Source organism: Drosophila novamexicana, unplaced genomic scaffold (genome assembly GCF_003285875.2).
Source record: "Drosophila novamexicana strain 15010-1031.04,08,12 unplaced genomic scaffold, DnovRS2.1 tig00001361-arrow-arrow-pilon, whole genome shotgun sequence".
NCBI classification, from domain to species: domain Eukaryota; kingdom Metazoa; phylum Arthropoda; class Insecta; order Diptera; family Drosophilidae; genus Drosophila; species Drosophila novamexicana.
This window is the reverse complement of record NW_020824852.1, coordinates 815,001-1,022,456: the sequence shown is the minus strand read 5'-3', so window position 1 is coordinate 1,022,456 and position 207,456 is coordinate 815,001. Positions and strand designations below refer to the sequence as shown.

The 207,456-nt window shown below is 42.7% G+C and overlaps 5 protein-coding genes across 9 annotated transcripts; 2 read left to right on the top strand and 3 right to left on the bottom strand.

The window, feature by feature from the left end:
* Positions 1-35,292: 35,292 nt before the first annotated feature.
* On the top strand, positions 35,293-46,091 carry LOC115767279 (hormone receptor 4). Its single transcript, XM_030711511.1, has 9 exons — positions 35,293-35,374; positions 41,302-41,495; positions 41,616-42,238; positions 42,323-43,999; positions 44,060-44,208; positions 44,334-44,872; positions 44,930-45,755; positions 45,815-45,936; positions 46,011-46,091. Exons 1-9 carry the CDS (start codon positions 35,359-35,361, stop codon positions 46,089-46,091), a joined length of 4,227 nt encoding a protein of 1,408 aa, XP_030567371.1. The 5' UTR covers positions 35,293-35,358.
* A 4,344-nt stretch (positions 46,092-50,435) lies between these two features.
* Positions 50,436-54,529, bottom strand: LOC115767301 (putative GPI-anchor transamidase). The gene is made up of 7 exons (XM_030711536.1): positions 54,500-54,529; positions 53,922-54,433; positions 53,736-53,853; positions 53,570-53,680; positions 53,349-53,509; positions 53,140-53,260; positions 50,436-50,579 (listed from the first exon to the last, which is right to left on the bottom strand). Exons 2-6 carry the CDS (start codon positions 54,422-54,424, stop codon positions 53,170-53,172), a joined length of 984 nt encoding a protein of 327 aa, XP_030567396.1. The 5' UTR covers positions 54,425-54,433; positions 54,500-54,529; the 3' UTR covers positions 50,436-50,579; positions 53,140-53,169.
* Positions 54,530-57,884: 3,355 nt separating this feature from the next.
* LOC115767297 (pneumococcal serine-rich repeat protein) lies at positions 57,885-69,889 on the top strand. 3 transcript variants are annotated; one of them, XM_030711531.1, is made up of 7 exons: positions 57,885-57,905; positions 61,130-64,790; positions 64,879-64,885; positions 65,735-65,971; positions 66,036-66,523; positions 66,640-66,806; positions 66,879-69,889. In XM_030711531.1, exons 2-7 carry the CDS (start codon positions 61,338-61,340, stop codon positions 69,733-69,735), a joined length of 7,209 nt encoding a protein of 2,402 aa, XP_030567391.1. In that variant the 5' UTR covers positions 57,885-57,905; positions 61,130-61,337; the 3' UTR covers positions 69,736-69,889. The 3 variants fall into 3 exon arrangements, with proteins under 3 accessions (XP_030567391.1, XP_030567390.1, XP_030567389.1); XM_030711530.1 differs by having other exon boundaries at positions 64,879-65,059; XM_030711529.1 differs by having other exon boundaries at positions 64,879-65,059; positions 66,637-66,806.
* Positions 69,890-74,947: 5,058 nt separating this feature from the next.
* On the bottom strand, positions 74,948-78,625 carry LOC115767299 (leucine-rich repeat-containing protein 58). The gene is made up of 3 exons (XM_030711535.1): positions 77,695-78,625; positions 75,648-75,864; positions 74,948-75,586 (listed from the first exon to the last, which is right to left on the bottom strand). The coding sequence occupies exons 1-3, from the start codon at positions 78,219-78,221 to the stop codon at positions 75,209-75,211; spliced, it is 1,122 nt and encodes a 373-aa protein (XP_030567395.1). The 5' UTR covers positions 78,222-78,625; the 3' UTR covers positions 74,948-75,208.
* A 5,284-nt stretch (positions 78,626-83,909) lies between these two features.
* Positions 83,910-186,712, bottom strand: LOC115767298 (protein sprint). Of its 3 annotated transcripts, XM_030711532.1 has the most exons (9): positions 143,433-143,447; positions 122,859-123,593; positions 117,522-117,960; positions 106,851-107,060; positions 92,827-94,387; positions 91,304-92,305; positions 90,980-91,231; positions 84,667-85,493; positions 83,910-84,573 (listed from the first exon to the last, which is right to left on the bottom strand). In XM_030711532.1, exons 2-9 carry the CDS (start codon positions 123,590-123,592, stop codon positions 84,241-84,243), a joined length of 5,358 nt encoding a protein of 1,785 aa, XP_030567392.1. In that variant the 5' UTR covers position 123,593; positions 143,433-143,447; the 3' UTR covers positions 83,910-84,240. The 3 variants fall into 3 exon arrangements, with proteins under 3 accessions (XP_030567392.1, XP_030567393.1, XP_030567394.1); XM_030711533.1 differs by lacking the exons at positions 122,859-123,593; positions 143,433-143,447 and adding an exon at positions 186,685-186,712; XM_030711534.1 differs by lacking the exons at positions 90,980-91,231; positions 91,304-92,305; positions 92,827-94,387; ... (2 more) ...; positions 122,859-123,593; positions 143,433-143,447 and adding an exon at positions 85,631-86,871.
* Between the last annotated feature and the right edge of the window lie 20,744 nt (positions 186,713-207,456).

Below are 207,456 nucleotides of genomic sequence, written 5' to 3'. Positions count from 1 at the left end.
GTATGTGTGTGCGTCGTGTGTGCATGTGTATAGAGGAAAGTTCAAATGTTTTTACTGGCAGTTGGGCTTAGGGTTTCTCCTAGTCGGACATAATATAATACATGAACTATCGATATATATCGCGAATATGGCTAAGCCAATTGAACACACTTAAAATATCGATAAACGGCTAAGCTAAAAGAATGAACTTAAAGCTAATCGAAAAAACATGATATATCGATATATATCGGGCTATTAAACTGATTATCGATGAATGGCTTAGCTAATTGAGTAAACTTTATATGTAGATATATAACTAGATATGAAGCTGAATGTCGATATATGGCTACGCGAATTGAATAAACTCGAAATATCGATATATATATCGGTATATTAGATAAAATGTCCATATATGGCCAGGCTAAATGAATTATCTTTAAATATCGATAGTCCAGCTTGAAGTTGCTTAATCAATATATCGATAACTTTAGGAATCGATATTGATATTGAATTGAAGAACAGTAAAGGGTAACTCGTAGTCAGGCTCCGTTGCATGTTGTGTTTATATTGAATGTGTATGTGTTGCTGTTGTGTGTGTGTGTGTGTGTGTGTGTCACGATTGCATTCGATTCGCTTGACGGCTGCCTCAAGCGTCGATTGCCAACTGCCAACAGCCGCCATTGACTCGTTGACCGAGCGACTCACTGAGCAAACTATGCAGGCACACACACTCACACACACACACACGCACACACAGACACGAACACACACAGATGTGTGTGTATAGTTTGGTTCGGCGTGCAATTGTGCGCCACCTTTTGAATTGAAATTTGTTAGCGAAATCGAAAGTTCAATAAACTTTCACGTAATCGACAAATTGTGAGCAACAACGTGGTTGTTGTTGCTGTTGTTGTTGTTGTTGTTGTTGTTGAGGATGCAGCTGGCTGTGCAGTTTATTGTTGTTGATTTTAGCAGTTGTTTGGTCGCATTCAATGTTGAATATGCATAGATGTGCGGCCAATGGGGCGTATGCGTAATTCGCAATGGCATATTGCGTATACGCAGCGGTTGACGGTCAAGCAATAACATTTTGCAGCGCCAAGCCACACATTAATATGCAAATGCACACACACACACACACACACACGTGCACAGAGACATGTTTATAATAGTGCGTATAACATTGAGAAATGTTTGCATTGCCAATTTGGTTGCATTAAGCTGCAATGTAAATAGCGCGCGCTCGCTTGCACTCACGGCTTCCAATTTGCGCCTCCCTTCAGTCGCAAAGAAAGTGAACAAGTACGTAGCAAAAAAAAAGAAGCGAAACAAACCGACACGGAAAGAGTGAAAATAAATGAAATTACATAAAAGTAACAACGAACCCACAAAAGCAAAAGCAACAATCACATGAATGCCAATCAGGCAACAATAACAACAATAACAACAACAACAGCGAAACTAAATCAAAAGCAGAAAAAAAACGTAACCAACAATCGCAACAGCAGCAGCAGCAACAACAACAATAACGGCAGAGCAAACTGTAACAGCAGCTGAGCTCAGTTAGAAGCGCATGCACAAACAGAGACAGAGAGGGAGAGTAGAGATCGAGAGAGCGCGCCATTCGAAGAGAGCAGCAGCCATTTTTGATCGTGTCATCGTGTCGCCCAACTTTTGCTCTCTGCATTCTTCCTGCAGCATTTCGTGTATGTTCTGCTCTCTCACTCTCTCTGACTGCGGCTGCGGCTGCGGCTACTGCTGCTGCTTTCACAACATTTCCCGTTTTGCCAGGCCTAACTCCACCATACCCCACCCCACCTCTGCTTGGCACAACTTTACAGCACACTCTCCACACTCCACTTCACTACACTTCAACATTTATTTAACTTCACAGTGCGTGCTTCGCTCTTGTCTGCTTCTTTCCACTCATTCGACGCTTTGCCCGAAATTGGGTCAGCCATTGAACCCGTTGCGACGACGTCGAAAACGTTTGCGCCACGACGCCGGCATTGGCGTTGGCGTTGGCGTTGACGCCGCCGTTTGCTTTGCCTTTGCTGCGCACGTCTGCGTCCGCGTTGGCGTCAACGTCAGCGTCGCTGCTACTGTGCCGCTGTCTTTGGGCAGCCAGCACGTGTTCTTTTGGCTCAGAAGATGATTGCAGCTACATATGACTTGACAGCAGCGACGCCAGCTGCGACTGCGACTACGACGGCGGCAGAGATAGCGACAGCGGCTTAAAACGGCGATCATCATTCGCTTTGCCGCTTTTGCTTTGGCCAAGTCGTGTTTAAAAAAAATAAACAAAAAACAAAAAAAAAAAAGAAACAACTTAAGGTTATGGTCACTCGCAGTTACCTGGCCTGACCCACCGCCCCCCATTGCCCGCTCTCCCCCTCTCGCTCACTCTCTTGTCTTGACACGCCCCGCCACGCTACGCAACGCATAAAAAATAAAGCGAAGAAGAGAAAGAAAATATAAACGAAACAAAATTTCACTTTCACATCAATTACGACGCCAGCTCCATGTTGAAGTACTGTACTTGAAAAAAGTTCAACTGCATGTGCGTGTGTATGTGTGCGTGTGTGTGTGTGTGTGTGCGCGCGCGCTTCAAATGGCTGTCAAGTTGCTGCCATCAAAATTGTTTGACGCAGATCGACAGTTAAACAGCTGACACCCCAACCTCACGGCCCGTACCCCAACGCCGCCCGGCGCTCTGCACGCTTTTGTCGCTTTCTTTTTGAACTGTATGCACATTTGAATGATGGCCCATTCCAGCGACAGCTCCTTGACTGTGGACATTTCAATTGTTGCCTGTTTCGCCAACCTTTACCCCTCACGCCTACTCGCCGCTCGCCAGTTAACCCCTTGCACTGCGCTGCGCTCATGTCAATGAACGCTTAATGAACAAATTTACGCCCTTTTTCGCGGCATTTTTTTTTTTTTTTTGTTGCTTGTCAATGCCCAAAAAAAAAAAAACTGGAAGTTCAAGTGACCGTAAAGCAGCGTAACGAGAGAGCGAGCGAGAGAGAGCACTTAGCTTCATAAAACCATCTTGTACCAAAGATTACAAGAAAATGTACACAGTGTACCAAAAAAAATAAGAAGGTTACGTTTGCGACAGTTATGGAGTTAGAGACAGAGATAGAGAGAGAGAGAGAGAGAGAGAGAGAGAGAGAGAGAGAGAGAGAGAGAGGTTGCAATTCGATAGAAAGATAAATGTACATATGTATATGTGAATATTTTTAGAAATTTAAATTTAGATGCAAACGTTGCTTGTTAAATTTCAGACAACAGATGTTGACGATTGCAGGGAAATATTGCACTGTACCAAATTTGGTACATTTGTACCTCAACTGGCAAATCTAAGAAACGTAACTGGAATAAGTCGCACTTTGAATGCTCTGTAATAATTGATACAGCTGCAATTTGTTACAAAATTGATACAGCTATGAAATTGTAAGAAGAAATACTTTTTTGTTATATCAAATGTTTTAATCAAACTTTACACAACAAATACGGGCCATAACTTCTAATCTAACGGCAATGAACTACTGTAGCATAATGTATATATATATTATATAATAAGGTCTTCTTGTACATGAACACTTTTAAGCCAGATTTCTGCAAGGGTATTCGAGGATACTCAGGGTATTCACTTCTTGTTTGTTCAAGTCCACCCGAAGCCATAAACTGCCTTGCTTCAGCTAGGGTATACATACACACATACATACATACATACATACATACACACACACATACATACATACATACATACATACATATATGCAGCTCTTTCTTCATTCTGCATTCTTGCAAGGAACTTCTGCTTTTTTCTTCTGCTCGCAAAGAGTTTACTTTTTGGGGCTTACAAACTCATGAGACTTGGTAAGTCGGCACTTCAAAGGGCCAACTACATTAGTTTGACTGTTAACTGTTAATTTTTGTTAGCATTTTGCTAACTTGTTAGTTTTGTAATGATTATTTTGTTTATATTTTTGTTATATGTATTTTGCTTATGCTCCGTTGAGGGTAGCGACCCAGCGACATTTGTTGTTGTTGCTGTTGTTGTTGGAGTCAATATCGGAACCGGTTACAGTTACACAAAAAACCGTTGTTTTTTGTTTTTGGGGGTCAACATGCACACACACACACACACAGAAAGAGAGAGAGACCCACGCATGTGTGTGTGTGTGTGTGCCTTGTCTGCAGCATTTACATTGCTTTGCCTGCAATTTGTTTCCCTTCTATCTCTCTCGCACGTTCTCTTCGCAGCCCCCCCTCCCCTCGCGACCATGCTTTGCCAACGTTAAATATGACTTGCTTTACCGTTTCTTTACCCGCCCTCGCCTCTCACACTACGCCCTTCTGTAGCTGCTGCTCTTCGCCTCGCGCTTTATTCTGCTGCCCTTTTTTTTTTTGTGTTTTTGGGCTCTCTTTGTTGTTGTTGTTGTTGTTGTTTTTTGGTAGCTTAATTCGTGCGTGTTATTGTTGTTTTTTTGCTTTTTATATTATACATATTTTTGTCTCGTTTTGCTTACAGCTTTTTGTTGTTGTTGTTGTTGTTGTTTTCTTCATCAGAAAATAAACTTGAACTTGCCCGTTCACTTTTACTCCATATCTTTCCCTTTTGCTCTCCCACTCGCTCTCGCTCGTTCGCTCGCTCTCCGTCTCACTCGCTCTTTTCTGTTTGTTTTTGTTGCTCTTTAACGCTTGTTGTCTCAGATGATTTTGGTTTTGTTGCGCTGCCGGAGCAGAAGAACGTGGTGGAGGTGACGTGAAAGGGGGAGGGGGGCGTGGTAAGGGCGGCAGATTACATCGCATCGTTGGCCGTTGATCATGAAAATTTTCAATTCAAGTTTAGTAAAATTTTGGAGCTCAACACAAAGACAGCAACAGCGAGAAAGAGAAAGAGAAAGAGAGAGAGGGAGAGGGAGATAGAGAGAGAAGGAGAGAGTGAGGAAGGGGGAGAGGGAGAGAGGGGAAGGTGCGTGTCTGTCAGCTGCGCTGAGAAAAGCCAAGTTCAAAGTGCGAATACGATACGATCTTAGAAATCTCTTAAAACAACGAACCAGAGCTCACATCATTCCAATATTTTCCATGAATATCTTTTTAAGTATTTAACATAATAATATAAATATAAATCGATTTATAAACATATCGTTATTCTTTATTGATTAAGGAATACCTCTACTGTTATCAATATGAGCTTTTATATGTTTGAGCTTATCTCGAATCGAGTTTAAGGAATACCTCTATTGTAATCAATGTGAGTTTATCTCGAAACATGTGTAAGGAACACCTCTAATGTTATCGATAACTTGAAGTTGGCTGTGACTCTTTTGCAATAAGTAATCGATTCATTTATCGATATATCGTTAGCTTGGGCTGCTTGCCAATATTTCCAATTTACTTTCACAGTTTCTTTCTTAGAAGATAACCTATTTGAAATGTATTTATGCAAATAAACTGGTTCATGTTTGTATCGATCACTCCGGATATATCGATAAATAACTTAACATTGCTCTGCATCTTTTTGACATATCTTGAGGGTTATAAAAGCTAGGGAAATCAAATTTGGTATGTAAGTTCTCATATAATGTATGCAAACCATAATATATTGTATTAAATATTAAGTATACGTCACCCCACTCCCTTCAAAGTAGATACGTTTATTAGAGGTTAAAGTTCGGCGTAAAGTTCGGCGTAAAGTTCGGCGCAAATTTCAGAAAATATTCATATATGTGTTTTTTTTTTTTTTTTGGGCAGATATAGAAAAAGCTCACATATCTTTTATAACTCTGCAAGAGCATCAAATCTTCTTGAGTATTTCAGGATTGTTAAAAGTTTTGAATTGAGAACAATTATAGGCTTTTCCTATTTATAGGGTATCTCTTAGTCGTGTGAGTCGTTTGAAGATTTGTCAATATTGTGCATTCAACCTCTTGTTACTGACGCATATTGATCAACTAATTGAGGAACTGTTTGACTGATTGATTGGCTGACTGATTGATTGACTTATTGACTGACTAACCTATTAATTGACTGACTGATTGACAAAATGGTTGTTTAACTGAGGTGCCCATTGACTAACTCACAGATTGATAGGCTGACTGATGGATTGATAAACTAACTGATTGACTACTAATTAATCGAATAATTGTTTCACAGATTGACCGATTGACGGACTAACTAGCTAATTGATTGGCTGATTGATTAACTAACTGATAGACTGACTGATTGAGTGACTAACTAACTGATTGACTAACTAATTAATTGACAATGATTGACTAATTTATTGTCTGGCTGACTGATCGATTGACTGACTAACTAACTGATTGGCTGACTGATTAACTAACTGATTGAGTGACTGATCTCCTGACTGACCGCCTGCCTGACTGATAGACTGACTGATTGACTGATTGACTGACTGAGTGATTGGCTGACTGATTAACTAACTGATTGACTTACTAATTAACTGACAATGATTGACTAATTTATTGTCTGGCTGATTGACCGATTGACTGACTAACTAACTGATTGACTGACTGCCTGCCTGGCTGATTGACTGACTGAGTGATTGATTCACTGACTAATTTACCGACTGGTCTGCTGGCTGATTTACTAATTGATTGACAACCGATTTATGGAATAGCTGACTAATTGATTGATTGACTGACTGATTACTGATTGATTGGCTGTATTGCTGGGCTGCTCGTGTGTTCGGTGGTTGTATTTGCGCTCTCCATGCTTTTGCTAAAACGCCCACGACTGCCGCCAAATGCGACAGGCGAAAGTTTACTGGGACTATGACCGCTTAGAATGTCTACACATACATTAAAAAACTAACACACACACACACACACATATATATATATACACACGCACACACACACACAAACAAACACATGCGGAACAGACTCTGGAACTTGAAGCGGAATTTTTGTTGCTCTGTTGCGTTGTTGTTTTGTGCAGCAGTCATTGAGTGGTGGCCACAGGGGGCGGTGGGGCGGGCGGGTGCCTGGTCTGTGAAGCAACGCTGGGGGCCTCATAGAAGTGTCTGGTGGCAGTGGCAATGTGTGTGTGCATGTGTGTGTGTGTAACTGTGTGTGTGTGTGCGCTTATCTCCGAGTCGTTGCCTTGAATGTAGGGCAGTAGTTGGCACTCGAGAGTTGTTGTTGTTGTTGTTGCTGTTGTTGCTGTTGCACAGAGCGCTGCATGTGCAGCTCATGTCCCAGTCCACATATAGATGCACTTATATGTGCACACACACACACACACACACACTTGCATCGCATATTTAGTTTTGTTGCAGTCTGTTTTTTGTATTTGTTGCTGCCGCTGCTTGCGGCAAAGTCATTGACTTGTTCGTTGCTTGCCACACAAATTCGGCATGGAAATTGTTGCAGTTGTTGCCAATGTTATTGTTGTGCCTGCCCCTGTTGTTGTTGTTGTTGTTCTTGCTGCCGTTGATTAAATGTTAGCCAAGATGCAAAGGTCGAGGATTTTGCGCAGCTTTGCATTGTCATATATTTTTTTTCTTATTGTTAGTGCAATTCTACGCCTATAACTTGCCGTAAAACTAATCGATAACACACCCGCTTATCGATAAAAATACGAATACGATAATGCTCATAAATATTGTTTGTTGAGAAAACCATTTGCTGCACAATAAACTGGAAGGCTTGAGAAGTCTTTTCAGCCTCACATCCTAGCATAAGCTGTTCCTCAGATTTCTCCATTCATTTTGCATAAACAATATGCTGAGAGGGTATAGCACCCTGTCTACCTTTGACTCACTCTTTTTTGGCCTGGGAAAATTTGATCTATCTGCACTGTCATGAACTCCACGTCTGAGCTTCGTCTGTGCCTCGAGGATTGAGGTTTGAAAAGGACATAACTCCGCCGTTGGTCAATCAGTCAGTCAATCATTCAGGCAATCAGTCACTCAGTCAGTCAATCAGTCAGTTAATCAGAGAGTCATTCAGTGAGTCCGTTGTTCAGTCAGCCAATCAATATGCTAGTCAGTCAGTCAGTCAATCATTCACTCAGTCAGTCACTCAGTTAGTCAGTCAACCAGTCTGTCAGTCAACCAGTCTGTCAGTCGGTCAGACAGCCAATCAACTTGCTAGTCAATTAGCTTAGTCAATCAGTTAGTTAATCAATCAGTCAATCAGTCAGTCAGTTAATCAGTCAGTCAGTCAGTCAGGAGAATTAGTTTTATAGATAGAGATACACACGTTCTATATATATAATTCATATTGAATTTTATTCGAACTTAAATCAGAAATAATTCCAAATAATAAGATACATTACGTCAAAGAAATTTCGCAATAATTCGGGATGCAGTTATCCCAGTTGCCTGGCAGCTGCCCATCTCCCATCTACCATCTCCCATCTCCCAGCAATCGGCACCCGCCCACCTCCATCCGTGCGTTTTTCATTGGTTCAGTTAAAAATACTCTCGAAAATGAATAGAACATAAATAACGGGAGGAGCGAAGCTGAAGCGCCAGGCGGATGACTCCCTCAAGCAACAACAACAGCTCTCTGCGTATGTGTGTGTGTGTGTGTGTGTGTGTGTGTGTGTGTAAGTGGCGTACGTAATAAAACGTTGCTGTCTCTGTAAATAAGGCATAAGAATTGGGTTAAAAGTTTATAGAGCAATGCAGAGATTTCAATGCAAGCTCTACACTCTTGTGTGTGTGTGTGTGTGTGTGCGCGTGTGTGTGTGCGTGTGTTTTCATATCAGCTGCCTCAAGTGGTTGGTTACATGGTCGCCGCCGCATGGTCGAAGGCTGCGCCATTTTCGATGGCACATGGCAAAAGGCGTTGCGCCAACAAATTCGATGAAGCGTCAACGTACGTTGGATCAGTATTGACGCAGGATGTGACTATGGGGGGGTGTGGCAGTGGTGGGTGGGGGGAGGGGGGGGAGGGTGCTACCCAAAATCAAAGTGCCAGACACAAAGAAAAAAACTAAAAACTAACCCAGTTAACGGTCGCAATGCGTTCAAAGGCAAACAAAAGTTAAACAAGAAGAAGCAGAAGTAGCCTCCACCACCCACCACCCAGTTAAATGCCTCGATTAGGCGCAGTCAGCGCCGCAGATGCCTTATCAGCGGGTGGTTGCCCGGAGTGGGTGGGTGGGGGGGGGGGGGGGGGGGGGGGCACACACATATCAATAGAAAACGCAAGTGGGGGAAATGGTGAGAAGCAAAGCAAGTACGCGGGCGCAGCAGCAGGGACATGCACACACAGAAGAGCCAAAGCCAAAGCCAAGCAGAAAATAAAGCAACAACAACAACAACAAATGAACGAACCGAACGAACGAAAAGAACGAACGAAACGAACGAGCGAGCGAGTGAGCGAACCAAACTGAGGAAAATAATAATAACGTGCAAATGAAAAGCTAAGCGAACGTCATGGTGCGAGGAGTGTGCAGCGGGGCTGGCTTGGCGCGTCGTCGTCGTCGTCGCACTGGGTCAAAGACCTGTAGGAGGTCGTTTCAGCCGTTGCAGTGGCAATAGGCAACGTACAATACCACGGCGATGGCGACGACGGCGGCAGATAGCAAGCACACACACACGCACACGTACAACATAAACTATATAAAAGCACACACGCACACAGACGCAGACGCAGCTGCAGCGGCGTGCACTGTTGAATAATATAAGCTAACGACGACGACGTCAGCAGCGCTGCATGTGCAACTGTACGATGGCGAGAGAGGGAGAGAGAGAGGGAGAGAGTGTGAACGAGTGAGCGAATCTAACGCAAGGCAAATGCACGAGTTACAGACAGCAAAGAGCAAAGAGCGCGCGCCAGCAAGAGAGCGCTTAGAAAAAGCTTCGCTGCACTGATGACGTTGGCGACTGCAGCGGCAGCGGCAGCGGCTGCGGCGGCAACTGCGGCGACGACTGCGGCTGCGGCTGCGACTGCTGCTCCAACGACCCAGCGACCGAGCGAACGAAAATGAAATCGAAAACAAGAGTGAAATGCACTGCGCCATATTGGTAGATTCTAGTGTGATTGTGTGCGTGTGTGTATGTGTGTGTGTGTGTGTGTGTGTGTGAGTTACATATGTTAAAGAGTTGCAATGCAATTATGATTGTTTATAATAATGTTAGGCCACATGTTCCATAAACCACATTCCACACACGCACACGCGCACACACACACACACACACACACACACATGTGCATTTCCTACTTTTCATATTTCGTTTTCTTTTTCTCTTTGCAGACATGCCAGGCAGAGGAACTGCATATTGCAAGCAATCGTCGTTTGGCAGGATCACACAAAACAGGTGAGTAATCGTGGCAGAAGGAGTGGGTGGAAGGGAGGGGTGTTAGAGGATGTATGAAGTTGCCAGACCTGGCTTATGCAACGCGCTTATGCAACGCTCTGGCAACACTTAACGAATAACACCCACAGGCAGCATATGTATATGTATGTGTGTACGTATGCATTTACTGCTCAATCTTGCCCGTCGTCCAAGTGCTCCTCCAGGTGTCTGGCTGCCCCTTCAAATGGCAGCCACTCCACGCTCCTCTCCAATGCACAAGTGCACTTGAATTGTTGCCTAGGATCAAATCTTCTATTCATGCAAAAAGCCTAACTAGCTGAATCCACGCGTATTTGTGGATTCTGTTGGCATTCCACCTGTTTCCAGAGTTTTCGTCGTGGCTTTCTATTTTGTCTAGCTGCCAGCTATAATTATTATGTCATTTTTTAATTGGATTTTGTTTTAATAGTTTCTTTATGGGCATCAAACTTGTTGTTGGCCTGACTTTAAGACAGGGTTTGACATATACGAAAAGATATTAAAGTAAAAGAAGAAGAACTATGTTAATAATTGTATTCGGCTTTTATCAGGATTTTTATAGAGTTTTCAATACCCTTCCAGATCGATCCTTCCTATATGATATAGTGGTCCGATCCAGCCGGAACCGATATATGTACTGCTTGCAACAGAGAATGGAAAAATATATTATTTATTTCCCAAGAAATATACCTCGAGACTCCTTCGAGCAACTTCTCAACCAATCGGGGTCAGTCTATCTAAATACCTCCACAATCTGGGGAGCATTGCCTGTAGATTTTGTGCTTGCCCCTTCCCAAGCTCGTCCCTCATTGTGAATTGACCCAATCAATATGTCGCCATGATTCTACTGAATCCGCAATAAAATATTAAAGTTAGCTAAATTGTTGTTTGATTGGGCAATCGTTTACATTTTCCAAGGAATTTTTAAGTAATTGCGAACGATTTGTGCGTAGAAACTCGAAGGAGGCAACAAATAGTTAGGCCTGGCCTAGATTTTGGTTGAGACTAGAAATCGAAAATTCAAAGTAAACTAAATTTATTTTTATGATAATATCCCATTCTATTAATTGTTGAGTTCAATTGTTGAAGAGCAGAATGAAAGATTTGGGAATTGTCGAAAATCGGTGCCTAAGGTCCGATCTCTTTGAAATCTTATTTAAAATTATAGCCAAGGCGCAAGGTTCTTCTCTTCTTCTCTTTTTTCCCTATCGGATATTTGTTAACCTTTATAGATATTCCGTCTAGTTTATCTTTTTGACAAGCCATATATAATTATATATATATCTTTTACCAAAATCGATATTTATCGAAATTTTCACAATGAAAGGAAATATCGCAGAAATATGATTATGATACTTCCATATATATACCTCATTTTACAGGCCTCTAGATCGTCTCGATCTCATAGTTCCCGAGCTCAAAGCTGAAGCGGCTCAGCTTGTCGTCATGTTATCGTTTATCGTTTATCGATTATCGATTAATTAGCTTATGGCTAAGTTCAACTAACCCATATATCATAAATTGATCTCAACTGATCTCTAACCTTAGAGCATGGGGCATGTCAAAGATTATGCCAAAACCCACCCTCCCCATCCCCACACAAGCTGCAAAAGTTTTCCGCTTTTCACGTTCAACGACGACGATCGCCGAGTTGTCGCTGTCTTAATGTTGTTGCTGTTGTTGTTGTTGTTTTCCTTGTTGGCTTCATTTGCGCAACATTTGCCAAGCGCTGCGTCGTAGCGAGGAGGGGGGGGGGGGGGGGGTGTGTGGCACGCTGCATAACCAGTGTGGCCGGGGTGTCGGTGTCGGTGTCGGCCATCATATGATTTGCAATTTCCATTGCATTGCGCGGCTCGTGGGGAGTTAGTTGGAAGGTGTGGGAAGGGGGGGAGGGGGGGGGGGGGTGAGTTGGGGTTACGTAAGCTAAAGTTAATGCCACATAATCATGGCTGAAGTTGCAACAAGCAATGGGAAATGGTGAAATGTTGCAGCGTGTGGCAGCGGCAACCATGACACGCCATCTTGTTGCAACAACAGCTTTTCCTTCCACTTTCTCTCTCTCTCGCTCTCGCTCTCTCTCGCTCTCGCTCTCTTTTGTGCGATGAAGTAATCGACTGCCCCAGCGCCCAAGCAGCGCCTAGCCCGCCAACCTCCTCACGCCCACATTGTAACCCGCCGCCTCTCTCTCCGCCCCTCCCCCCTTTAGCTAACCGCTGCAGCACGCAACGGGGCAAGTTGATCGTCGCGTTTGCAGTTTTTAACGGTGACTTAATTTTTCTTTTTTTTTTTTTTTTCACTCTGCTTTTTGCCATTTTGCTTTCATGGAAAACTGGTTTCGGTTTTTCTTCTGCTTGTTTTTTTGTTTTATATATATATTTTTTTTTATATTTGCAACTGCAGCTGCTTTTTTTTTTTGTTGAACGAGCCTACCTTTTGCCTAACGATCGCCACGTTTCGATTTTCTTCTTTTTTTTTTTTTTTTTTTTTGTGTAGCTTGCAAGTTACGTCGGCTCCAGCTGTTGGGAGGGGTTGGCAGCTGGCCGGGTGGGACGGACGCCTGGCTTCAAAGGAGGCGGCGCAGCTGAAGCCCTAGACCTCCGCTAGATGTGGGTTGGCCAAAAAGAAGAAAAAACAGCACACACACAAAACCTGAGACATTAGCGTGAAAGTTGTCTCAGAGACGAGAAAAAAGACTCACATAACTGTAAAATGATTGAAAGCTGAACACCCACCTCCATCTCCCCAATATGCTATATATAGCTAATACATATATATTCTTGGTCAGCATCCAGTGCCGAGTCGATTCTCCGTCCGTCCATATGCATAATTACGTCGATCTCGGCGATCAGAAGAGCTAAAGACTTGATATTGAATAATGATTGAACAATTTGTGTCAAGCGAGCGATATATTTGCCAATAAATCGTTAGCGATTATGGTTTTGCTATTTTCCCCCACATCCGCCCTGAAAATAGTTATCACAGTCCTTGATACGCAGGAAGAAGAACAACCGCTGTAAGTCCCGACTGATTGACTGATTGACTCACTAGTTGACTTGTCAGTCACTGCTTAACTGATGTGCTGAATGACTGTTTGATTGACTGTCAAATGAATTGATTGATTGAGTAATTGACTAATTGTCGGCCAGGCTGATGGAATGATTAATTGACTGAGTCAATCACTAACAGGTTAATTGATTAACTGACTGACGGATGGACTGATTAAACTGTTTGATTGTCTGTTTTATTAACTGATTGATTGAGTACATCACTAACTGATCACTGTCTGTCTGACTGATTGATTGAGTGAATTACGGACTGACTGACTGCCCGAGTGACCGAGTGACTGATTGAATGCTTCACTGATTGATTGATTGACTCACTGATGGACTGACCCTTTTGACTGCGCAGCTGACTGTTTAACTAATAGACTAATTAACTATCTGACTGCCTGATTGTAGACAGATTGATCGACTGATTGATCTGCGATGTTTGATGCAGGGTTCATGTCCGGCCTTGGAGCTCGGCTTGTGAACCATTTATAAAAGCAGCCGTCTGCATTTTTTTCAAATTGATGGTCCTAACTGATTGACTGATTGATTAACTGATTGACATATATCTGCACACGCAACTTAACAATCATAAGTTCTGCGGCAGTTTTTCGGCTGCCACCCATGGCCCCCAATCGCTGCAACGTGCAACGTGCAACATGCAACGTGCAACGTGCAAGTTTAATGCATTTGTCCATTGGCCTGGCTCGCCCCCTTCCTCTCTCTCTCTCTCTCCGCCCTCTGGCTCTGTTTGCATCTCCAACTGTGTCTGTCTGCCTCCTGTTGCATCTTTGGCCTGTTGCACTTCCTGCTTTGGCTTGCAACCGCTTGCAATTTGATCGCCAGCGCAATAGAGCAACCAACCAACCCCCCTCTCTCTGCCCCTCTTTGGTGCAGCGACAACATTGCCTGCTAACACCATTTTCCTTTTGCTGCTGTCATAGTTGTTGTTGTTGTTGTTGTTGTTGCTGGTTGTTACGTGAAAAACGAAAGTAAAACGCGCAACAGCAACGACGAAGACTTTGGTGCAACATCGCAATGTTGCTGCTGCTGCAGTTGTTGCTGCAGTTGTTGTTGTTGTTGGCATTGTTAGTTAGTTTGCCATTTTTCTCATTTTCATTACGCTGTCTGATCGAATCAGTGAATGGGCAAAAATTAAAAAAAAAGAAAAAGAAACGGGCTTTTCCAGGCAGCGAGAAAAACTGGAATGTGGCACACGGTCTGGCTTTGTGGAGGTAAAGATCGACGTTGTCATCGTTGTTGTTGCTGTTGTTGCTGCTGTTGCTGTTGCTGTTGCAGTTGCTGCCCACAGCTTGGCTGTTATGTCATACAAGGAAGCGAATTGGCAACGCGACGACGGCCAACAGCAGCAGCAACTGCAACAACAGCAACATTAACATTGTTGCAATCATTTGGACTTGGATGTGGCAGCAGTTGTTGCTGCTGCTGTTGCCAGCTTCTAACGTGGGCTAAAACTGGCTGCATTTGCCGTTGCCGCCTTGGACAAGTTTTTCCTTTCAACAACTGCACAAATTGTTGCCTGAACAACTGCAGTTGCTGCCGCTGTTGCCGCTGTTGCAGTTGCTGTTGCTTTTTAGAGTTCGTGATGCGGTTTTTTCACTTTTCATTGGACGTTTTTCTAGGTTTCCTGCTGCTTTTGGCGTTACTGGGTAAATGTTACATAATTGCGCACAATTTGCGCTGTTTCTTTTTTGTTATAGAGAGCTTTTTGTTTTTGTCCCGCAAATACACTGAGCCACGCCTCCGTCAAGTCAGTGAACTTTATCGGCGAATTGAGATCAGAATGTTACGAGGCGCATCAATAGATCGCGACACACACACACACACGTGACTGGCCCTGGCCCTGCCCAGCTGCGACTTTGACTTGGGAAACTTCCTTCAATACTTCTCCCTGTTGAGGCATTTCTCGACTTTTTTGCTTCTTTGTTGTTTGTTCTTATACTTTTTGCTTTCCTCTCGGACTTGCTTCTCAAGTTCTTCAATCGTTTCGGTCTTTCTTTTTGCTTCACACTTCCTTATGTTTCTCTCTTGCCTTTTTGCCTTCTCCTTGTTTCTGTTTCTATGCTTTCTCTATACCTTCTCACTTTTGGCACTTCTTGTTATCCTTTTCTTAAGTTTGCTTCTTTCTTCCGTATTTTAAAGTTGTCTCACTCGTTTCTCTTATCTCGTTTGCTTCTTCCTTGCCTTTGTCGCTTACGTCACATATATCGCTTCTCTCTTACTTCCGCAGATTCTCTTGCGTCTGTCGCTACTCTCCCCTCTTTTGCTTCTCTTTTTTGTGTAGACACTTTCGCTTCTCGCTTGCGCCTGACTTGACCCTGTTGTCGCTTCTCTCGTCTGTCCTTTGCTTCTTTATTGCTGTCGCTTCTCTCTTTCTCTGTTGATTTTCCTTTTGTGCTTCTGTTTTTATATATTCTCTTTCTTCTCCCTGCGCCTTCTTTCAACTCGCTAGCTTCTCGCTATTGTCCACACAACTTCTCCCTTTTTAGGCTTCTCTTTTTTGGTTTGTGCCGCCTCTCTAATGATTCTCCCGCCTCTCTGTCGCTGCTCGCCGTTCTCTAGCCGCCGCTTTTCTCGCTTTGCATTTAATGGCAAAAAGCAATTAAAATGTCAAAAGCGTGCACAAAAGGAGAAAGTGAAAAAAGTGCAAATTTTGTGCGGCACAAAGGTTTTAGTTTTATTTTATTTCTGTTTTTCTTTTTGCTATTTATTTGTATTTTTTTTTGTTTTTTGCTTTGCATTTGTACTTTAACAATAACAACATTTTTAAAATGCGAGGCACAGGCGACGCGAGTTGCTCGGAATGAAGGGGCTGTGCGAAAGATAGAGAGAGAGGGGTGAGCTGTGTGTGTGTGTGTGTGTTTTATCGTTGCCTTTGAACTTGCCAATAAAGCGGCGCCAAATGACGGGGCGTATGCGTAATATTCTCTACGAACGCTGGCAGCTGCTGTCAAAGCCAAATGCAAAGCAACAATGAAGTGTTACAACTACAGCAACAACAACAACAGCAACAACAATAGCATAAGTAATAGTAATTGTAATAGCAACAATAATCATAATAAACAATTGAATAACTTTCACTTGGCGCTTGAATTCAACGCACGACGCAATTCAAACGACAATCATCAGGCATGTGTGTGTGTGTGTCTGTGTAGGTGTGTGTGTGTGTAGGTGTGTGTGTGTGGGTGGTTGAGTTTTGCACGCCCCTGCACATTGACAGACCTCGTTACAGGGGCAAAAATAAATAAAATACAGAGAAAAAATAAATATAATCAACAAGAAATAAATACAATTTTTTTGTTTGCCTTTGCGCAAATTCAAATGCCAAACGCATGGACAGAGCAGCCATGAGAGAGAGAGAGAGAGACAGAGAGAGAGAGAGAGGAATAGCTAGAGACAGAGGGAGAAAGAGAGAGAGTGGGAAAGAGGGAGAGCGAGCGAGTGTGACAGAGAGAAAGTATATATTAGAGATCAGTGAAAAACTTCAAGCCTAAACAAATATTTACCAACAAAACGAACTGGATGATTCAATTAAGAACACACTTAAATGTTCGACGAGAGAATACCCTGTAATGTATTGGGTGTTAAAATGTTGTTCTTGTTGCTAATAGGCAGCTGAAATAGTTATAAACTATTAACCTAACATTATATGCCCAAACACTTCTCAAATGAATCAAAACAATTGCTTGAAGCCAGAACTAACTAAGCAGTTGGACCTGGCTATCGATTGTCTGAACGATTCGAGTGCATTTCAAAATATTGAATTATTTGCAAGACTTTAACTTTGCATAAATTTGAGTGTGCATTCAATTGAAGTTTGAATATTCATGAATCTATTTATAATCTTTCGTTCCAATTCTCAAATCTCATGTGCACTAAAAACCAAATCAATTTGCAATCATTTGTATCATTTAGAGTTAATAGAAACTATTCGAATCATTTGTATTACATATGTGAATCATTCCTTCTGTCAATCTCATTTGCATCATTTGAAATTAATAGAAACAATTCGAATCATTTGTTTTACAAATGTGTATCAGGCGCAACATTTGCTAGAAATGAACGACAATAGTGGATTTGCTGGAATATTGAATCGAACGAGAATCTTGTGTTGCAACGAGTACTTCAAATGATTTATGAGTTCGAATGAGTCGAATGCATTTGTAAACATACTAATGTTGTTGAGCCTGTTGAGCAAATGGGCGAATGTTGCCACTGGCGAACACAAAACTCGCAAGCTGCCTTTGCCTGCGCATTGCTCGACGTCCTTTCATTTAGTCAATGCCATTTTCGGTTGCATTGGCGTGTGGCACAGTTTATGTGGCTCCGCATAGTCATAACAATTCGTTTGGCTGCCGTGCGGCAGGGCCGCGTTGTATGCAACGCTTTCGCCTCAGCTATTGCCCACGTATCAATGTCCTTGGATTCGCCGTCGCGCTGTGCAGCGGTACATTGAACTTTGCATGCACGTTGCCTTGGAAATAGCTGCACACACACACACACACACACACACACACACACACACACACACACACACACACACACACACACACACACACACACACACACACACGCACACACACACACACGCACACACTGTGTGGCAGCTCCTGCGCAGTACGTGCCACGGACAATGTGCGGCTACGTGCGGCAGGTCAGTGCGGGCAAAAAGCTTTGCAGCTGCCACAGCTGCTCCTGACCTACCGCCAGCGTTTTAGCTCTGTGTCCTCGTCCTGCGGCGCTGCAAAGTGTGCGCGCCCCTGCACGCCCGCCCGCGCCCGCCTCCGTTGGCACAGCCTGCCACATCAAATGTCTCGCTGTCTGTGTGTGCGTGTGTGTGTGTGTGTGTGTTTGTGCCCAAGTGCAAGTTCAATCTATGAATTTGAACGGATTCTGTGCGCGGCCCCGAACTCGGTCCGCACCAGCAGCCGTTCTCTCGCTCTCTCCCTCTGTTGTCCTTGCCAAAATGCAAAGTTCACAAACCAGCAACAACATATACAACAGATTTGCGCACCCAGCAGTAATCTTTGCGAACATATTACATTATTTTTCATAACTCACAACATTTCGATCTGATTAGTTATAGGCATAAGGAAGAGGTTGTCTTTAAACGTGTTCTAGATAAGTTGCTGTGCTTCTTCCTTGAAGCCCACACGATGGAAAAGGTGTTTTTTAGTAACTTCGTTGTTTATAGTACAATCTATATAAATTTTTGTCTTATCCGTGTTGAAAAATATGGATGTTTATTCATTTCGGGTGGAAAGGTGCCAAATAGCCAGAAAATGAAATATATTTTATCTGTGTCTACTAAAGGAGAGCCCGATTGTCAATTTTTGTAAGCTTAGCTCCTATATTCCTCGAGCTATGCTCATAAACAATGTCTCTTAATCGATATATATCGATAATTTGTGTGAAACAGGGGTTCGTATCCAGAAAATGAAACCTATTCAATCTGCATTTACTTATTAAGCGACTGATTGTCAATTTTTGTATGCCCAGCTCTAAAATTGTTCGAGTTCTGCTTCAGTAATAATATCTCTTAATCGATATTTATCGATAATTTGAATAAAATGCAATAACTTTAATCTACCTCTGCTAAACGAGAGACAGACTGTCAAGTTTGGTGTGCCTAGCTTTTATATTTCTCGAGTCACACTTTAGAAACTATGTCTCTTAATCGATATTTATCGTTAATTTGTAAATGGCAGCAGATATCGTAAACTAAATCTTACAGAATATGCTGCGCATGGCGCTGGCGAGAATATATAACAAATTTTTGCGTCTGAGATCGCCGCCTTCAGCCAGATGGACAAAAGTGACATGTCTAGATATATGTTGAATTTCAACTGAGGTAAAAGCCTATTTACTTTGCCAACAGTGTGTACCTATGACCGTATCAAGCAGTGTGACCTCATAGAAAAGGAAAATAAAAAGCTGAGAAACGTATTCTTAGAAACGAGCACAGTTTGTATTTGTCGCTCGCTTTGATAACTGTTTCGCATTACATTCTTTACATAAATATCAATTTCCCACTGTCAGACGGATCGATCAACAGTCAACAGCTACAACAACAACAACAACAACAACAAGAACAACTCGTTCTAAAATTCTCTGCGTCTGCGTCTGCGTCTTTAGAACGTCCGGTGTCTGCGGCTGTGCGATTCGATGTTAAGTTCAATGTTGAAATTAGCATAAAATACCGTTAATTGCATTAGCATTAGTCTGGCCCGCAACGTCAACGAGCCCCCTCTCCCGCCACGCCCCCCCCCCCTCCCCCTCCCCGCTCAGGCCACCCTACTCCTAGTCGACGCTAAATCGTCTGTTGCACGCGCGTAGTCGCCTCTCCCACGATCGCCGCTCGATCGCCGACATTCAATTGCAGTTTGTTTATCTATTTTTTTTTTTTTTATTTATTTAGTTTTTATGGCGCATTCTTGTCGCATATGTCACAGCGGCAGCGCTCGTAGCAGTTATCCTTGAGTATTGCGCATACGCGACGTTGGTCGCTGGCTAAATCCATTGCGGGGCCGCGTTTAACTATTGCCAATTGCCGTTCGACGATGATCGTATAATTGTTTTTGATCGTAAATTATCGACGATCGCAGCAGCAGCAACTATTGTCTATACCCAGTAATCGCTCGAAAGTAGCTTGAAATGAGTAATGTTAGGCTCTGACCCAAAAATAAATCTAAGACAGCAGCTCTCATCTTTTAAGCAATGCTTTAACAGAGTTAAAATAAAAATTTAATAAAATGATTTGATTAGTTCATAAAAATTAAAAATTTATCGATAACTCGTACTCGCACAGAGTTTTATATTCCATTTCCATTAATAACTATCCCCAAGACCATAAAACATATGTCTATTTTCCGATATCTCCTATCTCAGCGTATCGATAAATATCGATTGTAAGACGTAACTGTAAGTTCTTAAGAGCTGAAACAAGCTTGATATGTGGCCAGAGGCCATAGTATTTCCCTTTCCCAAACTTGTAGAGATAGATTCTTTGGCATATACAACCTTTTGTATGCCACATTAAGGCCATACAAATTTTACAGCGATCGGACTATAAACACCGATGTTAATTAAGAATGCATGGATATAAAGAAAAGAGGAAGCACAGTGTACATAAAAGAATGCTAGAATCGTTGTAACGCCAGCTTTTCGTCAAGTTCCAAGTATCTCCTAGTCCTATCTCCTGTCTTCTTAGCCTACAGGGTAACCTGCCAGTCGATCAATCGTCATGAGCACATTTCTTGCTAACTGTTTTTTTGTTACGATTGGCTTTTACATCTAAAAATCTATAAATTCTGGAATGAGAGCACGGCCGCTTCCGAAATGAATGCGATAATATATTTTTGAACGAATAATACACAATAAAAGTGCATTAAGCTAGAAAAAAACTCCAAGTCCAAGACTTCCAGGCATTATGAAGCTCAATACCCATTAGAAGCTTAGACTGGGATAGATATAGAGTTGGATATAGATATAGATATATAGATATAGATATAAAATAGAGATTAGAGATAGATATAGATATAGATATAGATATAGATATAGATATAGATATAGATTAGATATAGAGATAGAATAATAGATATAGATATAGATAAGATATAGCATTCGACGCTCGAGCTCTCGAATCTATATCCGATCTCGATCTAGCTCTCGCTTCTCTGCTATCAGATATAGATCATAGATCTCGATATCGCATCTAGCTCTCGCTTAGCATTTCTCGCTCTCGCTCTGGCTATCGCTCTCGACTCTAGGCTATCGCTCTCGCTCTAGCTCTCCGCTAGCGCCTCGCTATCGCTCTAGCTCTCGATATACGCTCTTCGCTCGCGCTATCGGCTCTAGATATCGCTCTAGCCTCGCTCTGCTCTCATCTCGCTCTAGATCTCGCTGAGATCACTCGAGTATAGCTCTAGCTCTCGCTCTCGCTATAGATATAGATATAGATATAGATATAGATATAGATATAGATATAGATATAGATATAGATATAGATATAGATATAGATATAGATATAGATATAGATATAGATATAGATATAGATATAGATATAGATATAGATATAGATATAGATATAGATATAGATATAGATATAGATATAGATATAGATATAGATATAGATATAGATATAGATATAGATATAGATATAGATATAGATATAGATATAGATATAGATATAGATATAGATATTATAGATATAGATATAGATATAGATATAGATATAGATATAGATATAGATATAGATATAGATATAGATATAGATATAGATATAGATATAGATATAGATATAGATATAGATATAGATATAGATATAGACGCTACAAGTCGAATTTTTGGCTTTGTATACCCCGTCTATCTATCTATACAAATGTGAAAACGGGAACAGATCCGATAATCATTTTAACTATAATGAGTGAGTGTGTATTATTTGAATTACCGTGTCAACTATGTAGTTTTGTGGGCCAATTTTGACACTTGATTAATATCTATGTGAGCGCTATATACTCTATATGTATATACATATATAGTATATATGAGTCGGAATATGGAGCGCAAAGTAAAACAAAGGATCTTAAGTTAGATCACATAGCAAGTGTGTTTGTTTGTTTGTTTGTTTGCCACAGCTCGTTGTTCTTTAAGCTGAAAGAAAGACAAATAAAGTGAGAGTGAGAGCGAGGGAGAGGGCAGGATAGATTGCGCGATAGAGTGAGAGAGAGGAAGAGGGAGCGGCAGAGAGGGGCAAGCATATGCGTAAAATACTTTGACCTAGATTTCAAATGGTTTCTTATATTTTTTATTTATTTACTTATATTTTATTTTTTTTTTTGGTATTTCGGTATCTCTCTCGTGAAAAATATAATATGTATTTCATTTTTGGGCGGCATGCCCTACGCGGGGCATATCCGCACGCGGCCAGCGCTTGACGTAGGCGTGGCAGCGTGTAGGGCGTGCGGCGGGCGCTGCGGCCGCGAGCTTGTTTGTTGTTATTGTTGTTGTTGTTGTTGCTTTATGCCGGGTGCGTGGAATATGAACAAATACACAAAAGCAGTCGGCGCAAGAGCTAGCGAGAAAGAGAGCGAGAGAAGGAGAGAGTGCGAGTGAGAGTGAGAGCGAGGGATTGAGACAAACAAATTGTTAACGAAAAGAATTCTGTTTAAAATTTTGTTGGCTTTTTAGCAGCCGAAGAAAGCCAAAGAAGAAAGCAGAAAACAACTAAGAATACTGCAGAAGAGAAAGTGACCGACTAATCGTATACCCTATGCTTAATTACTAAGAAAGCTGCAGTATAAGGTAGACCCAAACAGAGCTCGACTGGCAGATGCTCTCTAGAGGCGAGCGCACACCTAGAAAGAAAAAGTATGCTAAAATTGACGACTAAGCAATACCCTGTAAACAGGTATGCATGCGCCAGCTGAGTATGCTCGACAAGCAAATACCCTGCAGCCAGTTCTTAAGTAATCCAAGCTTGTTTTTCTTCTGCTTTCTGTAAAAGTAACCGAGCTACAAATACCCTGTAAGCAAATCGATTGCCTGTTAATGATGTAGAAGGAATAGCTTGAGAAGGAATAACTTGTGCATAACAAGTATCTGCCATTTATATGCTGGAGGATCAGTTGAGTCTGCTTACTTTTTCAATAACTACAGGATATTTTCTGTTCGATCAGTTGGAATATACATATGTCAAGTACGTATGCCAGAGCCATATGACAGAGGATCAGTCGAGCCTGTTTTCCTCTCTCATAATTCCAGGGTATTCTAAAAGAAAAAAACTTGAACTCGATGACTGCCGATAAGATAAATACTTACCAAAAAAAAAGTAGAAAAAAGTAGAAAAAGAAGAAAATCTAAATAGAAAATAGAATAACTAAAACAACAACAACAAATTCTTTTCCTCTATTTCGAAACGTTGACGATGACGACGGCGACCTACTTGTTGGATGTGTGGGCGTGCCATGGGGAGCAGAGGGCGGGCCACCATAGAAGGGGGAATGCTCTGGTGAGGGGAACAGCAGTCGGGGGGTGTGCGAGCGGGCTGCTCGCATTGGGATACACTCGCGGGGTATACGTATGTTGGGGTAGTTGTTTGTGCTTGCGACTCAGCTGCTGTTGTTGTTGTTGTTGTTGTTGTGGTGTTTATTGTTGTTGTTTTTGTACATTGTTCGAATATGATTGTAAACAAAAATAAACCTTCAACTTGATACGCGTCCAGGGATGTGTTGAAGGTGCACACACACGCACAGATAACACGCATAGCTTATGGCGATCGCTGGCTGTTGGGCTAGAGGGTGGCTGGGGGGGCGGGCGGTGTCTGCTCCTTAAACACTGCGTAAATCGTTTCGGTACATTTATGCTTACCTTTTGATAATTATTGCTGCCCATTGTTTATCTCTCTTTTTGTACTTTCTTTGCCGTGTCGTCCCTCTCTCTCTATCAATCTTTCTCTCTCTCTCTTTGCCTCGCTCTCTGGTTCTTTGGGCGTGCATGTGTGTGTGCGTGTGTGTGAATATAGGTCACTAGCAAACATAAATAACGCCCTACACATGTGCCACAAGCTCATACACTGCACAAAATTTACCCAACTAAACTAGCTGCAAATTTATATAAAAAAAATACCATATACTCCTTTGTAAGCTTTTATAGATCTTTAAGAACTCAACATGCATATACATACATATATATATATGTTATGAGAATATCATCCAAATATAAATATAATATATAATTTTATAACAATATTTGGAGCACATTAATATACTCACACTACTCAGCAGTCGTTCCTTCATAGCTTCCCACCTTATAAGTGTCTTTGTACCCAACGAACTCGGGAACTGTCCGAGCAAATGTTCGTAAATTTGTTATGTGGCCTTCAGGTGCAAAAAAACATCTTAAATATATTGGAATATACAGATCTACCTGCCCCAGCCCTAGGGAATCTACATATATTATTGATATATGATATATAATTATTGCATTTATATTTAAGCATTAAGCTAGCTATGTTTAAAGCTAACTGTGTGATTAGCTTTAGATCAGATCTATAATACTTTATTTCTCCCCTTACATATTTGAGTTATTTCTTTCAGTGTAGGCAACTGGCTTGCATATCGGTCGAGGTGTTTTTCGTTGCTTTGTGATAAGTCGATCTATTCAAGAGTCGCATACAGTGCCGCACACCTTTCTGACATTAGCTGCTGCCAGTTGCCCACCCACACACACACATACGCACACACACACACACACAATGACAGTTTCAAGTTCTTGGCCCAACGCCCGTCGCCTGTCAATGCTGATGAGATGAGTTGAGATGAAGATGATGTTCGCTGCGTGGACAGCAGACGGGGCGCGGGGGGCAACTGATCTGTACAGAATGCACATTGTTGTTGTTGTAGCTCCTGCCACTAGCTGCTGTCATTTAGTGTGCCGACTGTCGACGCAACTGTCAAAATTGACCTAAAAAAAATGAAGAAAAGCCAAACGAGAATTCGAATTCGAATTTGGAAAAGCGCAACAGCAGAAACAACAACAACAACAACAACAACAAGAGCAAGAACCCGAGCATAGGGTAACTTGATAGCTGTCAGCTCTACCTAAGAAACCCAGCCGCTGCCCCAGCCCCTCTCCGATCTGGAAATCGGAGATAAGAATATGGAACAGCTCGCAGCTAAAATGGTCACCCAAATACGAAGCGTAACAAATATTTCCCAGCCCAGATAGAATATCCAACAAAAAAGAAATCTTATGCAATGATCGAGCATATGGACTAGAGGCTGCTTGATATATACATATATGTATATGCATATAGAGCTATATAGATTACAGATCTATATCTATATATATGTATCTATTACAGATACAGATTACAGATATTTTTACCGGAAGATATCATCAAATATATGTTGACTATACAATTGAAATCCATAAATTACACAATTTTTATTTATTTTGTTTATTCCCAGTAATTAATTAATAATTAATTCTCTTCTAATTGCAGTTCATAGAGGGAATGACGCAGGCATTTCTTTTGCAGCGTTGGACTTTCGTTTTATAAGGTCAGTAAAGTAACAAAAATAAGTCATATTTTTGGATATATTTAATGCTATTCGTTAAATATACAAATTTTACCCAAGTGCTGAGTTGCGACTCACAATTCTCGAGCTGTGTCAAATCTTGAGCTTTAATAACATGTTGATAAACTATTTATTATTATAATATTATTTATATTTATTTTAATACACCAACCAAATTTGTTAGCTCTAGCTCTGCCAGTTCCTGAGATCACTGGGGTAACTGGCTTGAAGTGTATAATATTTGTGTGCTCAGGCAGAAGAAAACCATAATGTATATATATATATTCATGATTCGTCTGTAAGCAGACGTCAATCTCGGCACAACACAATCTAGACTCTTGAAATGCCCAATATATATGTATTTCTATAGACAGCAGAATCTTGTGAATCAGTGACAAGATTTCTTAGGCATTATATCGATTATATAGATAGGAACGTTATTTCTTACGCCTAGCACAAGCATTATATCGATTGTATAGAGGAATATATCGATAGTGACATGATTTCTTGCGCATACTTCGATAAATATCGATTATATTGATGACATGGTTTCTTACGCTCATCTCGACGAATATATCGATTATATCGAGGATTATATCGATAGGGACATAATTTCTTACGCATCTATCGAGGACAATATCGATTATATTAATAGTGACATGATCTCCTACGCATAGCTTGAGGATTATGGGAGCTGGAGACACCAAACTTGCTATGCGGGTTCTTGTGTACAATATTAAAAATATTATAAAGCTTTAAAATATGGCGCTTTGTTTTGAATATCTCTGCACGTTTCGCCCAAAATATCTTTTGGGATTGATCGAAAATTTCCCTATTCAACTAAGTGTGAAAACAAGGCATAGAAATTTTCGCTGTAATTAGCTAAAATGCGCTGTGTACACTGCACTTCAGATGCTTGGGCTTCACTGTACCTTGTTGTTGTTTTTTTTCCATATACATATATGGAACATATATAAGCAATAATATTTATGTATACGCTAAGTGTCAGCGGCTCGTCGTACCTCTATGTGTACAAATATCTATGACCCAGAAATATTACGCGAATGCCTCACAAAAACAAAAATAATAACAACTGCAATAACAACAACAACAAGAGCAGCAACAACAACAACAACAACAACAATCATCAAGTGTCAGCATTTTGCACTTTACCACAAAATTCGCAAACACTTTGCGACTCCCTCCCGCTCTCCCGCTCTCTCTCCCTCTCTCTCTTTCTCACTCCCACTCGCACTCCCTCTCTCAAACTTCAGTTTGAATTTCGTTTTCGATTTGCTTATGGACTGCTGCCCGCACCCCTGTTCAATCCCCCCCCCTCCCCTCCCGATCCCCCTACGTCCGTTTCTATTCGCACTTCTGTGCTTTGATGCTTTTCCACTTGACATTCGTTTAGAGCCACAAAATGGCCCAAAAGGCAATTTTGAACGCATTTGGGCAACAACAACAACAACAACAACAACAACAATAGCAAACGCGAATGTGCCGTTAAGACAGCACTCAATAGTTTTCTTGCTGCTGTTGTTGTTGTTGTTGTTGTTTTCTACCACATTCTACAAAGCGGCGTCGCGACCTGCCTCGACACACACACAGTCACACACACACACACACACACACACACACACACCTCACCGCCCGTTTAGCCCGTCGGCGTCTGTCGCAATACGTGGCGTATACGTAATCTTGTTGTTTTTGCAGTCGTCGTTGTTGTTGTTGTTGTTGTTGTTGTTGTTGTTGTTGTTGTTGTTGTTCTGCCTTGTATTGTTGTTGCTGTTGTTGTTGTTGCTGTTGTTGTTGTTCAGCTGGTGCTGCTTGGGGGCTTTTTATGCAAATGGCGTTCAAGGATTTTTGTGTGAAAGTTGTTGAACCTCATGACTGGCAATTAGAGTGCAACTGCAACTTGTGCGCATTTTTATAGAGTATGCAAATATTTCTATTATCTCTCTGCCCTCTCTCCATCTCCCTTGCTCACCCGCTCTCGCCCTCACACGCGCTCCCATTTTACAATAGATCTAATTAGTCAAGAGCAAAAATATTTGTCAACACAAAACTTTGTTAACAACATTCGATTTGAGCTGCAGGATATATTTGTTAGCTTAATTTAATTAATTACTACGAACAGATAAACTAAAGTTTAATAGTTGACAGCTTAATATATATATATTATATATATATATTGAATATTCTTAAATATATTATTATGCCAGGAGCTAAAAAGAATTTATAGACGACAAACTTTAATAAGAGCACAATAATAATATAATAATAATAATACGAAAATAATATTGTTAAATATATCTTGAAACTCAAATCGATCGATTTCGAGTAATTAATAATTTCGAGTAATTTCTGATCATTTTTATCAATATTTTAACATAAAATCTAAAAATGAAGAATATAGGTTTTAGAACAAGAAATCTGTATTCGTGAAGGATATATACTGAATATAGATCAAGAATATCTGTGACTATATTTGAACATAAGATCTTTAATCATATTAGATGCATAATAGATAATAATATCGATTTTAGAACATTATCTTATAAAGATAATCTTTATCTATAGTTCAACATAAAATCTATGTTATATATATATGTATATATAAAGAATATCCTTATCTAAATTTAAACAAGAAACCTTACATACATAGATTCTAGAATATAGATAAGCTATATATTTGTCAATATTCTAACATTCAATCTTGCTCCATATAAGATATATTTTAACATATTATTTGCATTATTAGAGCATATAGTTAGTAACTAAATTGAAGTCCATTGAATCAGTTTCTGATTTTGAGAGCCAGAAGCATATTTTCTGCTCCTCAAAACTGCTTTTCCCAAAATTCCAAGTTCTGAAATGCCAGTTCCTAAAGCTTATATATATATATATATATATATATATATATATTTCTTTTATAAAATCGAAAATAGAATCAGAAAGGATTTCAACTTTGATAAGAAAAAGCAAACAAATGAAAATTACAAGAATTCGAGTTTTGTGCAAAAGGTTGCGAGAAGTTTCAAATTTTTGTTGCTCATATTGCATTGGTGTGTGTGTGTGTGTGTGTGTGTGTATCTATGACAACAAATAGGTGCCAAACAACAAGAGCATTAACAACAACAACAACAACAACAACAATAAGAGTAAAAAGCTGGCTCAATTGGCTCGGATCCCAGGCGACTTCTGGGCCAGCATAAAAACACACACACACACACACAAAGAGTTTAATATGTATATATATGTATATATATATGTGTGTGTGTGTGTATTTCCAATATCATCCAAGGATATTTCGGCTGCACTAAGTCCACATGACCTTCCAAAGTTGGTTGACTCGCGCCCAACACTGAAAAAATACATAGAAAGAGATAGGAATACTTTGAGAGAGCGAGAGAGAGAGAGAGAGAGAGAGAGGAAGGGAGGGGAGCAGAGATGACGGCAACATTTGATTAAGCAACAGAGCACTGCAAAAGTTGACAAGTGTCGGGTCAGTGGGAGCTTTCGACGGTGCGGGTGATGTGACGTCGAGGGCAGAGCAGAGTCTATGATGCAAGCAGCGCAGCCAAAGCAGAGAGAGCCAAAGCTGAACGACAGCGTGAGAGCGTGTGCAGCCAGTTGAGAGAGCGCTTGCAGAGCTGTGCACTTGACGAAGCCGTTAGAAGCCAACGGACAAGAGCCAAGAGCAAATGGCAAATGGCAGTTAGCAAAATTGCAACTGCAGCAGCAGCAGCAGCAACAACAACTGCAGCAGTAGCAGCAGCAGCAGCAGCAGCAGTATCAGCAGCAGCAGCAGCAGCGGTAGCAGCTTTTGGGGGCCTAAGGAAACCCCACGCGCGTTGTCGTTGTTGTCGCCGCTGCTCGGGTTCTGCTCTCGGTTTTCGGTTTCTGTTTCTGTTTTCGGTTTCTGTTTCGGTTCGGTTCGCTGTCGTCGCTGCAAGCGTTTGACAATTTCGCTGCCCGTCGCTGCTGGTTGCTGGGCTGCCAGTTGCACATTTCCGTTATATCCGCCAGACCGCCGTGCAGCAACAGCAGCAGCAGTCGAAGCAGCCAGCGCTTTGACCAATATTCGTACAGTGCGTGGCAGCAACAATAGCAATACGAAAAACAAAAAACAACAAAAAAAAAAAAACGAAATACAAAAAAAATATGAAGTTAATAACTTGAACAACTTCTACTTAAAGCACTTGTAACACTGCAATAACAACAACAACAACAACAACAACAATTGCAACGGCAAGTCATTTTCGCATACGCTCGTTCTGCTGCTGACTGCGCAGCTGACGCCAGCGTTGGCGTTGTCGTTGGCGTTGTCGTTGACTTTGTTTTGGCTTCAAGTGCTTCAGAGCTGCAGCAGCCTCTTGCAAGCAGACCGCAGACTGCAGACTGCAGACGGCAGACGGCAGCGACGGTAGCGCACTGACTTCAGTCGCTTTGTGGCTCGAACGAAGTCAGCGCGCGCATGTTAACCAAAAAAAAAAAAAAATTTATAAAATTAAAATAAGAAACAGCAATATATATGCATATGAAAAGCCCAAACTACAGACTTCGATTTTTGTTCAAGTGTAGAGTGTGTGCAAAAGTGTTAACAATAGCAAGGCAAGTGTAATTGCGAAACAGCACAAAGAGAAACAAACGCAAAAAAAGGATCAAAATCACAGCAGCAGCAACAACAACAGCAGGCACATCAGCAGCAGCAGCAGCAGAGGAGACAAAACGCCTACAACTATGCCTGGCCCGGCGCTGTGGTCCGGTGAGTAGCATCGGCGATCGCACCCACTCCGCACTCCGAAACATATGCGAACGCCACAAAGCTCGCTCAAATGCGCGCACGCGCACGCGCGCTCTCTTTGGCGCAGCGTGCGCTCTCTCTCAATCTCTCTCTCTCTCTCTCTCTCTGGCAGTTGCATATTTCCGCATGCTATCTCGTTCAGTTAGGCAGGCATGCGTGCTTGCTGGGCTGGCGCGCTCTCTGTCTGACTTATACGCCCGCCGACGATCCGTGTCATGGACAAGGAAAGAACCCAAAAACTTTCACTTGCGCCACAACAGCCTGTCAGCTGGCCGAGCTGCAGAGAGCGGCTTAGGCCAGAGAGTCGTGTGCAGCTGTAGCTGAGAGTGCAGCAGAAGAGAGCGCAAATAAGCAGAGCTTAGGCGGCTTTAAGCTTCCTGCGTTACAAGTTACAAGCTAAAACAATAACAACAACAACGACAACAACAGCAACAACAATAACAAGAGCAAATGCAGCAGTAGACTTGACACGTTTGCTTTGCTCGCATTTTCTTGTTGTTGTTGTTGTTGTCGTTGCTATTGCTCATTATAAAGTCGTAAGCCATTTTTGCATGCATGTGTGTGTGTCTGTCTGTGTGTGTGTGTAAAGCAAAATGTCAGTGAGCAATAAGGAAATGAAATGTGCGCCAAACAATTACATATTGAATTTGTTGTTGTTGCTGTTGTTTTTATTGTTGCTGCTAACAGCGTGCAATGTATTTGAAATCGAAAGTGCTCGAGACAATGGTCAACGAACGAACGAGCAAGCGAGAAGGCAGCATTGAAGCCAGCGTCTGGCAGGGCTGTAAAGCGCAGGGGGGGGGGGGGGGGGGGGGGGTGAACAAATGTAAGCGACATATATTAAATCGCAAATGCTGTGCAAAAATCACACAACACACAAAATTTATTTATTTATTTTTATTATTGTTTTTATTTAATTTGTTATTTTGTCGATATTTTTATTTCGTGGTACACCCACCCCGCCCACTGTCTGTCTGGCAACAGCAAACGGTTCACATTTTGCAATTCATGACATTGCTGCTTCTTAATCCCGCCCGCTCCGCCTTCGACGTTGCCGTTGCCGTTGCGCTCCACTTGCGCAGACGCTGGCTGTTGCGCAATCGTGATGTGTTTTTTTTTTGTGCTCTTTTTCAAATTAACTTTTACCTTTTACTCACTGTCACTGTGCGCCTGCTATGTAAGATACACGCATGTTTGCGTGTGTGTGTGTGTGTGTGTGTGTGTGTGTGTGTGTGTGTGTGTGCGTCTCACCCACTGATCAGCAACGGGATCCCATCTGCATTTTGTCAGCCGCATTTGCTGCAAACGAGCCAGGAAGCATTTGGCTCACGCTCACGCTCTCTCTCTCTCTCTCTCTCTCTCTCTCTGTCACCCACTCACTCGAACGTCTAATGTTTGTTGCATTCATGTTCAGAGCTTTTTTTATGCAGCGGCAGCGGCGGCGTCAGCAGCAGCCGCGTCGACAGCGACAGCGACGTCGACGTCGCTGCACTCGCGCACGCTGGTGGCACAGTTTTATGTTTCATTTCATTGAACCTTTGCATAAGCGCCTGCTATCTTCCGCGGCCGCTCTCTTTCTAGCCTGTGTTGACGTAAGTGACGACACGAATTCGAAGTCCCGAGTCCCGAATCCGAGCCGAAGTTCGAGACGAAGACGAAGGCGAAGTCGAACTCGGACTCGGAGTTGGCGACGGAGCCGTAGTAGCAAAGCTTTTACTGCCTGCTGTTTACTGCAATAAATGCGACCCACTGGCAAGCCGGTCAACGTCCACACACACACTTTTAAGTTTTATAACTTCACATATTCATTCAAATGCAATGTACACGCACACACATGCATGCAAGCATAAAGTGTGCTTTTGGGCGGGGGAGCGCCCCACAAAGTTTAGCAGAGTTTTTTTTTCTTTTTTGTTCATGTTTCTATTTTCTATTTTCATGCGCCTAGGCGGCAGCGACGCCAACTGAAACTGTCGCTAGACGCAATGGAGTTATTCCTGTGTGCTGCAGGGAGGGGGGTGGGCAAATGCATTGCATGCAAGCTGCCTATAGAGTAGCCAGCCAGCTATGAGCTTCTGGTGCGCGCCCACTCTCATGCTCTCTCACTCTCTTGTTCTCTCCATTTATCTAGCCAGCGCTTATTGCAGCCGAACGCGAACGCGAACGCGCTTGGCCGAATGTGTTGCCGAGCGGCCCGCAAAGCATAACTATGACGTCGACGTCGCCTGGGTCTATGTCTCTGCCTGTGTCTGTGTCTGTGCCTGTGTCTGTGTCTATGACTGCGCTATGCATGTGCTTGTGTGTATTGGTGTGCGCTTTTTTACTTTTTGTCTATTGGTTTTCATTTTCGTTTGCAGTCGACGGCCGCTTCGACGGTGGCTGTGACTGCGGCTGCGGCTGCGGCCGCGTCGTTTGCTGCCATCTAATGGCGCGCTGCTTTGACTGTGACGACGTCGATCGTTTCGGCTTTCGGCAGCGGCAGCGGCAGCGGCAGCAGCAGCAGCAGCAGCAGCAGCAGCAGCAGCAGCGACAGCGACAGCGACGCTTTAAAAAAGTTGTTGTTGCTGTTGTTGTTCCGCGCTAGTTTCCGAGGCGCGCGCGCCTGCAACCAGCTACGTTGGCAGCGCAGCCAGCGCAGACGTCGCTGGCTGACTGGGCTGAGACTGTTTGTGGCTGCTGCTTGCTTTCTTTCGCTCGCTTACTCCTTTCATTTCACTTTATTTCGTTCGAATGTACGCACGTTGGCCGCGGAGCAGCATCAAACAAAACAACAACCAGCCGACAACGACAACAACAACAGCAACAACAACAACAACAACGAGGCAAACAACACACACGGCGCGAAAGCGACTCTTGGCCGCTGTTTCTCTGTTTGTTGTGTGTTGTCATACGGAAGAGACACTAAATAATTTCGGTTTAAAAAAAAAAAAACATATATTTTTTTTTTGAATTTTTTTGGTACTTTTTTTTTGTGTAATAATTTTGTTGTCATTTTGGTTGTTGTGTGCGACGAGTGCGCGTACTAACGAGTACCCGGTTACTGTTATTCGGAACTTACGGCGTGCGAAATACAGTTAAATTAACGGTCAATACGGGATTTCAACGCTCGCGCCTTGTTTGATGTGGTCTGCCTGTAATATTCATTGGATATACTACTTAATAAATACATATATGTATATATTTATATATGTATATATATAAATGTATATATAGATAAAAGATCAAATGCATACTCGCTGTTGTCTCAATGTCTCGTTGTGTGTGTGTCTGTGTGTGTACAGTTTGCTCGTTGTTTCTAGTTAGAACAAACAAAGTACAAAAACAAAAACAAAAGCAAAAAACAAAAAACAACTATCTAACGGTCAACGGATTATATGCAGCTTTTGAAAAGTGATCATATAGGATATATGTATAAATCTATGCTAATATCTGGTACTTTTTTTTTATGTTTGTTGTATTCATGTTGCTCTAAGTGTTTAGCCCCCGACTTCCCCATTCTAAATACACACAAACACACACACACACTCGTTACTCGTCACTTTATAATCAGCGATCACAAGTGCATATCATTTCATCTGCCATAACGAGAGAGCTCAAGGATATTTGGTGTGTGTGTGTGTGTGTGTGGGTGTGTGCGTACATCTTCTTCTTCTTCTGTTTTTTTTTTTCGCTCACATTTCTTCCAACTCGCTCATTAGCTGTGCAGTGATAACGAGAGAAACACTCGCTTGTTGTTGTGCGTGCGTGTGAGTGTGTGTGCGTGTGTGCATCCCAACGAGTGGAATAAACGCAAAACGCAAAGGGATTGACATAAACCGTGGATAAAACTCATGCCTGGATCGCTGTGGAAGCATGCGTCATAGTTGGCGCTGGTTGCCAGCGGTTGCCGTTGCCAGAATGGCAACAGTTGCCAGTGTTGCCACCGTACATCAGCTGTGTCTGCCCACCTAAGAACAACACCCAGCAGCAGCAGGAGCGAACGCAGCCCAAATGAATGCCAATCAGCCGCTGAGCCTGGAGCCAACGGTGGCTGCTGTCAATGTTGCTGCTGTCGTTGCCGAAGCAGCAGCAGCAGCAGCAGCTGCTGCAACAGCAAGCAAAAGTAGCGAGGCCAAGCAGAATGGCCAGCACACGCACGAGGAGCAACAGCAGCAGCAACAGCAGCAGCAGCAGCAGCTAAGAACCATCAATGGTCACGGCAGCAACAACAACAGCAGCAGCAGCAGCAGCATCGATGACGACAATATTGCTGACAAGGACGCCGGCTTGGAGGTTGATAGCAGCAGCAGCAGCAACAGCAAGTTGACCATTATCAAAACGCCGCTCAATAAAACGTTGCTCAAGAAGTGCAACAACAACAACAACAACAGCAGCAGCAGCAGCAATGGCAATCTGCCGCATGTTGCACTCAACAGCACGGGCAACAACTTGCGCAGCAGCAGCAACGCTGGCATCGGCAGCAGCAGCAGCGGCGACGATGCTTTGGGTTTTGGTTGCGATTCCGGTTTTCAAAGCGGAAATAACAATGAACAAGAACAATTTATGAATGATAATCATCATCATCATCATCATTACCATCATCATTATCATCATCATGGCAGCGAACGCGTCGGCGACGGCGACAACGACGGCGACGGCGACGGCGATAACGATAATGATGTTGCTGCTGCTGCTGCTGCTGGTGCTGGCGGCGGCAGCGCTGATGTTGCAGCCACCGCCGCAGCAGCAGCATCAACAACAACAACAACAACAACATGCTGCTCAACGCCCGAACATGTTGCAGCCGAATTGCAAACAGACCAGCAGCAGCAACAGCCACACGACTTTCATATCAAAACGCCAGCAACAGTTGCATCAGCAGCAGCAGCAGCAGCAACGGCCGCAGCAACATTATCCTGCACGGCAGCAACATTGCCCGCAGCAGCAGCAGCAGCAGCTGCCAACAAGGCTGCGGCACAGAATGCCTGCAGTCAAAAGTGTAACAAGTGCAATTCTCACAACAACAACAGCAACAATAACAACAACAACAACAGCAATAATAACAACAACAACAACATTCATTACAACAACTATAATAATTATTATAAGAAAAAATCTCGTATGCCGCCCATTTGCCGTTAGTATTTTTTTTTTTTTAAAACGTTCTGTTTTCATATAACATAACCTCGTTTTTATCATAATGCATATAGTACTTGAACCCGCCCCCACCCCCCTGCACCTACCCACACACTCACACACAGACACCCTGCAAAGCTCCCAGCAAATAAAATAATTATCCAAAATCCAATTACAACAACATTTTCGAACAAGTGACAAAAAGTACCACAACAAATACCACGAAATTACCGCAAAATACCGCAAAAATACCAACAAAAATACTTAAAAATGCAATCAAAACCAAACAAAAATAAAGAAAGAAAAAAAACTCCAATTGGTAAACCTTTCTAACGCATCATCACGTTCAAGATCAAGCAAGATCTTGGTCGTGAGCTGCGTTCAACAAAAAATTTGATCTGAATCCCAATTTTATTATTTATATATATATTTTTTTTGGCTGTCGCAGGCTCTGCCGCCATGTGGCAAGTGCGGCGCACACAACAGACAGAATCTAAATGCTTTCCTCGAGTACAAACACAACACCAACAATACCAACAACAACAACAAAAACAACAGTTTTAAGAAATCAACTAAATATACGTAAACAAAAACAATTTCTTTACAATCGGCATACAAAATTTTTGCGTATTCTTTTACGATCCAAATTCAAGAATCGAATCGGCAACAACAAAATTATGACATCCATAGGTAAAACAAAAAAAAAAAAAAAAAACAATAAAAAACTACCCAAGCCTCTAACCTCTTAAGTAGTAATCGTTACTAATCAACTAGAAATCTATGATACCATTCCATACCCAACCATTCCTAACCCCACTAACCGCAACAACAACAACAACAATCACAACAACAACAACCACTCTCTTTGTATATATTATATTGCCCCAGTGCGACTCTGGCTGCACATATTTTCCGCTGTATTTTACTCAAAATGTGACTATGATTTACAGCATGCTTCGCTACACTAAACAAAATTATATAAACTTTATATTTGATATTTATTTTAAGTGCTTAAATTCTTAGCGAGCAATATGTATTTGATTTGTTTTATTCAAGATTTTAGGAGAATATCACATAAGCATTTTCGAAAAGTGCGCTTTCAGAACTTTCGTTATCGATCAAGTTAAGTTGTACAGTTAGTTATCGATCAGTTAATCGATCAAGTCAAGTAACGTTTAGAAACTTCCGAAACTTGCTTATATCTTATTTAGAGTTAAATATTTTATATACCTTCTATATATTTGCTAAATGTTGGTAAATGCTTTGAAAATTTGAGTATTCGATAAATCTGTCGATAAATAGATAATTGATTTGATTGATTTTTTCACTGCTTTAAAGTTATCGATAAATAGTAAGAAGTCGCTCGTTCTAGCATTTGATTCGAATAAAGCCTTATAACTATCGCTATGCAAAATGTTTATTTATCATTAATCGACGATATATCGATATATATCAAAAACTTTATCGAAACTATGCCGTTACCTATTCGAAAACTATATCGAAACGTAAATAAGTCCGTACATATCGAAACACAAAGAAGCCGTTACTTATTCGAAAACTTTGTCGAAACTGAAAAAAAGCAGTTAGCTATTCGAATACTATATCGAAAGTTATATAAGCCGTTAGCTAAACGAAAACAATATCGAAACTATAAAGTTACCTATTCGAAAACTATATCGAAACCCAAAAATGCCTTAAGCTATTCGAAAACTATGTCTAACTATAACTTGGGACGTTTCGCAATATTTTGAGGCAAAAGTTTCCCTGCAAGCTGTAGAATTGACTCGCCTTTGATTCAATATTTTTCGAGTGTACGGTTTTGCTTAAGTTACCGAGCAGCTTCGAAATCGAAACGGGATCCCAACGCAGCGGCTGCGATTGCAGTTGCTGTTGTTGGAAATTCTCGAAAAAAAAACAAAATAGAAACAACTTTGCCCAGTTGCGTTCTTCGTATTAACTTCTCATTATTGTGGCTCACAGGTGCGTGTGCAACAGCTGTGTGTGGGTGTGCTGCTGTTGCTGTTGCTACCACGCGCCATACAATACACACACACACACACACACGCACACACACGCACACACACAGCTACGCATGGGCTTTATTGTTTAGAATAATCTTGCGCTTGATAATGAAAATAGGTCAAATTTTAAAAATACACACACAAACGCGACATTGGCGACGCCGCCGTCAACGTCGCTGCCGCCGCTGGCAAATGATCGTGGCATGCGTGTAGATACGGCATTAGATAGATACACACACACACACGCACACACATAGGCACAACAAGCACGCAGACAGCCGCTGGGCCAACGCACCGCGTTCACTAATTGAGCCAGAGCGAGAGAGCGAGGGAGCGAGAGAGCGCGAGAGCGAGAGCAGCGCTAGAATTTCAATGCGATCGAAAGTTCAGCAGCAGCTGCCCCCCCTCTCTCTTCTCCCCCTTCCCGGCATGCGTACGCCCACTCGCTGCTGCTGCTTGAACTTCTAGCTTGCAACAGATTGCAACAGAAGCGCGTTATCTTGCCGCAGGCGCGCGGTGCGTGCTGCTCGGCGTTTCTAGCTGATAGCGTGCCCCTCCAGCTAACCTACCCAATAGCCCACACACCACAACAAACAGCAGCCCCCCCCCCCCTGCCCGCTTCCCACCCAGTCACTGCCAACCCGCCTGTCCATATTTACTTTTGACCCATTTCGAGTTGCGTTTTATTTCTTGTACGTTCTACGAAGACAAGCAAAATGCGCAGCGACGCAGCTAATTAGATGACGCCCCTCCACCCTCGCCTCCCCGGCCCTGCACCACCCTGCTGCCGCCTACAGCCAAGCGCGCCCCCACTCTGCCCCGTGCCTTCGCTTTCGGCTCAACCAGTTTTTTTTAGAGACTTCTTCAGCGTTTTTCTTCTTTTTTTTTTTTGGTGGGGAAGTAAATGCAAATTTTGTTTTGACCATTTGGCAATAACTTCCGCAAAATCCGATTCGTCGCGTTAAAAAAAAATACGAAAAAAAAAACAAAAACAAACCAAAAAAAAAACCTACTTTAGCTGACATATGATTTTATGCATGCCAAAGACAGCGGTGATTCACCTGCTTGAGCGGCATAATAGCGGCGAATAGACTCGTAGAGCACATGCAAAAGATGAGGCTTTAGCTCTTAGACGAGCCACTTATCGGTGCTGACGAATCGATAAATGCTTTGGCTATCGATAACTGTGTAACTCAATCGATTCGATAAATGCATAAGCTACCGATATTTGGCTAAGGCTACTTTTTAAAGATATATGTCAAAGTCGTATTACCCAATCAAATCGATAAATGCATTAGCTATCGATAACTGATTAGGAGCAGATATATACCAAAATCGTATTACCCAATGGGTGCTTACAATTCGAAAAGCGCAGTATCTATCGATATTTTCTTAAGGGTACTTGTTATGCATGTCCAAGTCCCAAAACCCAATGGAATCGATAAATCCATTAACTATCGATAACTGTCTAGGAGTACTTTTAACAAATGTATGTCAAAGTCGCATAGCCCAATCGGTGCTTATGAATCGATAAATGCAATATCTATCGATATTTTCCTAGATATATAAAATATATATATCCAATTCGTGTAACTCAGCTGCTTTCTATCGATATATTCTGGAAATTTCACCAACTTTTTTGAGAAAACTAGTTTCATTTCTCATAAAATCCTTGGCGATTATAACAATTCGTTGCAGCTGATACTCTTATATATGTATGGTGCTCTTATAATATATATTATCTACTATTATAATATACTTTACATCTACTACATATATCTGATATTATTAGATAGCACTCTATAGCCACATTCCATGTGAAAAGATTCTATCCAGCTGCATTCTTGGATTTCGAATCTTCCAGTAATCTTTTCTTATCTGCCTATCTTAAATGCATGTTTGGTAAAAACCAGAAAGTCGTCTTTCCTTCGAATACAATCAACTCTTAAGCCGAAGCGGCGCAATTCGTGAGTGTCTACTGTACTTCTGTGAAGTATCAACTACTAATGTTTTTTAGCTCGAAACTTCGAGATTTATTTAATTAGTCAGCCCAAGCAAGTGGAGTTTAAGAAAGACAATATTGAGATACTGTAATATTATCAGCCAGGCTGCCAATTGATTCGAGTCCGAAATTAATAATAATTATTTTGAACATTAAACCTAGCCCTTAAACGCATATGTTGCCCAAAAAGTAGCTAAACTGAAAGCCGAGCTGAAACACATTTGCTTTGATTTAAAATAAAATATCTTTGCGAAAGTCTTAGCTAAACATATTTGGTAGTTGCTATTATAAATAAAAAACTGAATTCTTTCATAGGTCAAACCTGAACTTAAAACAAAACCTGAGTTTTAGATCAAATGCTCCAGTTCCCAGAATGTTGCTTGAAAATTCGGATGGAGCCCAGCCAGAGACAGCCGATATGCCCTTCTTGAAAGCAGGGTATTGACAAAACCAATTTAAATGAAAATTTGAAATTCTAAAACGCCAAATCAAGTTTGACAAGTTAACACCCATGCGAAACGATTTCAGCTTGAGACAAAGTCATGGCCATGGGAAACGTAGCATCAACATCTCTCAGACAAGCAGAACAAGAATACAAGAATATTTTAGCTTGGAACTGCTCAGTTCTTCAAGAGAGCCAGATCTTAAGACAGACTCAACTAACTCAGTTGGAAGAGTTCAAAATAGATCAATGTAAAAAGAAGTAAGAGTGCCCGACTAGGCGATACCCTGAGCCTTCTTCTACCCAAGGAATGGACATACGGATAGAAAGACGGACGGAAAGACGGACGAACGAAAAGAGGGATGGACGGAAAGTAGGATATATTATTATATTATATATATTTTATGGGGTCAAAGATGCTTCCCTCTGTTTCGTACATACATTTGCACAAAAACAGTATAGGGTATGCTGTGCTCACTTTCAAGACTAGGAGATACCCTGTAATCAGTGCCAAACTGCTTTTACAAACACTCCGGTTTCCTTCTTCTCACTCTTCTCACTCTGTCCCGCTCTATGTACGTTAAAGGCATTCTTGGTGAATTTCTCAGGTGTTATATCAAGCTTAAGCTAAATGGGCAAAGTTATCCAAAAACTGAAATGTTTTGAATGCGAATGTGAATATACTTAACGAGATGCTAGACACCAAGTTTGGTCTAGCTAGCTGCTATATTCTTCGAGATTTGCTTAAATAACCATGTCCTCAAATTGATATTTATCGACATTTTAACAAAGGGAAAAGCTATCGAAAAATTGATGAAAATCTTTCTGGACAGGATATGCAAGAATATAAATTGCAAATTTCAAGTCTCTAGCTCTTGTAATTTCCGAGATCAAGCAGACGGACAGAAGGACGAACACGCAGACGGACGTACATGAACATATATACTTATAATAGATATAGATATGTATTCTGTGAGTTCAGAGTAGCTTCCTTCGCACGTTACATACATTTGCTCAAAAAGAGTATACCCTTTATAGCAAATTTTAATGGGTAGAAAAAAGTTTATGCTTCACATATTCAATATATAGCTAAGGCTTCCCATAGAAACGATCTGTTGAAAATGTAGCCTATTAAGTAAACATTTGTTTGATTTTAAGATCTTAAGATGCGTTTCGGGTCTGGAAGGGATGCTCGTGCTCCTGGCCTATGAGAAGCTGGAACATAAATTTGTTGCCCAGTTTGAGTTATGGATTCTAATAAAACAGTTTTTTGAATGCGAGCTCGAAGCCTCGTGTTTGTTTTCTTTTCTCCTTTAAGAATTTCTAGTATTAAGCTGTAAATAGTATCTCTTGTTATATGGAGTAGAGTTCCTTAATGTGAAGCATATATTCGCAATCTCTTATGCCCCACTCTCTCTCTCTCTCTCTCTCTCCCTCTTTCTCTCTCTCCCTCTCTGCCGCAGGAATTATGACACTGAGCCGTGGCCCGTACAGCGAGCTCGATAAAATGAGCCTTTTTCAAGACCTCAAACTCAAGCGGCGCAAAATCGATTCAAGATGCAGCAGTGACGGCGAGTCCATAGCGGACACATCCACCTCGTCGCCGGATCTATTGGCGCCGATGTCACCCAAGCTATGCGACAGCGGCACAGGTGCGTCGTTGTCAGCGTTGCCGGCGCTGCCATCGGTGACGGTAACGGTGACAACAGCGGCATCCACATCGGCGGCAGCAGCAGCTGCCGTCTCCACATCAACAACAACATCATCAGCAACAGCAGCATCAGCAGCAGCAGCGGCGGCGGCAGCAACATCATCCACGTCGGCGGCAACATGTCCGAGCAGCACGATTACCATAACCGCGACAGCAGCTGCCAAAGCGGCAGCAGCTGCAGCAGCAGCAGCAGCAACAACAACAGGCACAGGATCGGCTGGCGGGTCCCTGAAGCATCAACAGACTGAAATACACTCATCCAGCAGTGCGATAACAGCGGCAGCTGCCTCCACAGTGATGTCGCCGCCGCCGCCAGCCGGCACGCCGCCCAGCGCCATGCTGGACACTGGCGGCGGCGGCGGTGGCAATGGGGGCTGCGGCGGGGAGGCACTCTCGCTGGCATTGAATGCGCGCGGCACGCCCACACCGCCGCACAATAATGGCGGCGCGTCCAGCTCGAGCAACAGCAGCAGTCGTCTGGCCTCGCCCGACTCGCTCGAGGAGAAGCCCTCAACGACAACGGGTCGCAGCAGCGGCACGCCCACCAATGGGCTGTTGGCCAGCAGCAGCAGCGGCAACGGCAGCGGCAGCAACAAGATCAATAGCAACAACAGCAACCTGAGCGTCATACGCTCCGTCAAGGAGGAGCGCATCCTGGCCTCGCCCACCAAAATGCTTGCCTACCATCAGCAGCAGCAGCAGCAACAGCAGCAGCAGCAGCGCGAACGGGAGCAAAGAGAGCGGGAACGAGAACGGGAACGAGAACGGGAAAGGGAACGGGAAAGGGAACGGGAGCGTGAAAGGGAGCGCGACTTGAAGGCGGCTCCGGGTCATGTGACCGTGCTGGTGACGCCGTCGCGCATTAAAGCGGAACCACCGCCACCCGCCTCGCCCTCCTCGACCACACAACGCGACAGGGAGCGGGACAGGGAGCGGGACAGAGAGCGGGACAGAGAAAGAGAAAGAGAACGGGAATTGGGCAGCTCCAGCTCCATCAGCTCTTCGCAGCACATAAGTCGCGGCAGTCCAGGTCCGCATCCGGGCCAGCATCATGGGCATGCCTATGGCCATCCGCACGGCCATTTGTCGAGCCATGGACATGGCAGCTTGACACCCGCCTCCATTGTCCAAACGCATCATCTGCACCAGCAGCTGACGCAGCCGCTGACACTGCGCAAGAATAGTCCGCCGCAAGAGCTACAGCTGCCGCAGCTCTCGATGCAGTCCATGCAGCAGCTGACCCAGCAACAGCTGCACCTGCATCTCCTTGGTCAGCAGCAGCAGCAGCAACAATCGCCGCAACATTTGCAGCAACATTCGCCGCATGCACTGATACGCGTCAAGAAGGAGCCAACCTCATCCGTTGGTTCTGTTCAGGTACAGCGGCATCTGTCGCCGCATCACCAGCAGCAACATCAGCAGCAACATCAGCAACACCAACAGCAACAGCAGCAGCAGCAGCAACAGTCGCTGCTGCACTCGGCTTCGCTGCAATCGCTGCGTCATCCGAGCCGCGATGCGGCCATTTTGTTTCGCGTGAAGAGCGAGGTGCAGCAACAGGTGGCGGTGGCCGCCGCTGCCGCCGCCTCCTCGGGCCTGCCGCATCTCATGCAGCCGACGTCAGCAGCGGCAGCGGCAGCTGCGGCGGCGGCCGCACAGCGCATGGTCTGCTTCAGCAATGCGCGCATCAATGGCGTCAAGCCGGAGGTAATTGGCGGCCCGCTCTGCCCCTCGCCGCATCCGTCGTCCTCGTCCTCGTCGTCGCAGCTGTCGCCGCAGACGCCCTCGCAGACGCCGCCACGCGGCACGCCCACTGTCATCATGGGCGAGAGCTGCGGCGTGCGCACCATGGTCTGGGGCTACGAGCCGCCGCCGCCAACGCCCGGCCAGCAGCAGCAGCAGCAACATCAGCAACAGCAGCAACACCAGCAGCAGCAGCATCAACAGCAACATCAACAGCAACATCAACAGCAACATCAGCAACACCAGCAGCAGCAGCAGCAGCAGCAACAGCAGCAGCAACAACAGCAGCAACAGCAGCAGCAGCATTGCCTGCAAACCGCCTCCTCGCCGTCGACCGGATCAATAACGCCGACGCATACGCCTGGGCCGCAGAACAACGAGGAGGCGGCACAGCTGCTGCTGTCGCTGGGCCAGACGCGCATCCAGGATATGCGTCCGCGTCCGCATCAATTCCGAACGCCGCACGCACTCAACATGGAACGCCTGTGGGCTGGCGATTACTCGCAGCTGCCGCCGGGCCAGCTGCAGGCGCTCAATCTGAGCGCACAGCAGCAATGGGGCAGCTCGAATTCCAGCTCCGGCAGCGGCAGCGGTCGCTCACTCGAGGCGCCGCACGAGCCCACCGACGAGGACGACCAGCCGCTGGTCTGCATGATATGCGAGGACAAGGCCACCGGCCTGCACTACGGCATCATCACCTGCGAGGGGTAAGTGTCGCCACAAATCTCCAATTTCAGCCAAAAACTAAACGCTCTTCTCGCCTGCAGCTGCAAGGGCTTCTTCAAGCGCACGGTGCAGAACCGCAGAGTCTACACCTGCGTCGCGGACGGCACCTGCGAAATAACCAAAGCACAGCGCAACCGTTGTCAGTATTGTCGATTTAAGAAGTGCATCGAGCAGGGCATGGTGCTGCAAGGTCAGTAGACGAAGCCAACAATTATCACACACACAAACACATTCCGGGGCGTGCGCCTACTTTTGTCTGTCAGTGTGGCCAAAACTAATCTAGTATTTATTTTGTTTGTTTGTGATCCCTGCTAGCCGTGCGGGAGGATCGCATGCCGGGTGGACGCAACAGCGGCGCCGTCTACAATCTGTACAAGGTGAAGTACAAGAAGCACAAGAAGACCAATCAGAAGCAACAACAGCAACAGCAGCAACAGCAGCAGCAGCAGCAACAGCAGCAACAGCAACATCAGCAGCAGCAACAACAGCAACAGCAGCAGCAGCAGCAACAGTTGCTGTCGCCCATACATCATCATCATGTGGCTGGCGGCGGACATGGTCATCCGGCGCAATTGTCGCCGCATCATTTGCTCTCGCCGCAGCAGCAACAGTTGGCGGCAGCTGTTGCAGCCGCTGCACAGCATCAACATCAGCAATCGAAGCTGCTGGCCGCTGGTCATGCGGCCGCTGGTGAGCTAAAGCCCATGTTCCTGGGTCCGGTGCTCAAGTCGGAGCACTTGCAGCCGCCGCCCATGCACAGTCCGGCACAGCAGCAACATCAGCAGCAACAGCAACAGCAACAACAGCAGCAGCAACAATCGTCGCCGCATCTGTCGCTATCTTCCCCGCATCACGTGCCGCCGCCACCGCCGAATGCGGCACAGCAGCAACAGCACCACAATCATCACCAGCAACAGCAGCAACAGCAGCAGCAGCAACAGCAGCAACAGCAACAGCAGCAGGCGTCGCTGCCAGCGCATCTGATGAATGGCACCATATTGAAGACGGCGCTGACCAATCCCAGCGAGATTGTGCATCTGCGCCATCGTCTGGACTCGGCGGTCAGCTCGTCGAAGGACAGGCAGATCTCGTACGAGCATGCGCTGTCCATGATCCAGACGCTGATCGACTGCGATGCCATGGAGGATATTGCCACGCTGCCGCACTTCAGCGAGTTCCTCGAGGACAAGTCCGAGATCAGCGAGAAGCTGTGCAATATTGGCGACTCTATTGTCCACAAACTGGTGTCGTGGACAAAGAAGCTGCCCTTCTACTTGGAAATACCCGTCGAGATACACACAAAGCTGCTCACGGACAAATGGCACGAGATACTCATCCTGACCACGGCCGCCTACCAGGCGCTGCACGGCAAACGATCCTCGAGCGCGGCAACTGGCACTGGCACTGGCACTGGCAGCGCCAGCAGTCCCAGCAACAATCACGGCAGCAACAGGCACGGCGGCTCCCCAGCGCCAACATCAACGCCAACGGCCAGCCAATTGCCGATGCCGCTGCACAAGGATGATCCCGAATTCGTTAGCGAGGTCAACTCGCATCTGAGCACGCTCCAGACCTGCCTTACCACGCTGATGGGCCAGCCGATTGCCATGGAGCAGCTCAAGCTGGATGTGGGCCACATGGTGGACAAGATGACACAGATCACGATCATGTTCCGGCGCATCAAGCTCAAGATGGAGGAGTACGTCTGCCTCAAGGTCTACATACTGCTGAACAAAGGTACGTCCGCATTCAAGCCAATTGTCCCCAACTCATGTTGATCTCCTTGTGACCCTTAGCAGAAGTGGAACTGGAGAGCATACAGGAGCGTTACATTCAGGTGCTGCGCTCTTATTTGCAGAGCTCGTCGCCACAGAATCCGCAGGCCCGGCTCAGCGAGCTGCTCTCCCACATACCCGAGGTAAGTCCGACAAAGCTTCATCCAAGCCGATCTGAACTAATCCTCTCCTGCTCCCGCTCCTGCTCCCGCTCCAGATACAAGCGGCGGCCAGTCTGTTGCTGGAAAGCAAGATGTTTTATGTGCCCTTTGTGCTCAACTCGGCGAGCATAAGGTAGCAAATGCTTGAGCATGGCCTGCTGCCCGCCAGCAATCATCAGCCGGCGCCGCCGAAGCGCCAGCAGCAACACGACCAACTTCTGACAACAGCAACACGCCGCAGCTCCCGGCCACAACAACAGCAACAGCAGCAATTGCAGGCGCAGGCGCAGGTTGATTGGCTGCTGGATCTGCCCAAGATCAAAATCGAAATTGGCGAAGCTGAGCAACAGCAATCGTCTCTATTGCTGCCGTTGCCGCTGACAGCAACAGCAACCGCCGAGCCCAGCGCCAACAGCAATGCCTCCTCGTCCATACTGAAGTCGTCGCTGCTGAGTGGAGCTGCGGCCACATTGGCCACGCTGACAGCAGCCGCCGATCAAATAGCGCGCAGCTCAGCAGCAGTGGCCATCGAGGCAGGCAGCAACAACAACAACAACAGCAGCAGCTGCAGCAACAACAGCAGCTGCTGCAATACTGCCACTGTAGCTGGCAGGGTGGCAACAAGCAGCAGCAGCAACAGCTTAGAAGAGAGCAAAAGACTTGAACATCAACATCAGCAACAACAACAACAACAGCAACAGCAACAGTATACATCAATTCTTCAAACGGCCTTAATGTCACAACGTCCAATGGCAGCAGCTGCTAACAAACCAACAGCAACAGCTGCCGCAACAGCAGCAGCAACATCAACGAGTGCTGGCGCAACAACGAGAACAACAACGACAATAACAAACGCAGCAACAACACCGCCGCCAGCGCATGTGCTCAAAACGGCGTTGACATTGGCCAGCCTAAGTGAAATAGCCACTGCACAACAGCAGCAGCAGCAACAGTTGCTAGCATTGCAGCAGCAACAACAACAGCAGCAGCAGCAACAACATCAGATAAAAGTGCCCCGCAGAATTATCAATTTGAACAGCAACACTGCCACAGGCCCAGGCGCAATAACAATCACTGCCAAACCGATGCTGCGACAACGTAACGGCAACAGCAACTGTCTCGACAGCAACAGTTCAAGTCAAGCGGCAAATGGTAAGCAAGAATATTTGTGAGCAATGCACGCAGTTAATTTCAAATACCAATTGTCAGCAGCAGCAACAACAGCAACAGCAACAGCAGCAACAGCAACATCGCTGCCCAACGGCAGCTGTTGCCATCAGCAAGCAACTGTTGCCAGCACAGCCACAATACACACACAAACCGATGAGCTGTTGCTGTCTGTTGGCACGCCCACGTTATTAGCAATGCGCCCAGCAACAATGCAACAATGGACTGCCGTGTCGACGACGACGACGACGACACAAACACAAACACAATCGCAACAACAACAACCACAACAACAAAAACAACAACAACAACAAACACCACATGCAACATCATCCACAGCACCACACAACAACAACAACAATAATATTAATAATAATAATCATAATTATAATAATAATAATTATAATGCCGCCGCTGCCACGCCCATGCGCCCACCTACGCGCACGCCCGCGACCTCAGCTTCTGTTACTGTAGTTGTGTTCAAAACAATGTTACCTGATGACTGAATTATTTTAGAATAGTACACTTAAAGCATGTTTTTTATTATCGATTACCGATTACCAATTACCAATTACCAATTACCGATTACCAATTATCGATTATTATTATTATTATCATTATTATTACTACATACATAATGTAGAGCATATTGTATTTTCATGTATTTTAGTTTTCGCCCTCCCCCAATTGTTGGAGATCTTATAAGCCAAATCCTAACCTAACCTAAAAGCACACAAAAAAGAAAGAAAAAAAAAATGAAGTAAATGAAAAGCACAAGCCCGTTCTAAAAATTACGTATATCACGAACCAAGCGAACAATCCAAATCCAAATGCATTAACCCAAGCCTAACGTACTCAGAAGACTGCGGACTGACAACTGAAACGAAATGAAATGGAACGGAACGAAACGGAAAATGAAAGGCAAGCTAAATATGAATATCCTTACACGCAGAACACAAGACTGTCAACAAAACGGAACGTGAACGAAGGGAACGGAATGGACCCAACACACTCAACACAAGACTGTAATGAATATAGCGGACTGAAACGAAATGGAATGAAACGTTTTCTTTTCGGCTACCGGCATTACGGAACGGGCGTGTTTTCCGTGTAATAAGCCCGTAAACTCCACCCACGCCCAACCCAAGCACAGACTGACCAGGACGAGCACAAGACTGCAGACTGCGCGCAACGGAACGAAATGGAATGGAAATGAAACGAAACGAAATGGTATGCAACAGTTTGGTTTGGTCCGGCTTGATTTTTTTTTTTTTGTTTTTTTTTTCTCGTTCGTTCGATTTTAGAACTGGATTCTGTGGCTTAACGGCATTACGAATGTGTGTGTTGACTTTTTTAACTAAATAAATTATGCTATTACTATATACATACATTATTTTAACACACACACACACGTAAATATACAATTTTTTTTTTGTGCAAAATTTTAAGGAGCAAAAATTGCAAAATACAAAAAAAAAGAAAAAGCAGAAAAATCTAAGTTAAGTGTTAACATGTATCCATATAAAGTTGATTTAAGATCAGTTCAGATTTGAGCTAATGAGTTGTAGTTGACTATAGCCACACACACACATACACCTAGACACACACATACACACACACACACACTTACACACTCTCATTCATATATACAGCTATAAGAATGCATTGTTTTTTTTTTATATATATAAATATATATACACAAAAAATTATATATAGATATATATTAATATATAATATATACACACACAGATCTGAATAGATATATACATATAACGCAAGGCAAAGAAAATCAACCACATAAAGTATATATATATATATATATATATATATATACATACATGCATACATCTATTATATATATATAGGAATTATAGTCGTATTTAGCTAGTTTTTATTGTCGTTCGTTTTAAGTACTTTTTGTAGAGAAATTCACACACTCACACACGCTCACACACTTACACACACACACACACGGGCTGCGCTGCGTGTAACGGGCTGATAGGTTGTGCGGGAAGGGGCGGGTGGTTGCGGTTGGCGCGCTTCGCTAAGTTTATCGATAACACGATAACACAGCAAAATCGAGAGCAAACTTCTACTTTAAATTATTCAAATGGCATATTATGTAATGTTAGTTTAATCAACACAAACACACACACACATACACATACATTTTTGTGTGTCAGCATAAGGCGAGCATCTCTGATAATGGAGGATTGTGTACAACAACAAGCAAACACTTGCACACACATACATACACACACAACACACACACCCACACACACACACACACACACACACACACACACCCATACATCTAAGCCTAAGCTAATCCTACTCTAATATTAAAACAGAAAGCAAGCAAAAATGTGTGCATACAAAGTTATACAACTGTTTATTATTATTATTATTATTATTTTTTTTTTTATTTTTGTATGTTTGTATGTATGTATTGTACACTTAAAGAAAAAAAAGGAAAACTAATTCTAATTATTCATTTATGATTATTTTTTTTTTATTAATTATTATTATTGTATGTATATATACCCATATATATACATATGCATACTAAACATAATTATCGCCTAGTACATACAATTTACTATACATATATGTATATGTATATCTATATATATACATATATATACTATGATTTTTTTTTTATATATATATAAATATTATATGGCTCGCGATCGCGTCGTCGTCGTAACCCAAAAAGAAAAAAAAATGCAAGAAACAAACAACTAAGAAAACAAATAAAACCACAAAAAAAAGAAAATCGCCTGAAATTGGGCTGCTATCGATGCCGTTTGTTATCGATATCGATGTCGCACTATCGTTTATTGTAAATGTATTAATTTTGTTGATTTTTTTGCTGTCTGTATACATTTTTTTTAACAACATTTTTAATAAATGTAATTCTTAAATCATTTTCAGTTTTTATTTATATCTCTTTCTGTTGTTGTGCCCAAACGCCTACGCCCACACACACCCTCCACAAGCCCAAAAACTCCAAGCTTCTGTTTTCGAGCAACTGCAATTGGTTTTGAGTAGAAGAAAATATAGCATTAAAATCGTCCTTGCAGAGTCTTAAGATTTGTCCGCACTTCGTAAAGTGTAGCATACTTTTGGGGGGCCCGACAGAAGAGGCGTCTGCACAAAAAAATCCAAAAGACTTTTGCATCGAAATTGGAGGAATACTTATCTAACCGACTAGGCGAACTTTGATTATCCTGAGATCTGTGTGAGCAAACATCTTTCGATTGGAATAATCCTTAAAAACATTGGAATAATTCTTTTATGGCAATTGAATGATAAATGATAAAATCAACATATAAGAAAAATTCTCATGCAGAAAGCTTCGAATTTACAAGACAGTCGAATTGGATGCAAAACCTTAAGAGGACACTTTATTTATTGTTTTTTGTTTTGTTCCAAGCGTCCATCGAGCAGCGTATACCCTGTAAAAAAATAACGGAAATAAATGTAGTATAATAGATAGCAAAGATACAAGAAAAAACTGGCCTTGCTTTGACCCAGGAGCCGCATTTAAGAAAGAATTTTCAATTCCTAGCGCCTTACACAAACCCAAGCAGACGCGCTCTCTCGCTCGCACACACACACAAACACACACAAACACACACACACACACAACCAGATACACCAAATAAGAGGTAAAGAAAATGCGAATAAAAATAAGAAATGAAAAATGACGTTTAAAGCAAGAGTCTGACATGAAATTGCCTTCAAGAGTTGTTTTCACAATGAGATTTTCCGTAGCAGAAAGTTTTTCTTTTAATTTTTTTTTTTTTTTTGGTTTTGGATTTTAACATAAATAAGAAACAAACCAAAAAAAAAAGAAAAAAACAATATTAAATATAGTACGCAGCAGCAAATACATAAAGGAGTACATAAATGTATATGTATTGTATGTATTAAGAGCATAAAACAAATATATATATGAATACGAATATGAATAATGAATACAGCAAAAACGATAGAAAACATAGAAGAGTAAGCTTTTGTAAAGCATCAGAAAATGAAGAAAAACCCAAATACATACTGCGTGTAAGAGAAAAACCAAAAAAAAAAAAAGAATAAGAAGTAGAACACACAATGATGAAAGTTAAGGATGATTATGATGTCGATGATGATGATGATGATACCATATTTTTGCACTGCGTGTTATCAAATAAGTGTTAGGCCATAAATCATAACTGCATTGCAATGCATTTGAGCTAGAAATACCCGAGTACCCCACTCAGATAGTAGCTTAGTGGCCCCTTTAAACAGTTAATACCATATATGGCATACGTATATATGCATATAGATACCATATACCATATACCATAGGCGAGATGGCAACCAAGCAACAACCAAAACTAAAGTTCCCAAACACACAAAAAGCCCCTCCAATTAAGCCAGACCATTTGTAGACTAGCGAGTATAATTCTTCGGTTTGCTCTTATGTCTTTGTAAATAACGAGTAAAAAGTAACGAGTGACGAGTAACGAGTGACGAGTGACGAGCGACGAGTAAGGAGCATGAAACACACGCATTAGATATATTGTTAGATCTGTTCCCTGAGTGCACCCACAAAAATGAATGCTAACAAATAGAAACCCCTGGCATCCTAACGATTAGTTAGCTAATTTTTAATAACACATTTAAAAGAGTTAATCCACAACCCACACACACGCACACACACACACACACACACACAAACGTAGACGATCCTAAGTAGTACTCACTCAGACCACAGGCAGCACCCGCTAAACACGATATATAGAATACTCGATACAGAACAATTGAAACGCAAACTGTTTCAAATATGCTCAAAAAAGAAAGATATTCAAAAATATATATTTAAACAAAATGAAGGCCGCTTGCATATATGTTATAGTAAAGTAATCGGAAATAGAGCGTGCGTTATGTGTATGCCAGCTGGACGGGGAGTAAATACTTTTTATGGTGCTTAACTCGATCTTGAGAACAACAACAACAACAACAACAACAACAACATAACAAACACCCCCTAAAACATAATCGATAGCGATACAACTCAAAACAAATGGGACTGATGCAATAAAAAGCTAATGCAAAACACATATATATATGTATAGTCGATATTATCTGGCATTTTTTCAACTTAAGAAAGCAAGCAAAAACGAAAAAAAAAAACAAAAAACAAAAAAAAGGTAGATCCTTCCATACATTGAAAATAAATAAATGGAAATGGAGTAAATGTCGTCCTGTGCTGTCCGAAACGCTTCGGGCAACTAACAGAGCTAGAAAAAAGCCATTGTTACTCTTAAAACCAAAAAAAAAAAAACAATTTTTTTGTGTATACCCCAGGAAGAAAGAAAAACAAAATAGAAATTAAATAAAATGTTTTTTTTTTTTGTGGTGGAAATTCGCATGGATTCCACTTGCGGTACGAGTGTTCGTCCGGAATAGGACTGGCTCATACGTTTTATATAAGTATATAAACACACACTCCCACAAACACACAGACACACACACACACACACACAGACACGCATACACACACAAACACACTTAGCATATATACATATGGTTTTTGTTTATTTTTGGAATTTGATATAAATGTTACTTGATGGATTAGTGAGTGTTTGCGGTATAAAAGGAAAAAAAGAAAAACAAAAAAACAAACACAATAAATATAATTTAACATTGACGTAATTACAATGAACATGGGCATAAATACAAATGAAATGTTAGCAAAATATTTAAAATAAAGAAAATCGATGAAACGAACTAAGCCCAAGAATTCGAGTATTTTAAAGCACGATTCGAGTTCACACACACACACATAAACACACAAGCAAACCCACACACACACACAGACATAAATTTAATAAATTACACATTGTATTAATAATAATAATATAAATTAATGAAATGAAATGTATTTACGAATAAAGTTAATATTATCACATGAAATGTGTACATTTTGAACTCATTTAATTTGTTGCTTGCTGCCAACTATCCAGATCTTACCCAAGCTGAACAAAGTGCTGGGACCTGTTGTTACTTTATTAATTCAGCTGTAAACTGCGGCTCCAAAATGATCTTGAACTGTTTCCTTGGTCCTGACTGGGCCACCTCGTTGACAAAGTCTCTGTGAAGTGTTTGAATTGATCAATTCGATTGTTATTGATATATTTTAAGATATATGTATATATATGTATATATCTGGCAGAACATACTCTTCATTGGCCAGCGTTACATTGATGCGATCCGTGGAAACGCGCGTGGGACGTATGGCGCCAAAGAAATCCGTAATGGGCACCTTGTGCGGATCGCGTCTATATAAATCCTTGCGCACGCCCACTGTCGAGATGCATACGCGCTTCGGGCACACTTGCAGCTGCAAAGAGTATGGAGTAAATTATCAAGCACCCTTCTTGTCGTGGGGGTAATGGCTTACAAATTCACCAATTGTCCGCTTGCTAAACGGCTGCACCTTCTCCAGAAACTCGAGCGCATAGTAGGTATAGCGATCGATCATATAGACGCCGATCGAGGGATCCACATGATGCTGCAAAATGAGAGCTAAATGAAACAGCAGGGGGCAAATCATTTAGAATACCCACCGATAGCGAATCCTCGCCGACCAGGCTGCTGGCCACGGCCAGGACATTGGGCGATGTAAATTTCTCGTAGAGCGACGCCGCCTGGCAAGTGTCTACCATGAAGAAGAGCTCGTTGTAACTGAAAAAACATAAGCAAAAGGAGCAGTTAAGTGACACATACGAGGGCTTATAATTCAATACACAAACCGTTTCTTTTCCCACATTTGCTGTATGCCATCGGCCAGTTCCTGGCTGGTTATCTCCTCGGAGTCCTGGAACTTGAGAAATCCGTCGCCACCGTGGCCAGTCAAATAGATGAGCACATTGCTGCCCGCATCGGAGAGCAGCTTCTTGGAGCGTGCGGTGCCATTTTGTGTTCGTCCCGTCAGCAGACGCACAAAGTTCTCCACGGTTACCTCATAGCCGCGATAATCGACCTCAACATCATCGCCATACACATTGATATGCTGGTTTGCATTGTTGTACACCTGGCCCGGCCGAGGATTGCGCGCATTGCAGGCCATATCGTCGGCGATCATTAAAATGATTTGTGAGTCGGGTATGCCGAGACGCTTGACGGACCGATAAATGGACAGCACATTGGCTACATGACGATAGTTGAACCAGAAGCGGGACGCATCCACCAGCACCGCCCAGTTGTTCGTGTGCGTTGAGCGCTGGGCGGCGTCCACATAAGCCTCCGGCAGCATTGAAGTCTCCTAAAGGGCAATTATACACTGAGGGTTCACACTCACTCTCTTTCTCTCTCTCTCTGCCGTACTTACATGCTCAGCGGCGCAGCTATAAATAATAATAAACAACAACAAAAGCCCTTTGGGTAACATATTTAATTTCATTTATTGTTTTCTAATATATTTTGTTTGCCGGCGTTGAGCCAGCCCTGTTCCTGCACAGAGCTGCCAGTTGTGTGTGTTAGGCAACAGCTGATGGTGTTGCCAGTGCTGCCATTCACCCTTCTGGCAACGCTCAGCTGTGCAAACTAATGCTGTTAAATGGCCAATATTTTTCATGCCAATTTATGCACACCGAATTGCCTTTAATACCCCATTTCTGCCTTAAAACATAAAGTACGCATACTGAACTATTGGATGACAGCTGGCAATGCATCCAAAGCTAGCGCTAAAGATCCTAAAAAAGTAAAAGAAAAGTGCCAATGGCGCTATGAGACAATCCAATATGGCGTATAAATGACGCTGCCATGTCGGACAAACAGAAGAAGAGAGAAACGGAGCAATAAACAGCAAGTCAGCCGAAAACAGTTCGTACACATGCTTATGTACATACACATTTGTAAATGCTTATATGAATGTAAAATGTATGTTTGTGTTTGTGTATATACAAAATACAAAGACATTTGGCTTTTCTCATGGCGAAACTAAAGAAAATTAACCAGCAACAATACTTATGAAAACTCTCCGAATTCGCCGCAAACATCTCACAATCGCGATCACATTGCTCACTCTCTCTTCCTCTCTATCTCTCTCTCTCGCGCCATCTCTCCTCTGTTCTTGATGATTCTCGCTCTCTGATTCACGTGGGTTTCCAAATGTATGCATGAATATGGGTTTGGTTTCTCTTAGTCTGGGCGAATATTGTATATGTGTGTGTGTGTTTTTCACCATTTCGCGTTCAGCTTGAGCTTTGCCGGAAGTTTTCTTTTTATTTTTCATCCGTTTATTGTTGTGCATTATGCCTGCACATTGATATTCGTATATTGTCGCTTCTGCTTTACCTTGAGATACATGGCTGATAGCTGCGTGGCGTTTGTCGGCCATTGCGTTTTCCAATTTGTATTGCCTTCAGCGCTTACATACATACATATGTATGTGTGTACGCATACAAGCACACGCAATGTCTGTGTACGTATACGTATGTATGTACGTTAATGTGGCTGCCAGAGCGCACAAAGTTTCTACTTGGCATATTATTGTACGAACTTATGTACATGTATGTATGTACTTACATATGTACTTGTCTATGTGGAAATGTATTTATGTATGCACAAACATGCAAAGGTGAATTTAGTCGAGTGGGCGTTCTATGAAAGCCTGCAGAAAGCAATTAGAAGGCGACTTTTTCCACCCATATCTACATACGGCCTGTGTGTGTGTGTGTGATGTGGTTGCTTTGTGTATGTGCGTGCATGTGTGTCTGTGCATACATTACGTATAAGTGCAGCAAAAATTATCGATATGTTGGCTTCCATTGTTTTCAGATCGTAATTTACATAATCATATTTTTAAATTTTTTGCAAGGAGTGCTAGCTTATGTGAGGAAGCCTTTTTTAATAATATTCATATAAAATCTTTGTAAGCAAAATTAAAATTAGGGTAAAAACTCAACAAAACTTGATCCTTGCTGCACAATAGTTTCCTTTGACTAATTAAAATATGTAATGAAAGGCAACAGACGCAACAGTTGTATCAATAAAGTAGGCTAGCATTGAATGTAGAACAACGCAATGTCCTAGATTGAATCGTCCTTTTGACCTTGACCCAGTTTAAAGTCCAAGGCATGGCACGTTCTTTTTGCATTATGCATGCACATATGCAATATATATGACAGTCATACATGTACATACATATATGTATGTGTGTATGTCAAATAAAGACGTTAACACACCATCATTGCTAACGAGGCGCCCAGATATAATAGTCTATTGATTTTCCCTCTGCCCTTTGTTCTCGTCCAACTGGCACAATGAGGCATTTGCTGGGCAATTAAATTGGCCTTTAACCCACATACACACGCAGCTTTGTGCCTGTATGTGTTGGCATGAAAATGAAAACAGGACTGCGCCTGCCACTTGCAGGATTCGCCACTTCACTCAGCGTCGCCAGCTTGAGCGGGTCACAATAACAAACAAATATACATATGTATGTATATGATAAATAAAAACAAAAGAGCACGTCGCCGTCGCGCTTTCGCTTACACCAATACCAATGCCTAAAAGCTAAAAGAATAACGGAGAACATAAAAAAACAAACCGTAATTGGGTTTTGAAGTGCGTAAATTGTTGTGCAAATATTAGATGCACCCGTTCGGGACTTTGGCATTTTCGCCATATTTGAGTAGCAATCCGTTTCCTCTTGCATTTCCGATTAAAAAACAAAAGCGACAGAAAAGAGAAGAAGAGTGACAGCAGCAGCAGCAGCAGCACCAGCAGCAGCAGAGGCGGCTGCGGCGGCAGCAGCAACTGTTGAAGAAAATCAGCGACAAAAGCGATATGAATAAATGAATTTGCATACGAAAAAGCACAGCGAAAACTCAGCAGCAACATCAGGCGAATCAAACTACATAATATTGTGTGCCATAAGCTGCTTGAAAGTCTTTAGTTTTAGTTTTATTGCTACCCCTAGCCGAAAACGAAGCATTTGCTCTTAGCTCTAGTCCTTGCAGTCGATGTCGTGCGCCAGGCCAAAACCAGCAACGCGGCAGAGCACAAAACAAGTAAGCGTAGACAGCTAGCCGGAGCGCATTGGTCGACTTGTGCATACCCTACACCAACCGCCCACTGATCCACATTACCTGCGTGAGTGAGTTGCCATACATTTAAGATAGCTGACTGTGTTAATGCTGCTTATATGACAACATTATTCAGCAGTTAGTGGCGACTGTCAGGCGATAAATATCGATAATTTAAGTCGGCATATATCGGCTTATAAAGATTGTTATTTACTTGGTGTTTAAAAATTATTCTGTTTGTGTCCTTTTTATGGATCGCGATTTTGCCGAGGCGCTTTCTAAGTCTGGGCTAGTGTGTAGGGTATAAATGTATCTCGGAGATAGCACTTACATGTGGTCGAGTCAGAGTCGGCGGCGAAATATGTATTCGCCGCTGTGACGCTCTCTTGTTCTCTTGTCCGCTCTCGCTCTCTTTGGCATGTTGTGCGCTGCCATTTTGCCTTGTTATTTCACTTCGTACCGTGTTTGCGTTCACAACTCTGTCGGTTCGGGTTCTGCATTTTATTTTATTATTATTATTTTTTTTTTGTTTTTCTCTGCTTTGGATTGTGCAGTTTTTTTGTACATTTTGTATATAAAACTGACCGCGTTTCCATCGACTTTGAATTCTAATACGAATTCGAATTGATTTCGGTACAATTGAATAACAATAAATGCGGAAAATTCGCAAATGATGCGAAGGCGACTCTGAAAAAAGAGAATTAAGTAAGTATCGTCGTTGTGGCTATGTGCCCTGTTGTGTGCCACTATGTGTTTGTGTGAGTGTGTGCATGTGCTGCGAGTGTGTACGTGCGAGAGCTGTTTATGTACATGCACACATACATGCATATCTTTGCATGTATGCGTATATGGCAAATCATTCGCAAACAAAAATGCTCCCATGCATAATTAAAAAGAAAATCAAAATATTTTAAATTGCAGCAAACCCAAACAAATTGACCGATAATGCAACGAAAACAAAACAAAGCTCAAAATTCAATTAAATTTGCCAATTCATTTATCCAAAACAAATTAAAAATAATCAAATGGTGCAACCTCTAAAATGTTTATCCTCGTTTCATTTGTGGCACATGCGGCAGGTGAATCTCCTTTGCTGCCGTTTCATTATATATCTTAACCCGGCCACCTGCTGGCGTGTTTAGCCCACCTATCTGGCCGCAGCGTCCAGACTTGTTCTTGCTCTGGATTTGTATTATTATGGTTTTTTCATTTTAATTGTGTAATTCAATCTTAGCGAAACTAAACCTTTTGTGAACTTTAGTTACACATTCATTCATTTTGATTTATTCAAATTCAAAGTGCTAAATAAGGCGCCTTCAGTGTGACCAAATGTTATTGTGGAAATTGGCAAGTCCTTATATTGAAATGTGCTGTGTAAAATCAAAAACAAACGAATTGTTCAACACAGTTGTCAATTTTTGTAATTTTTTTGTTTACATTTTCATTTGTTTGCAAATTGAAAATGATATGAGCTTAAATTAAAATGAAACCAATATTATAATAACATATATAATCATTTTTAATTTCTGTTAGTTTCCTACGATCTGCGTGCAATTATTTTTTTAAATTAGGCGGCATATACCCCCCCGGCACCCACACACCTGATCCAGTGGTGATCCAGTTTCGCCCAATCGGCAAATGCAGCACGTGCGACGCTCATAAAAACGAATCAAACAAATCCTAATGTTATCCAATGAATATATACAATTTTACGTTCGCAGTTTGGTTTTGCTAACTTGTTTCAGTTGCCTCTTAGCGATCCATTCGAATTCGATTTAATATTTGCAAATTGCAGCAATTGCCGCAGCCATAAAACATCGATACGGCCAAATTTAGTGTATCGATGTGTTGTGCACGATACTATTGTTGCTATCGATATTTTTACCCCTACATCCCTGCGTGCGGCAACGCTGTGCAGCACACAAGCAGAAGCCAGATTTGATCAAACGGAGCAATATTTTAAGCAATACTCAATGGTTGTTATTTTATCCGAAAGTAATATAAAGTAAGTGTCGTAAATTTGGTTAGCGTAAATAAAACTGAATGAGAAGAAAGCAAGCTAGAATATGCCAAAGCCCCGGGACTGCGGCTGCTACGTGCGCGTGTGCTTGTAAGTGTGTTTACAACTGCATTTTGGTTCAATTCTATTAATTTTAATTTTAATTTTTTTTGTTTGGCATACTTAATGTGTAGCCTATAATGCAATTCTATATGTGTGCGTGTCGATACCAATTTTTTTGTTTTTTGTTTTGTGCATTAATATGTATACTTCATTTTGATTTTGTTATTTGCGATTTTCTTTTGTTTCCTTTATTCGCTGTTTGTTGTCGCTGTCATTTGTGTTTCTACTTCCACCGCCTTCGTTGCAGAGGGTGGTGGCGGCATCGGCTTGTCATTTTACGATGAGAAGCGTACTGCTTGCGCTAGTGTGTGTGCGTTTGTGAGCGCGTACCCAGTGTGTACGTGTATGTGTCAGTGTCGTTAAATCCGTTTTGTGCTCTATACTTGTGTAAGTGGAAGTGGGAAATGAAGGCCCATTTTCTCCTGTGCTGCTCTGCTTATACAATTGCAGCCCAAGAATTGCACAGACCAGGCGAAGGTCGTGTTTTGTGTGCTCAATTTTCGCTGCAAATGGAAATTATTGCGCCCAACTGCTTGCATTTTGCCAACAACAATTTAAGAAACCAATTCATCCGCTCTCTTGGGCTTGGGTTTCTGCTCTCTTCATCGACAGGCAGCGCACAAAAATGGCGCCTGTCATCTCGCACGCGCGTCGTCGCTGTGCTTGCTGCCTACAATAAAGTGACAGGATCAGTAGGCAAAATGACAAATAGCAATCGTTCCTTTTTGTTCTGTTTGTTTTTTTTTTTTTTTTGTTATTCGCAATGTGCTCTCGTCCGCAGTTGACGCCAGCAACGACGCTCCAAATTCGCCTGCTGCCTATGAATTTGCTGCGCTCACAATTTGAATGGCGTTATGCACGCAGCTCTCTCGGCAGCTCGTAATGTTAGTTTCTATAGGCAGCCCCAGCAGCTGCTGCTCTTGTTGTTGTTGCTGTTGCTGCTGCTTTCAAACTCGTTTTGCCTTATGGCTGGCTCGCATGCTATGGAGGATGAGGAGAAGGGGGGGGGGGGGGGGGGGGGGGGGGGGGGGGGCAGCAAGCGTTAACGGGGTGTAAGTGACAGTCACAATGGGACGTGTGTGTATTTTGCAGTTCTTCTAACGCCGCTTTCTACGCTTCCCTTTCCTGTTCCTGTTGCCTGTTGGCTCGCCTTTTGTCTGTGTTTTGTCTTCTGCCAGCGAATTGGCCGCTACATGGCGTATGCGTAATATTTGTTTATTAAAATCTGCACCAGGGGAAAGTCTTAATTAAGCGATGGCCTTAAGCACATAAGTGAACGTTATACATTTGTCTCGTTTCTTATATATGTATATATTTTTTAAGATTTCTATTTGGAGTCCTCAAAAAAGAAGAATCTTTTGATTTTTACTATCTGTCTTATTAGTGGTGTGATCCCACGCAAATCTAGCACAAAAAAAATTAAATTTTTAAATGTCTTCTTGAATATTAAATAATGGATTGATTATATATGTATCAGTTAGTCGGTAAAACATTTATTAAATGTGCATGTTGAACCACAATATTTTAAGTTTTTTGTTTAAAAAAAAACTAGTATGTCATCCAAGGTGTAAATCATTAAACAACAAAATATCTTGGGTATTTCCTCTTTCAGTTCTTTTACGTCGAACATTTGTCCGCTTAAAATATGTGCTGAAGAAAACCCATTCGGGATTTGAAAAGCTTTTCGTCCTTTTTAAAGGAAGCGGAAAAATTGCATCTGCTCCGCTTTGATATCATATAAGATCCGTTTATCATGAAGTGCACAAGTGCTGATGTATTTCTTTATTCGAATATATTTTATTGACAGGTAGTCAACAAATGGGACCAAATCATAACGACTTTAAGTGTGTAAAAGTGCAGCTAGAGATTTGCGAGATTCAGGCTGAACGCGAGCAGCAAAAGCTGCAGCTGGAGCTGGTGGAGCAGCTGGCGACCGATAAAGCGCAAGCCTCAAAATAGGAGCGTCGATCTCGTCGACAGCAGCGTCACCAGCACAGCCCAGTGACGGATCGAAGATGTCGGCGCGCAAACCAGTAGTGGGAGCGGTAGTGGGAGTAGGAGCAGGAGCAGGAGCAGGAGCAGGAGCAAAGCCTGATAATAATAATGCATCGCCCACACTTGAGCTGGATGCGGCCCCAGGCGAGGATGGAGCAGCAGCTGGGGATGCATCAACAGCAGCCACAGCAGCATCAGCATCAGCTGGAGATGCAGCTGAGGCAGCTGCTCCAGCTGATGAAGCTGAACAGGAAGCGGATAAGAATAAAGACCAGGACACTGACCTGATAGAACGACATAGTGATCCCTCGCCACTGATCACAGAATGCGGCACGCCGCGAAAGTCATGCTCCGAGACCCTGGCCGCCAAGAATGTGCGCGTGACGCGTCACTCGTCGCCTTTGCTGCTGCACAGCTCTTCGCCGACGAGCAAGCGAGATGCGCGAGAGACACTCGAACCGGCGGCAGCGGCAGCGGGAACGTCAGCTGGCAGCGATAACGAGGAGCTGCCCAGTGGCAGCAGCCAAAGAAAGGGCTCAGCGGAGCGGCAAAGCGGCAACCTGCCGATAATACGCGGCCGCAAGTCCATCAAGGAGCTAAAAGAAGCCAAAGAAGTAGCCGCCAAGCCAGCGGAAGAGCTGCTGGTCAAGGAGGAGTCCAGCGATGCAATGGAACTCGATGAGCAGGGGCAGGAGCAGGATCAGGCAGCAAAAGAGCCGAAAGAAACGAAAGACACAAAAGACAATGCCAATACAAAGCTAAGCGAAAAGGATAAGGACGCCAAGGATACCCCAAAGGACTCCAAAGATAAGGAGAAGGAGAAGGAGAAGGAAAAGGAAACGACACCCACGCCCACAACGCCAGCTACAGCAGCGACAACAACAACAACTACAACAACAGCATCAACTCCAACCACGTGCAATCGCGTCACACGCAAAGCGCACGCCCAGGAGCTGGCGCTGGCCAACAACAACAACAACACGCGCGTCACCCGCAATCGCCGCCAGTCATCGACGGTGAACAACGAGCCACAGCTGCCTGCGCGCGGCCGAAGAAAAAAGCCAGCGCCGCCAGAGCCAACCAAGGAGCAGCTGCTCAAGCGCAAGCGCTCCGACGATGACGCCGAACTGGGCCTCAAGTATGCCAAGGTTGAGGTCAAGGATGATGAGGATGAGACCGAGTCCACAAGTGCCGCGGATGAGGCCAAATCCAGCGCGTTGAGCATTAAGCTGGAGCCCCCGGACAGCGAGGAGCCGCAATCACCCGCTGCTACGCCTACGCCGCAATCAGCCCATCGACGCGGACGCGGCAGGCCGCAGACCAAGGGAACACCCACCGCCACAGCCAGCGCTGCCAGCACGCGCGCAACACGTCACAGCAAAGCGGGCTCGCCGGGCTTGTTGGCCGCGACAACAACGACAACGCCCGCGGAGCCAACGCCGCCGAAGCGGCGGCGCGTGGGCTCGGCAAATCGCAGCCTGCTGGCTGCCAAGGCGGCATCTGCCAGCTCAAGTTCGCTGGCCGCCAGTTCTGCTGGCGGCGCTGCCGGCGACGAGGACTCCAAGGACAGTCTGACCTCCACCTCCATGGACGATCTGCTGCTGGCCGCCACGGAGATCAAACAGGAGAAACTGGCGCTCGATTTCGACGAGAGTCTCGATGCGGTTGCTAAGACCACAGAGCCGGAGTCCGAGCTCGCTGAGCAGGCGCAGGCCTCCACCTCGATTGCAGCGGCTGCCAATGGCACTGAGCCGCTGACCGTGGATACAGAAACGGTGAAAAGCACTGAGGATGCACTGCAGCAGCAGATCGCTGGCGTCCCGGCCGAGGGCGAGGGTGAAGCCGAAGCCGAAACTGAATCGAATGAGGCTGCCAAGGCGCCCTCGCTGAGCCCCGAGATGATCAGTGAAGGCGTCAGCGCCATTAGCGTTAAGCAGTTCTACAAGAAGCCCGAGTTTCTGGCCAACAATCTGGGCATCGAGAAGGACCCGGAGCTGGGCGAGATTGTGCAAATTGCAAGCGAGACGCAAACAGTAAATGCTGCGGCGGCGACAGCAGCACCTCCTGATGAAGAGGAGCCTCTCCCGGCAGATGGGGTTGTAATTGAGCTCGAAACGGAGGCAGAGACGGAGCTGGAGGGTAAACTGAACGACTCCTGTGCTGGGAGCATGGGTGAGCTGCGCGTGGACGAAAGCGGCGATGAGACGGAGCAGGAGGCACAAAAGCCAACAGCAGCAGCTGGAGCGGCAGCAGCAGCAGCAGTAGTTGATGCTGTCAGCTCGCCGGGCGAGCTTAATGGTGAGGTCGAGGAGCTGCCGGCCAAGGCAGATGACTATGATGACTTTGAAAGCGAGATTATGGAGCAGCTGGCCAAGGAGGGCGTCGTGGATGCCAGCGGTAACGCGCTAAGCGCCAGCAAGCTCCAGCAGGAGCAGGACCACGAGGAGCAGCAACAGCAGCAGAAGCAGCAGGAGTCGTCAATGGCAACCATTGAATGTGATACGGCTCAGTTGGCGGCGGAGCTGGATGTGCAAGCCGAAAAGAAGCTGCCCGCCGAAATGGTGCTCACCTTGGAGGTGGAGCCATTGACCGAGGAGCAGGAAGCCGAAGCGAATGCTGTGGCCGATGATGACACCGACATGCAAATCCTAACCGAAGACTGCGCAGAATATCCCGAGGAGAACAAGGAGAATGTGTCCACGGCCACAACAGATGCCATTGCCGTTGCCGTTGGTGTTGCATCTGCCGTCAGTCCAGATGCCGTCATGGAACTGGAACTGGCGCTCAAGACAGAAGATGGCACCGCCGCCAAGCTCGAACAGGATCTGGCCGACCTGGAGGAGGAGAAGCCGCTGGCAGCCGTCGCAGCCGAGCAGAAGCAACTGCCCAAAACTGAGGCCAATGGCAAACTCAAAATGCTGACGGATGGCGACGATGAGCTGCGCCGCGAAAAGGAACGCCATCTGCAGCATCTCGGCCTGCTGACACACCAGGCCGCCGAGCAGCTGCGCCAGGAGTACATACACACGCACACGCGCGCCGTCCACCAACAGCAACAGCAGCAGCATCAGCAGCAACAACAACAACAGCAGCAGACCGGCAAGCGGTCAGCAGGCAAAGGTGGCAGCGCCGCGCACATCGAGTCCAGCGGCACCCTGAAGACGGTCATCAAGCTGAATCGCAGCAGCAATGGCGGCGCCGGCGGCGCAACGGGCGTGCCCACCGGCACAGTTATCCACGGCGGCCCAGTCGCTGGCATCAGCACAACGGCAGCTGTTGCCAGCAGCATGGGCAGCGCGACACGCAAAGGCGGCATCGCTGGCGCAGCGGCCAGCTCGACGCACGGTGTGCGTCGCCAGTCGCTCAAGATGACATTCCAAAAGGGACGCGCACGCGGGCACGGCGCTGCCGACCGTGCCGCTGATCAGCATGGCACCCATGCCGAGGACTCCTACTACACCATACAGAACGAGGTAAGCAGACGCAACAGAGACAAGCGCAACAACAAATGCTAATTCGTGCTTCTCCTTCTTCTCCTTTTCCTTCTACTTCCATTTGCAGAACGAAGGTGCGATCAATCGAAACAATTTGAATACGGGTAACGTGGGCCGCAAGACAACTAATCGTTTTAGCCACACTAACAACCACAACAATCACAACAACAACAGCACCAGCAGCAGCAATCAGCAGCAACAACAGAAACAGCACAACAACAACAACGCGTCCTCCAGAAATTGCCTGGGTTGGTGCCGAGTGTTTTGGTGTTGAACTTGTTTTTGTGTTTGCTTCGTTTTGTTTGCTTTTTTTTTTTTGATTTGGCTCTGGAGGGGGCTGGCTCATGGCGCTCAGTTATAAGTCTTCGACTTGGTCAAACAAATCTCAACTGTGTCCCCGGCAGAAGCAGCAGTTATCTCTGATCACATCGCCTGCAAACAGACTTTCTGGGACTTTCATTTATTGTTTAACCGAACCGAACTGTAAGACAAATCAATTAGCCACACTGAAACCTAAACCGAATCATAATTTGATCTAAAATAGTTTGGCTCAACATAAAATACTCTTAAGGGAGACTCACCACCAAAGTATAAATAACTGTGGACCCAATTGTTGTTTTTTTTATTGATGAAAAGTTCAATTGTTAAATTAAAGTGAAGATATTATAAAAAACAAGATATTAACCAGAATCCGGTTGCAAGGATGTCTAAAAGCGGGTGCACGAACTTCTTGAGCCTAGCCATTATCCGTCTGTCGCAATCATTGGAATCGGGGATTCCAAAAATCCTCCTTAATAAGTTGTATTATGTTTTTTTAGAGGGTATCTTAAGTTGGCATGTTGCTATGTTAAATGTCTGCCACGTCCACATATTTAATGTATACATTTCTAAATATATATATATTTATACGCGCACACACACAGATTCATCGCATTCGGAGGGTCACGGCGGTCAAGTGGAGCACGGCTTCTATCAGATGGTGAAGAAGGATGAGAAGGAGAAGATTCTGATACCGGAGAAGGCGTCCTCGTTCAAGTTTCATCCGGGTCGCCTGTGCGAGGACCAGTGCTACTATTGCAGCGGCAAATTTGGACTATACGATACGCCCTGCCACGTCGGCCAGATCAAGTCCGTGGAGCGCCAGCAGAAGATACTTGCAAGTATGTGGCACGCGCCCTTAACTAGAAATGTATTTTTTGTATACTGACACGAATTGTGCCGCAGACGAGGAGAAGCTGACGGTGGACAATTGCCTGTGCGACGCCTGCTTCCGCCATGTGGATCGTCGCGCCAATGCGCCCTCCTACAAAAAGCGTCTCTCGGCGCCCGGCCACCTCGAGACGGGCAACAACAACAACAACGGCAGCAACACCACCATGGGCGTGGGCGGCGGCAATGGCAACAGTATGGACAAACATTTCACGGGAGATGCTGGCGATGCGGAGTTTGCAACGACCTCGTCGGGCGCCGTCTCCGGATCGGCGGCACAGCGTGTTTGCGCTGTCAAGGATTGCGCGGATGCGGCCAGCCATTCGCTGCGGCGCAAATGCGTTCGCAAGAGCGTCAAGAAGTGCCTGCTCAACTTCGAGATACCGGCGGGCACCTCGAGCGTCTGGCTCTGTGAGCCCCACTACAATACGGTCATCCAGTCGTCCGGCTGTGTGCTGTGCAAGCGTCGTCTGGGCAAGAATCACATGTACCACATTACCTCGGTAAGCATCCACCTCTCTCTCTCTCTCCCTCTCTCTTTCTCCCTCCCTCTCTCTTTCTCCCTCCCTCTCTCTTTCTCTGTCAATCTTAAACTTCATGTCATTCCATTTCTCAGCAGGACACGGATCGCTTGGAAAAGGCGCTCTGCGAGATGGGCATACCCGTGCAGCTGGGCGTCGGCACCGCCGTCTGCAAGCTGTGCCGCTATTTTGCCAATCTGCTGATGAAACCGCCGGACAGCACCAAGTCACAGAAGGCCGAGTTTGTCAAGAACTATCGCAAGAGGTGAGCGAGCGATTGGCTGCAGAATGTGACTTGCTGTTATCCGATTATTAATCGGGCTTCTCGCTTTTGCAGGCTCCTTAAGGTGCACAATCTGCAGGATGGCAGCAACGAGGCATCCGAGGTGGATGAGGAGGATGCCAACGCCGGATGCAGTGCCTCAACTGGCGCCGGCACGGCTCCAGCGGCTAGCGCCTGTGATGATGCCTCCAGCGAAATGCCCATGGTGGTGGACTATGATGGCCCCACGGATTCCAATTCGAGCAGCTCCTCAACAACGCCCATCGGGCATGCGGTCAGCGCCAGCAAACAAATGTCTAAGCTGCAGGCCATACTCCAGCAGAATTTGGCTGGCGATGCGACAGCTACAGCCACAGCCACAGGCAACTCCAATTCCAATTCCAATGCGAATGTCAATGCCAATGCCAATGCCAATGCTAAGGGCAAGGCCGGTGCCGACATTTCGAATGTGCTGCGCGGCAATCCGAACATCTCGATGCGTGAACTTTTCCACGGCGAGGAGGATCTGGGCGTGCAGTTTAAGGTGCCCTTCGGCAGCAGCAGCAGCCAGCGCACGCCGGAGGGCTGGACGCGCGTCCAAACGTTCCTGCAGTACGATGAGCCGACGCGCCGCCTCTGGGAGGAGCTGCAGAAGCCGTACGGCAATCAGAGCTCCTTTTTGCGCCATCTCATACTGCTGGAGAAGTATTATCGCAATGGCGACCTCGTGCTTGCCGCGCACGCCTCCTCCAATGCCAGCGTTTATACGCAGACCGTGCGACAGCGTCTCAATTCCTATGATCATGGTCATTGCGGTGGCTTCCAAAGCAATGCCAAGACAAATGCCGCCGCCGTCGCCGCTTCCTCCTCCTGCTCCTCCTATTCCTCCTCCTCACCGAATGCTGCCAACCCGCCAGCCAATGCCAGTCAATCCTGTTCGCCCAATGCTAGCAACAGCAACAACAACAACAACAGCAGCAGCGGCAGCAGCAGCGTGCTCGCCAACGCCCTGACCACGCCCCAGGGCAGCAATAACAGCGGCATGGAACAGCCGTCTGGCCAGCCGGAGCCCATTATTCCGCTGGTGGAGCTGAACGATGATGATGACGATGACGAGGATGCGGACAAGGAGGATACGGCCGACTATGCGCCAGAGTGCGGACTGTTGCCGCTGGACCGACTGCGCACTGTCTCCGTAGACAAGCTGACCAAGCAGCTCAGCTCCAATGCGGTAACCATCATAGCGCGACCCAAAGACAGCGCCAAAGCCACAGCTGGAGCGACTGGAACAACAGCTACAGCGTTGCCAGCAGCAGCAGCAGCTGTCGGCGAGGAATCGTCGCCGGTGAAAGCGGCTCTGCAAGCCAAGGATGCGCCACCGCTGGTGCCCACCAATGCGTCCAATAGCCGCAGCATACTCAAGACCAATCTGCTCGGCATAAACAAGGCGGTGGAAATTGTGCCGCTCGCAACCAGTCAGCACCAACAACAACAGCAACAACAGCAACAGCAGCAGCAGCAGTCGCATTCCAATCATAAGTCCGCGTCTGCATCCAACGAGAAGCCGCACAAGCTGCTGGACATGGCCAACAAGCTGGTGAGCAGCCATAGCCACAACGAGCTGCCGCAGCAGCAGCAGCAGCCGAAGTCTAAGCCGATGTTGGCCAACGCCGCGCCCACAATTCTACAACAGCAGCCGACACCAAAGCCGCCGCCCAATGTGGCGCAGCTGCTCAGCTCGCCGCCGGAGCTGATTAGTCTGCAGCGTCGCCGCACGAGTGCCGCCAATTCGGCAAGTGCCGCTACGCTGCCAACGCTGGCGGGCAAACGGCTGCAGCTGCCGCGCGCAGCCGGCGGGGGCTCAGGATCAGGCTCAGGTTCGGGCGCGGGCTTAGGCTCAGGTTCGGGATCTGGTGCGCCCAGTGTGATTATGCTACCGGATAAGCTGACGCCGCAGGAGCGGCACGAGAGCAAGAGCTGGAAGCCGACGCTGATACCGCTCAAGGAGCAGCACAAGGTGCCGAGTAAGTCGCCAACGCTGTTCCAAACAGCCGACGGGCGACGTCTGCCCGCCCAGGTGCAGGTCCAGTCCGGTGGCAAGCCATACCTCATCTCAATCATTGACTACAATCGCATGTGCATCTTGCGGCGTGAGAAGCTCTTGCGCGACATGACCAAAATAGACGCAGCCAAGCAAACTGCACGCCAGCAGCTGCAGCAGCTCCAACAGCAACATCAACAACAGCTGCAACATCAACAACATCATCAACAACATCAACAACAGCAGCAACAGCAACACAAACAACAGCAACACAAACATCAACAGCTGCCAACACTGCAGCCGGGCGGAGTTGCCGCCGGCAGCGCATTGCGACTGGCACGGCTCGCACCGAAGCCCATGCCGCCGCTGAGCAATCCACAGAATGCCAGTGGAGCGGCCGGTGGCGCCCAGTCACAATCACAATCGCAATCACAGTCACAAGCGCAGTCATCGCCAGCCAGCTTTCAGCCGATGCTCAGCAATGCGCTGGCTGCGGCAGCCGCAACGGCTGCGGCGGCGGCGGCAAACAACAGCAGCGTCAGCCTGGATAGCAACAGCTCCTGGCTGTGGAAGAACTTTCCGGATGCCAATCAGTATATATTGAATGGTGCTGCCGCCGCCGCCGCAGCAGCAGCGGCCAATAAATTCCCGCATCTGACGGCCAAGCCGGCGACGGCAACGAGCTCTGCGGGCGGCGGAGGAGGAGGATTGGGTGGCATCACATTTACCCTGAAGCAGCAGCAGCAACAACAGCAGCAGCAGAAGCTCATCGACAATGTCATCATGTCCAAGATACCCAAAAGTCTCACGGTGATACCACAGCACATGGGCGGCGGCGGCGGAGGATTAGGAGGAACAGCAACCAATGATGCCGGCGGGCACAAAGATTGATGATTGGCCCGATGCCTGAACCAACTACAGTTAGAACTCAATCCTGCCAGTGAGAGGAAAGCGAATCAACCAGAAACTAATAAGTATAAGCGAAACCAGAACGAGGCGGAGCAGGAGCAGGAGAAGAACAAGCAAAAGCAAATGCATTTCAAAAGATATATAATAATATAAGCGAGAAAGAGCGAGATAGAGACAGAGACGGAGAAACAGAGAAGCGGATAGAGAGTGAGAGAGAGAGGGAGAGAGAGAGAGGGAGGGAGAGAGAGAGAGAGAGATGAAGGGAGGTAGATTGGATGGATCAGAGATCAGAGTCAGGGTGTTTTTTAATTAGGTTTTAGAATAAAACATATATATATATATATATATATATATTCCATAAGAACAACCTATAGAGAAGCGAAGATGCGTAGAAGAAGAAGGGAACACGAAAATGGAAAACAAAACAAAACAACATGCAAAAACTTAAATATAGAGAGTACTAGGGTTACGCATAAGAGTATACCATAAACACACACACACACACATATATATATATATATATATATATATATATATATATATATATATATATATATACAGCTAGGGTTGAAAACTACAAATAGATGCGAAAGAGAAGGCGAGAGTTGATGAATTGCAGCAAGACGAAAGCAAGCAGTTAAACAAAAAAAGAAAAGAAACAAAACGATTTTCTGCTGCATTAGACTTAGTTATGCGTTTTATAGTCTATATATATATATATATATATATATATATCGATATATCGATATATCTATATATAGGGTAGGCACATATACTTGGTAGTGTTTAGTATTATATTAGTTGGGGGGGCATGTGTTTTAACTAATTGATCATGTTTTTTTTTCTTACTGAGCCTTTAAAGTTAACATCGTTACGCGATAGAACAGAACAGATATATACCATACATTAATACTATATACATAAATATATATATTTACATACATATATCTCCTTCGCATACATGCATATATATATATATATATATCTATTTTTTTATTCGATTTTAATGCACATCAAGCAAGAGTAAAGAAAACAAACTGGGCATTCGTGTATTATAGATACCAAATTGCTAGTGGTTAGCATACAGGCATACAATATATAGTAATATATATATACACATATTCATAGACAGATGCGAGTTGTTTAAGAGAGAGAGAGAGAGAGAGAGAGAGAGAGATAGTTGGTGTGGAAAGAAGCTGGTGCACAAACTAAATGCTGCCAAAATCTGTATCATTCAATCATCATTAACACATTTTTGTATATCCTCCCTAGGCTCAGAGCCCAGCTGTTGTGGCTGCACTTGGGTTCCTGGGGCTTTATTGTATTATAAGAGCTATGCATGAATGCTCTTTCGGGGCTTTAGTTTGTGCAATCTGTCTAAACTGTCTGTTTACATTTGGTTTCTTCATTTACACACACACACACACACACACACACACACAGAGACACACCTACACAGACACACACAGACATAAATACACTATAACTTACCACTAGAAATAGTTACTTTTCTTTTTAAGCATAAACTTTTTTTTTTAATATTATTTAATTACAACCTTACACAGCGACTACAAATCGAAAAGAAAACGTAAGAAAAAGTGTTGGAAGGAAATACCTAAATTACATATAGAAATTATTTTTCAATTATACATATACATGCATACATACATACATATATAGACATATATGTAGTATATAACTAATTTATGTTTCATTTCAATTATTATTTGTAAATATTTATACAGACATAAACGTAAACATAAACGTGCAAGAAAACACAAAACACAACAAATAATCAATAAAAACATATAAAAACAAATTATTTTCATCGATTTCATGTTCCGTTTCCATTTCGTTCCAAGCGCGTTCACTGCGGCTCTTAATGCCATGCTTATAGTTTTAGTCTTCGGTTGTTATCGTTATCGTTATCGTTATCGCTTATCGATAGGGCAACAAGACGATCAAATCAATTAGCAAAACAAATTGAAACAAAAAACAAAAAACAATACAAAATGGCACTCAAATTGAAAGCTTTCAAAATACAAACAAATTATATAAAAAGATACATATATATTTGAATATATTTTAAACGGAGATATAATTGTGAATTAGCTCGTTAAGCATAGTTATTTATATATGTATATATATATATATATATATAGTTATATCTATATATATATATATGTATTGAAATTCAATTGTTGTTGTTGGAAACATTGAAAATGTATTTATAAACACACAAAAAACAAAAATCAAAAAATTATGAATGTTAAGTATATTTCGGTTGTCGTTGTTTTGCCTACGAAAAACCAATAATGATAAAGAGAGTACATGCATATTTATTTATAGATCTATATGTATACACATATGTATATATATATACAAATATATATATATGTACTTTTTCAACTGTCGCGCGTGCCAGTTTCAAAATATGGCATGGGTCCTACGAGCCCGAAAATGGACCAAAACTGATGCGCGTTTGCCTTTACGAGCTTGCTTTTTATTTTTGTGCGAATGTGTGTGCATGTGTGTGTGTGTGTGTGTGTGTGTGCATGTGTGTGCGTGTGAGGGAATTGTATTATGCACTTAAACTAATTACAACTTGTATACCAATTATACTTACATTTATTTATGCATTAGTTTCAGTTCTTTAAACATAAGCAAAGATCCGAATTAGCTGCGATCTCCAGTCTTTTGTTACCGAAAGAGAAAAACCGTTTAAAAATAAATCCCTTATGATAAGTAATACTATATTCTATATGCCATGGTTTTATTTACGATACTTTCAGCTATTTCAAGTCATTGTGTTAAGGGTAAATAGTTGAAAGCTTGGTGTAGTCAGAAGAAAAGATTCCCAGGTCCATTTATACATTATATCGAAGCTTCGAAGAATCTTACAAAGAATTGCTTGAGAGGCCACAGACTTTGGGGTAAGGTATTCTCAGGATCATTCAGAGGGAATATCCCAAATATCGGACATTATTTGGCCGAGCTATTCCAAAAAAATAATCAAAGAGATTGACATCATTCCAAATTTGGTTTCAAAAACATTGATGTCAGCCCCCGATATTAGATTCAATGAATTGCCAATCGATAGTAGGGATCCATCCGTACGAAGTCAAAATGGTATAACATTCCAAAAATGTCGAAAATATTTCAGTTACAGCTACATACATTTTATTTTATCTGTCGGATTTGCTCGTATTAGATGACTTTTCCCATAGGAACTATCGGTCGATATTTTTAATTCTCAGCAAAAACATTAGGAATGGAATATTGTTTGGTCGCCTCATATCCATGGACTATACCGCATTCAAATCCATGCAATTATAAAGCTGTTATCACGGGTCTATTGAAACAAAGGCAATTCAGCTGAATTCCAAATATTCTTAGTGATAATCGGCGCATAGGGGCCTAGGTGTGTCAGATTCTTGGTCTGACAGCCAGACAAACTAACCTAACTTATGACATCAACAAAACGTCATATCTCCGCACGGAGCTATGTCGTTTTGGAACATCATATCTCCGCACGGAGCTATGTCGTTTTGGAGAGTCATATCTCCGCGCGGAGTTATGTCTTTTTGGAACGTCATATCTCCGCGCGGAGTTATGTCGTTTTGGAACGTCATATCTCCGCGCGGAGTTATGTCGTTTTGGAACGTCATATGTCCATTGGAGTTATGTCGTTTTGGAACGTCATATCTCCAGCGGAGTTATGTCGTTTTGGAACGTTATATATCCGCGCGGAGTTATGTCGTTTCGGAACGTCATATCTCCGCGCGGAGTTATGTCGTTTTGGAACGTCATATCTCCGCGCGGAGTTATTTTGTTTTTGGAACGTCATATCTCCGCGCGAAGTTATGTCGTTTTGGAACTTCATATCTCCGCGCGAAGTTATGTCGTTTTGGAACGTCATATCTCCGCGCGGAGTTATGTCGTTTTGGAACGTCATATCCCCAGCGGAGTTATGTCGTTTTGGAACGTCATATCTCCGCGCGGAGCTATTTCCCGAGAGCTATTACCCGAGAGCTATTACCCGGGGTAGGTTCGAATATCAAAACTTTTTTGAATATGTTTTCAAAATCTCGGGTAAATATAATTTGATTTGAAAATATTATACCTTTTTGAATTCGTACGGATCCCTACTATCATACGGCATTCAAAAAAATTAAAAATTTATGGGTTGAAATGAGTTGTTGACAAAAAAAACGTTTCGTTTGTAAAATCAACCTTTTTTGATACTTTTTTTAGACTATCTCGGCCAAATAATCTCAGATTTTGAAATTTTGTACTATTTTTGATTCGTAAGGATCAGTACTATCGATTGGCATCAGAAAAATAAAAATCTAAATTTTGAGCCAAATCGACCAAAAAGCAAGGGGTTACATCACGTTTTTTTCGAAAATCGGCGTAGGTTCGAATATCTCAACTTGTTTGACGTTTTTTTTTTTGAAAATCTCGGGTAAATATAATCTCATTATTAAATGTTATACCTTTTTGAATGCGTACGGATCCCTACTATCATATGGCATTCATTAAAAAGAGTTGTTGGCCAAAAAACGTTTCGCTTGCAAAGTCCACCTTTTTTGGAGTATCTCAAGTGAGATTCATTAAATTATGCTAAAGGAAGTACTGTCCCAATCGAGCTCTCTCCACTGGATTTATTCAAGCCATATAAATAGGTAGCTTTATCTAAATCAATATACTTACTTTGAGGTTCTAGTCGGGAGCTCCCTTTTCTTCTTCCAACATCAAATGCATACATAAGTATATTCTATTTTAGAAGCTTTATGTGAAGTTTGGTGACTCTAGCTCTTATTATTTACCAAAATTGCCCGAAAAACAGGATATCGATTTTTATCGATTGCTTGGAAACGGAGTAAGTTATCGATTATCGGAAACAAACTCGATCTGCGCGGGAACTAGGAGCATCTACATCTAAGATTTCAGTCTCTAGTCTCTAGCCCTTATAGGTTCTGAGATCCTTGCGTTCATACATACGGACGGACGGATGGACAGACGGACAGACGGACGGACAGACGGACATGGCTAGATCGACTCGGCTATTGATGCTGATCAAGAGCTTCATTCTTCCTGTTACATACATTTGGATTTTGCACAAATAGAATATACCCTTATACCCATTTTTAATGGGTTCTGGGTATAATGAAAAACAAAACTTTTGGGGATACATGCGTATATATATATTTCATGTTGGGTTTGATAGCATAAAATAACATAACAATGAACAAAAAATTCATATAGCAAATTTGGTGAAAATTTTGGTATTGTGATAAAGCCAATGGATTTCAGAGTGCGGCTCCGCCGCAACAACACCACACAGCCAATCGACGAGTGGTTCGGTTCCGCTTGGGGCCTGGCCGAGCCAACGACTTGTCGAACGGTTGGGCACAATTCACGGACCCGGACCCGTACCTAGTTGCCTGGCCGTCTAGCCCAGGAGTACCTTGCGCATCATGAAGCCGCTGCTGGCGTTGCTGGCATTGCTGCTGGAGGCTCTCGATGGCTCCTCGGGCTCAATGCACTTCGAGGAGCAGAGGTACTGCAGCAATGGGACGCGGTACTTGCCGCAGAAGTCCACAAACTTGATGTGCTCCACACGGTTATCGAAGAAGACGCCCTTGCAGTTGGGATTCACGCAGCAGTTGGCGCTGTTCAGATACTCGGCCAGTGTGCGCGGCAGATCCCCGGGACCCGGCCGCTGTCCACTGGCCTTGACAATGCGACCAGCCAGCTCCAAGAGCGTCGGCGGCTTCAAGGCCATGTCCTGCACAAAGCGCACCACCAGCGGATTATCCCGCAAGCTCAGCTAAGATTGAAAAGGAGAATTAGTTTGAGTCAAGCTCTGCGACAGCTTTTCCTGCACTTACCTCGGTCAGGTTCTTCAGTGCAACAATGTCCTTGGGCAAGTGCTTCAGTCTATTCTTGTGCAGCAGCAGCGACTTCAGGTTCTTCAGGCGCGCAATGCTCATCGGCAGATTCTCGATGAGATTGTCGCACAGCACCAGCGCCTGCAGCTGGCTCAGCGAGCCAACCGCCTCCGGCACCTCGTTGACCAGATTGCCGCCCAGCGAAAGCACATGCAGACTGTGTGGGCGGAGAAAACAAAAATGTTAGACACGAAGCATGGCTCTTAACTGCGGGATGGGTTGCCTCCACATGGGCTTCGGTTGGAAGACAGATCTGACTCGCATTAGGGGCTGGATCTTGAGTCGATCTTTCGATATAATGCTATGCTGAATATTCTAATATTCTGATATAAACAAATCGAATAGCCTCTGTAGTTCTATAGTTCCTTAGGTAAATAACGTTTCTGATCAAAGAAATCTCTGGGTGAGTATTCAGATAAAATAATGAATAAATATTCCTTACTTATGAATAATGTTTAATAGTAATTGAAATTATAATTAACAATAACTATAATTACTACTAATTAATTGATACTCATCAATTAAGTTCCTATTCCTGTTCTCGAACACGAACCACATAGAGTTCGTAAAAAGTTTTCGCTATCAAATTTCTTGGGTAAATAGTCCGATATAAAATAGTTGCTATCTAAGAGCTTATAAACGGCCCGTTTAATAAAATCGTTAAACCCGTGAACAAAGAAAATATATCTAAAAAAAAAAAGAACAGAATCAATTGGCTCTCAAGTTAAAAAGTATTCATTGGCTAAATTTGTAGCTGTCTAGTAGTTAATATACATACTTAGCGATATCTAATCTATTTGAGGGCAACTAACTTGAATGCAAAACAATTATGGCCTATTTATTTGCAATGGGTTCGGGGTATACGAGTTTCGGAGGGTCGCTTAAACTCTTCTAGTTAAGGTTAAGTTTTAAATAGGAGAATATATCAAGATTATTTGTTTTATAGTAAACAACACAGCCATGCACTCGCCTGGGATTCGAACCGGGAACCTTCTTCTAAAAGCAGCTGTACAAGGCATAACTATTCAATAAGAAAAGAAACTTTTTGCTGTTGAGGACCTAGAGTAAAAGGTATCTCAAGGAATCTTTGGAGTAAAACTCCTGATAGAAACTAAACACTGTCCAAGATAACTCAAACGGTAAAAAACTTTAAAAACTTGCACAAGTCGAATTGAAAGACAAATAAATTGATCAAGCGGTGCCTAAGGTAAGCGTCCCGATAAAAAAAGAAGACAAATATGTTTTATCTGTGGCGTTATGTTAACCAAGTCGAAGCTTTCGCTATCGTGCATATTATCTAGCTGGGCTGATAAAATATCATACGCTGTCTAAATGTTACAATTGAGTTCTCGGCACGGAATCTGAATCGGAATCGGAATCGGAATCGGTTTTTCCACGCTGTGTAATCTCTTGTGGCTGGTCACAAAGTTCGGTGTTTGTGATAAGTGATTCGCATTGGAATTGCTTCGCATATTATTTTGTTATGTTTGTTTTTTAATTTTTTTTTTATTTATTATTGTGTTTACTTATAAATATGCCCATAGACTGCGGCTGTATATGTACCTTTATGGTCTCGAGTCGTTACGGTCAAGTACGTGTTTTGCGATAGATTTGGCTTTTACAATGCGCGCCCCGGGCCACTCGAAAGTCCGCTTATCGGACCATCAAATAGACTTGTACCCCCAACCGCCGCCTGGTATCCCCTGCCCCCATCGAGTATGACGCTTGACAACAAGAGAGGCTGAGCACGCGCGGCGTAGGGAAAATGGAAAATTGTTATGGAAAAAAAAAGGCGGGCTGGCGCCTAACGAATCATTTTCATCGGCTGTGAAGTGGGTCACGCGATTGGGAGAGAGAGAGAGAGAGAGAGAGAGAGAGAGAGAGGGAGGGAGAGAGAGAGAGAGAGAGAGAGAGAGAGAGAGAGAGAAAGCGAGATCAAATGACAGGTGAATTGTATGAGTATTTAATTGGTTTGGGCGTGTGATACCTTTGCATCTTCCAGATATCCTTGGATATGGTCGAGATCTTGTTGCCGCCCAAATACAGATACTTGAGCTGACGCAGCTCGGTGACCTGCTCTGGAAAGTGGAGCAGCTGATTGCCGCTCAAGTTGAGCTCCTTCAACGTGGAGGTGCCAACGGCGGCGCCATGCCCATTGGCCAACTGTTTGCTGAGCAGCGATTTGGGCAGCGACGAGTTGGTCAGCAGATTGTTTTTGGCAATCAGCGTGACCAGCGGCAGCTGGCAAATGGCCTCCGGCAGCTGGGTGAGCGCATTGGAGCTAAGATCAAGCACCTTCAAATTGCTGAACTGCTGCAGCATGCGCGGCAGCAACACCAGCCGATTGTGGTTCAGCAGCAGCGTCTCGATGTCCCCGCTCGTCTTGAGCAGCCCCTTGTGCGGCGAGCTCAGATGATCCTCCAGCGTGCCCACATCCAAGTTCATGCGCCCGAAATCGATGGTCTTCTGTTCACGCGAGTCCGTGTCCGAGCTGTCCGACGTATAGAGCTCCATCTCTGATCAATTCACAACTGGCTCAACTCGTCTATCAATGCGCCAATACGTTCCTTTACTTATATATATATCAATATATATATATATATATATAAGTATGTGTGCGTGTGTTTGTCGGTATGTTTTGTTATTCAACCGCTTCTATAAGCTGCCTATGGCTGTCCCTGTTGCTATTGTCGCTGTCTCTGCTTTTTCTGTGGGTGCGCACGATCGCATCGCTTTTTGTTTAGCCAGCCGGGACTGCCGCGCAAATCGAATGAAATCAAATCGAACGGCAACAAAAATCACAATAACAATAACAGCAACAAAAATTGTGAAATTAACTATATCAATTGGAAGAGTCGAACGAGACGCGCGTCTGCCACCAGCACCAGAGCCAAGCGATGACTGAGAACTGGCACCCGCTTCCAGTTCGGTGCCTCGACTGATCAGCCGTCGCGATGCCGATTGCGGACTTCGTTGCGCACGAGGCGCAACAGGCGTATGCGTAATATATATATACACACACGCACACACACTCGGCTAAGCACGAGCTGGAACACGGACTCCGGCTGGTATTCGGGACCCACGCGCGGCCAAAGTTAAGCGTCCGAATGACGTGGGTCAATCGATCAGTTTGCCAAATCGAACTCTGTCTAAGCTGCAGTTGATTCACCAAATGACCTCTGAACCCAGACGTCAGCAATCAACCAGATAACTAGCTGAGTATCTGCTGTTGAGCATTCAAAATTCACAAATCTTTCTAACAACTCTACGCATACTGTGTGCATTTGCGTCAAACAAATGAAATGAATACATTTGTAAGCATCAAGTACTTAGTTGTACGCTTATTATAACTGAAATGTAACAAGTGTTCAGGTTTTAAGCTACTGAGAGGCACCTCTAATTTCTCTTAAACACAGTCAAGCATTCAGCAAGACATTCACAAAACATTTACAACATTCTAAAGTTATTTGAGTACATTTGTTAGGAACAAGTACCCGAATGTACGCATATTTCAAGAGCTACCCATAAGTCAGATAATTGAGGCATAATATAAATATTCAGGTTTATTTCTCTAAGCCACAGTCAAGCTGTCAGCGAGACATTCAAAACATTTGCAACATTCTAAAGTTATTTGGTTTTTGCATTTTACTTTTAGGGCGCGTCCCCTTTGCATTTGATCGTGTCTGGTAAATGATTTAAAATTAGCGGATTCACATATTTTGAAAAGAAGTTAATTATGTAAGTACTTGGGAATGAATGTGTTTGGGAATTAAAGGAGTTATATTATGGGACAAGGCTGGGTTGAACAATTTTGAGAAACAATAATTTTAAATAAAATTATTTCAAATACTTTGATATTAATATATTATATTATTATTTAAAGAATATGGTATGCAAATGGAACAATTAATTTTCTGATTCATTAAGTAACATAAATAATCGAGTAAGAAAGGCGGGGCATTAGTTCGAATCGTGAAGCGAACCACCGAAAATTGTAAATTGAATAAACTACAAATTAGAAAGGTTTTATTATAAGTAAGTCTCTCAAGTGCCAATAAAAACGTTTAAAGAATAAGTATTTTTTATTATAAGAAAATCAACTTGCAAATTAAAATCAAAATATAAATTTATGAACAACAATCGAGAGAAAAAACAATCTTAATACCCATATAAATATAAGATTATTAAATTATGGTTACCAATAAAAAATAAGTGTTTATATTATTTTTATAAATATTTTCGTAGGTCAGTTTTAAACCAACCCAATTTAATTAATAATCGATCGCATTTGCCGTGAAGTGCACGGAAAAGGGTGCAAATGGAGTGCAAGAATGATATCATCCTTTGCCATGCTGATTGATATTGTGTGATTCACAGATCAGGCGACTTGATGGGTGGCTAGTTGGTTGGTTAGCTAATTGGTTAGCTGGTTGGTTGTGTCATGCCATCATTTATGATCCCAAGTTATCAACGCCCCGTTTGGAGCACTCCAAATGCCAGCGAGGAAGTTATCAAACGGCCCACTTGAGGCCAGGCGCTGTTTAATTGGCGTGCAGACACACACACACACACACACACACACACACACACACACAAACTCACACACTGTCACCAGTGTTGCCAACTTTCGCTGTGAAAAAAAGCTGAAAACAGCTAAAAGTAGCTGAATACTATTTGTGGAAGAGGTGGACATAGAATGGCAAAGAGCAGCCTCCAGTGCAGCTGCACTTCACGCAGTTGGAAAGGTTCAGCTCCTTGTCCTAATAGTGCATCCAAACTCTCAGTTATTTCCTTTATGGCCAATCAAGTTCCGGATTCTTATATAGCAATAAATTATGCCATGCAGTGCTTAAAGTCTGCATGTGAAGCAAGCCGTAGTTTGTGGCATTATTTCAAAGAACAAATCAACACATTTAGTAAAAATTACGTATACGTTTAGTTAGTGATGACAAAAACCTGACATTTTGTTATCGATAGACGATAAATAAGTAAATAATAGAAAAGAATAAAATGTGCCAAATAACAATAGACATTGAGTGTCAAAAAATGGATCGAATTGGTTAAAAATAGAATAATATAAAAAATGGCTAAATCTATTTAAAAAAAAGCCAAAGCTGCGGGCAGCTGCATATTTCAGCCGAATTCGCTTGACCATCTCTGAAAATAGCCAAACTTGGCTAGAAACTAGCTGAACCGACAGCGCTGACTGTTGGCTTGTACATTTCTTAGCAGTTGATATGGCGGTTGTTGTTGTTGTTGTTGTTGCTGTTGTTGCTTTGTACTTAAGTGCGTCTAATCAAAGGAGCCGCACCCCCTCCGCTAGTCTGGTTGTCCCCTGGCTGGCGGGGTCTACTTCTGCGTCTCTGGGCCGGGCAGCTGGACACATCTGGGGTGCAAAATTGTTTATTATCGCGTCATTGGACCTTTTTTTATTTTTTTATATTATTATTATATTTGCTCTTGTTTTTGCTGTTGTTGTTGTTGTTGTTGTTGTTTCTGTTGCCGTGGCTATTATTATTATTGTTTTGTTGTTGTCTCTGTCGGCGACGTTTGCTGATAAGCAACAAACCAAAAATACACAAATATACAAATACACAAATACGCGCAAACGCGATCTACGCGACTTTGCCAGCGATCAGTTGGCGATTTATACATATATACATACCGAATACATATAGACCGATTTTGAGGCATATCAATACAATTATCAGATGGAATTGTTGCAATTTATGAGCAGCTGGCTTTCCAAGTACCATGTACCAAGCACCAGGGCCAGTGGCGGCCGTTTGTCTCTGTCATTGGGGTGGCAATTGCCAATTGTTAGCTGCGCGCGGCTAAAGTCGCGCGCGTTTTTTGCGCACGTATTTTCGTATAATTTATGCCCGAGCTGCCGTCAATTGTGTGCGTGTGTGTGTGTATGGCTGTGTGTGGTCCTTATCACACCTAAATAAATGTGCCATCAAAATTAAAAATTCCATATATAAATAGCAACAACAACAAAAGCTGAGCTAACGATTAAAACAGCAACGGGACAATTTAGTCGTTGTCTTGTGAAATTGCTGCATACGGGAAAAAAACAAAAGTACACACACATACACACACACACACACACAGGCACAAAGGGTCGAGGCACATGTTGATAATTAATTTTCCAATATTTTATATACTAAATGTGCTTATGTGTGCATCCGAGCTGCGTTGCTTTAGAGCCTGGTTAAATAATCAATTTGGCAAATCTATTATCATCTATCTGTCGCGTCGTCATCCATTTGGCTGAAAGTCGGGACACGTCTTTAGACGGGCGCCACATTCGCGATAGCCCTCGAACTAGTCTTTAGTTTATTTACCTAAAGAAAAACAAGTTCATATTCACTATATATATGCTCAGCTGCAGTTGGACCAAGATCTGTCTGTCTTGTAAAATCAATATTCATATTAACCTTGAGTTTAGAAATAATTCTTCTATGAAACTGGTCCCTACCTTATTTAATTGATATGTGATTCCATCCGGCGACTTATGTATGCGGCTTCTGTCCGGCTTTACCCGGCTCAAGATCTTGTTCTTCAAGTCTTGGAAATAAACGGCGCTGCGGTGGGTGCCCGGATATTCTTTTAATCGAGCTAGGCATATTAGGTTTTTATATTGTACACTTGTAATTTAAAGCGTCAATCAGGTTTTTTGAATAAAAAAACAATTTGAGCTCGTACGGATCACTATTATAAATGGATATTCAAAAATCCTATTCTAAAATTTACAAGGAGTAACATCAAAAATTTGTCAAAATATGGGACTGTTCTGAAATTAAAATGATTCCTTTTTATTCTACAGAGTTTCACGAGTCCAGAATGTCATATCTTTCCAAGGTCGGACTTCAATTAACCGAGTTATGAACATTTGAAATTTTTTGAAATATGTTTAAAATTTGAATATCTCGGGAAAATAAAGTCATATTTTGGAATGATATACATCTTTGAACTCGTAAGGACCACGACTATCGATTGGCATTCAAAAAATCCAATTCTAGAGTTTTATCAAATTCAAGAAAAATGGCAAGGGGTAACATCACAATGTTTGCTGAAATTGGGTTTGTTCTGAAATCAAAAATTGTTGATTCCAATCTGTTCTATCTTTATAGAAACTTTTTCACGAGTCTATAATGTCATATCTTTCCAAGATCGTACTTCAATTAACCGAGTTATGGACATTTGAAATTTTTTAAAATATGTTTAAAATTTGAATATCTCGGGAAAATAAAGTCAGATACTGAAGTGATATATCTCTTTGGATTCGTACGGATGAGAACCATCGATTGGCATGAAACATGAATGAATGTCTAAATTTTGAGGGTTTCGCCAGCTATTGCCAACTTTAAAACGATAGCCATCAAAATGATTTTAAGCTGCGCGATAAAATATGCTCAAAAGTATGCTACTGCAAATAAAAACTATTGTGAATGGCAACTTCAACTGTTGGCAATGTATAAATTGAATTACCTGCCGCAAAGTATGCTACAATTTTTATGATTACATTGAAATTAATTACAAAGGAACAAATTGTACAACTTCCATTATTATTGTTTTATTATTCATTAAATAATTGCCTTGTGGTTTGCTATATTTTACAAAGTATACATAAAAAAAAAACAAAAAAAGTACGATTTCCAATAGCAGTTGTTGGTTTTAGTTGTACATAAATATTAAAGTTAAACGTTAATATTAATACGTTATATATATGTAAATAAATGTGTTAGATTTTGTGTTGTATTTTTTAACCCTCCCAAGTAAAAAAAACAGCTATAAATGCCTTCGTGTGTGAGCGTGTGTGTGTGTGTGTATGTTGGTATGTGTGTAGGTATGTGTATGTGCTCTATTAAAATTGTGATTGTTTTGTTGTTGCAGTAATTGGTCGTAGGATTGATATATGGCTTATAGATCGTAGATGTGTTTGTAGCTGGATTGCAAACTGCTCTTCAAGAGTGCAATACACGCATAGGTGTCTGAGTGTGTGTGTCTGAGTGTGTGTGTGAACGTTTATGTGTGTTTGTGTAGGTGTTTCCTCTAGAATAATTGGCCTTGTGCTATAACTTTGGCCCACTACGCACTACATATATGTATATCTATATGGTATATATAGTTGTATACATAGTTTATATATGTTTATATTCGTATATTTATTAGCAAAAAAAAATTTGATTGCGTGAGTGTGTGTGCTCATAATGATATTCATGATGATGATGGTGATGATGATGATGGATGATGGTGTTGGTGTCGTTGGCGATGGATGAGAAAAAAAAACCGCTCTTAACTGAATACTGTTTTTGTTTAGTACACATTAGATGTATTAGCGTTAATTAGCTTTACTTACAGGCTACTAAGTATATTTTAATGTAATAATAATAAATTATTAATCAAATATGCTTGTTAGTGAGCAAGATGGGGCCGTTGGGCACGGACAGGGGCGAGAGCGGGGCCGAGGGCGAGGGCGCGGGCGGGGTCGTGGTCGCTGGCATGTTGGCGGCAACAACAAACACCATCAATGACTGCCCGGCTGGGCGGCTGTCGGCCAGGCAATCTTGGCATCGATACGCTTATAGGCGAGCATGCAGTGCTTGCCCTTGGCAGCGAGTCGGGCATCCTGCGGGCACTCGGCATCGGTGAGCAGCGTCTCCTCGCCATCGACTAGCTTGAAGAGCGCATAGTCCTGCGGATTGGTAATGCGCGCCTTGTGCGCTATAATGCGGCACACCTCGCGCGTCGTCGTGTGCGGCCGCACCGGCAGAGTTCGCGTCTGCAGCGATCCATTGCACTCGTCCGGTATGATGACCCGCAGCACGCTCGAGCAGGCCGGCAAGCAGCTGGAGCGCCACTAAACGAAACAGAGAGTGAGAGAGAGAGATGAGTGAGTGTTGCATTTACTATTGGGTTGGTTGCTATAAGGTTGGGTGGGTGGGACACTTACGTCCAGGGAGCCGCTGCCGCTTTCACCCTCAGAGGCCATGAACGTCTTGAGCACCTGAACGGCGCTGCAGAGTGCGGTTAGATAGTAGCCGGGCTCACCGTTGAGCAGAGTCGGCTGGAGCAGTCCCCACATGAATTCGGCCTCGATCTCGGCGCCGACAAAGCCGCACTTGGCCACCACATAGACCAGCACGGGCAGAAAATCATCGGCGCCCAGTTGCTGGCCGCGCGGGCAGCCCGTCGCATCGAACACGGTCGAGATGACGCACAGAAAGAGCTCCAGTTTGTCCAGCGGCAACTCCGCCTCCTGCAGCTTCCACAGCAGATTAGCAATGAGACGCAGTGCCGTCTGCGATGGCGGCGTCACTGTGGCACGTATGCCAAAATCGGTTGCATCCCGTTCGCAGGCATAGCGCACATTCTGGGCCAGCAGCTGGATGTCCTCGCTGCGCTTGTAGTAGTCCACAAAGATGCCATAGAGATGCTCGCGCAGCGGCAGCACCACCAGCTGATGCATCACCGTCTCCAGCATGGCGTCCAGATTCAGAAACTCATCGGACTTGAGGCGCGCTCGCGCCGACTCCAGCTCGGCATGGAACTTGCCCTCGCCATGCTTGACCAGATAGTTTTTCATGCCGCTCATGAACTGGCGCATGTTGCGCATCACCACCTGGGGCGCCGCCTCCCTGGACTCCTTAGTGCAGCTGATGAAGTTCTCAATGTTGCGGGCAAATGTGGAGCTCGGATCTTGGGCCAGCTGCAGTGTATAAGCACGCAGCGAATCGCCAGGTCCTACGCTCTGTACGTTGATCTTGTTGCGGGGATGGCCTGCAAAGAGAGAATGGGAATGGGAATGGATTAAATACGGATAGCATAGGCGAGATAGTTATAAATAAATATGTAACAGTTGTCCGATGACAGCCAATCCCCAGCTAATCCCTAGCTAATTCTCTCCAGCTTCTTACCGATTAATAGCCTACATAGCAGTCGGAGCAAACAGATGAATGGCGTGCAGCAGCCGGGATACGCTTGGGTGCGCTTCTCATCGGCACACTCGCAGCCACGGCGATAGCGTCGATAGAGACGACGGCTTTGCGCTTGGAGCGCCAGGCCCAATGCCTGACACTCGACAATGTGCGTCATATTGAGCAGTATGTTGCCCTGCTCGTCGAGGTGGAAGAACTGCTTGATATCATAATGATCACAGGTATTACGCTCGCCGGGATGGCACGCATCCAGGCTGCTCGACCCAATGGTGCTCAGCTCCGGATTGGGGCATTTACCGATGGCGCCCATTATGGAGCCGGCGAGCGCTTCAGTCTTCAGTTGCTTGCGATTGATGCGGCAGTCTTTAAGCACCTGTTGCGGACAGGTGGCCGTCGTTGTGGCTCGTATTGTTGCCGTTGTGGTTCCCGTTGCAGTCGTCGCTGTTGTCGAAACGGAGCCAATGCTCGAGAGGCTGCTGCTGGCGTATTTGGACTTCTTGCACAGCACCGAGCTCTGCAGCAGCTGGCTGTTCTCGCCCTCGGCGCTGGGCGGCACAATGCCTGTTTGTATATTGTCCACGAAGAGCAGCTCCAGAAACTTGCGTTTACGACGCACCGCAGGCGGAGATCTTGCCGAGCAGTTGGCTAGCTTATCCGTGCTGCTGCTGCTGGCGCTGCTGCTGCTGATGATGGTGATGGTGTGAGTGCGCTGCTGCAGCAGCTCCTCCTCGAAGTCGGCCGAAAAGAAATTCTCCTGCTGCGGATGCTCGACAATCTCCCATTCGGCCATAAAGCTAAGGAACATGGCCTCCTCCTTGTAGTGCTGCACATGAACCGGATCGTGAAAGAACTCCTCCGGCTCGAGGCGCTCGATGCGCTGCTCGTCCAGGCTGCTCAGCGATTTCGACATATCCGTTTGTGTTGGGCAGCTGTTGGTATTATTGGCAACGGCCACGCCTCGCTGCGGGCGGTTCGCGGGGTGTGCGCGCGACGATCTTCTGAACCAGCTCATGATAAATTCTGTAGCGATTTTTGCCAGCTAAAACGAATTGGCGAAAACGCAAGTTTCTCATCGGCACACGCTGCGGATGGGCTGTTCTTTTTGCTGCTGCTGTGGCTCTTATCGATCGATAAAACGATATCGTCGATCGATATATATTTTTTATATTTTTATCGCTGATTGATTGGCGGATGCAAAAATGTTTCCGTTGCGTGTTGTTGCTCTAAACGCGGCCAATGCAAAACTAATGCTGAACTTCATACGCATTAGTTTATAAGACTGCAACAAAGATAACGACGACTGCGCTGCGCCGACGCTGACGTCGACGTCGTCGTCGCCGTCGCCGTCGACAGTGACAAAAAGATAGCAACTAGCGCGACGTCAACTGCGCAGCTGCGGCCTAAATTGCGAGGCGCAGCGACCTCAATTTGCCTAAGCCCCCCGTCCGACCCGCCCGTTGCCGCCTACCTGCACAGGTTGAGGTTGTTTTTTTTTTTTTTTGTGGGCTGCTGTTGATCTGGGATCGCAACACACTCGGGAATTTCCGGGATTGCGCCGGCGTCGGCGTTACCTGCGTCCGATCTTTGCGCAAGTCCTAAGCTGAGCCAGTCATAGCTTTATCAGGCTGAGCTCGGGCGCAAGCGAAACTGTGTCAAGAGGAAATTGCCACTGAGTCAGCGGCAAGTGGGAAAAGTGGGCTGTGCAGAGGCAGAGGCAGGAGCATAGGAACGGCAAAGCCAAGACTCAGGCTTGAGGCGTCAAATCGATAAACTAGGATAGAAAATCACAAATCATTCAAGACGACAATAGCACGTGTGCAAAAAGGCCTGAACAGGTAGGTAGTCAGTATTTCAGCAGGGGTTGCGACTGAGAGCTGGCTTTCGATTTGGGCTCGAGAGCGGCGCGGTACGCAAGGCTGTTGAGATAAAGAGTTGATTCATAGCTGAGAGTCGACAGCTAAAAGCACAGCTGGAAAATTGCATTCAATTACACACATCAGAGAGTGAGAGAGAGAGAGAGAGAGAGAGAGCGAGGGAACTCTCTTAAGACAGTCTGTCTAAGACAACAATGAAAGACTCCTCGCGCCATGATCTATGAGAGATTCCCGTCTAATGCAATTGCACCTCATGATTGCATCAGCTTTTCAAAGCCTAAACTCAACTTGAGGAATTGGTTTGAAATCTATTTTTTTACTGCTGCGCAATTCGGAAGAACCTTTGGAGCAGAGGCTTACGTGAAGGTGCTTGTGTGCGTCTGTGTGCAGGAAGTGCGCCCTGAGACTCTACATAAAGTTATTTCATGATCTATTATACTTATTTATGATTGGCAATGACCAGGGTAAAATACACAGAATATGGACTATGGCTTGCTCTGTACTGTTCTTTTTTTTATCGCTGAACGCTTGCAATTCTCAACAAGTTAAAGCTTCAAAGAGGAGACAAGGCCTTTGCGATTCCCGCCAGCAAGGAGTGCAGGGAGTTAACCCCTATTGCACCTGAACCGGCCAGTTTTGTATAAGAAATACATTGCCTGTATACGAAACCGGCTGCGAATCGAACTTGCTATCTTGATTTCACATTTTTCAAGGCCCCATTTTCGGGTATAAATATAATCATATTATATCGGAGCACCATTAAATGCTAGTTAAATGGCAAAACTAATACAAGGCAAAACATGATTAAGTAAAGAGGAATCATTGGGGGGAACATAATCTAGCGTAGCGGGTTACTCATTTCGATACAAATACAGACTGGCAATGTTTGAAAAGTAACCAAAGTGATAATATTCATTATACAAAGAAAATCACGACGATGAGTAGTGTTGTAAAGCACCGGGCATATCTTATAGCTGCAAGAACTACTGAATGTGCTTAATCATATAGGCTGGCTTGACTTTTTGCTAGAACAAACACGACTTGTGCCTAAGATACGAAACTAGTTTCTTATATTTCCCATAAAAGCTATAGGCAGTGTTGTAAAGCACCAGACATATTTTAAAGCTGTAAAGGTGGCAGCTGGCTGAACTACCGAATACTTTACATATATGATAGGGACAGCTTTGATTTCTGTTAGAATGACAGATTAGAGCCTGTAATGCGAACCTTGGCCTGTTTCTTTCCATTAAAAGCCAGTAGTAGTGTTGTAAGACACCGGACATATCTCAATTAGCTAAATACTTTTGTTTTGTACGGGCTGCGAACCTTGTCCCGTTATTAAAAGCCAGGTGTAGTGTTGTAAAGCACCGAACATAACTAGCGCGGGAGCTGGTTAAACTACTCACTATTTGATATATCTCATAGGGCCTGCTTTAATTTTCTGCTAAAACTACCCAGGACTTGGGCCTTGAATGCAATCCTTGGCCTTCTTTCCACACAAGCCTTACTTAGCTCTTTCTCATTGTTTCCAAATAGGGCTATTACAACATCTAGCTAGCTATTGTGGGATCATAGCAGACAGCCTCGATTTGCAGTTAGTTTAATTGGTGGCGTTTTTATCTTAATTAGCGGCTATTTTCCAACTTAAGGGTATTCAAGGTGACCTTGGGCCTATTTTTATTGACTTTGTTTTACTTTTTATTTTATTTTTTAGACAAGTTCAGCGAACCGTCTTCTACCGCCGCTTGCTTATCCAGACTTTTGCTTATCGCCCAAAACGCTTGACAACTGAAAATGTTGCTAATTAGATTTGTTTATATGAGATGGTGGGTGGTGGTGGTGGTGGAGCAAACAGTTAAGCTGGCTGGAGAGCAGTCAAAACACGTGTAGCTTGGGGTGGACCCAAGTCTAAAAATAAAATCGCGCCCATTGTGTGTGCATATTGCATTTCATCAGCCATAGGCTATGTTTGCTCAACGCTGACCCAAAATAGCCAAAGAGATTCGAAACGTCTGAGTTGGAAATTCTAATCGGTCTTGAGCTTGGCAAATTACGCATCCCATTGAGCGGCGAGACACACGGCGCGTTTTAAAACGCGCGCTGATAAAAACGCAGCCAGCTCCGTTGAGTTTACATTCCAAAGTGCACGACGCGAGAGTCGACAGCTCCAATATTTATATATAAAGAGCGAGAGAGCCAGAGCGCGAGAGCGGGAGAGAGTGAGAGAGAATCTTTCTATGTTGATCGCTTGAAACTTATCAAATTTGTTTAGCTGGCCAACTGCGACGCCATTTAATGCTGCTGTGCGGGAATCGGAGATCGGGAATCGGTGGGGCAACTGGCGAATGCATTGCGCGGCAGATAAGTTTCGGCAAAGGCTTTGTAGTCTGCAGATCGCAGACTCCAGATCGCAGACTGCAGACTGCAGACTCCAGACCGCAGACCGCATAGTCCTACAAAGCAGCAGCAGCAGCTGACGCAGCAGCCAGCTGATAATCCGCTTGGGTTAGGCTTTCCAGTTCGCACCAGTTTGTCGAGTACACTTGCGGCTGCTGCGTTTGCTTCGATTTGGAAGACGGGCAATTCACCCGTGCGCTCAATCAATCAATCAATTAATCAATCAATGAGTCAGTCAGTCAATAGGCGCACGATGACGACGATAATCGCTCGTGATCTCGCTGTACTTGTATATGTATTTGCTTTTGTCTGCCGCTCCATGGAGGCCACGGTGCGTAGAATGATGCAACAATAACAAGCGATTGCAATTGAGCATACGATGATGATGATGATGCTGATGAGGATGATGATGATGACGACCGACTGTGCAGTGTGACCGTCCAGATACAAGCCGTGCATAGATCTGATGTAGCTCAAATGGAAGATTTTCTTGTTCCATGCTTATAAATTATTCCCTTTGAAGCGAAATAGTTATTGATCTTCGGCTGGCGATTAACATTTAGCCTTGCATTTAGCTTAACTCCATATCCATTTGGAATCTTCCCTCTATATAAAGTTGAGCCGATCGTAAAGAAGATATTCCTTTTTCCTGCGATCCATCTCTGTTTTCTTTGTGTGACTCCATTCCAATTTGATGTCTTTCTATCGTAAGGTTATTGATCTTATGATCATTATCCTGCGATCATTTTTGGGTCTTCCAGCCAGTACAGCTTAATTAATCTCTGTTTTCTTCGGGGTCTAACGGACATCTGTACGAACCTTATTTCCAATATAATGGATCATAATTTAGAATTAACTGAATAGGGCAAATCGTCTTCAGTGCCATCTAAATAATTGCATATGATCCACCTGTGTGATCTTATTCTAACCTAACCTAACTTAATGCATTGATCTGTGCTATCGCGGGAATATTTGTATTTAGATATATTTAACTGGAATCGCAGTTCCCAAAACTCGTTTGACTTAGGTATCGTTAGTTTACTTTTGGAATACTTACATAGTATCTCCCGATCCCGCATGCTTGGATTTCTTAAAATGGTGGCCACTTTGGGTCGTATTGCCTTGTTGTTGTTGTTGTTGCTGCCAGCGCCGGCGCCGGTGGCATTTTTATTGGCCTTGAGCGTATCCTGGTTGCAGCTGCTGTTGCTGCCGTCTTTGGTGCTGCTGAACTCCTCGATTATGGTGTCGTCTTCCGAGAGCGCCGGCCGGCACTTGGACAAATGAATGGAGTCCGAGTTGATGGTGGCATCTGGAGGAAGCACAGAAACAATTCGTCTGGTCAAGCTGTAAACATTAGTTTGAATAGAAGTGTGGCACTTACCATCCTGCATGGGCATAAAGGAGTCCCATTGGGACGAGTCCCACGGCTCCGAGAAGACGGTGCCGTCGTCCGACTGCGCCGAATCGATGCCGGCATAGTAGGTCTGACAGAAGGCGGCACAGTTGCGTTCCACGTTGTCGTACGCGGAGAGCCGACATCCGTTTTGGCTCTGGAATGACTTTTGGCTGCCGTCGACGTTCGCCTTCTCCTGCAGCGGCGCCGTCGTCGTCTGCGTCTGCATCGCCTGTGTCTGGGGCGGCGTCGAGCAGCGCACCAGCTCCGGCAGATTCAGGTCGGGCAGACGCTTGGCAATTATCTGGTGTACGGTGAGTGGACGCTTCTTTGAGCCCGCCGCATCCTTGTCGCGCCCCAAGGAGTTCTCCTTCTCCTGCCAATCAGCGGCAGTGTCGTAGTCGCCACCGTTAGTCTCTTGCTTGGCCATAAACTCCCAGCTGCTGTCCAGCTGCCAGTGCTCGATGCGATTGCGTCCGCGCTTGGCGGGCTGTTGAGCCATTGCCATTGGCTTGGGCTTCTGCTTCAGCTCGTCCAGGCTGCCGGCCAGCTTCTCCAGCTCGGCGGGCAGCAGCAGAGGCGCCGCCGTCGTCGCCAGGCCGCCCTTGAGCGGCTCCGAGTGCCGCTGATTGGCGGGCAGGAGCTGGCTGCGCTGTTGTCGCCGCAATATGGCCGCCGCAGCACTGGTGAAGCCAGCCTGACGCAGTGCGTCTGCCGGCTCAGCATAGAACGGACTGCCCTGCTTGCTGCGCGATCCAGGCGTCTGTGCGGCAGTGGGCGTGGTATCTCCGCCATCATCGCCGCCGCTCTGCTCCGTGAGCGAGTGCGTCATGAGTGGCGCCGCACCAGCGTTGGCCAGGTTTGGCAACAGCAGCCCGGCCCGGGAGCGTGGCTGTGCATCGCCGGAAAACTGCAACAGCTGCTGGCTGGTGTCGTGATTGCCGCTGCCCTCCTCACAGGGCGACAGCAGCTGCTGTGTGGGTGTGCTGGCTGCCGGAATGAAAGGGCAAAGGGGAAAGAGTTAAGTGCGGCTCGACTGATGTAGCGATTCCAACGAAATCTCAGCAGCTAACGAATCTATAGTAGAACTAAGTCGAGACATTCAACTAAACGTTCTCTAATCGACTTGCAACCAGTTCCGAACAATCTCTATGATTAAAAATATTAATCCCGACTGACTAACGGACTGATTGATGTAGGAAGCCAAGACGGATCGACTCAAGCTCAATCGGGCTCCAGCTCATTTTCAAAGATCTTTTTCAAAATTGTTCTGAGAAGTGTTTTACGCTATACTGAAAATCGAACTTGGATGCAGATTTATCAAAGTCCTACGTTTCGTCCGATCGGCTTTTAAGAGCTTATTGGGAGTAAAACACAAATGGTTGGCTTTTCGTTTGAGTTCCGGCAAGTTTTGGATGCATGAATCTCGAATTGAGAAATCGAATGGAAAACCCAAAAGAGGTATTTGCAGAACGAACAACTGGCTACCCATAGTTAGGTTGGGTACTTACGTGTCTCGGCTAGCAGATCGGGTCGTCGGTTGAGAACGCCAGAAGTATCCAGACCGGGCTTGAAGCTAGTCAGCAGACTGGCCCGGTCGCTGGGATCGTGCGTCCAGACGTCCTCATAGTCGCTGATCTTGTCGCTCAGCGCGCTGGCGCAATACTGCGCGGGAGGACTCTCCAATATGTCCGATTCCTGATAGTGTTTGGATTCCTTGCGGTTGCGCAATTTGCGTGACTTGCTACTGCCGCCGCCGCCGCCGCCGCCGCCGCCGGGCATGAGCCCAGCGCCGTTCGGTGTCATTGGGGAGAGCATCTTGCGCTGGCTCTGGCTGGAGTCGCGACTGGACTGGGAGTGCGACTGCGACTGCGATTGTGACTGTGACTGCCAGCGACTGTCATTGGAGGAGGAGCCCTGCGAGGAGAGCGTATCTTTGCACTCGCCCTCGGGCGACAGACGCTTGGCGAAGGTCTGGAACGTGCTGGTGCTGGCCTGAGAATTAAGGAGCGCATTGAAGGGATTGCTCGAGGCGGGCGTTGTTACCTCCACAAATTGTGCGGGATTCGGCTTGGAACCGCCATTGTTGGCGCCATTGTTGCTGCCATTATTGTTCTCCATGGAAAACGTAACCGTGGTGGTCACCGTAAAATTGTTGCTTAGTTGATCCGGCGAATGCGGCTTGGACCAGCGCATGGGCGGTGCCGGCGGCTTGAGATTCAATGTGTTCGGCGGCTTGGGCCGCTGCGGACGCACCTGTTCCAGCTCTGTAATGCTTGCCACAGCCGCTGATGTTGTCTTAAAGGTGCTCAAATTGTTGCTGCCATGCGGCTGCATTGGCTGCATTGGCGGCTCCAAGGCAGCTCCTCCCGGCAGATAGCCTTGCGCATCCACCGGCGACATGGTTAGTATGACCGAATCCACAGAGTTGGGACTGAGCAGCTGCATATGCTGGCCGCCGCTGGTCGAGAACGAGCTCATGCTCGAGTTGGTATCCGAGGGTGTGCCCGCCTGGCTGAAGAAGCCCAACAGCTGACCGCTGCTCGTGGGGCTGAACATCGACTGCGGCGGCGCCACAGCCGCCGGCTTGCCGGCCAGAGCATCGCTGAAGAATGTGGCTGTGCCCAGGCCGCTGGTCTCCGTCAGTGAGAGCGGCGACTTGGCATCCAAAAGCTGCTGCTGCTGTTGCTGTTGCTGCTGCTCGGTGCAGGTTGCAGTTGTGATCGCAGCTGTAATCGTCTTGGCGGCAACAGGCGGACCGAGGACCACCGGACTGCTGGCATAACGCCAGAACTCCTGGCCGAGCAGGGCCAGCGACGAGAGCTTCTTGCGGTTGTTCGCCTCGCGAAGAACGCGAGGCAGCATCAGCTGCACGGGCAGCTCATCGCAGCACTGGGCATAGTGCGCGATCAGGGCTGGAATCGAGCCGAACTTGAAACGTGAGCTCTCCAGGCTGAGTATGTTGTCCTGTGATTGGATCAGATAGTGCTCGATATATGGACCCGTATCCTGGGGCAGACGCACCGACACGGCCATCGTATTCGGCTGGCTGGAGCCACGCACAATGAATGTCTGCAAGAGAAAGAGAAACACAAAGAGGGAGAGAGAGAGAGAGAGGTGGAATGAGTAAGCAGCTGGGGCTAAGTGAGCTGTTGTCATAATTCCGCCACGTAAATCAGCGCCTGATTCCATTCCCTTTCACTGCGACTTCCGACTTGTTAACACCGACCGCCCCTTTCTGCCTCTCGTCTGTTTTCCGCGTTAAATGTTGCGTTAAAAATGTGCGCACATAAATTTCCCTTCTCCATTTTCCAAAAAACAATGATAAATGATAAATTGGTATTCCATACGCCGCGACGCCTGCAAGTATGCAACGCCTCGCTAGCTTACCCCCCTCCGCCCTATGCCCTCCGCCCACCGTTATTCTTCTTGTGCGCTTTTGTCCTGGCGGCCAAAGAAAACTTTGCAGACGCTGCGACAAAGCAGCCAAGTCGTGTGGCAACTGCTTGAAGCTGGCATCTACCACTCAGACTCAGACCTGGTCAAGATGCGGCAGCCGCGCTATTCAGAAGGAACCGGCGCTGCTGCAGCCCAAAAACGACCGGGCCAGGAGCTTGCCGTTTTTGTTAATCGCCTGCAAAAAGTTTTCATAATGAGCCTTTTACTTAAAGTCACGCACAACAAATTACTTGTCCGAGACGTAGTTCCCAAATGCAAATCCTTTTCGCCAGCAATTCGCCAACATGCAAAGACTTAGAGAAAACGCTTGGCATAGTTCAGAGTGTTCCAACAGAGCTGGAGAATTCTCCAGTGAATTCATTTGAGATTTTCTAATGAGATCATTTCTCGATTACATATTTCAGATACATTAAACATTGCATAGATCAGCCGAAATTTATTAGTTCTAGTTTACGTTTTTAATATAAACCGAAACTCAATGAAACCTCAAGAATGAAAAATTAAACTGAATAATTAAAAGCTTCGCCTCAACATATTTGGTAAAATTTTGGACAGAGATGAAATCTAGCCCGCATCTTGCATATTGCAAATATTTAAGGTTTGCAATATATTCGGCAGAGCGGGCATTTATTAAATTAAAAATTAAATTGATTTCAAAGCCAAGGTATGTGGCTGTAAAGGCAGCTGGTGGCTGGTTCAAACCATGAACCGAACTGGGCACAATTTATTCTTGGGGTTTTCGCTCTGCTACATACACCAAGTATATCTATCGAATACACTTACAAGATTGGACTCATATATACGTAAGTATGTTGGTCGAACGATTGTCGAATATCTTAATGTAATCCCTCTCCCAGATGTACCAGCTATACCAGAGTTGCTAGGTGTACCAAAAGCTCAAGACCAAGTAAACTAACTCTTCATTTAGGATATGTTTAATATACTAGATATGGTATATGAGATCTGCACAATAGACTGTGCTCAAAACATTTAATATATACCAGATATACTAGATATTCTTGTTAAGCAGCTTTGCTTAGGGTATTGCAAAATCTTGTGCTATTCCAAAAGACTTGAATATCTTCTAGACTCGTTTTAAAAGCTGTTTTGACAAATGTTCCATATCACAATGTTGATATTCTAGTTATGTTTTTGAAGTAAGAGCTGCTCTCAAGATCTTCCACTTAGAATCTTCCATTTTATTTGTTCTTTATTTTCAATTCAAACGGCACACGAAAGAGATTTAAGGAACTCGAGCGTTTTCTTTATGCTATTGTGCGAGTGTATATTCTGATTTGCTAAGCAATTGTGTGCGTGTGTGTGTGTGTGTGTGTGTGTGTGTGTGTGTGCTTGTATGTGTGTGGCTGTGCTTGTGTGCGTGTGCTTTTCAATTTTGCTCAGCAACCCTAAAAGCATGCAATTATATTTTTTCAGATTTCAATAAATGCCAACTGTAGCGGGGGCCGCAGCTAGATTTAGAATGGCGAGTCTGGAGCAAGGGGACGGGCTAGAGGGGTAGAGGTTTTTTTTTTTTTTGAAAACGAATATGGACGCCCCGCGGCGTTGTTTATGATTTCTGTGCGAGTTTTCAATAAGCAGCTGAAAGCGAAACGCAGCAGCAGAGCCATCAAGAAGATAACAGCCAAAAAAAAAAGCAGAAGAAAAAACTCGTAGATGACTTAGAGGGGGTGGGGCAGAAGGCGGGGTGAGCAGCAGTAGCAGCAGCAGGGGCAGCGGGGGCAGGAGCAGCAGTAGCCGAGGCCAAGGGGCTTGATATGTTTATTTGATTTGGCTGCATTGCAACGTTTTTTTAAAGCATACTTTTTGGCTGTGTTGATTTTATTACACGCAGACGATAGACAGCGCCGGGAGAGGGCGTGTGGTGTGGCGGGGCGGGGCGGGGCGAGTGGCAACGTTTAAAGCATGATGCAAGCTGCAGAGCACAAAAGAGCATTATACACTGATTCAATAATGTGGTCAGCTGCCTGGAGGAGCGCGCAGGGGGGGAGCTGAAGGGGGGCTGTTTGTGCTGACCCGTCACGGAAATGCAATTTGCGAAGGACAAAAACGAGCGTAAAAATGTCTTAACAAGCGACAGGGCAAGGATAATGCACAAAGGATAGCCCAGGCGTGCTCAGGCTAGTAAGAGAGAGCGAGAGAGAGCGAGAGAGAGGGAGAGAGAGAGGAAGCAAGCGTGTCTGCATTTTATGGATGTCTTGACAAATTTAAGCGAATGTGGCTAACAATAAAAAGGCGTAACGCAATTTAAAGCCAACCAGCAGCAGACGCAGTTCAATACATTTATATAAGTAACAAATCTGTGTGTGTGTGTGCGCGTCTGTGTGTGTATTATATACATGCATGTAAATCTATCGCATTGTTTGCAGCTCAAACAATAGTTGCAATCAGTTGCCCCTTTGGGTGCTTCGACATGTGGGCGTTCGGACACGCCCAGTTCATTGCATTGCCATGCAATGCACTCATGCACACACACACAGAAACAACACACACACACGCAGACACACAGGCGCACAGGTGGCACATTGTGCGCATAGGCAGCTTTTAAGCGCTCAGACGAAAAAGGAAGCCCTAGAAATGCATTTGTTTCGCAATGCGATTCCAAATGCATTTTCACTTAACAGTTCGTTGACTGTCGTCTGTTGTGCCACCTCACCCCCACCTCACCCCCTTCTACTGCCCTTACTCTCCGCCGTGTGCAGCCAGCAGCTGCGGTCAGCAGCTGCCACCGTGTGTGGCAATGCCTCACATCGAGCTGCAGCAGCCAAAAAATCTTACATTCCACAAAATATCACTTGCACTTTTGCACGGCATATGCGACCCCGCTAGTAGAGGGCGTTTATTGGTCACAGTCGCCAGTGGGCGTGGCCGTGTCTCGTAAATTTAAATGTTGTGCTTGTGACAGCGACAAACAAACAGGCGCTCGAACGGCTAAAGTACATATATTTGCCAGTGAACAATTGCGGCTGTTTGTGTTCCATTAAACAGTTTCTACTTTCTTGTGAAATGACGATTGGGCCAATATATCTTGAACAACAAAAACATAAATAAGCAATAAAAACATACGATACACAGCACGTCTGCAACAAAAAGACGGATCTGTGTTTCATGACGATAGCTTTAAAACTGAGAGATTAGTTCGAATGGACACAGACGGACGGAGCGATCCAGCAAATATATAGCTTAAAGATTCGAAAATGTTATAACAAAATTGTAAAGACAGCTAGAAGCTACATGTCAAGTTTGGTGACTCTAGCTCTTGTAACTTAAGAGATTTGCTCAAAAAACAGGATTTCGATTTCGATTTTTATCGATTACTTGGAAACGGGGCAAGTTATCGATTATCGGAAACAAATTCGCACTGCGCAAGCACTAGCAGGAACTACGTTCCGAATTTTAAGTCTCTAGCCCTTATAGGTTATAAGATCCTTGTGTTCATGTATACGGACGGACAGGCTGTTGATGCTGATCAAGAATATATATACTTTCTGCCTGTTACAAGCATGTGCTATTTGTGCATTTTATCCTTTTTAGGCATTTTTACAATTTTCACACTTGCTTCGAATAGCGAAATGCGGGCGAAAGTGATTTGCGGCCGTTTGTGGCTTGTTCATTGCATTTGGTTGGGCATTTAATTGCATGTAAATTATTGCATAGCGCACAAATCACACAGCACTCAACACACACACACAGACACACACACACAGACACACACACACACAGACACATCTATGTCCCGTCCATGTGCTTATCCTTGTCGTTGTCGCATTTGCGCCCATTTCCGGCATAGCTTGTGAGGCAACTGCACTTTTCTACGGCTGTGCTTGGGCCAGGGCAGGGGGTGGCAGGGCGTGTAACAACATTTCCGGTTTCCATTTCTCGACTATTTGCCGCGTTCGCCCTTGGGCCGCATACGCTGAAAAATGTCCGCAGCCCGTCAACCCTTTCCTTCTGTTCGTTGGCTCTGGGCCCAAATGCTTTTGCTGTTGTCGTCCTTCACTATGCGCTGCTGCTCCAGTGTCTGTCAGTCTGGTTCTGTGTCTGCCCGTTTTGCGGTCCTTGGCCAGGAATCGAAAGTGCAGGCTCCCAATCAGAGCGTACTACCCCACCTTTTGGCCTGCTGTTGCTATTGGAATGTCGTAATCAGGTTTTGGCCCGCAAATAGACTCGTTGCGCTCGCTCGAGCGCCAAGTCTAGTCTATAATCATCAAATCATGCTTCAACTTGTATTTCATATAAATGTGCCCCTTGCACTCACCCATTCCTACACCCAAGCCCAATCCCACCCGCTCTTCCTCGCTCCCAGTCCGCTGTCTGTCGTATCAATCGTGTTGCTGCTGCGGCACATCAAAATGCTTGACATCAAATCTTGACAACTTAATGGCCTCCGGTTGCACTGAAGCGGGCAAGTAAATTGTTTCAAGCGCAGTGTGGAGAGCTGAGAAGTTGCTCAGATTTCTGTGGTACTAGTGCAACATGCAACATGCAACATGCCACGAGGCTAATCCAAATTCACGCACGCATGTGCAGAGAACTAAACAAAAGAGAAGACTTTCGAGGTAGCCAATCGTTTAGCTTTAAATTATTGGCCTTACAACTGGATTCAAGTTAAAATACGAATCGACACGTTATTTAAGCCAAATTATAACCAGGAAATTGGAAAATTATTAGCTCAAACTATTTTCAAATATTTATAAACGAGTTATTGAAGGAAATGTTTCGGCAAGGCTGTAACCTCTTAGCCAAGGCCTACAATTCCAAAGTTATTTATTGCTAAATATAGCTTGAATAGTTTGCATGTAAATCCTATTCATTTGCCTAGGTTAAACTTGAGCTTCATCTTAGCTTGAATGGAGTTATGGAAATGGAAAAAGGACACTCAACGATCGTGTTGCCTGCTTTTGGGCGTTCTGCTAAAAAAATAACACTTTGGGAAAGTGTTGCGCACTTTGCAGCGCGCTCTCATGTCCAGGCCAACAAATTTGCATATCCTTTCAGAACTTGAAATCGAAACCCACGCCCCTGCCATTGAAGGGGGACACTGCGCAGCAATTTAACACCAGACACGACAGTCCAGCCCAAGGGAGATGCGCCGCCGCCTAATGAGAGTCGGCGGTTTGTGTGGTTAGGCAACTGGCAAGAGGAAGCACGGGCGACAACTGCGCACAATTGGGAGCAGCGGGATTGAAATATAGAAAGAACAAAATATAACTAAACTGCATAAAATAATGAAATTATGCCAAGCAGCGTCTCCAACTGTGCCGCTGAGAAGGAACTGGAGCTCCATTATCTAGTCATTGGCCGGCTATTAAAAAAGGCAAGGAATGGCGAGGGGGATTCGAACCCTCGGACTTCTCGCTTACGTGTACATCATAAAAATCTCATATTTTATTCAAATTGGTAATGTGAGCGGCCAATGCAAATGTCCCAGCTGCTTGGACTCCGACTGTGGCGCTGGGTTATCAACCCTCATGGCATGCACTCCTCCCTCCCTCCCCCCCCCCCCCCTGCGTTTGTGCCCCGCGTTTGCCCGCTTTGCACCATTTGCATTTCATTGACATTCATTTGGCTATTTCCTTATTTCCTTTTCTTTTTTTTTCCATTTTCTTTTGTTTTACTTGCGATTCGCTTTCTTTGCATAGCAAATTGAATTTAAAGCCAAAGTCCAACAATAGACAACCACGGCTTTCCGTTCCTTGCGCTACTTTTGACCCCCTCATCTAGTCGCCGCCACTCTCCCTCTCCCTCTCTCTCTCTTTCTCTGCCTCTCTCCCTCTCTCTTGAGCTGAACCGCTGCCTTTTCATTTGCTTTTTGCTGCCCACTTGGCTGACCCCTCTGTTACAACACTTGCACCCCATCCCCTGCCAGCACCCGTCCACAATCTGCTCGTTGCATTGGCTACTAAGCGGCTTTCGCTCTGCAGTTCAAGAGTCAGCCCCCCCAAACCCCACGCCCCTTTGTTTTGTTCCCGCCCAAGCTCTGCCTTAAGCTGATTTCCCTTGATTTCCGCTGGTTCCGTTTGGGGCTTTGGTTTTCAATTTTGCCTTTTCATCATTGGCTACGTCAGTTGCACACACACACACACACACACACACACACACACACACACACACACACACGCACACACACACACACAGCTGCTGCTGCTGTTGCTTTGTTGTGGGTGCTGTGCAAGTGCATTAAACTCATTTGCCAAACGGCTTTCAATTATAATTTTTGTTAATAATTCATTAGCACAATGTGTCGCCGTTGCTCGTGTGTCCTTGTTGTTGTTGCTTCTCTTGTAACGAGTATGGCCAAAATGCATTCAGACAGCTTCCTCTTTACCCTTGCGCCAGCAGCTAGCGTCACGTTGCGCATACGCCACGTGTGACCAGGCTTAAAGCCAGCGCCCGTATGTGATAGAAACGAAATTTGAATTTTCAATGCGGCAAATGGAAAATGCAAATTTAATTTAAGCAGTTCCAGCTAGCAATCAAAGAATCATGGCTTCAGAGCCATGAAATTGTTTTATTTTGAGGTACTGCAGAAACTACTTGTCTAAATTGTGCCTCAGCTGAGTTCAAAGATGACTTTAAGCAAAGGAGAAATTAATAGAGGATTGGTAAGACATGCATGCCGACAGACTCTTAGCCTTCTAAAACAACTTGCTGGCCGGTGGAAGGGAACGAGACAGTGCCACATTTCTTTAGCAATCGTTCAGCTCTATACAAAGCTAGATCCCATGGCCTTGCAACCTAATTTCTTAAGGATTAAAGAGTCTTCATTTATTTCTTGCTCGCTTTGTATCTGTGGTCTAAGTGTAGATAGATAGATAGCTCTAGATGACTTGATTGGAAGATGCGCTGTGCTCAAAAGAAGAGCAACAGTCTAAGGAAGTCATTTCCTAAGCTACCAACTTATGCTAAGTTCTAGCTGATATTTGCCATTCCAGAGACAGTTGAATAAGTTCAATTTGAACGCATTTCTCAAAGCAATAAAGCACACAGATTATCACCAAGTATTCCCTGTTCGTATAACCAACTATTCCAAAATAACTTTAAGCTCAACACTGAGCTCAGTCCATGGGAGACCCTCTTAAATAAGCAGTTAAATGTGTTGGGCAATAAATGTGAAGGCAGCGACAGGACTTTATATGGAATCGCAGCCAGCTATGTTGCAGGATATTCGCATAAATTGGCAGCTCTCCAGCTGTGTTTATGGTATGTTAACTATCCAACTTATGAGTGCTGCTCAATGGAACTCCCTACGAAGTTGTGCGGCTCTGTCTGTTTTATGTTATATGGTGTCGCTAGCAACCCTTTGGCTTTGGCTTTCGCTTTGGTTGTCATCTGGACTTACCCCCAAATGTGCGAATGTCTCTGCTTACACACACACGCACATGCCCACACACACTCGCACACATGTAATCCCCCACACTGCAGCTGTCTGCGGCCTTATCGCTCATCAGCTGTGGCTGCGGCTGCGACGGCTACTGTTCCAACGGCTGTTGTTGATGGCATGCCCAAACCCCTTTGCAGCATACCGCCCTCCCCTACACCTCTCTAAAGCCATCTCCTCTCGCTTAGCCCTGCACTGCGGGTGATAAATAAAAACTGTCTGCGCCTATGTGGCTGCTACAGTTGCTTTCTTTTGGGCTGCTGTGTTTTATTTTATTTTAAATTTTTTCTTTTTTTTTTTTTTTTTTTTTTTTTTGGGGAAAATACTGACTTTTTGCCATGTAAGCTGACGACCCCCGCACCCTCTACCTGCCCCCCCCCCCCCCCCTTGACATTGGGGCACATGCCAAGCGACAAAGCCGAAAAATTCCATAGCCATGGTCGAAAAAATTCAATTTGATTGCTTTGTTCGCTTGTCTATTGGCCATTTAAGCAGCCAAAGCGCTGTCTGGTGGGCATCGAATCGGGGGGAACGAGTGGGAGAGGGGTCCTGCATTTGGCGTTAGCTGCAGCTTAACAAGTTCATTTTGGGCTGGCGCCTGTGGCTATGCAATGAATCCGACGCATAAATCAAATGCACTCAAAGGGAATGCGAGTCGAACAATTTAAACAAGCCCAAAAATAAAATACGACCTACAATTTTCAAAAAATGCAAAGCAAACTGGAATATCAAATGCAACCACATATTCAAATATTGGGCATACGCCAGCCAAAGCCTTGCACTCAAGAGTCTGCCAGATAGTTGGACATAGCTGCCATGTGCTGCATACCTTTGGGCGCAGCGCCACTTGCTACTTGGCTAATGATGTTGCCGCTGCCCGTGGCAACATCCAAAACAACATTCCAATCCGTTGCACACGTGAAGAACTTCATCAGTCGCCATTTGCTGCTAATTACTTTTTGTGGTCGGCATAACAAATCCCTGACGCCAAATGCCGAGCAAAATAAACGCAAAAAATATCATAGCCGGCAAGCAGGACTAGAAGTTACCTTGTATAATACTATATACTAATAAGAAAAAACATTTGCTTGATTTGACAACTTAATGAAAATTAAAAAATACAGAGCGAATATTACAAAATATATATTTAGATGGGCTGGAATTGGCAGTTGCAGTTGCAAATTATTTGTAGAAGACTTTCGAGACCTTTCAAATATATTGGCTAAAGCAATGATATCTAAGAACTTAGTAGACAAATTTTCCAAAACTAGATTCAGGGGAAGAGACACTAAATCGACTCGACTTCAGTTCAGTTTGCAATTAACCAAACCTTAAATCGGATCAGTTTCCCAAAAAACAGCTCAACTTCGGGTTCGACTGGAACTATTCTATTTATTTTTGTCAAAATTGATTTGCTTTGATATAAAAAACCTTTCAGGGAGATTCAACTACAAATTATTAGTTTAAGACCGAGCTAATGTGTTTTTTTATCCATCTTTGTACTGTAAAAAAAACCCAAATCGAATATCTAAAGGCAATTGGTTAGGAACCTTGGCTAGCAGCCCTGATAAATTTAATATATTTATAGCTCAAAATGCCATCAACATGCCCCACTTGGTGCCCACTTTACAGGGTATAAAACAAAACAGGAAATAACAAGAACAGGGCTGCACGCACATGTGACCAGGCAGGCAACTTCAGGTTTCAGATTCAGCTTCAGCTTCGAACTGTTTATGATTGATGGAGTTGGCAGCAGAGCGAGGGAAGGAGAGGGAGAGGTAGAGGGAGAGAGGGGGAGGCAGAGAGTTCAGAGAGAGAAAAGTGAAAAAGGAAAAAGAAGAAAACGCACAGATGGAAACGCCGGACAGCAGGCAAAACACGTAATTAAAATACCAGGCAGGCAAATGGACCAAAGCAAACAACGACGATTGTTGTTGTTCTTGTTGTTGCTCTTGTTGTTGTTGTTGTTGTTGCAGCCACATGTGTTGCCACAAATGGGCAGCCATAGCCATGCCCATTGCGGCAGCCGCATTCGCAGCTCAAACATATTGATTGATTTTTAATTACAAACATTTACCAATGCAGTTTACACAGAGGGTCAAATCCAATCGACTATCAGGGCAGGGCAGAGGGCGGTGGGGGAGGGGGTAGGGCGGCCACTTGCAGCGGCTGCTTCAATTTCAATTTCAATTATGCAAATACTTTTTTATTAAACGCATAAACAAATGCGTGGCAACTGCTGCAATGGAGAACGAGTTGCCAACAGGAGTCGCTTAATGGGCCTGCCGCCGAGCGGTCGAGGGTTTACTGGCGGGAGGGAAGGGGGGAGGGGGGAGGAGGGAGGGTGTTGGGGTGCATGGGGCGGTGGAGTGACGGCGCGTGTAATTGCCGACGTCGACGCATGCAATTAGCGTTTCAATAGGCAAATAGAGAAGAGCCAGAAAGAGAGTTAGCTGGAGGATTGAGAAGAGTGAGAGAGAGAGAGAGAGAGAGGGACGGGCTGCAGGACTGAAGGTGCAGCAGTTGGCAAAAAGTGAAAAGTTTTTGCCCCTTCCAAGCAACGAACTGACAGACCCGCCCGCCAGTCCAATATGCTGCAATCAATTGTTGCGACGCGTTCGACAATTGAAAATTGCCAAGCTGAAAAACGCTTTTCACTTTTCTTCTTTGCCTCTTTTTTTTTTTTTGTTCCGTAAGGACTGCTGCAAGAGCTGGTCGTCGCGTGCCATGCTCAATATTCAGTGTTCGACAATTTCAAGTTTTGCATTCACAATGCGTGCAAAACTCAGCAAAACCAAACTTGGCGCAGGAAAAGTTCTCAATTGAAATTTCCGTTGCATGCTTTTAGGCGGCGCACTAAATTTGTAGCCTTAAGTGGGCAAGCGTGGCATAAGCCTCGTACCTAGCCCTACTTTACAGGGTATTCACGCTGCGTGATGCTCTTTTGCCTAATATTTATGACTGTGCTGCACTTTGGTCCAGAACTAAATGTGATAAGGCACTTTAATTACAAATTATTTGCTTATTTTAAAGCATATTTTTAAAATTCAATATGGGCTTTATGAGTGCAAGGCAATATGCTTTAAATTGAAAATGACTTATTTAAGTTGCATACAAAATAATTACGAATTTTTACGTTGCGTTTTTCATTACAAAAAGCCGCGTTGATTGCTTTTCATTTATGCAAAGTAAATAATGAAAACAATATCAATTAAATTAGTTGTGAATAATTTAACTAAATAAATATTGGTAAAAACTGATATTTAAAGGTGTATGATATTTAAAAATGTATGTGAAAACAAAATATGTAATGGCTTGGCCTTCAAGATGTTCCAGAAATCCTTCTAATTAAATATGAACTCTAAAAGCTGCTTCTAAGTAAACTCGATAGATATATATAACATTTATATGAAAGAAGGCCTTCGTATGCCTTACGATTGGCTCTTGAGTTTGCTGGCAGAGTTCAAGGTATGACAGGATATGAAGCAAGAAACGTTCACAGGTAGGAAAAAAAAATAGTTCGTAAATGATTTAAAATTGAAATTAAAAAAGATTCCCCAATTGTGCATATATTCGCTGTATGCTGTAAAACTCTTAAATAATTTTTGTTTTGCCCTAGAGAAGGCCCTAGCTCCTAAATGCTTGAACTGTGCTTGTGCCAAAGGAGATGTGCGCTCGTTTATATAAATGTTGGCATATAATTTTCAATTTGTGATGCATTTGCCACGCCCCCTAACGGGCCGTGGCACTTGAGTGTAGTGCGCCGGCTTGGGGTAACAAATGGCAAGCAATTTAGCTGGCATTCGGGCGATTCGATGAAGCATTCGTTGAATCGATTTGCCTGTTATCCTGCCAGCCAGGCTGTCTGCCGTACACGTGATAATTGCTCGGCAGGACACAGCGACTTGGTCCTGGCAACTTATTGAATCTGTACAATTTGTTGGGCGTTTCTCCTGTTCGCCTCTTCGTTCTCATTGTCCTCATCGTCGTCATTTCAATTGTCTATGCAAAGCGCCTTGAATCACAAAATGACCAGCACCCAGCGGCCAGCGCCCAGCCCGTCAGGACGCACTCCCACCTAGACGACGCACTGCAAATCCCATTGGTTGGCTATTGTCTCTCGTCGCCTTTGTCATGTGGCCCCACCATTTGGGGGCCCGCACCAGTGTAGTCTGCCTTTTGCTGGTAGCCAGGATAAATTTCAATGAATTTGCAAGCGCAGCAGCCGCAGCCCGAGTCCTGGTCGAGTCCTGGCAACATTTCTTTGTTTATCTTTATACATTTACAATTAAAAGGGCTTCGCATTGTTGTCGCTGTCGTAATATTAATGAATCTGTGTGTATTTGTACAGGACACGCACCACGAAACCCGATTTCCCGACCCGACACACACTTGCCACGCCCACTCTCTGCAGATACACGTTAATTGATTGCAATTTGTATATGTAAATGCGCCTGTTTGTATGCAATGTTATTATTATTTTTTTTTTATGCTGGTTTTTATCTTTGGTTTGCAAATTGTGTGCAAATTTTGTGGTCACATGTGTTTGCTGATTTATTCACCCGCTGCCCGACGAGAGCCCGCAATTTGTTTATTTGCATATATTTTGCATACGCCGGCAATTGTCTCATTAAACGAAATCAATAAAATGGATAATTATCGTTAGCTGGCACTCACCCCCTCCTCTTTGCCCTGGAGCAAGTGCACGGCACCGGAACGCTGTATGCCGGGCAGAAACCACATGGGATGCGTTAGCAGCAATCTTTCCATCAATCCCAAATCACAGGGCGGCGAATTGTCGCTGGAATCACGGGAGCTCTCCTCGCTAGATGTTTCGCCCTCGGCCAAAATGCCGCCCTCCGAGCTGGAGACTAGAGATGTGCGTGACTGTAAAGGATGGAAATGACAGTAAGTGCAAGTGTTATCAAAAGCGGGCTTAGTTTAACTAAAAGTGAAAACATGTAACTTAATATGCGTACTTATTTGACATCTGGGCACACTCAACGATATATACTTTTGTTAATCTGCAGCTGACATGCCTGAAGATATGGACCAAGGCTTTCAAAAAACAGCTGCTGAGCCGTTTGCTGACATTTGGAAATAAAAAAAACCAGCATAGCTTTAACTTGAAGCATGGCTGTCATACAAAACCAGGGCTGCAATCCACTTACACTGGCAGCCACAAGGAGAACAGAGCTGTTAAGCAATGAGGGGGCTGCTTAACGCAATGAAATGTGCATATAAATACAAGCTACAGTATTCAAGTACCTTAAGCTGAACTTATGCCCTGGGCTGTCATACAACGCCAGGGCTGCAATGAGCTCTAACCTACAGCGCCGTATATCTTCACTTAAGATAACCTTACAGAGCAGTTCCTATAGTCTAGGCTACAATACAAAACCAGGGCTAACATTGCTTTGCCTGTCAAAAAGTTGAGTTTAGGGCAACGCCAGGGCTACAGCAGCCACGTTTTAGCTAAAGCAGAGCTAACAAGAGGTTAGCCAACAGCATAGAGTGCAAAGCCATGGCTGCAAGAGCTGTCTTTATGTGAAAACTATCCACATGGAGCTTACAAGGGGCTAGACAACAACATACTCGACCGCATTTAGCTGCGTTTTCGAGCACTACTCAAGCTGGCTGGCACGCCAAAACCAGGGCCAGGACATTCGCTTGTTCCGTGAACGATTGACATACGCAGTCTGCTTGACATATAGCTGATGGCCATATTTAGAGCTCCACTCTTGTAAGAGTACACCCAACTACACACACCCACACACACACACACATACACACACCGTACACCGGCGCTGTCAAATCTTGAGTGCAATCTCATGTCGTGCCATCAAAAATTGTTCGGGCACAACTTGAAAAGAGCCCGCGGCCGTCTGCTCAGGCAAAAGCATTCCGCCAAACATCCAACGCAGCATCCTGCGGCATTCTTACACAATTCTCCCAAAATGAAAACCGACAAATTTCTATAGCATTCGCGTAGGCGAATTTTAATTGAAAATTGCCGTGGGCGGTCTTTTGAAGTTGAGTTTTTATTCCGGGCAACGCTCATGTCGAGGCCTCTTACATTGCCATAGCACACTTTTGTGCGCCCCAGTCTGAAAATGCAGCCCGAGCCGGGCAGGCGAGCTGGGCTAGAGGGGCTTGAAGTGTGCACCCCAATTTCTGTGTGTGTGTGTCGAGCATTATGATGCCAGCGCTATGTTTGCCAACTGTAAGCGATGCCAAATTGATGCCAAGGCAACAGGGCAGCAGCTTATGCAAATGCAAATTTTGAGTACACAAAAACAAGTTCATGCCTACAAAGCGGAGAGTCCATGTCTATCTAACTCAATCAACTCGCTTTATACACTCACGCTTTGTGCGCGAGAAGAATATCATTTATATTTCGATAGATGTCCTAATAATATATAAACTAGAACCATCTTGGCTAGATCACATTTTGGCTAGGGATCAAATTTATATAAAATATTTAATTTAATTGAAGATTCACTAATTTCCCAGAATTAGGAACTACGAATTTCAGTCAACATATGATATATGTTATTTATTTAAGCAAAAAAATACTTGAAATTTCTAGAAGACTTCGATTCGACTTGAGATTAAATTGAATCTGAATGCAAGTCAGCCTGAATGCAATTGAAAAGTATGATAGCAAGCAACTCTATTAGTTTTCGGGCAGGGTATCTACACGTACGGCTACTTCAGATGTCGCATTAAAAAAAAGTCAAGTGGCCTTGGCGGCTTGCTCAAGCCAAGGTCTAGAGGCCTCAGCCCACGAATTCGTTACCGCTAACAACGTCACGGATAGGGTTGCCCTTTTTTATAAATACCTATATATACACAAATCTGTATATATATATTTGTTCCATCAGTTTGTGTTTGGGCCTTGTGAAATCTTGTAGCAGGGTCGCAAAAAGGTCGCGTCACTAATTGAGTTATTTCTGGCCGACTGTCAAATTAGGTTGGCCTGGCGCACACACACACACCTTGAGCATGTGCTTGTGTGTGTGTGTGAGTATACATATATATATATATATGTATCTGGATAGATGCGTATCATTGGTATCTGTGTGCAAATAGAAATTTGATTTACGCGCCAGCAGCGAGTTTTAATTTTTGATGTCATTTATTAAACGGGTTTTTTTGCAGCTTTTTTTTTTTGCTCTGTTGACCTTTTCGTGGCATTAATCATACGCAGCGTTGCCAAGAGTCGGAAATGAGATGAGAGCGAAACGAAGCGTAACAAGAATCTCAAGACAACGAAACGCATTGAAATGGAAATGGAAAATGGCAATGGAAATGCTGCAAAATGTTGCCTGTTTATTTGCCAAGCATTTAAATGCGAGACAGACAACATTATGGCAAAGGGGGGCAGGAAAAAGAAGAGAACAAAAAAATGGGCGGAATAAAAGGGAAAATTGCGCAAATCCTTGAAGAAATGTTTGGAAATAATTCAAAGAGCGCACACAGCAGGACACAGCAGGACGTCCCGCCAAGCGACGAGAATGTTGCAAAATTATGCTTAAATCAAAAATCACGACGAAAACCGACAAAATACAAAAAATAAAATAAAAAGGGAGCCCGCGCTGCGGTTGCGACGGGACAACCCTTACGGGGCTGCTCCCCCCCCACACCCCATCCAGACCTACAGGCGAAGGGCTTCAACATTGGAGCTGCTTGGTGAGGTAAATGCTGCGCATATTTTATGCTCCGCATTAAGTCTTAAGTATTGCTTATTAAGGAGACGAGTCCTTTTTTGTGTATATATATCTGTGTATGTATATGTATGCATGCACGTCTCCTGGCTGGCCAGGAAACTATTTACTACTAGGACTCCTCTTGCAGGCAGTCAGCAAATAATGCGTTAGTTATTAAGTTGGCCCAGGCTCTCATTTGTTTACAGATTTGCCACACACACACACACACACAAACACTCGCCTATATGTAGCTAAGAGCGCCTGCTGCTGGCAGCAACCCCTGGAATCCAAACAAAAAAAAAGGAATGCTAAAAAAAATAGCTCTCTAAGTAGCCCGACTGCATTTTCAAGTGCCACTGGGGGTTGCTGCCTGGTCGCATGTGTGCCAGCAAAATGTGTTTGATTTTGGACGAAAAAGGGGGCGGTTGGGGGTCTACGCGTAATGTTAAGCAAACAGTCGCGACTTTAAATTCGGGAGCTGCTTTTGGCGCTTCAAGCTCGTCTGCAACAGCGACTGCAACACAATGGCCAGCCAAGCGGCGCGGCCAGACAAACAGCTGGAGTTCGAGTTGGAGCTGGAGCTGGAGCTGAAGCTGGAGCAGCTGAAGCTGTGCAGCAGTGTGTATTTCCAAAGCAGACATTTCAGGGTCAGAAAGCAGCAGACAGAGACGCAGACCTCGTCGTCGTCGTCGTCGTCGTCGTCGTCGTTGTTGTTGTTGTTGTTGCTGCCGGCAGACAACGAAAGTAAGTTGACTTCCGTTGCCGGCGGCTGAAAATGAAAATCGCCATTGATGCTGCTGCAGCTGGCTCCGCAGTCAGCTCCAACTTAACCCCTCCCGCCACCCCATCCTGCCAGCCTGCCACCAAAACACAAGTCCTCCATCTGGCTGGCGCAGCTTTTGTTAAATATTGGGCTGCCTGCTAATATTTAGTTTTCCAATATTGGCAACAATTTCAACAAAACGAAATTCAATGCCAATATAAAAATTCCCAGCCATACGACAAATAATAATATCTCAACACTCTAGCCAGACTTGCTGCAATGCATTTACCTGTGCGGCGGGCAGGGAGGGGTGTGTGGACACGCTCTAATAAATTGCGCAACAAGAACACACGCACACAACATGGCGACCACACAAAAGTATGCAATGAAATATTTGCAATGCGACAAATGTCGAAAAAGCAAGCGCGAACGAAAAAGACGAACAAGAATTGAAATTGATAGCGTAGAGTGCACAGATAGACGACGATGGAGGAGCAGCTGCTGCGTCTGATTAAACTCAACCTAGTTGCCATTTTTGCTTGCCAGCAAATAATTAATTTATATAAGTGAACGTAATTAAACCTTGGTCTCCACTTTCATCATGTCTGGGAGGATAAGCTGATCCAAGTTTATCTAATTAAACTCTGGTTTCCATTTCGGCGTAGCTGAAATGATTAACTGAATTCAATTCTGAAGGGCAAATCATAAAATTATATAAGCCCATGTAATTAAATTTTGGTTTAGTGTTTCAGCAGGTCTTGAAGTAAGACAAGCAATATTCCGAATTCCATTTCCGATAGCAAATCACGAAGTTATGTAAGTCAATGGTATTACATTTTGGTTTAGTGTTTCAACAGTTCTTGGGGTAAAATAAATTATGCTCCAAATGGCATTCTCGATGGCAAATCAAAAAACTATATTAGTCAAGGTGTGGTTACGATTTGCAGCAAGCCCTGAAGCAAAAGAAATGATGTTCCGGAATCCATTTTCGACAGCAAATCATTAACTTATATAACTCAAGCCAATTAAACTTTCGTATCGGGATGCAGTAGGTCTTCGAGTAAAAGATATTCCCAATTGCATCTTCGACGGCAAATCATTAAAGTATATAAGCTAATATAATTACAACTTGGTTTCGATTTGCAGCAGGTCTTGAATTAGGAAAAATAACTTTCTTAATTTAATTGAAGTTTTGCTACTATAAGCAGCAATTCCAAAGGTTTTCTTATAAATTTCTCACAGCTTTCTTTCAAATAGTTAAAAAGCTTCAGGTTTAAGATTTTGGTGTAACTATCAAAAGTATTAAAAGTAGATACAGATATCAAGAGGCGTCTAGATACATTCGATATGTTTTATTATTAGGACTATGCATGTTTTTTGTATCAAACAGTTTAAATAGCATATTATATGAGATCAGTTCACATTTGCAGCCCACTGTGCATTGTGCTTTGTGCAGACGCTTGGCTAATAGTTTGACAAGAGGTGAGCGAGATAAGCACAAAAGCAGCGCACGTGAGTGTGTGTGCGAGTGTGTGTGTTCGTGTGTGTGCAGCCGCCAAATTGCACTCGAGACTGAATTATTGCCTGACGCAGCGCAGCGGCAACATACAACACACAACTAGCAACAACAACAACAACAGCAAATAGAACGTGCTGGGCGACACGGCAAGGGACATGACAGCAGCAGCAGTAGCAGAAGCTGCCGGCAGCCAGCGGGGGGTTGGGGGGAGCAGCTGAAGTGAGTGCCGAAATAAAAGATAAATAGCAGCCACGTAAAATGTTGTTGAATGTTTTAAAAAACCATAAAAACCACAGAGAATTACATTTAATGGCAGCAACAGCGGCGGCCAAAAACCGCAATGGCAACAACTGCGCCAAAAGCAGCAGCAACAACAACAACAACAACTCAGCAACATCAGCAGCATTTGAGCCTTGGGAACAGAGAGTGCAACATTTGCTAGCTGGGTGACATATGTGCTTGTGCCTGTGCCCGTTGCCTTTGCCATTGGGTCCTGTCTGCGTGTTTAGTTTTGTCGACGGATCAAAGCAGGCAGAAGGACTTCCAATGTCCTGTTCCATGTCTGACAGCACGTCTGTGTGTGTGTGTGTGTGTGTGTTAGAGAGCAGCCTAAATGCGATGCTGGCGCTGGCTAATTGAAGCGCGATGTTGACATGTTGTCGATTTGTTGGACAGCCGCACTATGAATGCATAATTAACGGCGTTTTAGTGAAGTCTGGCAACGCTGCGGTTTGCAGTTGGGCAACTGTTCAAAATGGGGGAAGCACATTAAAGCGAGCGTCTTTGTGAAGTTTGGCAACGCAGCTGCTTGAAATTTGCCAAATATGTAATATGTTTTCATATGGTTTTGTGAAAAGACAAAATACTCAAGCGTAGGCAGTTAGATCCGAATTTCAGGCATAAGAAATAGCATTATGCTGAAGTGTGGCAGCATTGCCATGTGAAGTTCGGCAACAGTGTAGAGTTTAGATGCAACTGTCGTTTTATATGTACTTAAGGAAGAGCAAATTATGTGAAATATAATATGGAAAGATAATAAAAAGAGCTGTCAAATGAAATATGGCAACGTCGCTACATGGCAACAGCTAGAATAGAAGCATATTGAAATTTGGCAACAGCGGATGCTGAAAAACTTTAACAAGAACGTCTAGAATTGAAATAGGCATGTAAAAGCACAAAAACTATTCGTAATTCGGCAATAAGAAGATTTATCCCTAAGCCAAAGTCAAATACAATCAACATTGAAGCCAAGTAATAAGCTGCACATAAAATCTATGGCCATAAAAGTGGCCAACGGCGAGACACAGACGACAAATGTTTTTGCAGCGACCGTCAAGTGTAAGGGTAGGTGCGAAAAGGACACAAGAAACCGGACATGGGCGACTCTCGACACAGGAAACTTGGCCGAGAGTGGCTGTCAAAAAGTCAGTGCCATTAGGCGCACCAAGGCTGAAGGCATCAAGGAGTCAAGGAATCAAGGAGTCGAGTAGTCTGCCACATGACACCCGGCCACAGCACATCGCATCAAATGGAGTGACAAACTTCCAGCTGGCCAGACGCGTGCATCGAATTGGGAGCCGGAGTTGTACCGAAAAACCAAATATGAAACGCTTTGCTTTGCTTCCCTTCTCTTCTCTGTTTCTTTTTTTTTTTTTTTTGGATGGGCCGCACTTCATTAGAGGCTGCTTTAAAGCTGCGTCAGAGCTGGCTGCAGTCCTGCCTTTGCCTGTCTGCTGCTGGCTTTCATATCCTGCGGCTGGCATCAGTAAACATGTTGGCTGGACAACAGGAAAAAAAGGTCAAAAAAAACCAGCGAGAGAAAGGAATGCCAGGAGTCACAGTCAAAGCCAGGACAACGACTGACATGACAAGCTCAACATAAAGCTGACCAAAAGGGGCGCCTTTTGTGGCAGGGGCGTGGCTGTAAGCCGCCTGACAAAGCGCCACTAATACCGCTGCAATTAGTACACGTGCACCTGGACATGGCCCGCAGCTGCAGATTAGACTCGAAACTTGTTTATAGACTTTGCCTGGAGGGGTTAGCTGGATGGGCAGGTTGGGGGCCATGGGCAACATGCCAGCAGCAGGGTTGAAGCATAATGAAAGTAATAAAGTTGAGCAGCCCTCCCCAGCAGCCTTCAAGTGCCACAGGCTGGCGATAAAAACTTTCCACAGGCAGACACAACGTGCAGCAGCAGCATCAGCAGCGGCGGCAGCGGCGGCAAGCGGCTCATGTGTTGCAAGTTGTTGTTGTTGTTGTTGCAGTGAAGCTGTCTGTGGTTATGGCAACGCGCAGCAGACAGTTTTATCGGCAACGCTTGTTGCTGTTGTCGTTGATGTTGTTGTTTTTATTGAATATTCATAAATGGCCGAAAAACGCAGAGCAAAATTGTTGGCTGGCTGCCGCTTGTGGCATGGTTAGAGCTGCCACAGCTGCTGCTGCTGCTGCTGCTGCTTCTCCTGTGTCCCAACTGGTCAACTGAAGCCCATTGAAATCAATATTTTATGCGGCAGCCGAGACAACGAAGATGTTTGTTCTTGGTCCTTTTCCTCCCTGTCTCTCTCTCTCTCCCTTTCTCTCTCTGTGTGTGTTGCCGTTTGCCAAATGCAACAGGAAATGCAACACAAATTAAAATGTGAACATGTGTCTGCCTTCGGTTTGTATTCAAAGCGGTCCAGACAGTCCACACGTTTGTGGTTGCCCAGCTCGACTACATGCATATATATTCAGTATATAGAAACCTAATAGCGTGTAAGTTCTCATTTGGTTTTTGACTTTGAACCTGGCCAGTGAGCACAGAGACAAAATTGACAGAGCTAAATTACTTGCAACATGCACTAGAGGGCAAATATATTGCCTACTTTGCAGCGTTTGAAGTTTGGCATCGCAGCAAATGCAGTCTGAGAAGTTTGACAACAAGGCCGCAACTTGATTTAAGACATTTTTAATATAAATTGCGTAATGTTTACTGTGCAGCGCCTGATACATGGCAACGTTCCGGTTCTATAGATACTGTATGAACTTTGACAATAGCTCTCAATAAGGAAAGTTAAAGTTTTGTATGTGTCGATCTCTTTTTAGTGGATGACAAGTCTAATTTATTTGCAAATTTGTCTGAACGACGGCCTTTTATTCTACGAAGTTTGCCTGCAAAGTCGCAACTATTTTTACCTATTTGTATTGCTTAGCTTACAGTGCATGAAGTTTGGCAACGTTACGCTTTAGGTACTGTATGAAGATTGGCAACAACACATCAAAGCACACATAAAATTGATCTATTTAGTACATGATATTTAACATTGACATTGACATTATGTTGGCTTTATAAAATAATATTAGGAATACAAAGTCTGACGACAATGCTCAAAACTGTTTAAGTAGCTAAAGAAGTTTGCAATAACACTTTGGCTTCAATATGCTTGCAATTAAGCATGTTTGTTAACATTGGGAAGTGTGCGAAGGTTGGCAGCTATGCAATCTGGAAAGCAGCGCCTAAACCTATGCCAGCAGATTTACCAGCTGTTTAAGTAGTTGCTTTCTGCAGTCTGGCAACCTTGCAACGTGCGAGTAGTTGCAGAAGTTTGGCAACAACGCCCTCAGCTTCAATATGCTTGCAATCTAACGCATTATTAAGCAATTATAGACAGCATGCAGCTGCATGCTTAACGCATGAGCAAGCTCTGGATTGTGGAAGGTGGAACGCTTCGGTTCGGTCTGGTCTGGGTGTGGGCGGGGCTGGCATATCAAATTAACTAGTAAATTGACTTGTCAAAAAGAGTTTTGTGTAGAGCGTAGAGTGCTTCATTATTCATATTAGGCGGCGCCTTGGTTGTAATTTCCTGTCAGGCATTAGAAAAGAGGCGTCGCTTTTAATGATGACGATGATGATGATGCTGCTGTTGTTGATGGTAAAAGGATTCGCAGGATTATTAATGAAAAACAGCACACAGCACGCACGAATGCATGTAAATAATGAAGCCATAATGGGGTAAGGGTATTCGAGACGGAGCATCGGACGGAGGTGTTGGGTCTCAAACATGTCAAAGGGAATCACGTGAGACCAGCGAACGTGTATTGTAATTTTTATTTCTCTCGAAATGGGCATCATTTGATGCACAGTTTATGGCAGGACCAACGGCAACAGCAGCAGCATTATGATTATTATGGCTGGCATGGCAACACGTAGCAAATTATGAATGAATGAGTGCCACATACAACAGGACAAAAGGACAAAAGCACGAATGGAGTGGCAACTGGCGCTGGCGCTGCTGATGGCCCATTGGCAGCTTGCGTAATTGCCACTTACTGTGGCACAGACTGACGGCCACCACAAAGGCTGCCTACTGGGCCGGGGAAAGCCCATGTGAATAGTGCGACAAATACAAAACTCAACTCAACTCAACTCATCAATATGCTCAACAGTTGCCCACACACAATTGCCCCACTCTCTTGCGCCCTCTCTGTGGCACAATCGCAAAGTGATTTCCAATCATATAAAACCAAAGCTGGGCACTGGCACTGTAAGGCTTAGCATGCTAGAAAAGCAATTCTTTAGTTTCAAGAATGCATAGCAAATTATATATAATTTGTAAAGTAAAGTCCATTTGTATACTCTGCAATCACAACGAGAGCTTGGTGCTGGGCTTGGGGCATCTCTTAGACGGGCACACTTCCGATTAAAGCATTCCTATTTGCAGTATATCCAGATTTCTATTTTATCCAAAAAAAAAACATAGAAGAAGACATTTGCGACCCCATAGATATATATTCTTGATCAGTATCAATAGTCAAGCTGATATACATATATATTCCAACTTCTTAGCTTGCAAGCTATCTATTTATCTTACTTTGACCAGATCTGTCAGCTTTGCCCTGCACCTTAACATCGGACGACTATAATATGTATATAGCTCTCTTGTAATAAAAATTTTGAGCATGGAGCTCTAATATGGGATTTGATTAACTAAACTTTCTATATGTAAGAAAAAATCCCATCAATATCGGACATAGCTCTCTAGGGAGAGCTATTCCAAAACGAATTTGTTTTTTTTTTTAGAAAATCTTTAAGGTATCCAAATCAAACTTGATATTTATAGAATTTCTGAAACTCCTCAAAAGATCTGACTACTATATGATATAGCTCTCTGGGAAGAATCGCTCAAACATAAGTTTTTGTAGTTATTTGGTTTTCAATATATCTTAAGCAAGCTTTGCATTCATTTTCGAGAGCCTTTCATATTGGGCTGTTTTATTTTACGGCAAGTATGGACGCATTCGGTCGGATATCAGGTTTGCAGCAACTTTGGGCAATATATGTCTTTTCCAGTTAAACGTGATAATTTGGCTCTCGACTCACCTGACTGAGCTCATCTCTCGAGCGGCGCGTGCATTTGGGCAGCAGAGCCTGTGTGTCGTCCTCGAAGGCGCCGCCATGTGCCAGGTCGACAACATCTTCGGCGTCCGGTTCCAGGCTGCTGCTGCGTCGACAGTCGCCGTGTTTGGCATCCACTTGGCTGCTGGGCGTCATGTTATTGTTGTTGTTGTTGTTGTTGTTCTGGCTGACATTTGATTGGCCATTCAATTTGTTGTTGTTGTTGCTGTTGTTCGATTGTTGCTGAGATTTTTGTGACTGTTGCGCATTGTTGCCGCTGCCATTGTTGTTCTTGCTGTTGTTGTTGTTGTTGCTCTTGACTGCACTCACAACAGCCTCCGTTTTCTCTGCTTGGGGCGTGGCAGCGCCAACTACAGCGCCAGCAGCAGCAGCAGCAGCAGCAGGCGTCAGCTGTTCACTTGTTCTGCAAAAAGATAAATAGAAAAGTGGGTAAGGAAATTGGTAACTGCTTTAAATACATATTTTTTGGGCGCACACTTCATTTGGTCCTCGCAGCCGACACTCGTTCCGTGCCATTTGTCAACGCTTGCCGTCTCGAGGCTCAGCTGTCAAAAGGTTAATTTGCGACACATTTTTTTTCGGTCCTCCTTCTATTTTTATTTTCTTTATTTACTTGCTGTGTGCCGCCAAAGTGTCTGGCAGGATGCGTGCCACAAACTGACGCCCAAAAAGCTGGCAATTTTACGCCATTTTAACAATATTTCTAGACGCTGCCAAGGGCCGGCAAGGGGCCGCAAAATGTTATTAATGAATTTGCCACAAGAATGCCGCTAAAGAAAGAAAATAATGTGGAAAGAGGAACAAAAAAAAAATAAACGAATGGCAAGTGAAACTTTGGCCTGGCATGTGCTTCCGTTTCCGTTTGCGGGACGCCCCGCTTCAAGGACGCGCCCAATGACGCAGCCAAAGGGACGACTAGACGCAGGATGTCTTCGCCGGGTGAGAGTCACAGCTGGCAAGAAAAGTGCCGAGCCATACTTGTGCCAAGACATTTTTGCGCCATATGACAAGTTGTCAAACATTCTGACATAATCATGTCAAATTAACACAAACAAGCACCAACACGAACAACAACAACAACAACAACATCGAGAACAACAAGAACACGCAACGGATAATAAAACACTTAGAGGAATTAGTCAGGTTGTCGAAGTGAATGTATGCAGGCCCAAGGACACAACAGAACAAAACCAAAAAAAACATACTAGCAAAGTATGCACGAAATTTAAATACTCTTATTTATAAGAGTATGCAACTAAAGAGCGCGTGGAGCTAGGCTTTGCGAATGATCACCTGTATATAATATAAATTTATGTTATTTTTGATTCCATATATTTTTGAAACATTTATTGTATTGGATTAAAAATAGAAAACAAATTTATATATATATGCTAGCAAGCGTTACTCGGCCTTCCTCGGCCACTTTTGGCAATCATTTTTCACCCAAGATAATATTATATTAATACAATTTCAAACAAAACTAAGTTAAAAACTAATCGGATCATATCTTGCGATCTAGAGTGCCGAATTTACAGGGAAATATCTTTAGAAATGAGCTTGAGCCGCATCTGATCGCAAGCCAAGTTAGAAAACCCTTTTCCACCAATTTTTCACACTTGCAAGTGGAAACCCAATTCAAAACCCCTTCATGGCGTGAAATGGTACTTCACAAGTCAAACAGTCAGTCAACTTTATATAAATATATATAGATCTATGTTAATATAGCAAGCTGATTCCAAATAGAAGGGAAGAATTTAAAATAGAGTGCATCCGAGTTAACTTAAGAAAGGCAAACGATTTTTTATAGAGCAATTCAGCATTTCAGTCGATCTTAATAAAGCCTAGACTCAGATGTACGCTATAAAAACATATCTAATTTTAAGTTTTCCTAATACCCTAAAGAAGGGTATACAAAAAAAAAAAAAACCAAAAAACCCATAAGATACAACATCAGAAACTGAAGCAGGCATAAATTGCGAGGCAGTTTTGAAAGCCAAATAAGTATTTTTGCTCAAATAAAATTGGATTCGAGTGAAGAATTACAATGCAAATGGGGATTTATGTATGGGGATTTATGTATCTATGTAGTTGACGTACTAGTAAAAAAGTATGTGCCGAATAAAAAGGGCTTTAATTGGATAATCGATGGTAAATGGCAATAAATTATTTGTAGTTATGTATGTGTGCTATACATATATAAGTACTATGTATTTTTTATATATTTTTTGTTTAGCAGCCACGCAGATCGTGGCTCGCATATAGACAAACAGGCTGCATCGGAAAGGGCAAGCCAATAAACAAACATGTGATTACAGGGTATACAAAGTTGAAGAATATTGCGTGGCAACTGTTTGCCAAGAGCGGAGATTACCTTATGGCGCCGCATGTAAATTGCCAACGCATGGCAATTAAGATAAAATGTGGCAAATGTGCGAGTGGTTGAAGGTGTGCGCGAATCGAGGCAACTTCCGTAGAGCTGGGACTAGGGCAATTGGGGCCAGGGCCTGGGTCAAGTTAGCCCAGCGACAAGCGAATAGAATGCAAGCAGATTATATGGCTGTATGGTCTTCAGGATAAGATGGATGGTATAGAGAACAAGTGCCTCGAGAGTCTAGACATTTGGGCACTGTGCAAATGATAAATGAGAGAGCCAGATGAAGCCAGATGGGAATTAATATAAACACGAGATTCAATGTTAAATGCTGAGCAGGTTCTGTATACAGACGAAAAATGATATAACACATGCCTCAAGTATATATACTATATATATTCCTGATCAGATTTCAAATTGAAAATTTCTGGCGTTATAGCTCTGATTTCTGGTATGTGCACTTTATTTTGTGTGTGCAGCTAGACGAGCACTTCCGCATATAACTTGGCACAGGGTAGCTGCCAGTCGTGCCATTTTCTCACTCTTATTGGTTAATACATAGTTATGGCACATGCACAAGTTGACGCGTGTTATGGCTTAAATGGCATCTCCGGGATTTGCCGAGCAGACCTCGAAACTCTCGGCACATGCGGCATGCCAATCAGACTTGCTGCAAACAAAAAAAAGTCGTGTGGCAAAAAACTTTTTTCTATGCCATGAATATTTGCTGGCCAAAAAACGAAGAGAACACCAAAATAGTGGAGGTTGGTCGCAAATCAAAGCCCAAAAGCACAACAGCAAAAACAAATATGGACACAATATGTGCGGGAGCAGGGCTGATCTGAGAGTTTTTAGAGAAGTTATGCGGGTCTGCCAGAGGGGCAACAACAATGCCTCGATTGGGGGATTGGGGGTATTGCGGGTTCTATGTAAATTAGTTGTGACAGCTTTCAAAAAGTTCAACATAGTTGTCAATAGCCAGGCTGGGACGCTGCAAAAAGGTGTAGCAGGGCCCGTGGAACGTGGCAGCTCGAGTGCCGCACTCTAATCCATAGAGTACCCTTGCATTGACAGGACGCCTCCTGCAAATCCTGCCGCTCCTGCAGCGCCTGCTGTCGAGCGAGCTTTGACAGAATGCGAGCACACAAATGTTCAAAGTTCATAAACAACACACTCCACGCATATATATATATATATATATATATATATACATATATGCATATGTATACATATACTTATGTACAAGCTCGTTGCATTTTTGAGCTATGCCTGGGCGAGCTGTGTGGCCGGGTGGTGGGGGGTACATTGGAGTCTGGGCGCCCGTCTGTGCCTGTGGGGCATGCACAAGCCGTAGTCGTTTTTGATATGGTAATGTGGCAATGGCAATGCGTGTATGGAATGTGCCATTATTAGATTTCGGGCTTAGTGTGGCAACAGCCTCTCACTAGAAGGGTTAACACAACCAGAAGAAGAAGAAGCAGAAGAAGAAGGGATGTGTCGCCCAACAGCTGCTGCCTCGAGAGTGCTATAAAGTAGAAATACTAATTAAGTTGTGTATTATGCATGTGCAGCAAGACGAAGGAGCCAGCCAGCAGGTCGCAGCAAAGAGTTGACAGCCGGAGAGGCAGGGCGGCATGTGGGCGTGGCAAGTGTGTGTATGTGTGCCTGTGTGTAGTTATTTAAAAGGGCCTCTGCTTGTGGTTGGCAGTGCTCAAGTTGAGTGAGCATTTGACATCGTTTAGTTCAAGCGCGTCGAGTGTATCGGAAACAATGCAGTGCGTTGGCAGCAAAGTGCTCGAGGCCCGAGCGAGAGCGGAAGAGAGAGGCAGACAGGTCAAAGGATACAGGCTGGAGTGCAGGACCTGGCTGGGAAATAAACCACAGCGCAGACTGATTTAAAAGATAGCAAGCTATAAAACTGAGCCAAGGAACTGTGCAACTGAGTGCTAGGAAGTTGTCTAAGGGCGACAAATCAAAAGGACTCACTAATGAGCTACAGGTAAGGCACTAGGCTTATAAAATGAAATGGAAGGAAGACAGGAAATAAGTAGAACTTGCTAAGGACATTGATGTCTAGATCAACAGACTAACCAGCTCTCCATTGAGGGCAATGGGAACCAGCTCAACCTTCGCAAGATATTTTGTGGACTAGGACCGCGTCATCAAAGTCAAATAATGAGTGTATTTGCGAAGGCACAAGAGGCACAGCATAAACTAAAGCTCACCTTGGAATATAACAAGTTTCCCAATGGAGTAATAGGAAAGGGACCAAAAGAGGTCCACACACTAGCCAAGTAGCTCAATAGGGCATGAAGTACAACGTCGAATAAGTTAATTGGGCTTTAAGAAGGAACTAAATTCATTTTTAAGAGTCTAGACCGGAAGATTCTAGGTTGCAGTGTGTAGAGAGTAGAAAGGCTTTTAGACTTTAGCTAAATGAACCTCAATAAAAATGAAAAGAAGTTGAAATAAGTAAAAAGTTTCAGAAACCAAAAATGTTACAAAATAGTGATAGTAAACCTATATAAAATACTTATAAATAGATGGAATCATAGACAAAGTAAAATATCTAAAATATTTACTAAAAAGTGGAGAACCGCACTAGACGAGACTTCGTGAGGGTTGTTCTTATATAATGAAACAGAGATTAGAGCGAGGCAATTATTAAAAAAGGTAGAGCTCAGGCGAGGTTGAATTTGATTTATTAAAAACATAATTCACTGAAAGTGTTCTCGCAGGAATTAGACAAAGCAGTTTCCCAAAGGGAAAACTTTTAATGCATTTTGTTTTCAGTAAATAAACAAATTAGAATTAAAAATGGCGACGACTCACCGACTAGCAGATACCTTATAAAGTTTAATAAAATTAAAAGAAAATATCTTTGGCAATTTGACAGATTCCTTTGAACAGCCGCCGGTCATTGGACTCACCTCGCCTTGCCGTGCACCTTGAACTGCGCCACCTCGGCATAACGCCGGCCCAGCGGCGCCTCCTGGGGACTGAGCAGAGCATCACAGTGTGCGGGCACACTGTTGGCCCTTTGGTCCATGGGCAGCCCGATGCCCTTGAGCAGCTGTGCAGCAGTTGGCAGATCGTTGAGACACTTCAGTTGCTCCTCATCCGAGCGATTGGCAAAGTTCTGCAGCTGCTCACGCAGCGAATAGTCCACCGAGCTGCAGCAGGATGTCGACTCCGATGTGCTGGAGCAGCTGGGCGAGTGCATGGTAGCCAGATCTTCGCCAGCATTGCCATTCTGTAGATCCTGATAGGCGGCATGTGCATCCTCAGAGCTGCTGGAGCTGCTGCTGCTGCTGCTGGTGCTCGACTGATTGCTCTGGCTAGTGTTGGTCGAGACGCAGCTATCCATGCTGGCTATCGAATTGCGATTGCCGTTCTCTGGCTCCGGCTCTGTCTGCTGCTGCTGCTGCTGCTGCTGCTGCTGCTGCTGCTGCTGCTCCTGCTGCTGTGACACGACGGTGTCCAGCATGTCGTCCACCTGCTGTGGCACTATAATTAACGAGGTGCGCTTACGCAGCGTCTCGTCCTTGGCATTCATGTTCTGTTTGAGCGTCTTGTCCGACTTGGTGTACACAATGACCTCCACTTTGGAGGTGTCCTCCATGGCACTGCTGGTCAACCCTGTGCTCGTTAGCTCCTGCGACATGCTGTAAAGTTATCATGATTGGTATGCGGGACAATACTTTTATGATGCTACCAAAAATAAGACTAACAGCAACAACAACAACTTGCAACTTGCTGCTTGCCACTTGCAACTCAATTGACGGAACTGACGCGCAACACTCAGCACTCGAGGCATGTGTCAATCAGTTTTATTGAATTCGATATTTAATACTCGCAGTAACGTGTCGGTAACATTTGTCCCACTCCCAGCATTTACGCCCCCCACCGCCCCCTGCGGTCGGTTGGGATCGGTTGGGATCCGAGTGTGTGGGCTGTGTGCCGGGTTTAGGTATCGCATATCGCATATCCGACCACTCGCAGCACTCAAAGCATGAATTTTAATTTAACGAGCATGTTGAGGCTTTCAAAATGTTATTACTAATAAAAACGGCAAGCCGAAACAATGTTGGGCCGGGGCTCTGTCGCACCGTATTATGTGACGCACCATGCCACACGCTTTTATAGATTCCCAGCCCGGCGCGGCAACACCTGCCAACTGCCCGCCCCAAGTCGAATGCCTGTCAAGCACTCGTCCATCGGGCGGTTGGATTTAAGGGGGTTTCCAACTGGCTCTCCCCCTCTCTCCCTCTCTTTCTCTCTGTCTCTCTGTTGGCATTGGCGGGGCTTAACAACTTTGTCAGGCAGTTTGTCAGGCACTTAAGTTCATTGCAAAGAGCTTACATTTTAATAAACCCAACTTTTGTGTGCATCACATTAGAAACTCAGATCTTTTTAACTTTAACGCATATATATTTATTTTCTTATAAAATCATATCAATGAAAAGCTTTGATCCGCATTTCCCACACACGAACGTTGCATTTTTACAAAAATGTTCAGTTCGTTAAGCAAACAAATTCCACGAATTTTCCACGCTTACGTGTGGAATTTCCTGGGAAATGCTTTGAAAGTATTTGAACAAATACTGCAAACTTTTAAAGTGAGCTTCGGTGCTTGTCAATATATATTCTAGTTTGAAGCTAACAAGCACTTTAGCATGTTCATGTCAAAATTTAACAGGCAGTACATTTAAATGCTAAACTTTGTCGAAACAATTTGCTGTCATTTGGATTTCAAATATTATGAGTGATAAGCAGAGGATATGTTATTTAACTGCTTGTCAAATTATTCCAAGCTGGAGGCTATGTGACAAATAAATCGTTTTAGATAAAGCTTAACAAGAAACTTCTTACTTTTATAATATAATATACCAAAAGCTTTAAGACTCAGATTGTAATGCTTGAATAAGCATTTTTGGACGTTAAGTACTGGAAACATTTGTAAGGGCATTTCAAATTCGTTGTGTGGCAATTTAATATGATTGTTTTCTTTATATTTTATGTTCGGCTTTACGAACTTTTAACAATAATTTTGCTTGTATGTGTGTGAGGTATCCATTTCATTTTCTTGAAAATTTATACAAAAATATATGAAAAAATGTTTCATTTTTATTTATTTACGTTTTTGTTGCCTCTTCTTTTTTTTTTATAGGCATGGACATCATTTGAATCACCCAAAAGGAAGTCCACTCGGTCGAGTTAGGCATGTGTCAGCACTCAGAGTTTGCCCTACTTATAATTCCACAAACACACACGCACACACACGCACACACACGCACACACTCGCACACACACTCGCGCACAACAACAATTTCTAGTGATAAGCAATTATAAACATTTGCTACTGTTTTTTTTTTTTGTTCCATCTCTCATCTCTGCTTCTTGCCATGTTTTGACATCAAAAGAAATTGAAAAGAAACCCCAGCAAAAAGAAAAAAATAAATAAAATATGATGGAGCGCTGGGTCGAGTCGCGTCATCTCTAAGGCCAAGACCGAAGTGGGTTTCATTTTGCGTCGTTATGCTTCACTGAATTTTTAATTTATTTATACGACACACACACACACACACACACACACACACACACACACACCACACACACACACATATGTTTCGTCACGAGCTGTCCAAATGCTGCTCGTAGATTTTTTTGCGGCCTTGCTTCCGCTTATCGTTAAGGCCCATTCATAAGCAATAAATCGAAATGCATACTCGTAATTGTGAATAAATGCGAATAGCATTCGAATAATATTCACTGGCAAAACGAGTTCGTTTCCTACTATATTCCAATACGCTGTGCAATTGGATCAGAGTTGGATATACATACATATATGTATAATAATTGTCTATAAAAGGGAACAACAAATTCCATCTTTTGCATTCAGATTTTCGTTTGCTTTAAGTCTCCTCTCGCACAGAGCATTATTTATATTGTTGCTTACTTTTAATCCAATATAATTATGATAAACATAACATTGTTATCATGGAATTCTATGTTTTCCTTTAGACTATGTTTTGATAAGGAATTTTTGCAGCTGTTTTGCCCATATTTATGATTCTATGTTTTATATGTTTCAAGATTTTTTTGCATGACCAAAAGAAATAATATCTATTATTTTCTATGCCTTGGCTAAAAATATGCTATGTTTTTCCTGATTCTATGTTTTATATGTTCCAAGATGTCCCATATTTTAACTAAACTGTTTACTAAACCATTTAATTTACTTTCTATGTTTCTCTGTGTTATAGCATAAAATATTCTATGTTTTTTTCCTGGTTCTATGTTTTGTATGTTTCAAGATTGCCAAGCTTCTATAAAACTTTCTTTCTTTACTTTCTATGTTATTCTATGTTCTACTTGCAAATAGTCTATGTTTTTCCCGGTTCTATGTCTTATATGTTCCAAGATATAAATCAATTGCATTTTAGGTTGAAGCTGCTGAAAGTGATTTCGTGCATATACTCTAGATGTGGGCCAGTGCATTCTGTGATTTTCTTTGTCTATGTTTTAGACACATTTTGATACATTTTTTGATACATTTTGTGCATATTTATTTTTGTAGAGCAAACATTTTTCGCGTCGTTCTATGTTTTGGTTTTTAGTTTTCGACTTATTTATTCTATGCTTTCTTTATTTTTTCAATGTTTATTTCTATGTTTTAACGAAACTTTTTGCTTATTATAAAGTGTTTTCTTTTCTAGAGATTTGCTTTTTTAAATTCATTTCATTTCATTGTGTTCTATGTTTTTGTGTTGTTTCATTCGATGTTTTCTTTTTTGTTGTTGCCTTTGCGCTGCTTATTTGACATTTCACAGGCATTATTCATTTTAAGGTCAGTTCTCGATTTTGTGATTCAATCGGCTAAATGCATGCGATGTTTTGGTTCTTCCCACACGCCCACTCCCCCTCTGCCTATCCCACTCCCACTCTCTTCCCGCACGTGCTCAGTTTTCATTCCTTATCATTTTGCAGTTTCGTAACTTTCACGACTTTTCAGTGTGTTTGTTGTTTGTTGTTGTTCTTTGTCGTGCACTGGCAATTTATCAGTTGCCTGTTACGGGTTCGCAGAGTCGCAGCAGGGTGGGGCTGGGTGTGTTGTGGGGGGAGGGGGTTGGTGGTAAATTGAGACGCGACATGAAAACATCGCGAGCATTTCGCAATTAATGTCGCATTTTTGTTGTAACTTGAATCGTAACCACAACAACAACAACAACAACAACAGCAATAGGAATAGGAATAGCAACAACAACGGGAATAACAACAACGAATGCCAATTACAACAATTCCAAATCCAATTACAATTGCAATTTGTAATCAAATGCAATGTTCGTGCCCCGATATATGCAGTATACATTACACATACTACTTATGTATATTATCGTGTGTGTGTGTGTGTGTGTGTGTGTTTGTGTGCATCTATGCGGAGGTGTGTTTTAGACATTTCATTCGAATCGATTTCGAAACATTCATTCGCATTCACAACATGATTCATTTCGCCGCTCGCCCTGTTCGATTCGATTCGTGGAACAGAATTCCGCATAAATATTATTTTCATTTTCTGTTCTCTTTTTTTTTCAGCCCAGTTGGCAGTTCGGCATCAAACATCGCCTAGCTCTTCTTCCAATAACTGCACGCCGTGACAGCTTGTAATACCCTGTAAGCCAACGTGAGGCGGCAAATGGGTAGCATAAAGTTTGAAAAGGCATGTGAAAAACAATAAGGTATCGATACTTCCTATATCTTATAACATGTAGAAGGTATGCGATATAATACGATACACGATATGAGACGATATACGATATACGATATAGACAACTCTGAGAGCTAACTATATCATATATGTTATGTAGGTGCTTACGTAGGCCTGATCCATTGAAAGACTTTGGAAAAACTGTTTTGTCTCTCACGATTTCTTGCCCAAACTTAACATTGCTATTATTATATTTATATATATTATGCCCATTGGCATTAACTCAGATACTATTGAGCATGTGCGTATATATACAATACCCACTGTCTAGCATTCCCAATTTCCACCAGCTGGACATTCCCTCTAGTTATTCCGGAATGTTATTCAAGGGTATCTGCCAGTCGAGTAGTGTCAGCTTTCCTTTTGCTAAACTGACAGCCGTGCGTAGACATACGGCACTCAATGTATATCGCTCATACGCACTGTAAGAATATAGTATATAAAAGTCCGAAGAGTTGAGATTTCTGTTTGCCGGCACGCCTGATTATTATGCAAAGTGTGAAACGCAATTGTCAACAAATTGTCAACCAAACTTGGGCTAGTTAAGCACAATTTCTACAATCGACGAGGAGTAGAGTTGTCTCTGATGGGGGCGGGGTTGCAACAAGATGGGGAGAGGGGGGGGGGGGTGCAAATCGCGTATACGTATTTCATTTGAGGCTAGTTTGCATTTCGCTTATGATACCCATTTGAGGGGCAGCAGCTCCGCAGTAGTTGCCCCAAGTTGTTGTTGTTGTCGTTGTCGTTGTTGTTTTTGTTGTTGTTGTCGGATAGTGTTCGATTTCAAGGCCAAGTGGGCAGAAGTGGGCAATACTGCGGTCGATGTTTGCATATTTGGATTGTTAAATGGGAATGCCGACAATTGCCGCACACTTATGGCAGCATAGTCAGAGTGAGCCCCAATTGGGGAGCCTAATGGGCGCCATAAATTGGCTCAATTAACTGATCCGTTGTGAATAATTATTGTTTTATATTTAACTTTTTATTGTGCATGCCCTGTACGCAACTGGCAGAAGTAGGCCAATATCTAGAAACCGAATAACACAAGTCTATATACATAATTGATCTGCATTGAGAATAAGCTCTATTGAAAATGGGTTTAAGAGGGATTATGTATGTATATATATATATATTCTTGATCAGCATCAATAGCCGAGTCGATATAGACATATCCGTATGTTGAACGCAACGATCTTAGTATCGATAAGAGCTAGAGACTTGAAAGGTTCTCCCAGCGAGGTTAGACTTTGTTTTATCGATAACAGATAATCGATAACTTGCCCCGTTTCAAAGCGAAACGATAAGAATCAATATCGAAATCCTATTTTCTGAAATTTGACATTTGGCTTCTGGAAAAGTATGGTATATTCCACTTTAAGGTTATCAACAATAATTTGCATAAAAATTACAAGATTTCAACTTTTCGAGCACAGATTACTTGGGATTGGATTCATCCAACCATATTGAACGGGTGACAATTTTGGGTAGATGGCAAATTTTAGCCCGTAATATTTTCAGTAGAACGGGCAGTTATCGAAAGAACGGGTATAAAACAAGTAGCTAAGCGCATGTAAGGGAAGCAAAGCGATCAGTTGGAACGAACCTTAACGAACGAACCATTGTAGAGGGTATTATCACATTGTCATTAAACATGCAACGCATAGAAGGAGGGCAGAAGGTCGGTCTCCTTCCATCTCTTGTGATATAGACAACAACTTTGGTAAAAGGCACTTTGTATAATAAGCAACAAGTTGAATGGTTAAACTCTTGAGTTACAGGGTATCTGTTAGTCACAATGCATCTGCATCCTAAGTTTGAGCATGAAGTTGGCTGCACATAAGTGATGCGTTCTATGCGAAGAGACAGACATATATTCAAATGGCTGCTGTTCATGAATGCATTTATTCATGTGATTGTGAATCATGAGCACTGTGAGTGCTGACTTTTGTACACTTTGAGGCTGATCTGTGAGTGCATTCGGCGCAGCTGTGATGAATCGAAGCACTCGCAATCGCATTTACACATCTATGAATGTGATTCATATGCGTATGAATGATTAATGAATGATTATCGCTTCAATTTACACAAATGTATGCACATATTCACAAGGCACACACACACACTCACACACAGATACACACGCTGGGGGATATTCCCCATTGACTGTTTGCCCCTCGCCACCCCTTCCCCCTTTGGTGGAGCTTAAGCGCCGCATAAGTGGAATGCAATAAACTTTCGAGTTTCGCTTAGTCGAAAGAGCCAAAGTTATGCGCTCGAAGCTTGCGCTACAAAATATTTTCACATTTTCCATTTTCCGTTTTCCGTTTTCCATTTTCACATTTTCTTTTCTTATTTTTACTTTTTGCTGCTTCTAAATGGTAAATGGGGTGTATTGGTTTTGGGTTTTCTTTTGAGTTTTAGAAGTTTTAGAGTCACAGCGTGTCAGCCACAGTTTGAGATTCTCTTTAAAAATGTCACAAATTAGACTCACAAAATTTGATTGTTTAATGATTAATTGATTAATTTTACGACTCAATCTAAAGTACTTCAGACTCAACTCGAAATATAAACAGTTTCAGAGCCACAGCACACACATGTACAGTTACAGTTTTAGAGTCACTAAATAAAGTTTCATTGTTACCTTTTAGGACGCAGTCCAAAAAAGATGAGTTCTTGTCTAAATGACAACAGTTTCAGAGCCATAGACACAGATCTAGAGTTAATTAGTTGAATTTCGTTTCTAAATGGGAACAATTTTAGACTCTATGTAACTGTCACTGGTTGAAAACAGTTTGGGAGTCACAGGGTTAAAGCTACAGCTAGAGTTAGAGACTAACATGTATAGTAACATGTTGATTCTGTTGATTTTAAGACTCAGTCCAAAGTAGTTGAGCTTTGAGTCTAAATGGAATCAGTTTTAGAGTCACAGTGTTTCACAGTTTGAGACGCACTGGTCTAGAATCACTAAATTGCAATTGTTTAATCAATAATGGAATCCCTTTCACAATTAGCACAAGGTGGCCAAGGAGCCTCCATTCTCACCAAACGGAAACAGTTTTAGAGTCACAGACATAAAGTGACAGTTTGAGACTCAGATTGCTTAAGTCACAGTTGACGAGTCACGAAATTAAGATTCTTAAATTGCTGATGATGCGCCTTAAAACCTAATTATTGAGTCTCTCGAGTCTAAATGGGGCACAGTTTTAGAGTCACAGGGCTATCGGCACAGTTTTAGAGTCGCCGAGAGATTGAATTACTGAGGACTCCCTTGAAACATTCAGAAGGTAATTTTTACTAAACGATTTTAGCCCTGTCTCGGACAACAGAGTATCGCACAGTCGGGCACACCCCAAGGCTAAGATATTTTTTGTTTGTACAACATTTTTTTTTTTTACGCATTTTAAAAATCATTTTCATTCTTTTTAGGGGTAGCACACTGTATGGTTTATGCTGTGCCGTTATGTGTTTAGTAATTTTTCAATTCTCTCGTGTGCGTCCCTTTAGGGGGTTAGGGGGTTAGGGGCTTGTGGCAAGGTGGACAGCTTGGGGAGCTGGCAGTGTGACCTTTTTGGTGGTTGCTGCTTGTTACTACAAATTATTGGCGTTGCGCGTGGCACGTGCGCGACGCTCACCCCGGCGTGGCAGCCACCCACACGGGGCTCTACTGTAATTGATTTCGTATTGTTGTTGCTGTGCAATGAATGCGATTGCTGCGTGCCACGCTTAACGTTTCGAGTTCTTGCTCTTTGGCCTTTCTAGTTGGCCGGAGCAAAGGGGGCGCAAAGGGGGCGCAAGGTGTGGCCGCGGCATATTTGCAGATCCATCCGGCCAAGCTGGCCGCCTGGTGACAACATTAGCAAATTGATTTCGACAGACTCTGAATGCCCATTCAGGCTGTGCTGCTTGTTGTTGTTGTTGTTGTTGTTGGCATTGAGGCAGCATCGCCGTGCCGCGCCAGCCTAACATCCCGCATCTATGCGACGACTTCCACTATATAACTCAAGGCCTGCGCTCTATGGCACGCCCACGCCAACGCGCAGCGCCCACATTAAAATGCCAGACGGCGCGGCGTTCAACAACTGCGGCAACAACAACAACAACAACAACAACAACAACAACAACAATAGCTGCGACATCGGCGATAAGCAAAGTTATCTAAATAAATATATGGCCTGCGACATGCGTTCATAAATTGTGTAAATGTAAATCGGATTTTTGTATTTTATTATTTGGGCATTTCTGTTTTTTCATTTTTATTGTTTTTATTGTTATGCTTTTTGTAGAATTTTGATTTTAGTTTTTCTATGAATTTTTAATTTGTTCGCGTTCGCCGGCGGCGACTGCAATTCGTATGATTTGTGAACTAAGCGTTCGGCGAGATACATTTGGGCGTGTAGCTATAAGATACTTTTTTTTATGGTTTTCTAAACCGTATAATGTTTGTATATAGCGCAGAAGTGGCCCAGTGGGCGGCAGGGCGTTTGCTGTCTGTGTGTGTGTGTGTGTGTGTGACTAATTGTGTTGCCTCATGGCGCGGCGCGCTGCTGCTGCTTACACAATTCTATGTATCTAACAGATACATTTTGGCCATTTCGCCGATTGGTGAAAGGCGCTGCCAGAAAATGCTGCTGCAGCAACAACTAATCAGAGGCGTTGAAATATTTATGATAAAACTCAGCTACAAAATGCAGGCGCATTTGTTGTTGTTGTTGTTGTTGCAACAAAGCGTTGCATACAATGAAAAACAAAAAACTTCAACAAAAACAAAATATGAAAGTGCAGCAGCAGCAACAACAAATCAAAAGCGCAACAACTCAAAAAAAAAATAAAATAACAAAAAACCTGCTGAGCAACTTTTACGTGGAACGCATTGTGGATGCCATTTTGACAGCGACAGACAAACGGTACCCACCCAAAGCAGCACAACAACAACAACAAGAACAACAACATCAAAATGCAGCAGCCCATTGCAAAAGCTGCGACGCCAGCTGCGACCGCGACTGCCAGACAAGCATGTGTGTGGGAAAGAGAGCGAGGAGCGAAGAGAGCTGTTCCCCTTCGCAGTTTCTCACTCATTTGCAGCGGTCAATTAATAGACCAATAAGACTTGTAAGAAGAAGAAGCAGCAGCAGCAGCAAAGCAAAGCTGACGTCATTAAGCAGAGCCCAACGCAGAGTGTGGCGGGAGCGGGGTGGGGGAAGGGGAATGTTGTGTGAATTTCAAACTAAGATCTCAATATGGCAACTAGTTCTAATTAGAGCCGCAGCCGTGGCGCATTCAAAGACAAGGGGGACAAGAAGAAGAAGAAGAAGAAGTCGAAGCAGTTGTAATAGACATAAAGCAAAAACTAATGAAAAATAGAAGCTGGCAAAAGTGGGAGCTGCGGCAACGGTTTAATTTGAGCTGTTAAACATTTAAAAGATATCAATCAGCAGCGCGGCGCAGAGTTGCCAGAATTTCTACAGAACAAATTGGCGCACCGGCATGGCACTGCCAGATCTTTTACAGCGATTAACATTTCTCTGTTAATCTGGTGCATATGCTGCCCGATCGCTAGAACTAAGCCAAGTATTATTTATGATCCGAGGCAACAAATAACAGAATTGACACTTTCGCGCCATTTGATTTGCATATGAATTCCATTAAACAGGCAAGCACAAATGAAATGCCGTATAACATTTTATCGGAGAGGCAAATTAACATAAAAAGTCGCTACGATTGAGATTCGTTTGGTTGTACACTACAATCAAGCCATTGGACGGGTATATTAGTTACCACACAACGGAAAACAAGGTGAGCTTCATTTGTACCGCATACTCTATCCAAATGCTATGCAAAGAGTGTACACAATACTAATATATAATATATATACATATGTATGTAGTTTATTATAGATACATGATTTGATTGTGGGAATATCTATCCATATCTATTCCAGTTCCGGAAAAGTTTACTTTATTCTCATACGTTTTTTATAACTTTCCAATAACTATCAGAGGAGCAGATCATTTGCAAGTCGACCAACTCTTCCCAAGCTATTTTTCACTGGGTCAAGTTGCAGTACCGTTATGAATATCCCCCCCTCTCGACACACGCCCATGCTATCTATAGCGCATTAATTAAGCACTCTACCTTGTGGAATGGTATTTAAATGCTTTCAATTTGCCGTCCCGCCAGCCAAAACAAGCCCGAAACAACAACAACAACAACAACAACAACAACAACAACAACAACAAAATCAAAATATAAACAAAAACGAAAATAAAAGAAAATATGATAGTAACAATATAAATTTGTTGTAGACATTTTGTAGATCGCGTGCGCTTTGAAAACTTTTCATTTCGATCGGTTGGCAACGTTTACCGAAAATATTTTTACTACAATATTTTTAAGTGTTTTTACAACAACCTAAGAAAAAAAAAAAAACAAAAGACTCAGTGGTTTTTGTTGCTGTTCGTGTTTTTATGTTTGTTGTTATTTTTACGCCTTGGACTTGTTGAATCATCGACAACAGAGCATAAAAAGCAATTTGAAAGAAATATGATGCACACACACACACGCACGTACGCACATATTACACATAGACCCACACATGGATAGAATCCACACAAACAACAGCAACAACAGCTGCTGCTTCTTCTTAATGCTGCGGCCAGGCAATGTTGCAATAATTATCAAGACCCAGCTACAGCTGCCTCCTGTTTCCCTCCCACTGACAACCACGTCGCTCACTCACTGTTTCGTTCTCTGTCTCTTCCTCTTCCCCTTCCCCTTCCCCTTCTTCTGTGGCCAACGCAAACTGTAAAAGTTCAACTCAAATATCTGAGGATGATGTTGACGTCGACGCCGACGCCGACGCCGACGCCACAAGTTATTCATTTGCAATGCCAATGCTGCGTGTGGAATGTGCGAGAGCGCCGCTCACTCAGTCTCTCTCTCACTCTCTCGCTCTTTATGTCTTTTGCTCTCCCGCGCTCGCTCTCTTGTTGGCACGTTCATCCGCTTGCCTCTCTGCCGACATTCTGCATTTTAAAAAAAAGAAGGGTGTCGTTGGGTCAGCTGCCCCCCATGTGGCGGCTGCAACAGTTGCAGCGATCAGCTGCTGATCAGTGGTTAACCGTTAATTGTGCAGTTCAGCAGATCAATGTTGAAGCAGCAGCAGCAGCAGCTGAGGCATATTTGAGCATGAAATGAAAATCAGCTGTAATCAACGCATGTTGCATGTTGCATGTTTTGACTGTGCGATAACACGAATTGCTATTCCAAGTAGTTTTCAAAAGCTTATTTCCCGATTTCGATAACAATTTACCTGAGCTGTGCAACATTAATTTGATTACTCATGAATTTAGTTCTCGGAATATCTTAAAGATTCCAAAAAAATATGTTCTTTGTATTCCCAGTAAATTACATACTGCTGCAATTGGAACAATTTCCTGGAAGCGGAACCATTCAACATCGGTAAGAGCAGCTTTATTAACTCCGACACCCACACACACACACACACGCACACACACCTAGCTAAGCTGAGCTGGCAACCTGCATTGCTTGCAGAATGGAATCCACATAGCATCCACACGTTACACAGGCGCTCAAGCTCAAGCCCAGGGCCAGTTACAGTTAAAGCTTTAGTTTGTCGGCTAGCGAGGGGGTGAGGGGGTGGGGGGGCTGGTTGGGGGCCTGGCGATGCTCGTATCTGATTACAGTTTGAATGCTTGCAATGAACCAGAAAATTTGCTCTGTGCCCCGTTTCGTTCGTGCTGCGGCCGCATCAAATGGCCGCTGTCCAGACCAGGTGGATGCTTTGTACGGACAACGGAACGGTACGAAACAGGTGCTCAGCCACTGGAGTTTTGACTGCAGCTCACCCGCTCACCCTCCTTCCTTGTGCCTTGTGTCTCGCTCTGTCTTTGTCTTTGTCATCCACTTGGCTTTGTCTGCAGCAACAAAAAAAAGTGCAAGAGCTGGCAAAGATTTGCGATAGCCAACAACAACAGCAACAACAACAACAACGAGAGCAGCCGATGAAAACGTGACTGGCAACAAGTAAAAGCCGAGGCCAGGCCCGGTCCGGCTGGGCATCAGCTCCTGATGGCTGAAGTGCGGCAACAGCGCCGCAAAGCAAAAACTACGACAATTACAGTTATTTTATGAGTTTGCAGAGCATAACCAATGCAGTCGACGTCGCCGTCGACAGCGGCCACTTCATTTTGCAAAGAGAGCGGAAATTTAATGAGCAACACCCCCGTCCCGCCGCTGTGGCATGTCCCACATTGCAATTGCAACAAAACTGCGTTCCATCAAAATTTCTCTTTAGGCACACGCCACGCCTCGCTCGCCCCTCGCTGCGCCCCAACTCAACGGAGCCTTAATGATGCATTTAGCTGATTATGAGGCGCAAACCTCCAGTTGATGTTGTTGCGGCTGCAATTTGCAAATGCCAAACTAGAGCAGCGCAACTCGCTACTTGCAACTGGCAACTTGCAACGTGCAACTTTTGTGGTCATTTAGAGCGCAGCGTTGGATATGTGGGCGTGGTTAATGTTGAAGGCGTGCTCCTGAGCCTTCAAAGCAATTCAAATTGAAAACTCAGCGTAAATTCTTTTTACAACTCAGTTGGTTGACAAAGTTATAACGAGTTTGACGCTGCTTTACAACACTGGCAAAAGGATTAAAAGCATTTTATGTGCAGCTGCAACTCCATCAAAATAATTTATAATGCTTTGAGGCCCAGAGCAACGTCTACGCCTAGTTCGAGCTATTAGATAGCTTAAGGATTGCAAGGGCTTTAATCGGGTGGCGTTCAGAAGCGGTTTACAACACTGCAGATTTTAGTAGAAGGCGCTTTACAACACTGACTTATAAATGATTGTTGTCAAGAGATAGTTTTAACAGTTTCTGTCACATCAGCTAGTACAAGGCAAAGGCTCACAACACTACTTTATATGTTTTAGAACTCAATAGTGGAAGGCGCTTAACAACACTGATTAGCTGCAATTGAAAAGAATGCAAACATCTAAAGAACTGTCAAGAGTTGAAGCAAACAACACTATTATGAAAGCATTGCTTTGACATCTTTGCATCGCAAATCACTTTGCAACACTGTCCTTGCGGCTGACTGAAATTGAGTGCTGGTAAACGTTTGATTAGCGGAAGGTTTTAGGTTTAACTTGCTATGTAATCGTGCATATTCAGGCATTAAGCACACACACACAACACAAACACACACACACACACACACAGAAACACACACACACGCTTATGCCACTTAATACAGTAAAAAGAAAAACAACTCCTTGGCCCATGTCGATTGACTTGGCGCGCACGCGACTTTCACATGAAATTGTGTGGCCAAAACCAACTGTTGCCAGGTTACTTGCCACACCGTGTGGCAGGCCGGAGCGCCAACTTGCAGCAAATCAATTGCTGTAATGACCCAAATGGGACTTTCGTTTGTTTCGCATCGCGGCATAATTCATGACGCCGCGCGAATCGAGTCGATTTGATTTGATGCCCGCTGAAGTGTGGCAACAATGCGTGTGGCTGCCACAATTGCTGCTCTATATGCGCAATGTTGCCACCATTTGTGGCAATTTCTTTTGCTCTTTTGTTTGTTGTTTATTGTATGGCCAAAAGGTTAACACAATATCCGTCCAGCGCTCGCCCCTCTCGCCACGTCGCCTGCTGCCACAACGTGCCACAGCGCCCGCCTGCGTTTCCTTTTACGCCAGCTTGCCTCGCCCTGCCACCGTGCCGCATGCCTCGTTTCGTTGCTGTTCGTTTAATTTTATTGCCTAATTTTCAACTTTGATTGCGGGCACAGCCCGCAGCTGCCACGCCCATCGCCGCCCCTTGCCAGCGCGTGCATCACTTTCACGCTCGTTGACATTTCTGTTTTGTTTTTCTTTCGAGTTTTCTTCACGTTTCCCCGCACTGTTTCATTTTCAATTTGACTGGCAGCCCCTGACATAATCAATTTTTATATTTATTTCCCATTTTTATGTGGCCGTTGCGGCTGTTAATCGAGCTGCCACGCCCAGACTCACGCCCCGATCCTGAATGTCAGGCAAAAAAACAAAATTAGTGTTAAGCAATTTGCAAAATTACACAGCACTTAACATTTGAAAATGTACAGATTTGCGAGATATTTCGAAATTAGAAACTAAATAAAAATAAAATAAAAAAAAAAACAAAAGAATTTGAGCTTATTTTTTAATATTAAGCCCAGAGTATAGATCCAATTGGAAGAGTGGAGAAATATTATTATAATGGGAACCTCTACGAAATTCAAATAATATTAATATTTTTGTATTTCAAATTTAATTTTTATTCATATTTTAAGTGAATTTTTACGATTCTTCTGATCATGGGAAACTCCAAAAACCTGTGAGACCTTCTGAGACAAGGACTCCGAAAAGTATTTAAAGTATTCAAAGAGATGCCTTCAGACATTAGCCAGAGACTCGAACTGAGAATCAAGACAACCAAAAAGTACATAAACTTATTTCATATAAGACCTCTTTAGGTTTCGTTGACACACTTGCAACATGTTGTCGAACCTCGACTTTCCTTGTGTTTGTTTGGGTTGTCGAAGCTCAACTGTTGCAACATCCGCTGTAAACTTAACTGCAGCAACAGGCCCACGCGAAATCTTCAACAAACTCAAGCTGTCTTCTTTACCAGGCGAAGGGACGCCGCTTGCAGTTGACACGACCCTTTGCATTGCCGCCCATTTGCAGGCAACATGTTGCTGCAACATTCAGCTGCAATCGCTTTGGGTTGCCTCGATTTGCCTTGTTTGCCGTGCAACTATTTGCATAGCTCAACACTTATTCAGCAATTGCTCAACACTGCGCCCACTTGTAAGGTTTTGGCTTGGCCACATTCCACACTCCTTTAAATCTGTCGCCAAACATGAACTCTGCTCGTGGAAACTGTGAATATTTTCACACATCTGCAGCCCAGCGGCCCACTCGACGTGTCCCGCACACCTGGCCCACTGTAAAAGCCATTAGCTGACCCAACAGAGAGCAGAAGAGATCGCTCGTAATGGCAAACCAGTCGCTTATATATATACCTATATATAGACACCTGTTCGCGTGGGCGCGCCCATTCGCTGTCAGGGCCACAAACTGGAGTCGAGCAGCAGCATCTGCGAGCTATGCAGGTGCATTGTTGTTGTTGTCGTTATTGTTGTTGCTGCTGTTGCATTTGTTGTTGTTCCTTTGAGAGCAGAACGCCAACGCGAAAACAAGCTAGAGTGCTCTGTTGGCCAGTTGCCGACTGCAAGATACTCTGCACCCAGATGCGAGTGGCCGTGCGTACATGTTAAAACATATACAACACTTCTTCTCCTTCTTCTTTTCATTTTTCATCTCCTGCTTCTTCTTCTCCTTCTTCTTTTGCTTTTTCTTCTCCTTCTTCTTCTCTTCTTTCTTCTCCTTCTTCTTCTCCTTCTTCATCTCCTCCTTCTTCATCTCCTTTTTCTGTTTCTTCTTCTTCTTTTCCTCCTTCTTCTTCTTCTTTTTCTTCTTTTACTTCTTCTCCTCCTTCTCCTTCTTCTTCTTCTCATTCTTCGCCCTTTTCTTCTTTTTTTTCAGCTTCTTCTCCTTCTTCTTCTCCTTCTTCTTCTTCTTCTCCTTCTTCTCCTTCTTCATCTTCTTCTTCTTCTCCTTCTTCTTCTTCTTCTTCTTCTCCTTCTGTTTCTCCTTTTACACACTTTCCTTTTTTTCTGCTTCTTTTGCTTCTTCGTCTCCTTCTTCTCCTTCTTATTCTTCCTCTTCTTTTTCTTCTTCAACTTTATATAGCTACAGCTATAAGCAAGTGACTCCGAGAAGCTGAGGTGCCTTTTAATACCACGCACCCTGTCAGAAGGAGAAAGCATCTAGATCAGGGCAGGGCTTCCTTAGAAATCCCCAAGCACAATAGATCGTCTCAGTCGTAGTACTTCCCGCACACATTTATTAATGGAACTCCCTCTAAATTTGTTCTATAATCAACCTCATCCACATTACATTAAAGTGTATCTATAGCTCGCAAAATGAGCTTGTTTCAATTTGGCGAAGAAACTGAGGGACTTATCAAAAGATTTGAATAAACTGCAAATCGATACTTATCGATCGAGAATATATAGTATACATAGCCTATGTGATTTGCTCTGCCTGTTACATACATATGCACGAAACTATGATACCCTTTTTAGCCAGTATCAATATCAAAGAAATAGATATAAAAGAAAGACAATGCTGCTTCGTTGTGATAAATCTTTTGGCGACTGCGACGCGACTTCCACTGCGACTTCGACTGCGACTGCGACCCCGACTGCGGGTGTGGCGCCCCCGCCAAATGGCGGCTGAGATTGTGAGTCGTATCTGCGTATCTTATAGATACGCACGCAGGCATGCACGTTTACGATATCTGCTTGCCATGAACTATCATTAGCATCGCAACAAGAGGTTTGCTTTGTTTCCCAATGTACCCCTACCCCCTCCCCCCCTCCCCTCCCACACTGCCGTCGTAGGCGGCGTCTTCCACTTGGCTTCTTGGCTTGATTAAATGTTGCCAACGACGACGACGACGAACTTGAAGCTCAATCAGTTTCTGTCTGCAAGTTCAAATACGAAAAAGAACGTCGCGTCCCGCACCTTGCCCCTTGCCCCGTGGCAACCACAATTGCTCCGCCGCATCATCATCATCATCGTCGTCGTCGTCGTCGTCGTCGTCGTCGTCGTCGTCGTCGTCGTCGTCAAAGTCTCAAGATTTTTAAACAAAACGAACAAAAAACAAAAGCGAAATTCGCGGCCGGAAGTGCTGCCAAAAATTGAGAAGCTGCCGCACAACATCAGCTCAGTCCCCAGCTCATTCGCAGCTGCTGCGAGCGTTGCCACCTCGCCGTAAATTGCCCCAAGTTGCCACTCCTGATATATGTATATGAGTGCCACAAGTCTGTGCCACAAGTCTGTGCCACCATTTCATAAAATACAATTGAATTTGTATTTTTTCAAGCGTGCATTGAAATTTCAGTTACTTTTGCACTAGTTGGTCAGCTCGATATTTATCGATACATATCGATATATTTATCGAATTTATAGATATATATTGTGGCATTGAGTTTCTTAGCTTGGGCTCAACTTGGTTTCAAGTGCGTGAAAGCCAGAATCACCAAAAATATACTTCTGCAGTTTTCCGAGCTGAATACTTATTTATATTTATTATTATTTCAAATGTATTTTGTTTAGTTAAGGTTTCTTATGGGTTATTTATCTATCTAAATCATATATTTATAATTAATGCGAGCCTTATCAAGATCGGACTGTTTTATTATATATAGCACTATTGGAACAATCGATCAAGGCATATTTGATAATTTGCGAGCCTTTTTCTCGCATATTTGCAATAGGGTATTAAGTATTCGGCGTGCCGCAGTTATCCTCACTTTCTTGTTAAATTGATTTTTATTTATTTTCCATGATTGTAGAAACGCTTGTTGCAACAATATCGTTGCCGCATTGTTGCAACCTAATCAATGGGTCAATAAATATCACATGTTACACACGTATTTTAAGCTCGAATCGAAGCAAACATTCAAGTCCAGCCCCCCAGCCCCCCTAACCCCTATCCCTCCCATGCAACCAATTACCCCTCGGATGATAAACGACACAATTGACATCGTGTTGAGCCACAAAAAGTTTTGTAATCGGCGACGCGCCACCAAATCGTTTACCAAATAGGTTCGAGTGGGTTTCGTGCAGAGAATGAGGTAGAGATGGAGGGAGGGAGGGAGAGAGAGAGAGAGAGAGAGGATAGAGGGGGGGGCATAGATAAGACAGGTGCTGCGAAGCGCTGGGAAATAACGAAAACGAAAGTCAACGTTGCCTGCGGCTGATAAAACTTTAACAGGCAGCACAAAGAGTTGGCCAGGGGGGGAGTGGAGAAGGAGGGGGGGGGGGGGGGGTCACCTATTTGGATTGCATTTGCGGGCAATTTGTTGTTGCCTTCAGTCCAGTTGCTGCTGCGTGTTGTTTGTTGTTTACATTTTGCGCCTGCGGCGACCGATTTCATTTGACTTTTGCTGCGTTGCTTGAACCCCTCCTCCCCCCCTCCGAAACCCTCCTCGACCCCCTCCCCCCCGCCACCCATCAAGCGACTGTCCGCTGTTTGCTCAGCGATTTGTGTAGATACAATTCGGTACAACGCACAGATAAACAGGCACTCTTCGGTCTACGGACAAACAAATTACAAACAAATTGTCATTGTCGATTGGCTTCCCCCCTCACCAACACCACCAACACCCCCCCCCCCCCTCCCTCCTTCCACTGTGCGGTTAAACTTTCGAGTCGCTTCGCTTCTCTTCTCGGCGCTTATCACTGAGAACACTTGGGCGACATTCATTGGCAGGTGGCAGGCATAGGTCACTGGCCAACTGGCCAAATGGACGCCGCCACAAAGGCTACACTGAGAGAAAAACGATGGCGCTTTGGCAATATGCCAATTAGTCAATTAATCAATGAAGCTTTCTGCATTTGACAATATATGTAGATTGTTTTCTAAATAAACAATAAAATCGATTTTGGGCAGCTTCTCTTTCAGTTATCCAAAAATCTTTCATTCCTACAACATGGACGATTTTTGAATAATTGTTCGAAGAAAATATTCTCGAACATTTGCAAGTTTTGGCTTGAAAAAGAAGTTTTCCTAAAACTAGATTTTCATTCACATTTCAAGTTTCAAGTTTTATCAAACTATTTTCGCTCAGTGTAGTTGCCAGTTCGAAGTTCTGAGTTATCGACAATGCAATGGTGCTGATAAGGCAGACGACACTGCGTGTGTGTGTGTGTGTGTGTGTGTGTGTGTGTGTGTGTGTGTGTGTGTGTGTGTGTGTGTGTGTGTGTGTGTGTGTGTGTGTGTGTGTGTGTGTTTGGGTGTGCAGCACAGGTCGACCACAGCTGCGACTGTCTAGACCAGAGTTCAGCTGAGTTGTGGGCGAGATTCTGTATCTGAACTGGTCTATTGCCGTTAAACTAGTCACCGGGGCACTTGCAACACGGTGTGTTGCATGCAACAAAAAAAAACATAAAAAAAGAATGCCATGCATAAGACTTACAGTCAAATAGCGAACAGCTTAAGCTAATTTGCATATCACAGCAAAAGCTGTCCACAGTTCTCTCAAATTAAAAAAAAAAAACATAAAGAATGTATTTTAGTTTTAAATTAAAAGTATTCGTATACCTCAAGCCCAACCTGATCCTAATGAAAAGCAACTTTGAACCGCCCATTTTCCACGCAGTGCGGTGGATTTCGCCTAAATGGGCTTTCACAAGCTTATTTGAAATGGGTTTTGGGCGCATTGCAATTGTGCATAGGATAAAATATTTTTGGCAAGCGTTTTCCACTCTGTTTTTCACGGTGGCGGGTGGAAATGTTTGTAAGCCCCGTTACGGCGTGTAATTGCCCCACGGCTTCGCGTCGAACCTATGTTATTGCGCATTTGAATGGAGAATTCAATTGCCTGAATGCAAAGCCCAAGAGTGCCAGCATTTAGCAATAAATGACTCTAAACTGATTTCACTTTTCATTGTGAATTTGCAACTCACAATCCAAACGAATTCTTTTGTTTTCAGCGCATTTTGCAAGAAATTGTTGTTGTTGCATTTTCTTCTTTTTTTTTTTTTTTTGTTGGTAGCATCAAATTTTCCACTTGGTAAGCTTTTTTTTTTAATTTTCATTTTTTTATACTTACGTGAGTAGAAAAAAACGTTTGGTTTTTTTTTTGTTTTTCTTTATTGCAGAGCTCGGCAAATTCTCTGTCTCACTTTCTCGCTCGCTCTCGCTCTCTCTCTCTCTCTCTGTCTCTGTCTCTGCTTATGTTTTTTTATTTTTGGGGCAGTTCGTTGACGTTTTGTGTGAATTATTTAAATTGCAGCTTGCTGCACAAATTTGCCATGTTGCAGTTGCATTTTCATCGTGCTGGCGTTTTAAACATGCAAATTCGTTTTTAAATCAAATATTATTTAAATTAAAACTCTTTTCATTTCTTGCTGTTGCTGTTGTTGTTGTTGTTGTTGTTGTTTTTGGCACTGGCATTTGCATAATGCAGGCGGGCGCTCGTTCAATCATTCGTACACTCGTTCAGGCATTCATTCATTCATTTAACAACTCGCTCAAGCTGTTGTCATGACAGCTGCCCCCCCCCCGCCCCCCCTCCTCGCTCCCCGTGTAAATAACATGAAATTCAGCCGAGCGCACAATGCAAAACAAATTGAAAAACTTAAAAGCAAAAAAAAAAAAATTAAATGGAGTAAAAAAGAATATTAATAATAGCAGCACATTTTTGACAAATTTCTGCCTTCTTATTTGCTTTATGCCCTGTATTTCGTTAGGTCTTAGGGCATGCCCAGCTGAAAGTATGCCGAGTGCCATTTGGGATACTTTGCCACTCGATCCCACTCGAAAATATTTACCAGGGACTTTTGATAGCACTCTTCCCAAGTCTCGGAAGGGGACTTCAATTTCTTAATACATTTAAGAACTCGGCATATACATATACATATACACACATATATATATATATATATATATATATATATATATATATATATATATATATACACGATCGAGTGCAACCTTGCGTTGGCACATTCAAGTGCCGTTTACAGGGCATCGCCTAGTCGTGCACATGCAAGTGCATGCTGGCTTATCTTGCGGTATTTTATGCGCGTTTTGCTCGCGATTTTTGCAGCGCCTTTTTTTTTTTTTTGCATTGGCATCGAAAGCAAGCGAAGCGCAGTCGCAGTCGCTGTCGCCGTCGACGTCGCAGTCAGCAGCGCCACTAACTGCATTTGCTTATGACTTTGGTTTTGTTCTCTTCATTTTACAGTTAATAAACATTAACCGCAAGTGGCCCGATGGGGCCCCCTTTAACGGTGCCTTTCAACTCTGTTGCAAGTGCCCCCCCCCCCTCCCCCTCCCCTCTCTCTGCTCCAGCTGTGTTGTCGCATGTGTTGTAAAATTGATTCGCTAATGATTTTAGATGACATTTATAACGCGCCGAAAGTGTTGGAAAATGTAGAACAAATTCAACACATGTATCTCAGGCCCAATACAGATGCACACACATGCGTGCGTGTGTGTGTGTGCGTGTGTATTGGGCATTTAATTTATTTTTAGAAAGTTAATCACATGCCGAACACTTCGCCGTCCCATGGGACAGTTTCTGGGCATTCGGTAAGATCTTGAGTGCGTGGCACGCACTTTAGAAACAACTTTCAGGTAGTTTACTTAATGGAATCATTAACAAATTTAGATAATTGTCTGCACACACACACACACACACACACACACACACACACACACACACACACACACACACATCGTACACTTCCGGCACAGCTTTTGCTTAATGGGCGTGTCTCTGGGCTGTGCTTAAAAGTCTTTTAAATCAAAAAGAAAAACAAAAAACACCTGAACACAATTCTTTCACATGAACTGCAAGTGGTTATCTTGCCACCTGATTGAGTTATTAAACTAGATGTTATCTGGCTGTTATCTATAAGTTATCTATTGGCGTGATTATTATACTCTAATCGGCATTTTAAGTAAGTTTTGGCAAATCATTAAAAAATAACCAAATTCATTTATTTAAAATTTGTTATGTTGTAAACGAATTCCATGAGTTCCAGAAATTGTTTAGCTCGAAAGTTCTAGTTCAAGAACTTTGAAAAATCTTTGAGTCAATATTTCGTATATTAAGCTATTATTATAAATGAATCTTTGAATAATTATTGAATAAATAAATAAATATATTATATGAGAACTAAATGCCAAAAGCCTCAATGAAAATGCACATATTTCTAAACATTTCCAGCATCTCACATTTTGCCCAATTTTACTGAAACGATCTTTAAAGCTAATGCCAACTTTTGGGATCGGCCAAGTTTTCACTTGACATAGAATTTGTATGAGGTTCTGAAGATCTCAAGATATCAACAAAAGGCATTCATTTTGCTTTTTTTTATTAATTGTGCATAAAAGAAAGGGTATTCAGCGCAGAATTTGCTGCTGTTGCCAATCTGAGCATCTGTTAAGAGCAAGTCTTAACTGCGTCAGAGAGACGCGGGGAGATACCACGACGCGGCATGGCGCAAACGGGTTAAATAACGTGACTCACAGAGTTGGCATTGTCAGTAGAGTACACCCCCCCCCCCCCCCCCCCCCCCCTCCACCGACCCCACCACTACACGCCTTGTCAAGCCTGCTGCTGATACGCTTCACTGCGCGCTGCACACACAAACATTTAAACTAGGCAAAAAAAAAAAAAAAAAGAATACAAAAAAGAAACAAACAAAAATTTTCAAGTTGGGAATTTTAATCATATTCAAAGACATGAACTTTTATTTGGTGCACTCAATTTTGCATTTATTGCAAGTAAAGCAAAACGCAAGAGAAACAAAAATACACACACACACATGCACGCGCGCACGCACGCACACAAAACACAAACAAAACAAATTTCGGGCAGCGACGGCGGCAGCGCTGCCAGCGGCATAAGCAAAGCGCAAAGCGCACAGCGCAAAAACGCGCTGCGGCCAGCAAAAATAACAACAACAACGCACACGTTGCGTTCCCTTCTTATTTTGGGTCTCTTTGATAATTTGAGTTAATTATTGTTTAATAATATTATATAACATTTGATTGTTGTCATCTAATTGTGCAACTGCCAAAAAATAACATAAATTATAACAAACTGAGCAGCAAGAAATATACATATGTAATATGTGTAAAGCACAAGCTATTAAAACAGTTTTGCTCAACGTAACAAATCGTATTTGGGTTTTGTTTTTGTATTTTATTTTATTTTATTTTTAATTTTTGTTTGCTTTGCACACAAACGTTAATTTTGATCGGAATCGCCAACACACACACGCACACATAAACAACTGCAACAACAAGAAAAACAACAACACCAAAAAAAAAAATAATAATAATAAACCAACCGCACGCTGCGCTTACAAAATTTCGTCCGTCGCCTGTGGAACGTAAAACACAACTGAGCTAACCGAAGCCGGCTGTGGCCGGCCGATAGCAGCCACAGCGGCAGCGCCAGCGGCAGCGACTGCGGCAGAGGCAGAGACAGCGCCAGCGAAGCTCGTGCTCGTGCGCTCGCATTCGTGCGCTCTTTTGCGCTGCCACCCGCTCACCTTAGTGCCCAATGCACACTGGGCTGCTCGCAGCCATGTATTTGTTGTAGTTTGAAGCCTTTGACTTCCACATATATGCATGCAAATGTAATCTAGTTAAAATATAGTCTACCTGAGCAATTTTTATAGTCAAATTCAGCAGGCAACATATAAAAATCCAATAAGAAAACATGTACATTCGATTAATCATAGTTGCTTTTCGTTACAAAATAGCTAGAAATGTCAACAAAATATTGCGATAATAAAGTGCAATAACAACAACAACTTCTTGGACAATTTAATCAGTTGCGATCAAACGACTTCGGGGACAGTGTGCACTGGGACGCGCTTGTTGTTGGTGCTTCTTTTGATGCTGTGTGAGCGAACGAGTGTGCGTGTGTGGAACGAGTTGGCCGTTGGCGTTCATCGCAATCGCTGTCGCTGCGTTGCCAGCGGCTGCGCTGCCCACATTGGAGTTAGAGTTGCCGCTGCTGCTGTCGCTGTCGCTACTGTCGCTGCTGCTGTTGCTGCTGCTGCATGTGAGCAAATTGCGCAAATCGCACGCGTTTTTCAATAGCTGCAGATCGCTGCGCGTTGATTGCGTATGCGTGCCATATGCGTAAGGGTATGCGTAAGCGACTGCAGCCGCAAAAACAATTTGCCACGCATTGCAGTAGCAGGTCGTGCGATCAAAATCAACAAAAAAACAAAGGCAACTAATAATAACACAAAACAACAAACAAAGCGTCCGCATTGTTTTTGGTCAACCGCATTGCAGGCGCGCATAAAACGCGTGCGTTTTACAACACATGCGAGCAAAAAATTATAAAAAAAAAAAAAAAAACACTACCAAAAGACCAACTGCACTGTGCGCAAGTGAAGCTCCACAGCCTAAAACAGACGGCCGCATCGTTGCGGCCCGTTGCCCCCGTAAGCGTCCTACACTCAAGTACACATAAACATATCTACACGCACATATACAATGTGCATATGTATGTGCATGCATAAAGAAATGTAAGTATGTGCTCATTTAAGTGTTACACTGTCAAGCAACATATTGTTTATGCTCAGACATACAATTTTCATATACAGGCCAAGCCGCGAACAAACAAGTTAACTCTTTGATTGCAAATAACTGTTTATCCCCAAAGTATTTTTAAATAGATAAAGAAAAGAATACTAATACATCCAAGTGTACAAATCATTTTAATAAAGTATGGTTGAATCGCTTTGATTATGTTTCGTGTTGAGCTGTGTAAAACGCGCCCAATTCTGCTGACGTCGCTGCTGTTGGCCAAAAAGCTTAGCGAAGCGTGCGAAGCAGCAGCAGCAGCATTAACAGACGCAGCAGCGAGAGAGCGGCAGCGCTCAAGAGAGTGGGAGCCAATGAAGATCGTTGCTTGGCGCTGAGGGCGGCTGCCCAGGAAGTGAAGCATGTGTGTGCTAGCGAGCAGACGTGCTTATGTATGTGTGTGTGCGTATTTAGCATTGTCTTGGCAACTTGAACGTGGGAGAGCCCTTCGCCAAGCTGCTTTACAGTTTTGTTCTTGTTGCGGCCTTTGTTCTTGCCGTTGTTATTGTTGCCGCTGTTGTTGTTGTTGTTGTTGTTGTTGTTGCGGTGGCCTCGACCGATCAAGCGAGCAAGCGATCGACCAGCTGTTGCTTTGTTTTGACTAGAGTAGCAGTGTTGGAAAGATACACACAGAGAGAGAGAGAGAGAGAGTGAGTGAGGCTGGAAAGAGCGCAGGAGTTACCGTATTGTCGGCAGCTCTTTAGCTGGCAAATATAACAAATTGTCGGCAAGAGTGAGGTCGCAAGAGAATGTTAGGTAGCTTACAAATAAATCAAAATTAATGCCACACAATTATTAATTAAAATAATTAATGTGCCGCTTAGAAAGCTTTGAGCTGGGCGCCGTTCACAGTTTGGCGGGATGCCAATTATAATTCACAATTCTTGGCCATTTGGCAATGGCAGCCAGTGCCAGGGATTTCGCCTTTAATTACATATGCAAAGCCCGCAGCCGATAAGCAACACACACACACACACAGAGGGGGGTGGTTGGGCAGCATATAGCGACAACATGTGTTCACAATTGCATGTGCTGTCCCTGTTCCACACTCTCTCTCTCTCTCTCTCTCTCTCTCTCTCTATGTATATTGTACACAAATTGAAAAACTATTGACAAGCCCAGCCACCAGCTTTCCCCCCTCTCTCCACAACTGCCCAGCTGACGACGGGTCCTGCGGCATTATCACATGCGATAAATATTTATATGGAAATGTAATGACTACCCCCCCTCTCTCTCTCTCTCCCCCTCTCTCTTGCACTAGAGTCGCTTCGTTTTGTCTCGAACGTCGCGCAATTAATGTCACCACATCCTTTGGGCCTTATTAATGTCCTTGGACCTTATGCCGTCTGGTCGGGCTGGCCGGGGCGTTGGGGTGGTTGGGGTGGTTGGCCCATTAATGTCGACCCCATCGCTCCGGTAAAAACAATTAATTTGCCCATAATGCAATTTATATCGGTTTCGGTTTCGGTTTCGGTCTCGGGTTGGAGGCTTTGGCCCATAGTCCTTCTGGTCTATTGGCTAACGCATATCCTGTGAACAGACTCCGGCTCCCGCCTCCCGCCTCCCTGTCCGACTCCGTTTGCTTGCTCGGTTGGCCACATAATGTGCATATTTCTGGTTGCTGCTGCGTTGCTTTTTAAGACCAAATGATTAATTATTAAAACGGCAACAATTCGCAATAAACAATAAGCACAGCCACAGGCGCAGCACCGCAAAGTATTTAGATGGCCCCAGCCATTTCGCCCGGAATTCTTGACAGATTGCTTACTTATAGACGGACAAAGGATTCACGTTAGCTGGCCACTTGCAGCTACCCCTCCCCGCCCAGACAGTGCCCCCTTTTCAGTTCCTCTGTTCCAAAAGCCAAAATGATAATGTTTAGTTCTCACTCGTGTTTAAATGCATAACTATTTAAAAAGAGGATTTTTATTTTCATTTGTTGCACTTAAAATCGCAACTTTTGTTGAGTTTCCTTTGCTACCCGCTGTTCTGCATGCACTAGAACCGTTTGGGAATTTTAGTCAAAAGCTTTTTGGCACTCTTAAAGCCTTCGGCTGCATGCGCTTGCAGCTTTTAAGTATGCACAAATCCAGCAACAGCCTCTAAAAGCCTAAAAGCGCGCCATAAAAAACGTAGCTTAAAAGCTTGCAAGTAGCTTTTGCATTATCGCAACGAGCTTTCAATTAAAGCTTAAAGATCAAGAGAACAACGTCAAGCTTAAAATGGACTCAAAATGGACTCTTCAATTCAAAAGCTTTCATAGAAAGCTTTCTTGAGCGGACTTCTACAAATATAGGAAAGATCACAGTTCTTCGATTGTTTGCAAATTTCTTGCTCACATTTGTATACCCTTGCAGAGGGTATTATAATGCTGTCATGAAATATGTAACGCTTGGAAGGAGACATGTGTGTGCCCATTAAGCATATATATTCCCGATCAACATCAGCAATCCAGTTGACATAGCCCTGTTCGTTTGTCCATATAATATATGTATATGTAATATCTATTGAAGTCCAATTGGAAATTAGGGAATTTATAATTTCGGATTTGTGGCTAGCATTATCTCAGGGCATTGCCTCTGTCCGACTTGTAAACCTCGGAGAGACAGGTTTGGGGATTGATTGATGCCAATTGGCGAGTAGTTTTGAATGCGTTGTCATCGCATCTGCATTTGAGTTCTTTGCTGACATAATTGGGCGGGCAGTTCGGCTGGAAAGAGCCACCCACGAGCCACGATCCACGAGTGGAATATTATGCGATATCGGTCAGACAATCTGAGCAGACAGCGCTGCAGCACAACAATTTTCACGATGCTGTAAACAAGCTGTCAAATCAAGAAAATGGTCGGGGGTGAAAAAAAACAGAAAACTAAAACAAAAATGCGACCGCAAATAAAAGAAAAACAGCAAGAAAATCGACAAATGCGGCTGCAGGCATATGGACATGAGTTTGGGGAGCTGCAGATGGGTTGGGGGGTTGACGGGATTAAGGGTAGCGGGGGGGATTTGTAGCGCATTATGGAACATGACAGGGACACGCGTTTTGATTTGGGCAAAGATGTCGCGACTTAATATCGCCAGCCAGATACAGATACAGATACAGATACAGATACAGTCGCAGATACAGATACAGATACAATTACAGTCGAAAACTTTGTACTTACGCGCAAATATGGCTGAAGCATTAATTAGTTCAAATGCACAACTCACCTGCAAAAGAAAAGAAGGCAAAAGAAATGACATTAATTCAATTTGTTGCATTGCAATTTGTGCTTAAACAACAACAACAATAACAATAACATTAAGCGAGAGCGAGAGAGAGAGCGGGAGCGAGAGAGGGAGGCAAAATAATTAAAAACTTTACGGCAACATTTTGAAAATTGTTTTGAGGCTCCCAAAGGCCATTGACGGGGTCAAGAAATTGGCATTCTAAGGGCGGGCCAGCTACCCGCCCTTAAGGCTGCTGTTGCTTAAAAAAATATATTTTTACAATGAAGCCCCGTAAACAAAAAACAACAGAGCGCTCGAGGCGGGGTATTGTTGCTAGGTAGCTGGCTTGGGAAGACGGCAGCGGGAGGGGGGGTCGGCTCGGACAGCACAGGACAACTGTAGCCTGTAATTAAATAATGCCCATGCCTACTTCCGGCCAACAGCCGCAGCAGCAGCATAAAGATACAAAAGTATCTTAACGGCATGCGGCGCCATTCGAAGTTGAAGTAGCAACAAATTTATATATATATGCGTATGTGCGGCAACAGCACGCGAGCGGGGCGGCAGCCGAGGGAGGGAAGCTGTTTGCTGTCTGGACAGCGCAAAAAAAAAAAAAAAAAAAACTAGGAGGCAAATAGAGCGGCGGCAGCGGGACGCAGCGGGGCCAGCGGCAGGGCAACACACGCCAAACTATTGCTCCCCTAGGATAAATTAATAAATTTTCAAGCGAAAGTTGCCACAGGCCAGCGGGAGGGGCGGAGAGAGGGGTGGCGGGGGGGGGGGGGGGGGGGGGGGGGTGGCAGGGGTGGGGTGTTGAGCAAGGGAGCGAGTGTGAGGAAGAGACGGCCAGAGTGGAGTCAACAAATAAACAAATAATCGTGGCTAACAGCGCAAAAATAAAACAAAAAACAAAAGGAAAAAAAGAAAGAAAAAAAAAAAGAATAATAAAACAATAACCGACTAGTGAATACCCTGGAACCCAGCAACTGCAGCACACGCTACAAGCACTCGCTTCCTCGCTCCTCAACAAGACTCGAACCCGTAACCAACCGAACTATCCTCTACCCAAACGACATACAAACAATTAATTCGCATTGGAAAAATAAGAATAAAACGAATTTAAATAGCAGCCTGTTACATAAATTTGCACAAATACAATATACCCCTTTTTACGCATTTTCAATGAAAAACTATTATCTAGCTGAATGACAAAGAATTTGGAATACCCTTACTGAAACAGACGTGCTTTGTAAATAAGCATACAACTAGAAATAAAACAATAATATTATAAACTTATAAGAAATATGTTAAATATTGAACATAAAATGCATAAAGATTCATCAAAAGATGCAAAAATATGCCCCATTAAATGTTGAACATAAAATTCATACAAATTCAAGAAAATATTTAAAATATAATTTAAGTTTTCTGACTCAGCCAATATACGGTCTGCAAAAAAAATTGAAGTAAAATGCCTTTTAGACATTTCAGTTAGTTAACATTTGCAAGGCCTACAAAATGAATGCATAAATCGGCATGCCCTGCGCTAGGTTCTATCTAAAGCCAAGCGAATTAAACTTATGCTGAATGCCTGGCGATCATAATGACACAAATGTGATGATGACGATGATAGTCATGATGATGACGACGGAGTCTATGCCCGGTCATATGCGACATTGTATGTTTGCACACACACATGTAGCACATATTTGTATGCTCATGGATGTGTGCTTGTCGACATGTACGTGTATTTATGGTTGGTTTGCTGCGAGCGTCTCGCGAATGCGTTGCAAGCAACTCAGAAATTATCAAATATGGCAAATGGCAATTACAATTTGGACTTTCTCCAATCAAATGCGCGCACATGGACAACGATATGCGACAGGCACATTAAACGAGGAATGTACCAGGGATTGTGGACAATAAAAAGCATCACCATCAATCTGTCTGAGCTTAAAGATATATTAACGCTAGGAATCGCTTGCTCTTTAAAATTAAATACAGGAATAAAATCCATTATAGCTTTGCCCATTAACGCAGAGGTATGGAAATGCCAACGATTGTTCAAATCTACAGATATGTGTGGGCACTGAAGATGTTTTGAATCACACACGATTATTTTATTGCCATCCATTAGTAGAAGGGACTCACACAAATGCATTACGTGCTTACGAAATTAACTTTATTAGATTGCCAAAACAAGTTGTTAATATTACAATCAAAGCATCAAAGCTGTGGGTTTTACTTGAATTCATGAGAATTGCATAGAAGGGCAATATTTAAAGTAAGTTACACTTGCACTTACTTACCTACATGCATAATTACATACATGCTCACATGCATGCATATATACATATAGGTATACATGCACACATACAGGCAAATAAACATACATATATACATGCATGCATACGTACACACATACACGCATATATACATACATGCATACTTCATAGATGCATACGCATATGCATACACGCACATATGCATTCACACATACATGCCTGTATACATATATACATGCATGCACAATAACAGGCACACATATGCGCACATATACATATATGTATACATACATGCGAACATATATGCATATACATACATACATGCATACAAACATGCATACACACATGCAAACAAACATGCATACACACATGCAAACATATATTCAATTCAAATCGCGTTTTCCATATATCCACAAAGGGATTTCATTCGCTCTACTTTTTGGTTATTTGACAACTTTAAATTGCTTCAGGGAATTGTTTAAAATAGCAACAATAACAATAATTAATTATTAAGATAAGTATAATAAAAGAGAAGGAATAAAATGTTTTCTAAGAAACTTTTAATCAAAAGATTCGTTGGAGATTTCAACTCTGGCAGTTGCATGTCGCATAAGCATACATGTGCGTGTGTGTGTATGTGTGTGAGTGTAGAGAGAGAGAGAGAGAGAGAGCAACAAAACACTTTCGCCTACCCAAAGCAGCCAGAGTTGCCCCATTTCGGAAAGTGGGGACAATCCACTCTTTAGTTTCGTGCCGCCGCCCTTTAACCCGCTCAGCAGCCAAAGGACCTCTCCACAGCCCGCTAATGGCAGTCTTTAGCCCCGACCCGCCCCGTCCCGTTACAAATGAAAGCAATAAAATTATGGGCAATGCCATTTTTGGTATTTTTCACACCGAGAAAGCGTCGGCGAGAAAAGTGGCTGGCAGAGGAAAACAGAGGAACACGCGCGAATTTCGCCAAAGTTTTGTTTTGTTTTTCCCTTTGTTGGCTTTTTCATCTTTGCATCTTCGATGGGGCGACCATCCGCCCTCCCCTGTTTGCCCTCATGCGCCATTTAATCAAGAAAAACAACACTTTTTACTGTGCAAAATTATGACAATTGTTTTTGTTGTTGTTGCTGCTGGTTGTTAATGTCAAAAGTGTTATTGTTATGCAGACAATTATGGCAGGCGATAAAAATGCTTAGCAGCCAGTTGAGCAGAGGCGGGAGTCTCTGTGTGGGTGGGAGGTTAAGGGGGGGAGGTTCACAATGAGCCCTGGGCAAATGAGAAAATATGTTTATTAGCCAAAAAGGATAACGACTTGTAGCAGCTGCGACCTTTTGGCCGTTTTCAGCTCTTGTATTTTCTGATTCTTGATGTCTTTCTGCTGCGCCCCACGCTGATCAAAGCCGAAGCCGATCGATGCGAAGTATTTATTTATTTTAGCCCAGACTCTTCACGTGGCGCCAACAGCTGCGCGCAGCAACACGCCCCTGCCTAAAGAAGAAGAAGTAGAAAACCAGCTGTTCACAGGCAGCCAAGCCAGCGTGTGGGGAGCGTGCAGCGTGCAGCTTGGATGATCGTCAACCGAAAGCACATTCCATTGGGGCAACATTCGATCCAACTGCATACGACAAATTTCAATTGGCAGACAAGCTGCACCACCCTGCACCACCCCGCACCACTCAGTGAGAGAGAGAGAGGATCAACGATCGTGCGCAGTTTCAGGTCTGTTGCCATTCATATTTCTGTGCCCCTGTTAGGGGCATGCAATCAATATGTAACGCCTAGAAGCACACATCTCTGAGCCCATAGAGTATGCACATATATTCCAGATCAGCATCAAGCTAGAGACTTGAAAGTTGTGCTCCTAGCGTAGTACGAGTTTCTATTATCGATAACAGATAATCGATAACCTGCCCCGTTTTCAAGTAAAACGATAAGAATCAAGATGGAAATCTTGTTTTTTGAGCAAATTTCTGAGGTTTTAGAAGCTAGAGTCAGCAAATTTGACATCTAGCTAATAGAATAGGATATAAAAATCAAGTTTCTTTCATATTTAAAGCTCCCAAAAATGATTTGCTTTACAACTTTAACTTTTCGAGACTTGAATTATAATATGCTCGATCAAAACTTGATTGAGTTTCAGACGATATTTAAAAAACTTTATAAAACTTAATTTGACAAGTGTTTCACACTGTTCGGCAAATCCACCCGCCTTGGTGAAAAAGTGGATAAGTCAAATGTTCCTTCAATTGGCTTCAAATTCATTTTTCAAGAAAGATCTAACATATAATAGTATATAGTCAAAGTTTTCTGACCAATCAGTCTGCGACTTAGGGCTTAAGATTGTAGGGTTAGAGTTAGATTTACCACGGGTGGGAAATGGAGTCGGGCCCGGTAAAAGCCGGGTAACCAGTAATTGAACGTGCATAGCTATGATGTTGCATGCATGTGGAAAAGGCAACTGAATGTGGACACATTCTGGAGGCGCATCGGTTGATCGATCGTTCGCTCAATGAAAGCCCATGCATCTTAGTCTGCACTGGGAAAAAAGAAGTGCAGCAGTTCCTGCTTGTGCGATCGATCGTTGCTTCAGTTGTTGCCACAATATGCGGCAAGTTGCAGTCAGTGACACAGCTTGACTTGAGGCGCTACAAAAATAGCAAACAGGCACTTGACGCAAGTCGCAAGTGGCATGTGGCATGTGGCATGTTGCAAGTTGCCTCAAGTTGCCTCAAGTCGCGCATTGTCGATCTTTTTTCGCGCATCGCCTGACCCATATTTATTTTTGGCATTGGTATTTTGCATATTTTGAGTTAGTTTCTGCTTGCGCTTTCCCACTCACCGAAATGGAAAGAACTTTTCCAGAAAATGTCGTCCCAGGCTGCTCGTTGTCATCATGTCAAGGGGGGTGTCCCGGGTGTCGGGCGCCCAAGAAGATCACTTAACTGCACTTTTGCTTTCGGCCTTGTCTCTATATTAGTGTGTGTGTGTGTGTGTGTGTGTGTGTGTGTGTGTGTGTGCGCGCGCCTCGCAGGAAATGCTTCGCTGTAAACTGCGCACAATGCAATTGAAAATACGCTTTTATTAAACTAATCAGACGTTATATATACACCATAATATATGCATATATATATACACCAAATACACAGCAGACGCCCACACACACACACACACACACACACACACACACACACACAGAGCAGAGAGAAAGCTCTGTTGTACATGAATTTTAATGGGCTTCTTTCAAGAACTTTTCATAAAATGCAAAATTTTCACCAACGAGAAAAAAAAATATCAGAAAAAAAACAATAAACAACAATAAATAACAACAAATAGTTGAGAATCGCGTAAGCCGACGAAGCGTTTCGCTAGCGATTTGCACGTGTTTTTGCTCGCACGAAATTTCCGCCAGTTGCCCGAACCCGAGTGATATGCCATATATATGTATGTACGTATAAACATATCGTGCTGCCAGAGTGACTAATCCGAAACAAAGATACGTTTAGCGCTAGGAACTGACAGATTTATCTATTACAAACTTTAAGTATTTCATGTATATACATATGTATTGATAGGATGGGGAATGTCCAACTATTTGCCCAAAACAACACAGAGTGAGGGGTACGAGAGCTGGGTTCCAGTAGAATTCCCAGTAGATAAGTTTGGGCGGGATAAGTTTACTTTAAAAAGATCTGTGAGAAATTTGTATTATCTGGTATTTTTTAGAAGTTTTACGATAGTACCGCCGGACATTGGTATTATTTAGTATTTTTTTAAGACTGTTTAATGAATGATCTGTCAGAAATTTGTATTATTTAGTATTTTTAAGATGTTTTTATGATAATACATAATAAAAGATCAGCCAGAGATCGGTATTATTTAGTATTTTTTAAATGTTTTACCATAATACTGAGAGAAATTGGTATTATTTAGTATTTTCTAGATGTTTTCATGATAATACTCTGGCAGTATTGGTATTATTTAGTATTTTTTGACGTTTTCATGAAAATGTATAATAAAAGATCTGCCAGAAATCGAATATTTAATCCCTTACATTTTCAATTCTAGTTTTTATATCAATTATTTTTCTAGTACTCAAATCAGGATTTCATTAAGAACTGCAGCTAGTTTCAAGTTATTTCAATATTTTTTTGAGTTAAATTTTAACACAAGCAGATCTAGATATCCCAAAAAGAAAAAGAGATAATATTTTACATTAGATAGATTCTTCTTCTTCTCTGATGAGCCCAATTCTATGTTCATCTTCTTCATAAACTATTTCTAACCCTTTGCTATCCTTTTAAAAACTCAACTACTCTTATTTTTGCACTTTCTCTCTCTCCCTCCCGCTCTCCCGCTCTCAGCTCAGTGAGGAAGAATTCTACACTCGTGCCAACTTCCCAACAGATCTGAACTTTTGGTTTGAACTTTGCCGGCTCAAAGAAGTATAAAAACAAGCGGCAATAAAACAAACATTACATAAATTGCGAATTTCATTTACTGAGCTTCGTTTTTGTTGTTGTTGTTGTTGTTGTTATTTTTGCTGCTGCTTCTTCACTTTGTCGTGAATGAGAAAAAAATACAATCGAAAAAAAAAGCACAGCTTTATTTTTGTTGTTTCTTAAGCTGTTTGCACAGTTGAGCGTTACCGTTACAGCACGAGAGCAAAAAGAGAAGAAGAAGAAAAAGAAGAAGAAGACAACTGCAATGACAACAGCAACAACAACAACAAGAGCTAAGGCTGGCGAATTTCGCTTGATTTGAATGAATCACAAACGATCTGCGCGGGAGTCCGTTTGAGGGCAGGGCTGGGCAGGGGTGCACACACACACACACACACACACACTTCGTTTACGCGGCGACTAACAAAAGAGCTGCGCAGCAGCGCTTAACGACGACGACCGAAGACCGAAAAGAAGGCCGCGCGCGCGTTCACATTGAAAGTTTAGCAGTGACTGAAGGCGACGACGCGACATGGACGCCCCAGAGCCAATGGCGCACTCAACGCAGAGAGAGAGAGTGAGAGAGAGCAAAAGAGAGCACGAGCAGCAGCAGCAGCGAGAGCAGAGCACACTGGAATGAGCGCAAAGCGATTGCCGCATGCGTGCGAGCGAGCAGGAGGAGGCTGCCGAAAGAATTGGAAAATGGAATATTTACGATTTTTGGCCAGAGCAAAAGGAAGCCATTTGCTTGCCGACCGACCCGACCGCCCGCCCGCCCTCTGGCTGGCTGACTCACGCAACTGGTGGCAGGTTCAATCAACTGCAATTTAGCTGTGTGGCAATCACATCGATAAGCGAAATGGCGGCAACAGCGAAATGCAAATTAATTAGCCGCCGCGTGTGCAGCACAAATGGCAAAATGTAATGTTATTTTGCAATGTTTGGTTGAATTAGTTCCAGTTTCCAGCCATGGAGCTGCGCTGCCAACACACCTGTCCAGCTTGACCGGCTTGGCAGCGATTTTCTCTTGACGCGCTTTTCACCAGGGGGCCTGGTTTTTCCGCGACTCGCATTGCCAATAGCCGTTACTGCAGCCGCATGCGGAAATGTGTGAAAGAGAAAGCGCATAATCCAATAAAAGCAAACCGAAGGCAACAACAACACTGAAAGCAGCAGGCGTAAAGGTTGTTGTTGTTGCTTTTGCCTTGATAAAATAGTTGACAACAAGTGCAGCAGCCCTGGGGCATGTGCATGTGGTAAGGTGAAACCCGTTGCGGTCTCGCAAGGAAATAACAGCTAGGCGAGAGCGAGAGAGAGCGAGAGAGAGAGCGAGACATTGATCGAGAGCGTTTAACTGAGCGCTGAAGCGTAACTGGAACTGGCGACTGCAACCAAATCCAAATGCAAATCCCCAAGTGCCAAGTGTTGAATGCAACAAGAACTTGACAACTTGGCAACTGCATCATTTGCCACCGTTATGAAAGCTCTTGACAAAAAACTGTTTAGGCTGTAAAAATATGGGAACTAGAGCGGAATTTTGTAGGCCAAATGGATTATTTGTTGAGACATAATCTTGGTTAATTTAGGGATTAGGCAATCTTATAAGTTATATACATATAGTCGGAGAGTCTATAAAATATATCTATAGAGCAAAGCTAGAACTGGTTGCGAATTGTAAACGAATTTCTTTTGATAGCAACTAGCTGAAAGCAAATATTTTAAATAAGTCTTTTATTTAATACTACATTTTATTATTGAATTCTTCCCTTTTTTTTTTGTTTTTTTGAACGAAGAATGAATAAAAAATGGTTTGAGAATGTGATTTTTAAAAAATCGAAAATAGATTTGGGAACCGTTTTACAGGATCTATTGAACTTTTCATTGAAAACAAATCTATAAAAATATTAAAAAGAAAAGTGCAATTAAAATAAATATTGAAAGCCTTGCCAAGAAAGCTAGAACTGGTTGCGAATTGTAAACAAATTTGGGTGTACATCAAAGCACAATTTTAATAAGAAAATGTATTTTATTTATTGCCGAGTTGAATTATTAGAGCCATTGTGCTTATACTCTTTCAGACGTGGTAAATAGGTTGAAAATGAGAGAACACTTTTGTAAGAGGTTTTTCTTATATTCACAATCATTTTTGAACTATTGATAGACAACAAATCAGTTGAACTGTAAATGACTTAATTCATAAGCACACATTCAGTTTTGTAGATTGCGCAACTGACACGCCCATCGATTAAGGCGCAACAACAAAAATAAAGAAGAATATGTATAAATAAATAAATGCGAAAGTTGCAACAATAATTAGCAAGTTGGCAACGGCAATAACAATAACAACAATAATAACTCTCAAAATTAATATGTGCTTAGCAGAGCCAACTAGCCATAAAAGTGATAGACATATTAACCCAGTACTCCACATTTCTCTAGCTCAACGGGCACGACCACGACGAGGTGGCGGGGGCTAGTGGGAGGGGTGGGGAGGGGTGTGGGAGGCTAGTGCTTGACGGCGACGACGAACAAAGTAGCAATTTTCAGCTTTGTTGCGTGTGGGAGGCGCCTTGTGGCAGGGGCAGGCCGACAGGGGGAGGGTGGCTGCGACGGAGGGGAGGCTGGTTAAGACTCTGGGTATTGGCATAAGTGAAGCATGCATGCCAGACACGCGAATGCGATAAAAACTGTTGCCGGCTGTGACGTCGACGGCGGCAGCGTGGAAAATTTAGTGGCAGCCATTGCATTCAACGAGCCGAAAGGAGGAAACAAGCGCAAATGTAACTCTGTCTGTTGTTGTTGTTGTTGTTGTTGCTGCTGTTGCTGCTTATTTACGACACGGCTCGATCCCTAAGCCGCCCGCAACCCCACCACATACATTTTCCAATACACTTTGTAGCAGGCGAAAACCTTTTCTTAAACTTTTCGCCTTTTTTCCGGTACGTTTGCATTAGAAATTGAAAAACTGGTTTATGACTTGGCTAACTTTAGCTACGTGCACTGAAAATCCAAACGCGAACAAAAACTGTTGCATGCTTTTAGGCTGAAAATTATCAGCCTGCATAGATTATTCGACTTTTCGTTGTGTGGGCTTAGAGTATTTGGGGTGCGGTGGTCACTTGGTCTGTGGCTAATGGCAAGCTGATCGCCTAAGCGGCTTAGCAGCGTGTGGGCGGGTCGTGGGGCGTGGGGCGGGGTGTGTGAATGGCAAAGCTTGAGAACCTGCAAAATGCGCAGCCTTGGCTTAATAATATTTGCCTCGTGGCGTTAGTGTATTAACATAGCTTGCAGTACGATGACTATGCTGTTTGGCTTGTAACGCTTGGATAAGTGGAAATTATATATGGAAGTGGGTAAGAGGTAGATCTGGAAATTCTACATTAATTCAGATATGCATGTGTACAAAGTAGATGTACATAAGGAAACTTCATATACACTGTGCTTTTCTCTAAGATTTAATCTCTCCACCTATATTCCACTTATGTCAGCGGATTTATTATAATAATCAAATACTCTCTTTGAATGAGAGCATAAACGCATAAATTTTCAAAGCTTTCTCGAGCCGAGGCAAAAGCTCATTATATGCATGCGGCATTTTGTATAGCATCCAGCTTTTGTCAATCAAATGCATATTTAAGGGCATACAAGCGTCGTGGTGCAGCATGTAATATTACAATTTATGTTTTTGCCTTCACTTTCGGCGCAGGATTACTCAGTTCAATGAAAATGTGCTGCGGCACGCGTGTCTGCCTTCTGGATTCCATATCCTGCGCCACCTGTCTAGGCATGGGTGTGTGCGTGTGTGTGACTGTGTGTGTGTGTGTGCGAGTGTGTACATGCATGATAAATGGCTTTTATCTTTTTAAAGCACTTCAGTGCACGGCTTTGAAAACTGTTCGCTTAGGAGTTGGAGGCTCATATAAGTTTGAAAGCAAACAGCTAAAAATGCCCTGGTCGGGAGTGCCCGACCTGAATATACCCTAGGTCCAGCATTCAAAACCTTTTGATATAAGAACTACATACAAAAACACGCAGACCTTTAGCTACCCCACATTATGCATGGGAAATGAACTCTTGATTAACCTCGGTGCTTATAGTCCGATCTTTGTGGTAATTTCTTTAATATGGCATACAGAAGAAATACACGCCAAAGCGCATAGCCTTGCCTTTAAAGCTAGGCTTATTTCCCAATTTCGAGGGGAATGAAAGAAGGGATTCAAGAAAGGATATCTTCTTCATTTGTATATATGTAAATTTTACAAATTAGCCTCTTAGCTCGTCGTTCTGATCAAGAATATATATCTATATATACACTCGATGAGACCGAAGAAGCTTTCTTCTGCCTGCCACAGAAATCTTATATCTATTTCAGCTATTATCAATGGGTATAGAAAAAATTGTTGACGCGTCTGTTGCTCAAAAAATGATTCCGTGTAAGTGCCACGCCCACACCAGCAGCATGCAGCATGCGGCATGCGGCATGCGGCATGCGGCTCGAAGCGAAAGTTGGCCTTTTTGCGTTGTTGTTTTTAGACTGTGGCAGCAGCCGGCAACTGGCGGCGTCTGCATGTGCCACAAGTGCAGCAGTCCCAACCGCCGATCGTCCTTGTCCTTGTCATCGTTTTCGTCCTTTGTTTGGGTCGGCGGCGTTTCGAGCTAGTTAATTATGGCGTCTGATATTTTTCTTACACTTTTCGCATTTTGAGTTTGACTTTGGCTCTTCGCATTGACGCCGCACTTAGTTTGTGGGGCATATTAGCTACGAGCTTCAGGTTGAGCTGAGCGAGCTTCAAGCTCATTGTCTGTAGCTGAAATTTGACTTTAGCTGTTGTATACCCAAAACTTCAAACTTATAAGAAAACAGGCGTACTTAAAGCTAACACGGGTGGGCAGTATTAAAGCTTTCCAGCTACTTGAATTGAGCTTTACTTTTGAGTTAAAGCTTAGGATTTTCCTACCAGCGATCTCTTCTATCTATCCTATGAAAACACACTTAAAAGCAAGGAGTTTACAGGAAAAGCTCAATAGAGAAACTTTTTGTAAGTTCTTTGAATGTTCTCAATCGAACAGAGCTTTAAGATTAAACAAGGGGCAAGCTCGTTGACAGCCCACGGCTAGAAAGCTCTTTAAAAGCTTTCTGAAAGCTTTACAATTGTAGCTGATTGCGCTGGCAACCATGGCCAGTTCTCAGCATCATATTGGCTGCATGAGTCATCCGGAAAACTGCGCAAAACTTTTGATGCTGCTTATGAGGCTCCACTACATGCGATTGGTTAAAGGGCTTGGGGCTGGAGCAGGGTGCTGCCACCGTTTGCTTCATTTTATCATTAATATTTAAGCGTCGGCGTCGATTCGATCGATTGATGTCGAGGACGAGGCGAACGGCATTAGTTCTGGGGGAGGGTGGGGATGAGAGGCGAGCAAGGACCAAAAGCAGCATAAAGTGCGCAAAAACTTGCAAACTGTATGTGTGTGTGTGTGTGTGTGAGAGTGTGAGTGTGTATTTTGTATCTGCTAAGTGCGCACTTGATGGACAAGACGACAGGGTGTTGGGGCAGACAACATCAAGTTAAATTGAAGTTGAATTTCTTACGTTGCGTTTAATGAGCGAAAAGTAATTACTTAATTAGTGACTCTCTCTTTCTCTATGTGTGTGTGTGTGTGTGTGTGTGTTGGTCTTATGTCCTGGTGTGGGCGCACCATTAATGCAGCTTAACATTGATGTCCAACTCGCATTTAAACTTGATTAGTTTTATGGTTCCCGCTGCCAGGGGCTGGCTTTCCGCTCGCAATTCCTAATCACTGTCCGCCGCGTGCGACGCCTGCCAAGCAAATCAAAATCCAATCAATGGACAGTTGGCATATTGATTGCCACGCCCCCCGTTCAATATGAACGCTGTGCGCCCTGCCCAACCACTCGGCGGGCAAGGACCTCGTCGCGACAGCGGGCATGCATTAAACTTTATGTTGCCTGCTTTTGAGCGCGCGCCGTTTTATGGCCTAGCCGAGACAAGCACCCCCAACCCCGCAGCAGACCAAAGCAGCCAAGACACAAATGGCAAAAAACATTTTGCATACTTTTAAGCGCGCACATAAAATTCCACTTTTTTGACATAAACACCACAAAATGGAACGTCGCAACACCTGCGACGCCGTTGCCGGCGTCAACAGCAAATGCCGGGCAACAACAAATCAAAAGCACGACTAAAAACTGGAAGGGTGTGTGTGTGTGTGTGTGATGGCAGCAATGTCTAGTAAATAAATAAAAGCAATAAACAGACAACAGTCGGCAGTCGGCAGCAGGCGCCTTAAGTAGGTGAGCCACACACACACACACACACATAAATATACATGTATACCCACATGCATGTCATACATGCACATACATTTACATACATACATATTTGTCATCTACATCATTTGAGCAAAAAACCTGCAAAATTAGCTTTTTCCTTTAAAATTCGACTCGATGTGCCCTTGAAAGTTAGTCAAACCAATTTTGCCATATGATATAATGCCTGTCTTGTGATATCTATATATATATATATATATATATATATATATATATATACTGTGCATATATATGTGTGAGCAAACATTCAGTTATGCCATACACTCGTCTAGGATTTCTAATGAACGCTCTGAATGCTTGACTGAACACAAGTGGCATATATAATGTGATCCAATTCAGTTGTGTATGCCATTTAAGTCATATATGATTATTGTATTATGACACAGATTGCTTATAGATAAAACTGGGATCAGTTTACCAAGCGTTTAATGATATGGCAAAGCATATGGCGTGTATATAATTTGAAATGTAAGCCGTACAATGACAACTCCAAAGATGCCGGCGGCACGAATCATTTGGGCAAGTACAGAATCTAATTTAAGCTACGATTTCCGGCACAATTTATGAGTGCTTAAATTCTTTTCAGAGATAAAAAAAAACTATTCCGAAATTTCAATTGTCAATCAGCTGAAACTTTGCTAGATTTAGTGTTCCTAACTATTTGGTTCTTACTTAAATTATTCGAATTTCCTTATAATTTCAACTTTCATATACATATAAAATGTTCTATCATAAAAGATACGAATGTATTTGGAAATCTAACCAGGACTGCAAGCACAGCCTCAAAGTTCGGCTTCTGAACCCGGTTTTATTTTTACCTATTACTAAATAGGATATTTGAGGGTACCGTTAATGTACATATACTAATAAAAATATATATATTTATAAAAAGAGGGACAGAGCGAGAGAGAGAGAGGAGAGAGAGAGAGAGAGAGAGAGAGAGAGAGAGAGAGAGAGAAAGAGAGAGAGAGAGAGAGAGGTATATTAAAATGTGTAAAGTGTATTGCAAACACTTTTCATATCATTCGCAACGCTCTCAACTGAAGGCAATAAACATCTTTTTGCTAGCTTAAGACCACGAATTCAAGCAAAATGGCGGGGCACAGCTCAATGCGAGGGGGGGGGGAGGGTTGGAGCCTGTTGGCGCTGGGGTACTGGGGGCTGAGTGGATTACACGCACAGAACAAGCTAAAGATGTCGCGAGTGAGATCTATGTGCTTTTTATGTTGTCGTCCTTGGGAACCTCGGCACGAGTTGGCCTTTTTCAGAAGGGAATGCCGCACGCTGGAGTGGGCGGTAAAGGGGGAGGGGGAGGGGAGGGGCGGTCAGGTGGTTTAGCAACGAGCAACATTTGAAAAACAACAGTTGGAATTTCCATGGCGGAAAACTTTATTCTATTACGACTTGCGAATAACACAAACAGGGCGCAATTGAAAGTTGCGTCTTGGCCAAGTTGGCGGCTGCGGTTTGGCATTGTCTGTTGCCAGCTTTTCCCCAACGGGCCGAGGAGTTGGGCTCACGGCTGGGCTACATTTATGGCATTCGGGATTTGCATGGAGCTTAAGAGTTGCGCGGGAATTAGTTAAGTTCGCCTAGCTTGGGTGACGGTGCCATTAAAATGATTTAAATTAGTTAAGCGTTCAGTTCTCTGTGTGTGTGTGTGCGTGTTTGCGTGTGTGCCACCCTGGCGTATTGGTGATGTGGCAGCTGCGGCATTCGCTCGAGCATGCCGCCATCTAAATCAGCTAAGCCAATTAACTAGCCAAGCAGCTTAGCGCGAGGCAGCCAATAAAGCATGGTTAATGCCATTTTAAATTCATAATCATAAGCGGCTAAGTTGAGGACCTTTTGAATGCCCTGCAGGCAGACACAACAACGTTCACTTGCTTCACAAAAAGTACGAACTTGTAGCATATAAATGTCTGATCAACTGTCTCCATAGAGACAAGACAGTAAGAATAGCTGCAGCACGCCGAAGATCTCATACTCTTGGTGACATTTGCCTTATGCTTCTGCAGATATCTGAGATGATGATTTTGATGGGAATATCTAGGAAAACGGAATATTTTACTATTAAAACTGAGAGACTAGTAAGAGGAACAGACGGACATGGTTATATCAACTCGGCTGATCTACAGGTTATCGGAGATGTCTCCTTCTATGCGTTACACGTTTCATGACAAAAGTATGGATACCCATGGAAGGTAAGAGGCACCCGGAACCCAACCTGCCAATCGAACTGCCTTTCTGTACATGGGAAATGCATTCTCGCCTAAAGTCCGATCTTTATAGCATTTGTCGAGTGTAAAACACTTTATAGAAAAGTGTGTGTGCATATCAGAGAGCTTTTTTTATGTGAGGCAAATGAAAGTGGAATATTCTTGATCAGTATATAGCATACGAGAACCTACAAACCAAATGCGGTATCTTGTACGGTACAATGTCTCAAAATCGATATTTATCGATTTTATGGAAATGGAAAAAAATGAAAAGAAGCTCTGGTCATGTCATATGTGTATATATTAAATTTCAACACTCTGGCTTACAATTTTGCATTCAGGCAGTTGAACAAATGCATATGGCTAGAACGATTCAGATCGTCCTACTGATCAAGAATGCATATAGTTTAGATGGTAGTTTCCATCTGCCCGTGGCACACATTTGATACCTTTATACAGGGCATAAAAAAGAAGCGTCCACTTAATATGGCTTGAGTGTATTTGTGGTTCTGTCAGTTGAACTGGAAGTGGCTACTTGAACACCTTGGCTAGTTGCTAAACGAGCTGTCCGAATGCGAACGGTTAATTTCAGGTGTTTATGCCAGTGGCTAACCCTTAAGCACACGGCAAATAGCCCATTCAAGAATGCTTGGATAGCCACAACCCTTGGAAAAGCTGACAGGGCGCACTTCAACAGCACGCTTCAGCCAATTAGCAAAGTGAGGAGCTGCAGATGGAGGTGGCGTAGGGACAGGAGGAAGCTATAATTGTTGAAACAATGCGAAACGGAAAGATGCTAATAGAGAATGCAAACAACATATTAAACAATTAAACGGAAATTAACACAAAATATATATTCACACATTTGGCTAATTGCAAAGGAGAGATGGCGAGAGGGAGAGCTAGTAGCTGGGGCCACTTCATTAATAAAGGAGTCGAGTTCATAAAACAGGAAAAGCGAAGCGGAAATGAGTGCTGCAGCCAAATGAATGCATGAAAATATGGGTTTAGATAACGCCAAGCAGCCAACAAGGAGCTGAGCATCTAATGAAGCACCAGCAGCAGCAGGTGGAGCCAACAAGCCAAGCGGAAATGTGGAGCTACAACGGGCCAGCAGCAGTTCCAAGTGGCAGTGGCAGTGCCAGGAGGCAACTTAAATATGCAAGACAGCGCGCGGCTGGGCGCCAAATATGCCACTCCTGCTACCAGCTCCCAGTCGCCAGCTGTGGCAGCTGTGGCAGGCGTCGACTGCGTGTCGTCTCGAGCTTTGGCGAAAAACATAAACTTGCAACACTTTTACCTCAGCATCAACGTGCGGAACAACCGCCCGAAAGCAGGCGAAAACAAAAGCCAAGGAAATTGATTTTATGCAACGGGCAAAAGCTGTCCCTGTAAGGATCTGCCGGACGAGAGGCACACACAAAGACAAACAGACAGACAGACAGACGGACAGACAGACAGACAGTATGCTAAAACCACAAGAAAAATGGTGTCTCTGCTGTAGAACAACGGCAAAAGTGACATAAATAAAAGCCGTGACTATAAATCTAGCCCATAAGCAGTTAAAGAGTCAGCCCCAAGATGCGGCACGTAGGATTCATACAGCCGCCCCGCCTCCCGTCAAAAAAAAAAGGCTCAGCCCCAACCCTTAGACGGCAACGAATACCGCAAAATGCAGATAAATATGTAAATAGATACAACTTGGATTATGTTTCGACAACAAAAGTGAAAAGTATTTTACACTTGATGTACAAAAGAATAGAAAAGCAAATACAATAAGAACGTGAAAGTAAGGATCTGTGTGGCACGCCGAATATTTAATACCCTTGCAGACATTTGTCTTGCATTTTTGCAGATATGTGCGAAAAGTGAAACCCGTAAATGCGGAGTTTTAATTGAAATTTCATCATTTCTATGGTGTTCCGATGCTGATGGATCTTTGTATATATATCAGGAGCATTGTGAGAGACGTCTCTTCCCATGCGTCACATATTTCATGACAAAATTAGAATACCCTTCACAAAAGTATAAGAACGCAACATAAAAGGACGCCACAGGAACAGGTCTCTCTCACAGCGAACTTTTGATTCGTCGTGTGCTGAGGCAATGATATGTGTTAGTATTCACATAAAGTATGAATGGGAAACAAAGTATTCAAGGCTCAGACTGAGTAGCTAGCTTGTAGGAGGGGCAGGCAAGTCTTCCTCTAGAAAGACCCAATCGGAGTGTGGAATAAGGACGGCATTAAATATATCTCGAACCTAAAGAGAAGCAATCACTTAAAAAGCTGCGAAAAATGCTTAAATCAAAGTTTAAGTCAAATTTTATTCAGGGTTTGGTTCACAATTCGAACCAGTGTTACGCCTGAAGCTCAGTTCGTGAACCAGTTTCGGTTCGTGAACCAGTTTCGGTTCGTGAACCAGCTTCATGAGCACATGCTTTCAATTCAATATTTTCGCTTTGTACCAGATTTCAATTAAAGAATTCAATAATAAATCCTAAAATTCCTTTTTTTTTATTTTGTTTTAAGCAAGTAGGTATTACCCGGCGTTGCACGGTCAAACTAATTTAAGTAGTTCCGATCAACTTTTAATAAACACAAAACCAAAATGAAAACTGTAAGTACAGTGAAAACTCTCTGAATGGACACTTAGGCGAACAGACCTCCTGAGCGGAGATTTTCTCTCAATCAGAGGCTTGAACTTTGCAGCTTGCAGCGGGGTTCGAACTGCCGTTTTTGCACTATTTGGTTCGACGCTCGGAAACCTAAGTCACAGAGGCTCTTTTATGCCACTTCTAGGTCGAAATTTAGGCATAGATCAGTCTCAAGAAGAAAGCGCTGCCTTATGCTCTCAGTTTTTCGCCCGACTTTATATCAGACTTACATGCGATATACGATTTATAAAGAGTTGACAGCTTAAAGGTGCCTTTGACTTGTCTGACCTGACATTGTCAGGCTGTTGTTTAACCCGATGCCGCGAAATCCCCAGCCATCTAACCCTTTTGGTCCTGCTACGTGGTCGCACTTTTTGTCACGCTCTGCTTGGCCACACTCCGGCGCCGAGTCATTGTCAGTTCGAAGCTGAACCCAGACACATTGTAAACACCGTCAACATCGACAGTCTATTAAAATGCCAGTCGAGGCATTGCGTACCAAGCCGTGCGACCTTATCACAGAGAAATGCGCCAATTCTCGTAACCTGTACAAAAAACCAAACCCAAACCACCCTGCCAAATGTTTCCTAGCCAAACGCTTGCTTCAATGTATTGCTACTTTCTTATTTCTTGTTTTTATTTTCTGTTTGTTGTTGTTGTTCCCGATGTTTTCAGTTGTTGTTGCCTTAACATGCGTTTTAATGTGACCCTTGCGGGCTCATAAAATTTCAACGTTTCTTTGATGGTTTTACCCATCGTCCACCTTTCCCTGGCTACCTTTTTCCCTTTTTTTCTGTTGTTGTTTTTTTTCTGTAAGCTTCGATTGATTTTGATACGGCAAATGAACAACAAACAACATGGAGCATGAGATTGGTGGTAGATTTGGATTCGAACAGGAAAGGGCGGTTGGGTTGGTTCATAAAATGCGGCTGGGCTACAGGTAGTTGTTGGCCTTGACATGGGCCCTACTGCAGCATTGGAATGTATGCTAGCTATAATGGCTTGCAGGATTTTGTGCTTAGACTGGAACTGTTTGCACCTAATGCCTTTAATATTAGCAATTAACATGGGTGAGGATAAACTTGTCGAAGGAGTTTTACAGGACTTTCGCATGAGGCTAGAACTATGCAATTCCACTACGACAGCAGTTAAGCCCAGAAACTAGTTATTATTCCCATCCCAAAGGACTTGGATAGCAGCCTGTATGTGTAGCTAGGGGTCGCGACAATATTTTGCCTCTCCGTTGTTGAGCCTGTAAGAGACACCTGAGTTTCTAGCTGTCAAAAACACAGAAATCAAGTCGCTTTACACGCTGAGGTAGATTTCTAGGGTGGATATTAAAAGGTTCGATTTTCTCAAAATTAACTGCAAACTTAGCTAAACGTTTTCCTTAATTTCTGAGCTCTCAAAAATGTCACAATTTTATTTATAGCAAAGAATCAAGAAACTCAGCTACATTCATTGACAAGCGCTGATGATAAAGTTTGGTATGTTTTACCATGAAGTTTAACATGAACTGCAACTATAAAAACATTAAAGAACTTCTCATTTTAACTGAGATGGCGAGCTTGTGGATATCCTGTAAATAGGCAACAACTAGCTTTGGTGGTTTGAACTAGCGCTTTCTCGTATGGCTCAACTCGTGAGTCACACCTACGAGCCTCACAAATCTCATAAATAAGATTTCTGCTTGCAATCCAATTCGACTTAAGAACATTTTGCAGCCTTGATGAGCGCTACGAAACCTAAAGCATATACCAGTCTGAATGTGTGAAGTTAAGATATTAAAATAAATCTGAATAAGACACTTAGCTTGAACTTAGCAATACATATACTAATTACATATAAATTATCGCAAATTTATTCCTTCATTTACTTATGCCCATTTTAGTTTTGCAGGGTATAACAAAAACGGAAATACTACTTGCTTTGGGGTTAACCCCAGGTAGGTCTAGAGTCTGATCAAAAGCCAAACAAAAAAAAACTACAACTCACAAAAAACTACTACGCACAGCGTAGTAAAGAGCAAAAGGAATGCGCTTTAATGTGCCAGCATTGTGGTTGAAAAGGGGTTACCGCAACGCCTGACGCCAGTCTACCCAAAAGAAATCCGCAACCAAATCCAAACAAAATTTATCAGATAACGAATGCTGAATGCGCTTACAAAATGATTTCAGAATTCAGGTATTACAGGTTAATTAAACAATTCAAGAGAAAAAGAAACAAATCTGTGCAGGATTTACACCATTCGCAGCCAACTTAGTGCTACAATATGAAGTGTTAGTGCTGCCAGATCGCTTAGATCGCGTAGTCTGGCAATATTTGTATTTTTTGAGTTGATATAGCCATATCCATCTGTCCGTCTGTCTCTTTCTATGCGAAATTACCTCGCAGTCTTAAAGCTATGGCATTGAAACTTGGCATATGTCCGTCTTTCTGTTGCAGGCAGTACATCTGTCGGAACCGGCCGGATCGGACCACTACTCTATATACCTCTCATAGGATTGACGGGTCAAAGAGAATGTTCGTGTAAAGAAGACTTTTTTGCTTATCAAAATATCTTGTGTAACTATCATGCTTATATATGAGCTATGTAATAGAGCACTAACGAAAAAATCGATCAAACTATTTTGTTGTCCACTTTCCATATATTCATTATCATTTTTCACATATATACAAAGCCGTAAGGGTATTATTTCTTCGGCATGCCGAATTGCAGTATTAGTAAAAGTTCCTATAACGATAGTATACACATGCATATATACACTAGAAAACTTAAGGTAGTAAAATGTGGACTTAAAAACTTTCTTCCTCTACCTTCTATGGCAAGCCGCATGATATTTTCATAGTATGCACTGCGATAGGAAGGGTATAAAAACCACTATCAAAGGCGGGTGCGAAAATAAAAAAGGGAACCGGCAAAGAGTCACGTGAACCAATGGAGCAGCCAGCGAACCCAACAAGTGAGTAAAAATCTAATCCATTACTCAAACCCGCAAAAGCAAAAGTAATGGTCGAACCCAGCCGGAGAGGGATGTAACATAGTTGTAGTTGGGGGCTTAGACGGGGTTTCCAGCTACCAAAAGCGGCGTAAATCTTTTGTTACATTTTAGTGTCCCTTTTGTTGTTGGTTTTGGTTAGTTTGGTTGGTCTGCAGATGAGCTCCAACCAAACAAAAAACAAAAAGAACCGAACGTTCAATTGAATGGCCCCGTGCTGGGGCCAGGCCGTGTCTGGTACGTGCAGCATATGTGGCACGTCGATGCGGAAACGGATATAAAATTGCAATTCGACAGACCAGTTGAATGTCATTTCAGTCCGCAAACCGTAGCGAATCGCCGGTCAGCCCTTTTGTCCCCTGACACCAACTTTCCGAAACCGAAAAGCAAGTCCATGATAACATGCCCGAATCTGAGACGTGCAAATGTTTGTGGCAACTCTGGCCTCATCAACACACATACACACACACACACAGACACACACGCAGAGTTCAAGTTCGAGTACGCTCTGGCGCCTCCGATTCAGATTTGGGCCCTTTTTCATTTTCACAACTTTTGACCCAAATTCATTTGTCACATCGAGCGGCAAAAGCCAATGTCATCCACCAGTGCAAGGTTCATATAAATAACTAATAGTGTGAACAGCTTGGGTGTTAGAGGTTAACTCTTTGTCTATCGCAAGGCGCGTATTCACGGGTGGCTCATAAACCGTCAGGTAAATTTGCCGGAATAAAGTTTGGCAACAATGCACAGTGCGTTAGTAGAATGAGTTACGTTCGTAACTAAACTAAACACTGATAGCTACTAACTAAACTGTAGTAAAAGTGACATTGTTTGACAAACATGTACATTTACAGTGTTGCGAAAGGATGTGGCAAAAGTTCCTGTGAAGTTTGGCAACAGTGCGGCCATAAATTTGAGCGCTCCATGAACATGAGCAGCTGTGCTCAGCTACTTATGTTAAGTATGTGTACTTTAAACTGTTGACTAAGCCACGATATTTGCCCTCTCTAGAGGAGTCTTGGATAATGAGTCTTCATCTGGTGAAGTTTGGCAACAATGTTTGTGCTGAAAAGCTTTCTAGTGGATTACAGAGGTTGTATGTAACATATTGACAATGGGATAATGTGAAATCCTAATAATCGTGTACGAAGGCGCAAAGCTAGATATTTTGATAGCACAATCCTTACAATCATAATAGACTCGAATATTTTACTTACGTATATTTGCTTCATCACAAAGAAGTTTGGCAACACTGCTAGATGCTGTGAAGTTCGGCAACAGGGCAGAGAATGCTTGTAAATTAAAAAGTTTTAAAACTATTGCAGCATTTGTTAACAACATTCATTTTACTAATGAGCTTTACGTCAAGCCAAAGCTCGACTAGAAAGAAGTCAGGCAACAGCGCAAAATATGCTTGTAAATGGAATAGTTTTAAAACTATAGCAACATTTGCTAATAACATAGCTCAAGGAAACTTTTAACATTCATTCTACTAATGAGCTTTAAGTCATGCTAAAGCACAAATCCTTTTTCGTATGCATGAAAGCCGCAAATATTTTTGGCTGGCTGCCATTTAAGCCTTAATAGTCGGAAATTAAATCAAGATTTGCGTGCTGCACAGAAACGGAAACGGAAAAAGTGAAATGCCGGCTGACAAAAAACATAAAAAAAAAAATGGAATAAAGGGAAATTGCAGCCGAGGTATTTGCATATTTGTCGCTGCTGTAGACCGAGGCCCGTAGACGACAAACACACACTGCCGTAACTGTGACCCCGGAAAGTGGACGGACACTGTCATTTTGACCATGAAAATGAAAATATGTTCGAGTTGTGCATAGCTCATGCTTTTTTTTTTTTGTTTTCGTATTTTGCATTTTGCCTATTTTTGTGGCGAGACCAAGAAATATGTTGTGTGTGGATTTGTAAAAAGCGCAAGTGTAATTAGTGTGAGGCTTAACGGGGCTAAACAAACTGTCGCCGCGCGTGGGCCAAAACCCGAGACAGACCCAAACGCAGCGAAACCCACAAAAGCGCCAGCCAAAAAAAAATAAAATAAACAAAGACCCGTTTTTGCATGTGGGTTCTGCATAGATTTGTGTTTTTTTTTTTCGTACAACTATTGCCAAATTGCCATTTGAATAGTCGCGAGGTTTGCGCTCTGTGGGTCGGGGGTCGAGGGTCGAGGGTGTCCCACCAACAGCTGATGACTGCTTGCAACTGCAACTGTCTCGCTGATAAATCGCTTGTGCATTATTTACGAGCGTTTTTCTTCATTTTGTTGTTGTTGTTTTCGTTTTTCTTTATACTTGTGTCGCTTTTGACGTGTGCATTTTATGCATGGTTACTTTTTATAGCCGGCACCCATGACGTATGCGTGATGTGGCGCTCCCAGCAGCCGCAGTCGAGGCAACTGTCTGCTGCTTGGACATTTGTTGGAAAGCCCGTCAACAATTGTGAAACGGCCTTGGCAAATGCTAAAAACACAACTATTGTTGTAAATTATGAATGCATTTAAATTTCCAGTTTATGCGTGCGACAAACTAAAGGGAAACTAGGTACTTCAATACAACTGTTTATGGCATGAGAAAGTTGTAAAAACTTACTGTGATTGTGTTTACAGCTGAATGCATAAAATGGCCAGCTATAATCGAAATACGAAGACTTATAGTTAGATCAGAGCCCACCCGAGGGCCTCATCTTTAGTTCAAAACGAGAACGTAAGCATATTTTCGGCATGCCGCAGAATAAATACCCTTGCCATATGGACATATGTCACGTTTCCAGTCGATAGCTTAAAGACCTCTGAGACTAGTTTGCATTGGACACTGGCTATATCTACTGCTGATCGAGAATATATATACTTAAGGACTCCTTCAATTCATTACAAAACTATAACACCCTCTACAACTATTAATAAAGACTAGAAAATAAATAGAAATTTGTACAAAATTTAGAAAATATTTAGTTACAATTTAGAATAAAATCTGATTTATATTTTCTATTTGGCAAGAATTGTCTGCTATTTAGAAAAGACGTTCTACTTGTTTTATATAACTTATTATTGACAAACTGAGATGAGAACTCGCCCTGTTCGCTGATCAAACATTATATATATGCCATGAATCGGCCTACAGTTTCGGCTTTTGACCCCATTCGAAGTAACATAAAAAGCTTATTCACTTTCTCACATTAACGAAACCAATTTGATGGACTTGTGATCTATGAAAGCAACAATAAATTGCCGTAATTAGTGAATTTGTTAACACATATCAAGTTAATGTTTATCAAGTTGACAGCCATAAAAAAAGGCATTCATCAGGCAGTCTGAACTCGGCGCTTGTTTATGGAGCTGTCACGGCGGCAATGAGGCTCAGTTTTATGGCAAAACTTCCGGTCATCAATGGCCGTCGATGGCATTCGTTCGTTGTGCAGCATGCAACAATTGCTAACAATGCTCGACAATTCGGTCAACAACATCTTGCCGGCTTTAATGAGTTGGCGTGCATGGACCTCATCAAATGTGGCCTTGATGGCGCTTCAAAGTAAACAATAACAACAACAAAGTGTTGCACTTTCTGGCAACGAGGCTTGCGCTGCGAACACAGCGAATCAACCATGTTGGCCAAAATAGAAATAGTAGCAAGTGCGGAGCGATGCCAAATGTCATGTGTGTGTGAGTGCGGTGATAGGGGGGTGACTAGTGAGGGGGTGAGGGGCAGCTGGAGTATGGGGCAAGGGGTGGGCGAGTCGTCGCTCACAGACCGAGCACAGTGGGAGCAAAAGTCTTTTGATTTATGCGCAGCAATTAATTTTTTGCGCATTTTAATACCCTGTGACAGCAGCAGCAGCAAGGCGGGCATATTAGCTGATAAGAGAAAATGTTTTTTTTTTTGTGTTTTTAAAACTGTTTAAATGTGATTTTTGCAAATTTAAAAATTGAAGGATATTTGGCACACATTAGCAGTTCATTGTTTATAAATGTTATTATTTTTATTTTTTTTTAAATAAATTTGTAAAACTATAGGGTATTTAGTAAAACAGGTTTAGAGAGTTTATGCTTATGCATTAGCTTTTGATTATAATTTAATAAACGCTGTCATATCTTAGAGAAGAATTGATGAATGTCGCTTAAGCAACTCTTTGTTGACTTAAATTTACAGGGTATTGCAGGTGATAATCAGACCAAAGTGTGGTCCTACATAACAGATTTATCACAATACGTGATTTAATATTAAAATCTGTTTCAAAAAAGACTCAAGCCACAGTTACGCACACATGGTGCAGGGTATTTGCTGGTCGTGCATGCTGCTAAGGCAAACGCTTACCGTTTGCTGTATGCGTATTGCCACGGGGAAGCTGGCGTGGCCAACGACGGCGACATGGACATGGAGCTATGCAAGAGGCGACATAGCATGGAACGGCATGAGTTTACACGCGCACACACACACATGCACACATGCACACACCCAACACATAAGTGTGCGTCAGACAGAGACAGAGCGACAGTCAGACAGACGCACGGCAAGGTGCGTTCACGCGTTGCAATGCAGAATTTAATGCCCCTTACAGCACACAGCCCCGCACCAGGCACACACTCTCTTTCACACACACACGCACACACACAAGTTTGTCATTTGCCGGTCCCGAGGCCTGCTCGGCATTTTTGTGCACGGCGCGCCGGCAACGGCGATTGCGGCAGAAGTTTTTGCGGCCAAAATGGGCAACGCTTTGGAATTTTAGTTACGCTTTGTTGCCTCTGCTGTCTGTGCATGTGTGTGCGTGTGTGTGTGTGTGTGTGCCGCTGCTGTTGTTGTTGTTGTGTTTTGCTAAGTGTTTGTTATGATTTATATTGGTTTTATTAAATGTTTCAACAACCTTTTGGCAAAAATTATTTACTGCTGCGCACCGAACACGCAATCCTGAGCACATGAAATGCGACAGCCTGCTGTGGCATGGGCCCCAACCTAGCTTGGGGCATGCCCCAAGCATGAGTGACATCCAACTGGAATGTTGCAAGCGGCGTGGCTGCGCCTGACACTTGCCACTTGCCACTTTGAACGTGGCCAACGCGTGTGGTTAATGAGTTTTGGCAGCAGCACTCAAAATGCAGCCCCAGCCCAGCGGACAGGTAGCCGGCAGCCGGCAGCCGGCAGCAGCTGTGTGGCAACCAAACCTAATGGCAAAGCTCACTTAAGCTGCCAGCCGAAGGACAAGAACACAACTTTTGCCCACTCACAACGCAACCTTAATGCTCTAACCAGACTTGGCTAAGGGAACGTGCGGAACAACGAACAACCTGGCCAAGACCTGGCCTTAAGCTAAATATTATTCACATAATGCAGCCTGTTTTGAAACCTCAAAGAAAAACTCGAATTTAAATGAAACTGCAGAAATATAACACTCACATAGGAAATACAAAGCTGAGATTGCAAAAAAAAGCTTTTGCTAGCTAGTTTAAGCCAATTAGAAATCAAATTTATTTAGATAGTTTTTCTTTATCAAAAAAAAAATAGAAAAAATAGTTTGTGTCAGCACAAGTTATGTCCAACAAATTGATTTAGTTCATGTTATAAGCAAAACATTTAAATTCAGTTCAAAAAAGTTTTTAAACTTGAAAATAAGAAACGATTAAACTGAAGCATGTTTATTATTTATTTATTTAAGAAACCATGAGTTGAATTGACTTATATGGAATTTCGCAAAAAGAATAACTTAATTGGCATTGAGTATTAGGAAAATGTTTTAATAGTTTCGAGCCAGAACCACTTGAGAATTACAGTATGCAATTTGTGTTATATGCCAGAGCTATGTTGAGCGTAGCACAGTTAAATAACTGTTAGTAAAATGGTATGCCACTTTTAATCAATTCCACAAGCACTTATTTTAGCATTAGAATAAATTTTATGTGGAAATTTATCTAATAGAAACAACATTGTAACTTATCTAATTACTAGTTACTTTTCTCTTGTGGGAAAATACACTAAACTTAAAATTGTTTATTCAAAGAAATTCAATTTCAGGCCTAAAAAAGATAACATGGCACTTTAACTTCATGAACCGAAATATGAGTGACAAACGTTCATAAGCTATTTTAATTATTTCACAAACTTTCGACTAATGTTTGAGGAAAATAGCATATTCTATAAGTTTGTATAACATATAAAATAAGCTAGAACCGTTTGGGAATTACAGTTTAAATTGTTATTTTTACTGGAAAGTTGTCGTATAATCTATAAAGTAAAGTCCCGTAAAGGAATAGCATACATTATTAGCTAGAACCGTTTGGGAATTATAGTTTAAAATTTGTTACTAGGCTCGGAAATATTTGTGTATTTGCCAGCTTCCACTTCCACCTGCTTAGCTATTCAACCTGCTCCGGCATTAAATTATATAAAGCCCCATTTGTCTTTCGCTTGCTTACAATATAATAGAATAATATTTAAGGTAAGCTCAAAATGCTGTTGCCATTATTTCATATTTATTTACGGTATCTAACTACTTGGGGATTGTCGCTTCAGATGACTGCGACTACGACAGCGGCGCCGACATCGAGGACATTGAGCACATTTAAGGACAACATACTTGTGTCGACATGCACGTTTCTGACGGCTTTATTGTCAGCCAAGTTCCAGAACCCAAGCCTGGCCACCTGGGCGGGCTCCTTGTCGAAGCTGTCTTTAGTTTTTGTAGCCATAAAGAACGTTGAAAATGAGCACAAAGTGCTCCAAAATGTCGCCAAGCCGTCTCGCAAAATCTTACACTCTTCAACTAGTCAGCTCTCCCTCTCTCTCTCTCTCTCTTGCTCTCTCTCTCTCTCTATCGCTCTCGCTCCCTCTCTCTCGCTTTCTCTATTTTACTCCCTGTCTCTGTCTGGCCGTCTTGCTGTCTCTTTTAGAGCCACGCACTTGAATGACTTTTCATAACTTTATAAAAGTTTGCACAATGCAGCGAGGAGGACAACAAGGACGACTTGGACGACGGCAACGCCGCTGACAAGGATGAGGCTGAGCAGCGACAATGAAGACGTTGCCTGACAATGGCCAAATGAGTGCCGGCTAGCTATGTGTGTATGTGCGTGTGTGTGTGTGTGTTTGGCAGTCGAAAGTTTTGTTTGCGCCGTGAGTAACTGTGGGGTCAACTTTTGCTTGGCACGTTTCCGCTTCCGTTTAGCGCCATTTGCCTGTAGTCTACACTTGAGCATAATGAATATTTTGCTAAATTGAAATGTTGTTCTTGTTCTGCCGTCGCATTCAACCCAGTCCCAGTCCCAGCCCCAGTCGCCGTCCCAGTCCCTATCCAAAAGCATATTCCACATCCTCCCCTGGCCTGTTTAAACGGCTTTTGAGTCACTTTCACTTTATGAGTGTGCCGCATCGCCGGCTGCATAAATATGAAAAATGTAAAATTTAATATGCAATTTACGTCAGCTCAAAGTTTTTAATACCCTTCCATAGGGTATTGGACCTAACAGACAAGCTTTACAGATATCTGAACAGCATCGGTTGGATTGGAACAATTCGTTTTTGTTTAAATAGCGGTTTTCCTTTTGAAGATCTTTTCAATACGCAAACGTGAAAAGTGCTCATGAACTTTTTATTTAATAATTGGTTTGGTTCAAGATAAAAGCACTTGTGTAGGGTGGACTTGTTCGTTCATGAACCATATGAACCGAACCCAAAGACAGCCAACTAGCTGTTGCGAACCGTGAACCGAACCAGCCTGGTGAACACAATCAGGCAAATATTAGGCACAATATCTACAGCAAGTGCATTGAAACTTCGTCTAGCCGCAGTTGAGGTTTTCTTTATTGTTTTTTTCTTTTAGTTCCTGGGCATTCTTGGCCCTGCCTGTGGGGAGTCCATGCCCAGTTCTCAGCTGACGGCGGGTAGTTCTATTCTTGGTTGTCCTTTCAATTTGCATATTTCGTGCTTTTTCTGCTTTGGCTTTTAATGTTTACACTCTAAAGGCTGGACTTGCTTTTCCTTTTTATATGTCTTTGGTCATTCTTTTGGACTTTTGGTCTTGCGGTCTATTGTCTGGGGAAATTTCGTGCTGTGCATAAGGTGTAAGAGTCCATGAATGTGTCTGTGCGAATCAGAACCTTGTGGCTAATGAGACGCTTCAGTGGAGCTGCCCCCTGCTGCTGACCAAAAAGCTGCTGTCCATTTTACAGCTGTCAGTTGGACAGTTCCTACACCCCTTCCCCTCACACACTTTTTAACCCTCTTGCATAATTGCGAAATTTGAGCTTTCGAAACATTAAAATCGCTTGTCATTTATTCAGTTTGTCAATTTCGCTTGAATTTCACATATTGTTGTTCGAATTCGTGTAGTTGTAACCTCGATACGAATTGACTAACTGACTCATTGACTGACTGACAGTTGTATGCTAAATATGATTGATACGATTGTGCGCTAATGCCACGAATTTCGATATCATCATGTAGCCAGCCAGCCAGGCAGCCAGCCAGCCAACCAGGCAGCTAGTGACTTTTGATTGGCATTTGGATTTGAATAACATTCGAGTCTGTAGCTCTCCAACAAGCTTGGCATTGATTACAGTTCACTGAGGCTGTCTGCTTGTCTGTGTGTGCCCGAAATTTCAAGGGTTTGGCTTGCCTTCGTATTATACGCAGCCCCAGTTCTTTCAAATGCATTCCAATGGTCCAAAAGCAATTCACTTAGATGCAAAACAATCGCTCGATCCGAGAAAATATCGATTATTCATGATCGCAGTCAGATTCCCAACAAGGAGGGCCGATCAGGACAGTCGATTCAAGGTGTACTTGAAAATATATACTTTTTAATTTAGAAAATCCCCAAAGCCCAAATTTTTTCAATTTTGGAAGAAATTGTAACCAATTGATTGAATATTCCTTCTGCCTGTCACATACCCATGCATAAGACCAGCATACCCTGCCTTATAGAACACTTTCAATTGAAGGTATAAACACTTTTGTTAGCCAACCGCAGATTGTGGCCAAGGTCTACTCGCTTAAATCTTAACAAAGTTGCAATTTGGCTTCAATTAATTTTGTATGCAACACATTTATTTCGACTCAAATATTTTGAGATTTAAGTCGGAATCCTTCTGCATATTTTCGCTATAGATATTTATTTATAATCTTAAAATATTTGCAAAATATAGATCCTAGGAAAACTCAGCCAACAGTTTCCAGAATTTGCGAGACAAAGTAACACATATTCAGCACACACACACACACACACACACACACACACACCCATGCACGAGCTACTCAAATATTTATGCATTTTGATTAATGGGCGCTTGCAACGCTAATTAATTTGATTAGGCGACGACAAAAAGCTCAAATTAGTTTGCTAACAATGCGACAACAACAGCAACAGCAACAACAACAACAATGTGAGAGTGTCATCAGAAGCCAAAGCAAAAAAACTGCTGCTAGATTAGGCCCGCCCAACAACAACAACAACAACAACGACAAGAACCACAACAATGCAAATAAATTAATTATGTTAATCTGTTAACATGTCAACAAGCTCTAAAAACCACATGAGCTGCCTGACTGGGGGCTGGAGGATGGCTGCACTTCAAGTTAATAAAGCAAACACCTGTCGCACCTTTCGAGCCGCTGGCTTCGGGATTGGGATTCCATACCATCCATTTGTTGCTCATACGCATCGTTGAACCCGCCAAAGTGGGCAACAACTCGAAACGCGCAAATTGCTCCAAAGTTTTTGACAATCATGGGCCAAGCGTGAATCATGATGATGATGCCCATGCTGACGATGATGATGATGATGATGATGATGATAATGTAGACGAGCGTATCTGTCAGCTCGTCTAAGACGTCATCAATTTGGTTGCCAAGCAGCAGCCAACTCCCTACAAGCCTGGCCCCCGCCACACACTCCAGCAAAGCGCTCACTCCTTTTTATATCCTGTACCCAGGGCACTTGGCTTACGAGGGGTATGCTGTTTTGGTGCCTTGATATGTAACAGACAGAAGAACGCATCTCCAGGACCATAAAGTATATAAATTTTTGATCAGGAAGACGAGCTGAATCGATCTAGCCATGCCCATCTGTTTGTCCCTCGTTCTCTCTCTCTCTCTATCTCTCTCTCTCCCTCTCTCTTTGTCTCTTTATCTGTTTATCAGTCTGTGTATCTTTCAACGATCTCTGGCTCTACAAAACCTAAAGACTACCAATTTGATATATGTATATGTTTATATTTTCCTATACAATTTGTTTCTTCATTCATTTACTTTTCTTCGATAACTTCTCATATTTTTCTTATATCGATAAATATCGATTTTGAGACATGGTTTCTTGAGCATAACTCGAAATGTACAATAAATAGATATGCCAAAGTTTGTAGCAAGTTTATCGTAAATTTTATCCAGAATGTTTTATACAATATAGAATTACTGGAAATATTTATATTCTGATTGGGCTTTTATCTTTTCATTTTCTATTCTTATAAGTATATAAAATACACACGTTTTCTGGAGCATGTTCTGTGTGCAGAGCATCTCCTAGTCGGAAGCACCCATCTAAAGCTTTCTTAGTGGATTTTTTTTTGGCTCATTGCATGTGAACCACAAAACACTTTGAAGCAAAAAGTTTTCTGCGGCTGCCGCATATATAAATATATATAAATATATACGTATATATATTTATTTATTTATATATGTGTGTGTGGGTGGAAGTGTGTGTCAGCCTTACAGTGTTTTAAAATATATTAAAAAAAAGTATTTGGCCAAAAATATATGGAATTGCAATCTTGCAGGTTAAATAATTTTAAATAATTTCTAAAAAAAAAATCAAAGACAGAAAAATTTGGAATGCAAGAAACCGCCTTGAAATAATGAAAATAAAAAAAAAAGCTTGGAGTCTTAAAAATTGCTTAAAAACACTTAAAAATAAATAAACACAACCTTATTTAAGATGCTCGCAAATATTATACCCTACTATGTAGGATATGATAGTAATAATATCATACTCAGAGAGTTAAGAAATGATTCAAGCATTTTGAACATATAAAAGGAAAAAAGTTTGATCAGTTTTAATATCCTATGCGATATGGACATGTCTATCTGTCTGTTTCTAGAGGAGAGAAGTCTATCATATAGTTAAAAATTGTTTTGATTTCAAATTTGTCGTAAGGGAAAACCTTTAAAGCCATATGTAGGCAAAGGTATTGCAACAGCAAGTCGTATTTAAAGCTTGCATCTACCTTTCTCTTAATCAACTCAAATATTTATCGATATATGTTATCTGTCCTAAACAATATATCGAACTTAAACTGTGGCTCTATAAGCATGTGTATGTGTATTAAAAACCCTGTTGGAAAATTGTCCTCAATTTCGTTTAGTTTCGAGCCACTGTGCAATCATTGTCGTTGATGAGCCATCGTGCACTTTAAGCAAATTAGTTACGCAGCTCATGTTTGCCGGTCCTGTTTGCTGTTCCTGCCAGCCAGCCCCCCCCCCCCCCCTGCCCTACCCCGTCCATTTTCACGCACACATATAAAGCTTGAGCGTGTGTGTGTGTGTGCTTGTGTGTTGGCAAACAAATTTAATAAATAGCTAAAGACACAAAAGTCACAACCCTTTGTAATGGCAAACTTCCACGCAGCAGCCCCTTCCGCTTACCCCCCACCCACTGCGCCGGGGGGTGTTGAGTGGGTTGTTCTTCGGTTGGTTCTGCCCGGTTGGGCGTCGAAAGGCAGCGACGCAGTTGAAACTGAAGAAGCCATCGTCCTGGCCATGTCCATATTCATATTTACTTAAGTTTATGGCTCGTTGTATTTGTTCTTGTCAGGGATCTTGTTGTAAATTGTTATTGGTTGTTCTTGTTGTTGCTGCTGCTGTTGTTATGTGTCCGCATTTGCTTTTGCGGCCAGCCACATAAAATATATAACACTTCATTTTAACATATTTTCCGGGGCCCCGCCCCTCATTTGTTGGCCGTTGTTTTGCTGTTGGCCAAATGTCTTGGGCCAAATTCATGTGACGCCTACGACGATTACGAAATAACAACAACAACAACAGCAGCTTCCACTAACCGCGACGAGGGTCTTGAGTTCGAACGAGCAAGAGCCAGTGGGAAGAGAAGCGGGGGGATGGAATTCTGGGATTTCGGTGGCCGTTTTGTAGTTTGGCAAGAGCAACGTCTGCCGCTGACTGGCCCCATAATTTATATGCTAAACATATAAACATATTGCGCTTATATGGATTACAAAAATATTTCTGTGTTTAGTTTTTGACGCGGCGCGGTTTGTGCAGGAGGGCAGGGACAAGGAGGAGGGTGCGCCAGGGCTTGGCCTAACCAGGCACAGATTTTGCTTTTGGCCCAATCCGCTCGACAGAGAACTACAGAACTCGCTGGCTGTCAAATGCAGTTGCCTTTGACCTTTCAAAACAAAATTGAGTTTCAATTGAGACAAGTTACGTAAAGGTCGCTGCCTTTTGAACATTTTTAATTGCATTTGCATAGACACATTGAAAAGCCAAGTTAAAATGGAAACCGAAGTGCTTTAATGGTTTTAAGCAAAATTTAATAAAATATGAATAGGATATTCAATTTGGGTTTAAATTGCTACAAAAAGTGGAAAGGATTGCCGAATGACAACTGAGTTGAAAGATATATGCATACACACAATCTGATAATTTATATCTTATAGAATATAAATAATAAATTAAAGTACACACAATACTATATCTTACACATAAATTATAAGATGGCAGCCTATTTTATGGACATAATTCCTTTGATTTCCCACTCTATTATATACATTCTCGAATAACTTCGATCTTTTCAGTTCGATATTTTTTGCATCTGCAGCGCATAAATATAACAAACATTTTGAATCCGACTCTGTACAAGACCCTACACATAAATTAGGGCATATTAAGCACGTATAACCTCTGAAATATGATCAATAAACAGAATGTGAAAATCGATAACAATCGATAAGTCGATAATTATTGATACTTATCGATATCGTAAAAAATATATAATATCGACTATAATAAGCATATATAGCTCTTACAGGCGCCGAGGTTAGATCCAATAAACAGAATGTGCAAATCGATAATTATCGGTACTCTTTAATATCCCGAACAAGAGCAGCAGCTATCAAAGCGCTTAAGCAGACGGACAGGCAGACGGAAATGGCCTAAAATTGTTAAGTAGGTTAACTAAAAGCTATTTAAGGCCACATATCTTTTCCCAAGCTAAAGGCCAAGTAGGCAGATTTTTGTTTCTATATTAAATGTGTAGTTAAGGGCATCAACATATAATACAATACATACGCCCATTGTTTCAACTCTTTGAGGCACATTTGACATAGTGAAAAAAAAAACACAAAGAACTCAAAAGTTAGTTCAAGGTAGAGCTTCAACTGTCATTATACTCGAACATAGGCAATGTTGGGTAAACATTTAAGTTAATGCATGTAATTCTTGTAATTATATGAGGAATTCTCCATTGTCTCATACTCGATTGTTTTATTTTTGATGTATACCCTATACCGATTAAAATTGGTTTTAAAAGGATGGGTATAACGCTTGTGTCCAAATGTATGGCGTAAAGGAAAATAGCTTAGAAATTATATAGCATCATTATGGTATATGGCTATATTCTTTATAAGTAAAAGCTAGTCGATCCCGTCATGGAAGTTGCAGATTATTTATTCTATTTTCTGTTATCGATATCGATAAATATCGTTCGAGCGTACATTGCATTTTGTTCTCTGTTATCGATATAGATTTTATATTTGGTAGCATAAATATCGCAGCTAGAATTTCGAGCGCCTAAGATTACAGCCATATAAGCTGAATGTTGTAGGGCATAAACATATATACATATATCTCAGATACCTATCATGATCTACGTCCCAAAATTAACATATACATTCCAGTTACAACCCTTATTTTTGCACCTATATGATTGTCGAACGATCGCGAGCGGAATTCTGAAGTAATTGAAGAATATATTTTGTTCAAAATATGAAGCAGCAGGCAGAGGGCGCATAGTCACTGTGACCTGGCTGCTTACAGGGTATCTGCTAGTGCTAACTTATGCTTATGTTTGTTTTATATATGCACTATTCGCACAAACGGCAATTTCAGACTGACTGACTGACTGCCTAGGTAGTAAGCACCTCGTAGGCATTCATGCATTTGCCATTCGCATGAAGCGCTCAACGATGCATGAACCATTCTGCAGACGAACTGTGACTCTGTGACTGCAACTGTGACTGTGGCACACACACACACACACACACATGTATATATATATATATATATATATATATGTGTACGTTTGCAGGCCTGAGTCATGGCTGGCACACCCACGGCGCAACACCTTCCTGGGTCTATGCACGGGCCAAGGCCAATGCTCATCCGCATCGGCAATTGGTCAGCCGCGTTCCAAGTATTTGCCTGGCCCCAACAATTGCCCCAATGTCAATTTAGCATGACGCGGCCATTAGCTGTGGCCAAGGATTGCCGAGCAGCCGGCAGCAGGGCTTCCAAATGGCATTGGCCACTTCCTTATGGCTTAAAGTCTAGGGCAGAACTTTTGCACGCCTCGTCACTTACCTATGATGCACATTGTGTAGCTGGATCTGGCGTGTTGTTGTTAGTCGACGCTGCGCCGTTAGCCCACTGACTGCGCTGCTGCTGCTGCTGTTGTTGTTGTTGTTGTTGTTGTTGTTGTTGTTGTTGTTGTTGTTGTTGTTGTTGTTGTTGTTGTTGTTGTTGTTGTTGCTGTTGTTGCGGCACCAGAGCGGCAGCTTCTGCAGCTTCTTCACGTCCGGCGATAGGCCAATGATGCGCGTGGCAGCGGCACTGGCACTCAGCGGTGACGTCATGTTGGCCAAATCGCTGGCATCCGTATCCGCATCGGTTTCAAGCTGATGTTGCTGCTGCTGTTGCTGCTGTTGCTGCTGCTGCTCGCTGCGCAGTCGCCGCGTTGAACGACGCTGCGGCGGCGGCGGCGTTGTTTTTGGGGCCAAGCGGCGACGCTGCAAGCCATTCGCTTGATGTTGTTGCTGCTGTTGTAGCTGCTGCTGCGTTGTTGTTGTCGTTGCTGATGTTGTTGTTGTTGTTGTTGTTAGTCGACCCGTTTTCACAGGCCTCAATTTGATATCACTTAACCATTGTGGGCGTGGCTGCTGTATGTTGTTGTTGCTGCTATTGTACTTATTGTTGTTGTAGCTGTAGCTGTTGTTGTTGTTGTTAAAATTATTGTTGTTGTTGTGTTTGTTGTTGTTGTTGCCATTGTTGTTACTAATGTTGTGCCAATGCTGTAGCTGCAATTGCCTTGAATGTTGCAGTTGTTGTTCCTGCTGACGATGCTGATATTGTTGTTGCTGCTGCTGGTTAATAGTTGCTGCTGTCATTGCTGTTGCTGCTGCTGCGGCTGTTGATGCTGTTGCTGTTGCCGCTGTTGTTGTTGTCGTACCATGATTGGGCGCTGAACGCAAATCATTCAGCATCACATCCAAATCGCTGGCCAGCGAGCTGAGCAGCTGCAAAGATCAAATAATATGAAATAATATAGAACCACATAATCTGCAAATCGCGCACAACATCAAGATGAGTAGAATTTTGGGAGATAATAATTAAAGAAATAAAGACCAAAATAAGACCAAAAACAGCGCAGATACAACTTTCGATCCCCGTTTTCCAATCAGACGTCTATAATGAATTTTTATGCATCTATTTGTGTATGGGTTTGAACCAGCAACTTCGCCCACCTAAGCTTTGATTCTCATTTTCCACCCACGATTTTAACTCTAAAATTCATTTTCACAAAGATACAAATGTATGAAAATACAGCTACGTGAGTATGAGTTTGAACCAGTAACTTCGCCTAGCTTTAGGAGAGAAAAACAAAATAAGACTAGAAATTCCGCCCATAAGACTTTTGATACGTGTTTTCCAATCAGACATCTCTAATGAATTTTTATGCAGATAGTTGCATATGAGTTTGAACCATTAACTTCCCCTATCTAAGGTTTGATCCCCATTTTCCACCCACGAAAGATGAGAAATAACTCTAAAGTTCACTTTTAAAGTTAAGTTATAGAGACTGGATGGTGAAAATGAAACAAATTGAAAACAACTGATTTCCGTGAATTTTCCACACTTGTGGGTGGACTTACCAAAAATTCTGTCTTACTGCAAAAAGAACTAAATACAGTTTAAATTTCAGCTTCCTTCTTGGTGAGAACTAACCAAATTAGTCAAACAGTCAGCACAAAGAGTTCTATGTAGAAAGATTATATATTCTTTGGCCAATTGAAAGGAGATAAATGTAGTTATAGAAGATTCTACAGATTGACTAGCTGGACATTCGTTATGATCGAGTGTTTAAGCAATTCTTATTTATTGCATTTAATAACTCTGATACATAGAGAATATATTATACCATTTTTCTGTAGAAGGGATCCACTTGGCTTAGCGTTTTTTTCAGAAATATTAACAAATATTTGATTGAGCTAAAAAAAAAAAAAAAAAAAAAACAGAAGAAAAAGAAAAGCGATTCGCTGGAAAATTGCAATAGCTATCAGAATCGATGGGTAATCAAGTTCTATGCAAATCTGTCAGGTTTGTGGGTTAATGAACGGATGTCTCAACCAGCCATCGACTTGACACAGACAATCAAGTGCTGACGGCTCGACTGGCCGGAGCTGGCCATGAGAAGCGATGTGGCTGCCGTTGATTTTCTTTCAGTTTTTATGGCTTTTTCTCATATTTCATGTGCTATGTGCTGTGTTGTTGTGTGCTTTTTTTTTATTCTTTCTTGCCAAATCATGCCCCAGAGTCTAGGCAGTTTGGAGTCGGCCTCCGCGAGGAATTTCCGTTACACAAACAAAGCGGCCAAAAGGCCTGCAACTGGCGGCATTTGGAGCCGCTGTTGGACCTGGCCCGAACTGGTCTTGACTTCCGGCCATCGCTGGCATCGAGTGTGGGGAGGCCTTGACGGGGCGGACCAGGCTGACCAGGCTGACGAGCCTGACGAGGCTGACGATAAGGAAACGCCTCGAATAATTAATGCTGCTAATAATAACGGGTTTATGTGTACGCTGTGGCTGGGGTCGGGCTGCCCAAAAACCAAACAACAAAACGCATGCAACGTGCAACGTGCAACGCTTAATGCCAAAGAAAAAAAAAAAACAAAAAAAGCAACAACAAAAATGTTTTCGACAGCGAACCGGCTCCCACGCTCTGTGCTAATTTGAGCTCCACTTCTGTTTTTTTTTTTTCTTTTCTTTTTTTTTCGGTTTCAGTTGCCGTCTTTTTCGACTCTGCGCATTTATTTTGGTTTTTATTTATTTATTTGGATTTTTTTATTTTTTATTATTTGTTGAGTTTTTTTTTTTTTTTTTTTTTTTGTTTTGTTTCACTTTGTTATTGCTGTTGGTATTTATAAATATTTCTACAGTTTTTGGCCGAAACTTCGCAAACGTTGCGAGCTCTATGCAAATTTTATGCGAGCAAATGGATCGCATTTAGCGGACACTGCAGTGCGCTACAAGCTGAATTTCTTGGGTATCAGCATTAAATAAATTAAATATGAGATAAAAACAAAGACATTTTTGTTGATTTTCGATTTGCTTGGCTCACGTAAAGGTAGAATTTATGTAAAACCGCAGTCTCAAGCTTAAGAGGGAAAGAGATGTTCAAGGCTTGGGCAGGCGAAGTTACTGGTTCAAACTCACATACAAGCAGCTGTCTGAAAACTCCTTGGAGATATTTGTATATGCTAAAAGTTTAAGGTGCGTAGTTTCTAGTCTTCGATTTTTATTATTTCCCTAAGCAAGGCGAAGTTACTGGTTCAAACCCAGTTGAAAATTAATTTGAGATGTCTGTATGGAAAATGGGGATTAAAAGTTTTATGTCTGCATTTTCAAGTCTTATTTTATATTTATTTCTTTTTTAGTTTGAGATGTCAAAGCAGGGCAAAGTAAATGGTTCAAACTCTTACACAAGAAGCTCTATGAATACTCATTTAAGATGTCTGAATAGAACATATTTCATTTATTATTGCTTCCTACGAATTCCATTCTTTAGGCTGATGAAAAGTAGAATTTCCGTAAACCCTATTAAATTGGCGCAGAGTCCAAAGCGTAAGAGCTACCATGCCTAAATTTACCGAGTCAGAAGTGAGCACTACGCCGGCGTCTCCCCAAATTCGATACCCTATAGAGGGAGTAAACTGATCAAAAGTTGTATGCAAAACAACAACAATGGGAGCTTTGCAAACGTGAGTTTATGAGCCTATCTAACTGAGGTGCCTGCGCGTTGAACTAACAAGCGAGAGGTCGCCGGCTCAAATCTAGCAGGAATAAATTAATGGAAAGATGAGATTAAAAAAAAATCTGTGCATTGTGTTGTTTAATTTGTCAACTAAACTGCTGTCGATTTGTATTCTTTGGCAGGCCCCAAACAGTCGCTGGAGCAGAAGTGTGGGCTAGAGCGAACGGCTTTGTGTGTGCCCAACAACGCCGGGTACTTACTTACACAGATGACACAAAATAATAGCAAAAATTTGGTCAATTATGAGTTTCATATATATTTCTTAAGCATTTTTCTCTGCCCAAACATGCCCCATACACATTAGCTTCACAGTTCGCTATTGCGAATGCTAACTAAACAATGCGTGTCACTAATTTGCACAGGTTTCTAGCGATCCATGTTGCAAGCTGCACCAGAACACGCATACGCCTCATTGCACACTTAATGTGCAGCGTGCAGTGTCGTTTTATGTGTAATATGTAAATTCAAAAGGAGAAAAAGGCCTTAAACACATGGCTTAGGGTATAATGTGCAACACACACTCAAGCACTTAAGCACACACATACGGTATGTAGACAGGCCAGCCAATTGAGCAATTGCCACAGCAAACAAATTCAAATTGAAAATGTGGGCAAAGCAGCGCAAAAAAAAAACACACACAAAAAAAATTAAATAAAACGGAGAGAAAAAATGAGTAAAAAGAGCGAGAGAGAAAAATGTATAAACGACAATCACCGAGTTTCTTGTTTGAAGTACAAACAAAACTTCAATTGGCTGCGACTGCAATTTCAATTTAGGAATCATAAAATTTGAAAACAAGAAAGAACGGCTTACTGCGGCACGCCGAATAGTACGATGCCCTCGACACACAGTCCGATTTGATACGGATCGGCAGATATTTGAGCAGACATTGAGGGAATATACATGTCTTGAAAATTCAACAAAAACAAATCAGTTAAAAACTTAGTTTCCGACCAATTTACACGAACTAACATTTTGTTTATCTAAATCTTAGAAAATCGCCATGAAAAGCAAAATTTACATAATTTCAGCAAAGTTTTCCAAAAATGTATGTTTTAGTTTGTTGATGCTGATCAAGAATATATATACTTTATGTGGTCGGAGATGTCTTCTTATACAAGTTACACGTTTAATGACGAAATTATCAAATCGTCTACAAGGTTATAAAAAGAAATTTAGTAAAATGTATAAAGATTTTCTAAAATTTGGGGAACTTTTTTGTTTTTTTAACATATAGAGTTATATATGACATACAAAAACTTGATATTTGACTGATTGTTTCTATAGACGTCCTATTATCCGATTTAATACGGATTGGCAAATATGTTGGCAGAATATAGGGCAATCGAAACACCCCTTGAAATATTCAAAAATTTAACTTTCAGGAAAAACTAACTTTTACACTGATTTCTCACAGATTGTTGTTTGTTTTGGCGTTCCCTTTCTTACGGGTTTCCCAACTATCTAGGGAAAATATTGGGATATATATTTGCTATGGAAAAACCGACCTTTTCTATATATATTTAAAGCATATATGATATAGTGGTTCGATATTGGGATTATGGGTAAATGGCCCGCTACCAAGCGTTGCAAAATTGATGACAAACTTATGATGCCCTCCAGAAGGGTATACAAATGAAAATGAAAATTTGTTCGTGTATTTATTATAAAATTAAATTAAACGAGCTTGGGGACTTATTGCAAACGACACTGGATACGGGACAACGGGACGGTGGACAGTGGACAGTTGATAGTGGACAGTTGATAGTGGACAGTTGATAGTGGACGTTGGACACTTACCGCAATGGCATCCATCACAGCGTTAACCATGTTTGTTGTTGTTGTTCCTGCTGTTGTTGTTTCTGCTATTGTTGTTGTTGTTGTTTCGTTTATGTTGCGCTTCTTATGATTTATTTGACAGTCATGCAAACATTTTGCACAATTTCAATTCGTTGCCGTCGTCTTTTATTTCAGCCTCCGCATGTGCTGCTGCTTCCTCTTCAGCTTCAGCTTCAGCTTCAGGTTCAGCTTCTGCCTCCGCTTCGGTTTCAGTTTCGGTTTCGGTCTGAGCTCCGCGTCCTTTCGCGTCCCGCGCGCTTCTCAGCTTGAAAACTGTTGACATTTAATTAACGTGCTCGATTTGCCTATGCGGCAGGTGGGCAGCTCGTACAGCACACACACACACACACACACAGAGAGAGACACACACACACAGACACACAATCGCGCACACACACTCACGCATACATGATTGAAACGTGCTGGGCAGCTGTGGATAAAAGATTGACAACGAGTTAGTGCTGGGTTTATAAGTACCTGAAGCTGTTAATAGGTGTCGAGTGAGCGTTAAAAGGACTGTCTACTCAAGCGTTGCCAGTTGCCAGACAAAGAACATTAATAATGTAGTTAAAAGTTTATTTGTAGGTTAGGCTTATATTATCATTAATTGGCTTCTTTTCTTCATGCATATCTTCCGTTTGTGTAGCTGACTTAACAGAGTTAACAGTCTTTCTCGATTTTATTGTAAATGATGAAAAGATGAGATCATCAAATATTATCAACTATGATTCGAAATACATCAAATATTTTGCGTACTATTGAGAACCTTTTCTTATATGGGAACATCAAAAATACTCTACAGAATTGGTCTAAAAATTTATAATTTGTGCATATTTCTAATAATATTTTGACATACTTTTGTTTGCCTTGAAAAAACCCTTTAAAAAACTCGTAGACAAATATCAATAGTATTTATTTTGATTGATTTTTTCCATCACAATAAAACAACTCTCTTGAATTGAAAGAAGTTTTCTCTTCAAATTCTTATCCAAAATAATCGCTAATTACCGAAATGATATGAAAAGAAAGAAAATGAAATGAAATGTTCGAATGCGATGCCATCGAATCAGTCAAGTAAGAAGTAACACACAGAGCGTATTAGTTGGTGATTGGCAGACAAATTGATAAATTCGATTTATGAAGACCATATGCTCATTATGAATGTCTAACTGCTGCCCAGTTGAGTGTGAGCCGGCGGCGGCGATGCCAAATGGCAATTGGCATCCCTCACACGGTGCGCAATAAGCCAAATGAAAAGTGAATGTATCTTGCGGATAGTCGTACTTTTAATTAAAAACTGCGCCATGGCTAACGGAGCAATCGTGCTGTCCAAACATTGCTGAGATGTTTGACGATGATGTCCGTCCGTTCGACCGCAGCTATATGTCTATATGTCCATATGTCCGTATGTCTGGCTCGATGACTGGATGTGTGGATGTCTGGATGTGTGGATGCCTGTGTGTGTGTGTGTGTGTGTGTGTGTGTGTGTGTATGTCTGGCTGGTTGTCCTAACCGCATTGCGCGACGCATGAAAATAAAAACTTGTTTCACGTATTTTTCACAATTTTCCGCATTTATATGCTCATTAATTACATTTTCATTTCCATTTCCATTTCCATTTGCATTTACATAACCATTTCTTGTGTGTCGGCCGCTTAATGCCTTATTTTATTTGCTTTAATTTTCTTGACTTTTTTTTGATAATCATTTTTTTGTTCGTTTGCTGTTAACTGGCTCAGAAATTGCAGCAGCCTGCTCAAAATTCCACAGCAGTTGACGGAAGTTGAATTGCAAATTAAAGTGCCAGCGATTTACACGATTTGATAACAAACAACAGCCAAAGGCAACTTGAACTGCATTCGAACTACGCACAATTTAAGCTCAGCCAACAAAATGAATAAAACAAACAAGAAAAACAGCAGTAAAAATGCGATTGTCAACTGAGCTCAACGAGCAGATACCCAGCAAAGAGCTCCTCAATTCGCTTCAATCGAATATTCGGCTGGTTTTCCACATTTTGGAAAGCAGTTTCACGTTTGCCAATGAAACAATTCAATTTTAAAGATTTACATATTTTAATGCATACAAAATTAACTGACTTTTATCTAGTATCGTATTTTATATATCAACAACATTTGTTTTCTGAACCGAACCATTTTTAGAAATATTTTTCGGTTCAACTTTAAGTTTAGTAAAACTTAATTCAAATATTCGGTTCGGTTCGGTTCGGTTTGACTTCAAGATTCGGTTCAAAGTGAACCAAAAACCGGTTCGGTTCAAGTTTAGGTTCAGCTGAACTTTATCCAAATGTTCAACATTTGGCTTTGGTTCAAAGTGAACCGAAAAACCGATTCGGTTCAGGTTTAAGTTTAGTTGATCTCTACCCAAATATCCAACCAAAAACCGGTTCGATTCAAGCATAAGTTCAGCTGATCTTTATCCAAATATTCGGATATAAGTTTCTGTTCAAGTTGAACCAAAAACCTGTACGGTTCAACTTTAAGTTCAGGTACTCTTTATACAAATATGCCGTTTTAAAGCTTTGGGCTCGTATAAAGTTCAAGTTCAACTGATCTTTATGTAAATATCCAACTTTCATTTCGGTTTAAACTGAGCCAAGAACCGGTTCAGTTTAAAAACGGTTTCAGTCTCATTTAACATACGATCGTTATGGAATTTATATGTTATCCACGGCTCCGTGTTACCTTACTAGCCTTCTTAACAGGGTAATAAAATACAAACAAATAAAACGTTAGTTAAACACAAAAATATACAAAAACAATAAAAAATTGTGTGACACGAAAAACGCGTGAAAAAAAAGAATGCGTGAAATCGACGCAGTTAACGTCGCGTCGCTGTCGCTGCGCAGTCACAGTCGCAGCGGCAGTCGCAGCTCATTACTCAAGCTTAAATGCATACGAAATGAGATTTTGTCTCCGGAGTTTTATTTATTTAAGCTTCATTGTATATATAAATTGTTTATTATATGATATACACACTATGCACAATGCCGAGTGCTTTGAATTTCTCATGAGGCCCATTCAAATCGACACTGACAAGAGAGAGAGAGAGAAAGGGAGGGAGAGAAAGAGATATTATTTATTTAAGCGAAACAAGAAATGTACAATTATTAGCCACAAGATTTTATTTCTATATTTAGTCAAAATGAGTATGGTCTAGAACTAGCCAAAATGGTATTTAAGACCAAATATGAATACGAACGTTATGGAATGCGGAACTTAATAAAATGTGAGACAATGGAAAGTGAATCATAGCAATGAATAGCAGATGTTTGCGGTATGTACCATTGCCCTATGATACATTGGATCAATTCAAAAATGTATTACATATAGAACACTTAGCAGGAAAACAAACAATGGAATCAAAATCATATGGAACAATATGGGCTGCATCGTATAGGTGAGCAGTAAGAATGTGGAACAGTTTGATATGAAATGGATGAATGTGGAACAATGGAATGTAATACTAAGTACATTTTAATGTTAAGAGATGCATGTGGAACAATAAATATATAAAACAATTGAATATGAAACAGTTAAATTCAAAAACGAATATACTTCGAAATAATTAACTAAGGAATATGAAACAACGCAAAATAAACTATATAACTATACCAGGAACAGTAGACAATTTGAAACTAAAAGAACGTGAATTTGACTTGTGCAACAGATGAAATTGTAATGGAATATTAAACAGCTTAAGCTGTGCAACAAATGAAATTGAAATGAAATGGGAAACAGTGTTGTGTAACAATTGGAATGAAACAAACGGGAAAACAATATAAAGCGAATAAAAACTTTAGATACTTCGAAATATAACTTGAATCTTTTTTTACCTTTAATTTTTAGATAAATAAATAAAAATAGCTTATTATATATTTAAAATGGAAGGGTCGCGAGAGCCAGCATTAAATAAATACTAAATAAATACCAATAAAAAATAGATAAATAATGCAGCTGGTTCAGTTTATCGTTTAAAGCAAAGCATAGCCTGCAGATTTAACCCAATTAAAATAAACAACAGAAATAAAATTTTGTTTATGTATACCAAAAAATAATTTGTCATACTTATTCATTGTTTATTTCGTTTCTTTTTTGCAATAAATTTTGTTAACCTAGCTTTTCATTGGCTTGTGGCTTAGGTTCTTATTTGTTCTTTTTTAAAATGTTTCACTTCACAGTAAAATGCAGTTTAAGTGCGGCTTGCAATCAGAGCAATACACTAATTGAATTGCCTGTTAATCATAATAAGCAATAAATATTTAAGCCTGACTTTAACTATTGATATGCCTTGTACAAAAACACACCGCCATCGCCTCACTACTTTTCAATATTTCAACAGCTTTTGAACAATCTAAATATTTATAAGACAAAGAGCATTTGTGCTTCGCACTGGGCATCAAGTTTTCCCAACTTGTTGATGTCGCTTGTTTATATTTACCATTTTGTGGACCGGCTCATTAGCAAAAAGCGACACATGAGACAGCAGCTACAACAACAATAAGAGCTCTGTGACAAAAGAGTTTTGTATGGCATGAAATTTCAGACCAAGTTCCAGTTGCCCAGTTGCCCCCGCCCGCCTGCCCTGCCTCGCAGCTCAAAGTTGTTAATACACTATCTTAACGATTGTTTATTAATTTAGCTTTTATGCAATACGCAAAGTTGGGTTATTATTTATGTTAAGGTAACAAAACAAGACCACAAGAGAAAAAGAGGTTAAAGCGGCGTTAAATTGAAGTTAATTAAATGATATTGAGCCATAAATTGAAGACGGCATTGCGCGTTGGCCAGATACAGATACACATACATATACAAATACAGTGAAAGATACAGATATAGATACAGACACAGACACAGATACAAATACAGATACAGATACAGATACAGATACAGATACAGATACAGATACAGATACAGATACAGATACAGATACAGATACAGATACAGATACAGATACAGATACAGATACAGATACAGATACAGATACAGATACAGATACAGATACAGATACAGATACAGATACAGATACAGATACAGATACAGATACAGATACAGATACAGATACAGATACAGATACAGATACAGATACAGATACAGATACAGATAAGATACAGATACAGATACAGATACAGATACAGATACAGATACAGATACAGATACATACAGATACAGGATACAGATCCAGATACAGAGACATACAGATACAGATACAGATACGATACGATACAGATACAGATACAGATAAACAGATACAGATACAGATACAGATACAGATACAGATACAGATACAGATACAGATACATATACAGATACAGATACAGATACAGATACAGATACAGATCAGATACAGATACAGATACAGATACGATACAGATACATACAGATACAGTACAGATACAGATACAGATCAGATACAGATACAGATACAGATACAGATACAGATACAGATACAGATACAGATACAGATTACAGATACAGATACAGATACAGATACAGATACAGATACGAACGATACAGATACAGATACAGATACAGATACATATACAGATACAGATACAGATACAGATACAGATACAGATACAGATACAGATACAGATACAGATACAGATACAGATACAGATACAGATACAGATTACAGATACAGATACAGATACAGATACAGATACAGATACAGATACAGATAGATACAGATACAGATACAGATACAGATACAGATACAGATACAGATACAGATACAGATACGCTACAGATACAGATACAGATACAGATACAGATACAGATACAGATACAGATACAGATACAGATACAGATACAGATACAGATACAGATACAGATACACGATACAGATACAGATACAGATACAGATACAGATACAGATACCGATACAGATACAGATACAGATACAGATACAGATACAGATACAGATACAGATACAGATACAGATACAGATACAGATACAGATACAGATACAGATACAGATACAGATACAGATACAGATACAGATACAGATACAGATACAGATACAGATACAGATACAGATACAGATACAGATACAGATACAGATACAGATACAGATACAGATACAGATACAGATACAGATACAGATACAGATACAGATACAGATACACAAACAGATACAGATACAGATACAGATACAGTACAATACAGATACAGATACAGATACAGATACAGATACAGATACAGATACAGATACAGATACAAGATACAGATACAGATACAGATACAGATACAGATACAGATACAGATACAGATACAGATACAGATACAGATACAGATACAGATACAGATACAGATACAGATACAGATACAGATACAGATACAGATACAGATACAGATACAGATACAGATACAGATACAGATACAGATACAGATACAGATACAGATACAGATACAGATACAGATACAGATACAGATACAGATACAGATACAGATACAGATACAGATACAGATACAGATACAGATACAGATACAGATACAGATACAGATACAGATACAGATACAGATACAGATACAGATACAGATACAGATACAGATACAGATACAGATACAGATACAGATACAGATACAGATACAGATACAGATACAGATACAGATACAGATACAGATACAGATACAGATACAGATACAGATACAGATACAGATACAGATACAGATACAGATACAGATACAGATACAGATACAGATACAGATACAGATACAGATACAGATACAGATACAGATACAGATACAGATACAGATATAGATACAGATACAGATACAGATACAGATACAGATACAGATACAGATACAGATACAGATACAGATACAGATACAGATACAGATACAGATACAGATACAGATACAGATACAGATACAGATACAGATACAGATACAGATACAGATACAGATACAGATACAGATACAGCCGGCTGCTCACAGCTGACAGCCAGAGTTGAGGCACGGCTTGAGATACAAAAATGCAGATACAGATACAGATACTGAGCAAATACAGTTACAGATACATTGAAAGCGCAGACGCACATTTGTGGTTTTGTGAATGCTGAAATATGTTCGCTTGGGCCGCTTATCTAGGACAGAACCGGGTTCTCGCCTTTGTTTCGAGCAGCTTTGCGCTGTGATAAACGCTCAGCTCTTGCTGTTGATAAGCGACGGCACGCACGGGCAGAGCTGTCGCTGCCGGCGTCGCTGCTGACGTCGTACGACGCTGTTAATTGAGGCTGAAGGTGAATTTGCGTCCGCATCTCGAGTGTCGCCAAGGCGATGCGCATTCTTCGCATTCTGTCAATTGATTCCTCAATAAATCAATTGAAATTTCTGTGCGATAAGCGTGTCGATTGCCACAATTGAAATGCAGCCCAACCCTCCCTTCGCACTCTGCGCCGCAAAACAACAACAACAACAACAAAAACATGCATCCTTTGCAAAAAATTGTTGCATATACGTATTTTTGGTGCCTTAATAAGTCTCAAGTGCCTGCCAATCAATTGAGGGCCGATATAGCTGCGTGCACCCTTGCCGCACGTATCTTTCAGATAGTGTATCTACGATACTTGCCAGCCAGCTACAATGCAAATTAGCGTGCGCAAGGTCAGTGTTCCAATTGGCTGGCGACATGTTTGAGATACTTTTGACACACTTTCCGACACGTTTCCAACTCAATCAGGCCCAACTGAGCTGGTATTTTTCCATATGGAAATCTATCTATCAGCGAGCCATGCTCATTATACAATATCTTGCATCCAGCATATGTACATGTACATATACATATATTTTTATAGATTCATGCACATATGTATGCTAAATAATTGTTATCCAATACTTAAATTTATGGAGCCTAACGAATCACGCTGAAAACTACTTATTTCAACACATAAATTCTTTACAAACAAAAGCTGCGACAAACAAAAGATGAATAAATAAATATATATATGAGATATATGAGATATATGAACACAAAATTAATCAAAACGACATTCCTAGAAACGAAATAACAAAATAATAATTTACTAACCATTTAAAAACAAAAACAAAAACAAAGTATTGCACATTAAAAGTTTGACAAAGATTTGGATTTAAGAAAATATTCATTGGATTATTTTGGAAAGCAAAAAAATCAGGATTTCACTAAAAACCAATCTATTATCGTAAAGTATTCTGATTATTTTCATGATAAAAAGAAATATGAAAAGTAATTCAAAATGACAAATAGACAAATAGGAAATATGAAAAATGCTTGCAATGGGAAAGTTGGAGGCCAAAAGGAGTGTCATGCTTAGAAGATGATGTTGGAAAATTCTTGGCACAGACATGAACTAGCATCTTCTTGCAACTCTATTAGGCCACACAGAAGATGCAACTTTTACTTTCAGCGCGCTGGCAACAGCTAAGGAAACAGAAACAGAAACACAAACTACTCGCAACGACAAACAAACAAACAAACAAATAAACAGACAGACAAACAGACAAACAGGCAGAGACAAAGCGACAGAGCGCAGGAGACGATTGCTGGAGGCGGGGCAGGGTGGGGCTGGGTTCTTCGCTGAGGGACACATGCAACACAAATATGACAATACAATGACGACAGTTTGCACGAACGCCAACAAACTAGAGCGCAGGGGGGAGAGGGGGGGTGTGGGGAACAGAAGTGCTCAACGGGAACACATTCGTACATATCAGCGAAGGCAAACAAAACGCACGAGAAAGAAAGGTATACGCCTAGCCGAACTTGAAATACCCTTGTTTATTAAAGATATGCAGCATATAATATTCCAATCTTAGATTAACTAGATGATATCCGAGTGTTTAAGTTAAATAGACTTTCGTTTCAAACAAATATAAAGCTCTAAAAGAAATATATTTGTTTGCCTCATTTTTTATCGATTATTCAGGTTGAGGCTATACGATATATATGCATAAAGTTGAATATAGATGTTCCCTAAGTGTTGGGCGACCTATAAAAATAATTATAAGTACGTATATTCGAGATATCTTAAAAGAAGGAAAGTTTTATTTAACTTGGAACTATTGTTCCAATAGGAACTAAATTGTATTCTTCTCTGATTTTGAGAAACATGTTTTATACAAATTTAAGTAATTGACCATTTTTTAAAAAATACTTTCAAAATTAAAATCAAAAAAAGTTTTTTATATGAGAACCTAATTTCTCAACGATAAATTGAACAAAATGTTTGTTTATCAAAGAAGTTATTCCCTTAAGCATCAAGTTCTTGAAAAATTGTTAATAAGGGGAACTATAAGATATAGGTGCCGATGTTGAAAATATTTTGAAGAACTTTCCACAACTTATTTAAAAGCCTTAAAAATGTTTGTAAAATAACCAAAATTTTGATCGATAATTTCCAGGGCAGATGGGCAAACTGATTCTGAACATATAATACTATATAAGCATGCGAATACCTACAGGGTATACAAAAAAATAGCATGACAGCCCTGTGGCAAAGTGGCAACGGCAGCAGCAACGCTCCAACTAGATGAGGGCCTGCGGCAGCTAAGGAGTCAAAAACTGAATCGGACTCGAAGTCGGAGTCGGAGTCGGAATCGCCTTGTTTATGAATACGCGGGCATTGTGCGGCCAGGCGACGAGGCGAAGAGCTGAGCGTTGAGAGCCCAAAAGATACGCAGACATGCGTGCCAAGAGCACAGAAAACAAATACAGATACAGATGCAGCTACAGATACAGATGCAGATGCAGATAGACATGTGCAATGTTTGAGAACTAAACAAGGAAATATTGACAAATAGATTAAAACTTATTAAGACAGCAGCAGCAGCAGCAGCGTCGGCAGCGGCGTCGGCAGCGGCGTCGGCAGCGCAGTCGCTGCAAAAATGTCGCATGTCGCGTGGGGGCTGCTGTCTGACATGTTGTCGCGTCTGTTGCGCGTGGTTTAACGCACACCGCAAGAGGCACGTGCAGCAGCCGCAGCCGCAGATACTTATGGCTGGCTGGGCAGGTTGAGGTAGGTCCGGTTAAGCACTCGGAGCCACTCATTGCCAATATTTATCATCAAATATGGTCGAAATCTATATTTAGACGCTGACGATCGACGCTGATCAAGCGAACGAGAGCGACTCGCATTCGGTTTATATATATATATATATACATTTTTTTTGTGATCATCTTCAGGCCTGACCTCGAGCACGATCGCGATCGCGTTCGCGGCTTTCTATTGAAACAGTTGGCCGCCAGAGAGCGTAAACACGAGTCTGTCAACGTTTTTTTGTTTTTTTCTTTTCGGGCCGCTGCCCACACGTAAAGTGATCGCCAACTGATCAGCGAACTGATCGCAATTCGAGCTAATGGTTGAGGCTCGCATATTTGGCCAACAAATTTGCCACTTTATGTGATTCATTTGAAAGCCAGCCAATCAAGTGGGTGTCGCAAGTGTAGATCACTGTGGCAAGTTCCGCGGATCGATCGTGTATTAGGGCCTTGTATAAACAAGTGAGGGCGATGTCATGGGATCCATTGAATATCGAGTAGTTTGCTAAACCTGAGACACTTCACATTGTACACAGTCGATTGTTTAAATACAGTCGAACAGCCGACTAAAGTAAAACGATCGTAAATAAAAACTCGAGAGTCTTAAACAATTTCCATTGTAATGTATATCAGCTCAGGTTGGGATTCCTATGCTCCAGCTGAACGCCTTACAGTTTTGCCTTCGATCCCAACCATTATCTCTATATATAAAACATATTTTTTTACATAAAAGTGCAGCTCAACATGGGCTGATTTCAATTTACCACGGGCGTGTACCTAGTCCAAAGGTAATATCTACAATTTGTAGCACAAAACGTTCCACGGGCAAAGCCGGGCAATATCCGCTAGTATATGTATAAACGTAATCAGTACGTCTTTCAGTTTCTGGTATCTCAACCGAACTCTCAGTTTAAATATTCACTTTATGCAATCTATAACTTTACCTAAGTCCAGAAAGTTGGGTTTGATCCTTCATTAATCCTTGATACTCCCGCAGAAGGTTGATATTATATTATATATCTGTCAGCTCTAATAAAACGTTTCTATTTTTATTGATTTTAAGTGTTTCTCTCAAAGTTTTTATTCTTTTGAATTTTCAAGTACTTTCGAATACTTTTCTACCGTCTGAGCTGTTCTTCTTATCTTGCTTTGGAAATTTACAATAAATATAATATTTTTCGCAGAAATTTTGTTAGATTTACTTTATATGCTTTATAATCTATTGGCTACCATTCTTCATGATCGAGTGCTAATCGTTTTATTTGCAACACGACTTTCTCTTTGGATCTTCTTTCACCTAATTATTATGTAATTCATGTTAATAAATCGTTGGATCAGTCGATGGTTTTCTCTTGAATGCCTTCGCTCGAGTTGCTTGTTTTTCACGACTTTTATTTTCGTGTAAATCTCGCTGAATCTCGAAACTTTATGATTAACTGACATTTGAAAGATGTTTCTTTAAGCTGCTTATAAATCAAAGGTTTCAAATGCCAGCAACATGTTGTACAGTGTTCGGCTGGGCTAGTTCTGTTTTCCCATTAACCGGCAAATCCCTACGCAAACAGGCACACGCACAGAAACCACTCGGAATTGTACCTGATTGACCAGCGGTGCGTAGAGTAAGGATCCGCTGATAAGACTGCGCCGTCTATCTAAAGCTAATAGAGACGGTAAATTGCATGTGAATGGGCACTAGCAAGATACATACATATATGTACATATGTACGTTATGAATGTATCTGCCAGTCGATACACGATTTGGCGATATGTGGAGTGAGGGGTAATGGGCGGGCGGGCATTTCTCAGCGACAATAAATTTGTTGGTTACCTTTTTGGTCATGGCGAAAGGAAGAGCGATAAGCAGAATTCGTTGACTTAGCCCGCGGCGCTTATCTAACGCGTCGAGAACAATGCAAAAAAAAAAAAATGAAGGTAAAAGCAAGACACGCGGGCGACAAGCCAAAAGCAGCCAATAGTCAATTCGCCAAAAAAAAAAGAAGAAAACAGAAACATTAAATATACACAAATTACTTATCAAATGTTGTTTATCTAAGAATGTTGTTGCTGCTGCTGCGGCGAAGGAAATGACAAAAAAAAAAAAAGGCAAAGAGCGAGCGCACGCGGCGAGAGGTAAAAGAACGATGACGAGATCTCTGTTAGTGTAGTGGGTGGCGTGTGTGTGCGTGTGTGTGTGTGAGTGCGAAATGCCGCGGCGATTAGCAATTCGCTGTCAAAACGCATCGAAAGCGAAAAAGCAAGACAACAGCCAAGGCCCAAGGAACAGACAGGCAAAGGTGCAATGCACGCAACAAAATGCACGAGAGCAGCACAGCCAAAGAGAGCAAGAGAGTGTGTAAGAGTATGTGTGTAAAAATTGCGAGAGCGCGCCTGTTGCGTGTAAGTTCAAGTTGTGGGCGACAACGTTGCTAATTTTTGCCGGTTAAATAGCCGCAGGCCAAAGCTGAACTTGAACTTGTGTGCAACGTGGACAAGCACGCACACCAACAAGCAAAAAGCAAACGCATCGTAACAGTAGCACTTAGATTGACAGTTATAGGGATACGGAAAAGCAAGAGGAAGAGGCACAGATCGCAGCATCGACCCTGGACTTTGAGTGGGCCTGCGCTTACACTTACGCTGCAAAGATTGTGAAGAGCTGGACAATTGGCGGCGGCGACGGCGACGGCGGCGTTGCCCGTACGGTTGTTGTTGCTCCAATTCCAAATTGCACGCACTCTCCACACACTTTAATTCGCGTATCGCGCTTTTTTCCCGTTCTCACACTTCACTTGCCTGGCAGCTGTCGCTGTTGTTGTTTTTATTTGAACAATTAAATATAAATAATAATAATTATGTTTGCATGTATATGTATATGATTTAATTACGACACATTTCGCACAAAACAAAATATGAAACAAAACAAAAAAAAAATTTGTATTAAAACAGCAGCGCTGTAACGAATAAGAAGTAACGAATCCGTTGCCGCGACTTCGTCCGCCCCGGCGTACGTACACACACGCACAACAACAATGCCAGCAACTACTTGTGTAGTACTAGATTAGCCAAAATAATTTCGTACTTAATCGTATGAGCGTGATTAACAATCGCAATCAAATGTATTAAGCTGCCTTTTAGCCGGAGAACTTAAACGCGCGACCGTTTCTCCGCCACACTGAGAGAGAGACACACGATCTTCGCGTTACAATTGCGCCAAACAGACTAATCTTGCGGCAGCAATCGACAATCGACTTATCGATAGCAGCATATCTGTTTGCCGCCACAATCGATCGAATTATTTTGCTCTACCATTCGCCCCGAAACGTATTTGAATGCATCTTGAATCAGCAGAAGCACGTTTATAGGCTTTCAATTTTAATACGAGTAAAATATCCGAGGATATAAAGCAGACTGTATTTTGCACATAAAAACAAATCAAAGCTGTCAGTGTACGTTGCATATAATAAAAAGAATGGGTATTAAATAAAAATTATTCTTCATAAGCTAAGTAAACACTTTACTATAAACTAAACTAATATGTAAACAACACATTTTTTTTAAATTATGACAGCACTTCACTTCTGATCTCTCAGTTTAATTAAATACGAATTCAAAAACGATCAGAATTTATCGATATTTTTTGGCCAATCACAGTAGCAAAGGGCGCCAAAGTTCAAAATGTGATATAAAAAGATGCTTGTTAAAACGAATGCTGAAATTAAATTTTTCGCTCTTCATTTGATAAATTAAGTTAATAATTTGCTTAAGCAATAGATATGAGCTATTCCAAGCACGATTATTTTATAGTCTTCTATCAGGAGGCGGGCGGCGAGCTCCTTTATAAAGACATCACTGAGCCTTACTTGAATTAATGAGAATCGCGTAGTAGGGCAATATTTATAAATGCGTTACATAGTAATATTAAGAACCAATTTTTTCTCCTCCATATTAATGCCACCATCTCCTCCACTATTAAAACGACCGCCTCCTTTACCGTGGAAAACTTTATGCTTTGAGCCTTCATGTTGCGAAAATTGTGCAACACGCCTCAAATAATTTGTTATACAAATCTTTGGATGTGAATTTTTATTCGAAACTTCACCCAATCTAATCTTTGCCCATTCTCAACAAGGAGGAATTAATTTTCCGTAATGAATTTGAACAAAGATCTTTGGAATTTAGTTCTAGGCCGATCGGATGGGAAATGCAAAAGTTGCATGCAACCGTTATTCACGGTTTTCCACACTTGCAGGTGGAACTTGCCAAGCCCCGAGCCAAACATGCAACTCCCTCACATAAGGTAACTATAGTAAAAATTGCAGCTTCCCAGCTTTTGTAGTCAGTCAGTCAATTAGTCAGTGAGTCAGGAAAAAGTCTTATATATAGAGGTCTAGCACTTTCATTTTAAATTTCAACATGAAGACAAGTTAAATGTGACAAATACTTCTAATTAATTTGTACATAGAAAGTACTTCTCGAGCTTTCCCCGATGCAATCAGAGCAGATTCCACATTGATTACCTCGCGGCCCGCTAAATGCAACGTCATCGAAGGGGGTCGGGGGGTCGATTATGCAAGTGCCAAGTGCCCCAGCATAGAAAGTTCGTTAGACGTAATAAACAATTCACGTCGCAAACCAGATCTATGCTCGATTGTTGTGTGGATTACGCACGATTACATTCAGTGGGTCAGCGGGGAAGCTGTTGCTTTATGGATCATAAAAATCATTATCTGCATTTTCACTTTTAACAAACTATTGTATAAACAATTAACTAAGATTTTTCAAAACAAATTTTGTATCTTTTACTTTGTTTTTATTGGTTCAAAAGTCACTTAACTCTTGTGTGTATGTTCATATATATTTGTGTGTGTGTTTATTGTATTTTTATATTGCCTTTCTATGCGATTCTCATAGATTTAAGTATGGCCTGAGCGTTTTCATGCTTTTGTTATAGTGGAGCTCTTGTGGCTAGAGTGTCAATCGGAGCCTACCCCAAACCAGCTGTCAATAAGTGCGCAGAGATGACAACCCTGCCCCGCTTCGCGTTCGTTGGGTCGCGTTGCTGGGAATACCTGATGGAAGGTAAATAACACACCATCTAAATTATTTTGATTTGCGGCGAGTTCTTGTCGTTGATCTTGATGTGATTGTACATTAAATGGAATACCT

Bases quoted from the DNA above. Each gene is read 5' to 3' on its own strand.
- LOC115767301 (XM_030711536.1), bottom strand. From the start codon at position 54,424: ATGCTGCCGGAGGCTTATGTGGACGCCGCCCAGCGCTCAACGCACACG. The intron at 53,854-53,921 runs GTTTGTGTATTG...ATGTTTTTTCAG, and splicing joins CAAATGTGGGAAAAGAAACG to TTACAACGAGCTCTTCTTCA. The intron at 53,681-53,735 runs GTGGGTATTCTA...CTCATTTTGCAG, and splicing joins TCGGCGAGGATTCGCTATCG to CATCATGTGGATCCCTCGAT.
- LOC115767297 (XM_030711529.1), top strand. From the start codon at position 61,338: ATGTCGGCGCGCAAACCAGTAGTGGGAGCGGTAGTGGGAGTAGGAGCA. The intron at 65,060-65,734 runs GTTGGTGCCGAG...GCACACACACAG, and splicing joins GTCCTCCAGAAATTGCCTGG to ATTCATCGCATTCGGAGGGT. The intron at 65,972-66,035 runs GTATGTGGCACG...ATTGTGCCGCAG, and splicing joins CCAGCAGAAGATACTTGCAA to ACGAGGAGAAGCTGACGGTG.
- LOC115767299 (XM_030711535.1), bottom strand. From the start codon at position 78,221: ATGGAGCTCTATACGTCGGACAGCTCGGACACGGACTCGCGTGAACAG. The intron at 75,865-77,694 runs GTATCACACGCC...CCGCCCACACAG, and splicing joins GATATCTGGAAGATGCAAAG to TCTGCATGTGCTTTCGCTGG. The intron at 75,587-75,647 runs GTAAGTGCAGGA...TTTCAATCTTAG, and splicing joins CACTGAAGAACCTGACCGAG to CTGAGCTTGCGGGATAATCC.
- LOC115767279 (XM_030711511.1), top strand. The intron at 41,496-41,615 runs TCGTTGTCAGCG...TCAGCAACAGCA, and splicing joins GCGACAGCGGCACAGGTGCG to GCATCAGCAGCAGCAGCGGC. The intron at 45,937-46,010 runs GTAAGTCCGACA...CTCCCGCTCCAG, and splicing joins TGCTCTCCCACATACCCGAG to ATACAAGCGGCGGCCAGTCT.
- LOC115767298 (XM_030711532.1), bottom strand. From the start codon at position 123,592: ATGTCGCAGGAGCTAACGAGCACAGGGTTGACCAGCAGTGCCATGGAG. The intron at 91,232-91,303 runs GTAAGTGCCACA...TGCTTCCTCCAG, and splicing joins CTTTATGCCCATGCAGGATG to ATGCCACCATCAACTCGGAC. The intron at 84,574-84,666 runs GTAAGTGTCCCA...TGTTTCGTTTAG, and splicing joins GCGGCAGCGGCTCCCTGGAC to TGGCGCTCCAGCTGCTTGCC.